The sequence below is a fragment of the Chiloscyllium plagiosum genome, unplaced genomic scaffold (genome assembly GCF_037043375.1).
Source record: "Chiloscyllium plagiosum isolate Xiang-an unplaced genomic scaffold, Cpla_swu_hap1 HiC_scaffold_35, whole genome shotgun sequence".
Taxonomy (NCBI): Eukaryota; Metazoa; Chordata; class Chondrichthyes; order Orectolobiformes; family Hemiscylliidae; genus Chiloscyllium; species Chiloscyllium plagiosum.
The window spans coordinates 58,624,085-58,905,631 of NW_028270173.1; the positions used below are offsets into that span (position 1 = coordinate 58,624,085).

The following is a 281,547-nucleotide window of genomic DNA, read 5'->3' on the forward strand; positions in this document are numbered from 1 at the left end:
CACACAGAACATTCTTAAGCAGGCAGCCCCAGACCATAACTTTGCAATTTGTTTCGGTCAGTGTACAGTGAAAATTACCCAGGCAAGATAGCTGGGTTGACTACTAGATTTTAAAAAAAGACAAAAATTTATTCACAAAATTACACAATGAAACACAAAGAACAGAATAAAGAGCCTCTACAGAACTCAACCTATCCAACTATACTGATTTATGCTGTTCCAAGTATACACAACAATCCCAATAAGCAAACTCCCTTTAAAAACCAGTATAAATGGAACACATGCGTACAGGTTGAAGTTAAAAGGCAGAAAATAGAAAGAATTTCCACACTGTTCCTTGTTGAACTTCCCAGTTCAAGACTGAATTGAAACTGCTCAACCCAGCTAAAGAGCTGACCACTCTCTTTTCATTATACAGGTCACTTCTAAAACATGACCACTTTGGCCTGAAGTCTCATCTGTTTACATATAAGCCAAAGGCCTCTCAAAATCCTTTTCATCTCTGTACCAAACCAGATTGATCACAGCCCAGTCTGGTTTATTGCCCCTATGAAAAAAATCAAGGACAGAGTCTCCTTGAGCTAAAGAACAGCTCTTAGAAAAAAAGGGACTAGCTTTGTGACAACTGTTAGAACTGTATCTAAACAATAGAACTTTGCTGAGTGAGTGAAAGCAGAATGGTCCACTAGCAGTACTGATTGATCCATTCCAGCTGACAGCAGAGACTTTACCACCATCAAGTCAGGAACCAGACACAAAGACAGCACTGACACCCAAAGTTCAAACTAGCTATCACTTCAAATCAAATTAAACTTTCAGGCTGCCAATTCACAGGAAACTCAATCTAATATAACAGAAGCATCATAAGTTATTGTCAGTCATGGGAGAGCTAGATTTTCATTGGCATGTCAGTGAGGAAGTTTGAAAGCCAAAAAAGGATCAATTCCATTTTTCACTTGTTTTTCATGGCATACTGGGGACTCAAGGGTTAAACATTCGACTGCTAAAAGGACTCTCTGCAGTATGAATTGCATACCTGTCCGGATTTCGAAGCTCCTTGGATGCTGCCTGAACTGCTGTGCTCTTCCAGCACCACTCATCCAGAATCTGGTTTCCAGCATCTGAGTCATTGTTTTTACCTCTTACAGAATGAGACAGGACATCTCAGCAGGGGGGAGCTGGCTGACTCTCAGAGAACTGATTTCTCTAGAGCCATACATGTGGATCCCACTTGCAGCCTCAGACGCACACAAATGGCAGTCGGCAGGGAATAACTTGACCTTATTCAGGGACTGATATCAACCTAATTACAACCAATCGCATAGACCTCCCTCCCTTGTCGTTCTCAACAACACCATCGACTACACCATTTGTTTCAGGCAGGAAGGGAAACCCTCTAAAGGTACTTATATGGGGACGAGTAAGTGCTGTTTTGCTATCCCCTGGGTTGAACCTATTCACAATTTAACAGAAAATGGCTACTTTGTATTTGATGGTCTGCTGTCCCAAACAGAGTATCAGACTGCCTCTGGAATAACCCTGCTCCCAGGTTGTGGGAGGCACAGTTTCCACCTTAACAGCTTTCAGTGGCACATATTTTACTTGCAGGTTGAAAGCCTACCCCCGGCTTCCCTCCGATCCATACATGTGGATTCCACTTGCAGCCTCAGACAAAGGTATTTGCCCTCCCTGGACAAGACTGATGACCTTGGCCATAACCCTATTAACTGCCTCCTGCTCCCACTATCATGCTTCCCCTTCCTATTAACATAGGTATGTGAATCCCACACTGAGAACAATCAAAGTCCTTCTGTTTAAATCTCTTCCCATCAACACATGATTATGAAGAATACGATAACCAGTCCCTGTAATCCATCCACTAGTTATCACAGGACACCGACAATCACCAGGGCTTGTAAAATTACAATTGCCCATCTTAAACAATGTAACGACAATCAACCATGTGACTTATGGACTTTTTGCATTATTCCTATAAAAAGTACTGCCTTTGTGTGTAGAGCAGAGATTCGTGGAGAAGGGTCACCACAAGTAGACGCACGATTACTTTTGGGGACATTGAGAAGGTCTCACCGGTTGTCCGATAATCAAACATCTACTGTTGTACTGAAACTTGTGTCGTCTGAATTTGTGGAACAAAATAAACATCAACTTCAGGAGGGTGATAGGAAAGGAATTGGGGACGTAGCCGGGGTCAGATGAGTAGTTGGATTTAGACCTTGTCCTAAATTGATAATATTTCAGGCAGGTACATGTGAACTATGCGAGATCTCCGAACCTGACTCACAACCAGAGACATTCACAGAGAATCCTGGGAAGCAACATCAGATGTTGAAACTTCCCAGACAATTTCTGTGAATTCTATACATTAGCACTTCCATGGGTTCCAAAACACATCCCTCATGATTCCAGTCTCTGTGGGTGTGAAGACCAGAAGATTTGACCCAATATGTCATAAAAGAGATTTGTCCCTGATGTCCTGGGTCCCACAAACAATGTCATAAAATCAGATTACGTGCTCATTATCACATTGCTTTTTTTTAGGAACTTGCTGTTGATGTGAAGATCCAGTTTGTAATTCATACATTTTAGAATGTAACTTTCAACTTTCTGGGATTAAATTTTTAACTGTATAAATAGGAACTTTGTGAATGTGAAGATCTGGACCCCCGGAAGTGGGGGGGGGGGCAGTATATGTGTGTGTGTGTGTGTGTGTGGGGCGGGGGGGGGGGGGTCTCTCTGTCCTGTGATCGGTCAATAAGCACTCATAATCAGTCTGGTTCTTTAAGACTTCATTCTTTATTTCTTTATACGGCCAGGCACAGATCGTCCAGAAACACGGACGTTGAGCACTTCTGTACTCCTCGGAGGAGCAGCACACATGGCTTAAAACAAAGTCAGTTTTATACTTTCCTTAAAGCAGGGTACAGGCCATGATCGCAACGCACATTTAAACAATTACCAATCAGGACATGATATTATTTTTATTGACTTTTTTATTGACATTTTTATTGACAATTACTTGATCCAATGATATTACTTGGGAACCAACTTTATGTTCCAATACTTAGGGCACTTTTATCTCACGAACCGAGCCACTACACCTGCACCCAAAGGCCAGCCAAGACAGCTAGTACCTTCTTATCTTGTCGAGTTACATCTATACTCTAAAGGGTGCATTGCCTGCTAATCTCCTTTGACACAGATTTATGCAACTCTAGCAGAATTAGCAGTTAGTAACTTAAAAGCCATTTATGCAGTTTTAGTAGAATTGTCAGTTAGCAGCCTAGAAGCTGTATTGAGAAGCCATCTTTAGATTAGATAGATTAGATTACTTACAGTGTGGTAACAGGCCCTTCAGCCCAACAAGTCCACACCGACCCGCCGAAGCACAACCCACCCAGACCCATTCCCCTACATTTACTCCTTCACCTAACACCACGGGCAATTTAGCATGGCCAATTCACCTAACCCGCACATCTTTGTGACGGTGGGAGGAAACTGGAGCACCCAAAGGAAACCCACGCAGACACGGGGAGAATGTGCAAACTCCACACAGAATTGAACCCAGGTCTCTGGCGCTGTGAGGCAGCAGTGCTAACCATATGAAATGTACAGCATGGAAACAGACCCTTCGGTCCAACCTGTCCATGCCAACCAGATATCCCAACCCAATCTAGTCCCACCTGCCAGCATCTGGCCCATATCCCTCCAAATCCTTCCTATTCATATACCCATCCAAATGCCTCTTAAATGTTGCAATTGTACCAGCCTCCACCACATCCTCTGGCAGCTCATTCCATACACGTACCACCCTCTGCATGAAAAAGTTGCCCCTTAGGTCTCTTTTATATCTTTCCCCTCTCACCCTAAACCTATGCCCTCTAGTTCTGGACTCCCCGACCCCAGGAAAAGACTTTGCCTATTTATCCTATCCATGCCCCTCATAATTTTGTAAACCTCTATAAGGTCACCCCTCAGCCACCGACGCTCCAGGGAAAACAGCCCCAGCCTGTTCAGCCTCTCCCTCTAGCTCAGATCCTCCAACCCTGGCAACATCCTTGTAAATCTTTTCTGAACCCTTTCAAGCTTCACAACATCTTTCCGATAGGAAGGAGACCAGAATTGCACGCAATATTCCAACAGTGGCCTAACCAATGTCCTGTACAGCTGCAACATGACCTCCCAACTCCTGTACTCAATATTCTGACCAATAAAGGAAAGCATACCAAAAGCCTTCTTCACTATCCTATCTACCTGCGACTCCACTTTCAAGGAGCTATGAACCTGCACTCCAAGGTCTCTTTGTTCAGCAACACTCCCCTAGGACCTTACCATTAAGTGTATAAGTCCTGCTAAGATTTGCTTTCCCAAAATGCAGCACCTCGCATTTACCTGAATTAAACTCCATCTGCCATTTCTCAGCCCATTGGCCCATCTGGTCCAGATGCCGTTGTAAATCTGAGATAACCCTCTTCGCTGTCCACTACACCTCCAATTTTGGTGTCATCTGCAAACTTACTAACTGTACCTCTTATGCTCACATCCAAATCATTTATGTAAATGACAAAAAGTAGAGGGCCCAACCACTTGTTGCCACCTAAGTTATTAAGAGCATCCGTTAGGCGATTGCCTCTGACTACAGTTAGTCACCTCAGCCTGTATTCAGGTTTCAGATTCTCAAATAAAATTCAAACAAGCTTGGAGGTTCTGACAGCAAAAAGCGAACCAACATTTATCTTACAAGCTATGGGGAGAGGCGTGAATAAAATAAACCACAGGGAGATCATCTTTCAGTGTGCAACAGAGCCAAACATTTGAATTATGAAAACCAGGTGAAAAGCAGCTGGAAGCATCTTTATGAGCATGATGGTTTCTTCATGAACCCAGTAAGTCTGGGGAGAGGGAAATTACGTCCATTAGTAATATTCATATGGGCAAGAGAATCAAAGAGCTGAGTAGAACTTCTTCTGTTTACTTTTGCTGGGTGTTTGTTGACAGGAGACAGTTGCAGTTTTGCTTTCTTGTAATCTGCAACCCACTGGATTAGGAGAGCCAAAAGGAGATGGTTGTTTGAGAGCCTGCATCTAAGCAGAAAAAATATTAAGTTTATTGTTCACCGTGTGGAAAGCTGTTGACCTGAATTTGTAGTATATGTGATTATAAAGTATAGCATTTAGCAGTGCTTTTGCTCTTTATTTTTTCGTGTGCAATAATGTTCTGGTTTAAAAATGTAAAACATTACGGCATAATTCTGTCGATTAATCATTTGAATGTTAAGATTTCTGTTACATGTTAACAGTCTCTAATAAGATGTTAATACCACAAATTAACCACCATGATTCTTACATTACCAATAGTATCCACGCATTAAAAAGTATAACATAGGATGTAAGTTGCTTTCGGGTTCTCTCTGTTTTTGAAAGTTGACATAAAAATCAAAAATCTAAAGGGAAATATACAGTTTCCTGTAAGCTGGAAATTATAAACCTATTGTTAGAGAAAGTATCTCAGCACACACTGACATTCATATTGGGATCAGCATTCTTACAAAAGGCATAAAAAGCAGTACACCATACTGACAAATCAATCTGGTTGGATTAAACAAAAATCATATTCATTGTAAGTTATATTTTGTTACAGAATATTAATAAAACAGCAGACAAACAACAACATTCAACTTACTTTGAAATGCCCAAAACAACAGAGTTTGGAAATTAACAAATTCTTTCCCATAACTTGAAATGAATCTTGGAAGAATATAAGGTGAATGTATCACACCGTTATTACAGGTGTGTAATGAGGTATAATGGACTGAGGGAACTCAGGTCTGTAGAGACTCAGCCCCACTCCTTCCCTATACTCAGGGATGGTCTATGACTACCTCCCAGACTGTACTACCTCCCAGACAGGACAGTACAAACATGGGTATCAGTCAAACACCCATCATCTGAAGAAGACCTGTCTATAATCCACATAACCAACTAAAGCAGGGTATGATTCTACCCCATACCCGCTTCTGAAAACTGGCTGATTTTACTGACACACACACACAGTCTAAGAATCCTACAGACAGAAGTTTATTTAAAATCCCTATGCTTCAGTCTGGCTCCAATTTTAATGGTCAGAAATGACACTGAATTTTAGTGACATAGGATGGAGCTCTTTTCCAGAGATCCAGTGAGCACATGGGTCCATTGACCAATTAATTTTCACTTCTGAAAGACTCTCTTCCTCCAGGTGAATTTGACAAAGTTTCTAATTCCCAATCCTCTGCCCTTTGGCCCTCCATTCACCACAAAGTTTCCGTACGCATCAGTCTGGTTTGGTCACTCCCTCATTTGTACTTTCTACACCCTTTTCCTGAAATTCCTTTTGTTCCCTTCCTGCTTAACTTTTCTGCTTCTCAAGTTCAAGGGATGAAGATTTGAGTGCATCCAGTTAACAACTGGTTTATCCATACTGGGCCTTATTGCTTCTGTCAAAATTGCTCATTATTGTGGGACGACCCTGAAAAAGAAAAAAAAATCCACAACTTCTCCTCCAAAACCAACTGTGTCCTTATGGAAGTTGTATTCCTGTTATAGACAGTTCTGTTTAGAACCTATCTGGTGAACTGTGTTCAATTCTGCGTACCGTACCTCAGGACAGATATATTGGCCTTGGAGGTAGTGCAGTGTAGATTCACCAGAATGTTTCTGGGGCTAAAAGGGTTAAATCACTAGGACAGGTTGCACAAACCGAGCTTGTATTTCCTTGAAAATTACGGATAGTCTGATTGAAGAGTTAAAGGTAATTAGTCAAATTGATAGAGTAGTTGGAGAGAAACAATTCCTCTGGTGGGAAAGTCCAGTACAAGAGGCAGAGCCTTAAAATTTGAGTAAACAGCTGGGGATCGCTCCTGCCAACATCTTTGTAAATCTTTTCTGAACCCTTCTAGTTTAACAATATCTTTCCCATAACAAGGAGACCAGAACTGAACGATGTATTCTAAAGTTGCCTAACCAATTTCCTTTACAGCCACGACATGACATCCAAGTTCCTGTGCTCAATGCACTGACCAGTAAGGACAAGTGTACCAAGATACCCTGTTTACCTATGACTTCACCTTCAAGGAACTATGAACCTACACTCCAAGTTCTCTTTGTTTGGTGATTTTCCCCAGGACCCTACCATTGAGTAATGTAAGTCCTGTAGTACCAAAATGCCTCACATTTAGCTAAATTAAACTCTATCTGCCACTCCTCAACCCATCTGATTGAGATCCCATTGTACTCTGAGGTAACCTTATTCATTCCTGAAGAAGAGCTTATGCCCGAAACGTCGATTCTCCTGTTCCTTGGATGCTGCCTGACCTGCTGCGCTTTTCCAGCAACACATTTTCAGCTCTGATCTCCAGCATCTGCAGTCCTCACTTTCTCCTCGAAGACTTTAGCCTTATTCATTGTCCACTATACCACTAATTTTGGTGTCATCTGCAAACTTACTAACCTTTCCTCCTATATCCACATCAAAATCATTTATATGACTAACAAAAAAAAATCAGTGGACCGATCTTTGCAGCACACCTCTGGTCACAGGCCTCCAGTCCAGAAAACAGCCGTCCACAACCACCCTCGTTCTCCTACTTTCAAGCCAATTTTGTATTCAAATGACCAGCTTGCCCTGGATTCCATGTAATCTAACCTTGTTGTGAACAATACTCCTCAGCTTGAAGGCCTCAGGAATACCATTGAGCCTGCAGGCTTTGTTGTTTCTCATCTGTTGGTTTGTTGCAGCTCTCCCCTTGATGGATTCTTACACAAGGGATCAGTGGAAGTGAATGGGATCTTATGTAAAATGAAATGGACTCAAAATGAGTGTTTGGGTTTATTGGGATCAGTGAAAGTGAATAGAGGTTATGTGAAATGAACATTGCATTAGTGAGAGTGAACGGGATGTTGTATAAAATGAACATTGGATAGTGGGACTGAATGGGATGTTTTGTAAAATGAACTTGAGATCATTGAAAATGAATGTGGTTTTGTATAAAATGAGTGTGATATCAGTGAGAGTGAATGTGGTTTTATGTAAAATGAATATAACATCAGTGGCAGTCAATGATGTGTTATGTTAAATAAACAAGGGATTAGGTGGAGTGAATGGGATGTTGTGTAAAATGAATGTGGGATTATTGGGAATATTTGGGATTTTATGAAAATGATATCAGTGGGACTGAATGGGGTTTTGTATAAAATGAACGTGGGATTAGTGGAATGATTGGGGTGTTGTGTAAAATGCATAGTGGAATCAGTGAGAGTGAATCATTTTTGTTTGCAGTGTTAATGGGACTTAATTAATTGCCTTAAGTTGTCTTATTGATCGTGACTACAAAAATAAAATCAAATTAAGCCGGTAATGTTCAGAACCAGTGATCAGGCCAGGTTGGTGCTGTCTGCAAAGTGATGTGAAGGTCAGAAACAGATTATAAACAGACCTTGATAAAGCCTCTTTATTCTGAAGCAGTAGATGATTCTGGAGGTTAAACCCTGCAATGAAGAGTAAAAAGGGCTTCTGTACTTTCCAATGCTTCCACATCCTTCCTATAATACAGCAACCAGAACTGTACACAATACTCCAAGTACAGCCACACCAAAGACTCGCCAGCATTAAGGGCATTTAAATGGTCATTGGATAAACATATGAATGATAATGGAATAGTGTCGGTTAGATGGGCTTCATATTGGTTTCACAGGTCGGTGCAACATTGAGGGCCGAAGGGCCTGTACTGCGCTGTAACGTTCTATGTTCTACATCACATGAAAATTATACATCAGGGTGAGAGAAAGAGAGACCACATCGACTGAAACCAAATCATTACTGGAAAGAGCATCAAAAGAGCTGGTAAGTCTTTCCATGAATTTTAAGGATACATTTACATTTTAATAAACTTTCTGGAATTTCTATCCAACTACTCTGTTGCTTTAAAATTGTTTTAATCTTTGATTAGATTCCCTACAGTATGGAGACAGACTCTTCGGCCCAACAAGTCCACACCGACCCTCCGAAGAGTAATCTACCCAGACCCATTCCTCTAACCCCAACTAAGCACCTAACACTATGTGCAATTAAGCATGGCCAATTTACCTAACCTGCAATCTGTGGACTGTGGGAAGAAACCAGAGCACCCAGAGGAAACCCACGCAGACACGGGGAGAATGTGCAAACTCCACACAGATAGTCGCTCGAGGCAGGAATCGAACTTGGGTCCCTGGTGCTGTGAGGCAGCAGTGCTAACCACTGAGCTGCCTTAATGGTGTCGTCAATGCCATCTTGTAAAGTTAAGAATAAAATCATATTCACAATCTTGCAATTCCTTTATAATAATAATTATAAATGTCTTCATTGAGAGATCGAAACCAGAAAGCCTCAAAATCCAGACACCTGTTAAGCAAGTAGTCTGTTTTAAGGAATGTAGGAACTGGAGTAATCCCTTGAGCCTGTTACATTATTCATTTAGATCATGGCTGATCCGCATCTTAATTCGATCTACCTATCTTGTCTGTAACCCTTATTTCCCTGGCCTAACGATAAACCTATCAAATCTGAGTTTTGGCGTCTTCCAAGAATGGAAACTGATTGGTCCATGGATCCATGTGTTCACTGGACTTCTGGAACCATTGGTGGATTTGTATAACGGAAACAAGCTCTATCCTGTGTCACTAAAGTTGTGACATTTCTGACCATGAAAATTGGGAGCCAGACTAAAGCATAGGGATTTTAAAGAAACTTCTGTCAGTAGTATTCTGAGTGAGTTTCCCCTGATATGTGTATGTCAGTGAAGTGAGCCAGCTCTCAGGAGTGGGTATGGGGTAGAATCAGACTCTGCTTTACTTGAGGGTGTGAATTATAGACAGATCCTCTTCAGATGATCGCTGTTTGACTAATACCATGAAGAATGTTTGTACTGTCCGGTCTGGGAGGATGACTATCCCTGAGTATGGGGAGGAAGTGGGGGTGAGTCTCTACAGACCTGAGTTCCCTATAATCCACCATACCTTGATGTATTCAGGGTGTAATATGTTCACCCTACACTCGAAGCATTTTCTTGAAAAGAATTTGAGTAATTTTCAAATGCTTTGTTTTATTAGTCATTTCAGAACTTTGATGTAAACTGATTAACGTGCTATTTGTTATCTGCTGTTTAATCAATCTTCCATATTGATTTATAGCCCGCAATAAATTTTAAATTAACTGAAACACGCTGATTTGTCAGCCTGCTGTGTTCTTACTCACTGAAACGCTCAGGATCCTGCAATAAGAGTGCTATACACAATATATTAGTCAATGACGGTGTGAGCTGGAGTACTTTCTCCACCAAAGATTTATTATTTCCTGTCCACAGGAAGCAGAACATTTCCAAAGAAAAGATTGTTTGAATTTATACTTTTCTGAATCCAGAAAGCCTGCGAGTTTGATATGATTTAAAGTGATAACTAATTTGAGCTGCAGGTGTCAGTGTTGTCTTTGTGTCCAGGTTCCTGAAGCTGTGAAAGATGGTGTCGTCCTTGGTGTAAGCTAAATCGACACCTTAAGGAATTGTCTTCAATCAGTGCTGCTGATGGACCATTCTGCTTTCAGTCACTCAGGGAAGTTCATTGTTTAGGTTTTTTCCAAACTTCATCACTGGGCTGTCTGTGATGTCATGACTCATGCACAACTCTTGATCTTGTTTAGTTTGATGTTCATTACAAGCTCTGCACTGGCTGATGTGGTCCTTCATCTCATTGCTCATGTTTGGCCAGTACAGCACTTCTCAGACTAGATAAGAAGGTGGCACAGTGGTAAGCACTGCTGCCTTGTTTCCTCCCACAGACCAAAGATGTGCAGGTTAGAAGGATTGGCTATGCTAAATTCCCTTGCAACATTCAGGGATGTATAAACAATGTGAGTTGGCCATGGGAATTGCGGGGTTACAGGGTGATGGTGTGGGTTGGGATGGGATTGTCTGGGTGGGATGCAATGGGCCAAATGACTGCTGTCTGTGTTGTAGAGAATTACCAGGAGATTTGGAGAGTTCTTCAAGAAGATGATCTTTTATTTGCAAACAAAAGCCGTGACAACCAGGAAGCAAATTCTTGACTGCCCCTGAACCTCGGGGTCCATTACTTTTTATACCTTTTAGTTATCATGTTTTCTGCGAGTTTGTCAGCATGTACAATTGTGTTAGTCCGGGCTATCTTATGCAACAAACCATTTGGATGGTATATGAATAGGAAGGGTTTGGAGGGATATGGGCTGGCTGCTGGCAGGTGGGACTAGATTGGGTTGGGATATCTGGTCGGCATGGACAGGTTGGACCGAAGGGTCTGTTTTCATGCTGTACATCTCTATGACTATAGTTCATGTCATCTACTTCTTCCACTATGGTTTTTCCTACTTCAAACTTAATTCATAACAGTGATTATTTATTATTACATCAGCCATAATGGTTTCCACTCCTCCAAGCTTAATCTTACTCTATTATATTACGATTAGATATTTACTATTACATCTGCCACAATGGTCTTTAGTCATAGGTTGACCCTATTACATCAGGCTAACATTTACTTACATGTCACATGCTTTGATTAATCTGATTATGCTGCCGTTGGTACCTAATCTAATTATACTACCTAACTAACACAGTTATATCATCATTGTTCTATACCTGATTGATGTAGCATTCCACAGATCCTTGTAACATTCCATCAGTCCTCATGTTTAACCCTTCACATGCCCTTATGCTCTTTATTTTCCATATCTGCACTGCAGGGATTCTATGATTCTGAACTTGATTCCTTGACGGTTTGTGTAGTATGTGTTTTGGCATCTCTTATCTCTTTCGGGAAAATGTTCCTCTCCATTTGTAGAAGATGCCATCTTGGGCAATCAGTTCATCTCTGTTTGTCCAATACTCTCTTACAGTAATATTTCCTCACAATTTCCGATGATTTGCGCCTCTTGGTGAAATTTGTTTCACCTGAGCGAGATACCTGTCTGTCAGAGTCAAACCTCTGCCAGGTTGATGATTTCCAGAGCATGTTGTGCTGTCACTTCTGGTTGAATCTGGAATATTTCACACTCTGTCCCAGCATCAATTTCCTTCAGAGTGCAGTTCTAGTCCCCATGTCAATGATATCCATCTGCTTCCCTTGCTTGTACATCACTGCCAAATGATATCTCTGCAAATGAAATCACATCCTTTACAAATACTTTGGAGCATCTAGAAGTGGTTTGAAAAAAGCTTTGAAATGGCTTGTGAACAGAAACCACCACCACTTTCTCTCCCAAACAGGTGCTACTTGAAAATCTCACAATCAAAGAGATTATCTGGACTGTTTCTCAGTCTGTGTACAGCATTGTTCAGTTTGTGTTAACGCTCTGGATACAAACACAATGGGTTGCCCTTACTGCATGGGGGTTACTCCAAGTCCTGTTTCACTGACATCACACTGTAGCAGACAATGGACAGAGTGGGCTCTCTGATCGATGTCTCTCACAGTCAATCCAAATACTTCTGGAGCAACCTGAGTTTCCTGAAACTTGGGAAACTGACCGGGGAAATGGAGGTGACTTTGAGCAGCAGATCAGGTGGGGATTTAAACTTGTCATTGTCCCGTCTGAATAAAACCTCACTTATTGCAGCTACTGTCACAGTTCCCCTGGTAAATGTTTGACAGAGATTTCTAGTGTGGGAATAGCACTCTTCATCCTCAGAAACGTTCAAACTGACAACAGGAGGCATATTTTTAAGGTGAGAGGAGAAAGATTTAAAAAAGACAACATGGGGCAACTTATTTTTTACAGTGTTTCACGTGTGGAATGAACTTCCAGAGGAAGTGGTGAATGCGAGTATAGTTACAACACTTAAAAGACATTTGGATAAGTACAAGAATAATAAATGTTTGAGAGATATAGACCAAGCACAGGCAGGTGGAACTACTTTAGTTTGGGATAATGGTTGACATGGACAGGTTGGACCGATAGGTCTGTTTCTATGACCCTAACTCTGTGACCCCAGGATGAGGCACCTTCTACTACCATTCTTCACCATGACAATAATGCCATAAAAGGATTGTAGAAGAAAATTGCTTCATTGGAACAATCATTCAGATGAAACATTTTCATTAAATAACAATATCAAATCTTGCTTTATAACTTTACACCTGGTTTAAATTGGTATAAATGGCAAAATTCGTAGTGGTCTTCAGATTATGAAACTATAAAAATATTTACATTCCTGTATGGAATAAGTATCTGAAGAGAATTCCTAGTCTTTAAAAAAATGTAAATTGTGGTTAAGACATCTGAGTCATTATATTAAATATAAAAGTTGGCAACTTATAATATTGTATAAAACTTTTTTTAGGCCACATTTGGAATATTACATGCAGTTCTGGTCACCATAGTGCCAAAAGAACATTTGCTGTGAAGAGGTTGTTGCCTGGCCTGAAGGGTTTTAGTTATGAGGAGAGGTTGGACAAACTCGGATTGTTTTCACTGGACAGTTGGAGGTTGAGGGGTGACCTGATTGAGGGCGTGGATTGTGAGAGGTTTTTCCCTAGTGTGGAAAGGTTAACTAAAGGGGGGATAGGTTCAAGGTGAGAGAGGGAAAGTTTAGGACAGAAGTGTGGAGAAAACTTTTCACACAAAGGGTGGTGGATGCCTGGAATGTAGTGCCAGTCGAGGCGATGGAATCTGGCATATTAGCAACGTTTAAGGTGTATCTTGATAGACACATGAACAGGAAATGAAGAGAGGCATAGAATTTGCATCTGGGCAATAAGCTGCTGGTCTAAATAAGGATTAAGAATCTTTACAGGCTTGGTGAGCCAAAGGGGGCGGTTCCTGTGCTGTATTGTATTATATTATAATATGTATCAGTGTGGCATATGTATCTTGGGATGTGTTTGACAGTAGATCAGAAGAGGAACACCCACAGCATCCAATGCAGTGATGACCTATTGTACAGTACTGAGATCAGTACATTTACAAGAGAGAGGGACACAGAATAGAGGACTGGAGGGACAAAGAGGGTGGGAAAGATTGACTCTAATTCAGGGATTGACTCTTGAGGGTGTTAACCTTCCTGAAGAAGGGCTTATGCCCGAAACGTCGATTCTCCTGTTCCTTGAATGCTGCCTGACCTGCTGCGCTTTTCCAGCAACACATTTTCAGCTTTGATCTCCAGCATCTGCAGTCCTCACTTTCTCCTCTTGAGGGTGTTAACCCCTCATTTGCTCTTGGTGCACAATGGGGATCACCAGGAATGTGGAAACAGTGAATGTAGAGGTTATACTGATGGTGGTAATTGACTTTCTGTTAAGTCACGTTGTGTAGCTCAGGAGCTCCACTCTGTCATTACAGGCTCCGCCACACTTGCTGCAGAGGAAGCCCACAGGATCAGAATGTTCAGCATTTGCTGACCTGTTTTCTTTGGGCCATCTACATGACTAGCTGAGCTTTCTATTTCTGCTCACCTTTGTAATATCTCTGCAAATACGGAGACATCCAATGCAAAGGTCGGAGCGAATAGAAGTTGTTTCAGAAATGTTCTTTGAATTGCTTTGTTGGCAGACTCTACCATTCCTTTCCCTCTCCCAAAAAGATGCAAGTTGAACTGCTCACAAGCAAAGACAATTTGCAAACTCTCTTTCTCAAGCTGTGAACCATTTTATTCAGTTCAGCTCTGGCTACCTATAATTGGTTGTATTGACTGTATGGGGTTTCTGCAACCAGGATTCTAGCAGAAAAGCTAAATAGAGTGGTCACAAGAGAGGTTATTAAAGTTTCCAGGACTGCGAAGAAGGTTACCTCACAGCACAACAGGATCTTGATTAGACGGGCCAAGGAGTGGTAGATGGTGTTTAGATAAATGTGAGGTGCTGCATTTTGTAAAGGCAAATCAGGACAGGACCTATACACTTAATAGTAAGGTCCTGGGGAATGTTGCTGAACAAAAAGATCTTTGAGTGCAGGTTCATAATTGGGAGTTGCTGATAGATAGGATAGTGAAGAAAGTGTTTCGTGAGCTTTCCTTTATTGGTCAGAACATTGAGTACAGAATTTGGGAGGTCATGTTGTGGCTGTACAGGACATTAGTTAGGCCACTTTTGGAAGATTGCTTGCAATTCTAGTTTCCCTCCTGTAGGAAGGATGTTGTGAAACCTGAAAGGGTTCAGAAAAGATTTACTAGGATGTTGCCAGGGTTGGAGGATTTGAGCTACAGGGAGAGGCTGAACAGGCTGGGGCTGTTTTCCCTGGAGGCTGAAGGGTGACCTTATAGAGGTTTACAAAATCATGAGGGGCATGGATAGAGTAAATAGACAAGGTCTGTACCCTGGGGTGGGGGGTCTAGAACTAGAGGGCAATGGTTTAGGGTGAGAGGGGAAAGAGTTAAAGGGACCTAAGGAGCAGCGTTTTCACACAAAGGGTGGTGTGTGTATGGAATGAGCTGCCAGAGGAAGTGGGGGAGGCTGGTACAATTGCAGCATTTAAAAGGCATCTGGATGGGTATATGTCTAGGAAGCGTTTGGAGAAGTATGGGCCAAGTGCTGGCAAATTAACTTGGGATATCTGGTCAGCATGGACAAGTTGGATCGAAGGGTCTGATTCTAAGTAATAGGACAGAGAGTGTGGAAAGGGTCAGGAATCTAACTTCAGGCACAGCAGAAAAGGGGACAGCTGTGAGAGGTAGTTTGGTTTGCAGGATTGAAGGTGTTATATGTCTAAATGCATGCAGAATATGAAACAAGGTAAACAAACTTGTAGTGCAGATTAGAAATTGTGTATATGCATGTTGTGGGCATGACAGAGGAATGGCTGCAAGGGGATCAGGTCAGGAATCAAAAATCCAAGGATACACGTCCTGATAAAAGGAAAGATAGATGCACAGAGTCAGCGAGCAAAGGCGAGTGTAGTGGCTGTCATGAAGGAGAAGGTGCTGAGGAAGTTGAAAGGTCTGAAAATGGATACATCACCCGGACCAGATGAACTGCACTCCAAGTTCTGAAGAAAATAGCCAAGGAGATTTTACAGAATCAAAAAAACTGCAGATGCTGGAATCCAAAGTAGGCAAGCAAAAGGCTGGAAGAACACAACAAGCCAGGTAGCATCAGGTGGAGAAGTAAATGTTTTGGGTATAATCCTTCTTCAAGAATGGGAGGGGGAGCTGCAGATAAATAGGGGTTGGGATTGAATGGTGAGGTGGTGATAGGTGAACACAAGTGGATTTTACAGGCATTGATGATGGTCTTTCAGGAATTATGAGTCAAGGAAGGTCTCAAAAAAGAGACCGCTACTTATTCCTAAAGGACTGGAAAACGGCTAATGTGACATCCCTTTTTAAAAAGGGAGTGAAGCAGAAGACAGGAAATTTCACACCAATTAGCCTGATCTCAGTCATTGGTAAAATTTTGGAGTCCATTGTTAAGGATAAGATTGTGGAGCACTTGCAAGTTCATAGCAAAATAGGAGTGAGACAGCATGACTTCATCTAGGGAATTCCATGCCTGACAAATCTGTTACAATTTTCTGAGAAGGAAATAAGCAAATTAGACAAAGGAGAGCCTGTGGATGAGATCTATCTAGATTTCCAGAAGGCCTTTGACAAGTTGCTGCACAGGAGCCCTTGGTATTTGGGTCAATACTGGCATTGACAGAGGATTGACTGACTGGCAGAAGGCAAGGCGTGTATATAAAAGGGTCTTTTTCAGAATGAGAATCGACGTTTCGGGCATAAGCCCTTCTTCATTCCTGAAGAAGGGCTTATGCCCGAAACGTCGATTCTCCTGTTCCCTGGATGCTGCCTGACCTGCTGCGCTTTTCCAGCAACACATTTTCAACTCTGATCTCCAGCATCTGCAGACCTCACTTTCTCCTCTTTTTCAGAATGGGCAACTAGTGGACCTCTGCAGGTGTCAGTATTGGGACAACAACTCTTCACCATATAAATTAACGATCTGGACAAAGGGATAGAGACATTGTTGCTAAGTTTGCAGATGACACAAAGATAGACCAAGGGACAGGAAGTGGGTAAGTTGTAGAAGTACTTGGAGAGTGGACAAGGAAGTGGCAGGTGACGCTGGTAGGAAGAATCGAGGCATGGACAAAAATCACAGATTCATAGAATCCCTACAATGTGGAAAAAGGCCCTTCCGCCCAACAAATCCAGACCGACCCTCCAATGAATATCCCACCCAGACCCATTTCCCTATCCTATTACTCTACATTTCCCCTGACTAATGCACCTAATGTACACATCCCTGAACACTATGGGCAATTCAGCTTGACCAATTCACCTGACTCACTTTCCCCTGCCACCGCAGGAACTGTTAAACCTGCGCCCACACCTCCTCCCTCACCTCTATCCAAGGCCCTAAAGGAGCCTTCCACATCCATCAAAGTTTTACTTGCACATCCACTAATATCATTTATTGTATCCGTTGCTCCTGATGCGGTCTCCTCTACATTGGGGAGACTGGGCGCCTCCTAGCAGAGCGCTTTAGGGAACATCTCCGAGACACCCGCACCAATCAACCACACCGCCCTGTGGCCCAACATTTCAACTCCCCCTCCCACTCTGCCGAGGACATGGAGGTCTTGGGCCTCCTTCACCGCCGCTCCCTCACCACCAGACACCTGGAGGCTGAATGCCTCATCTTCCGCCTCGGAACACTTCAACCCCAGGGCATCAATGTGGACTTCAACAGTTTCCTCATTTCCCCTTCCCCCACCTCACGCTAGTTCCAAACTTCCAGCTCAACACTGTCCCCATGACTTGTCCGGACTTGTCCAACCTGCCTATCTCCTTTTCCACCTATCCACTCCACCCTCTCCTCCCTGACCTATCACCTTCATCCCCTCCCCCACTCACCCATTGTACTCTATGCTACTTTCTCCCCACCCCCACCCTCCTCTAGCTTATCTCTCCATGCTCCAGGCTCACTGCCTTTATTCCTGATGAAGGGCTTTTGCCTGAAACGTCGATTTCAAAGCTCCTTGGATGCTGCCTGAACTGCTGTGCTCTTCCATTAATCCAGAATCCATTTATTGGTCAAACTCATTCATGCCAACCAGATATCCTAAATTAATTTGCCAGCACTTGGCCCATCCCTCTCTAAACCCTTCCTATTCATCTTTGGGTTGTGGGGGGAAACCGGGGCACCCAGAAGAAACCCTCGCAGATACGGGGAGAATGTGCAAATTGCACAAAGACAGTCACCCCAGGCTGGAATTGAACTTGAGTCCCTGGCGCTGTGAGGCACTAACCACTGAGCCATCATTTTCTAAATGGGGAACTACTTCAGAAATCTGAAGCATAAAAGGACTTGGGAGTTCAGGATTCTCTTAAGGTTAACATACAGGTTCAGTTGGCAGTTTGGAAGGCAATACAATGCTGGCATTCATTTCAAGATACCCAGAATACAAGAGCTGTTGAGCCTGCATTGTATCTAAAGGAGGATGTGTTGGTGCTGGAGAGGGTCCAGAGGAGGTTTACAAGAATGATCCCTGGAATGAAGGGTGTGTCATGTGAGTAGTAGTTCGTGACTCTGAACATGTACTCTTTGGAGTTTAAATGTCATTGAAACTTCAAGAATACTGAGAGGTCTGGATAGAGTGGACTTGGAAATGATGTTTCTACTTGTAAGAGAGACTCGGACCCGAGGGCAAAACCTCAGAGTGAAGGGATGACCATTTAGAACTGAGATGAGGAGGAATTTCTTCAATCAGAAGGTGGGCGAATCTGTGGAATTCATTATTGCAGAAAACTGTGGAGGCCAAGTCATCAAGTGTTTTAAAGACAGAAATTATTAAGGGGATCAAAGATTAGTAGGGAGAAGACAGAAGAATGAATTTCAGAAACATACCAACCATGATTGAATGGCAGAGCAGAATCGATGGGCTTAATGACCTAATTCTGCTTCTATATCGTATGGTTCCTCCAAGTCCTGTTTCACTGACATCACACTCAGCGTGACCCCATTGCTGACATCATAATCCCTCAGCACTGGTGATGTCATCATTAAGCTCCCCTGACCTGACCGATTTCCAGATGATGGTTTCACTGCCCAATCTTCTCTGTGTTGAGTAGTGCTGTAAAGGGACTGGATGTGTGTCCACAATTGTGCACTCATTCCTTGGGGAATGATGTTTTTTATTCTTGTTCAAACATGTCAGTCTCTCACTGAAACATAAACATGCCAAGGTGCAGATTTAGTTTTAACAATAAAACAGAAATGTATTACATGAAAGAAAGAAAAACAAAAGTAAAACAAATCAAGCTACCTACAGTTTAAAAGATTTCAATCACTTGGCAAAACAAAATCCCATCTATTCCCCAACACAGTTTACCGTTAATCCAGAGAATGTTTCTTACCTGCTTCTTTGCTTTTGCTCTATAACTTCAGCCCTGTGAGGCTTTTTACCTTGACCACTCACACAATTGGGAACTTCAACTTTCTCAGTGTTTTTAATAATCTGCAGAGTTCTAAACAAACACTTATAATTTTGCAGATTCACAAACTATGCATTTACATAGAGGTAACTTATTTCTTTCACAGTTCTGATCAATCAACTTTTTCGAGGAGAGAATATTGAATGGCCAAAGGTTTTTGAACTAAACACTTTAAAAAACAACTTGCTCCTCTTAGCTTCTGCTAAAATAAAAGCTAAATGTTTTCTCTCTCTGGTTATACAGTCCCACAAGATAAATAAACTTCCATTAATACTCTAAAGGCACTGTGAAAAACAGAGCTCACAATATAATAAATTTCAGTCCGAATCAAATTCTGAAGCAGCGAATTTTATTGAAACGTTCTTGCAAGAAGAGGTGACCCCGATTCAGAAATTACTCCACAATTTATACAGTTTAATTCTCCGTATTTCCCCATTTACCTCATTGGCCTTCAAACCTATCAATATTCCTTATTGTGTTCTGCCCCTGCCCAGCTCCACCCCGCCCTTGTTTACTTCTCCCCCTACTCCAAGCCGGACGACCCTCCCCTCTATAAGTGACTTAGCTCACTTCAGTGCTGACATGAGGGAAATTTGCTGAGCTTGGAATATCTTGATGTTCTTTTTCAACTTATCTATTTATCTGTAACATCTTCCATTGTTTGCAGGCACGTTCCATTCTTGTATGAACATTTTAGCTAACTCAGAAGAAACTATATATCCCTTTGCATAGTCTTCATTCTTGTATGCACATTTTAGCTAACTCAGCTCTTTGCTGAAACAATTATACACTGGTGTAGGTTAGTTCATTCACCTTGTATAAACAATTATGATTGCAGAAGTCACACTGCTTTACCTATATCCCACAATTTCCCCCTTTTTCTTTAATTGTCATTTGTTATCTTCTGCATTTTGTTTTATATGTTGCTTCCAAATTGACCAGCATCTTTTCCGAAATTTCATTTATTTTGGGAATCCCCCTGAGGTCACTTATTCCTTTGTTGTTTAACAGGTAGAGCCCTTCCCCCCGATTGTTCATTAGAGGCATTTGTGTGGCCAAAGTATTTCAATCAATCTTTGGATTAACCCACTGTGCGCAAGGTATGATAGAGCATCCTACTGCGATTAGTACTCCCACCACGACCTTCAAGGAGGTAAGGTCTGAAACCATCACACCCTTCCATTTTCCAAACCACAATTCTAGCCAATGATGTGCTGACTCCTGAATTTTCAGCTAGTTCTTCGGCTAGTGTTGTTAGACCTTGCAGGGCTTGAGTAATAGACCCATGTGGGGCTGTGTTATTTGGAATAAAGGTACAACAGCTCCCTCCTAACATTACACACACTCCCTCTTTTTCTGCCAGGATCATATCTAGGGCCATTCTATTCTCCCATGCCATTCAGCTGGTTGCATCAAGTTGTTCGGCTATACCTTTAATTGCATCTCTAGTGTGATTGATAAACCTTTGCTGATTATAGAAAATATAATTTATCCAATCCACATTTTTGTTAACTGTTACCCACCAAAAGAGAGTTGATTCAAAGCCTGCCGTGATCTGGTTACCAGCCTTGAACTCATCATGTACCCCTCTTGGGACTCCTATAGAGTCTAGATATACCTGATCATCAAACGAAGTACCCAATAGTGATCTCTTACTTTGTCCCCTTCCTTTACTATCTCTTTCTTTTCAAATGCCAGGGTGAACGGAATTGCCAGTTGTACAATTACACACACGCCCCTCCAATCTAGAGGTAGGGTGGGTCTCTATATTTTCCCTCCGCAGTACCACCACAGATCCGCTTGGGGAATCCTTAATGCTGAGTAGTTCCCTCCCTTTTCCGTCACGTACTCAGTTTCGGTACATGATTTCAGCTCCCCCAAATATCTGGACCGATCCTCACCTGGTTACACACAATGTGTGCTGGAAATGTGTTGCTGGAAAAGCGCAGCAGGTCAGGCAGCATCCAGGGAACAGGAGAATCGACGTTTCGGGCATAAGCCCTTCTTCAGGAATGAGGCAATGTGTGATTGCCAACCACAGCAGAAAACATGGGGGGGGGGTGTCTTTAAGCCTTCCTTCTTTAGAGGAGGGAACTTTAATAGAAGGGCATACAATCTTTATTACTCCATGCAGTCTCATCCTGATACAGGGCTATCATGCATGTCATGCTCCTCCTGTTTCGCTTCCCCCTGAGCGGAAAGGGGACTACTTGGGCCATTGGTCTCCCAGAGGCACATGCATAACAATTGCTTTTATTCAAACTTTTCACAGTGTACTTTACCCATTCAACCCAGGCATTTGTACCCCCATATCCCGTTTCTACTTCAGTGGTCTGCTTTAAGTCCTTTACCTCTACTATCTTTATCACCTTAGGGTTAGAGTAAGGGATTTTACTATTCCTTTCTCCTACTCGGGTTCTGCCTTTCACCTGTATTTTAAAACAACATCCCAGGAAATTCTTCCCATCTGCTTTCATCTCTATCCCAAGGATTTGGTTTAATTGGACCTGATAGGTTTCTCCCCCTAAAACTGCTTCATACCATGAAGTTTTCTTTATTATTAAATATATTGGGTTACACTTTTTATCGGGACAGTCAAGAGCTGACCGGAAGGGGTCTCGGTGTACTGTAACGAGTGGATTAATCAAGAGGTCACCCCTGAGGCCTTCCTGCCTCTGCCATTCTTTACATTCTTTATTCCGAAGATATCTCTTACACTTTTCTCTCTGGGACATTTTCTTCCCGCTAGTCTTATCCCATGCACCCCCTTTCGGGACCTTTTTCATGGAACCTAAGATGTATCTCTGAGTTACTGTACTGCCTTTGATTTATTACATCTCCACAATCCACCAGGCTGCAGGCATCTGTTTCTATGACTTGTGGATTTGTACTTTCAGGAACCGTTATCACTGAGTAAGATGACATCACCGTAATCTGACAGAGTCCTAAGACTAGAAAAGCTAATATAATGTACCTAAACATTTTTCCCATTCTACAGTGTAATTGAAGCACCGAGAGATTTAGCATACAATACTGTAGAAACTATCCCGTGCTCGCGCCGCTACTGTATAATTAGTTATTTAAAGTCTTTTCAACTTAAGTTTAAATCAGTTATTTAAAGTCTTTTCACCTTAAGTTTAAGTGACTCTTTTGTCGATTCAGTTGTCCAGATTTCTGTCTCAACTGGAGATTCCACTGGCCCTTTGATCCGAGGGTAGTGAGTCCAGCCTTTCTCTGCCGTTCTTATCGCTGTTTCAGTTGTTAGGAGTGCTTGGTCCAGCCCCTCCCAGTCTGGTTGCAATTTGGTCTCAATCCATGATTTGACTAGGACCCAACCCCCCCCCCCCCCCGGTTGGATTGGATGGATGGTGAATTCAAGGGGTGGAGTCTGTGCCAATAAACTCTGTTTCCTGAGGAAAGACAAAGAGGAGGACAAGCCCAGTATATACTTCTTTTAGAACAGATCTTTAGTCTCCAGGGTTGGCAGTTCCCCTTTCATTCCCAGATAGGGCAGGCCAAACAATATCTCATAAGGGGACAGCCCCATATCTTTCCTTGGGGCCGCCCGCACTCGCAAGAGGGCTACAGGTAAACACTTAGTCTAAGGGAGTCTAATTTGTATTACTAATTTAGATAACTGCTTCTTGAGTGTCTGGTTCATTCTCTCAACCTTTCCTGATGAGGGTGGGTGCCAAGGAGTGTGGAACTCCCAGGAGCTTCCTAACCCCTTCATCACTCCCTGGAGTACCCTGGAAGTAAAATGAGTTCCCTGATCTGAATCAGTGTATTTCACTGTCCCATATCTGGGGATTATGTGTTCGAGTATTATCATGGACACCCCACTTGCAGTGGCAGTGGCTAAAGGGTATGCTTCCACCCATCCAGTTAGGTGATCAACCATTACTAGCATATACCCCAGTCTTCCCACTCGGGGTAATTCGGTATAATCTACCTGAATGCTCTGAAATGGTCTTAGCCCAGGTTCTCTCCCTCCTGGTACTTGTTTCCTTAACACCTTCTTGTTTATTTTTTGACATGTTATGCATCCCTCACATATCTGTTTGGCTATCGTATATATCCTGAGTCTAGATTAGAGTGGTGCTGGAAAAGCACAGCAGTTCAGGCAGCATCTGAGGAGCAGTAAAATCAATGTTTCGGGCAAAAGCAGTTCATCAGAAATACAGGCACAGAGCCTGAAGGGTGGAGCGATAAATGAGAGGAAGGTGGGGGTGGGGAGAAAGTAGCATAGAGTACAAGAGGTGAGTGGGGGAGATATATATCCCTTTGCATCCATATTTCCTTAAGACTAAATCACACATTGCTTGCACTCCCCAGTGACTCCCCTGATGTAAGACAGCCATAATCTCTCGCATCATAATTTTATTCAACATTTCCCTCCCATCGGGTAACATCCAGCACCCATCCGCTGTCTTTGCAGCTCCTAAGTCTTTTAGTTCCTTTTCCTCATTTGTAGTAAACAACGGGGTACCCTGAAGATCTGGAATTGCAGATATTAGGGAGTGTATCACTGCTCCTTGTGGATTTAGGGCCGCTTCTTTAGCGACCTCATCGGCCAGTCTATTTCCCCTTGTTTCCGGTTCATTCCCCTTCTGATGTCAGTTTATATGAACTATCGATATTTCTCTCGGGAGTAACAGGGATTCCAGCACTCGTTTTATCGATTCCTCATGTGCTAGTTCATTTCCTCTGCTATTTATCAGTCCTCTTTCTTGCCAAATTTTTCTGAAGGTATGTACCACTCCAAACGCATATTTGGAGTCTGTATATACCGTTCCTTCTTTGCTTTCTAAGGTTCTGAGAGCTCTTTCTAAGGCATAGAGTTCACAAGCCCGGGGCCGACCAGCCGTTAGGCAGTCTTTCAGCCTCGATAACGCTTTCCTCTATCCTGTCTACTACAGCATATCCATTGTGCCTTTTACCCTCAATCACCCGGGAGGACCCATCGATAAACATGCAATGGTACGTCTCTTCAGTCCAGCCGCACTTTAGTCTGATATTCAATAATATCAAGGCTGTCGTGTTCTGGATTACCAAGGGCCACCCCCCTCTCCCCGCCACAGAAATGCAGCTGGATTCAAGCAACTGTCTGTGACTAACACAAGGTTATCCTGCTCTATTAAGATTGTCTCATATTTCAAGATCCTAGAGTCTGTGAGACATCGTCCTACTTTCTGATTTAATATGGCCCGTACCTGATGTGGGGTGCTGACTATTAAGGCTCCCCCAAAAGTAAGTTTCTGACTCTCCTCTACCAATAAGGCTGTTGCTGTCACTGCCTGCACACACTCTGGCCAGTAATGTAGCTTTCCATTCTTTAATTAACAATGAATTAATGCAGTCATGTTTTAAATTAACCGTGAATCAATATGACAGGTCACTGAGAATGTGTGAAGGAATCCTGCCAATTAATATTGATTCAGGCTAGCACAATCGATTAATTATATATATTATATAATTCAGGGTGGAAATGCAACAAGTGACTAAAACATTTTAAAAACTGTAATTGCGCAGTTCTGTTTGTTTACCAGTCACTTGTGACTTCTCATTCTGTTTCTGGAATTGTTTTGCTCGAGCACATTAATTTTTAAGAACCTCAAAAGATTCCATTGCACCATTTGCAGTTAATTAAATCCCCAATTTGGTGGCAGTATTTTGTCATGAGCACAAAACTGATTCTTCGTGCCTCTCATCACAAAACTGTCGCCATATTAACTTTTTCGTTCCCGCTGCCTTGGGCTTAAAATTTAAGGATGACCTTGCTGCCCCCGTATCGACTTGGAAAACTACGTCCTCTTTGTAAGGTCCCACCTTTAAATTTATCAAGGGTTCCTGGTGGGTCCCCAGGGGCAGGATCCCCTGACACCCCTAGTCACTAACTGCATACATTCATGTAGAACTCTGAGCTCAAAAACTGCATGAATTTATGTAAAATTCTGTTATCTCACTTTGTAGATTAGAATCAATCTAAGCATCAGGTCATAGACAGAGAACACAGGGGGCTAACACCTTCAACATATTGTCTAGCTATCATCATTGTTAACAGCTAACCCGAGAATGCAACTTTAAAAAAAAGGGTTTTGATTTACACATGAAAGAAGTGAAACTATCACTGTATTCTAACAGATGAAAGGCTCAACAGACAATCAATTTTTCAATGTATAATTTCAGTTACATCACACTGCAAATTTTTGCTATAAATTCTGTGTTACAATCGAGCCCTCCACTATCACCTGATGAAGGAGCGTCGCTCCGAAAGCTAGTGCTTCCAAATAAACCTGTTGGGCTATAACCTGGTGTTGTGTGATTTTTAACTTTGTACACCCCAGTCCAACACCGGCAATCTCAATTACAATGTTATAGATTGTGAAATAATCGGAGCTGCCTTAAAAGGATTTGTCTATTCAAGTTAAAAAAAAACTTCTAATGCATGAATAATGGCCAAATCAAAGGTCACCGATATTAACCATAGGATTGTTTTTTGGGATTTATTACAATCTAATGTTGACCTGAAACTTCAACTGTCCTCCATAAATCGCTTTTATCTAAGGATAAAAGAGATTAGTTAGAAACTGATAGTAAGGCGGTCATGACCTGTAAAAAGAACAGGAGTTAAATTTTATTTCATAATCACTGTAAAATCCTTAACCTTAAAAGAAATCGTGTTAAATTTCCATAATAGAAATCAGATTCAAAACAGTCCTGGATCTCAACCTCCAGGGAACAAAGCACAAACATTCAATCACCAACAAACAAATGTGCATTCAAACCGAATCACAAAGGGCTAAACTTTCGACCAGCTGTACAGCTCTTTTTTCTCTCTCTCTCTCTCACACACACCGTATCTCACAGACACTTTCTGAGCTTCCCGCAACAACGTCTCTAGAGGCTTCTCGCTCCACCTCTATGTCTTTTGAATCTTTTTCTGGATATCTGGCCATGATTTAGTTACAAAGTGTACCCTCAATAGCCCTTCAGCTACCAGCCCTTCCAACACGAAGCATAATCTGATTCCTCCTGACTATAAGGCTGTTTTCCGTTGATATATAAATTCAAATATTTACAAACACAGTCTTCATCCAACCCGTACTTTGGCCAGAAGACAGCAGGACAAAGAATGGATTCCTCAGTCCATACAAAGCAACAATATTTAATCATCTTTTTCATATCTTTTCACCTTGTAATCATCTTTTTCCTATCTTTTCCCCTCTATCTTTTTCCTACAACATCCTGCCCAACGGACTTTCTGGAGGTATGTTGTCAAGGATCCCGCCTCCATTTCCATTTTCTTTTTCCCCGGAGGCTTTTTCCTTATCCTCGGCACAGCCCATATTGAGTTCCTTCGTTAGACTCTTATTAACTACTAGAACTCAATCCCAGCCACCAAGGCAGTACTTAAAAGTTAATTTTCCTACCTTGGTCCATGCATGGAGTTGCCTGGCTCCCTGTGCCTACTTACAATCTTTCACCTGGTTTAGATAGACTCTCATCGGATCTAAATCAGTCAACCAGAAGGGGGAACCCACCGCTGAGGAACATGGGACCATTCTAAAAGGAACGGGACGCAAGTTCCCAGCCGTCAATGGTGCCTACCCTGCTGGTGATGATGGACACCCCGGATGAGCACCCAAATTGTGAAACAAAATTCACATATTAATAAATTTCAGTCCAAGTCAAATTCTGAAGCAGTGAATTTTATTGAAACGTTCTTGCAAGAAGGGATGACTAGCAAGTAGCCACCCCAATCCAGAAATTACTCTACAATTTATACAGTTTAATTCTCCGTACTTCCCAGTTTACCTCATTGGCCTTCAAACTTATCAATATTCCTTATCGTGTTCTGCCCCTACCCAGCTGCGCTCCGCCCTTGTTTACTTCTCCCCCTACTCCAAGCCGGATGACCCTCCCGTCTATAAGTGACTTGGCTCGCTTCAGTGCTGGCATGAGGGAAATTTGCTGAGCTTGGAATATCTTGATGTTCTTTTTCAACTTATCTATTTGTCTGTAACATCTTCCATTGTTTGCAGGCACGTTCCATTTTTGTATGAACATTTTAGCTAACTCAGCTGTTTGCTAAAATAATTATACACTGGTGTAGGTTAGTTCATTCACCTTGCATAAGCAATTATGATTGCAGAAATAACACTGCTTTACCTATATCCCACAGGCACATACTAGTTTAAAATCATGGTAAACTAACACCCTGTATCGCACTGAAGTGGCTGAGCAAACAATGAGAAACAGCTCATTCCTCTATTGTCATGTTCATGCTCAACATGTTCCCGATTCTGATGACCCCAGCAGTCCATTCCCTGTCTCTCCTGCTAACCACCCTCAGTTCATATGGATGAAAGTGTAATTTCCAAGGCTGCGGTGCCACTGCTGACAGGAGAGAGCTCAGATATGAGGTAGCCATGATCCAGGCAACAATCAGTTTCTGGGAAAAGACTGACAACTCCTGCAAACTGTTGCAAAGATGATTGAGACTTCGAAACAGGAGCTATGTGTTATAACTGAGGCTATGCAGCTGGTGCGAAATACATCAGGGCACAGTATTGAGGGGAGTGCTCAATGGAAAGGCGTATGGCAAGATTTGGAGATAGAACATTGCCACTTAGGGGCCAAAAGGCACAGCAAGTCGTGAGCACCCTCCCTAAGAGGGAGAGTTAGAAACTCAGCAATGATCCAGGACAGCCTCATGTTCCACAAGAAGTGAACAACCTTCCTCTGGATCACTGTCACAAACTTTGGGGGAGGGATCAGAGTGACCAATCAGGATTGCACCTTGATGCCAATGCCTTGATGGCCTCACTCGCAACAGGGGCAGCACTCGGAGTGGGGGAGGAGATGCAGCATTTGGAGTGGGGAAGGGGGGCAGAACTCGGAGTGGGGAAGGGGGGCAGAACTCGGAGTGGGGAAGGGGGGCAGAACTCGGAGTGGGGGAGGAGATGCAGCACTCGGAGTGGGGGAGGGGGCGCAGCACTCGGAGTGGGGGAGGGGGGCAGAACTCGGAGTGGGGGAGGAGATGCAGCACTCGGAGTGGGGGAGGAGATGCAGCACTCGGAGTGGGGGAGGGGGCGCAGCACTCGGAGTGGGGGAGGGGGGCAGAACTCGGAGTGGGGAAGGGGGGCAGAACTCGGAGTGGGGGAGGGGGGCAGCACTCGGAGTGGGGGAGGGGGTGCAGCACTCGGAGTGGGGAAGGGGGGCAGAACTCGGAGTGGGGAAGGGGGGCAGAACTCGGAGTGGGGAAGGGGGGCAGAACTCGGAATGAGGGAGGGGAGTAGCACTCGGAGTGGGGGAGGGGGCGCAGCACTCGGAGTGGGGGAGGGGGGCAGAACTCGGAGTGGGGAAGGGGGGCAGAACTCGGAGTGGGGAAGGGGGGCAGAACTCGGAATGAGGGAGGGGAGTAGCACTCGGAGTGGGGGAGGGGGCGCAGCACTCGGAGTGGGGGAGGGGGCGCGGTACTCGGAGTGGGGGAGGGGGTGCAGCACTCGGAGTGGGGGAGGGGGTGCAGTACTCGGAGTGGGGGAGGGGGTGCGGCACTCGGAGTGGGGGAGGAGATGCAGCACTCGGAGTGGGGGAGGGGGTGCAGCACTCGGAGTGGGGGAGGGGGTGCGGCACTCGGAGTGGGGGAGGAGATGCAGCACTCGGAGTGGGGGAGGGGGTGCAGCACTCGGAGTGGGGGAGGGGGTGCAGCACTCGGAGTGGGGGAGGGGGTGCAGCACTCGGAGTGGGGGAGGGGGTGCAGCACTCGGAGTGGGGGAGGGGGTGCAGCACTCGGAGTGGGGGAAGGGGGGCAGAACTCGGAGTGGGGGAGGGGGTGCAGCACTCAGAGTGGGGGAGGGGGTGCAGCACTCGGAGTGGGGGAGGGGGTGCAGCACTCGGAGTGGGGGAGGGGGTGCAGCACTCGGAGTGGGGAAGGGGGGCAGAACTCGGAGTGGGGAAGGGGGTGCAGCACTCGGAGTGGGGGAAGGGGGGCAGAACTCGGAGTGGGGAAGGGGGGCAGAACTCGGAATGAGGGAGGGGAGTAGCACTCGGAGTGGGGGAGGGGGCGCAGCACTCGGAGTGGGGGAGGGGGCGCAGCACTCGGAGTGGGGGAGGGGGTGCGGTACTCGGAGTGGGGGAGGGGGTGCAGCACTCGGAGTGGGGGAGGGGGTGCAGTACTCGGAGTGGGGGAGGGGGTGCAGCACTCGGAGTGGGGGAGGGGGCGCAGCACTCGGAGTGGGGAAGGGGGGCAGCACTCGGAGTGGGGGAGGGGGAGTAGCACTCGGAGTGGGGGAGGGGGCGCAGCACTCGGAGTGGGGAAGGGGGGCAGCACTCGGAGTGGGGAAGGGGGGCAGAACTCGGAGTGGGGGAGGGGGGCAGAACTCGGAGTGGGGAAGGGGGCGCAGCACTCGGAGTGGGGAAGGGGGGCAGCACTCGGAGTGGGGGAGGGGGTGCAGCACTCGGAGTGGGGGAGGGGGGGCAGAACTCGGAGTGGGGAAGGGGGGCAGAACTCGGAATGAGGGAGGGGAGTAGCACTCGGAGTGGGGGAGGGGGCGCAGCACTCGGAGTGGGGGAGGGGGCGCAGCACTCGGAGTGGGGGAGGGGGTGCGGTACTCGGAGTGGGGGAGGGGGTGCAGCACTCGGAGTGGGGGAGGGGGTGCAGTACTCGGAGTGGGGGAGGGGGTGCAGCACTCGGAGTGGGGGAGGGGGCGCAGCACTCGGAGTGGGGAAGGGGGGCAGCACTCGGAGTGGGGGAGGGGGAGTAGCACTCGGAGTGGGGAAGGGGGGCAGCACTCGGAGTGGGGAAGGGGGGCAGAACTCGGAGTGGGGGAGGGGGCGCAGCACTCGGAGTGGGGAAGGGGGGCAGCACTCGGAGTGGGGAAGGGGGGCAGAACTCGGAGTGGGGGAGGGGGGCAGAACTCGGAGTGGGGAAGGGGGCGCAGCACTCGGAGTGGGGAAGGGGGGCAGCACTCGGAGTGGGGGAGGGGGGCAGAACTCGGAGTGGGGAAGGGGGCGCAGCACTCGGAGTGGGGAAGGGGGGCAGCACTCGGAGTGGGGGAGGGGGTGCAGCACTCGGAGTGGGGGAGGGGGTGCAGCACTCGGAGTGGGGGAGGGGGTGCAGCACTCGGAGTGGGGGAGGGGGTGCAGCATTCGGAGTGGGGGAGGGGGTGCAGCACTCGGAGTGGGGAAGGGGGGCAGAACTTGGAGTGGGGAAGGGGGGCAGAACTCGGAGTGGGGAAGGGGGGCAGTACTCGGAGTGGGGGAGGGGGTGCAGCACTCGGAGTGGGGAAGGGGGGCAGAACTTGGAGTGGGGAAGGGGGGCAGAACTCGGAGTGGGGAAGGGGGGCAGTACTCGGAGTGGGGGAGGGGGTGCAGCACTCGGAGTGGGGGAGGGGGTGCAGCACTCGGAGTGGGGGAGGGGGTGCAGCACTCGGAGTGGGGGAGGGGGTGCAGCACTCGGAGTGGGGGAGGGGGTGCAGCACTCGGAGTGGGGGAGGGGTGCAGCACTCGGAGTCGGGGAGGGGGTGCGGTACTCGGAGTGGGGGAGGGGGTGCAGCACTCGGAGTGGGGAAGGGGGTGCAGCACTCGGAGTGGGGGAGGGGGTGCAGCACTCGGAGTCGGGGAGGGGTGCAGCACTCGGAGTGGGGGAGGGGGTGCGGTACTCGGAGTGGGGAAGGGGGGCAGAACTCGGAATGAGGGAGGGGAGTAGCACTCGGAGTGGGGGAGGGGGTGCAGCATTCGGAGTGGGGGAGGGGGTGCAGCATTCGGAGTGGGGGAGGGGGTGCGGTACTCGGAGTGGGGGAGGGGGTGCGGCACTCGGAGTGGGGGAGGGGGTGCGGCACTCGGAGTGGGGGAGGGGGTGCAACATTCGGAGTGGGGGAGGGGGTGCAGTACTCTGAGTGGGGGAGGGGGTGCGGCACTCGGAGTGGGGGAGGGGGTGCAGCACACGGAGTGGGGGAGGGGGAGCAGCACTCGGAGTGGGGGAGTGGATGCAGCACTTGGAGTGGGAGAGAGGAGACCACTCGGAGTTGGGGAGGGGGGCAGCTCTCAGAGTGGGGGAGGGGGTGCAGCACATGGAGTGGGGGAGGGGGTGCAGCACTCGGAGTGGGGGAGGGGGGCAGCACTCGGAGTTGGGGAGGGTGGCAGCTCTCAGAGTGGGGGAGGGAGTGCAGCACTCGGAGTGGGGGAGGGGAGCAACACTCGGAGTGGGGGAGGGGGGCAGCACTCGGAGTTGGGGAGGGTGGCAGCTCTCAGAGTGGGGGAGGGAGTGCAGCACTCGGAGTGGGGGAGGGGGTGCAGCACTCGGAGTGGGGGAGGGGGGCAGCACTCGGAGTTGGGGAGGGTGGCAGCTCTCAGAGTGGGGGAGGGAGTGCAGCACTCGGAGTGGGGGAGGGGAGCAACACTCGGAGTGGGGGAGGGGGGCAGCACTCGGAGTTGGGGAGGGTGGCAGCTCTCAGAGTGGGGGAGGGAGTGCAGCACTCGGAGTGGGGGAGGGGGGCAGCACTCGGAGTTGGGGAGGGTGGCAGCTCTCAGAGTGGGGAAGGGAGTGCAGCACTCGGAGTGGGGGAGGGGGTGCAGCACTCGGAGTGGGGGAGGGGAGCAACACTCGGAGTGGGGAAGGGGAGACCACTCGGAGTGGGGGAGGGGAGACCACTCGGAATGGGGGAGGGGGGCAGCACTCGGAGCCGCAAGATCTAGACAGTACCAAGGTTTGGCCTCACAAGTGGCAAGTAACATTCGTGCCTCACAAATACCATCCAAGGACTATCACAAAATATAGACAACCACTGCCCCTTGACATTCAATGGTGCTACCATCACTGAATGCCCCATGATCAAGATCCTGGGAGTTACCATTGACCAGAAACTCAACTGGACTCATCACATAAACACAGCGGCTACAAGAGCAGGTCAGGGGCTGAGAAAACTGCAGCGTGTCACTAACCTCCTGACTGCTCAAAGCCTGTCCATCATTTACAATGCACAAGTCAGGAGTGTGATGGAATACTCCCCACTTGCTTGGATGAATGCACTCCAACAATACTCAAAAAGCGTGACACCAGCCAGGACAAAGTGGCTCACATGACAGGCACCATAACCACAAACATCCACTCCTTCCACCACTGACACTCAGTGGCAGCAGTATGTACTAGTGATTTTAGAGAAGGTTTGTCTACTGTCTACACGATGCACTGCAAAAAAGTCACAAAAACTCCTTAGACAGCATTTTTCAAACCCATGACCATTTCCATCTAAAGGGACCCAGGCAGCAGATACCTGCGAAAGCTATCATTTGCAAGTTCCCCTCCAACCCACTCACTAGCCTGACTTGTAAATATATCCCTGTTCCTTCAGTGTTGCTGGTGAAAATCCTCCATAAGAGCATTGTGGTCAATCTACAGCACATGGACTGCAGTGGTTCAAGAAGGCAGCTCACCACCACCTTCTCAAGGCCAACCAGGGACAGGCAATAAATGCCAGCCCAACTAGCAATGCCCACAGCCTGTGGATGAATAAAAGAATATTCAAAATCCGATGCTCTCTTGAACGCCTCAATTGAAGCTGCCTCCAGCTCATTTTCAGGCAGAGCATTCCATTCCCTAACTACTTGTTGAGTGAAAAGGCGTTTGCTTGCGTTACATTTGCCTCTTTTGCAAATTACTTTAAATGCATGCCTTCTATTTTTGATTCTTTTCTGAGTGGGAACAGACTTTCCCTACCTACTCAGTCCATGAAGAACAGGACTGCAGGCTGGGCCACATTAATTGCCGACAAAAAGGCATCACATCTGGCAATGATTACATAGAGGTGAAGGGTTAAGTTACAACCACCAAGCCCCCATTTTGTAGAGTCCAGTGACCTAATGGATTAGGCACTGGCCTCTTTTCTTTTCAAATATAACCCGAATGAATCAATTCCAGCAATTGCAAGAATGAGCTGATAGGATTGGGATATGCTTTGTGTCAGTAATTAATACTTCAAAGTATCAATTGTATGTCTTTCCAGAAGTTTCCTTGTTTGTTCTGACTCTCACTTTCAGTGATTCCCCTGACCCAGATTCCTGGCTACTTCCTTAATCTTGCCATATCACCCGGCCTCACTCTCATCGTATCAATCACAGAGAATGCTCTTACCTTAAACCTCTGCCTTCATGTAATCACTGCCAGATTTGATGCTTTTTTGTGGGCAATTAATCACTTTCATGGATTACTTAGTACCCACATTCCCCTTTAGCATTCCAGTTCTACCTCCTCCTGTACTTTTCCTTGGAAAAATATATTCCTCAATTCACTGATAACTGCACTTTCAAAAGTCTAACTGTCCAGACCTTTACCATTCTATTCACCACAACATTTCTGCAGTGACTGATTTATTCAACCCCACCCTCACCTCCATGTGACCCCCGAGACCCCAATAAATTATTCCCTCGCTTACCTTGGCTGTTGCCCCAGATACAACCTTCATATCAACTCCCTTAACACCAAGAGAGACAGAAAGGTTACAGTGAAAATGGTTTCAGATGTAGGGAGTGCGTGTGAAACAATGCATTGTAATTCCTACAAGGAAACTACGATATAGTTCCACATTGACTTTATATCATTGATAACAAAACCAAATGATGCAGAATGACTTGCTACATTTTGTACACTTGTAGAAAAAGCATTCTGTCTTTGACTAGCAACAATATCAGATAACAATGTCAAAATCAGTTCACATATTTGATTAAAGTTCAGTGTTAGTTTGTTTAGATGTTCACAACATAAGAGATTTGGAATTTCCCAGAACACTGCAAGATCCATAAACCATCAGAAAGGTAATATCTGAATTACCTTCGTTATGATTACGATGCGAACAGTGCACTGTTGCTCTTGTCCTTCTCCTCCAGAGTCACAATTTGATAAAAAGATTCTCAATACAGAAATATCCTAAGCTTTCTTGATGCTAAGCACTGAATGTGAAGACCCATCATCCAAGTTTTATGAATAATCATAGCATCGTTCATTCATTGTAAAATTAAACCCATTCAATGGGGATAGAGAATGGGTTAAACACCCACAGTTTTTAATGTGAATATACAAAATGTTATCGCTCTAACCAACACAAAGTACGTACACACACACACACACACACTCGCTCGCTCTCTCTCACACACACACTCATTTTTCAAGCAAAGGGAAGAAACTGCAGACATTCACTTTAATGAAAGACATTTTCTGTCCAAGGATGGCAATTCATTCAGATAAAACAGAATAACATGTAGACTGTTCTGATGCCTGTCAATCTGGCAGACACAACTTGCTGAGGAAATCAAATATCTCAATGTTGTTTCTGTCACTCTGCCAGAAGAAGAATCAGCTTTCACCCCTGAGCTCACAAAGGTACTTCAGAAACAGGAAACACAAGTTGGACTGTTTCTTCTGCAGCAGACTTTTTCCAAATAAAATTCCAAGCATAAAGTCTGCAAACGCTACTTAAACAGAACAATCATAAAATCAAGACCTGAAGGAGTTTTCCCGAAAATGAGTTCAGGCAACCAAGTGCAGTTCTAGATCAATGTGGTTTCTAAGAAATATCTTGCTTGAAGACAAAGTTCTAACATCAATTTTCTTTGGTTTTGTTTTGAAAGGTTAATATAGGTGTCTCCACAATCTTTCAACTCAAGTTCACAAAAACAATTAAATGATGCACTTTCATAACATGTTGCATTGAGACGAAATTCAATAGTATGAAATATTATTGAAGGTACACGGCCAAATTAAATTTGTTCTCTTTTCTTAAGCTGCAAGGTAGCAGACTCTCAGAATGGAGCAATATAACATATCTTCTCGGGGTAGGTTGTGACAACTTCTACAACGTCCACAGCATGGATAATTCAGACACACATTCTCTTGAATCACCACTTTCTGTACCTGGGGAAACCCTCTCAGACTCACAGTGATATCTGTGCACAAGCAGGAGTTTCTACATATATATTTTGATGCCTTCATTTAGTGAGGTTTGGTGATCCTTAAAACAACTGGACTGATGGTGGGAGAGGTTTGAGATAGACACTGCTGAGACAGACAGTGCCTTGGAATGACAGCTCTCAGGGCAACAGAAGCAGGTGACCTGGCACCAAGTCTGTGTGGAGATGCTGATGTCTGATAAGGGAGTAGGTGAAACAATCCTGGCACATGTCACACTGGAAGAGTTTGTCTCCTATGTGGATACATTGATGTTCCAGAAGGTCCAATAACTGAGTAACAGCTTCAACACAGAGCTTGCACTGATAGGGCTTCTCTTGTATCATGGCCACAACGTGTACAAGATTTCTCACACACCTCACACCTGAATGGTTTTCACTGGTACAGATCCTCTACTACATCAGGAGATTTAAAGCCTTATCAGAAACACTGCATGTGAACAGTTTATATGTGTGTGTGCGTGTGTGTGAAAGAGGAGCAGATTTATTTAGTATTTGAAGACTCAATTGTACATGTCGACTTTATGGGTTACTCTCCTGTGTGGATCCTCTGGTGAGTCAGCAGCCTTGTGGATGTCACAAAAGCTTTATCACAAACAAAACATTTGAAGGGTTTGTCTGGTGTATGGATCTTTTGATGGACCAAGAGGCTTGATAAGCGTGTGAAGGCTTTGTCACACATCTCACACTTAAATGGTTTTTCTCCTGTGTGAATGCGTTCATGTATGAGGAAGTTCGATAGCTGCGAGAATGGCTTGCCACACACCCCGCACGTGAATGGTTTCTCTCCTGTGTGAATGCGTTGATGTTCCCGAAGGTTTGATAATGTTGAGAATGTCTTGTCACATACCTTGCATGTGAATGGCTTCTTGCCTGTGTGAGTGTGTTGGTGTGTGTGCAGATTTGATGACTGAGAAAATGATTTGTTGCACACCTCACATGTGAATGCTTTATCCCCTGTGTGAATGCGTTGGTGTACACGGAGTGTTGATAGATACGAAAATGATTTGTGGCACACACCGCATGTGAATGGTTTCTCCCCTGTGTGGATACGTTGGTGTCTGCGGAACGTCGATGAATCTGAGAATGATTTGTTACACACCTGACATGTGAATGGTTTCTCCCCTGTATGGATACGTCGGTGAACACGGAGGTGTGATGACTCAGAGAAGGATTTATCACACACCTCGCAGGTGAATGGCTTCTCCCCAGTGTGAATGCGTCGGTGATTATGGAGATTTGATGATTGCGTAAATGATTTTTTGCACACCTCACACGTGAAAGGTTTCTCCCCAGTGTGCACACGGCGATGTTTCACGAGCGTCGATGACCTTGTGAAGTCTTGGCTACAAACCTCACATTTAAATGGTTTCTTTTCCATCTGTCTGTTCAACAGATGCACCTTGCATCAGGGGCCGGATGAGCCTGAAGAGCCCTCTTCCTACTTGAACAGCCTCTCCCCCATAAGAATGAGTCAGTGGTTCATGAGGCTTGGTGAATGATTGAAGCTCTCACCACACTTGGAGCCCACTCACACTTCTTCGCAGCCTCACCCTGATCAAGCTGAACCATTGGAAAGGTTGGTTCTAATGAAAGAGGAGAAAGCGAGGGCTGAAGATGCTGGAGATCAGAGCTGAAAATGTGTTGCTGGAAAAGCGCAGCAGGTCAGGCAGTATCCAAGGAGCAGGAGAATCGACGTTTCGGGCATAAGCCCTTCTTCAGGTTCTAATGAAAGACTCCACACCACTGGCTAGTTTCAGATCTGATCCTGACCCGACCTATTTCCAGATGATGGTTTCACTGCCCAACTTTCTCCGTGTTGACAATGCTGTGAAGGGACTGGATGCATTTCCACAGTTGTGCAGTTATTCCTTGGGTAAAGGTCAGGATCACTCTGCAGTGTGTATTCTCTCTGTATTCTCTGGTGTAGTACAGTGCAATCCTTCTGTAAAACAAGAAAAGGAACGATGATTTACTCCAACCTCCTCTCCTCCTTTGCCAAAGGGGCTGACTCCTCAGTTAGAGGCAGTTCCACACTAAGTGCCAATCTGGTGTGTGTGTGTGTGTGTGTGTGTGTGTGTGTGTGTGTGTGTGTGTGTGTGTGTGTGTGTGGGGGGGGGGGGGGTGGGGTGGGGGGGAGGGTATCAGACACAAGTCCTTTCTTTTTCCTCATTTGACTGTCACTTGTCCTCATCATCATGAGGGAAATAGACTAAGGACAGATTCCTAGGCTGGTGTCCATGGGGTGCAATGAACCATCAGCAGCAGCAGGATTGTATTCCACCACAATCCGACAGTCCAGATTCCATGGTTACTGTGAAATTATGATGTCACCCAAGGAGGGAGCTTTCCCTCAGTATTGCCCCTCCAAGGAGTCTGATGGACCTCTGTATGAAAATTCTCATCCTTGTTTTAAATCCCTTCATTGTGACACTCATAGAATCTCAGAATCCCTACAGGGTGGAAACAGACCATTTGGCCCTACAAGTCCACACTGATCCATTCCCTTACCCTATTACTCTACATTTCCTATGACTAAAGCACCGAACCTACACATCCCTGAACACTATGGGCAATTTAGCAAGGCCAATTGACTGACGTGCACATCTGTGGACTATGGGAGAAAACTGGAGCACCTGGAGAAAACCCATGCAGACGCGGGAAGAATGTGTAAATGTCACACAGTCGCCCGAGATTGGAATTGAACCCGGGTCTCTGGCCTTGTGAGGCAGCAGTGCTAACCACTGAACCGCTTTGCCGTCTATCTCCGTAATTTCCTCCAACCTGCTGAGATCTCTGTATTTCTCCAATTCTAGCCTCATAAGCTTCTCTCATTTTGATCGCTCCACGACATAAATGCACCTTTTTCAGTCATACAGCCTTTCAGTCCAAATTGACTGTGACGACCTGACACCCCAATCTGACCTACTCCCATTTGCCACAATTGGCACAAATCCCTCTGAACCATTCCTATTCACGTACCCAATCAGATGCTTTTTAGATGTTGTAATTATACCAGCCTCCATCACTTCCTTGGGTAGTTCATTCCATAGTGGCACCATTCTCTGCATGAAAAAGCTACCCCTCAGATCCTTATTAAATCTTTCCCCTTTCACCTTAAACCTATGTCCTCTAGTTTCGGACTCCCCCATCCTTGGAAAAATGATCTTGGCTATTTACCTTATCCATGCCCCTCCTTGATTTTATAAAACTTTTAAAAGTCACCCTTCAGTCTCTAACACTCCAGGAAAAAAGATGTCCCTGCCTATTAGCCTCTCCCTATAGCTCAACTTTGCAATCCCGGCTCCCTCCTTATTCTGCACCCCAATAAGTTTAACATCTTTCCACAGCAGGGAGACTAAAATTGAACACATTATCCCAGAAGTGGCCTCATCAATGTCCTGTATAGCCGCAACATTTCCTTTTTGATCATTTAGGAGGTCATAGGGACAGGGTTGGAGGAAGGTCTTGGAGGAATTGAAAATTCAAATCCCAACACACAGATAGGACTGACCATTCACTGTCCACAGCATAACAACCAGCTCCCAATACAAATTCAGAACTCCTCAGTAGAAAATCAGTAAAAATCCTCAGACTCTCTGCATCTCCCAGATAATGACACCTCGCCTTCTCATATTCAGGAATGAGCCATCAACAAAACACAGCCTGGAAATCAGAGGGAAATGCTTCCAATAAACACACTCAATATCCAACACACAGCTCCAGTCACACAGTTCAGCACAAAGCACCGAGTAAACAGCTCTCTCAGCTGGATCTTCTCACACAGCATAAGGGACATTTCCACCCCTGACTGCCCACAGGATAGTCAGACTGCCTGAAGATTGGTGTGGATATTATGGGATACAATTTGTATAAAAGCTGCTCCTTCACTCACCATCTCCTCACTTGGTTTTCAGTCCCTATAGGAAGTGAACCAGCTCTGGAAGAGGAAGAGGAGACAATGGGCAGAGTGGGTGGGCTCTCTGATTGACGTCTCTCACAGTCAATCCAAATATTTCTGGAGCAACATGAGTTTCCTGAAACTTGGAAACTGACCGGGAAACATACAAACATTTGAAATTGCTGAAGAATTATGCCATTCGGCCCCTCAAACCGATAAAATCATGTCTACTCTGTTTGTGTTTTGAATTTCACATCTTCCCCCTGATGAAGTTGATTTCCCTGCCCATCACGAATCTATCCATTTCAATGTTAAAGAAAAGTAATGACCCTGCCTCTAACCCTTCTGATGCAGCACATTTCATAGTTGCTTGGCCAAAATGAGAAAAAAACTCTCTGCATGTAGTCTGACATCCTGAGGATCAGCCAACCCTTTTATGTCACAAATCCCACAGCTCATAAGGCCTCCCAGTTATTCCTGTCCTCTATCACAAAGATCTGATTCGACAGCATGAGGGAGAGGTGCAACAGCCATTATCCCCAAAGGAACTGACTAAGACCCTCAAGATCTTTTGTGAGAGGCGCTAGCAAATGTTGTTGTTTCTGCAAAAATCACAAGTCTGAATCATGGGGGTGGGGGTGTATGTTAAGCTAGATATGCTGTTGTGGTTCTGTTCGCCAAGCTAAGAATTTGTGTTGCAGACGTTTCGTCCCCTGTCTAGGTGATATCCTCAGTGCTTGGGAGCCTCCTGTGAAGCGTTTCAGTGATGTTTCCTCCAGCATTTATAGTGGTTTGTCTCTGCCGCTTCCGGTTGTCAGCTCCAGCTGTCCGCTGCAGTGGCCAGTATATTGGGTCCAGGTCGATGTGCTTATTGATTGAATCTGTGGATGAGTGCCATGCCTCTAGGAATTCCCTGGCTGTTTTCTGTTTGGCTTGTCCTATAATAGTAGTGTTGTCCCAGTCAAACTCATGTTGCTTGTCATCTGCATGTGTGGCTATTAAGCTGGTCGTGTCGCTTCGTGGCTAGTTGGTGTTCATGGATACGGATACGGATCGTTAGCTGTCTTCTGTTTGTCCCATGTAGTGTTTTGTTCAGTCCTTGCATGGAGTCCAACAACGAGCACCCGAGCTACAAATTTTCTCACAAACTAGATATGCTTGCACAAACAGCTACAAGTACCTGCACGTTGCTTCTGCAGAAATCATAAGGCGGAATCAAGAGGGTGCACACCAAGAAATAACTAACCGAAAAGGGAGGTGGTCGACTGGTAGAAACAGTTGTATTGACATGACAGTTGCAATTGTCACGCACATAGGCAGTTAGTATGAACAAGATAACCAAATAAGACCCAGTGTTGCATCAGCAAAAGAAATAAAACCCAGCTATCCGGGGGGGGGGGGGGGGTTGCACGCTAACAACAGGCCACAGACAGATGTGGTAAGCCGATTAGTTTAGCAGATACACAGAGCAATACAACTGTCACATATGAGGTAAAAGGGGAGGTACAGGGAGGCTCATATAAAACTGTGTAAATGTGCAATAATATTATTCAGAAGTGTGCCTAATCTGTGGTCACCCAGGCTTGCAAGAACATGTGAATAAGACTGCTTCAGAATTTGACTCGGACTGAAATTATTGAACAGTGAGCTTCGTTTCTCACAACTGGGGGCTCGTGTCCGGAATCCTGTCATCACCGGTGGAGTAGACACCGTTGACGGCTGGGAAGACGCATCCCATTCCCTTTTAGAACGGTCCTGTGTTTCTCAACAGTGGGTGCCCCTCCCGGTAGACTGACCAGAATCCTCATGGAGTCACTCTGAACCAGGAAAGAGTTAAGTGATAATACTTGAACGGTAGGCACAGGGAGACGTCAAGTCAGGCAACTCCGTGCACAGACCAAGGTAAGAAAATTGACTTTTAAGTACTGCCTTGGTGGCTGGAATTGAGTTCTAATAGTTAATAAGGGACTAACAAAGGAACTCAATATGGGCTGTGCCGATGGTAAAGAAAAAGCCTCTGGGGAGAAAGGAAATGGAAATGGAGACGGGGTCTCTGAAAGTCTGTTGGTGAGGATGTTGTGGAATTGGAAAAAAAATAATACTTGTACAAGGGAAAAAGATAAGATAAAGATGATTAAATATTGTTGCTTTGTATGGACTAAGGAATCCATTCTTCATCCTGCCGTCTTCTGGCCAAAGTATGGGCCGGACGAAGACTGGGTTTGTCAATATTTGAGCTTATATGTCAACAGCAAACAGCCTTTCAGTCAGGAGGAATCAGATTATGCGTCATGTTGGAAGAGGGGTTCAGGAACAAATATTCATTTAGTTAAAACAGAGAAGAAAGACTCTCCCATGGCGCCGCCTCCGTGGGAAGTATTAGATGATCTGCCACCCCCATATAATGAACCTGCAAATTGGGCAAAGGGGACTCAGGAGGAGCAGGGACAGGGGAATCAGCTGCAGGGACAGGGCCAGAGCCAGAGTCAGAGTCAGGACCAGGGCTGGGGCCGGGGGAAACTAGAATGACAGGGATGATTACCCGCAAACAAAAGGAAAGGCAGAAGGAAAAGTTGGACAAAGACCCACAAGGAAGTTCCATTATGTATCCCCTCCATGAAGCCCCAATAGGGGATAAGGAAATCGGGTTTGTAAGTGCACCCCTAACGAGCGGGGAGGTACGGGCCTTTAAGAAGGAAATGAAGGTCCTCATAGAAGACCTGGTGGGATTGTCTGAACAAATCAACCAATTTCTGGGTCCCAATTTATACACTTGGGTGGAACTAATGTCTGTATTAAACATTTTATTTACTGGAGAGGTTAAGAGGGCTCATTAGAGGAGCCGTGATTAAGGTCTGGGACAGGGAGCATCCAGTCCGGGACGGGCAGGCTGGAGAGGGTGAAGCAAAGTTTCCCCTCAGGGACCCCGGGTGGGATAATCAAAATGAAGATAATAGAAAGGAAATGAAAGAGCTCAAAGACTTAATATTAAAGGGAATCAGAGAAGAGGCGCCGAAGTCACAAAATTTTTCAAAGGCGTTTGAAGTGTGCCAGGGAAGGGATGAGACCCCCTCAGCCTTTCTCCAAAGATTAAGAGATTCTATGAGAAAGTATTCTGGAATAGAGCCGGAAGGGTCAGTAGCAGAAGGGCTACTGAGGGTACATTTTGTAACAAAATCATGGCCAGGCATCCAGAAAAAGACTCAAAAGATAGAGGGGTGGAGCGAAAAGCCCCTAGATGAGTTGTTGCGGGAAGCTCAGAAAGTGTTTGTGAGAAGAGAGGATGAGAAGCAAAAACAGAAGGCAAAAATGATGGTAGCCACGGTTGATGAGGTAGTTAAGGAAAGAGTGGAACCGACAATAAGCAACCGGAGTGGTGGCTGGCAGTAGGTTAAAAATAGAGGTAGGGGAAGAGAATGAGGAGGACCCGTAAGGGGGTCAAGTCGACAGGGATTAAGGTGGAAATTCCCACAGGCGGGATGTTACTACTGTGGAAAGACAGGTCACTTTAAGCGGGAGTGTCTGGATCTGAAAAGGGAAGAGAGGGCGATACCGTTTATGAACCTTGATGAAGTAGAGGGGTGTCAGGGGATCCTGTCCCCAGGGACCCACCAGGAACCCTTGATAAACCTGAAGGTGGGACCTTACAAAGAGGATGTAGTTTTCTCAGTTGATACGGGGGCAGTGAGGTCATCTCTAAATTTCAAGCTCAGGGGAGTGGGAATTTCGAAGCGAATATTAACTGTCTCTGGGGTAAAAAGGGAGGGATTTACAGTCCCAGTTTTTGAACCTGTGATGATTGAAAGTGGAGAAGAGATAGTCGAAGGCGAACTGTTGTATATCCCTGATATTGGAAGTAATTTTTTGGGGAGAGATTTAATCATACTCTTGGGACTGGAAATTGGAGTAAGGGACCAGAGATTAGTGATACAAATGGCCATCCTGACCGAGGAAGAGGAGAGACAAATAGAACCCACGGTATGGGCTCGGGAAGGGAATCGCGGAGGATTACAAAAACCTCCTTTGGAAATCAGTTTAAAGAGAGGGGGAGGCCCCTGGTAATTCAGAAGACGATTGCCTCGATATTATTGAATATCAGACGAAAGTGCGGATGGACTGAAGGGACATCCCGCTCTATGCGGGAGCTCGGTTGTTTATCGACGGGTCCTCCCGGATGATTGAGGGCAAGAGACATAATGGAGATGTTGAATAAAATGATGATGCGAGAGATTATGACTGTCCTACGTCAGGGAAGTCATTGGGGAGTACAAGCAATGTGTAATTTAGTCTTAAGGAAATATGGATGCAAAGGGATATATACAATAGCCAAACAGATGTGTGAGGGATGTATAACATGCAGAAAGGTAAACAAGAAGGTGCTAAGGAAACAAGTCCCAGGAGGGAGTGACAATATTTCTGTTGAATAAAGGGAACTATGGAGCTATGAGGGAGGAGCTGGCCAAAGTTCAATGGTGCAATACCTTAGCAGGGATGACAGTGGAGGAACAATGGCGGATATTTCTGTGTATAATGCAGAAGATGCAGGATCAGTTCATTCCAAAAAGGAAGAAAGATCCTAGGAGGAGGCATGGGTGGCCGTGGCTGACGAGGGAACTTAAGAAAAATATAAAGTTAAAAGAGAAAAAGTCTAACATAGCAAAGATAAGTGGGAAAACGGAGGACTGGGAAGCTTTTAAAGAACAACAGAGGATTACTAAGAAGGTAATAGACAGAGAAAAAATGAAGTACGAAGGTAAACATGCCAAAAATATAAAGGAGGATAGTAAAAGCTTTTTTAGGCATGTAAAAGGCAAAAAAATGTTTAAGACAAAATTGGGCCCTTGAAGACAAAAACAGGGGAATATATTACGGGGAACAAAGAAATGGCAGAAGAATTGAATTGTTATTTCAGATCTGTGCTCACTGGGGAAGACACAAGCAATCTCCCTGAGGTAACAGTGGCTGAAGGACCTGCACTGAAGGGAATTCATATTTGCCAGGAATTGGTGTTGGAGAGACTGTTAGGTCTGAAGGTTGATAAATCCCCGGGGCCTGATGGTCTACATCCCAGGGTACTGAAGGAGGTGGCTCGAGAAATCGTGGATGCGTTGGTGATTATTTCCCAGAGTTCGATAGACTCGGGATCAGTTCCTGCAGATTGGAGGGTGACTAATGTTGTACCACTTTTTAAGAAAGGTGGGAGAGAGAAAGCAGGAAATTATAGACCAGTTAGTCTGACCTCAGTGGTGGGAAAGATGCTGGAGTGTATTATAAAGGATGAAATTACAACACATCTGGATAATAGTAAAAGGATAGGTCAGAATCAGCATGGATTTATGAAGGGGAAATCATGCTTGACTAATCTTCTGGAATCTTTTGAGGATGTAACTCTGAAGATGGATGAGGGAGATCCAGTAGATGTAGTGTACCTGGACTTTCAGAAAGCTTTTGATAAAGTCCCACATAGGAGGTTAGTGAGCAAAATTAGGGCACATGGTATTGGGGGCAAAGTACTAACTTGGATTGAAAGTTGGTTGGCTGATAGGAAACAGAGTAGTGATAAACGGCTCCATTTCGGAATGGCAGGCAGTGACCAGTGGGGTACCGCAGGGATCAGTGCTGGGACCGCAGCTTTTTACAATATATGTTAATGATATAGAAGATGGTATTAGTAATAACATTAGCAAATTTGCTGATGATACTAAGCTGGGTGGCAGGGTGAAATGTGAGGAGGATGTTAGGAGATTACAGGGTGACCTGGACAGGTTAGGTGAGTGGTCAGATACATGGCAGATGCAGTTTAATGTGGATAAATGTATGGTTATCCACTTTGGTGGCAAGAGCAGGAAGGCAGATTACTACCTCAATGGAATCAATTTAGGTAAAGGGGCAGTACAAAGAGATCTGGGTGTTCTTGTACACCAGTCAATGAAGGTAAGCATGCAGGTACAGCAGGTAGTGAAGAAGGCTAATAGTATGCTGGCCTTCATAACAAGAGGGATTGAGTACAGAAGCAAAGAGGTTCTTCTGCAGCTGTACAGGGCCCTGGTGAGACCACATCTTGAGTACTGTGTGCAGTTCTGGTCTCCAAATTTGAGGAAAGACATTCTGGCTATTGAGGGAGTGCAGCATAGCTTCACGAGGTCAATTCCTGGAATGGCAGGACTACCTTACACTGAAAGACTGGAGCGACTAGGCTTGTATGCCCTTGAGTTTAGAATACTAAGAGGGGATCTGATTGAGACATATAAGATTATTAAAGGATTGGACACTCTGGAGGCAGGAAATATGTTTCCGCTGATGGGTGAGTGCCGAACCAGAGGACACAGCTTAAAAATACGGGGTAGACCATTTAGGACAGAGATGCGGAGAAACGTCTTCACCCAGAGAGTGGTAGCTGTGTGGAATGCTCTGCCCTAGAGGGTAGTGGAGGCCCAGTCTCTGGATTCATTTAAGAAAGAGTTGGATAGAGCTCTCAAGGATAGTGGAATCAAGGGTTATGGAGATAAGGCAGGAACAGGATAGATTAAGGATGATCAGCCATGATCATATTGAATGGTGGTGCAGGCTCGAAGGGCAGAATGGCCTACTCCTGCACCTATTGTCTATTGTCTAACCTGGGCTAAGACCATTCCAGAGCATCCAGGTAGATTATACCGAATTACCCCAAATGGGAAGACTGAGATATATGTTGGTAATAGTTGATCATTTATCTGGATGGGTGGAGGCGTATCCTCTGGCCACTGCCACCACAAGTGGGATGTCCAAGATAATACTTGAACACATTGTTCCCAGATACGGGATAGTGGAGTGTATAGATTCGGATCAGGGAACTCACTTTACTTCCAAGGTACTCCAAGGAACGATAAAGGGGTTAGGAATCTCTTGGTACCCACCTTCATCAGGAAAGGTTGAGAGAATGAACCAGACACTCAAGAAGCAGTTATCTAAATTAATAATAGAAACCAGACTCCCTTGGACTAAGTGTTTATCTATAGCCCTCTTGCGAGTGCGGACGGCCCCAAGGAAAGATTTGGGGCTGTCCTCTTATGAGATATTTTTTGGCCTGCCCTACTTGGGAACAAAAGGGGAACTGCCAATCCCAGAAACTAGAGATTTGTTCTTAAAGAAGTATATGAGGAGAAAGTGAGGTCTGCAGATGCTGGAGATCAGAGATGGAAATGTGTTGCTGGAAAAGCGCAGCAGGTCAGGCAGCATCTAGGGAACAGGAGAATCGACGTTTTGGGCATTAGCCCTTCTTCAGCCCCTCATTCCTGAAGAAGGGCTAATGCTTGAAACGTCGATTCTCCTGTTCCCTAGATGCTGCCTGACCTGCTGCGCTTTTCCAGCAACACATTTCCATCTCTTAAAGAAGTATATACTGGGCTTGTCCTCCTCTTTGTCTTTCCTCAGGAAACAGGGTTTATTGGCACAGACTCCGCCCCTTGAATTCACCATTCATCCGATTTGACCGGGAGATTGGGTCCTAATTAAGTCATGGACAGAAAGTAAATTGCAACCGGATTGGGAGGGACCGTACCAGGCTCTTTTGACTACCGAAACGGTGATACGCGGCAGAGAAAGGCTGGACTCACTACACCAGGCTTAAGGGACCGGTGGAATCTCCAGTTGAGGAAGAAGTCTGGACGGCCGAATCACTGAAACTCAGGCTAAAAAGACTTTAAGTGACTGATTATACCGTGGCAACGCGAGCGTTGGATGGTTTTTTTATACATTGCATGTAAAGTCTCTCGGTGCTTCAATACTATTGTAGAATGCTGGGGATGCTTAGAGTTATGATATTAGGTCTCTTAGTATTGGGATTTTGTCAAACATTGTCTTCATATTTGTTATTAACGGTCACTGAGTCTGATAATCCGCAAGTAATAATTGCCGATGCAATCAGCTTAGTAAATTGTGGGGATGTAGATAATCAGAGACAGTACCACAGCTCAGAGATACATCTTAAGTCCTACGGGGATGGCCTCGGGGATGGTACTTGGTATAATGGTCTTGTCACAGTACACCGGGCCCCCTTCCGACCAGCTCGCAATTGTTCCGATAAAAAGTGTAACCCAATATACCTAATGATAAAGAAAACCACATGGCACGAAGCGATTCTGGGGGGAGGGGGCACCTGTCAGATACAATTAAATGAAACATTTGGGATAGAAATGAAAACAAATGGGAAGGATTTCTCGGGCTGTTGTTTCCGAATTAGCGTAGGACAGGGAAAACGGGTAGAACTACTGGATAATAAGGTATAACCTTTCACCCTTCCCAATGATCCTAAAGTAGTACAAATTATAGAGGTAAAGGACTTGATACAGACCATCGAAATAGAAACTGGATTTGGGGATGCAAATGCCTGGGTTGAATGGGTAAAGTATACTGTAAAAAGTCTGAACAAGAGCAATTGCTATGCATTTGGCCCAGGTGGTTCCCTTTCCGCTCGGGTGGAAGCGAGACAGGAAAGGCATGAAATGTATGATAGCCCTGTATCAGGATAAGACTGCATGGAATGATAGGAACTGTACCTCCATATCTCTAATGTTCCCTCTCCTGGAGAAGAAATCCTTAAAAGCCCCCCTTGCTACGTTTTCAGCCGCAGTCGGAAATCACACGTCGTGTGTGCTTAGAAGAGGTGCAAATCGGTCCAGAGACTTGGGGGAGCTGAAATTATGTGTAGAAATTGAGAATGTCATCGAAACGGACAAGGGAGGGAACTACTCAGCACTAAAGATTCCCCAAGTGGATCTGTGGTGGTACCGTGGAGGCAAAATATTGAGACCCACCTACCTCTGGATTGGAGAGGGATATGTGCAATTGTACAATTGGCAATTCCATTCACCTTGGCATTTGAGAAAGAAAAGATAGCAACAAAAAGGGGGAGGAGTAAAAGATCATTATTAGACACCTCTTTTGATGATAGGAATTATCTCGACTCTATAGGAGTTCCTAGAGGGGTAACAGATGAGTACAAAGCTCATAACCAAATTGCAGCAGGTTTTGGATTGGCTGTATTCCGGTGGGTAACGGTCAACAAGAATGTGGACTGGATAAACTATATTTTCTATAATCAGCAAAGATTCATTAATTACACTCGGGATGCAGTCAAAGGCATTGCAGAACAGCTTGATGCACCCAGCAGAATGACCTGGGAAAACAGAATGGCCTTAGATATGATCTTAGCTGAAAAACGGGGTGTATGCATGATATTAGGAGGGAGCTGTTGTACTTTTATTCCAAATAATACAGCACCTGATGGGTCAATCACTCGTGCCTTGCGAGGATTGACCAACTTGGCAGAAGAACTGGCCGAGAATTCAGGAGTAGACACATCACTCACGGGATGGCTGGAATCATGGTTTGGGAAATGAAAGGGAGTGGCTGTCTCAGTCCTCACCTCCCTGATAGTGGTAGCAGGGGTACTGGTAGCAATTGGCCGTTGTATCATACTTTGTGTACGGGGACGAACCCAACAGCTGATTGAGACAGCCTTGGCAAAACAGATGCCCCTAAAAGGTAATCAGGCAGAGGAACTCTACCTCTTGAACAATGAGGGGGATAAGTGACCTTGAGGCCAAGATGGATGAAGTCTCAGGGATGATGCTTGCAAATTTGGGGGCGACATAGGAGAGAAATACAGAAAACAACAAGTATTTTTAAAAAGGGGGATTGTGAGAGGCGCTTGTAAATGTTGTTGTTTCTGCAAAAATCACAAGGCTGAATCATGGGGGGAGGGTGGTGTATGTTAAGCTAGATATGCTTGCACAAACAGCTACAAGTAGCTGCATCTTGCATCTGCAGAAATCGCAAGGCAGAATCATGAGGGTGTATACCAAGAAATAACTAACCGAAAAGGGAGGTGGTCGACTGGTAGAAACAGTTGTATTGACATGACAGTTGCAATTGTCACGCACATAGGCAGTTAGTATGAACAAGATAACCAAATAAGACCCAGTGTTGCATTATCAAAAGTAATAAGACCCAGCTATCAAGGGCAGGGGGTGGGTGGGGGTGGGGGGGGTTGCACGCTAACAACAGGCTACAGACAGATGTGGTAAGCCAATTAGATTAGCAGATGCACAGAGCAATACAACTGTCACATATGAGGTAAAAGGGGAGGTACAGGGAGGCTCATAGAAAACTGTATAAATGTGCAATAATATTATTCAGAAGTGTGCCTACTTTGTGGTCACCCGGGCTTGCAAGAACGTATGAATAAGGACTGCTTCAGAATTTGACTCGGATTGAAATTATTGAACAGTGTGCATCGTTTCTCACACTTTGAAAAGAATAAAACTCCCAAAAGCGACAGCTTACTGGCTGAGTTCTATTCAGGTCTTCGGGACTTAATTAGTCAGGATCTGCTGGAAAGGTATGGCAGTATGCTTCTGGCAGGTAGCATGTGCAAATCCCTGGTATTAGAGGCAGAAAGATCCTTGAGAGCCTTGCGTTCCTTAGGTATAATATTAACTCTGTGTAGGACATGGGGTGGATGTCTGCCTCATCAGCCTGAACTGGGAAAGGTCTTTGACAGGATACTACATGCCTACATGTGGGACGTGCTTCCAAAATGAACTTTGGGGAGGGAATCTGCAATTGGATCTGACTGCTCTATATCAACATTAGAAGTGCAGTCTCAATCAATGTGTGGACATCAGCAAGTTTCTTGATCAGATTTGGAGTCAGGCAGGGCTCTTCTGCTGTGTTTGTGTGTTGTTTAGAGCCTTTTACCAAGTCCTTCAGGAAGGATGTGAGCCAGAGAAGATGACTATTCCAAGCAGCAGAAGCCTGCAGGTCAATGCCTCCCTGCACATGGGCAAAGTTGCCATTTTCTACTCAGATCTGCTGTCAGTGCACAGACTCATGAACAGCTGCAACCCAGCTGAACTGGCCTCAAGAGCCAAGAGTCAAAAAATGTGGTGCTGGAAAAGTACAGCCAGTCAGGCAACATCTGAGGAGCAGAAGGGTTAACGTTTCAAGCATAAGCCCTTCATCAGGATTGAGGAGGTGCCCAAGGGGGCTGAGAGATAAATGGGAAGGGGAAGGTAGCTGGGAATACAATAGGTAGATGAATGTGAGGGGTGGTGGTGATCGGTCAGAGTGGAAGGTGGAGCGGGTAGGTGGGAAGGAAGACGGGCAGGTAGGACAATTCAAGAGGGCGGTATCAAGTTGGAAGGTTGGATTTGGGATAAGATGGGGGGAGGGGAGATGAGTAAACTGGTGAAATTGACATTGATCCAAGAGGTTGGAGGGTCTCAAGGCCGAAGATGAGGCAATCTTCCTAAAGTCATTAGGTGGCTAGAATTTGGTAGTGGAGGAGGCCCAGGACTTGCATGTCTTTGGTGGATTAGGACGGGGAGTTGCAATGTTCGGCCACAGAGCAGTGGGGTTGTTTACTGCGTGTGTCCCAGAGATTTCTGAAATGTTCTGCTGGTTGGTGTCCTGTCTGATATTAAATGGCTAGGGGTTGTCTTGTGAGCATTGCGATGTGTGATTTAAAGATCTTGTATAAAGGAAGGACTGTTACCTTTGTTCAGAAAGAGCTTTCCTGGACATACCTCACAAGCATGGTGAGGAGTGTTCAGGGTTTCTCCAAAGCTTGTTCTGCTCTGTGCTTAATCAATTTTGCTTGTTCAGAGAAGTTGGCGTTTGCAGTTGCATCAAGTGTGTAAGGATCTCAGGAGAAAAGGAACATAACATTTGGTGGCAGCAGTGGGATTCCAACATACACGGAGCTTCCAGGTGGACTGAATAAGTGATCATCTGAGTGGTGGTTGCGCGAGACGGTTGGGCCCACAAGGTAAGATTTACCTTTATTTCTCTCCTAAACCTACCACTCTGTCGCCCTCTCGTTCCCCCCGGTCTCTGTGGTGATGAAATCTCTGAGGTAACTTACGCACTTGCACACCAATGAGTTCGCTTTCAGACTCATAAGTTACTGTGTTTAATTGAGGTTTGAGTCCCTGGACATATAGAGTAAGAAAAGCGGTTTGAGTCCCCGTGAGAAGTAAAGTGAGAAAGGAATTTGGGTCCCCTAGATAAAAGGGGGTTAAAGTCCCTTAGAAAAAGGAGATTAGAGTCCTCTTGTGGTGAGGTTTGAGGCTCAAGAGCATAGTATAAAAATAACTGCTGTGTCTGTATCTGCCTTAGACCGGTTGTTAGGAGGAAAGATTCCCCACGCAAAGATCAGGAACCCGAAGTGGGTGTGGAGATTACAGGCACGAGGTTTGAGGCTTTGGATCACATAAAGTTAGAAATCAGAAACTTCAAAGAAAAATCATCGAAACAAAATTTGGTACTTATTTAAAGTTATCGCCTGATCGTCCACACCTCCCCTTAGCAGTACTTTTCGGCCAACATGGCATCACCGGGAAAGGGGAAGAAAGTGGAGCTGATCCACTTGGATCCCAACACTGAAGTACATTGACTGCTGGAGAAGCTTTGTTTGGGTTTTTGTTGTGGGAGTCTCAGATTCTGGACTGTGGACTCAACTCTGCGAGTCCTTCTTCTGGGGGAGGAGGTGGCCTGGACTGCGGCACCATGTGGTCCGCTGCGAAGGTTTAATCTTTTCATAAGTGTAAGTTCATTGAGAGGTTGCAAAAAAATGAGAAATACTGAAATTAAGGTTGTAGTGATACTTGGGTCGAAAAGGAAGTTTCAGTGTAAATTATGCCATACTGCACGTGTTTGATATTTAAATATTGTGGATATTTAAATATTGTGGTTTGTTAAAATACTGGTCAGAAAATATCAAAGTAACTGTTTTGCCTTATTTGAAGTAGGATCTCAATTCAATGTCTTTTGTGGGCTATATACTTGCACAGATTTTGTTTTTACATTAAAATTATATATTATGTCCTTTCTAAAATTATCAAACTTGTAACCTTAAAACAAATTGATTGAGGACCTTGAGCCCCTGATTTATTTGAAATTCTACAGTGTCTGTTTTAAAAAAAAACAATTGTGTCAGTGGTCATGCCTTAGCTAGATGAGAATATTGTATTAAAATACCTTTGCTGTTATTTTAATGCAGAATGTTCACAAAAAGACGAGTGCAATTTAATTTTGATGTTTTGTTAAGATTTTAGAGAATATTAGAACTTGAGGCTGAGCTGTGTCAGTTCTGTCCATTATTGTTAAGACTTCATTGCCCCCCTTCATATTGCAAATTCAAACAATGTTGATCTCTACCAAAGTCACACAGTTCCTGGTCTGTAACCTCTGTAATTCTGACTGTCTTATTTGGGAAGTTTCATTTGGAGAACATATTTTAATATATTCTGCATTTGTTTCCCACAAATATTTGAGATTTAAATCTGAACTGAAACTGCCTCTTCAATGGTTAAAACACAGGAAACATTTTGTTGTTCTCTTGCTGCTCTGGATTTTTGTAATACTTTTCCTGACAGCTTGCACATTAGCCAAGTATTCATTTGTTAAAGGAAAATCATTTTTGAATAACCTGAATGAGGTCCCCCGAGGGTTTGTTTCTAGGACCATTGATTGTTGTTTATAAATGACTGAATTGTTTAGGCAGTACAATTTAGAAGTTTATGGATTGTATAAAACTTGATAATGTCATAAACAGCGAACAGAGTAACAGACTTCAAGACAACTGAGAATGTTGAAATATGCAGACACAATTTAGTGTGGTTAAATGTGTGACTGTCTCCATACTGATACCCATCTTGGCAAAGAAGGAATGAAAGAGGAAATGCAAAGATACTTTCAGGAGCTATCATCGTCTCTAGAGTTTCTCCATTCACAGGTAAAGCACACCTTCGGACCACCGCCCACCCCTCCACAATCTGATCCAACGGATTCAATCAGCTCCCCAGTCATGAGCACGGAAAGTGAAGAAGCTAACAATGGTGAGGAGGAGGTCCATATGCTTTTTGTCAGTGGCTTTCCTACAGACATTAAACCACGTGAACTTTACCTTCTCTTTCGATCATTTAAGGGATATGAAGGTTCACTGATCAAGCTAACATCAAAACAGCCAGATGATTTTGTTACATTTGACAGCAGAGCGAGAGCTGAAGCAGCAAAGAATGCTGCATTCGCCTACCCTTCTGCTGCAGCTGCTCCACTTCATGCTCAGATGCGCTGGTATCCTCCATCTGAAGCATCTCCGCAAGGATGGAAGTCTCATCAGCTTTGTTAAGTATTTAACTGCCCTTATCCAAGAATTCAGATTTCTCCAAGGAGTGATGTGCAAGGACAGACTGGATTTTGTTTTCAGGTTAGAGTTTACCGAGGGAGATTTTGGATAACTGGCTCATTTACATTCAAATTGGAAAGGGCGGAGTGGTCATTAAGTACTGTGGATTTAAGAACTTTACTAGTGAACTTTTTCAATGTGGGAGGATCCTGCAGATCCTATCTACTGCATGGACATATAATTTTTGTTGTTATAATCATTGCATGTTGTGCGTCAATAATTTACTTAAATACTGGCAGTAAGATTCGTATGAAGAAGATAGTAGTGCCATCTAGGGGGTTATCATGGAATGGTAAAAGGAGGGAATGTAATATTTAAGAGTTAGTTTGCTTTGCTGACCTGCAGAAATTGAATGCCCCAGAGGGAGGGTGGATGTCTCTGTTCTATAGATAGAATGTAAGTGAATTCACATTGTCATTCCTTACCAGAGCCATTTGCATCATCATTACCTGATTAGATTAGATTAGATTCCCTACAGTATGGAAACACGCCCTTCAGCCCAACCAGTCCACAGCGACCATCCGAAGAGTAACCCACACAGACCCACTTCCCTCTAACTAATGCACTGAACACTATGGGCAATTTAGCAATGCTGATTCACCTGGCCTGCACATCTTTGAACCGTGGGAGGAAACCGGAGCACCTGCAGGAAACCCATGCTGACATGGGGAGAATGTGCAAACTCCACCTAGACAGCCACCAGAGGCTGGAATCGAACCTGGGACCCTGGTGCTGTGAGGCAGCAGTGCAAACCACTGAGCCACCTATTCAGAAATCAGTTGGAATATTGCAATTGAAATTCTGACAAAAAAAACAATTCACACAGGATCTGTCCATTAATGGATGATTTGCATTACCTTGTTTCTGGAGGTGAGGTGGCCACTGGATTGTATCTTGAGTGGCATGTGACTGTGAGGAAGCGGCTAGGGGTTGTCTTGTGGGCATTACTGACTGTGATGTAAAGATTTTGCAGAAAGGAAGGACCGTTTCCTTTGTTCAGAGAGAGCATTCCTGGACATGCCTCGTGGGAAAGGAAAGAACTGAACACCTGTTGTCCCAATTAGAGGAGACCAAATCAAGAGCAATGGACACGAAAAATGACGTGTGTGGAGGTGCAGAAAAATCTGTCAAATAGAGTCATAGAGATGTACAGCACGGAAGCAGATCCTTAGGTTCAACTTGTCCATGCCGACCAGATATCCCAACCCAATCTCGTCCCACCTGCCAACACTCGGCTCATATTCCTCCAAATCCTTCCAATTCATATACCCATCCAAATGCCTCTTAGATGTTGCAATTGTACCAGCCTCCATCACTTCCTCTGGCAGCTCATTCCATACACGTACCACCCTCTGTGTGAAAAGGTTGTCCCTTATGTCTCTTTTATATCTTTCCCCTCTCACCCTAAACCTATGCCCTCTAGTTCTGGACTCGCCCACTCCAGGGAAAAGACTTTGTCTATTTATCCTATCCATGCCCCCTCATGATTTTGTAAACCTCTATAAGGTCACCCCTCAGTCTCCGATGCTCCAGGGAAAACAGTCCCAGCCCTCTTCAGCCTCTCCCCATAGCTCAAATCTTCCAATGCTGGCAACATCCTTGTAAATCTTTTCTGAACCCTTTCAAGTTTCAAGTTTCCGATAGGAACAAGACCACAATTGCACGCAATATTCTGACAGTGGCCTAACCAATGTCCTGTACAGCTGCAACATGACCTCCCAACTCCTGTACTCAATACTCTGACCAATAAAGGAAAGCATACCAAACGCCTTCTTCACTATCCTATCTACCTGCGACTCCACGTTCAAGGAGCTGTGAACTTGCACTCCAAGGTCTCTTTGTTCAGCAATACTCCCTAGGACCTTACCATTAAGTGTATAAGTCCTGCTAAGATTTGCTTTCCCAAAATACAACACCTCGCATTTACCTGAATTAAACTCCATCTGCCACTTCTCAGCCCATTGGCCCATCTGATCAAGATCCTGTTGTAATTCGAGGGAACCCTCTTCGCTGTCCACTACACCTCCAATTTTAGTGTCATCTGCAAACTTACTAACTGTACCTCTTATGCTCGCATCCAAATCATTTATATAAATGACAAAAGGTAGAGGACCCAGCACCAATCCTTGTGGCACTCCACTGGTCACTGGTCTCCAGTCTGAAAAACAATCCTCCACCACCACCCTCTGTCTTCTACCTTTGAGCCAGTTCTGTATCCAAATGGCTAGTTTTCCCTGTATTCTGTGAGATCTAACCATGCTAATCAGTCTCCCATGGGGAACCTTGTCGAATGCCTTACTGAAATCCATATAGATCACATCTACTGCTCTGCCTTCATCAATCCTCTTTGTTACTTCTTCAAAAAACTCAATCAAGTTTGTGAGACATGATTTCCCATGCACAAAGTCATGTTGACTATCCCTAATCAGTCCTTGGCTTTCCAAATACATGTACATCCTGTCCCTCAGGATTCCCTCCAACAACTTGTCCACCACGGTCAGGCTCACCGGTCTATAGTTCTCTGGCTTGTCCTTACCGCCCTTCTTAAACCGTGGCACCACGTTTGCCAACCTCCAGTCTTCCGGCACTTCACCTGTGACTATTGATGATACAAATATCTCAGTATGAGGCCCAGCAATCACTTCCCTATCTTCCCACAGAGTTCTAGGGTACACCTGATCAGGTCCTGTGGATTTATCGACCTTTATGCATTTCAAGGCCAGGACTTCCTCCTCTGTAATATGGACATTTTGCAAGGTATCACCATCTGTTTCCCTACTTTCTATATCTTCCAAATCCTTTTCCACATTAAATACTGATGCAAAATACTCATTTAGTATCCCCCCTATTTTCTGCGGCTCCACACAAAGGCTGACTTGCTGATCTTTGAGGGGCTATATTCTCTCCCTTTCTGGAAGGATCCTTTGGGGCCTTGAATAGAGGTGAGAGGGGTGGTGTTGGTGTAGGTTTTGCACTTCTAGTAGTGGCAGGGGTAGTTCCGGGAGTGGAGGGTGGGTTGATGGAGCTAACAAGGGAGTCACAGGGGGAATGGTCTCTATGGATTGAAGATCATGGTGGGGAGAGAAATATGTCTCTGGTGGTGGGGTGGCAGAAATGGCAGAGGATGTTTTGTTGTATCTGGAGGTTGCTGGGTGGAATGTAAGAACCAGGAGGGTTCTGTCCTTGTTGGAGGGGTGGGGTTCAAGGGTGGAGGTGCAGGTAGTACAGGAAATGCACTGGAAGGCATTGTTAACCACGTGCGAGGGAAGCCGAGGCAAAAGTGAGGCCATATTCTTTGGGAATTGGACCAATTGATCCTTTAAGCCTCAATGTCAGGACAGATGATGTGAAGGTGCTGGAAATATAGTTCAGAGGGGCTGAGGCATTTGCAAAAGCTTGAGAGGAGTGATTCATTAAGCTGAGGCAGAAACTGGGCAGATGGTAATAGTGCTTCCTCTCCACAGCAGGTATAAATATGGGCATCAGGTGTGAGGAACTCTCAGTGTTGTCACATGTGGCCCAGGTCTGGCCCATTCCCCGAAGCTGTGCCTTTGCAGTCACTCAAACCATATTCCACTTCATTTAGAAGTCAATGATGGACCATATCCACAGGGACACTGTGTACAAAACTCTGGATGGTGGGGGGAGTGGCTGCACCAAGCTGTGCATGGATCTTTGACACACAAACACCAAGTATCACCGCGTACTGAGATTCTACCTGTTCCCCAGTGTTGCAAAGGATGTGCCTGGCCTCAACACTGTGGAATGCTCCAACTAGTTGAACTATTCAGTATTAACTGAAACTTGTGGAAAAATTTGCAAAACACATTTGACCACAAGTTCATCAAGATATTGCTTTGCTGGTTGTGAGAAGGGCACTACCCATCAGATTCTTCATGCTGCCTTCAAAGCAGCTGCGCTGGTGAACAGACTGTCACTCATTTCCTGCTGGAATGTGCCTTTGCAAAGACGGTCTGGAGAGAAATGCAGTAGTTTTTGTCGAGGTTCATCCCAAGCAGCTCCATGACATGGGACTCTGTGCTCTACTGTCTATTCCCCAGGATGCACACGGAGACAAACATCGGCTGCACCGGAGGACCATCAACTCGGTGAAAGACATTTGAAATTTGTTTAACTTCCAGTGTGAGGAGTTGACTGGCACAATCCAAGGTCCAGGACCAAGTGCTGAGGTACGCATCAAGGTTTGGGGTAGCTGTCACCAAGGCACAGTGGGAAAAGACCTAATGTCTTTCTGCCAAAGCGTAATGGGGATCCATTCACTTACCAGACCTCCCAGCCATTGCCTCAAAATGTAAATAATTTCTTCCAGCATGAGTTAAACATGTCCTTGTTATTTGCAATTGCACAGTAGCTCCATGGGATGTAAAATTCCAATGCATCATTTGTATTCCTTTTTTTCCTTGCTGGAAACATTGTACTGAACAATAATTTTTTTTAAATGAATCAAGTATATTCTTGCCATTAAAAAAAAACAATCTGTCCTGAAATGGTGACTCCTCATTTTAAAACAGTGCCCCCTAGTTCTGGACTGACCCACAAGAGGAAACATCCTTTCCAGGTGCTGGTCAAGACCATTCAGGATCTGAGACACTTCAATTACGACACCCTCGATTATCTAAACTCCAGTGGAAACAAGCCCAGCCTGAAAACCTGTCATCATAGGACAATTCACCCACTCCAGGTATCAATCTAGTAGACCTCCTCTGGACTGCTCTCTAATTTACATCCTTACATTAAGAAATCAAAACTGCACATAGTATTTGAGATTAGGTGTCCCCAATGTCCTATATAACTGACACAGAACATCCTTACTTTTATGTTCAATCCCTCTCATAATAAAGGATAGAATTCCATTCACCCTCTAGGTTACATTCTGTCCCTGCTTACCAGTGTTTTGTGACTAATGCAGTAGATCAAAAGTAAATACCTCTGCCCTTTGAAATTCCACAGTTATTCTCCATTTAAGCAATACTCTGCTTTATTTTATTTTTCTGTTCATTTTCCCACATTATATTCCATCAGTCTGATTTTTGCCCACTCACTCCACCTATCTGTAGCTGTCTGCAATCTTGTTATTTATTCTTCGTAACATACTTTTCTATTTACTGTGTGTCATGTGTGAATTTAGCTCCCATGCCCTTGCTCCCCTCATCTAACTCATTGATATAAATTGTAACATGTTGACGCCATGGCACATGCCTAATGGGACTCCCCTTATCACATCCTGCCAATCAGATAAAGGCCCTTTTTAGCAAACTCTCTGTTCTCTACCAGCCAGCCAATCTTCTATCCACACTAGTATGTTAATCCCTACACCATGAACACCAGCTTTGTGCAGTAATCTGTTCTGATATACCTTATACACCTTATCAAATACCTCTGGAAATCCAAAATCTGTACATCTAAAAGTACCCTTTTACTACAGAATTTTTTATACTTTATTAGAATTCCAATAAATTGGTTAAACATGATTTCTCTTTCACAAAATCAAGTGCTGCCCGTAGCCTCCTTCATGACAGCTGCCCGTAGCCTCCTTTTAACAGCTTCCCCACGTCAGAATTCAAACCAACTGGCCCATTATTGTTCCTGCTTTCTGTTTCCCTCCTGACTTAAATAGTGGGTTATATTTGGTACTTTCCTATCTGATGGCATCTTACTTAATCAAAACTAATAGCAAGACATTCACTGCTTCATCAACCACCTTTTTTTCACAATTTCTTTCTTCGAGCTTTTTGACAGTGATATGTAATGGGGGGGGGGGGGCTTTCTGAGTGGGATATATAAAACCTTGGATGTGTTTCACGTGGAACGAAGTGAACACTGTTATGTGTTTCCCATTGTTGGAGTGCAATGACTAAATGACATGACACGATATCCATGTCACTTGATATCCAGGTCCCACTTCAAGTATCAAAAAGGTTATCGTTTTACATCGGTGAGGAGACAGTCCCTGGACAGTCAAACAAAAACATAAACTTTTAATACATTTGCTTTTCGCCCACTCTGACTGTGACAAACCAATTGAATTATTAATTGATTACTTACCCATCTAATCAGGTTAATTATGTGGCAACATGATCAGAGTGGTGCTGGAAAAGCACAGTAGGTCAGGCAGCATCCGAGGAGCAGGAAAATTGACGTTTTAGGCAAAAGCCCTTCATCACAAATTTTGCCCAAAACATCGTTTTTCCTGCTCCGTAGATGCTGCCTGACCTGCTGTGCTTTTCCAGCACCACTCTAATCTTGACTTTAATCTCCAGCATCTGCAGTACCCACTTCTGCCTGGCAACATGATCAGTCCACAGACAGCTTTAGGTTATCCATGATCATAGGATGTTTACCAGACCCCTTTCAAATCAATTATCCTTGAGCCTTCACAATACATCTTGTCCAGCCATACTCCAGACTTTGCTCTTTCCCCAGTTATACAGCATACCCCTGCCTATAGAAAGGGACCTCTCCTATCCACTTCAGCTTAAGTATCCACAAAAATGCAGTTAATTCCCATCATGGCCATCTACTTAAAACTGCTTTTTGATATATGGCACGTGGCTACAATTACCTGGGATCTTCGCATCATGTGTGTTAGACATTTCTCTTCTATTCCATAATGAACATTAGACCTTTGAGCAGCCGGGAACGGAATCCTTGATCAGCATTTCTATTTTTTAAAATATATTTATTAGCAATTTTTTTTAACTTTACAAACATATAAAATTATTGAAAAATACAATCTATAACAAATATCAATATAATAAAAAGAAAACAAACACAAAATCAATACAACTACTGTCTCCTAACTACTAACCTACCCTCTGATACAAACAAACCCTAACACTGCGCAAAGCAACACCAAAACAAAAGAAAAGCAAAACCAACACAGAATACAGAACAGCTATGCTCGGCACAAAGCTCCCAAACAGAGGAATGGGAGCATTGTACGTATACCCATATTAACTCAGGAGACCCACTCCAGGGCCTAGGCCTTGACAAATCTAACCATCTTGGTTAAACAAATGCCCTAGTTAAGACAACTGTGAAATCTGTTTCCAAATAACTCAAGTAGGGCTGCCATGTCTGATAAAAATTGTCTGTTGTGTGGTGCACCATGTTTCTAAAAAAGTCCAAGGGAATGTGCTCCATAATTAATTTCTGCCATCCCAGCAAGCCTGGCAGGTTCTCAGACACCCAATTCATCAGAATATTCTTCCGTGCACAGTGTGCAAGAATATTAAATAGTTTCTTCCCAAGCCTGTCTAAAGATGGTAAATTCGGTAGACCTAAGAGGAGAGATATCAGGTCTACTTGGACTTCAGTCCTCAATACCCTCCCTATCTCTCCCACCACAGCGCTCCAATAAACACGAAACCTGTGGCATGTCCATAAGCAATGGGTAAGAGTACCTACACTTATTTTACATTTGGGGCACACTGAAGATGCCCCTTTATTAAACTTTGCCAGATGGTCTGGTGCCAGATGAACCCTGTGCAAAACTTTTAACTGCGTAGCGCGTGTCCTATTACAGATTGAGATCTTTCGAGTATTCTCCCATACGTTCTCCCATGTTTCAGAAGAGATCTCCACTCTCAGCTCTTGCTCCCAGACCTCACATAACCGGTTAATATCCTGCCAGGCCCTGCCACCCAGCAGGCAATAGAGGGCACTAACCGAAAGGGTGCTTGTGGAACGTAGCAACAACCTCTCTGTATCAGGCTTGTAGGGCTTAGCGAGAAGTGTAGTCTTCTTCTGGATGAAATCCCTAACCTGCAAAAAATGGAAAAGGTCTCTGCTGGGCAACCCGTGTTTGCGGCTCAGTTGCTCAAAAGACATCTTAACCTCCCCATCAAACAAGTCTCCCAAATTAGAAACTCCTCTCGCTGCCCATAGTTTGAACCCTGAGTCCATCATCCCTGGTCGGAACCCTGACATGCCAACTATAGGTGTAAGTGGTGAAGTCTTGGATAAACAACCCTCACTCTGACGCATCGCCCTCCATGCCTTGACTGAACTATGACAATGGGGTTCGGGCAATGGTCCATAACTGTCCTCATCTTATCCATGAACTACAGGTTAATAAGAGGACACTTTGCCTGGGAGGCCTCGATATCCAGCCATATTGAGTTTGGATCGTCAGCTACCCAATCACAGACAAAGGACAGCAGGGAACTCAACTGATACCTTCTGATGTCTGGGAAATCAACTCATCCCCCTCCATGAGGCAACTGCAATTTAGTAAGTTTGATGAGGGGCCACCCACAATGTCAGACAAAGGAATCAAACCACCCCATAAGCTTCCGTTAACCTGAGAAACATTATAGGGAGCATACGCATGGGATAAAGCAAACGAGGAAGAACATTCATCTTAGTGAGAGATATTCGGCCCAGCCATGAAATTGGAAGAGCCTCCCATCTCTGGAGATCTCGCCTAATATTGTCGAGCAAGTGAGCAAAGGAAGTCCGAAATAACAGATCAAACCTGGGGGTAATAAAAATGCCTAGGTATTGGAACCCTGCCTGTGACCACTTAAAAGGGAACTTAGGGCCACCTTCAACTTCTGGTACATCCTTAAGGTTCCCCAAAGGCATAGCCTCCGATTTTGCAAAGTTAATCTTATATCCTGAAATAGCCCCAAACGAATTGATACATTGTATCAAATGGGTACGGAGGTCATCGGGTTTGATAAAAACAGAAGGACATCACCCGCGTACGGTGTAATCTTGTGTGCCCTTGATCCCACTTCCGGAGCGGTTATGTGGACGTTCTGACGAATAGCCTCTGCAGCGGTTTATCACCAACATAAACAACAACGGTGAGAGGAGGCAGCCTTGCCGACTACCCCTACCAATCATAAAATTCCCAGACTTCACCCTGTTGGTGATGACCGCAGCCAGAGAGTAGCGATATAAAACCTCCACTCACCTAGCAAAGACTCCGCCCAACCCAAACTGTTCTAAGACATAAAAAAGACACGGCCATTCCACCCTGTCAAATGCTTTCTCTGCATCTAAGGAAATCACCAACTCCTGAATCGATCGTTGCTGACAAACTTGGGCCACATTCAGCAACCTTCTAATATTATTAGAGGACCTACGGCCCCTTATAAAGCCTGTCTGGTCCTCTTTAATAATATGGGGCAACACCCTTTCCAATCTCAGTGCCAGGATCTTGGGACAGAATCTTGAAATCTGAATTTAATAGAGAGATGGGCCTGTATGAGACATAATCCTCAGGAACCTTCCCCTTCTTAAGAATTAGGTAAATATTAGCCTCTCTCAAAGATGGTGGTAGGCGTTCATGCATAAAGGAGTGATTGTACATCTCCAACATCGGCCCTGACAGAATCCCTATAAACTCCTTATAAAACTCACCCGGAAGACCATCAGGGCCAGGCGCATTCCCACTCTGAAGTTGCCTAGCTGCCTCCTGTATTTCCTGAAATGTCAAGGGGGCATTAAGGAGAGAGGCCTGTTCCAAGGTTACCCCTGGGAGGTCCAGTTTCTTAAAAAAGGTCTCCATTTTAGCCCTCCTGTCCCCACAACCTTCAGACCGATACAATTCAGAGTAAAAGCTCTGAAAAGCCTCATTAATCTTTTTAGCATTGTATGTAAGGACCCCGGTGCTGCCTCTGATTGCAGTAATGCATTGGGGAGCACGCTTTTTCCTGGTCAGGTACGCGAAATACTTCCCTGGTCAGGTACGCGAAATACTTCCCTGGCCTATCCCCATATTCGAACAGCCTCTGTCTAGCAAAAGCAAGTTCTTTCTTTGCGTCTTGTGTCAGTATTGAATTCAATGCAGCCCGAAGGGCCGTGATCCACTGTAGATTAGTCACCGAAGGCCGCACAAAATGTGCTGCCTCCACGGCTTTCAACCGCATCTCAAGTAGACGCTGCTGTTCCTCCTTCTGTCGTTTCCGGCTAGCAAATAGGAAATAGCTAAACCCCTAGCAAAGGCCTTAGCAGTCTCCCATAGCATGGACGGACTACTAACTGTGCCTGAGTTGATAGTCAAGAAACTCCTTCAAAAAGTATTCCACAAAATTGACTCGGCTGAGAATACAATAGGTAGATGAAGGTGAGGGAGAAGGTGATAGGTCAGAGAGGAGGATGGAGCAGATATATGGGAAAAGTGATGGACAGATCAGGAGGGCAGTGCCGAGTTGGAGGCTTGGGACTGGGATAATGTGGGGAGAGAGGAAATGAGGAAACTGGGGAATCCACATCGATCCCATGTGGTTGCAGGGTCCCAAGGTGGAATATAAGGCATTCCTCCTCCAGGCGTCAGGTGGTAAGGGTTTGGAGATAGAGGAGGCCCAGGACCTGCATGTCCTTGGTGGAGTGGGAGGGAGAGTTGAAGTGTTACAGTTATACCTGTTCCATTGTGTATATTTCACAAGATCCTTCATGTGTTACCTTAATCTAGTTACTTGGATATACTTCTCCTATGAAGGCAGCTAAATTACTGTAGTTTACAGTTTAAATTCAATGAGATTATGGAAGCTGCTGTTTCAGCTAAAAATCTTCCCCAGTTTATGTTAAATGAGAACCACTTTCAGCCACGGGCAGCCCTAACACCCAGACCCTCATTCTCTTTCTTCCTGAGTGACCATTGTCGCTCAACACTTCCCTCACTTTCTTCTTTCTCTCCTCTTCTTCTCCCACACATACTCATTCTCCCTCCATCTCACAACCCCTCCTCCTCTCCCTCTCTTTTTCTCTCACTGCCCAGCCCCACATTTCCTCTTGCTCCCCATGCCCCCTATTTAGGTCTGAAAGTTGGATCAGTACACTCAGCTAGTTGTCACTAAACCTCCGGATATCTGACTTAATGTGAACCGAATTCTTTTCAGTACATGGTACATGTTACATGAGTTAACATATACAAAACCAGAAAGCACATCAGTTCTAACTGGGATGGGAAGGGGACTATTTAGTTATAAATAATTAAACAAGACCTAACTCAGCATAGCAACCAGAATCAGCTGCCAGCATATTCAATAAAAAGAGGGTTTTCAAAATTAAATAGTTACAAACCAAGAAAAAAAAATGTATCTTTAACTTCAAGGTGCTTAAGCTCTGTGCAAAAGAGAACTGTTTCCACCACTCTCTCTCTTTGCAACTCATAGAAAAGTTTAGCTTGGGTTTAATTTTCCTCCAATCACAGACTCTGTCACACCAGCCCTTGCTGCTCCTCCAATCACAGACTCTGTCACTCCAGCCCTTGCTGCTCCTCCAATCACAGACTCTGTCACTCCAGCCCTTGCTGCTCCTCCAATCACAGATGTTGTTTTTAACCAATGTCGATATTATGGATACCTTGTTGATGCTTCAAAAGTGAGTTTCCTGCCACAACACTGTATTTTGAATCCTGAACTGATCCAACTTTCAGACCTAAATAGGGGGCATGGGGAGCAAGAGGAAATGTGGGGCTGGGCAGTGAGAGAAAAAGAGAGGGAGAGGAGGAGGGGTTGTGAGATGGAGGGAGAATGAGTATCAAGCTTAAAAAAAACCCAAATCCCACCGGTTCCAGTTCTGTCACACTCCACGGCAACTGTTGACCATCTGAAAATACTTGATATTCTAAATATATGCCTTAGTATGAAGCATTTAAATGATATATTTGTTTCAGTTACTTATAATACAATGCTCTGCTTAACCATTAACTAACACAGTGGGTTGTGTAACCCTTGTGGGGACGAACAGACAGTGGAAAAGTACTGAGTACATCTGACTTGTAAAGATATGCTGATGTAACCACACAATAGGAATGACTTTTAACAAAGAGCAGTGTGTCCTGGCGGCCATGGTGGCGGTTGGGAGAGTGAGGCAGACAGCGGGGGTGTTGCAGCCCTGTGAGTGCAGATGCAGGACATGTTGTAATCTGTGGTTTTAAAAAAACAAGAACTATTTCGCACCACCACCTGCACAAGGAGGTCACATGGGGTCAGATATCCGGGAACGCGAGAAGGTGGAGAATGGAGTCAGGTCAACGGCCAGTCAGAAGACAACTACACCTCAATGCTTGCACAATGTTCTGTGATTACATGATGTTTTGTACTGTATAAAAGACTGGGTCAGGGGCAGGATAGGGGTCAGACTTCGTGAACTGACACACTTTGCTGTTTGTCAGGGACGGGAAGATCTAGACCCAGAGCTCTGTATACTTTATCCACTTACTGCTAAAATAAAGTAAGAGTTTGAGACCGAATACCTTCTCCTATTGCTTCAGTGAAAGAACACGCAGGACTCGGCTCACACATAGAGGAAAGTAAGCTGGTAGATTGAGCCAAAGTCCAACAATTTGGTGACCCCGACGTGATGAAGACGGAGAAGTGATGGAAAAGAGAGAAAAATAGAAACAACGGACAACTGACGTCTGATGACAACAACAAGCGGCGCCGCATTAAAAAGGTGAGCAGACACCTGTTTATATCGAAGTTCTGCAATTGGAGATACCAAATTGATTGTTGTCATGATACTGCAAGTGTCCTAGTAATTGTAAGTGGATAAAGTATTAATATAATCTCGCGCGGGGTTAGAGTCCCCATAAAAGCAACAAAGTTTAATATGTACACGTTTAAAGTCCCATGGGGTTAGAGTCCCCATAAAAGCAACAAAGTTTAATATGTACGGGATTAAAGTCCCATGGGGTTAGAGTCCCCATAAAAGCAACAAAGTTTAATATGTACAGGTTTAAAGTCCCATGGGGTTAGAGTCCCCATAAAAGCAACAAAGTTTAATACGTACGGGATTAAAGTCCTGTGGGGTTAGAGTCCCCATAAAAGCAACAAGGTTTAATATGTACAGGTTTAAAGTCCCATGGGGTTAGAGTCCCCATAAAAGCAACAAGGTACGTAAGAAGAGCCGTGGCCGAGTGTGAGGAGGTTTTAAGTCCATTAAGCAGGATCTCATAAAAGCAATACTCACAGCTTTCTCCAAACAGGTTCGAGCGGCAAAGGGGGACCGACAGAGCCAGGCATCACCTACCACAGACTGGGTCCTGCTGAAGGTGATCAAACGGAAGTGGTCGGAGCCAAGATGGACAGGACCTTACAAGGTGGTGGAGAGGACATCCCATGCAGTCAGACTGCAGGGGAAAGGAGAAAGCTGGTACCATTGGAGCCAGTGTGGAGCCACGGAACCGCCAACAAGAACTCGAGAACAAATATGAACAGAAAAAGAGTAGAAGGGTTTTTAAACTTTTAATTGCGTAAAGGCCATAATGTTCATCTCTGCAGGGGACCCACATCACCCTAGGTGGTTGTGGTTAGGAGTTCTTGCTATTATTTCATGTATAATTGTTATGCCGCTGTTAATATGGGAGCCAACCGCAAGGGACAGACACACAGGCGAGGGAGAAGGGCCCAGGAACGAAAGATCAACAGGACAAGAGGTGGACAAATGTATAAGGGTAGTGGGGAGCCGGGTACACATCAGACATAACCCAAAGCATGATAAAACATACCAGTTTGACTTATGCAAAGCAATAAACTGTGGCCACAATCCAGGGAGCTGGAGAGGGTATGATGTATACCTTTGCGTGCATACCAATTACTATAGATGGTGCCCGACGTGGAATCATGTACTAACATGGACTGGGGTAAGATGGACACCCAAGAAGTCACCATCCTCAGATAATAGATGGAAGGCTCGAGACCATGTGAGCCTGACTAGGGGGCAACTCGATCATTCCTCAGAGATAAAAAATCCACTCTTGTTAACCCTGACAGGATTCAACATCAACCCTGGTCCCGAAGAAGTACGGAATCAGTGCGAAATCGATGATAAAAGCTTTTACTTTGTAATAGGTGTAGATCAATCAGGAAAGGATACCATGGGACTAGTGAAGGTAACCTTGGTGGATCCTCCTATACACCAGCCAAAAACCGAAAACACAACAAGCATGGAGTTAGAACAAAGTTCAGGAGTTGTGGTGATAGCTTGCAACAACGTTACGAGAGATGACATTATTTGACTAGCCACCGGATACGGGATAGGAACATGTGGCTGGACTGGATGACAGCTACCGCAACCTCAATGAATATGAGAAATTGCGTCGCATGTTCCTCGGCTAGGCCAACTCTATTTACTACCCCAGCCCCAATGTTCCCTAGTACAGACCCAGCAGGATTTTACTGCATGATGGCACTCACCATGCAGGCAGACCCTCCTAATTGTACCACCCTAAATGCTATTTTTCCACCTGTAAAGAATTCCACGTTGTCCCCAGTGTTTATCCCTAAGGCCGACAATTACACTTGTTTCACTCGAAGTTCTCACATAATCTTGGGAGACAAGCCTGTTGAATGGTGTAAGGACACGATTAATGTAAACGGCTGGCAGAATGCTAGTACAATGATTTGGGGTAGAGCTGATCTGTTCTGGTACTGTGGTGATAGAACGCTGCACGTTAGTCTACCTCCAGATTGGTCTGGAACCTGTGCAATGGTCAGGCTAGGGTTACCCTTATTCCTATTAGGAGAACGACAACAGGGAATAAATCCACATGTACGAAAACGCAGGGATTTGTTTGCTATCACTTCCAGCTCAACCACTTACATAGATGCAATAGGTGTCCCCCGAGGTGTACCTGATGAATATAAATTAGTAGACCAGGGAGCAGCAGGATTTGAGAATCTCCCAATTATCGGTGCTCTATTCCCAATCACGCAGAATAAAAACATCGACCGAATCAATTATATACATTACAATGTACTCAGGCTAGCCAACAAAACCAGAGACGCGGTGGCAGGACTCTCTGAACAATTAGCAGCGACCTCATTAATGACAGTACAAAATAGAATGGCCTTGGATATGTTGTTAGCAGAAAAGAGGGGAGTGTGCTTTATGTTCGGAGATCAATGTTGTATGTTCATCCCCAATAATACAGCACCTGATGGCTCGGTAACTAGAGCCCTGGAAGGATTAAAAACCTTGTCTGAAGAAATGCATGAACATTCAGGTATTGACAACTCTCTGGGGGGCATTTTCAACTCATGGTTTGGGAAATGGAAAGGATTGGTTGTGTCTGTATTTCTGTTCCTCGCTGGTATGATGACTGCGTTAGTGTGGTGTGGATGTTGTTGAATCCCCTGTATTAGATCTCTGTATAACAGGGTAATCATCACAGCAATTGAAGGGAAGGCTCCCCCGCCCTACCAGATGGCACAGATGGAAACGGAAACAATGGCTCTGGCGGGAAGGGAAGACTACGCGTCGGAGAGCGAATGTGATGGATAAACCTGTTTGGTTGGTCTCATTTTCATGAGACCAAAAGGGGGACTTGTAAATATATGCCTTAGTACGAAGAACTCAGAAGCATTTAAATGATATATTTGTTTCAGTTACTTATAATATAATGCTCTGCTTAACCATTAACTAACACAGTGGGTTGTGTAACCCTTGTGGGGACGAACAGACAGTGGAAAAGTACTGAGTACATCTGACTTGTAAAGATATGCTGATGTAACCACACAATAGGAATGACTTTTAACAAAGAGCAGTGTGTCCTGGCGGCCATGGCGGCGGTTGGGAGAGCGAGGCAGACAGCGGGGGTGTTGCAGCCCTGTGAGTGCAGATGCAGGACATGTTGTAATCTGTGGTTTTAAAAAAACAAGAACTATTTCGCACCACCACCTGCACAAGGAGGTCACATGGGGTCAGATATCCAGGAACGCGAGAAGGCGGAGAATGGAGTCAGGTCAACAGCCAATCAGAAGACAACCACACCTCAATGCGTACACAATGTTCTGTGATTACATGACGTTTTGTACTGTATAAAAGACTGGGTCAGGGGCAGGATAGGGGTCGGACTTCGTGAACTGACACACTTTGCTGTTTGTCAGGGACGGGAAGGTCAAGACCCAGAGCTCTGTATACTTTATCCACTCACTGCTAAAATAAAGTAAGAGTTTGAGACTGAATATCTTCTCCTATTGCTTCATTAAAAGAACACGCAGGACTCGGCTCACACATAAGGGAAAGTAAGCTGGTAGATTGAGCTCGAGTCCAACAATATTGATATCCCTCTCCCTCAAGCCATTGAGCTATAGTGCAAGCTCCTCTCACTGGATGAGCTGTGCCTGGAGAGCTCCCTGTAAATTCAGGTCCTGCTCCCAACACCCCACTCAATTACATTAAAGTCAGTGGTACATGAGAGTATGAGTGACTGCGGTAGAAGAGTCTTGATCCTGATCTGGGTGTGTGAATGACCTGAGTTAATACAAGTTAGCTGATCTATTCATGGTTTTCTTTCTTCAAATGTTCTCCTTCTTTCCTTTGAATCTGTTGTTATCATTCCTCCCTTCAAAATTGAAAATTTGGTGCTTTCTATCTTTGGGAACTAAGCTCTGATCACCACCAACCTTCCTGTGTTTCTCTCTAAAGTTCCAGAACTAGTTGTCATCTCCCAAACCCTGGTCAGGGACATAAGGTCAGTCAAACGGTGTTTCATTAGGTGAGGTGAGAGACCAACAGGGACATCTGTGGAGGAGTGAGGGATCAGTCACCCAAGTAACATAACCAATCTTCAAAGGACACTGTCCAAGCACAGGTACAAAGTAACACTCTTCTAGTGACCCTCTCTTCTGCACTTGCTGATCTCATCCCTGCCTTGGATGCTGTGGGTCTTCCTCTTCTGATCTGCTGTCAAACACATACAGGGTACACATCCCACACTGATGTCAGTTTAAAACCATCCAACGATGAAGAATGCTATCCCCACATGAGAAAGCTCTGTCAAACATTTACCAGGGCAACTAAGACAGCAGCTGCAACAGATTTGATTTGATTTATTGTTGTCACATGTTCTAAGATTTAGTGAAAGTTATTGTTTTGTGTGCTCTACAGGCAGATCTTACCGAAGAAAGTTCATCAGGAAGTAGAACAGAGTCCAAAATCCAGTGTTACAGCCGCAGAAAAGGTGCAAAAAGAGAGATCAACATTAACATTTGAGAGGTCTATTCAGAGTTCTGATTGCAAATACATTCGATTTTGTTGAAAAATCACACAATCTGCAGGCAGTCAATACAAGCATTCAATCCATGTAACATTTGGTAAATTCCTACTTTGGAAACAGAACTAGTCTGGCTCAAGATTGGGATACAGACAGACTCTAACCTCACACCTTTAATGCATTGTCTGAGCGAAGATGTCACCTTTTTTTATAAAACCTTAAGTTATCTTGAGAACGCGACTGGAAAGAAGTTCTTGGATTTGCATATTAATGAACCGAAACTTGCAACCCAGTCGAAACGATAAGAGACTTAACAGCAATCTCGGTTTGTTCAATATATTGTTTCAGTTGCAAGACACTGAGATCTTTTGCTATAAGTTCTGTGTCTTATGATCCTGTCCCACCAGTTACCTGATGAAGGAGCAGCACTCCGAAAGCAAGTATTTCCAAATAAACCTATAAGACTAAAACTTAGTGTTGTGTGATTTTTAACTTTGTCCACCCCAGTCCAACGCTGGCACCTCCACATCGAAACTTTGATAACAGTCAGGAATCTGTTTGTACTTGTATTCAAAGTTTTATATCTTCTACCCAATGGAAGAGTGTGGAGATGAGTACATGCAGGGGCCATTGATTATTTAGATTGCTTTCCAGAGACAGCAGGAAGTATAGATGAAGTCAATGGATGAGAAACTGGTTTGCATGTTTGACTGGGCTGTGTTCATGTGTTTCTGCGGTTTCTTGCAGTCTTGGGAAGTGCACTCACCACAGTATGACATGATGCATCTACAAAGAAAGGTAAGCATCTTTGTGGACGTATCGAATGTTCTTAGTCTTCTGAAGAAATTGTTGTGCTTCCTTGACTGTCGTGACAGATTGTTGGTGATCATCACTCCCAGGAACTTGACACTCTATGACCATTTCCACCTCCGCACCATTGATGTAGACAGGTCATGAATATACAGCATGGAAACAGACCCTTCGGTCCAACCCGTCCATGCTGACCAGGTATCCCAACCCAATCTAGTCCCACCTGCCAGCAGCCGGCCCATATCCCTCCAAACTCTTCCTATTCATGTACCCATCCAAATGCCTTTTAAATGTTGCAATTGTATCAGCCTCCACAACTTCCTCTGGCAGCTCATTCCATACACGTACCACCCTCTTTGTGAAAACGTTCTCCCTTAGGTCTCTTTTATATCTTTCTCCTCTCACCCTAAACCTATGCCCTCTAGTTCAGGACTCCCCGACCCCAGGGAAAAGACTTTGCCTATTTATCCTATCCATGCCCCTCATAATTTTGTAAACCTCTATAAGGTCACCCCTCAGCCTCCGACGCTCCAGGGAAAACAGCCCCAGCCTGTTCAGCCTCTCCCCATAGCTCAAAACCTCCAACCCTGGCAATATCCTTGTACATCTTTTCTGAACCCTATCAAGTTTCACATCTTTCCGATAGGAAGGCGACCAGAATTGCACGCAATATTCCAACAGTGGCCTATCAAAGTCCTGTACAGCCGCAACATGACCTCCCAACTCCTGTACTCAGAACTCTGACCAATAAAAGAAATCATACCAAACGCCTTCTTCACTATCCTATCTACCTGTGACTCCACTTTCAAGGAGCTATGAACCTGCACTCCAAGGTCTCTGTTCAGCAACACTCCCCAGGACCTTACCATAAAGTGTATAAGTCCTGCTAAGATTTGCTTTCCCAAAATTCAGCATTGCGCATTTATCTGAATTAAACTCCATCTGCCACTTCTCAGCCCATTGGCGCATCTGGTCAAGATCCTCTTGTATTCTGAGATAACCTTCTTCGCTGTCCACAACACCTCCAATTTTGGTGTCATCTGCAAACTTACTAACTGTACAGTTGTGCTCTCCAATCTGCTTCCAGAAGATAGAAGACGTTTTACTCAGATCGGACAGTGACAGGTTTAAATCCCCACCTGATCTGCTGCTCAAAGTCACCTCCATTTCCCCGGTCAGTTTCCCAAGTTTCGGGAAACTCATGTTGCTCCAGAAATATTTGGGGAGAAAGTGAGGTCTGCAGATGCTGGAGATCAAAGTTGAAACTTTATTGCTGGAACAGCACAGCAGGTCAGGCAGCATCCAGGGAACAGGAGATTCGACGTTTCGGGCACAGGCCCTTCTTCAGGAATGAGCAGAGAGTGTTCAGCAGGAGAAGATAAAAGGTAGGGAGGAGGGACTTGGAGGAGGGGCGTTGGAAATGTGATAGGTGGAAAGAGGTCAAGGTGAGGGTGATAGGTCGGAGTAGGATGGAGGCGGAGAGGTCAAGAAGAAGACTGCAGGTCAGGAAGGCGGTGCCAGGCTGGAGGGATTCGGCTGAGACAAGGTGGGGGGAGGGGGGATGAAGAAACTGGTGAAGTCCAAGTTCATCCCCTGTGGTTGGAGGGTTCCCAGTCGGAAGATAAGACGCTCCTCCTCCGACCGTCGCGTTGTTGTGGTTTGGCGGTGGATGAGTCCAATGACCTGCATATCCTCGGTGGAGTGGGAGGGGGAGTTGAAATGCTGTGCTACAGGGTGGTTGGGTTGGTTCGTCCGGGTGGCCCAGAGGTGCTCTCTGAATCGCTCCGCAAGTAGGCGGCCTGTCTCCCCAATATAGAGGAGGCCACACCGGCTGCAGCGGATGCAGTAGATGATGTGGGTGGAGGTGCAGGTGAATCTGTGGCGGATATGGAAGTTTCCTTTGGGGCCTTGGAGAGAAGTGAGGGGGGAGGTGTGGGCGCAAGTGTTGCACCTCCTGCGGTTGCAAGGGAAGGTGCCGGGAGTGGAGGTTGGGTCGGTGGGGGGTGTGGATCTGACAAGGGAGTCGCGGAGGGAGTGGTCTCTACGGAAAGCTGACAGGGGAGGGGAGGGAAATATATCCTTGGTGCTGGGGTCTGTTTGGAGGTGGCGGAAGTGACGGCGGATGATGCGCTGTACATGGAGGTTGGTGGGGTGGTAGGTGAGGACCAGTGGGGTTCTGTCCTGGTGGCGGTTGGAGGGGCGGGACTCAAGGGCAGAGGAGCGGGAAGTGGAGGAGATGCGGTGGAGGGCACCGTCGACCACGTCGGGGGGGAAATTGCGGTCCTTGAAGAAGGAGGCCATCTGTGTTGTACGTATTTTGAACTGGTCCTCCTGGGAGCAGATGCGGCGGAGACGAAGGAATTGGGAGAATGGGATGGCGTTTTTACAGGGGGCAGGATGGGAGGAGGTGTAGTCCAGGTAGCTGTGGGAGTCGGTTGGTTTGTAGTAGATGTCCGTGTTGATTCGGTCGCCTGAGATAGAAACAGAAAGGTCTAGGAAGGGGAGGGAGGAGTCCGAGACTGTCCAGGTGAATTTGAGGTCGGGTAGGAAGGTGTTAGTGTAGTGGATGAACTGTTCAACCTCCTCGTGGGAGCACGAGGTAGCGCCGATACAGTCATCAATGTAGCAAAGGAAAAGATGGGGGGTGGGGCCAGTGTAGTTGCGGAAGATGGATTGATCCACATACCCTACGAAGAGGCAGGCATAGCTGGGGCCCATGTGGGTGCCCATGGCTACTCCTTTTGTTTGGAGAAAGTGGGAGGATTGGAAAGAAAAGTTGTTCAGGGTGAGGACCATTTCGGTCAGTCGAAGGAGGGTGTCGGTGTAAGGGTACTGGGTGGTACGGCGGGAAAGGAAGAAGCGGAGTGCTTTGAGTCCTTTGTGATGGGGGATGGAGGTGTACAGGGACTGGATGTCCATGGTGAAAATAAGGCGTTGGGGACCGGGGAAGCGGAAATCCTGGAGGAGGTGGAGGGCGTGGGTGGTGTCACGAACGTAGGTGGGGAGTTCTTGGACTAATGGGGACAGGACGGTGTCGAGGTATGCGGAGATGAGTTCGGTTGGGCAGGAGCAGGCTGAGACGATGGGTCGTCCGGGGCAGTCAGGTTTGTGGATTTTGGGCAGGAGGCAGGTAGGAGGTCTTCTTCAACCAAGACTCCCGCCCACCCTCTGACGACCCCTTCTCCCACCTCCAACACACCCCGTCCACCTGGACACCCCGTGCTGGCCTCCTACCTGCCCTCGACCTCTTCATAGCAAACTGCTGCCGCGATATGAACCGCTACCTGAACTCCCCCACCCCTCCCACCCACTCCAACCTCTCACCCTCGGAACGCGCAGCCCTCCACTCCCTCCGTTCCAACCCCAACCTCACCATCAAACCAGCTGACAAGGGAGGCGCAGTAGTAGTTTGGCGCACCGACCTCTACACCGCTGAGGCCAAACGCCAGCTCGCAGATACCTCCTCCTACCGTCCCCTTGACCATGACCCCACCCCCCACCACCAAACCATCGTCTCCCAGACCATCCACAACCTCATCACCTCAGGGGACCTCCCATCCACCGCCTCCAACCTCATAGTCCCACAACCCCGCACCGCCCATTTCTACCTCCTGCCCAAAATCCACAAATCTGACTGCCCCGGACGACCCATCGTCTCAGCCTGCTCCTGCCCAACCGAACTCATCTCGGCATACCTCGACACGGTCCTGTCCCCATTAGTCCAAGAACTCCCCACCTACGTTCGTGACACCACCCACGCCCTCCACCTCCTCCAGGATTTCCGCTTCCCCGGTCCCCAACGCCTCATCTTCACCATGGACATCCAGTCCCTGTACACCTCCATCCCCCATCACGAAGGACTCAAAGCACTCCGCTTCTTCCTTTCCCGCCGTACCACCCAGTACCCTTCCACCGACACCCTCCTTCGACTGACCGAACTGGTCCTCACCCTGAACAACTTTTCTTTCCAATCCTCCCACTTTCTCCAAACAAAAGGAGTAGCCATGGGCACCCGCATGGGCCCCAGCTATGCCTGCCTCTTCGTAGGGTATGTGGAACAATCCATCTTCCGCAACTACACTGGCCTCACCCCCCATCTTTTCCTTTGCTACATTGATGACTGTATCGGCGCTACCTCGTGCTCCCACGAGGAGGTTGAACAGTTCATCCACTACACTAACACCTTCCTACCCGACCTCAAATTCACCTGGACAGTCTCGGACTCCTCCCTCCCCTTCCTAGACCTTTCTGTTTCTATCTCAGGCGACCGAATCAACACGGACATCTACTACAAACCAACCGACTCCCACAGCTACCTGGACTACACCTCCTCCCATCCTGCCCCCTGTAAAAACGCCATCCCATTCTCCCAATTTCTTCGTCTCCGCCGCATCTGCTCCCAGGAGGACCAGTTCAAAATACGTACAACACAGATGGCCTCCTTCTTCAAGGACCGCAATTTCCCCCCCGACGTGGTCGACGGTGCCCTCCACCGCATCTCCTCCACTTCCCGCTCCTCCGCCCTTGAGCCCCGCCCCTCCAACCGCCACCAGGACAGAACCCCACTGGTCCTCACCTACCACCCCACCAATCTCCATGTACAGCGCATCATCCGCCGTCACTTCCGCCACCTCCAAACAGACCCCAGCACCAAGGATATATTTCCCTCCCCTCCCCTATCAGCTTTCCGTAGAGACCACTCCCTCCGCGACTCCCTTGTCAGATCCACACCCCCCACCGACCCAACCTCCACTCCTGGCACCTTCCCTTGCAACCGCAGGAGGTGCAACACTTGCGCCCACACCTCCCCCCTCACTTCTCTCCAAGACCCCAAAGGAAACTTCCATATCCGCCACAGATTCACCTGCACCTCCACCCACATCATCTACTGCATCCGCTGCAGCCGGTGTGGCCTCCTTTATATTGGGGAGACAGGCCGCCTACTTGCGGAGCGATTCAGAGAGCACCTCTGGGCCACCCGGACGAACCAACCCAACCACCCTGTAGCACAGCATTTCAACTCCCCCTCCCACTCCACCGAGGATATGCAGGTCATTGGACTCATCCACCGCCAAACCACAACAACGCGACGGTCGGAGGAGGAGCGTCTTATCTTCCGACTGGGAACCCTCCAACCACAGGGGATGAACTTGGACTTCACCAGTTTCTTCATCCCCCCACCTTGTCTCAGCCGAATCCCTCCAGCCCGGCACCGCCTTCCTGACCTGCAGTCTTCTTCTTGACCTCTCCGCCTCCATCCTACTCCGACCTATCACCCTCACCTTGACCTCTTTCCACCTATCACATTTCCAACTCCCCTCCTCCAAGTCCCTCCTCCCTACCTTTTATCTTCTCCTGCTGAACACTCTCTGCTCATTCCTGAGGAAGGGCCTGTGCCCGAAACGTAGAATCTCCTGTTCCCTGGATGCTGCCTGACCTGCTGTGCTGTTCCAGCAATAAAGTTTCAACCAGAAATATTTGGATTGACTGTGAGAGACGTCAATCAGAGAGCCCACCCACTCTGCACATTGTCTCCTCTTCCTCTTCCAGAGCTGGTTCACTTCCTATAGGGACTGAAAACCAAGTGAGGAGATGGTGAGTGAAGGAGCAGCTTTTATACAAATTGTATCCCATAATATCCACACCAATCTTCAGGCAGTCTGACTATCCTGTGGGCAGTCAGGGGTGGAAATGTCCCTTATGCTGTGTGAGAAGATCCAGCTGAGAGAGCTGTTTACTCGGTGCTTTGTGCTGAACTGTGTGACTGGAGCTGTGTGTTGGATATTGAGTGTGTTTATTGGAAGCATTTCCCTCTGATTTCCAGACTGAGTTTTGTTGATGGCTCATTCCTGAATATGGGAAGGTGAGGTGTAATTATCTGGGAGGTGCAGAGTGTCTGAGGATTCTTACTGATTTCCTATTGTTGAATTCTGTATGTGTTGGGAGCTGGTTATTATCCTGTGAACTGGAATTAATTCAGTTCCTCTGAGGGAATGTTGCCCTGTCAGAGGGGAGCTACTGAGAGAATGTTGCCTCTTTGGCAGACTGTACACAAGAACAGGAATCAGCCATTTAATGTCTCAAGTGTGTCCTACATTCACTGGGATCACAGCGCATCTGTAAAAGAACCTTAGATACTTGCTGTTTCCCCAAATCCCCTCAAACCTTCAGTGAACAGAAATCTAAGATTTAATATTACCAATCAATTTAGTGTTTATTGTCAAATTGCCTGGTTCCAAGCTTCTCCCACTCTTTGTGTGCCAGTGTTTTCCAGGGTGGGGTTTTGCAGGTCCACCTGGAGGTATGAGAAGGCCGATTTCCAGTTTCCTGACACCAGGTTAAACATTTGCTGCTTTCTCATTAGGGTCAGATTTTGTAACTGCTATCTTGGGGACCAGTTTGACATTTATTAACATGTCATGAATACTCCTTAGTTCCCCAGGACAGTGGGATTTTTGGCTGATCTTTTCAGAAGCCTGGCGACACAAAGGAGGTACATATCCAGTGGCGGAGAATGCATCCTCCAGGCTCTGGTGGCTACACCTTCACATATGCGGTTCCTTCAGAAGCAAGCTGGATGTTAATGCGAAGTCTCGGTGTCACAGTTGAAGTATCTATGTGTTGGTCAGCCTTGTGACAATTCTGTCACTTATAGTCTGGCTTGTTGTTGTCAAACGGTATTTACTATAAAGACTGCCAGGGCCTTCCTGATGCCTTGGGGACAGGCAAGTGGGGCTGACCACAAACAGCCATCCTTTCCCCATGCAATAGTTTGTTCAGAAACTATCAGGGGTGTACGTTCTCCTATTTGTAATGAAAGGTCAGTGACCTCTTATGTTTTTAAGTGCGAACCTTCATGTTTGAAGTGTGAAAAGTGTTGAAGTGTGAAGTTTAAAGGTAGATTTGCGAGGGGCAGTACCATTGTGGTGCCAGAAGCGTTCCATTGCTAACTACACGGACAGCACACAAGGTATCTGATGGAGGTGCCAGACACAAACCTCCTGTGTCAGTTCTCTGCACTGACAATCTAACAAATGCTAACTCGCTTTTATAGGGCCATGAAGTATTGAGTAGGCAAGAGCATGTATCCTCGCGGAGTGTAGCAGTTGATTTGTCCTCGTGCGGCACTGGAGCTGCAGCCACCCATATCCAGACTCTGAATGGCCTCTCATTGCCATCCACAGTGAAAGGAACTCCTCGTCTCTTATGGACAGCCTTCAGGAAGACCACGTTTTTGCCCTCTCTCAGTTGCCTTCAGGGACTGTTAGGGCTGATGAGCAGAGAGACAGAGAGAGGTAGGAGCCATCAGTGTGTATTTTAAACAGGGCCCAGAAAGTCCTCATGAGGCAGACCTTCCTTAAGCCGACTGTTACAATTTAACATTTATCTGTTTCTGAACATTGGGCAAAGCAGATGTTAGATATGTGGGGTAACCAAGCCTAGCCCAATCAGAGGGCCCTTCCACTGTTCAGCCTGTTTCTCTACTTAATCACAGAATTGAAAATTCCCTTCCACATTTCATTCCTGATTGGTCTGTCTCTAAGTTTTAGACATTGTTCTTGTCCTAGACTTCTCAACCACTGAAAATAATTTCAGCACTGTCTTCATCACCCTCTCCCAGTGACCAGCGCTGTCTGCACCACCCTCTCCCAGTGACCAGCGCTGTCTGCACTGCCCTCTCCCAGTGACCAGCGCTGTCTGCACCGCCCTCTCCCAGTGACCAGCGCTGTCTGCACTGCCCTCTCTTAGTGACCAGCGCTGTCCGCACTGCCCTCTCTTAGTGACCAGCGCTGTCTGCACCGCCCTCTCCCAGTGACCAGCGCTGTCTGCACCGCCCTCTCCCAGTGACCAGCACTGTCTGCACCGCCCTCTCCCAGTGACCAGCACTGTCTGCACCGCCCTCTCCCAGTGACCAGTGCTGTCTGCACCACCCTCTCCCAGTGACCAGTGCTGTCTGCACCGCCCTCTCCCAGTGACCAGCACTGTCTGCACCGCCCTCTCCCAGTGACCAGCACTGTCTGCACCGCCCTCTCCCAGTGACCAGTGCTGTCTGCACCACCCTCTCCCAGTGACCAGTGCTGTCTGCACCACCCTCTCCCAGTGACCAGCACTGTCTGCACCGCCCTCTCCCAGTGACCAGCACTGTCTGCACCGCCCTCTCCCAGTGACCAGTGCTGTCTGCACCACCCTCTCCCAGTGACCAGTGCTGTCTGCACCACCCTCTCCCAGTGACCAGCACTGTCTGCACCGCCCTCTCCCAGTGACCAGCACTGTCTGCACCACCCTCTCCCAGTGACCAGTGCTGTCTGCACCACCCTCTCCCAGTGACCAGCGCTGTCTGCACTGCCCTCTCCCAGTGACCAGCGCTGTCTGCACCGCCCTCTCCCAGTGACCAGCGCTGTCTGCACTGCCCTCTCTTAGTGACCAGCGCTGTCTGCACTGCCCTCTCTTAGTGACCAGCGCTGTCTGCACCACCCTCTCCCAGTGACCAGCGCTGTCTGCACCACCCTCTCCAAGTGACCAGCGCTGTCTGCACTGCCCTCTCTTAGTGACCAGCGCTGTCTGCACTGCCCTCTCTTAGTGACCAGCGCTGTCTGCACCACCCTCTCCCAGTGACCAGTGCTGTCTGCACCGCCCTCTCCCAGTGACCAGTGCTGTCTGCACCGCCCTCTCCCAGTGACCAGCGCTGTCTGCACCACCCTCTCCAAGTGACCAGCGCTGTCTGCACCACCCTCTCCCAGTGACCAGCGCTGTCTGCACCACCCTCTCCCAGTGACCAGTGCTGTCTGCACCGCCCTCTCCAAGTGACCAGCGCTGTCTGCACCGCCCTCTCCCAGTGACCAGTGCTGTCTGCACCACCCTCTCCCAGTGACCAGCGCTGTCTGCACCACCCTCTCCCAGTGACCAGTGCTGTCTGCACCACCCTCTCCCAGTGACCAGTGCTGTCTGCACCACCCTCTCCCAGTGACCAGCGCTGTCTGCACCACCCTCTCCCAGTGACCAGCGCTGTCTGCACCACCCTCTCCCAGTGACCAGCGCTGTCTGCACCACCCTCTCCCAGTGACCAGTGCTGTCTGCACCGCCCTCTCCCAGTGACCAGCGCTGTCTGCACCACCCTCTCCCAGTGACCAGCGCTGTCTGCACCACCCTCTCCCAGTGACCAGCGCTGTCTGCACCACCCTCTCCCAGTGACCAGCGCTGTCTGCACCACCCTCTCCCAGTGACCAGTGCTGTCTGCACCGCCCTCTCCAAGTGACCAGCGCTGTCTGCACCACCCTCTCCCAGTGACCAGCGCTGTCTGCACCACCCTCTCCCAGTGACCAGCGCTGTCTGCACCGCCCTCTCCCAGTGACCAGCGCTGTCTGCACCGCCCTCTCCCAGTGACCAGTGCTGTCTGCACCACCCTCTCCAAGTGACCAGCGCTGTCTGCACCACCCTCTCCCAGTGACCAGTGCTGTCTGCACCGCCCTCTCCCAGTGACCAGCGCTGTCTGCACCACCCTCTCCCAGTGACCAGTGCTGTCTGCACCGCCCTCTCCCAGTGACCAGCACTGTCTGCACCGCCCTCTCCCAGTGACCAGTGCTGTCTGCACCACCCTCTCCCAGTGACCAGCGCTGTCTGCACCACCCTCTCCCAGTGACCAGTGCTGTCTGCACCACCCTCTCCCAGTGACCAGCGCTGTCTGCACCACCCTCTCCCAGTGACCAGCGCTGTCTGCACCACCCTCTCCCAGTGACCAGCGCTGTCTGCACCACCCTCTCCCAGTGACCAGCGCTGTCTGCACCACCCTCTCCCAGTGACCAGCGCTGTCTGCACCACCCTCTCCCAGTGACCAGTGCTGTCTGCACCGCCCTCTCCCAGTGACCAGTGCTGTCTGCACCGCCCTCTCCCAGTGACCAGTGCTGTCTGCACCGCCCTCTCCCAGTGACCAGCGCTGTCTGCACCGCCCTCTCCCAGTGACCAGCGCTGTCTGCACCACCCTCTCCCAGTGACCAGCGCTGTCTGCACTGCCCTCTCCAAGTGACCAGCGCTGTCTGCACCACCCTCTCCCAGTGACCAGCGCTGTCTGCACCACCCTCTCCCAGTGACCAGCGCTGTCTGCACTGCCCTCTCCTAGTGACCAGCGCTGTCTGCACCACCCTCTCCCAGTGACCAGCGCTGTCTGCACCACCCTCTCCCAGTGACCAGCGCTGTCTGCACCACCCTCTCCCAGTGACCAGCACTGTCTGCACCGCCCTCTCCCAGTGACCAGCGCTGTCTGCACCGCCCTCTCTTAGTGACCAGCGCTGTCTGCACTGCCCTCTCTTAGTGACCAGCGCTGTCTGCACCGCCCTCTCCCAGTGACCAGCGCTGTCTGCACCGCCCTCTCCCAGTGACCAGCGCTGTCTGCACCGCCCTCTCCCAGTGACCAGCGCTGTCTGCACCACCCTCTCCCAGTGACCAGCGCTGTCTGCACTGCCCTCTCCAAGTGACCAGCGCTGTCTGCACCACCCTCTCTTAGTGACCAGCGCTGTCTGCACCGCCCTCTCCCAGTGACCAGCGCTGTCTGCACCGCCCTCTCTTAGTGACCAGCGCTGTCTGCACTGCCCTCTCTTAGTGACCAGCGCTGTCTGCACCGCCCTCTCCCAGTGACCAGCGCTGTCTGCACCGCCCTCTCCCAGTGACCAGCGCTGTCTGCACCGCCCTCTCCCAGTGACCAGCGCTGTCTGCACCACCCTCTCCCAGTGACCAGCGCTGTCTGCACCACCCTCTCCCAGTGACCAGCGCTGTCTGCACCACCCTCTCCCAGTGATCAGCGCTGTCTGCACCACCCTCTCCCAGTGATCAGCGCTGTCTGCACCACCCTCTCCCAGTGACCAGCGCTGTCTGCACCACCCTCTCCCAGTGACCAGCGCTGTCTGCACCACCCTCTCCCAGTGACCAGCGCTGTCTGCACCGCCCACTCCCAGTGACCAGCGCTGTCTGCACTGCCCTCTCCCAGTGACCAGCGCTGTCTGCACCACCCTCTCCCAGTGACCAGCGCTGTCTGCACCACCCTCTCCCAGTGACCAGCGCTGTCTGCACCGCCCTCTCCCAGTGACCAGCGCTGTCTGCACCGCCCTCTCCCAGTGACCAGCGCTGTCTGCACCGCCCTCTCCCAGTGACCAGCGCTGTCTGCACCGCGCTCTCCCAGTGACCAGCGCTGTCTGCACTGCCCTCTCTTAGTGACCAGCGCTGTCTGCACCGCCCTCTCCCAGTGACCAGCGCTGTCTGCACTGCCCTCTCTTAGTGACCAGCGCTGTCTGCACCGCCCTCTCCCAGTGACCAGCGCTGTCTGCACCGCCCTCTCCCAGTGATCAGCGCTGTCTGCACCGCCCTCTCCCAGTGACCAGCGCTGTCTGCACCGCCCTCTCCCAGTGACCAGCGCTGTCTGCACCGCCCTCTCCCAGTGACCAGCGCTGTCTGCACCGCCCTCTCCCAGTGACCAGCGCTGTCTGCACCGCCCTCTCCCAGTGACCAGCGCTGTCTGCACCGCCCTCTCCCAGTGACCAGCGCTGTCTGCACCGCCCTCTCCCAGTGACCAGCGCTGTCTGCACCGCCCTCTCCCAGTGACTAGCGCTGTCTGCACCGCCCTCTCCCAGTGACCAGCGCTGTCTGCACCGCCCTCTCCCAGTGATCAGCGCTGTCTGCACCGCCCTCTCCCAGTGATCAGCGCTGTCTGCACCGCCCTCTCCCAGTGATCAGCGCTGTCTGCACCGCCCTCTCCCAGTGATCAGCGCTGTCTGCACCGCCCTCTCCCAGTGATCAGCGCTGTCTGCACCGCCCTCTCCCAGTGATCAGCGCTGTCTGCACCGCCCTCTCCCAGTGATCAGCGCTGTCTGCACCGCCCTCTCCCAGTGACCAGCGCTGTCTGCACCGCCCTCTCCCAGTGACCAGCGCTGTCTGCACCGCCCTCTCCCAGTGACCAGCGCTGTCTGCACCGCCCTCTCCCAGTGACCAGCGCTGTCTGCACCGCCCTCTCCCAGTGACCAGTGCTGTCTGCACCGCCCTCTCCCAGTGACCAGCGCTGTCTGCACCGCCCTCTCCTAGTGACCAGCGCTGTCTGCACCGCCCTCTCCCAGTGACCAGCGCTGTCTGCACCGCCCTCTCCCAGTGACCAGCGCTGTCTGCACCGCCCTCTCCCAGTGACCAGTGCTGTCTGCACCGCCCTCTCCTAGTGACCAGCGCTGTCTGCACCGCCCTCTCCCTGTGATCAGCGCTGTCTGCACCGCCCTCTCCTAGTGACCAGCGCTGTCTGCATTGCCCTCTCCTAGTGACCAGCGCTGTCTGCACTGCCCTCTCCCAGTGACCAGCGCTGTCTGCACTGCCCTCTCCCAGTGACCAGCGCTGTCTGCACTGCCCTCTCCCAGTGACCAGCGCTGTCTGCACTGCCCTCTCCCAGTGACCAGCGCTGTCTGCACTGCCCTCTCCCAGTGACCAGCGCTGTCTGCACTGCCCTCTCCCAGTGACCAGTGCTGTCTGCACCGCCCTCTCCTAGTGACCAGCGCTGTCTGCACCGCCCTCTCCCTGTGATCAGTGCTGTCTGCACCGCCCTCTCCTAGTGACCAGCGCTGTCTGCATTGCCCTCTCCTAGTGACCAGCGCTGTCTGCACTGCCCTCTCCCAGTGACCAGCGCTGTCTGCACTGCCCTCTCCCAGTGACCAGCGCTGTCTGCACCGCCCTCTCCCAGTGACCAGTGCTGTCTGCACCGCCCTCTCCTAGTGACCAGCGCTGTCTGCACCGCCCTCTCCCTGTGATCAGTGCTGTCTGCACCGCCCTCTCCCTGTGATCAGTGCTGTCTGCACCGCCCTCTCCTAGTGACCAGCGCTGTCTGCATTGCCCTCTCCTAGTGACCAGCGCTGTCTGCACTGCCCTCTCCCAGTGACCAGCGCTGTCTGCACTGCCCTCTCCCAGTGACCAGCGCTGTCTGCACTGCCCTCTCCCAGTGACCAGCGCTGTCTGCACTGCCCTCTCCCAGTGACCAGCGCTGTCTGCACTGCCCTCTCCCAGTGACCAGCGCTGTCTGCACTGCCCTCTCCCAGTGACCAGCGCTGTCTGCACTGCCCTCTCCCAGTGACCAGTGCTGTCTGCACCGCCCTCTCCCAGTGACCAGCAATTGTCTATACCTCTCTATCCCAGTGATCACTGTTGTCTACGCTACAATCTCCATTTCCTGGTGACCAGCACCTTCTGCACCTCTAGTCTTCCCCTCCATCCCTCACCTGGACTAGCCATACAAAAACAGTGGCTACAAGAGCAGGTCAGAGACATAGAACATAGAACATAGAAGAATACAGCGCAGTACAGCCCTTCGGCCCTCGATCCAAGCCCACCTAACCTACACTAGCCAACTATCCTCCATATGCCTATCCAATGCCCGCTTAAATGCCCATAAAGAGGGAGAGTCCACCACTGCTACTGGCAGGGCATTCCATGAACTCACGACTCGCTGAGTAAAGAACCTACCCCTAACATCTGTCCTATACCTACCCCCCCTTAATCCTTCCCCTAACATCTGTCCTATACCTACCCCCCTGGAATCCTTCAGCAAATAACTCACCTCCTGACTCCCCAAAGCCTGTCCACAAGGCATTAGTCAGGAGTGTGATGGAATACTCCCACTTGCCTGGATGAGTACAGCCCCACCAACACGCAAGAAGCTTGACAACATCCAAGACCAAGCATCTACTTGATTGGCACCACATGCACAAACATCCACTCTCTCCACCACCGACACTCAGTAATAGCAGTGTGTACTATCTACAAGATGCACTGCAGAAATTCATCAAACATTCTTAGATAGCACCTTTGAAAGCCACGACTACTTCCATCTAGAAGGACAAAGTCAATAGATATATGAGAACACCACCACCACCTGTAAGTTCCTCTCCAAGCCACTCACCATCCTGACTTGGAAATATATCTCCATTCCTTCACTGTCACTGTGACAAAATTCTGGAGTTCTCTCCCTCACTCCACAAATTGCACTGGCTTAAGAGGATAGTTCACCACCATCCCTCCAGGGTAATAAATGTTGGTTCAGCCAGTACTACCCATCACCTCCTGTTATAGTTTAAGGAAGTAAATACAGGGGTCCATCCTTTCAGCAAATTAGGAGAGAGAGTTGATGGAAATCATGTGTCCCTTTCCTATTTTACAGAAGGATTGTACCGTACTAGACCAGCGAAGGATAGACATCAAAGATGGAACCTGCCCATCCCCCAAGGAAATGTTGCAATCAGCCAGTCCCTTCACAGCATTGCTGAACACACAGAAGGTTGGGTGAAACCATCATTTGGAAATTGGTCGAGTCAGGGGAGCTTTGACACATCATCAAATCTGAAACTAGTCAGTGGTGTGGGCCTTCCATCAGAACCAATCTTTCTGAAGGTTCGGCTGTGGGTGATGGGTCAGGGTGAGTGGCTCCAAGTGTGGTGAGAGTTTCAATCATTCACCGAGGCTCGTGAACAATTGACTCATTCCTGCAGAGGAGAGGCTGCTTACAGTGCATCTGTTGTAGATCTGTTAACATAAGAGTAGCTTCATGGAAGAGAATCCCTTCAAGTGTGAAGTCTGCAACCGAACATTTGCACGGCCATCAACACTTGTGAATCACCGACGCATTCACACTGGGGAGAAGCCGTTTAAGTGTGAGCTGTGCAACCGAGCCTTTGCACAGTCATCAACACTTGTGAATCACCGACGTATTCACACTGGGGAGAAACCATTCAAATGTGAGGTGTGCAACCAAACATTTGCAAAGTCATCCACACTAGTGAATCACCGACGCATCCATACTGGTGAGAGGCCATTTTCATGTGATTTCTGTAACAAAACATTCTCGCAGCCATCAAACCTCCGTGTACACCAACACATTCATACAAAAGAGAAACTATTTACATGCGATGTATGTGATAAATCATTTTCAATGTTAGCGAATCTCCGTGTGCACCAACGCATTCACACCGGGGAGAAACCATTCACGTGTAAAATATGCATCAAATCATTTTTGAACTCAGTACATCTCCGCGTACACCAACGTACACACACAGGGGAGAAACCATTCACGTGCAAGGTATGTGAGAAATCATTCTCCCAGTCATCAAGCCTTTGTGTACATCAACGTATTCACACAGGAGAGAAACCATTTACATGTGAGGTGTGTGACAAATCATTCTCACAGTCGTCACACTTCCTCGTGCACCAACGCATTCACACAGGGGAGAAGCCATTCACATGTCAGATATGCAGCAAATCATTCTGTGACTCATCAAAACTCCTGCTCCATCAGAGGATTCACACAGGGGAGAAACCATTCACATGTGATGTATGCAACAAATCATTCTCAGATTCATCAACTCTCCGCAAACACCAACGCACTCACACAGGGGAGAAACCATTCAAATGCGAAGTTTGCAACAAATCATTCTCGAGGTCATCAAAGCTCCTGGTTCATCTGAGAATCCACACAGGGGAGAAACCCTTCACATGTGAGGTTTGTGAGAAATCTTTTTCAGAGTCATCAAAACTCCTGCTGCATCAGAGGATTCACACAGGGGAGAAACCATTCAGGTGTGAGGCTTGTGACAAATCGTTCTCCCAGTCATCGATCCTCCGTGTTCACCAACGTATCCACACAGGGGAGAGACCATTTACATGTGAGATATGTGACAAATCTTTCTCACAGTCCTCAACCCTGTACACACACCAGTGCATCCACACGGGGGAGAAACCATTCGCGTGTGAGGTGTGTGACAAATCATTCTCACGGTCATCGAACCTCCTGCTCCATCAGAGGATCCACACAGGGAAGTAACTCTTTAACTGTGAGGTTTGTGATGAACCTTTTGTCATGTCTTTGACTATCTGGGTCGCCACAGGATTCAGATACAGGAAGAACACTCTTCAGTTGCAACATTTCTGACAAGGTTTTCACACAGTCAGTGGATGTTGTAGCCAATCAATACACTCAAAGAGGGATGAAGCTCTATCCGTGTGAGTTCTGTATTACATACTTGACACAGTTGTTGGACCTCATAATACATCAGTGAACTCATATGAGGACTGCCTGACAAAGTTCTTCACTGTCTGTCCTCAGAGTGTTTACCTGTACACAGTCTCACTGTGCAGGGTGTTCAGTGGGACTGGGACACAGAACAAGAAGCAGCTTTCACTCCCATCAAACAACTAGTGATGACATCATCAGTGCTGAGGGATTATGATGTAACAATGGAGTGACCCTGCAGTGTGATGTCAGTGAAACAGGACTTGGAGTAACCCCCAGGCAGTGAGGACAACCCGTTGTGTTTGTATCCAGAGGGTTTACACAAACTGAACAACACTGTGCACAGATTGAGAAACAGAGACTGGATACTGTTTTTGCTTCTGAAGGAAGTTGACAATTGCTGAAAAAGAATACTTGTTTTAAAGCTACCCATCTTGAACCCATCACGATAATTTGCAAGATATTCAAAACAGAAAAAACATTTATACTGTATGATAAAAGAGTAGTGATTGGCAGAGAATTGTCATGAAGAATACACCGGCTAATGACTGACGGTTAATTGCAGAGCTTTTGTTAGAAACGAAAATCGCTTCTCAATAATCGCTCTAGACAAATTCAGGAAAACAAAGTTTTATTAACAAGTCAAGTCTGCAGAGTCGGGCACCCTTAAAGAAAAGGCGCGCTGAGGCTTACAAAGTCTCCCATTATATACAGCACAAGTCCCTCCTCTCCTTGGCTCCAACAAGCCATGAGGTTCACATTCTTAAAAACATCATTATTTTTATCACAAAGTCTGCAACAAAAGGCTCCAGAGTCTCCAAAGTTTGTTGTTTTTCTCACCCTGTAGTCTTATCAGTCAAAGGCTTTAATCTGAAACAGATGTCTCAAGTCGTTCCCCCATCCTGGAGTCTTATCAGTCAAGGACTCATCCTTCCCTCCTGTGTCAATGGTTTCATCAATCAAGGGCTTGTTTGTTTTACTCTGCTCACAAATTGTCAGCATTCTGCACAATTTAAACTAGCCTGCTTGTTTTTACTCTGCTCACAAATTGTCAGCATTCTGCACAATTTAAACTATTCTACTTTTGAGTATATAAAATGTTCTAGAAAAGAAACAAAAGTTTTGTCTTTTATTATAGACCAGTCCGTGGTCCAGGCACATCTTAAAGTTTAAACCGAAATTACCTCTCACAGCTTTGTTTATATTTTAAATCAGGCAGACTGATTCTGGTGGGTCAAGGCATTGTCCTGAGAAAATTAGGTGTGGCTAACAGCAGCTCTTTGATAATGTGCAGACACCAGATGAATAACCAACAACTTGCACATCTACCAGAAGAAGAGTTGAACACTTCAGAGATTAAATACGCAACGTGTGTGTGGGACAGAAACAATTGTAACAGACGAGAGAGAACAAGTAGTGTTTTTTGCAATATTTTGGCTTGCTATACTATTGTGACCTCTGATGTCATTAGATTTCAATACAGGTCTCAGGGCAGTAGACATTTTACACACCATATGGAAAGCTGTTTAAAATGACAAAGGCTCCAACTACTTCTGAAAAGCAGATCAAGGTTTAAACTTGGTTTTGTCTCATCTGAATAAAATCTCACTTATTGCAGCTGCTGTCTCAGTTTCCCTGGTAAATGTTTGACAGAGATTTCCAGTGTGGAAAAAGCATTCTTCATCTTTGGAGTGTTTCAAACTGACAGCATCAGTGTGGGATGTTGTATCCTTGGATGTGTTTGACAGAAGATCAGCAAAGGAAGACCCATAGCATCCAAGGCAGTGGATAGGATGGTTACAAGAACAGGAGGGAGGGGGGCATGAGCAATTATTTCTCCTCCTCCTCTTACACCTTCTTATCTATCCCTTTTCAAAACCCTTCCTTCTTTCTCTCTCTGATCTTTCCACCTGTTTCCTATGCTTACCTTTCAGTCCCTTCCTCCATCGCTCCTCTGATATTATAAAGGTGAGAGGGATAGACAGTATGTGTGGCATTTTAAACTCGTATCGTAAAGGGAAAAAATTAGGAACTCTCTGCAGCATTATTGAGGTAATAATATCGTTATGGCTATATTAAAGTATTTTAACTATTTCTCCTGTTTATGTAATATAACAGAAATAAACAGAACATCCAAAAACCAAATGTAATTTGAGGAGCCACCTCAAAACAGGGGCAGTCAACAGAAACTCACCACTCTCATTATTCCCATTCGGGCCTGTGGTCATTTCTGTGGTTCCTAGCTGATGTTTCATAAACGTGTTAAAGATTACAATAATGTAATTTACGTTTGTCAAAATGTACATCTGAAACTCCTGACATGATCAATTTCAGGCCATGTATTATGATAAAGCTAATAGAGGCTGTGTAAACTTTAACATGCAACTGATGTGCTTGTGGCTATTGCATATTTGCAAAAGAATTTTACAAACCAAGTGGTCAAAACAAAACTCTGTGAGACCAATGGCAGCAGTTTTATTTAAGGTTGGTACATTGTGATCTCAGACGCTTCATGTGTAGATTAGATTAGATTACTTTTTAGATTAGATTAGATTACTTACAGTGTGGAAACAGGCCCTTCGGCCCAACAAGTCCACACCGACCCGCCGAAGCGCAACCCACCCATACCCCTACATTTACCCCTTTAACCTAACACTACGGGCAATTTAGCATGGCCAATTCACCTGACCCGCACATTTTTTTCTTTGGATTGTGGGAGGAAACCGGAGCACCCAGAGGAAACCCACGCAGACACGGGGAGAATGTGCAAACTCCACACAGTCAGTCGCCTGAGTTGGGAATTGAACCCGGGTCTCTGGCGCGGTGAGGCAGCAGTGCTAACCACTGTGCCACCATGCCGCCCACAAGATATCTACAAGATAATGTTTTAAGACTTTAGATATATTTTAACCCCCTCTATAGTTTATAGTCTGTGTAATTCTTGGTCATTATAATTAGTGCGCTAATTTTTTTTTAGTGCTTTAATCTGGTTTTTGTATTTAGATATCAATGATTGACAGCTATCTAGAATCCCATGGGTGGGAAATGGACAAAAGGGTGGTTGAAGAGAGGAAGGCAGCAATGAAAAAAATCTACAATGGACATCCTTGTGATCTCCATTTAGTGGACAAGAGTCAAAAGGTGTGTTTTTCTTCTCCTAACAACTGCAAGAACTTATTATTTTCCAACTGAGCCTGACAAGCTGAGACCTGAGAGTATTTACTTTTAAGAAGGCCTTGGATAATAAATGCCCAAGTTGTTTGTTCCAACTAAAGATAAAACTCTGATGAATCTACACAAACTGGTTTAATATGGGAGAAAGCTACAAGCTAGGCAGGGGCAAAAGTGAACATATTTGCTTGACAACAACTGCAGATCAGAGGGGATTGGATAATTATTTGTACCAGTATTTCTGACATCCCAAAAGAAATATAAGCATCACAAGGGGAAGATATATTTTCTTGGAGAAACTACATTATATATCAGATTAAAAACATTGATACATGACACACTTGTTTTGCATTGTTGTGTAACCAGAGGAAGACCAGAGTCTAGAAGTGGACAGTCCAAGTAAAAGATGAGGTGTCTACAATTTCTTCAATTTTGTACAATGTGGCTGTGTTGAATAACTGGTGGTCAGGAGCAAGGACTGTTTGTACCAGTACCTCAGAGTGGCCTGCTATCAGCTTTAATCCATGTTTATAGAATAATCCAGATCGAGTTGGACTTGAACCCACAGCCTTATTCTGAGTCGGAGGGTTGTGGGTTCAAATCCGAATCCATAACTTGAGCACAAAAAGTCCCAAATGACACTCCAGTGCAAGACTGAGAGATAGAAAAGATTAGAGATAGGGAGGAGCAAGGCCAGGGAGGGATTTGAAAGGAAGTTCAAAGTCCTCACTAAAACTAACACTGCACTTTCCTGGGAAGAGTAGACTGTTCCTCAAATTTTATTCCTGTCACACTGATTGAATAGTGTCTAAACTATGGAATTTTCCTGTGTGAATGAAAGCAGAATGGTCCATCAGCAGCACTGATTAAAGAGAATCCCTTAATGTTATGAACCAGACCAAATTCCCTCAAAATATTAAGAAGATAGCTTAGACGCTAAGCAATTTTTTCTTAATCTAAAGACAAGCGCCAGGCGTTGCATTTTGGATGCAATTCAGGTGGTCAAACTATCAGTTTTGAAGCAAAATACACTCGCTAGTTAAAAGACAACAAAGGAAAGAAGAAATTGGAATACTTAAATCTATTGGAAAACCTAACAGAATAATAGATTATTGAACTCCTAAACAGTAACTGTTCGAATATAGTAACATCCTATAAACACACCCTTGCAGCAGGAAGAGAACCCCAGCTTTTAGCTGCCTGAGAGAGAGGGAAAACAGCATCCACATCCAGTTTCAAGACCCCACCAACCACTACTGAAGGTTAAAACTAAAACCTCCTGGTTCTGTGGGAGCTTGACCCCGCCCATTGTATTTCTATTGTTCCAACTTAAAAATAACCCAAGGCCTCACAAGCAGTTTACTTATGCGCTTTGGAGCAACCTCTCTTTAAAAAAAACTGGACAAGAAAAACTTTTTAAATCCATAGTATTGTCACAGTTAAGATATCCATTCCAGCTGACATTAGAGACTACACCTTTCACAGCTTCAGGAACCCAGACACAAAGGCAACGCTGACACCTGCAGCTCAAGTTAGTTGCTACTTTTAATCAAAATCAAACTTTTTGGCTGCGATTTTGCAGGGGGAAAAGCATTCTGTTTATAGACTGGGGACGAAAGCCCTGAGAAACTGAATCTAGACCCTGATATAGGAAAAATGTTGTTAAACTTGAAAGGAGTCAGAAATGATTTACAAGGAAGTTGCTGGAACTGGAGGGTTTGAGTTACAGGGAGAACCTGAATAGGCTGGGGCTTTTTTCCCTGGAGCGTTGGAGGGTGAGGGGTGACCAATTCGAGTGTTATAAAATCATGAGGGGCATGGATAAGATGAATAGCCAAGGTCTTTATCCAGGGTAGAGAAGTCCAATACTAGAGGATGTAGGTTTCAGGTGATAGGGGATAGATTTTAAAGGAAACTGAGGGGCAACATTTTCACGCAGAGTGTGGTGTGTGAATGGAATGAGCTGCTGGAGGAAGTGGTGGAGACTGGTAAAATTACAACATTTGAAAGGTATCTAGATGGGTACATAAATAGGAATGGTTTAGAAGGATATGGGCCAAATTCTGGCAAATGGGTCGAGATCACAATAGACTATCTGGTCAGTATGGGTGAGTTGGACTGAAGGGTCTATTTCTGTGCTGTATAACACTATGATTATGACTGTAAGAGAAATATAATCAATTGACATCCATGGTTTAGTCAGTACTCTCGTCTCTGAGTGAGATGATTGTGGATTCAAGCCTCACTCCAGAGTCTTGAGCATTGAGGCTGATATTCCAGTGTATGACAGAGAAACTTAAATTCAACTGAGGGGGCAGATGGAGCCTTGCATTAACTTCTCAAGAAGATGGTATCTCTGGCGGTTTCACTAAGACTGCGTTGTGGAAAAACAGGGGCGTTCTCCCTGATGTCCTGACAAATACCGACATCGCAATCAACTTCACCAACCATAGTTCCAATGATGGAGAGAGCATCCCAGCCCACACTGACATTGACTAATATATTGTGGACAGGACTCTTACTGTAGCATCCTGAGTGCTTCAGTGAATAGGTTTTCAGTAAATTGAACCAAATGAATTATGGGTTAGACATCTATGTAGATGAATGATGCAGCATTAGACAAACAAAAACACAATATTTAGCTGAAATTAGTCAACCAAATTAACAAAGCATTTGAAAATGACTCAAATTCTTTCCCAGAACGTGAAACAAATCTTGGAAGTGTTAGGTAAACATATCATTATTATTACATTGAGGTATGATGAGCTGAGGGAACTCAGGTCTGTAAAAGCTCACTCCCACTCCCTCACCATACTCAAGATAGTCATCCTCCCAGACAGGACAGTACAAACATTCTCCGTGGTATAAAACACCCATCACCTGAAGAGGATCTGCCTATAATTCACATTCCCAATTAAAGCAGAGTCTGATTCTGCCCTATACCCAGTCCTGAGAGTTGGCTCACTTTACTAACACACACACATACACACACATACATCAGGGGAAACTCTCTCAGAATACTACAGACAAAAATTTATTTAAAATCCCTGTGCTCTTGTCTTGTTCCCAATTTTGATGGTCAGAAATATAACCAAACTTTAGTGACACAGGATGTAGCTGATTTCCAACATTCAAACTCACCAAAGGTTATAGAGATCCAGCGATCACATTGGTCCATGGACCAATCAGTTTCCATTCCTGAAAGACCCTCTTTCCCCAAGGGAGTTGGAAAGTGCTATCTAATTCACAACCCTCTGCTCTTTGGTCTTACATTTAATGCAATGCTTCTGTGGCACAAATTGGTTTCATAACTCCCTCATATCTACCCTCTACACTCGTTTCCAAAATGCCCTTTACTCCCTTCCACATCAATATCCCTGCTTCTCAAGTTCAAGACATGAAAATCTGTTTAATCCATCCATGATCAGACCTGACTGGACCACACCAAGGACTAGTGGTCCCGCTTTCTTCTGTCAAAACTACTCGTTAGTCCAGGGCCCACATGAGGAGAAAAGATAACCCATAACTTCTCCTCCCCAAAACCAACTGTGTCCTTGTGGAAATTACGTTCCTGTTTTACAGAGCTCTATTTAGACCCTATCTGGAGAACTGTGTTCATTTTTGGGCACTGCTCCTCAGAAAGGTGACAATTGGCTTTGGAGGGAGTGCAGAGTAGATTCCCCAGAATGTTCCTGGGGATAAAAGTGTTAAATCATTCTGAGCCTGTATACACTTAAATGTAGAAAATTAAGTAATAATCTAATTGAAGTGTTTAAGATGATTAAACAAGTTAACCAAGCAGTTTCCTCTGAAAGGAAAGTCCAGAACAAGGGACAGAGCATTAAAATTAAGAGCGAGGCTGTTCAGAGTGATGTTGGCAAACAGTTTTTCACACAAAGGGGACTGGAAATCTGGAACTCTCCCCACAAAAATCTGTTGAAACTGGAGGTCATTTGAAAACTTCAAAACTAAGATTGATAGGTTTACTGTTATGAAAGGAGGTTAAGGGCTACAGAATCAAGGCAGTTAGATAGAGTTAAGATATAAGATCCAACTGAATGTTGCGATGGCTCAAGGGATTACTCCAATTGCTACACTCTCCCTTTCCCTGTTCACTCTCATCTCCAACAACAATTTAGTCAGTGTTGCTGGATTCAACCTTTGGCTGAGATTCCAACACCATACCCTCTCCATCACAAAGATCACCGACTTTCCCCTGTGTGAGTCCACTAATTGACCCAAAGAATCGCTGTCAATGTGAAATTGTTGTCATGCCTGAATTATTTGTTTACAAATATTTAACCTATTTTTCTAATCAACATGTTCAGAGCTGTTATAGCATGTCTCTGGAGCAGGTAGGACTTGAACCTGGGATTCCCAGTTCGGTGTCGGGATACTATCACTGTACCACAAGAGGGCCCCACTGAAATGTTTATTCTAACTGAACCTATTATTCTAATCCAACTTTTCATAGATGTTATTGCACACCTCAGGAGCAGGTATAACTTGAATGCAGGACTCCAGTGTTCGGTTGGGACGCTACACTTTGCCACAAGAGGTCTCCGTTGAATTACTTTTGGGTTAACCAGTTTTTCCATTCACCTGTTCAGAGATATTTGTACATACATCTGGAGCAGGTGGGATTTGAATTCAATGTTGTGATTGCAACAAGGTCAGCCAGTTGGACGTGCATTGGTGCAAATGGAGGTTCCCTGACTTCATGAAGCCTTTGTCATACACACTGCGTTTAAATAATTTCCCTTCAATTGTGGCTGCCCTTGTGCTATAACGGTGGTGCACCTTGGGTGTCAGGAGCACATATGTGGAAAAGGACTCACACACTCACAACTGCCAGGCAGCTGCAATAAGTGAGGTTTTATTCAGATGGGACAATGACAAGTTTAAATCCCCACCTGATCTGCTGCTCAAAGTCACCTCCATTTCCCCGGTCAGTTTCCCAGGTTTCAGGAAACTCATGTTGCTCCAGAAATATTTGGATTGACTGTGAGAGACGTCAATCAGAGAGCCCACCCACTCTGCCCATTGTCTCCTCTTCCTCTTCCAGAGCTGGTTCACTTCCTATAGGGACAGAAAACCAAGTGAGGAGATGGTGAGTGAAGGAGCAGCTTTTATACAAATTGTATCCCATAATATCCACACCAGTCTTCAGGCAGTCTGACTATCCTGTGGGCAGTCAGGGGTGGAAATGTCCCTTATGCTGTGTGAGAAGATCCAGCTGAGAGAGCTGTTTACTCGGTGCTTTGTGCTGAACTGTGTGACTGGAGCTGTGTGTTGGATATTGAGTGTGTTTATTGGAAGCATTTCCCTCTGATTTCCATCAGGCTGTTGATGGCTCATTCCTGAATATGGGAAGGTGGGATGTCATTACCTGTGAGGTGCAGAGTGTCTGAGGATTCTTACTGATTTCCTGCTATTGAGTTCTATGTGTGTTTTGAGAGCTAATTATTATCCTGTGGACTGGGAATGGTCAGTGCTCTGAGTGATGGGATCTGGATGCTGGATGTCTTTTCAATCTCTCCAGGTTTCCTAATGCCCTATCACTGTGGATCTCATCAGAAAACATAAGGAATAGATGGACATGTATTTATATAGAACCTTTGAGAAACACGAGATGTCCCAGCGTGCTTTACTTGTAGTGAAGTACATTTTAAGTGTGGTCACTGTTGGATATGGGTACCTAAATGTGTGCACAGCAAGTTCCCACATATTTTAAGGTGAGAGGAGCAAGATTTTAAAAAGAGATGGGGGCAATTTGTTTGCACAGGGAATGGTTTGTGTGTGAAATGAATGCTCTGAGGAAGTGGTGTTTGTAGGTGCAGTTTCAATGTTTAAAAGACATTTAGATAAGTGCATGAATCAGGAATGTTTGGAGGGAAATGGGCCAAGTGCGGGCATATGGATTATGTTTAGTTTGGGATTATGGTCCTCTTGGACTGAAAGGTCTGTTTCTATGATGTCTAACTCTATGACTTTAAGTGATCATGACCACAAAAGATGATGTGATGTGATGTGACGAGATCTCTCATTGAGCCGTTTGTGGTTTTCATACGATCCCCAAGGAGACTGATAACTTTTGAACGGGTTTTGAATTCCCAGTAACGAAATTGAAATTGCATTATAATTATGAAAGTTAAGATTTTTACTTTGGCAACAAAGAGCAACATAGATTAGATAATAATCAATAGGCAATTATTATATTAAAGGACAGCAAAAATATCTCCTGTTAATGTTTCACGTGAATATATGCTGAATGTCACAATTATATTTTACATTCAAAGTTTGTGAGAAGATTTGTAGCTCGGGTGCTCGGATGTCACCTAGACAGGGGACGAAACGTTTGCAACAAAAACTTCCAGCTCGGCGAACAGAGCCACAGTATATTTTACATTTCAGTCTCGGCATTATTAGAGGTTTTACAGATACCAGTCCACCCTGCCCCTCAGCTTCTGATAGGCTCACTCCTCCCTGCTTACTGAATTGTAACTTTGAGTCACTGTCAAAAGCTTTTTTCTGAGTTTCCAAAGATATCTGAACCCACTGCCAACAATGAGGCCTCCTCCAGTGACTCCTCCTCTGGCCTCACAAGGACAAATCTAGTGGAGTCTTTAGATTGTCACAGAATGTATCTGTTTAACTGGAGACTGTGTTCATTCTCATATTCTGTTAATACTTAGTCCACAGAAAGTACTCCCTCTCCTCTATACTGACTCTCTCTCTCTCTGTCTGCCTCTCTGTCTCTTTATCTCTCTCTCTCTCTCATAACTGCCCTTGTCTCTGTCAATAATCTCAGAGTTGGAAAATCTGTCTAGTCAGCCCCAGGTACTCTGGCCTTTGTTTTTGGTTGTGATAACTTTGCATCTTGCTCAGCAAGTTCAAAAGTATCACTATAGTAACAAATCCACCTGACTTTTCGCCTGGCATAATAATATAATGGTCGAAGAGTGTGGTGCTGGAAAAGCACAGCCGGCTAGGCAGCATCTAAGGAGCAGGAGAGTTCACGTTTCGAGCATAAGCCTTTTATCCTGATGAAGAGCTTATGCTTGGAATGTCGACTGTCCTGCTCCTCGGATGTTGCCTGACCAGCTGTGCTTTTCCAGCACCACACTCTTCAACTCTGATCTCCAACATCTGCAGTCCTCACTTCCTCCATAATAATATAATGTCCCAGCAACATCATTTCTGAGAAATTCCATTTTTTTAAAGTATAAAGATAGTTTAAAATATGATAATCTTCTGGATTTCACATTCATAACACACTTAGGCTTTCTCGATTGCGGGGAGGATTGGAGTAGCCTGGAGGGGAGTTCGAGGTAAAAACAATGACTGCAGATGCTGGAAACCAGATTCTGGATCAGTGGTGCTGGAAGAGCACAGCAATTCAGGCAGCATCCGAGGACAGGCAAAATCGACGTTTCGGGCAAAAGCCCTTCATCCTGCTTTATTCCTGATGAAGGGCTTTTGGAGGGGAGTTCCCCCAGCTCCTCAGCAAGAGGCTGGGTTTGATCATCCACTCAATATTTCTGCCTCAAGAACGTTAACATTGCGTCTTGTTCCCGTGTGCTGGGCTCTAGCATGGCTGTGAATGGTGGTGTCATGGAACTACCTTCTCCTGTTACTCAACTAGTTGTCCACAATTCTCAAGAAGGTGTGGTAGGACTACAGAGCTTTGTTCTAACCTGTTGGTTGTGGGGCTGTTTAGTTCTATTTATTTATTACTTGTTACTATTGGTGTCCAGGTTCCACTTCGTCTTCTGCAGTATGTTCACTGGGTTAGAAAGCAACCTGCAGAGTTTGTTCTGTGCTGTTCCAGTCATGCCTATCGACTGGTTTGATAATACAAACATGGAAAAACAAGAAAGATAGAAACAAGTAATAGGAGCAGACCATTTGGCCCATCAAGTCCAATCTGCTATTCAACATGATGCTGGCTGATCATCTGTCTCAATGCCGTACTCCCCGCCCCCCTCCTCCCCATACACTTCGACACATTTAATCTCTACAAATCCATCCATTTGTTTCTTAAATATATTCATTGTTAAGGCCTGCAAAGCATTTTGTGACAGAAAATTCCACAGGTTTGCCACCCTCTGAGTGAAGAATGTTTCATCATCTCAGTCTAAAATGGCCTACCCTACATTCTGAGACTGTGATCCTTTGTCGTGGAGTCTCCAACCATCATCCCGGCATTGAATATATCCAGCCCAGTCAGAGTTTTATATGTTTCAGTGAGGTCCTGTCTTCTAAACTCCAATGAATACAGGCCCAGCTGATCCAAACTTTCCGAATATGACAAACCTGCCTTTCTAGGAATCAGCCTGGTGAACCTTTGCTATATTCATTCGATGGCAAGTATATCTTTTCTGTTTCTCTTAGCAAAGTGGACAGCTTCACAGTTATCCACGTTACACTGCATCTGTCATATATTTTCCCATTCATTCAATGAGGTTAAATCACCCTGAATCCACTTTACATCTTCCTTACCACTGACAATCCCAATTAATTTCATGCCATCAACAAACTTGGAAATAGTACATCTAAATACCTCATCAAAATTATTAATATATATGGTCATTGTTGCAATGCATGCATTCACTCCTAAAATATTAACCATTGCCTATTCACTGTCATGAATTTTAATGGAATCATCCAGTCAATTGTAGACAACACACTTATATCATTGTAGTTTCTTTTGTTCAGATTTAGGAGCCTAGTTTTAGATTGGACTACTTCAGTTTCTATCCATATGAGAAATTCTGTCACTTTCTTTGAAGGGATCGCTCACAACAAGAAATTAACTCTTTCTCATTGCACAAAACTAGATCTAGGATTGTCTTTCCTGAGTTGGTTCCTCAAAGTACTTGTCTGAAAAAATTTTTGTACACACTCTCAGAATTTACTGAACACAGTATTGTTTATGAATGTGGTTTGCCTAGTCTATACACAGATTAAGGTCACCCATGAATATTGTAGCACCCTTACTGTGAGTGTCTCTAATTTTGTGTAGAAAGCCATCCTCTGCCTCATCACTACTGTTTGGAGGCCTGTGAGATTTGGGTGGAAAATAATCCTGATGCTGCTGATGGCTCACTGCGCCTCTAAGACACCCAGTTTTGGGACCTGTCCTGAGTCTACTTCTTTCGTGATGATGAACATGGTGAAGGACTCATTTATCATTTGGGAGGGGATTGGTAGTTTTCCTTGAATTTGTTTGACCTGAAGGCATTAGACCTTATGGAACCAATATTAAAGACCTTCCTGTCCTGCCAGTGGAATGGACAATCCCAGGGATGGAGACAAAGGAGTCTGGGATGTTTTCAGATTGATACGATTCAGTCATATTAGCTCACAGTGATTGAGAACCCATTTCAAACTCCACCCAGAAGGTGTTTATCTTTTTCAATGTCCTTGCAATGCCTGGGAAGATGGTCTGGGGAAGGAAAGAAAGCAGCCATATTGTCTGCTCCTAGGTGTGACAGTCAAGTGAGGAAAAAAAAATCAATTTGTATCTGATTTCCCCAAACAGGGGAATAGCAGACTGGCACTCACTGTGGAACAGTCTCTCACCGAGGAGTCAGTCTCTTTAGCAAAGGAGGAGAGGGATTTGGAGGAACTCATGATTTCTTTTCCTGTTTTACAGAAGGATTGCACTGTACTACACCAGAGAGGATAGACACTGCAGATAGATCCTGAACATCACCCAAGGAATGACTGCACAACCGTGGGAAGACATCCAGACCCTTCACAGCATTGCTCAACACAGAGAAGGTTGGGCAGTGAAACCATCATCTGGAAATTGGTTGGGACAGGGGAACTTTGACACATCATCAGATCTGAAACTGGTCAGTGGGGTGGAGCCTTCCATCAGAACCAACCTTTCTGAAGGTTCGGCTGTGGTGATCAGTCAGGGTGAGGCTGGGAAGAAGTGTGAGTGGCTTCAAGTGTGATGAGAGCTTCAATCGTTCATGAAGCCTCATGAACCACTGATTCATTCCTACAGGAGAGAGGCTGTTCAAGTAGGGAGAGGGCTCCACACAACATTTCCAAATACGAAAGGTGCATTTGATGTATTACTGTTAAAAAAAGGACAGGTTCATGGAAGAGAAACAATTCAAGTGTGAGGTCTGCAAACGAGCTTTTGCAAAGTCATCAACATTGGTGAATCATCGACGCATTCACACAGGAGAGAAGCCTTACAAATGTGAGGTTTGTGACAAGGCCTTTGCACAATTATCAGCCCTAGTGAATCACCGGCGCACTCACACAAGGGAGAAACCATTCACGTGTGAAGTGTGTAACAATTCATTCTCAGAATCATCGACTCTTCGCAAACACCAACGCGTTCACACAGGGGAGAGACCTTTCGTGTGTGAAGTGTGCGACAAATCATTCTCACAGTCATCGACCCTTCATAGGCACCAACGCATTCACACGGGGGAGAAACCATTCATATGTGAGGTGTGTGACAAATCATTCTCAAATTCATCACATCTCCGCCGACACCAACCCGTACACACAGGTGACAAGCCATTCACGTGCAATGTGTGTGACAAATCCTTCTCAGATTCATCAAGTGTCCTACTCCATCAGAGGATTCACACAGGGGAAAAACCATTTACATGTGATGTGTGTGACAAATCATTCTCAGTCGTATCTTCCCTTTGTAAGCACCAACGCATTCACACAGGAGAAAAGCCTTTCACATGTGAGGTATGTAACAGGTCATTCTCAGTGTTATCAAACTTCCGCAGACACCAACGCATTCACACAGGGGAGAAACCATTCACGTGTGAGGTTTGTGACAAATCCTTTTCAGTGTCGTGGAATCTCCTGCTCCATCAAAGGAATCACACAGGGGAGTAATCCTTCATATGTGAGATTGCGGAGAACTTTTCAGGGTCTTTTCGACCATTTGGAATGCACCAGGATTCACACAGGGGAGAAACTCTTCAGGTTGATGTTTGTGACAAGTCTTTCACAGTGTCAGTGAAGCTCCTGGTCCATCAATGTATTTACATTGGGAAGAATTCTATCAGTGGGAGTTCTGTCATAAAGCCATCATATAAATGTTGGACTTCCTGAATCATCAGCAAACCCACACAGGAACTACCCAACCATGCTCTTAGCTGGTTTTCACTCAGTTATATCACTGCAACAGACTTGGAGCAACCCCCATGCAGTGAGGCCAACCCATTGTGATTTGTGATATTACAGACTTCAGAACTTTAATAATTGTTTATGGATTGAGTGAATCAACAAAGATAAACAGTTACACACAGAAAGCAGCAGCAATAGCTGTCTGAAGTAAACTGTTAAGGGACAAAGACAAGCTGAGATTAAAGGCAATCAACAATGTCTGGGAAAATAAGGAGTCGAGATTACATAAACCAAACAGGTTGGATACCTGCTTGATAGCTGGATGCCTCACGCCACAAGGATGAATGACTGATCTGTTGAAGAATTTAAGGAGTAATTCCAAGACAGGATGTGTCTTTCAGCAAACAGTTAAGGCCAAATGTCACAAGGAACAAAGAAGTTACTTCTGGTAAGGAAGCAAGCTGCAGTCTCAGAGACTCTAAATGAGTAATCAATATTTTCAATAAAAGGATTCTAAAAAATCATCAATTATATTGCATCATGGAACTGAAAGACATAAAAAAGTTCTTTTAGAATCGAACACCAGAACTCTGGAGAACAACATTGCATAAGGATCAAACCAAGGACACACGCAGGGAAAGACACTGTATATGGAATCAAGGCCAGCATTAATTGGGTAATAGCCAAGTTGGGTTGTGAGGCTTAACTTGCTCATTCGAGGGGTCTTATTTTAGTTGCTAAATTCAATAAATTTTCAATCACTGTTTCAGTACTTGGTTGTATGTGAGATTTCTTAACAAGTAGCTGAACTAAAGTAGCTTGTGGTGATTTGTCCACAACAAATTAGCGTCCCTGGGTGGTCTTTGATAAGGAATTACTTTAAGTTGCTCCGAAGTTGAACCTACTAGCCTTTTATTCTCAGAAATCCTGCCTGAGCCTGATTTAAGAGGCAGCTGCCCATTGTATGGCCGGGACTCAAGTGGGTGGATAAGAATAGAGGCAAAAATTTTCAGATTTCATTTTGTATTTGGCATTGGAACTTAGCTTTGAAATCATGGCAGAGAATCGATCTGAATGGAGGGGCAGCCCAGTGGCTCAGTGGTTAGCACTGCTGCCTCACAGCACCAGGGATCTGGGTTCGATTCCAGCCTCAGATGACTGTCTGTGTGGAGTTTGCACATTCTCCCTGTATATGCATGGGGTTTCTTCTGGGTGCTCTGGTTTCCTCCCATAATCCAAAGGTGTGCTGTTAGGTGAATTGGTCATGCTAATTTGCCCATATGTGTATGTTAGGTGCATTAATAGGATAGTGCAGTGGAGGAGTGGGTCTGGGTGGGTTACTCTTGTTGGGCCGTAGGGCCTGTTTTCCACACTGTAGCGATTCTGTGATGACAGAGAGCTTGGTTAAGGCATATTTGAATAAGGAATTGCTGAAGTGGACAGAGTATTGGAAAGCTTATGATGCTATGAGTCCCAAGGCATTGGATCATTGACAGTCAGTTAGGAAGTCTGTGGGAAGGAATTTGTTGTTTATTCGCAGAAACTTGATACATGACACAGGTGTTAAAGTGGAGAAATGCTGAGATAAGTGAGTTAAAGTCAGAAAGTTGATGCCTTAGAGGCCGTCAGGCAGAAAAGGACTGTTTACCAGTTGGAAAACACAGTATTCAAGGGAAAGGTTAAATCCCTAGAGATTGCTAATCAAGTGAAGGTAATTTACCTCTCAACTTATCAATGTCAATGTAAGACAGCAAACAGAAATGCTGAGAAGGCACATAGGCAGGTACAGGAGTCAGAAATTAAGACTAAAGAACTGGAAAGTCATAATTTGGAGATGCCGGTGTTGGACTGGGGTGTACAAAGTTAAAGATCACACAACACCAGGTTATAGTCCAACAGGTTTAATTGGAAGCACTAGCTTTCGGAGCGACGCTCCTTCATCAGGTGATTGTGGAGGGCTCGATCGAGCGTGTGTTACGATCGAGCCCTCCACAATCACCTGATGAAGGAGCGTCGCTCCGAAAGCTAGTGTGCTTCCAATTAAACCTGTTGGACTATAACCTGGTGTTGTGTGATTTGGAACTGGAAAATAAATGTAAACATCTCCAGGCAACACTTACAAAGTACTGCATCAAGCACAACCTGAGCAACAAGTGCAGCGTGCTGATCATTCTAAATACCAACAAGCAATTCAAGTTTTCCAGTCAGAGAGGGTTTCACTGCACTTTAGGACCCAGACAAACATTAGGGAATGGAAAGAGTAATGGAAAGAGGATTGGTTGAGAGTGAAATTATATACTATTCAGAGTAGAGCAGGGAATACAATTATAATCCCGATCAGTGTGCCCCTCTGCCACCCTGGAATAAAGGTTCTCTTTATCTCCCTGTATCAGCTATATCATCCGAGTCACTGCCCCTGTCCACTGTGCCCTAAGGCATCTCAGCCTTTGGGGCAGGAAGTTAAGAAGGAGTCTGTCAATCCTTTCGAGATCAGAGAGTAAAGCGCAAAAGTAGCCTCCTCTGGTAAATCCAACAAATCCCATTTAAAAAGTCTGAATAGGATTTCAAGATGGGAATATTCAGTACAATACCTCTTATTCTGTCACACAATTACAAGATAATGCTTGGAGCATGCCCACTCTTTCACCAGGCAATGACCTGTTTAATGCCTCTCATGATCTGAGAAGGTTACACAACCTCGATAAAACAGAGGAGGTGAAACTTCCACTTGCCTGCTTAGTGATTCAATATGAGATGCACTTCCTGATCCACAAAGCATGGCAGGGGAGCGGGGGGAAAGGATCCCTGGCTGACACGGAGAAGACAATCTTGATACCAATAGATTATAGTGGAAGGGATAAAATAGAGAGGATGCTGTAGATGGACTGAAAAATGTAAACAAAGGAAAGAACATTCAATGGTGTTTGCCTCTCATCTCTGAAACTAGTTTATTACTGTATTTGGGACTCAGCAGGGAAATAATCTTGATGACAGACAGCGCAGCTTTTGATTGTGAACCTGAATAGAACATTCCACTGAGGCATCTGGGAAAGCTTGTAAAGCCTTTGACCACAAGGAGAAAACATACTCGGATGTGTGGGCGGTACAGTGGCTCAGTGGTTAGCACTGCTGCCTCAAAATGCCAGGCACTGGTTTCGATTCCACCCTCGGGCAACTGTCTGTGTGCAGTTTGCATGTTCTCCCCAGTTTCGTCCGGGTGCTCTGGTTTCCTCGCACAGTCCAAAGATGTGCAAGTTAGGTGGATTGGCCGTGCTAAATTGTCCATAATGTTCATGGATGTGCAGGTTAGATGAGTTAGCCATGGGAAATGCAGTGTTACATCAAACAGGAATACCTGGTCCTACTACATGAGCTTTTACCTCTGCTCACAGATGTGCGGTTGAAGGTTAACCCTAAGAAAGTGCAGATCTTGAAGCAGAAAGTCTCTTTTTTGGGTATGGTGATGGCACCTGATAAATTGGAAATAGATACGAAATGGATTGATGTGATCTGTAATCAGTCTTTACCTAAAAGTGTGGGTGTTTTGAGATCGTTCTTAGGGTGATTGGGGTGCCGTAGAAATCATATTGACGGCTTTGCTACTAAAGGAGCACCACTGGCAGATTTACTAAAGAAACACAGTCCTTAGCACTGCTGCCTCACAGCACAAGGGTCCCAGGTTCGATTCCAGCCTCGGGTGACTGTCTGTGTGGAGTTTGCACATTCTCCCCGTGTCTGTGTGGGTTTCCTCTGGGTGCTCCGGTTTCCTCCCACAGTCCAAGGATGTGCAGGTTAGGTGAATTGGCTATGCTAAATTGTCCATAGTGCTAGGTGCATTAGTCAGAGGGAAATGGGTCTGGGTGGGTCACTCTTCGGAGGGTCGATGTGGACTGGTTGGGCCGAAGGGACTGTTTCCATACTGTAGGGAATCTAATCTCTGTGGGAATGGACAGAATAACATACACAAACAATCAGTGAATTGAAACAAGTGTTTATTCAAGCCGCAGCACTCCGAGTTACCTTTTGGAGTTGAAGCAGCAGTCACCACACTAGTAGCTGTACTGTTAGAAAACAGACATTAGCATTTAGGTCCTGTCTCTGACACCTCCAGGCTATTACAATATGTAGAACCAGGTCTCATGTTCCATTAAAAAGCAATGGCTTGCTTTTAGGACAAATAGGACAGAGTGTATGGAAAGGGTTAGCCTCAAATTTCAAGTACACTGGACAAACAAATGACAATGAGAAGAGGGACAGTTAATACAGGACTGAATGCACACAGTATGGGAAATAAGGTAAATGAGCTTGTGGTACAGATCAAAATTGACAGGTACGATGTGGTGGGCATAACACAGACGTGGCTGCAAGGGGATCAGGACTGGGAGCTGAATATTCAAGAATATACATCCTATCAAAGTTAGGCAGATGGGCAGAGGGGGAGCAGTTGTCTTATTAGTAAGAAATGAAATTAAAATAATAGTAAGAAATTAAGTAGGGTCAGATGGTGTAGAATCTGTGTGGGTAGAATTGAGGAACCGCAATGTTAAAAAAAAACAAGTTGGAGTTCTGTACAGGCCTCCAAACAGTAGTCAGGATCTGGGGTGCAAGATACACCAGGAGGTAGAAAAGATGTGTAGGAAAGGCAAAGTTACAGTGATCATGGGGGCTTTCAATGTGCAGGTTTGTAGTGGATTGAAAGTAAAGGAATTTGTGGAATGTCTACAAGATGGCCTTTTGGAGCAGCTTGTAGTGATGTCTACTAGGGAACAGGCAATACTGGATTTAGTATTGTGCAATGAAGCAGACTTGATAATGGAGCTTAAGGTGAAGGAACCCTAAGGAGGCAGTGATCATAATATGATTGAATTTACTCTGCAATTTGAGAGGGAGAACATAGAATCAGAGGTAACAGTATTACCGCTAAATAAAGTCAACTACAGAGTCATGAGGGTGGAGCTGGTTAGAATTGACTGGGAGAGGAGCCTAGCCAGAAAGACAGTGGAACAGCAATGGCAGGAATTTCTGGACGTAATTCAGGAGACACAGCAGAGATTCATCCTGACGGAAAAGAAGCATGGTGAGAATGTGTATAAGGTATAAGCAGGTAGGGAAAGAGTTAAGTTCTGAGTTTTGTGAAACCAGAGGTTCAGCTGAGCATGAATCAGATCAGATAAGAACTTATAGTTAACAATGGGGTGCTGAAGGCAAGGGTAATGGGTTAACAAGGTGGAAAAGCACTCATTATGTAGAACCATTTAACAAGATGAGGTTGCATTCAGTATGTAACATCAGTTAACAAGGTGAAAACTATTCACAATGTGAAGCCAGTTAACAAGGTTAAGAACATTCATTGTTTAACAGCAGACGGCTTAATCTTTACTGTTGACACTCACTGATTGTAACGGTCACCCAATTAATTTGTCTCACCTAGGACATTGCTAGTGAGGGATTCAATAATGGCAACGCTATCAACTGTCATAGACAATAGACAATAGGTGCAGGAGTAGGCCATTCTGCCCTTCGAATGACGGCAAGTGATAGAGCTAAGCAATTCCACAATCAACGGATCAGATAAGCTATGCAGTCCTGTCATGGGGCGGTAGTTAAATTGTTTCTTATTAGTGAAGGTCATTGCCTGGCCTTTTTGTGGTGCAAATGCTACTGCCACTTTTCAGTCCAAGCCTGGATCTTGCTGCATTAGGACATGGACTGCTTCAGGTTCTGAAGAGTTATGAATGGTACTGAACATTGTGTAACTAGTGGCAAAGATCTCCACCTCTGACCTTGGGATGGAAGGAAGGTCATTGATGAAGCTGAGAATGGTTGAGTCTCAGACATTAACTTAAGGAACTCCTGCAGTCATGGACAAGTGGAGTGAAGGGTCTGTTTCTGTGCTGTACATCTCTATGACTCTAAGATAATTGATCTCCAACAACCACAACCATCTTCCTATGTGTCAAGTATGACTCTAACCAGTGGAGAGTTTGCCCCTGCTTTCCATTGACTCCAATTTTGCTGGGTGTCCTCAATGCCATAGTCAATAGAATATGGCCTTGATGTTAAGGGCTGTCACTCTCACCTCACCTCTTAAATTCAGCTTTTTTGTCAATGTTTAAAGCAAGGCTGTAATGAGGTCAGGAGCTGAGTGGCCCTGGCAGAACCCAAACTGGGCATCACTGAGCAGGTTATTGCTGAGTAGGTACTACTTGATAGCCCTTGAGGACGCCTTCCACCATTTTACTGATGATCAAGGGTAGACCAATGTAGCGGTAACCAGCCCAGTTGGATACATTCTGCTTTTTATGTATAGGACATAACTGGGCAAGTTTCCATGTTGCCAGGTAATACCAGTGTTATGAGCTGAAAATGTGTTGCTGGAAAAGCGCAGCAGGTCAGGCAGCATCCAGGGAATAGGAGAATCGACGTTTCGGGCATAAGCCCTTCTTCAGGAATGAGGCTTGCTGCATTAGGACATGGACTGCTTCAGGTTCTGAAGAGTTATAACTATACTGGAACAGCTTGGCTAGGTATGCAACTAGTTCTGCAGCACAAGTCTTTTGTACTATGGCTAGAATGTTATGTGGGCCCATAACCTTTGCTGTATCCAGTGCCTCTTACCACTTCTTGATATCACATAGAATGAATCAAACTAGCTGGAGGCTGGCATCTATGATGGTGGAGGCCACTGGAGGAGGCCGAGATGATTCATCGACTTGGCCTTTCTGCTGAAAATTGTTGTGAATGCTTGAGCTTTGTCTTTTGTACTGATGTTGAGCACTTCCATCAGTGTGGATGGGGATATTTGTGGAGATTTCTCCTCCAGTGAGTTATGTAATTCACTTTTGGACATGGCAGGACTACATAACTTATCTGATCTGTTGATTGTGGAATTGCTTAGCTCTATCACTTGCTGTTATGCAGTTTGCCACACATGTAGTCTGCCACAACACCTAATGGATGCCTGGTCTTGAATTGCTTGATCTCTTCAAAGTCTGTCATATTTAGCATCATGATAGTGCCACACAACATGACGGAGGATATTCTCAATGTGAAAATGGTATGCCTGTGAAGTACTTGTTGTCACCCTGAGTTTGTGGAAGTTTACAAGAGTCTTTATTTCTTTAGGAAACATACAGCTTCCTGTTGATGGAGAAATTGTCCCATTCCACAAAGACACTGACCAATATATTGTGTACAGGAGTCTTACTGTAGGATCCTAAGTATTTCAGTGAATAGAAACACTACACTGACAAATCAGGTTTTGCCAAAATATGATTTATTATGTGTTATAAATCTATGCAGAAGATTGAAAGGAGGAAAGGAAGGCAAAATTCAATTTACGCCAAAATAACAGTCTTTCAAAGTGACTTATGATCTATCCCAGAAAGTTGAAATGAATCTTGGAAGAGTGTAAGGTGAACATATCACACTTTTATTATACTATACTGAGGGAACTCACCCCACTCCCTCACTATACTCAGGATAGTAGTCCTCCCAGACAAAGATCAATCTGGAGAACTGTATTCAGTTCTGCGGGCCACTCCTCAGGAGAATATATTTTTCTTGGAGGGAGTCCAGCGTAGATTCACTGGAATGTTTCTGAGGTTAAATGATGAGAACAGGTTTCACAGACTGAGCTTGTATGTATTCTGTAGAGTACAGAAAAATTAAGGGATAATCCAATTGAGGTAACAGTGGCTGAAGGACCTGAACTTAAGGGAATTTATATTTGCCAGGATTTGGTGTTGGAGAGACTGTTAGGTCTGAAGGTTGATAAGTCTCCGGGGCCTGATGGTCTGCATCCCAGGGTACTGAAGGAGGTGGCTCGGGAAATCGTGGATGCATTGGTGATTATTTTCCAGAGTTCGATAGGTTCGGGGTCGGTTCCTGAGGATTGGAGGGCGGCTAATGTTATACCACTTTTTAAGAAAGGTGGGAGAGAGAAAGCAGGAAATTATAAACCAGTTAATCTGACCTCAGTGGTGGGAAAGATGCTGGAGTCTATTATAAAGGATGAAATTACGGCACATCTGGATAGTAGTAACAGGATAGGACAGAGTCAGCATGGATTTATGAAGGGAAATCATGCTTGACAAATCTCCTTGAATTTTTCGAGGATGTAACTCTGAAGATGGACAAGGGAGATCCAGTAGATGTAGTGTACCTGGACTTTCAGAAAGCTTTTGATAAAGTCCCACACAGGAGGTTAGTGAGTAAAATTAGGGCGCATTGGTATGGGGGGCAAAGTACTAGATTGGATTGAAAATTGGTTGGCTGATAGGAAACAAAGGGTAGTGATAAACGGCTCCATTTCAGAATGGCAGGCAGTGACCAGTAGGGTACCGCAGGGATCCTTGCTGGGACCGCAGCTTTTTACAATATATAATGATATAGAAGATGGTATCAGCAATAACATTAGCAAATTTGCTGATAATGCAAAGCTGGGTGGCAGGGTGAAATGTGATGAGGATGTTAGGAGATTACAGGGTGACCTGGACAAGTTAGGTGAGTGGGCAGATGCAGTTTAATGTGGATAAATGTATGGTTATCCACTTTGGTGGCAAGAACAGGAAGGCAGATTACTACCTCAATGGAATCAATTTAGGTAAAGGGGCAGTACAGAGAGATCTGGGTGTTCTTGTACACCAGTCAATGAAGGTAAGCATGCAGGTACAGCAGGTAGTGAAGAAGGCTAATAGCATGCTGGCCTTCATAACAAGAGGAATTGAGTATAGAAGCAAAGAGGTGCTTCTGCAGCTGTACAGGGCCCTGGTGAGACCACACCTGGAGTACTGTGTGCAGTTCTGGTCTCCAAATTTGAGGAAAGACATTCTGGCTATTGAGGGAGTGCAGCGTAGGTTCATGAGGTCAATTCCTGGAATGGCGGGATTACCTTACACTGAAAGACTGAAGCGACTGGGCTTGTATACCCTTGAGTTTAGAAGACTGAGAGGGGATCTGATTGAGACGTATAGGATTATGAAAGGATTGGACACTCTGGCAGCAGGAAACATGTTTCCGCTGATGGGTGAGTGCCGAACCAGAGGACACAGTTTAAAAATACAGGGTAGACCATTTAGGACAGAGATGAGGAGAAACTCCTTCACCCAGAGAGTGGTGGCTGTGTGGAATGCTCTGCCCCAGAGGGCAGTGGAGGCCCAGTCTCTGGATTCATTTAAGAAAGAGTTGGATAGAGCTCTCAAGGATAGTGGAATCACGGGTTATGGAGATAAGGCAGGAACAGGATACTGATTAAGGATGATCAGCCATGATTATATTGAATGGCGGTGCAGGCTCGAAGGGCAGAATGGCCTATTCCTGCACCTCTTGTCTATTGTTTTGAAGATGAGTAGACAAGCTGATCGAATAGTTTGAGAGAATAGTTCCTCGGAGAGTCTAGAACAAGGGACTGAGCATTAAAATTAAAGTGAGGCTGTTCAGGGTGATGTCAACAAACATTTCTTCACAAAAATGGGACTGGAAATCTCAAACTCTGTACCCACAAAAATCTGTTGAAGCTGGGGGTCAATTGAAAAATTCAAAACTGTGATTGATAGATTTTCTGTTAGGCAACAGGATTAAAGGTTAGAGAATCGAGACAGGTAAGAGCTAAGATACAGATCAGCCATGATGTACCAGGCTCAATGAATCAATGCATGCTAGAGGATCCAATTTAACTCTTGAGGTGTGACAACTGTGTCAGGGATTTCGAACAGATTCAAACCCATTCTGTTGGGGTTTCTCCCAGGGGTCTGTGTACCTGTGTTGATGGATCAAGAGCTACACTGGCCGTGTGAAAGACTTGTCACACATCTCATATCTGAAAGGTTTCTCACAATGTGGATTCGCTGGTGCTTCAGAAGTTTGGAGGAGTGGGTAAAAGCCTCGTCACAAACATTTCACCTGAAGGGTTCTCCCCAAGTGAGTCCTCAGATATTCGAGGAGGGTGAAGTTGTTATGAATGCTTTACCACCTATAAGACCATAAGGCACAGGAACAGAAGTTAGGCCATTCGGCCCTTCGAGTCCACTCTGCCATTCACTCATAGCTGATAGGTTTCTCAACCCCATTCTCCCGCTTTCTCCCTGTCACCCTCAATCCCCTTCACAATCAGAACTTTTCCACCTCTGTTTTAAATATACTCAATGACCTGGCCTCCACAGCCTTCTGTGGCAATGAATTCCATAGATTCACCATTCCCTGGCTGGAGAACTTTCTCCTTATCTCCGTTCTAAAAAGTCTTCCCTTTACTCTAAGGCTGTGCCCTCAGGTCCTAGTCTCTCCTACCAATGGAAACATCTTCCCAACATCCACTCTGTCCAGGCCATTCAGCATCCTGTAAGTTTCAATCAGATATCCCCTCATCCTTCTAAATTCCATCAACTTCTAAATTCCCAGAGTCCTCAAACGTTCCTTTCATTCCTGGGATCATTCTCGTGAACCTCCTTTGGACCTGCTCCAGGGCCAACACATCCTTCCTGAGGTATGGGGCCCAAAATCACTCCAAATGGGATCTCTACAGAGTCTACTACTGACTCAACTTGCAAGTTTATCTTAAGAGAAACCTGGACTAGGACTCCCAAGTCATTTTGCACGTTAGATTTCTGAATTTTCTCCCCATTCAGAAAAATATTGTATTTTATCTGCCACTCTTTTTACCTGTCCAAATCCTTCTGCAGCCTCCCTGCCTCCTCAGTACTATCTGCCCTTGAACTATATTTGTATCATCTGCAAACAAAGTTGTGGTCCCAACACCAACCCTTCTGGAACACCACTTGTCACTAGTTTCCATCCTGAGAAAGACCTTGTTATCCCCACACTCTGCTTTCTGCCAGACAGCCAAGCTTCTATCCATGTTGCCTCTAACACCATGGACCCTTATCTTACTCAGCAGCCTCCTGTGCAGCACCTTATCTAAGGCCTTCTGGAAGTCTAGATAGATAATATCCATTAGCTCTCCTTGGTCCAACCTGCTCATTACCTCCTCAAAAGAATTCCAACAGATCTGTCAGGCATGACCTCCCCTTGATGAAACCATGTTGACTTTGCCCTATTTTACTATGCACTTCCAAGTATTTACCCACCTAGCATGTTAATGATCACTGCCTTGTGTGAATGATCTGGTGTCATACCAGGCTCTATGATTGTTCAAAGTCCTTGTTACACACCTCACACTTGAATAAACTGTGCTCTTTGTGAAACCTTTGGTGCCTCAGGAGAGGACTGGTTGGAAGCCTCTTCAGTAAATTCATACCTGTAGGGTTTGTCCTGTGTGGACTCTCTGATGTCTCAGGAGGCTCGTAGACTGTGTGAAACGTTTATCACAAACCTCACATTTGAAGGGTTTCTCCCCTGTATGGACTGTTTGATGAACTAGGAGGCTTGATGAACACGCAAAGGCTTTGTTACACACTCCACACACGAATGGCTTCTCCCCTGTGTGAATGCGGTAATGTACACGGAGACTCACTGAATGCGAGAATGATTTGTCACACACCTCGCATGTAAACGGCTTCTCCCCTGTGTGAACAAGTTGGTGGGAACGAAGTTTTGAGGAGCGGGAGAATGATTTGTTACATACGTCACACGTGAAAGGTTTCTCTCCTGTGTGAATACGTTGATGTATGCGGAGTGTTGATGACTCTGAGAATGATTTGTCACACACATCACACATGAATGGTTTCTCTCCTGTGTGAATACGTTGATGTGCATGGAGATTGGATGACTTTGAGAAGGATTTATTGCACACCTCACATTGGAAGGGTTTCTCTCCTGTGTGAACACTCTGGTGCATCAGAAGCCTGGTAGATGTTGTGAAAGCTTTATCGCAAACCTCACATTTGAAGGGTTTTTCTCCTGTGTGGATTGACTGATGGACCAGGAGGTGTGATAACTGTGTGAAAGCTTTGTCACACACCTCACAGGTGAACGGTTTCTCTCCTGTGTGAATGCGATGGTGCACATGGAGGGTCACTAAAGATGAGAATGACTTGTTACATACCTCACATGTGAATGGTTTGTCCCCTGTGTGACTATGTTGGTGTATGTGAAGATTCGATAACTGTGAAAAGGATTTGTCACACACCTTGCACTTGAATGGTTTTTCCCCAGTGTGAATACGTTGATGTCTGCGGAGATTTGATAACTGTGAGAAGGATTTCTCACACACCTCACACTTGAAGGGTTTTTCCCCTGTATGAATGCGTTGATGTACGCGGAAATTCATTGAGTGTGAGAATGATTTGTTGCACACCTCGCATGTGAAGAGTTTCCCCCGTGTGTGAATAAATTGGTGTTTGTGAAGACTTGATGAGAATACAAATGATTGATTGCATTCCTTACGTGTGAATGGCTTCTCCACAGTGTGATTGCTCTGGTGCATGTGAAAATTTGAGGAATCTGGGAAATCCTGATCATACAGCCCAGACTTGACTGGATTCTCCTCCATGGGGAAGATCAATAGATGCACTTTACACGTCTTATGACATGATGGGCCCAACTCAAACTTGAACAGTCTCTCTTATGTAAGAATCAGTCAGTAGTTCATGAGGCTTGATGAATGATTGAAGCTCTCACCACACTTGGAGCCAATCATACTTCTTCCCAGCCGCACCTTGACCGATCACCCACAGCCGAACCTTCAGAAAGGTTGGTTCTGATGGAAGGCTCCACACCACTGACCAGTTTCAGATCTGATGACGAGTCGAAGCGCCCCCCGACCTGACCGATTTCCAGATGATGGTTTCACTGCCAAACCTTCTCTGTGTTGGGACTGGATGTCTTCGCACAGTTGTGCAGCTGGTCCTTGGGTGATGATCAGGATCTGTCTGCAGTGTCTATCCTCGCTGTATTCTCTGGTGTAGTTCATTGCAATCTTTCTGTAAAACACAAAAAGGAAAAATTATTTCCTTCAACGCCCTCTCTTCCTTTGCTGAAGAGGCTGAATGCTCAGTTTACAGACTGTTCCACAGTGAGTGCCAGTCTGCTATTCTCCTGTGTGGTGGAATTAGATACAAATTATTTATATTTCCTCACTTGACTGTCACATATCCTCTGTTTCTAGCAGGGACACTGGATAGTGACGAAGAGCAGACAATGTGGCTCCTTTCTTTCTTCCACCCAGATCTCCATCTTCCCAGATACCATTAAAGTAATGGAAAAGACAGTTGGGCTGAGTGTAAAATGGGTTATCGATTGACCTTGAATTTGTGTTGTGCTAGCGTGAACCAGTTTTACCCTTCAGGATTGTGTGTCATACAAAAACACTCAAGAAAAATATGTTAATTCAGTGGAGGTCTAAAAGGCTAGTTTTTGAAGAAAATTATTTGAAGAAAGCACACTGAGCAGGAAGTGCAAGAAGCTGAGGAAAACATTGTTTCAGTTAGCTGATGGAAGGGTTCTGGTTTATAGTGGGAAATTAGATATAAATGCATTGCATTCACTCAGACGGCACGTCCCAAGTTCAGTCATCAGCCACAGCACTGGGCCAAACGATCAAATCCAAACCCAGGCTTTTGGGAAAGATTTTCAGGAAAACTCTTTAAGGAAGATATTAGAAGATGTTGCAATCAGTGTGTCTCCAGGTATGGCAGTTGAAATGCTATGGTGCTGGATTAACAATCACAGAAAGTTACACACATATAATTATGGTGAGAAACAGGCCATTTGGCCCAATTCGATATGCTTCACATGAGCCTCCTCTCAATCTCTTCATCACACCCCATCAGCAGATCCTTCTGATCCTTTCTCTCTCATGTGCACCGGGGGTTCAATTCCCATCATCGGTATGAGGTTATCATGAAGGACTCTCCTTCTCAACCTCTTCCCTCACCCAAGTTCTGGTAGCCCTCAGGTTAAATCACCACCAATTGCTCCTCTCTAATAAGAGAGTAGCCCCTATGGTCTGGTAAGACTATGGTGACACAACAGCTTATCTAGTTTTTTTTTAGATTACCTACAGTGTGGAAACAGGCCCTTCAGCCCAACAAGTCCACATCAACCCTCCGAAGAGAAACCCACTCCCCTATATTTACCCTTGACTAATCCACCTAACATTACGGGCAATTTAGCACGGCCAATTCACCTGACCTGCACAGCTTTGGACTGTGGGAGGAAACCGGAGCACCCGGAGGAAACCCACGCAGACACAGGGAGAATATGCAATGTCCACACACAGATGCCTGAGGCGGGAATTGAACCCAGGTCCCTGGTGCTGTGAGGCAGCTGTGCTAACCACTGAGCCACCGTGCCTTAAAGGTATCTCTGCTCTTCAGATTGTGAAAGTGAACTTAATCAATATTAGAATTTGTGGAATAGAATCAAAACAAAAACACAAACACTTTCAGCTTATCCTAAATATCCAAATACTGATCTTCACAAAAGTGAACCTTCTACAACTGCATGGTCTGGTTTCATGTGACTCTAGTCCTGTGCAACGTAGTTACGTTTGAACTGACCTCTGAAGAGGTTAACCAAACACTGTAAATAATCACTACAAAGTCCAATAACAAGAGGAAAATCACTGAAGCTTGGACATTCCTGACATGTTGTAAGAATAAGATGAAGGTGATGTTTGCACAGTGAAATCACTTACCAAGAGCTGAGGACACGTGCCTAAGTGAGGAGGCCCCCAGACTGGTCAATGAGCAGTGACACTCGCTGAATCGTATCGATGTGGAAAAGTCCCAGACTCGTCCATCACCCTCAATGAGCAGAACACTGCAGATGCGGGTAATATGAAATAAAGATAGAAAATACTTTTAAATGTCAGCAGGTCAGGCTGGATCAATGGAGAAACGGACAAATGGATGTTACATTTCATGTCTATAACCTTTCATCAGTATTGTGAGAAGTTGGAAATGGAATAGGTTTTGAATGAGCTGTGGATGGGACAAGGAGAAAGACAGAAATCTGTTGCGAGAAAAGGCAGAGATATAGAATTACAAAAATGGAATGCTCCAAGGTCAAAGGCAATGGAGATTGGGCAAGAGATAAATAAATACACACTATTACAAACTACTTAAATACACACTATGAAGTGACCACTCACAGTGCACAGGATAACAAACAGCTTCCAATACACACACAGAACACAGGAAATTAGTAAGAATCTTCAGACACTCTGCACCTCCCACATATTGACACCTCACCTCCTCATATTCAGGAATAATCCATCAACAAATCTCAGCCTGGAAATCAGAGGGAAATGCTTCCAATAAACACACTCAATATCCAACACACAGCTCCAGTCACACAGTTCAGCACAAAGCACCGAGTAAACAGCTCTCTCAGCTGGATCTTCTCACACAGCATAAGGGACATTTCCACCCCTGACTGCCCACAGGATAGTCAGACTGCCTGAAGATTGGTGTGGATATTATGGGATACAATTTGTATAAAAGCTGCTCCTTCACTCACCATCTCCTCACTTGGTTTTCAGTCCCTATAGGAAGTGAACCAGCTCTGGAAGAGGAAGAGGAGACAATGGGCAGAGTGGGTGGGCTCTCTGATTGACGTCTCTCACAGTCAATCCAAATATTTCTGATTTATCATGGTATTCAATTAGATGAAAGACTTAACAGACAATCAATTCTTTAATGTATAATTTCAGTTACATCACATTAATTTTTGCTGTAAATTCTGTTAGGATCGAGCCCTCCACTATCACCTGATGAAGGAGCGACGCTCCGAAAGCTAGTGCTTCCAATTAAACCTGTTGGACTATAACCTGGTGTTGTGTGATTTTTAACCAAATATTTCTGGAGTAACATGAGTTTCCAGAAACTTGGGAAACTGACTGGGGAAATGGAGGTGACTTTGAGCAACAGATCAGGTGGGGATTTAAACTTGTCATTGTCCCATCTGAATAAAACCTCACTTATTGCAGCTGCTGTCTCAGTTCCTCTGGTAAATGTTTGACAGAGATTTCTAGTGTGAGAAGAGCATTCTTCACACTAAGAGGCTTTCAAACTGACAACATCAGTGTGGGATCAGTATCCTCAGTTGTGTTTGATAGAAAATCAACACAGGAAGACCCACAACCATTACAGCTGGTTTCACACAAAATAATCCAACATTTCAACACTTCCTCACAAAATGTTCCTGTAATTTGTGATAAAAATGTTTTATATTGAGACTGTAATATCTCTAATAGAAGAATAGATGTGAACATTTATCAGTTTTGTCCCAAAATCTTGTGAAACTCAACTTCTCCAGAAATACCTCGGTCATTGCAACAATAGCTCACATTTGGTGAGAAAATGTTGAAGAGATTTTCTCTGGAAGTGTCTACCTGTATTTGTTGGAGAGAGGGACAGGCCATCTCCTCAAACATGACTGAATTGCAGTCCCAAGCCCAGAAAGCTTCCCCTTCACTGAGATTCTTCCACAGGAACTCAGCTCAATTCGAACCGCTCACAATCCCGCTTCGAACTACATTACCCATGCTGCATGTGGGACCCCACGCCTGAGCAGTGAGAGGCGGCCGCATGAAATCTGGGGAGAGCCAGTCCGCGGTGCCTGACGGGGGTTGTAGTTCTGATCCACGCAACGGCGATGGGCGCCCAGCGATCGGGAATTTGAGGTCAACCCCTGTACATGGCTAAAAGTCACACAACACCAGGTTATACCAGGTGCCCACAACCACCTGATGAAGGAGCAGCGCTCCGAAAACTAGTGCTTCCAATTAAACCTGTTGGACTGTAACCTGGTGTTGTGTGATTTTTAACTTTGTACACCCCAGTCCAACACCGGCATCTCCAAATCCTGTAAATGGCGGCCTCTGGTGGTTGGAGTCGCGATCGCACCCTGTTCCCCTCCTCGGGAGTTCCCCATGTCCGTTCAGGCCCTCGTCCCTCCTTCAATGTAACCCCAATGCCTCCTCTTTCTCTTTCTTAAGCTAATTTCTAACGCTCTGAAGACCTGTGCAGTGGAACTATCTGTGCTCTTAGCCAAGCAGTTCTAGTTCAGCTGCAATATCTATGTGACAATGTGAAAAATTGCCAAGGTGTGTCTTCAAATTTGCATGACGTTGACTGTCCTCCACTCCTCCAGGTGGGAAATAGACTGATTAGTAAAGTTAGATCACATGGGAAAAATGGACAGCTTATCAATTGGATACAAAATTGGCTTGACTGGAGGAGACAGACTGTGGTCATGAAGGGTTGTTGTTCAGACTAGAGGCCTGTGACTGGTGGTGTTCCACAGGGATCAATGCTGGGTCCACTGTTTTTTTGTTATTTACATGAACAATTTAGATGAAAATATAGAAGGCATGATTATTAAATTTGTGGATGATATGAAAATTGGTGGCATCGTGGACAGTGAAGAAGGTTATCTAAGAGTACAATAGTACCTTGATTAGATAGACCAAGGGGGACTAGGAATGGCAAATGGAATTTAATTTGGATAAATGTGAGGTGTTGCATTTTGATAAGATAAACAAATGCAGAGTTTACACAGTTTAGGGTTGTCAGTGCAGGCATCACAGGTAGATAGGACAGTGAAGAAGAAGATGTTTGGTACACTTGGTCAGAACATTGTATGTTGCAGCTAAACAAGATGTTGGTGAGGCCATTTTTGGAGTACAGTGTGTAGTTCTGGTCACCCTGCTTTGAAAGGGGCAGCACAGTGGCTCAGTAGTTAGCACTGCTGCCTCACAACACCAGGGTCCCAGGTTTGATTCCAGCCTTGGGCGACTGTCTGTGTGGAGTTTGCACATTCTCCCCGTGTCTGTGTGGGTTTCCTCTGGGTACTCTGGTTCCCTCCCACAGTCCAAAGATGTGCAGGTTAGGTGAATTGGCCATGCTAAATTGCCCAAAGTGTTAGGTGCGTTAGTCAGAGGGAAATGGGACTGGGTGGGTTACTCTTCGGAGGGTTGGTGTGGACTTGTTGGGCCGAAGGGCCTGTTTCCACACCATCCCACTAAGTGTGGGATGAGGAGCCCTAGAAAAATTTGAATTAATGGGCTGGTTGGGCTCATATGTGGCACATAGAAAGATCGCTCTTTGTTGTAGGTCAGTCACCTCAACTCCAGGACATCTCTGCATGAATTTCTCAGGGTAGTGTCCTACACCAAATAATCTTCAGCTGCTTAATCAATGACCGTCCCTCTATCATAAGGTCAGAAGTGGGGATGAAGGAACGTATGTGCCACCCAAATACCAAGCAAAGATCAGCAAGAGAAACTCCAACCATGGTCTGTTGATACTCTTCATATCACTGAATTCCACCACCATCAACATCCCAGGGGTAATCATTGACCAGAAACTGAACTGGACTAGCCATGTAAATACAGTAGCAAGAAGAGCAAGTCAGAGGCCAGGAATCCTGCAGGGAATAACTCACCTCCTGACTCCCCAAAACCTGTTCAGCATCTGCAAGTATGATCGAATACTCCCCACTGGCCTAGAGAAGTGCAGCTCCAACAACACTCATGAACATTAACACCATCCAGGACTCAGCAACCCATTTCTTTGGAAATCCATACACCACCAACACTCAGCGTTTGCATCATGTACAAGAAGCACTGCAGAAATTCATCAAGGACCTTGACCAACTAGAAGGACAAAGCCAGCAGATACATACAAATTTCACCACTAAAAGTTGCCCCCAAAGGATCAATTCATTCATACTTGGCACTTCTCACTGCTTTTTAAACTGTCACTAGCTCAAAATCTGGGAACTCCCGAACAGGACTGCGGTTGCACCGGTATCATACAGACTCCAACAATTCAAGAAGTCAGGTCATCACCTCTTACTCCAGAGTAATTAGGAATACTCTATAAATGCTGACAGTCAGTGAAGCCCACTTCCAGTGAATGAAAGAAACCTCCCTCAATCTGGGTAAATGTCTGAGGTAAAATCACTTGCTGAATTACATTGTTATCGGGAGTTCTGAGCAAGGGTCACTGGACACGAAATGATGACTCTGATTTCTCTCCAAAGATGCTGCCAGACCTGATAAGCTTTTCCAGCAATTTCTGTTTTTGTTGCTCCAGAAATATTTGGATTGACTGTGAGAGACGTCAATCAGAGAGCCCACCCACTCTGCCCATTGTCTCCTCTTCCTCTTCCAGAGCTGGTTCACTTCCTATAGGGACTGAAAACCAAGTGAGGAGATGGTGAGTGAAGGAGCAGCTTTTATACAAATTGTATCCCATAATATCCACACCAATCTTCAGGCAGTCTGACTATCCTGTGGGCAGTCAGGGGTGCAAATGTCCCTTATGCTGTGTGAGAAGGTCCAGCTGAGAGAGCTGTTTACTCGGTGCTTTGTGCTGAACTGTTTGACTGGAGCTGTGTGTTGGATATTGAGTGTGTTTATTGGAAGCATTTCCCTCTGATTTCCAGACTGAGTTTGTGATGGCTCATTCCTGAATATAAGAAGGTGAGATGTCATTATCTGGTAATTGCAGAGAATCTGAAGATTCTTACTAATTTCCTGGTGTTGAGTTCTATGTGTGTTGGGAGCTGGGTATTTTCTGTCTTTTCAAATTTGTCCAAGACCTCCCACCATTCTCTTGCTATAAGAAATGAAAAGTTGTATTTATATCGAGGCTTTCACGACTACAAGAAATTTGAAAATGCTTTACCATTAATGAAATATTTTTGAAGGTGGTCACTGTTGTAATGTAGGAGATGTGACAGTTCATGTGCAAATAGCAAGATCCCAAATGTGTTAACACTCTCACAATTTACCATGGATCATTGAACTGTGTTTAAGGTCCTGTATAAATGCAAATTATTGTTTATTGTGTAAAATGTCAGATTGTGACCAGGCATTCAGTTATAGCAGCGTAATTTCCCTTATACTTCACCATCCAACTGAACCTTTGCTGTGAAGCAGTTTCCCAGACTCCCAGTAAAAGAAGATATAGTTATAACCTCAGATCTTCAGCACTGCAGGGTAGGAATGGATGAACACGGGTTCAAACTCGATGTGTTAAGGAGCATTGCAAGATGACCACTTGGGCTGTGGTTGCTCTCCCAGTGTGACTGGCAGGGATTTGGTTCCTGCTATTAATCTAGGTAGACAGAGAAAGAAATAGTTAGAGGGACAGCAGTAAAGGGAGAGCCATTACTCCTGTTGACATGTCTATTTACTCGTTTAATGATAATCATGAAATGAGGGCTGCGCTGGGCTGTGAGATTGTGGTGGAGTCCAATCCTGCTGCTGCTGATGGCTCACTGCACCTCAAGGACATCTAGTCTACATCCCTTTTAATGATGAACATGATGAAGGACTCATTTATCAGTTGGGCAGAGAGCAATAGATTTCCTTGAAATTTGCTCGACCTGAAGCTGTAGGTTGGATGCCTTGGGTTTGTGACAGGGGTCAGTCAGTCATGTCAGGTGAGGATAATGTTTGCGAGGTAACGAGGGCAGTTGGGTGGATTGGGATTTTGTGTGGGTTGGCAAAGGTCAGTGTAAGTGATTGCTGTGTTTGTTCTGGAATTGTCCAGATGTTGGACTAAGAAATTTTATTTCTACCTAAAATTTCTTGGTTAACTATTGGTTAAGTACTGTACCATATAAATGTCCAAAGTCTCTAACTCTGAATCAAAATCAAAGACATTTATGTTCAAGGGAGCAGGCAAATTGTCCATCTTCTGATGTATTCTGGGGTATTCCGGTCAATGAGTCAGGACTTCGACAGGGTCCTGAAGTACACATTAGGTCATCTATCTGGCCTCTGAACATCTCAACATTTGGTCCACTGGTTGAAAAGTCCATTTTTTTCCAGAACGCTTCATTATTTCCCAAACGCATGGGCTTGGATTTGATCATTTTTGCCCAGAGCTGTGGCTGAAAACTGAATTTGGGATGTGCAATCTGAGTGAGTGCAATTGATCTAAATTGGTAGATTAAACGGTACCCTTCAGTCAGCTACACTGAAACAGTATTTTCCTTAGCTTCTAGAACTTCCTCCTCAGTGTGTTTTCCTCAAATAAGTTTGGAAAACAAAGGGAGAACTTTCAAAATCTTTATTGAATTAATATTTCTCCAGAATGTTTTTACATTAAGCAAAGACTCTAAGGTCTTCATCAGGAAGAGTCAAGCTCACAGTGGACTGACAGCCAGTGTTACATTCTACCCAACTGTTTTTTCCATTGTCCTCACAATGCCTGGAAAGATGAGGTTCTTGGAGGTGGGAACAATGTGGCCATGTTGTCTGCTCCTGGCCACTATGCAGTGTTCCTGCTGGAAACAGGGATACATAGCAGTCAAGTGAGGGAAACGAAAATACTTTATCTGACACCTCCCCCCCCCCCCCTCCGTGCCCACCACCACCACCAAAGAAAAGCCCCCCACATAGGGAATAGCAAACTCACTGTGGAGTCAGCCCCTTCAGTAAAAGAGAGGAAGTTGGAGGAAATCATACTTCCTTTTCCTGTTTTACAGAAGGATTGCCCCGTACTACAGCAGAGAATGCAGGGAGGACAGACACTGCAGAGAGATCCTGACCATCACTGAAGGAACAACTTCACAACTGTGGGAAGACATCCAGTCCCTTTGCAGGATTGCTCAACACAGAGAAGGTTGAGCAGTCTAGCCATCATCTAGGAATCAGTCAAGTCAGGGGAACTTTGACACATCATCAGATCTGAAACTGGTCAGTGGTGTGGAGCCTTCCATCAGAACCAGCCTTTCTGAAGGTTCGGCTGTGGGTGATCGATCAGGGTGAGGCTGGGAAGAAGTGTGAGTGGCTCCAAGTGTGGCGAGAGCTTCAATCATTCATTGAGCCGCATTAACCAGTGACTAATTCCTTACAGGGGAGAGGCTGTTTGAGTGTGAGGTGTGAGAGGAGGGCTTTACAGCCTCATAAGATCCTTCAACACACAAGGTGCATCGGTTTTATAACTGTTAACACATCAACATGGAGGAGAAGCTGTTCAGGTGTGAGGTTTGTGAGGTGCGTTTTACTCGATCCTCTGATCTCCTGAGGCACCAGAGGATCCACACAGGGGAGAAACCCTTCCAGTGTGAGGTGTGTGACCGAGCCTTCGCACATTCATCAACACTAATGAATCACCGGCTCATCCATACTGGGGAGAAACCATTCAAGTGTGAGGTTTGTGATCAGGCCTTCACACGGTTATCGACTCTCATGAATCACCGATTCACCCACACAGGGGAGAAGCCGTTCAAGTGTGAGGTGTGTGAGCAAGCCTTTACTTGGCCAACCACTCTCATGAAACACCGACGTGTTCACACTGGGGAGAAACCATTCAAGTGCGAGGTGTGTGACAAGAACTTTGCGCAGTCATCAGCCTTGGTGGATCACCGACACATTCACACAGGGGAGAGGCCTTTCATGTGCGAGGTTTGCACCAAATCATTCTCGCAGTTATCATCCCTCCGCGTACACCAGCGCATTCACACAAGGCAGAAGCTGTTCAAGTGCGAGGTATGTGACAAATCCTTCTTGCACTCATCTCATTTTCGTGTACACCAGCGCATTCATGCAGGGGAGAAGCCATTCAGTTGCGAGGTATGTGACAAATCGTTCTCACATTCATCGACCCTCCGTGCACATCAACGTATTCACACAGGAGAGAAGCCATTCAGGTGCGAGGTTTGTATGAAGGCTTTCAGCTACTCCTCAAATCTGCTGAGGCATCAGAGGATTCACACAGGGGAGAAACGCTTTAAGTGTGAGATGTGTGACCGAGCATTCACACATGCAGCAACTCTCGTAAATCATCGACGTGTGCACACCGGGGAGAAGCCATTCACGTGTGAGGTATGTAACGAGGGCTTTGCAGGATCGTCAGGCCTGGTGAATCACCAGCGCATTCACACAGGGGAGAAACCGTTCACTTGTGAGGTGTGTGGCAAATCATTCTCACGGACTTCGACTCTTCGTGAACACCAACGCATTCATACAGGGGAGAAGCCATTCGCGTGCGAGGTATGTGAGAAAACTTTCTCAAATTCGTCCCACTTTCGCGTGCATCAACGTATTCACACGGGAGAGAAACCCTTCACCTGTGAGGTGTGTGACAAAGCTTACAGAACCTCCTCGAATCTCCTAATTCATCAGAGAATCCACACTGGGGGAGAAACCCTTCAAGTGAGAAATTTATGATAAAACTCTGAATATTTCAAACCTCCTGAGATCCCAGGGGCTGCATTCTGGTCAGAAATTATTCAGATGTGAGTTGTGTGACAAGGTTCTCACGTTCTTCTGGTTTCATCCGGTCCATCAATGCACTCATACCAGAAGAAACCCTATCAGTGTGGGTTCTGTGATAAAGTCTTCACAGCGTTGTTTCACCTCCTGGAACATCAGTGAACCTACCTGAGAGACAGACTCTTCCAGTATGACATGTGCCAGGATTGATGCCTGTCACTGTACACTGACATCTGTCTACGTTGTTTACCATCCAATGCTCACACAGGGGGAGCTGACATTCTAAGGGACTGTCTGTCTCAGCTGGGTCTAACTCAAACCACTCCCACCATCAGGTCAATCATTTCAACAAGGTCAATTTCACATTTGTCTAGATCTGCAAACTTCACCAAAAGAGGACATCAATATGAATAGAAGCTCCTGGATAAATTCATCATCCTTTCAGTAGAGGGTCAGGTACAAATCACTCACTGACTCTCACCATGACCAAGAAGACAATCAGATACTCACTGGTTAGAAATGCTTCAAGTTCTCATCATCCAGCACAAGCATCCGGGGAGGGGCCATCCTTGGGTAATAATGGAGGTACCTCAATTACCCTCAGTCTCTCTGGTCTATGGAGGAGGAGAAGAATCAGCCAGGAATCAGCTGGGAAGGCAGAGGGAAGGGCAGGATGTGCCTCGGCTGTGACAGTCTCCATTGTCTCATAACATTCACTGTCTGGCTCTCCACATGCTGAATGGCCACACAAATAGAGCACCAGAGGCCAATCAATGCCCACAGTTTGTAGAGTACAGTCTTCTTCCTCTTGGACTTCAGGTCTTGTGATGTCATTGTGCTGCATGAATGTTCATCACTGATCGAACAATTTGATGATCTGTCTGTCAGAACCAGTTCCCACATGGAGCGAGTGGTATAGTCATTACTTCAAATTTTGACTTGGGTTTAGATTTTCCAGAGGAACCTCTGACATGTTATTTATTACCAGAAAAATGCAAGCAAAATGTCAATGACTACATCAGGAATCCATCAATGCATTCATTGATCTGACCAAATATTTGACTCAGTCAGTCATGGGGCTCTGTGAATTGTGCTCCAATTGTTAGTAGAATTGGGTGTTAAGACTTAATTTCATTGATTAACCAATCTGGTAATAGTGGTAGTCAGTTTTATTTCAAGTGCCTGTATAAATAGAAATCAGTTACAATTAATTCAAAATCTTCATTGAGATCTGCATATATTAATTGAGTTACAGTATTGATTTGTCAGGTTTTGATAAGGTGGAGGTTTGAACACTCAATTTTGGACAATCTTAGACCTCGAACTCCCAGTTACTTGCGATTTTAATTCTCCATCTTGGTCCCATTCTGACCTCTGTCTGCAGTGGTATTCCAGTGAAACTCATCATATTGTACCTTAGCAGCCACTTCTCTCAAAAGTCTGCCATTTGTTTGGAGATCCACCATCTTCTGGAGGGCTCGCTCTGAAAAGAGTACAGAGTTTTAAAAAAAAGAAAGACTTGTGAAGATGTAACACATACGGAAGATGGAATATTGGCTGCAGTTCCTTTACAAGCCAACACAAGTCCTAGTGTACAGAATAGTTGCTGTCACCTTCCTTCTGAAGCCCAGACTGTGTAACAGTATTGCATAACAACACTAGAGAAAATTAATTAGCAAAGCAGTAGCATTCCATTAGCATTCAGAGGACCATTGAACACTCACTGTTGTCCTTCCTGAAGCCAGGTCCACAAGCATTCAAACAAACTATGAGCAAAATCAACTTGGAAATCTGTCCACGTGGCTGAAAATCAAGCCCTGCCCAGATGCCACTCTCTTATATTCCAGATGAGGACAGAAGGCACTGTGAGGCTTTCCCTGAGGAACAGCAGCATTGATCTTAATGACTGGGAGGAGCTTACTACCAATCGCTCAGAGTGGTGACAACTCGTCTATCAAACTGCGTCACACCTTCATGATGAGGCAGAGCCACAGGAGAGAAGGAAAGAAAAGGAAGACAATCCTAGTCTCCAGATCTCACTTCCCATGGGATGGCCCAGCCACATGAAGACCCCATATTGGAAGAAACTCAATGACCCTATAGAGACATCATCCTTCAACTGACAGTCAGCTGATGAGGAGGAGGAGGGGATGATTGAAAGTTTAGTCAAAGAGATGAGATTTGAGAAAGGTTTGAAATGAGAGGAGAGAGAGAAAGATGCAGAGCGATTTAAGGTGGAAATTGAGCAGCACGGATATCTGGATGGCTGAAGAAACAGCCATTAATGGGCAACTGAAGGAAATGGGACAGAATTGGAGGAGCAGTGATCTTGGAGGGAGATGGGGTGGAGGTGACAGAGAGGGAGAGTGTGAGATCCTGGAGAAATTTGTACTGGGGCCAGAGATTTTTAAATTGGAGGTATTGGGGACTGCAAGGTGTAGGTCAGTGAGCACAGGAGTGCTAGCTGTGAAAGTTAGGATAGAGAGCGCTGAGTTTTAGCTGAGATGAAATTTATAGAGGGTGGAAGATGAGGTGGGTGCTGGGCCGGAGAACATTGGAATGGTGTAGTCTAGCCTGGAAACAGCAACAGCATAGATGAGGATTTCAACAGCAGATGGACTAATGTGGTGTTGGAAATGGGTAGTATTACAGAGGGGTAAGCAGGTGATCTGTGTGATGGAATAGTTCATTTTGACTTGATTGGCTTGATTAATCATCTTCAACACCTCAATTAGATTACCCCATCATTTTCTACATTCAAGGGAATACAAGCTCAGTCTGTACAACTTGTTCTCATAATTTAATCCTTTAAACCCTTGGAATATTCTGTGAATATATACTGCACTCCCTCCAAGGCCAGTATATCCTCCCTGAGGTATGGTGCCCAGAACTGGATAGAGTAGCTGGAACATGACTTCCACATTGACACAGGGTCCTGCAGTAATAAGCAATTTTAACAGAGTGAAGCAGGACCTTGGTGCTTGATGTGGCCCAGATTGGGTGATGGACGAATAAACCAGTTGTGCTCTAATCTTCATGTCTTGAACTTGAGAAACAGTGAGATTGACCAGGATAGGATTAAAGGAAAGTTTGGGAACAAGGGTGTAGCAGGTGGATCTGATTGCATGATTAACCAGATTGTTTCTGTAGCTGTCAATGTAGTTAATGGAGGGCCAAGGGGCAGGGAGTTGGGAATTAGATAGCACCATCCAACTCACCTGGGGTAGAGGGTCTTCCAGTGTTGTCCTGTTTCCACCATCTATAGAAGCAAAATGCTCAGCGATACAGTATAGTTTTACCTCCTTCATCTTTATTCCGGGCCCTGGAGGGAGAGAGAATGATCGCTCATGTGCATAGAGACATGAGTTCACGGTCTTTTGTGGAAGAGCAGTTTCTCAATAAACTATATAGTCATTTTACAGGGAGGAGCATCCAGATAAGGCAATGGACATATTAATTGGGTGACCATTACAATCAGCGAGTATCAACAATAAAGATTAAGCCAACTGCTGTTACACAATGAATGTTCTTAACCTTGTTAACTGACATTACATACCGAACACTACCTCATCTTGTTAAATGGTTCTACATAATGACTGCTTTTCCACCTTGTTAACCCATTACCCTTGCCTCCAGCACCCCATTGTTAACTCTTAAGTTCTCATCTGATCTGATTCATGCTTAGCTGAACCTCTTGTTTCACAAAACTCAGAATTTAACTCTTTCTCTGCCTGCTTATACTGTATACACATTCTCATTCCCTCCTTTTATCATTTCGTACCAACCAATGGCATTGCCAGCTTTCATAAGAATCTAATAGCCTGTATTTAGCAAGTTATTAATACACACCATGCAGTGATTATAATAACAAAAATTACTAGTCTATTCCTCTCATGTGAAAAAAAAACACCAGTAAAGTTCTTAAATCCACAGTCCTTAATGACCACTCCATCCCCTCCAAGTCGAGTGGAAATAAGCCAATTCTCCAAAATCTCCTTTAGTAAAGTCCAACCTGAAAACAAAATTCAGTCTGTCCTTGCATCACTCCTTGGAGAAATCTGAATTCTTGGATAAGAGCAATTAAATACTTAACAAAACTGATGAGACTGCTATCCTTGCAGAGATGCTTCAGATGGAGGATACCAGCGCATCTGAGTGTGCAGTGCAGCAGCTGCAGCACCAGGCTAGGTGAATGCAGCATTCTTTGCTGCTTCTGCTCCCACTCTGCTATTAAATGTAACAAAACCAAATGGCTGTTGTGATGTTAGCTTGATCAGTGAACTTCATATCCTTTAAATGATCGAAAGACAAGGTAAAGCTCATGTGGTTTAATGTCCATAGGAAGGCCACTGACAAAAAATGTACCGAACCCCTCTTCACTGTTGTTAGCTTCTTCACTTTCCGTGCTCAAGACTGATGAGCTGCTGTTACGCAATGAATGTTCTTAACCTTTTAAACTGGCTTCACATAATGAATACTTTTCACCTTGTTAACTGATGTTACATACTGAACGCTATCCCATCTTGTTAAATGGTTCTACATAATGACTGCTTTTCCACCTTGTTAACCCATTAACCTTGCCTCCAGCACCCCATTGTTAACTATAAGTTCTTATCTGATCTGATTCATGCTCAGCTGAACATCTTGTTTCATAACACCCTATTTTATCTGAGTCATGTTCAGCTGAAACTCTTTTTCACAAAGCTCAGAACTTAACTCTTTCCCTACCTGCTTATACCCTATACACATTCTCACTAGAAATAGAAACTGATTGGTCCAAGGTCACTGGATCTCTGTAACCATTGGTGGGATCCTCTTCCGATGATGAGTGTTTGACTAATACCATGGGTAATGTTGTACTCTCCTTTCTGGGTGGACTGCTATCCTGAGTATGGGGAGGGAGTAGGGTTGAGTCTCTACAGATCTGAGTTCCCTCAGTCCATTATACTTCAATGTAATAATGGTGTGATATGTTCACCTTACACTCTTCCAAGATTCATTTCATGACCTGGGAAGGATCTTGAATAATTTTGAAATGCTTTGTTATTTTGGTTGATTTAAAATTTGATGCACACTGAATATTCCATTGATTCATGTTATTTAGGACGGTTTTACCAATTTCTGTACAGGTTTATAATTTGATAAATTAATTTATCAGCTGACACAAAGCTCTCTGATCTGTCAGCCTGGTGTGTTCCTATTCAAAATGCTGAATATCCTACAGTAAGAGTTTTGTATGCAATATATTGCTCAATTTCCCTGTGGGATGAGATCCTTTCTCTATCAATAGGTTTATAATTTCTAGTTCCCAGGAAGCAGATCATTTCCAGATGAAAGAAAGATTTGTTTTTATATATCAATTTTCACAACCTTGATCTGTCTGAAAGCACCTCCCTTTTAATAAAGTGCTTTTGAAGAGTAGTTAGTTATGATGAAAGAAACATTGGCAACCATTTTTTGCAAATTGGGTGGCTACAAAATGTGATGCTAACCAGATGATATATTTTTGTGAGAGTGTATTGATATCTACATTGATCAGGGCATGAAGGATAACTCCAGTCTTCCACAGTTATAGCAGGTGGCTTGGAATTTTAATCACTTCAAGTTTATCAATGTATTAAAATAAATAGAAAAGTATCTCTCCTTTGGAAATGGGTTGGACTGAAGAGGTAAAGCACTAGTTTTCTTAGGTTTGCAATGTGTTTATTCAGACCCCCAGCTGTTGTTTCAGTTCAATCTATAAGTAGTTTGTGGATTATGTCTAAAGATCCTCAAATCTATGGTATAAAAGAATAAGAGTATTTATTACTTATTTATCATAATTTCTATTGTTAATAAGCCTATGCTTTGTTTTATTATTAAAATAAAGACTGCAACATTCCGTGCTTATATTTTAGTAGAGGTCCCTTTGGTAATTTTTAAGATGATGACCTATTTGGATTGGTTCATGTTGGAATCTGACTAGTTGGGTGCTAACATCACATGGCATTCCCCAGGACAGTTCAGTGTCAGTATCACACATTTCAATAAAACTCCAATGGGTACAGGCCCAACTTTTCATCCGATGAAATCCATTGTGGGAATTAGTTGAATGAATCTTCTCTGATTTACTTTTAGAATTAGAATTCCTACAGTGTGGAAACAGGCACTTCAGCCCAACAAGTCCACACCGACCCTGCAAAGAGTACCCACCCAGACCCATTCCCCTCCCCTATATTTACCCCTGACTAATGCACCCAACCTACACATCCCTGAACAGTGTGGACAATTTAGCATGGCCAATTCACCTAACATGCACATCTTTGGATTGTGGGAGGAAATCAGACCACCCGGAGGAAACCCATGCAGACATGGGAAGAATGTGCAAACTCCACACAGACAGTCACCCAAGGCTGGAATTGAACCCAGGTCCCTGGTGCTGTGAGGCAGCAGTGCTAACCACTGAGCCACTGTGCCACCCTACTTCTAATGTAGTTTTGAGTTTTCTTTAATTAAGGAGACCAAAACTCTGGCCAGTACTCGAGATGGGGTCACATTTTTGTCACTGGTTTTAGGGCTGGGACTAACTGATGATAACCTAGACAATTCACTGGGGGAAACACACAGCAGTTATTGGAGCAATATAAAGGAGTGAAAACAGCTCTTTGCCAAGTTGTCAAATGCACAAACTCATAAACAGAGGTGCCAGACCAGGCGCAGAGACTGACAAATGTTACCTTTAATGTGTTTTTGCAAGAAACCTTGTCGGACCTTATTAACAACATTCATCATTTGAGATATTCCAAATGTGACAATGTTACTAGCTTATGAGAAAATGACCTGAAAACAAAGGACAAAAATAATTCTCCGGACTGAAAATAACAGAATCTGAATAATACACAACAATAATTCTTCCAGACCTATGTAAGAATGTGTGTACCTTCCACAAGTCCAAGATGTAAAATCCAGGATTGTGGTGCACTTCTTCCTGCCATACTTCATGTCGTACCTGGAGATCTTTTAACCTGGTCGGTTGTATTTCTGATGCATACATTTCAAATTTGTGTGTGTGCAGGAGGGATTATCATTGTTAGCAGTTTGGAACAGGAACACCTGTAAGTCCCAGGAATGTGTGAACCTCCTTCCTGTTCCCGTCTTTCTCCCCTTTCCTGTGCATGTGCCGATCTCATCATTACACAACATCAGTGTTGCTGTGGGTCTACCTCTTCTGAGGAGAAAGTGAGGTCTGCAGATGCTGGAGATCAGAGCTGAAAATGTGTTGCTGGAAAAGCGCAGCAGGTCAGGCAGCATCCAGGGAACAGGAGCTCATTCCTGAAGAAGGGCTTATGCCCGAAACGTCGATTCTCCTGTTCCTTGGATGCTGCCTGACCTGCTGCGCTTTTCCAGCAACACATTTTCAGCTCTACCTCTTCTGACCTGCTTACGAACACACATCCACTGACACTGTTAGTTTGAAACTCTCCGAGGATGAAGGATGCTATTCCCACACTAGAAATCTCTGTCAATCATTTACCAGGGGAACTGAGACAGCAGCTGCAATAAGTGAGGTTTTATTCAGATGGGACAATGACAAGTTTAAATCCCCACCTGATCTGCTGCTCAAAGTCACCTCCATTTTCCCGGTCAGTTTCCCAAGTTTCGGGAAACTCATGTTGCTCCAGAAATATTTGGATTGACTGCGAGAGACGTCAATCAGAGAGCCCACCCACTCTGCACATTGTCTCCTCTTCCTCTTCCAGAGCTGGTTCACTTCCTATAGGGACTGAAAACCAAGTGAGGAGATGGTGAGTGAAGGAGCAGCTTTTATACAAATTGTATCCCATAATATCCACACCAATCTTCAGGCAGTCTGACTATCCTGTGGGCAGTCAGGGGTGGAAATGTCCCTTATGCTGTGTGAGAAGATCCAGCTGAGAGAGCAGTTTACTCGGTGCTTTGTGCTGAACTGTGTGACTGGAGCTGTGTGTTGGATATTGAGTGTGTTTATTGGAAGCATTTCCCTCTGATTTCCAGGCTTGAGTTTTGTTGATGGCTCATTCCTGAAAAAAAGAAGATGAGGTGTCATTATCTGGGAGGTGCAGAGTGTCTGAGGATTCTTACTTATTTCCTGCTGTTGAGTTCTGTGTGCGTTGGGTGTTGGTTATTATCATGAGGTTTGTAATTTGTACAGTTCCTAGGAGAATGTTGCCTCATTGCATGGAATAGGAGTTGGTTGAAGCTCTTATGGTGCAGTGGTTGTGACCATACCTCTGAGTCTGGAGGCCCAAGTACAAGGCCCACATGATCTAGCGGTGTATAATAACATATCTGAAAAGGTTGATTTTAAAAAATGGAGTCAGCCACGTCGTGTCTCGAGTATGCCCCACCATTTACCAAGATCATAGTGTTTCTGTAACCTCCATATTTCTGCTCTTTCCCTAATTCCCTTCAAAACTTTGGTGAAAAAAAAATCCATCTCAGATTTGATAGAAGTTGCAGATTTAGCATTAATTGTCAATTATGGCAATGAGTTCCAATCTTCTCCCACTCTTTGTGTGTCACAGTAGTTCCTTATTTCACTCCAAAAAGATCTGACTGTGTTCTTTGGATAATACCCTGGATCTAGACTCCCCATCCGATAAAAATAAGTTATTTCCATTGGCGTGAATTCTTCACTTTAATATTTCAAAAACGTTCATCAGATCATCTTTTAACCTTCTAAGCACTGAGGAATATAACCCTATTTGTTTAAGCTCTCCTCATTATGTAACCCTTGCAGCTCAGGGATCATTCCAGTACTGTAAATCTGTACTGCATTCCCCCCAAGGCCAATACCTTATGTGTGGTGAGTTATCTAGAATTGTTCTCAGTAGTCTAGTGATAATCAAACCAGGGCTTTGTGTCACTGAAATATGTTGTTTCTGTGTCGCCATAGTCTTATCAGAACGTAGGGACTGCTTTCATATTAGAGAGAGACAGAAGTGACTGTGGTCATTTAACCTGAGGGCCACCAGATCTCAAGCAAGGGAAGAGATTGAGAAGGAGAGTCCTTCATGGTAGCCTCAAACCAGTGATGGGAACTGAACCCACACTGTTGGCATCACACTGCTCTGTAAACCAATGATGCAACCAACTGAGCTAAGCATTCTCACTGAAATATGACTTCTACCCCATAATATTCCTTTTCTCAAGCCATTTCCATTATCCTATACTTTATGTATCTCTTCATGACATTTTAATGATGTCAATACCTTGGTCCCCAGGTCTCTTATTACCTTTTTCAGTATTCTGTTCATTACTATTTATGAAATAACAACCCCTCTACCCTGTTCCACTCCCAATGCCACTGACTCACCACTTCTATCCCACATTTACAGCTGATCGGATCAACAAAGAACTTGAGAAGGCAAATTTGCTGGAGAGATACCGTGTGAGTGGAGTAGCAACTCCTCACACCTTCTATCCATTCTGTTTCTGGGGCCAGCCGTCCTCTGATTGGTCACCCTATTGTTGCATTTCCCTGAGCATCTTGCAGGTTTTTTTGCCATATATGTACCCGTTATCTGCATGTATTTAAGTGCAGATTGTGGGGTTAATATTGACCAGAAGTTGAGCTGGATCAGCCATGTAAACACAGTGGCTGCAAGGGGCTAGGAATCCTGAGTGAGTAACTCACTTCCTGACTCCATAGATCCTGTCCACCATCTATAAGACACAGATCAGGAGTATGATGAAATATTCTCCTCTTGCCTGGAAGTGTACAGCACCAGCAATACTCAGAAAGCTCAACAGCACCACCAGGACAACAAAGCCCACTTGACTGCCACTCCATCCATCACTTGCATTGTTCATTCCCTCCAAACTGTCAGACAGTGGTAGCACTCCTGAAGATGCACTGCAGCAACTCATTAAGATTCCATCCACATCACCATCCATACCCATGATCCCCACCACTTGGAAGGTTAGGACAAAAGGTGTCTTAACAGTAAAACCTGTAAGATCCACCACTGCCACTGCCATTCCCCCCACCCACCCACCGCCAAACTTCACGCCACCATGGCTTGGAACTCTACTTTGATTCCTTCACTGTCACTATTCAAACTCCTGGAACTCGCTTCCAGACAGTACTATGTGTGTCCTGACATCCCAATGGCTACAATGGTTCAAGAAGGCAGCTCATCACTGTTCAAAGGCTGTTAAGAAAGGGTAGTAAATTCTGGCTTAACCTGTCATGCAGTCTTCCTATGAAGGTTTAGGTAAAGAAAACTGTTCACCGAGGGTGGAAAGGGTGATGGAGGAAGTCACGATTCCTCTTCCTGTTTTACACAAGGATTGCACCGTATTGTATCACAGAGGATGGAGGATTTTGCAGATACAAAAAGGATTGATACGATAGATAGATCCTGACAACCCAAGGAATAACCTAAATCAGACAGTACAGAGAAGGTTGGGCAGTGAAACCATTGTCTGGAAATAGATTAGGTCAGGAGAATTTTGACACATCATCAGATTTGAAACTGGTGAGTGGTGTGGAGCCTTCCATCAGAACCAACCTTTCTTTAGTTTGGCTGTGGGTGATCAGTCAAGGTGAGGTTGGGAAGAAGTGTGAGTGGAGTCCAATGTGGTGAGAGCTTCAGTCATTCACCGAGGGTCATGAACCACTGACTCATTCCTACAGTGGAGGAGCCAGTGTTGGACTGGGATGGACAAAGTTCAAAATCACTCTGCAGAAACTTGATGTCTGTGTCACTTCCAAATAAACCTGTTGGACTATAACCTGGTGTTGTGTGTTTTTTAACTCATTACTACAGGTGAGAGGTGTGTGAGGTGACTGATACAGGCTCCCAGGATCTAATATCATTCAGGATGCTTCTGTTACACAACTATTGACTTAAAGACAGCAACATGGAAGAAAAGCCCTTCAAGAGTGAGATATGTGACCGAGCCTTCATGCAGACATCAGCACTCGGGGAACACCAATGGATTCACACTGGGAAGGAGCCGTTCGAATGTGAGGTGTGTAAGCAGAACTTTACAAAGTTATCAGGCCTGGTGAATCATCGCCGTGTTCACACTGAGGAAAAACCATTCACGTGCGAGACTTGTGACAAATCGTTCTCACAGTCATCAAAGCTCCTAATGCATCAACATATTCACACAGGGGAGAAACCCTTCACATGTGAGGTGTGTACCAAATCATTCTCTGATTCTTCGACCCTCTGCAAACACCAACGCATTCACACACAGGAAAAACCATTCACATGTGACACATGTGACAAATCGTTCTCACACTCAGAAAACCTCCGTAGACACCAACGCATTCACACAGGAGAGAAACCATACAATTGTGAGGTTTGTAACAAATCATTCTCACAATCAGTGAACCTCCGTGCACACCAACGTATTCACACGCGGGAAAAACCATTCAAATGCGAGATGTGTGACAAATCATTTTCATCGTCATCGAACCTCCGCACGCACCGACGCATTCACACGCGGGAGAAACCATTTACTTGTAAAGTGTGTGACAAGTCATTCTCGGATTCATCCGCCCTTCGTAGACACCAACATCTTCACACAGGAGAGAAACCATTTGTGTGTGAGGTCTGTGACAAATCGTTTGCAGACTCATCAAGACTTCTGCTCCATCAGAGGATTCACACAGGGGAGAAACCATTCACATGTGAGGTGTGTAACAAAGCATTTTCAGTGTCATCGGCCCTCCACAAGCACCAGGGCATTCATGCAGATGTGAAGCCATTCACATGTGAGGTGTGTGACAAATCATTCTCACAGTCAGAGAACCTCCGCACGCACCAACGTATTCACACAGGGGAGAAACTGTTCATGTGTGAGGTGTGCAACAAATCATTCTCACGGTCGTATAACCTTCGCAGACACCAATATGTTCACACGGGAGAGAAACCATTCACATGCAATGTGTGCAACAAATCATTCTCAAGGTCTTGGGACTTCCTCGTCCATCAGAGGATCCACACAAGGAAATAATTGTTAAAGTCTGAGATTTGTGATGAGCCACCCAGGACACCACAGGATTTAAGAGGGAGAAAGTCTTCAGGTACAATATTTGTGACAAGTCTTTTGAACAGTCAGCATATCTCCTGATCCATTAACATACTCACAAGAAAGAAATTGTACCAAGATGAGTTTTGTAATAAAGCCTTCACACAGTCTCGGACCTCCTGGAACATTAATGATCCCATACAGGCCCACTTGTACCAATCTGCCCTCAGACTGTGAACCTGTACACAATCACACTGTGCAGGATGTTCAGTGGGACTGGGACGCAGAACAAGAAGCAACTAGTGATGACATCACCAGTGCTGAGGGATTATGATGTAACAATGGAGTGACCCTGCAGTGTGATGTCAGTGAAACAGGACTTGGAGTAACCCCCAGGCAGTGAGGACAACCCGCTGTGTTTGTATCCAGAGGATTTACACAAACTGAACAACTCTGTGCACAGATAGAGTGTAAGTGTAAGATTATTGTGCTCTGGTTATTGTGTCCTGTAAAGAATATAACTTCATGTACAGAGATATCACTGGGAAGTGAAGTACAAGCTAGGGAAGTAGGTGTACATCACTGACATGCTGTCAAGCACTGCACTCTCTCTGAAGGAAGTTGATGCTGGTACGCAGTGTGAAATATTCCAGATTCAACAAGAAGCAACAGCATGACATGTCATACTCTGGTACTCATCAAACCAACAGAGACATTAATTCTGACAGATAGGTGTCTTGTTCAGATCAACCAAATTTCACTGAGATGCACTTCTTCAGGTGTTATAGTAAGTTGTGTTGAAAGGATGGTCTGAAACCATCAAGAACGCATGTTGTTGTAAGAGAAGTATTGGACAAGCAGAGGTGAGATCATGATCCAAGGTGACATCTTGTAAAAAAGGAGCAAGATCATTAACCTAAATAGAAGAGTAAAGAGATGCTGAACCATCCTACACAACCCATCAAGGAATTGAATCTAGTCTGAGGTAAGAGTGGTGGTCTACTGGCCAAACGTGAGAAATAAGATGAAGGACACATCAGCCAGTGCAGTGCTTGTAATAAACATCCAAGTAAATAAGATAAAGAGCTGCTCATGACTTGTGACTTACCAGACAGTCCGTAGATGAAACTCCCACTGGAACTGATTCTCTCGTCACAGTTGACTACTGTTTGTCAGCGGGGAGTTCGAGTAGAGATGTCACTGACTGTCAGTGAGATTATAGAATGTCTGAAAGCACACTTCAATCATCATGACATCCCTGACATTGTGTTCAGGGAGAATGACCTTGATTCATGAGTGAAGAATTCAAACACTTTCTGAATGTTTGAGAAATTCAGCATCACACGTCATCTCCATACAACCCAGTCAAATGGAAAGACTGAGGCAAAAGTGAAAATTATCAAAGGGATTGTGAATAAATCAGTTATATCCAACAGAAGCCTGTACAAGGCAATCTTAGAGTAGAGAGACACACTCACTGAAGAAATGGCAAGTTGTCCAGTCCAGCAACTCATGTCACACCCCATCCAAACTATTTTTCCAATAATTGAAAAGCTATTTAGGCTAGAAATAGTGATGTGAGTGCTGGCAGCCAAGTAAAACAACAGATAGATAAATTTCATTTTGATAAAGGTGCCACAAGCATGCAATGCACTCAATAAAAGTTAGTCCACTTGGCAAACTGTTAAATGTGTACTGTATTTGAAACTGAATGACCAGATTTAGTGAAAGCACAGACATGTCTGTGCACATGGAGAAGATGCTCCATCATAGCAGAAGAGGTAGCTCTGACTGTACCGGCAGATCAAGAAAATTAATAACCATCAGTTCTGGAAGTCAGCCATTTCCGAACAAGTGCAATGGTTTGGCACCAGCAATCACACAACAATATCCTTAGAGAGACAAAGTCACCTCCAGAACCAGCAAACATCAGATGAATAACCAACAGAAATTCCTATGCATACCTTAAGGAGACCTGCACTCTTTAAAGATTATATGTGCAATACTTTGTAGAACCAGAGAAAATGTGAACAGTCCAGAAAAATATAACTTTTTACTTATGTGATAACTGTGTTTCTGAAATATGTGTACAGAATAACTTACAAATGATTCTGCATGCAATTTATTTTTCTTGTAAAATGGATGGTTTCTTTTGAAAACTCAATTGTCATCTTGATCTGACTTCTTGTCATCTTAGGGAAATAAAGATTTTGAGCAAAACCATTTTTCACGCAATTATAGTTGACTGTTGTCCAGTGTGAACTAGCTGATTCTGTGCTCGCTATCCAGTTCAGAACGAGCGAGCCCTGTCCTCTGTGTCCAGTTCAGATCGGGAGATTCCTGTGCTCCCTGTCCAGTTCAGACCAGGAGATTCCTGTGCTCCCCGTCCAGTTCAGACTAGGAGATTCCTGTGTTCCCTGTCCAGTTCAGAGCGGGAGATTCCTGTGCTCTCTGTCCAGTTCAGACTGGGAGATTCCTGTGCTCCCCGTCCAGTCCAGACTGGGAAATTCCTGTGTTCCCTGTCCAGTTCAGACCGGCTGATTCCTGTGCCTTTGGAATAGTGTCAAATCTTGACCAAGTCTTTCCATGCCTTAGGACTTTAGAGTTGTGAGTAAGTGCAAGTGAAAGGATTTTTAAAAAGTACTGCAGCTGCATTTTTATTCACTCATAGGAAGTGGGTTGTCCTGCATTTATTACCTGTCTCTAGTTGCCCTTTTGAAGGTAGTGGTGAGGTACATTCTTGAACCTCCACAGTCCACATGCTATGGGTTGGTCCACGATGTGATTTGGGAGTTAATTCCAAGAATTTGACCCAGTAACACTGAAGGAATGGCAATATATTGAGTCAGGATGCTGAGTAGCATGTAAGGGGACTTGCAGTCAATGGTGTTCCCATGTATCTGCTGTCCTTGTCATTCAAGGTGGAAGTGTTACGTGTTTGGAAGGTGCTGATTGAGGATTATTGGTGAATTTCTGCAGTGCATCTTGAAGATAGTACCCACTGCTGCGACTGAGCATTGGTGGTGGAGGAAGTGGATGCTTGTGTGTTTAGTCCCAATCAAGTAGGTTACTCTGTCCTGGATGGTGTCAAGCATCTTAAGTGTTGTTGGAGCTGCACTCATCCAGGCAAGTGTGGAGTATTTCATCACACTCCTGACTTGTGCCTTATAGATGGTGGACCGGTTTTGAGGAGTCATAAGATGAGTTATTCACCACTGCATTCCTCACCTCCAACCTGCTCTTGTAGATATTGTGGCTATGTGGTGAGTCCAGTTGAGTTTCTAGTTAATGGTAACCTCAAGGATGCTGATAGTCAGTGGGGAGGTTGGGGGGGTGAAGCTGGGGAGGGTGGGGGTTGTTCAGTGACAGTAACACCATTGAATGTTAAGGTCTGTTGGTTAGATTGTCTCTTATTGAAGATGTTCATTGTCTGGCCTTTGTGTGGTGCAAATGTTACTTGCCACTTATCAGCACAAGCCTGGATAATGTCCAGATCTTGTTGCATTTGAACATGCTTCAGCGTCTGAGGAGTCATGAATGGGGCAGAACATTAAGCAATCATCAGAGAAGATTCCCACTTCTGACTTTATGAGAGAGGGAAAGTCATTAATTAAGCAGCTGAAGATGGTTGGGCCTGAGGAACTCCTGCAGAGATGTTCTGGAGCTAAGATGACAACTACAACCATCTTCCTCTGTGCCAGATATAACTCCAAACAGCAGAGAGTTTGTCCCTGCTTCCCACTGATTCCAGTTTTGTTCGGGCTCCTTGGAGCCACAATCAGTCAAAAGCAGCCTTGATATCAAGGACTGTCACTCTCACCTCACCTCTGGAATTCAGCTCTTTTGTCCATGGCTGTAATGAGTTCAGAAGCTGAGCAGCCCTGGTGGTACCCAAACTGGGTGTCACAGAGCAGGTTATTGTTGAGCAAGTGCTGCTTGATAGCAGGGTTGATGACACCTTCCATCATTTTACTGATGATCGAGAGTAGACAGATAGGGCAGTAATTGCCTGGGTTGGATTTGTCTTACTTTTTTGTAAATTTCACGTACCTGGGAAATTGTTCATATTGGGGAGTAGATACCAGTGTTGTAACTATAAAGAAATAGTTTGGTTCTATGTGCAGCAAGTCTTCAGTACTATTGCTGGAATGATGCTGGGATTCATAGCCTTTGCAGTACCCAGTATCTCCAACCGTTTCTTGATATCATGTGGAGTGAATTGAATTAGCTGAAGACTGGTATCTGTAATGCTGGGGACCACTAGAGGAAGCTGAGATGGATCATCCACTTGGTACTTCTGGCTGAAGATTGATGCAATTGTTTCATTCTTGTCTTTTGCACTAATGTGCTGGGCTCTTCTATCGTTGAAGTTGGAGATATAAATAGATTCCCTACAGTGTGTCAACAGACCATTTGGGCCAACAGGTCCACACCGATCCTCCAAAGAGCATCCCACCCAGACCCATCCCCCTGTAAACCTGCAATTCCAAAGGCTAATGAATCTACCATTCCTCAATATTATGGAAAATGTAGCACCTAACTTACACATCTTTGGACTGTGGGAGGAAACCGGAGCACCCGGAGGAAACCCATGTAGACACGGGAAGAACGTGCAAACTCCACACAGACAGTTGCCCAAGGCTGGAATTGAACCTAGGTCCCTGGTGCTTTGAAGCAGCAGTGCTAACCACTGAGCCACCATGCTGCCCACATCTGTGAAGCATTTACCTCCCAGTGGGTTGTTTGATTGTCCACCTCCATTCATGACTGGATGTGGCAGGACTGCAGAGCTTAGATCTGCTCTGTTGATTGTTGGGTCGCTTAGCTCTGTCTGTCACAGATGACATTTGGCATGCAAATTGTCCTGCTTTGTAGCTTTATCAGGTTGACACATCATTTTTAGGTATGCCCTGGTGCTGTCCCCGGTACTAGGAGAGTTCCTATTGGAAAGACATTGTGAAACTTGAAAGGGTTCAGAAAAGATTTACAGGGATGTTGATAGGGTTGGAGGATTTGAGCTACAGGGAGAGATTGAATAGGCTAGGGCTGTTTTCCCTGGAGTGTCGGAGGCTGAGAGGTGACCTTACAGCAGTTTATAAAATCATGAGGGGCATGGATAGGATAAATAGACAAAATCTTTTCCCTGGGGTGGGCGAGTCCAGGACTAGAGGGCATAGGTTTAGGGTGAGAGGGGAAAGATATAAAAGAGACCGAAGGGGCAACTTTTTCACGCAGAGGGTGGTACTATAGAATGAGCTGCCAGAGGAAGTGGTGGAGGCTAGTACAATTGCGACATTTAAAAGGCACCTAGATGTGTATATGAATAGGAAGGTTTGGAGGGATATGGGACAGGTGCTGGCAGGTGGGACTAGATTGGGTTGGGATATCTGGTCGGTATCGACGAGTTGGACCGAAGGGTCTGTTTCCATGCTGTACACCTCTATGACTCTGTGACTCTTAAGTGAGGACTGAAGGTGCTGGAGAGTCAGAGTCGAAAAGGGTGGCACTGGAAAAACACAGCAGGTCAGGCAGCATCCGAGGAGCAGGAGATTTGATGTTTTTGGCATAAGCCCCCATTCCTGGTGAAAGACGTATACCCAAAACGTTGACTCTCCTGCTTCTTGGATGCTGTTAACCTGCTGTACTTTCCAGCACCACCCTTTTCGATGCTGCTCCTGGCACACCCCATTGAATTTCTATCGAATGATCCCCTGGTTTGATGATAACAGTTGAGTAGGGGAGATGCCAGGCCGTGAGGTTGCAGTTTGTATTGGAGTTAATTCTGTTGCTGTTGATGGCCCACAGTACCTCATGCATGCTCAGTTTTGAGTTGCTAGATCTTTTCAATGTCTGTCCTGTTTAGCATGATGATATCAATGTGAAGATGGGGCTTTATCTCCATAAAGACTGTGCAGTGGTCATTCTTACTGCTACTGTCACAGACAGATGCATGTGCAGCCAGAAGATTGGTAAGGATCAGGTCAAGTATGATTTTCCCCCTGTTGGTTCCCTCAGTCGATGCTGTGAACCAGTCTAGCAGCTATGTCTTTTAGGACCTGACCAGTTGGATCAGTAGTACTGCTGCCAGACCATTCTTGATGGTAGACATTGAAATCTCCAATGTGGAGTACCTTTTGCACCCTTGCCACTGAGGGAGGACAGTACCTCATAATCAGCAGGAAGTTTCCTTGTGCATGTTTAGTATGAAACCATGAGACTTCATGAGGTCTGGAGTCATGTTGAGGACTCCCAGGGAAATCCTGACTGTATGTCACTGTGTCATCATCTCTGCTGGGTCTGTCCCGCCAGTGGGACAGGAGATGGTGGTGGTGATGGTGGGAGGTGTAGGATATTGTCTGTTGGGTATGATTCCATGAGTGTGGTTGTCGCTTGACCAGTCTGGTGGCTCTTGCCTCCAAATGTTGGCGATGTGAATTTTGTAGGGTAGACAGGGCTATTTCTGCCATTAACTTTTCCTGTGCCTAGGTTGATGCTGGATGGTCTGTCCAGTTTCATTTCTTTTCAGAGGCTTTGTAGCGATTGATACAATTGAGTGGCTTGCAATTGAGAACCAACCACATTGCTGTGGGTCTGGAGTCACATATAAGCCAGACTTGGTGAGGATGGTCATTATGAAGGCTATTAGTGAGCCAGATGAGTTATTCCTGGCAATTAGCCATTGGATTCTTAAATGGATTTATTTTAATTCAATTCAAATTCCACTGTCTGCTGTTTTGGGATTTGAACCTGAACCCCCAGAAAATTACCTGTGTTTCTAGATTAATACTCTGGCGATAACACCGCGAGGCCATTGCCTCCCATTTGAGAAGCTGGATATCTGAAATGGATACATTTCATGGGGGTGAGATGTTCTTTGGAGAGTTGGGGTAGACTCGATGGGTCAGATGGCCTCTCCTACACTGTCGGGATTCTCTGAAGTTAAAAATCACAGTACCAGGTTATAGTCCAACAGGTTTATTTGGAAGCACTGGCTTCCGGAGCACGCTCATTCGTCAGGTAGCTGGTGGGGCAGGATCATAGGATACAAAATTTATAGTAAAAGATTGAAGTGTTATACAACTGATGCGATGTATTGAACACACTCAGAATGGGGATGTAAATGTAAATTTAATGATTGAGAGGCTGAGATCCCTGGTCCCGCCACCAGGGGCCGCCATTTCCAGGTGCGCGCCTGCAGTTCCAGCACTGTCCACGTGACAGTCGCGCTCTCTCAGGTTCGAATTCCCGAGCGCCGGTTGCCAACTGTCAGTTGTGCGGTTAACAACTACAACTACCGCCAGGCACTGCGGGCTGTGGCTCCCCTAATTCCATACCTTCACCCCTCACTACGCAGGCGTAATGCCCACATGCAGTATGGGTAATGTAGTTCGGAGCGGGATTGTGAGCGGTTTGGATGAATTGAGCTGAGTCCCTGTGGAGATTTTAAATAACCTCAGTGAAGGGGGAGCTTTCTGGGCTTGGGGCTGTAATTCAGTCATGTTTGAGGAGATGGTCTGTCCCTCCCTCCGTCAAACACAGGAAGGCAGTTCCAGAGAAAATCTCTCCAACTTTTTCTCACCAAATGTGAGTTTTTATTGATATGTGTGAGATATTTCTGGAGATGTTGGGTTTTCACAAGATTTTGGGACAGATCTTATAACTGTTGATATCTGATTTTCTAATAGAGACATTACTGTCTCAATATAAAACATTTTAACACTAATTACAGGAACATTTTGTGAGGAAGGAATTGAAATGTTGGATTATTTTGTGTGAAACACGCTGTAATGGTCACTGTGATGCGGAAGTTGTGGACACAGCTCTTATAGAGACATAGTGTCTGTTAGAAACGAAAATCGCTTCTCAATAATCGCTCTAGACAAATTCAGGAAAACAAAGTTTTATTAACAAGTCTGCAGAGTTGGGCACCCTTGAAAAAAAAAGGCGCGCCAGGCTAACAATGTTTCTGATTAAATACAGTACAAGTCCCTCCCCTCTATAGCTCTAAAGAGTCACGAGGTTCACATTCTCACAAAGTCTGCAACAGTTTCCCGAGTTGTTTTTCTACCCTGTAGTCTTATCAGTCAAGGACTTATTCTTCTCTGTCAGAGTTAGTGGTCTTATCAATCAAGGACTTGTTTTTCTACTCTGTAGCAGCAGATGTCTCGTCCTTTATTATAGAGAAGCATGTTTTACCCTACCCCCACGGCTCTATTCCCCTTAGACTCTGAGGTCATGCACATCTTAACTATTTGTACCGAAATCGTCTCTCACAATTCCACTCTTTCTGTTTTTAAGATGTGCATGACAAAGATAAGCGTCCTCCCATCAGGGGCCCGGGAAATCCTTGGTCTTTCGCAGCAACAGCACCTTAAGTTCCTGCGTTCCATGTTGGGGTACCGCCACTGCCTGGAGTTGGGAAATATTTTTCTGGATTAAAGATTGAACACAGGGGATCAGGCAGGGTAAGATGAGTAGAAGCATTACGCCCCCCCCAGCCACCAGTAACGCCGTGCGCCACCAACTACCACCTAGGAGACCATCCCACCATCCGATGCCACCAAGAGGGCGCCAGGATTGAACCGGCACATGGGCAGTTTCCGAATTTCATCGGAAATCTTCAAAACCGCTTTACCATTATCGTCAATTTTCAGACAGCAGTTAGTCAGGTTAAACTTCCGGCACACTCCCCCTTCCGAGGCCAATAGATAATCCAAGGCAAGCCGGTTTTGGTATATAGCAGCCCTCATCTGATCCTGCTGCTTAGCCAGCAACTCCAGGGCCAGGGCGGTCTGATTAGTAATGACCTCTACGACTGCTTGGAGCCTGATAATTCGGTTTAACATATAGATAGGAGTACGGTATCCCCATGATCCATCCTGTGCCCACGTAGCCGGCCCGTAGTATTCAATAATACGGGCCGGTGGCCACTCATCCCCCCAATCACCGACTTGGATATCCCTTGGCGACCTACGCAGGGAGTCAAAGAGTTTAACTCCCAAATCATCGGCTTCCTCCCAGGAAGCATACTCCAGCCCATCCCATGGGCAGTTTGGAATATGCCTGATTACCGCAAATCCAAAATAGGCCATCTGGAGCAGGCCCTCCCTGCCTCACAACGTCATCCCACAACTCCTTTACCCCAGGGACGCCCTCATAAGGACCAGGACCACTGCAATTCCAGTATTCGGATTGTTGGCCCCGTGGCAGAGTCTGGACAGGATTATCCCAGCATTGATTCCCCTGACAACCACCGCTCCACACACTCTTTTCATGCCATCGGAAGGGTCAGCACTTAGCTCGTAAGAGGAGGAATCAGAACGTAACCGAATGCAATTTTGATGATCTCGGTTTGCAATGTACCAAGCAATATTCTCAGGCCACCATACTTGTGTGGTGGCATTCAATACACTCTGACAGGGACTAGTTCCTACCTCCACGGTCCCCTTGCCTTCAACACATAACTGGCCCTCAGGGCTATTTGTCAGTCTCCACCCCTGGCTTTTCCTTTCGTTGACATGTGTCCAATTGTATTGAAGCAATTCCCATATGTCTAAGCTTTGCCCAGTCCACGGCCATTGTTCTGACATATGTGGCCCCCCACAAACCCAGCAATTGCTAACATTTAAAACAGTGGCAATCCTAGAGGTGAGATCAATAAACAGGTTTTGTGTTACATCAGGGAGCTCAATCTGCTCTTCTACCTCTTTGTATATAGATGGCACTTTAGAGACAACGAACGTTCTCTGACGGTCGTTCTCTTTCTCTAACTCCTGTTCAGTGTTCTGAACTCTGGTCTCCTTGACTCTGTCAACCTGCTCTCTGAGCAACACGGAGGGTAGGCCCCACTGCCCATCTTTGTTAACACACACCCAGCGGTCATTTTTAGGGCACCCACGGACTTTGCCACCGTACCCTTTATTATACACTTGATAATAGGGTTTTCCATCCTCCCAACATTCTTGCCGTGCATTCACATCGTAACACTGATCGTTCACATGGGAGTGAGACACAAATGATCCCGAGTAGATCTGACTCCCAAGTCTCACCGTAGTCCGACATTTGTCACATCTCCCCTCGCCCTCCCCCACATACAGGAGTAAACCGATCAATATCCCCATCAATACAGTCCAGGTAGAGTTCATTGTCGCTGTCTTTTCAGCTTTACCACCAATGGCTTGTCCCCTGGCCCGCATGTCCAAGTGCTCTCTCCTTCTGGCGGAACAGGCCCCTTTATCCTCGATGCGTGGGCCCACCCTTTTTCTTTCGTCCGAACAGCGGCTTCAGTTGTTAACAGGACCAGGAACGGTCCTTCCCACTGCGGCTGGAGCTTTTCGGCCCTCCAGGTCTTTACAAGTACCCAATCTCCGGGCTCCACCTTATGTAAGAGGAAGTCGAGCGGCGGAGTTTGAGCCAGGAGACCCTTCCTCCGGAGTTCTGCAAAAGAACGGGATAAGGCCAGTAAATAGTCTCTGACAAATACATCTCCCCCTTGTAGAGTGGGACACCCATCAACCTTACTCCAATATGGTAATCCGAACAGCATCTCATAGGGGGAGACCCCGATATCCCGGCGAGGTGCTGTACGTATTCTCAATAGGGCAATGGGAAGGCACTTTGGCCATGGCAACTTAGTTTCTAACATCAGCTTAGTCAATTGGGTCTTGAGTGTGCCATTCATTCTCTCCACTCGACCCGAGCTCTGGGGATGCCGGGGTGCATGGAATTTCCATTGGATACCCAGGGCAGTACAGATCAAATGGTGTAGCCTAGAAACAAAATGTGTCCCGCAGTCTGAGTCTATAGATTCCATCATGCCATATCTCGGGATTATGTTATCTAACAATAGACGGGCCACGGTTGGTGCATCGGCTTTGGCGGTTGGGAAAGCCTCTACCCAGTGAGTGAAATGGTCTACTATTACTAGCAGATACTTCCATCTCTGTACTGGGGGTAATTCTGTAAAGTCGACTTGGATCCTCTGAAATGGCCTAATCGCTAGGGGCTGACCACCGGGTGGCATAGAACGCATGGCCTTCTGATTAATACGCCGGCAAGTGGGGCATCCAACTACCTCTTGTTGGGCTAATGTGTATATCCCCCTGCATACATAGTCTCTCAGGATCGTGTCACACATGGCTTGCACCCCCCAGTGGGTCTGATGGTGTAATCGGTGCAGAATACTCTGGGTGATCTGTTTGTTTAGTACTTGTCTCCCATCAGGAACCGTCCACTTCCCGTTAGTTTCTAGCCGGGCACCCAATTGATCCATTTTATCAATCTCCCCCTGGGTGAAGACGGGTTGTTTAGCGAGCCCTTCCCTCAACGGTATTAATGTTAATAATTGGACGGATTTTTCAACCGCTGCCCGCTTGGCTTCCTCATCTGCCAGCCGGTTTCCCACCGCTTCCGGTGTCGACCCCTTCTGGTGACCGGGTACATGGACTACTGCAAGTTCCGTAGGTAACGCCAGGGCTTCCAATGTTAGGCTGATCATTTGTTCGTGAGCTAATTCTTTTCCCCGGGAAGTTATCAATCCTCGCTCTTTCCAGATTTTCCCGAAAGTATGAACGATTCCGTATACATACTTTGAGTCAGTATATATGGTCCCCACTTTCTCCTCCAACAACTTCAGGGCCCTCTGGAGGGCGTACAACTCACAGGATTGGGCTGACCACTTCCCGGGCAGTCGTCCGGACTCGATCGTCCGTTTCGTTGCGCCATCTACGACCGCATAGCCACTGTACCGGATTCCATTTATGCTCCGAGAGGGCCCGTCGATGTACAGTTCCTGTCCTTCACCCAGCGGAGCCTCTTGCAGATCCTCTCGGCTTTTGGTCTGTAAGTCTACAAATTCCACACAATCATGCTCCTGTTCCCCATCTGCAGGACGTCCGTACAGAAACTGGGCAGGGTTGCAACTGAGATCTTTTGCAAAATTGAGATCGTCTCCGGTCATCAAAATCGTCTCATACTTCAGGATGCGAGAATCTGTTAACCAGCGGTGAGCCTTTTGAGCCAGTATGGTACTAACCGAATGTGGGGAGTATACTGTGATTCTTCCTCCAAAGGTAAGTTTCCGGGCCTCTTCTACTAACATTGCCGTAGCTGCCACTGCCTGGATACAGGTCGGCCATCCACGTGACACAGGGTCTAACATTTTTGACAAAAATGCAACCGGCTGACGTTTCCCTGCCCGCAGCTGGGTAAGCACACCCTGGGCAATTCCGCCGGCGCTATTAACATATAACTGGAACGGTTCCTTCAGGGTGGGTAAAGCCAATACCGGAGCTCGGATCAGTTTACTTTTAATAATATTAAATTGCTGCTCCTCCTCATCTGACCAGTCCAGTTTTTGTTCTTCTTGTCCCAGTTTGTCGTACAAAAACTTTACTAGAGTGGTGTAACTTTCAATCCATATCCGGCAATACCCTACTAGCCCCAGGAACTGTCTGATTTCCTTCTTCGTCCTGGGTATTGGCATACCCGTAATCCCCGATATTCGTTCTGGCGTGATACGGCGATGCCCCTTACTAACCTGATGGCCCAGATATCTTACTTCTTGCTCCACAAACTGGAGTTTTGTCCTGGAGACGCGTAGGCCCTGTTTCCCCAGGAAGTTCAGCAGGGCAACGGTGTCTGCTCGTACCTCCTCTTCTCTCGGTCCTGAGAGTAAGAGATCATCGACATATTGGAGCAATTGATTCTCCGCGTTACACCGAAATCCTCCTAAGATCTGCTCTAGTATTTGTCCAAACAAGTTGGGTGACTCCGTGAATCCCTGCGGCAAGACTGTCCATCTTAACTGTCGCTTTCGTCCTGAGAAGGGATTCTCCCATTCAAATGCAAAAAGGTTCCGACTTTCTTCGTCAAGGGGGCAACTCCAGAAGGCATCCTTCAGATCTATTACGCTGAACCATTCATGTTCGGGGGGAATTTTACTCATTAACGTGTAGGGATTGGGTACCACCAGGTATCTAGCCTGGACTACTTCATTCAACCCCCGCAAGTCTTGCACCAGCCTATACGTCCCATCCGGCTTCCTCACAGGGAGTATTGGAGTATTGAAAGGGGACATACATTCCTCCAGTAGTCCATCTGTGATTAATCTTTCTATCACAGGTTGTAACCCTTCCCGTCCTTCCATAGCAATCGGATACTGTTTCCTTCTTACCGGGCCTTTTCCTGGTAACATGGTGATTTGGAGAGGTTTGATGTTTAGACCCCCTCTGTTCCCCTCCCGGTACCAAACTCCCGGGTCTATTTGTTGATCATCTTCTTCGGTGAGGGCGAACAACCGTACCACCATTTCCCCGTTACTTGGTACCGTTCTGATCCCTAGTTTGACCTGCAAGTCTCTTCCTAACAAATTAAACCCCGCCGATGGCAGTAGAAGGAGGTCTCGTTTAGTAGTTCTGTTTTCATACCCAATTTCCACGTCCTCCACTACTGGGACTTGCAATGTCTTTCCTCCAATACCAGATACTTCCTCCACCCTTCCTTTGTTCCGGCCCCGGTCCTCTTTTCCTCTGCTCTTGCCACGACTCTCCCCTTTCCGGTTCCTGCCACGGCTCTCCCTTTTCCCTTCTTCCAGCTGTCACTTGTTGCACCGTCTGCATCATTATCTTTGTCGCCTTCTTTTGCATCTCATCGTCCCTTCTCACAAACACCTTTTGCGCCTCCCGTAGTAGTTCACTCAGAGGTTTACTATCCCAATCATCCATTTTCTCTAACTTCTTTCGTATGTCCGGCCAGGCTTTTGACACAAACTCTACCCGTATGAGTTGCTGTCCCACTTCCGTCTCAGGGTCCACCCCAGCGAACTGCTGCAAGTTCTTCCTAATCCTGTCTAGGAAGTCTGTAGGGGTTTCTTCCGGGTTTTGATGATTCCCAAAGGCCTTGGTAAAATTGTGCCCCTTCGGGGCTGCCTGCCTTATTCCTTTTATCCAATATTCCCGCATATCCCTCATGTTGCGTCTTCCTTCTTCCATTTGCTTATCCCACTCGGGGTCGGTGAGGGGAAATTTCTGCTCCCCTCCTGCTCCTCCCTCTCTCTCCCAGAGCAACAGCGCAGCTTGACGTATCATCTGTCGCTCCTGGCTAGAGAACAATGTTCCCATGATGGAATACATCTCATCCCACGTATAAGTATTTGGCCCCAGGAACTGATCTAATTGTTCAGCCAGGCCCATGGGGTCCTCCAGTAGGCCCTTCATCTCCCTCTTGTAATTCCGTACTTCAGTACTCGTTAAGGGGACGTTCACATATCCCGTCCCTCCTTCCGCGCCTCCCATGGGCACTTCCCGGAGAGGATTCATTCTTGCAATCGGGACAGAGTTCCGTCTGTGACTCTTTTCAGCTTGAGATCTAGTCTGTACTCCTGAGGCACCTGGTGGTTCCTCCCCGCTTTCTTCCCCTTCCCCTGAATCGTCGCCACCCGAAGGACCATTTTGCGGGGCCGACGGGGTCACGTAGGGCGGCGGTAAGTGATCTAAAGGTTCCCATTCTTTCTGCCCTTTCGAGTCTTCATTGGTTACCTTCATTTTGCAAGATAGTGTGACTGGCAGCCAACAAAGGGCGTAATCACTTTCCCCCCGAGTAACATTAGGTTTCGAATTGACATATAAAATTAGAGCTTGCCGGACCCAGTCTTCATCAGTGCCGAATTTAGGCCACCACACTGAGTCTCCCTGAATAGGTGTTTGGGACCACGTTTGACAGTATCTCACCATCTTCTTTCTAGATTTTCCTTTTCTCCTCCTCTGATCCCAATTATTTAACATTATTCCTAACGGACTATCGTCAGGTACCCCGGGGTATTTTTCATTGTCTACGCTCAAGCCTACCTTTCCCTTATTCGCCTTGGATCCCTTATTTCCCATTGCCGAGGACTTTGTAAAATCGGAGATTCCTGTATTATCCCGTGATAATCTATCACTATTTAGCCAATTCCCGGACCTTCAGTCCCGTGGTCGCCCAGGTCCCTTTGCAGGCACTCCCGGTCTTTGGATTCCTGTGTCCTACGTCTCTGTGAAACAGATCACAGGCACCCCGTAGGTCCACGTTCCTCCGCAAACACGGTCTCTGCAAAATCCCGCACAGACGAGCCCCGGTCTCTAGATTCCTGAGTCCCACGTCTCTGTAGAAAAATCTGCAGGCACTCCGCAGGTCCCCAGTCCTCCGGAAAGACGGTTCCCGCAAGTCTGTTCTTACCTGGGTTCGGTGCACTGAAATTACTCGATCGTTAACCGTCCCCACTGCCTCGGCCACACCCCTCCTTTGTTCTCCTGAGCCTTCCGGATATCACTCGCTCAAGCCGCGCGGGGCAACAAGCAAGGAATCAGGGACTGCCGAACTCGGCAGGGTGCACCTTCTCTGATGTCCTTCCTCAGCCCCCCCTCGCGGCCGGAGTGTTGATCGGACGAGCCCCCAAGTTTGTTAGAAACGAAAATCGCTTCTCAATAATCGCTCTAGACAAATTCAGGAAACAAAGTTTTATTAACAAGTCTGCAGAGTTGGGCACCCTTGAAAAAAAAAGGCGCGCCAGGCTAACAATGTTTCTGATTAAATACAGTACAAGTCCCTCCACTCTATAGCTTTAAAGAGTCAGGAGGTTCACATTCTCACAAAGTCTGCAACAGTTTCCCGAGTTGTTTTTCTACCCTGTAGTCTTATCAGTCAAGGACTTATTCTTCTCTGTCAGAGTTAGTGGTCTTATCAATCAAGGACTTGTTTTTCTACTCTGTAGCAGCAGATGTCTCATCCTTTATTATAGAGAAGCATGTTTTACCCTACCCCCACGGCTCTATTCCCCTTAGACTCTGAGGTCATGCACATCTTAACTATTTGTACCGAAATCGTCTCTCACAGTGTCCAATGTCTATTGTTGTCCCACCAGATAAATTACATCCCTATGCTAGTGGCTCAATAAAAACCAACAACTTGTTGATGAGGTTTTATGCTCAATGTGTCTTTTTAACTTTCTTGTGGAGGGTTTGCACACAGATCACAGAGAACTATTGTTATGTATTATTCAGAGTTTGCTAAGTTCAGTCAGGGTGATTTTTTTTGGTTCTGATGTTTTTAGGTTGATTTCTCAGAATCCAGAAACGTTTTTACATTTGGAGTATCAGAAATGGTGAGTCTGTTGTTAATCGATTCTGAAGGTTTATTCACAATGTCATTCAGAGGGTAAGGTTTGCCAGTCTCTGCTTCTGAAATGTTTATGGGATTGTGTATTGAGAACTTGATGGAAGTCTGTTTTCATTCCTATAGATAACCCTCAGTGTCTCATAGATTAACTCTAGTGGTTCCTATCAATTACAATTAATGTTTCCAACAGACTATCATCAGTGGCTCCTATAGATTCTCACTCTGAGTTCCCATACCGATTATACCCAGTAGTTTCTATAGATTTATCTCCGTGTCTCATGCAGATTTCCACAAATGGGCCCTAGATTACCCACAGCGGTTTCTATTGACTGAAGTTGTGGGCACAGCTTTTATCGAGACATGGTCAATGTCTAATATCTGTTGTTGCCCCACCAGATAAATTTTGACCTTTGGTGTTGATGACACCTTCTATCACTTTGCTGATGATCAAGAGTAGAGTGTTGGGGTGATAATTGGCCATTTTGGATAGATCCTGCTTTTTTCATGTGGACATTCTGGGCAATTTTCTACATTGTCAGATAGATGCCAGTGCTGTACTGTGCTTGGTATGAGCTTTGGAGCATAAAAGTCTTCAGTACTATTTCCAGCATGTTGTCAGGGCCCATAGCCTTTGCAGTATCCAGTCCCTCCAACCGTTTCCAATTGTAGGCATGCCTGGTGCTGCACTCCTCATTCAACCATGTCTGATCTCCTGGGCTTCCTGATAATAGTACAATTGGAGACATATAGAGACAGAAGGTTATAGGTTGTAATTGGATGTAATTTTGCTGCTGCTGATGGTCCACAATCTTGAGCTGCTAGAACTGTCTGAAATCTGTCCAGTTAAGCATGGTGTTGGTCAATGAGTGTCCTTTTAGTGAGTGCAGACATTGACGAAATTCAGCATTGCCACAGTCTGTTAGCACAGTCTTTGGCCATTTGAGGAACAGGATATTTGATGATAAAGATAACTGGTCTAACACCATGTTCACAGTTTGCAGGGCAGCTTTCCCTTGGTAAATACCCCCAGTGATGCCTTCACAACAGTGTCAATCTACTGGTAAGAAAGGTGCTCTAATGTCAGTGTCCCCTCAGGGTTCCTAGCATCAACATACTGGTTGCAGTCAATCAGTGTCATTAGGTGGGCCACATCATCTGTTTGCCAGACACAAGGCTCCCAAAACAGGCTTTCTACTCTAAGCTTTGTCACCTCAAGCAGTTACCAGAGTCATAGAGTCGTACAGCACGCAGCTAGGCTCTTTGGCACAAATTGGTCCATGCCGACCAAAATGTCCATCCATGCTAACCCCAGTTCCCTGCACTTGGCCCATATCCTTCTAAGGAGAAAGTGAGGACTACAGATGCTGGAGATCAGAGTCGAAGAATGTGGAAAAGCACAGCAGGTCAGGCAGCATCCAAGGAGCAGGAGAATCAATGTTTTGGGCATAAGCCCTTCATTCTTGTTGAAGGGCTTAGTCCTGAAACGTCCATTCTCCTGCTGCTCAGATGCTACCTGACCTGTTGTGCTTTTTCAGTGCCGCACTTTTCGACCCCCATAACCTCTAATCCTTTCCTATCCATGTATTTGTCCAAATACCTTTTAAATGTTATTAATGTACCCACCTCAACCACTTCCACTGGCAGCTCATTCCACATGCATACCACTCTGTGTAAAAAAAGTTGCTCGTCAGGTTCCCTTTTTTGTCCCTTCTAACCTTAATTCCTTGTCCTTGATTCCTCAACCCTGGGAAAAAGACTCAGTGCATTCACCCTATCCATGCCTCTCATGCTCTTATACACCCATGTAAGTATCCCCATCAATCTCCTACACTGTAAAGTAAAAAGAGCTAGCTTGTCCAACCTTTGCCTATAACTCAGACCATTGAGTCCAGGCAACATATTTGTAAATTTCTTCTGCACTCTTTGCAGTTTAATAAAATCCTTCCTATAACAAGGTGACCAAAAATGAATACTATACTCCAAGTGCAGCCTCACCAACGTCCTGTATAACTGTAATGTAACTTCCCAACTTCTGTACTCAGTGCCCTGACTGATGAAGGCCAGTGTGCCAAAAGCCTTCTTTATTGACCTGTCTACCTGTGACTCCACTTTCAGGAGGGCAGATGAAACACTTCAAGGACATTCAGATAGCCCATCTAAAAAAAACCCAACATCTCCACCAAGTTCTTGGAACCTCTAAAATTGCTCAAACTGAAAAAGAAGCATCTGTAAAGGTGCAAACCTTTTTGAGCTTCTCCAACAGGCCCAGAGGCCAAGTGTGAACATTAGAAGAAAAAGGTGAAAATCCAATCATCCACCCACCTTTAGCAAATGCCTTCAGTAGTATCTGTAGAAAGAAATCATCCTCAATCCGGAAATGCCGAAGAAGAATGATCTTAGAAAGAGACACTTCACAGATGTTGCTGGCTGAATTCACCTTCATGTCATCCTGATCAATGCCAGCATTTTTTAGTATTTGCTCTGGGACATGGGCCAGAACTTGTTGTTAATTTCCAATTGCCCTGGATGGTGGTGAGCTGCCTCCTTGAACTGCTGCAGTCCTTGGAATGTAGGACCCCCCACAATGCTGTTAGGGAAAGGCTTCCAGGATATTAACTCAGCAACACTGAAGGAAAAGCAATATATTGCCAAGTCAAGATGATGAATGAATTGGAGGTGAACTTTCAGGTAGTGGTATGTCTGCTGCCCTTGTCCTTCTAGATGATAGAGGTCACAGATTTAGAAGATTATGCTGAAGGAGCCTTGCTGCAGTGCACCTGTAGATGATGCACACTGCGGTTACTATGTGTTGGTGGTGAAAGGAGTGAATATTGAAGGTGATGGATGAAGTGCCAAAGAAGCAGGCTGTTTTATCCTGATTGTGTCAAGCATCTTGAGTCCTGTTGGAACAGCACTTGTCCAGGAAAGTGGAAGGTATTCCATTACACTCTGGCTTGTGTCTTATAATTGGGAAGTTAGTTGCTCACTGCAGAATTCTTAGTTTCTGATTTGTGCCGTAGCACTCAATTTTAGCTCAGTTCTACTTCTGAACAATGGTAACCCATAGGATATAGAAAATGGGGGAATTCAGCAATGGTAATACCATTGAATTTCAGAGATGATGGTTAGATTCTCTCTTGCTGGTGATGGCCATTTCCTTGCACTTGTGTGGCACAGATGTCACTTGCCACTTGTCAGTGCAAACCTGGATATTGTCTTGGTCTTGCTGCATATGGACACTGACTGCTTCAGTACCTGATTCTCTAGACCTGCATCATATTCCTGTTTTTAATTGGCTTTATAGCAACTGTTGATAAATGTTTGGTTGAGGGTAGTTGAGAGTCAACTATGTTCTGCATTAGACTCGAGTTGCATGTGGACCAGGTTCCCTTCACTGAAGTGGAACTTACATGTTTTGAAGATAATCTAAAAGTCTTCATAGAGCCATAGAGTCATACAGCTTGGAAACAGACCCTTCAGTCCAGCTAGTCCATGCTTTTATTTGAACCTATTCCATTGATTCCAAATGTGTTGAGTTTATTGTCACAGCATGGAGCAGTTGAGGTGAAGTGCTGAGATGCCTTTAAAGGAAAACTAGATAACCTCATCAAGTAGAAAGGATCAGAAGGATCTACTGTTAGGTTGAAATGAAGAGGGGTGGGAGAAAACTCCTGTGAAGCATAAACACCAGTATACACCATTTGGATCGAATGGTCTGTTTCTTTCTGAGATTCTGTATACCTGTATATAATTTTCAATGTTTGGGTTTGAACTCTCAATCTCTGGATTGTTGACCCAGCAAATCAGCTGCTGTCACACGAGACACATTTATTGAAATGTCTTTAAATGCCTTCTTTAAAGGCTTTGGCCTTTCCCAAAAGTCTGGGTTTAGATTTCATAGTACAGGCATTGCTGTGCATGTTAGCTGAATTCGAAATATGTAGTTTGAATGTATCAAAATTCCCAGGATAAACCAGAACCCTTCAATCAGCTACATTAAGCAATGTTTTCCTTAGCTTCTAGCATTTACTGCCCAATGTGTTTTCTAAAAATAAGTTTGAAAAAGAAGGGAAGAAATTTCACAACCTCCAATGAATTAATTAGCAATTTTTCTGTCTGATATTTTTATATAAAATATGTATCCTGAGGGTAAAAATTGCTGTATTTAAACACGATTCAAGTTCATTGTGAATTGAGAGCCTGTTTTACTCTTCTCCTGACTTTCCTCCTCCTCCTCCTCCTTTCACCACACACCAACAACACCAAATGGACTTGGAGCCAGGTCACCTATTTTCATTGCACTGAGAGTTGTTTGTGTTGTTTCCCCTCCAGTGCTCACAAATGAGGGAGCTGTCAATCCAAAGCACTCTCTGTCTCAACAGTATCGGTCTCAAATTCCTCCCACCACCAGACTAATGATTTCAAAAAAGTCACTTTAACCTTTGTCATTCTGTATGGTCCCTTAAATGTTGTGGGCACTTATGGGCACTAGAGGTTGTGGTGAATTCCTTTGGTTTGTTGCAACATCTGATCGCTGAAGAAACCAACAATCTGGGTACTGTGTAGACGGTTTTGAGAGATTTGATGGTTGACTTGCAAAGTTCCATTCTTTTGCGAGGTTTTCAGGAGATGTGTCAGCATAGTTCAAGATTGGTGAACAGTGGACTTTAGGCATATGGACAGAAGCAGAAAAAGAAGAAGGTTAATACCTTCAAGATGCCCAATAGCCAGATACTTAGGAGCATAGAAAAGAAGCTACATACTGAAAAGGTCCTACTTCTGACTGTTCAGAGGAGCCATGAGATGCAGCTAAATGTTGGGGTTAGGGGTCAGGAAAAGCTCTGGGAGATGGGGCACTCAGAACACACAGTGTTCTATTCAAAGCACAGTACAGCTGAGAGCAAGGATGAAGGAAGCATGAGCTTCTTTGTGCAGAAAGAAATGTGAGAGCTTGGAGAAAAGCAGTTTGATGAAGTTAGTTGTCTGCAAGAAGATTGGAGTTGTGCCCATGAGTAAATTCTGGAGTACAATTTCAAGAAGCTTCATAAGTGTAGCCCGAGGAGGGGAGGGTAAAACACCAGAACATGAGCAGTCACTGGCACAGTCTGTGGTGGAGTTCCAAAGTTAGGTCTTTGTGAAAGGAGAGATTGGAATCCCTTGTAGATTTTGAGGGAGAGTAGCTAAGAAATCTGTGGGATATGTCTTGACTTCATTTGCTGTTTGGTATGCTTTTTATCTGTTACCCTGTATTTACTTCGTGCTAATTTTGGATATTGGAATATAATTTGTGAAGATAGTTTAGATTGTTTCACTTTTCTAATTTTGGACAGTAACGTTTATTGCTGAAGAATTTATGAAGAAGGATCACTTGACCTGAAAGGTTAATTCTGCTTGATCTCCACAGATACTGTCAGATCTGCTGAGTTTTCCCAGCAATTTCAATTTTTTGTTTCTTATTGCCAGCAGTTCTTTTTTTAAAATTTAAAATGCTGTTCATCCATAACCATGGAATCTTGTGGCTTTATTATTTTAGTAAATATCTTGGGTTTCACACTTTGTAAACTTGAAATAAAATTAGTTTAAAGTTAGATTGGAGGGAATGTGAGAGGACAACAACTTGCACTCATACCGTGCTTTAATGTAGTAACACATCTCAGTGTTTCACAGAGACATAAGATAAAATGAACACCGAGACAAAGAAGGAGATATTGGGAGGCTATGGCTGTGACCAGAAATAGGTCAAAGAGTTGAGACTTAAGAATGATATGATAGGAAGGAAGAGAAATAAAAAATAGTGTAGTTTAAGGGGAAAATTGTAAAGTATGGAGCCTAGATGACTGTCAATAATCAGGTGAAGAAATGGGGCTAGAAGGTATGCACTAATGGCCAGAATTGGAGGAATGCAGAGAACTCGGGTGGAGATGGACTTTATCAGGACACATCTTATATTTTCCTTTTATTTTGGACTATTGACCAAAATGGGAAAAGGACTTCACTAACACACAATCAGAGCAGTGCGTAGCACCTACATGATGCTTTGCAGTACCTTACCAATGCTCCTTTGACAGTACCTTACAAATTAGAGAGCTCTAACACCCAGAGAACAGGGCAGCAGCTATATGGAAGATCATCACCTGAAAGTTCCCCTCCAGGATACTCATCATCCTGACTTAGAAATGTGTCGACATTCCTTCACTATCATTGGGACAAAATCCTGGAATTCCCTACCTAAGGGCATTGTGGGTCTACCTATAGTACATGAACTGCAGCGGTTCAAGAAGACAGCTCCCACTAACTCCTTAAGAGCAACTAGGGATGGAGCAATAACAACTGTGCCAGCCAGCGGTGTCCATGCCCCATGATTTTTTTTTAAAAATCCCTTAATCTCCTTGCCTAATAATAAACCTATCAATATCAGTTTTGAAATTTTCAACTGATTCCTAGATTTTTGTGGGGAGATGGTTACAGATTTCCAGTCCTCTCTTTGGGAAGAAACATTTGCTGACATCATCCTGAACAGGCTCACTCTAGTTTTAATGCTCTGCCCTTTGACTGGACTCTCCGAGCAGAGGAATAATTTGCAAATTAATGCTTCTCAAACCTTTTTACTCTGCAATCCTATTTTGAGGTGTGAAAATTGTCATGACCCTCTGAGTTAGACCTGTGAGTGTAGGGAGAGGTGGTGGGCCTGTGAAAAGTGGGAGGTCAGCTGTTATAGCTCAATGAGAGCTTTACAGAGCAATTGCCATCTTGGAGCTTGTGACTCCACATTTTCAACTTGTGATACATAGGGTTCCAACCACGACTTTAGGAAGTCTTGCTGTATCAAGTCAATTGATAATATTCAACATCTCAACTAAATTATCCTTTAATTTCCTACATTCAAGGGAATGCAAGCTCAGTCTATGCAACTTGCACTCATTGTTTAACCCTTTTATTCCCAGGAACGTTCTGGTGAATTCACACTACACTCCCTCCAAGACCAATATATCCCTCCTGAGATGCTGTGCCCAGAACTTAACACAGTTCTCCAGATAGAGTCTAAATAGAACTCTGTACAGCTGGAACATAACTTCCACAAGGACACAGTTGATTGTGGGGAGAAGTTGTGTTTTTTCTTTTCAGGATGGTATTCTTTCTTCATCAATGTGTTTGAAATATCCAGATCTCACAAAGAATAAAATTTTCCTTTGAAAGTCAGAGAAAATTACATTAATATATTAACTTGGACAATGTTTTGAAAATCATTGTACTTTTTCATGTATAGTCACTGTTGTAATTTTGGAAATATGGTAACTAACTTATGCACACCAGACCCTGACAAACAGCAAGTCATGATGATCAGATGATCTGATTTTTTTTATTGGCTTCATACTGACAAGAGCATCAGGCATAATCCCCTTACTCTTCTACATTGTAATGTCATGGGATCTTTTACATTCACCTGAGAGGAAAATAGGCTTTGGTTTAATGAATCAAAATATTGGTATCTCTGACAGTGTAGTAATTTCCCAGTGCTACACTGGACTGTCAGCCTAAACGCTCAAGCGTTTGGAGTGAGACTTGAACTAAAAATCTTCTGTCTCAGCGACATGGATGCTAACTAAACCATGGCTGACAATAGTTTCCATAAATAAAAACAAAAAACGGACCCGAAACGTGTGCTTGATTTCTCTTCATAGATGCTGCCAGACCTGCTGAGCTTTTCCAGCAACTTCTGTTTTTGTTTCTGATTTACAGCATTAGCAGTTCTTTCGGTTTTTCATAGTTTCCATATATTGGTTCTACAGGCAGTCCCCGGATTACAAACGGTTCTTAAATTGAGTTATACGCGAGGTAACACAATGCAAGACAATTTGAAATAGTCTTTCATTAATTCAGTGTTAGTGTTGGACCTATAAAATTACACCCCGTATGGGATTGCAGCCGTAAGTAGGATCGTTTACAAGTCGGACATTGGTAAATTGGGAATCCCCGTGTCAGTTTTCAAGCAGAATTTTAAATATAATTTAAGACAAGTGTATTTTTAACTTTTGTGATCTTTAACAGTTGTTTATTCAACATCAGCCAGGAAGCTGGTATCAATCACAGAAACGAGCACGACTCCAGAGTGGTGTAATGAGTGGTGAGTTTCTGCTGATTGCGCCTGTTTGAGGCGGCTCCGTCAAATTACATTCAGGGGGTTTTGAGGATTCGGGCACCAACTGTCGGTCGTTTTCATGACATAAGTATTGCAGTCGTCAATTATTTCAGCAGACTACAGAGAAGAGTTTATTTCTGTTGTCTCACATAGATCGGAGAAATAGTTACAATTAACATCATAGAATTCCTGCAGTGCAGAAGGAGACCATTCGGCCCATTGAGTCCGTACCGACTCTTCGAAAAAGCAGCCCACGCAGACTCAAGCCCAACCCAAGACCGTATCCCACAACCCCACATTTACCACGACCCATATAGCAAGCTTCCATATGCCTCGATACAACAGAAATTTTCCGCATGGCCAATCCAGCTACCTTGCACGCCTTTGGACTGTGGGGAGAAAGTGGAGCACCCGGAGGAAGTCCGCACAGATACGGAGGACGTGCAGATCTCTCAGACATCTCTCAGGGAATCGAACCCGTGCCTGACGCTGTGAGGCAGCAGTGTTAACCACGGAACCACTATGCAATCCCAAAAACGTATTTATTAGAATTATAATTTTCCGTTTCTTTTACTCGTCTATCTGCCTCTGCTTTATCATCCTGGAGAAGGAGAGACAGAGGGGAATAGTGAGAGAATCAGAAAGAGCAGTTCAAGAGGAGCACAAACAAATTTGGAAAGAGGAAAGTAAAAGGGAAGAGAGGGGAAGGGAGTGAAATAACCAAATATAGAGGAGGAAGGGGAAGTAGAAAGGACAACAATGAGGATACAGATGGTGAAAGGGCAAGTCGAAAATGTAAAAGGTAGACATGTAGAACAAGTAATTCCCTGTCACCAGTGCTATCATCCCCTGTTCCCCCGACCCTGTGCCAATTTCCCCTGAGCACCTGCTTCCCGTGCCCCGCCATCCTGTTAATGTGCTGATACGACTACAGCACATCATTGGATGCTGTGGGTGTTCTTCTTCTCATCAGCTATTAAATACATCTGAGGATTCACAAGCCCACACTGCTGTTGTAAGTTTGAAAGTCTCCGAAGATGAAGAATGCTATTCCCACACGAGAAATCTCTGTCAAACATTTACCAGGGGAACTGAGACAGCAGCTGCAATAAGTGATGTTTTATTCAGATGGGACAGTGACCAGTTTAAATCCTCACCTGATCTGCTGCTCAAAGTCACCTCCGTTTCCCCGGTCAATTTCCCAAGTTTCAGGAAACTCATGTTGCTCCAGAAATATTTGGATTGACTGTGAGAGACGTCAGTTGAAACTTTATTGCTGGAACAGCACAGCAGGTCAGGCAGCATCCAGGGAACAGGAGATTCGACGTTTCGGGCACAGGCTCTCCTGTGAGAGACGTCAATCAGAGAGCCCACCCACTCTGCACATTGTCTCCTCTTCCTCTTCCAGAGCTGGTTCACTTCCTATAGGGACTGAAAACCAAGTGAGGAGATGGTGAGTGAAGGAGCAGCTTTTATACAAATTGTATCCCATAATATCCACACCAATCTTCAGGCAGTCTGACTATCCTGTGGGCAATCAGGGGTGGAAATGTCCCTTATGCTGTGTGAGAAGATCCAGCTGAGAGAGCTGTTTACTCGGTGCTTTGTGCTGAACTGTGTGACTGGAGCTGTGTGTTTTATTGGAAGCATTTCCCTCTGATTTCCAGGCTGAGTTTTGTTAATGGTTCATTCCTGAATATGAGAAAATGAGGTATAATTATCTGGGAGGCGCAGAGTGTCTGAGGATTCTTACTGATTTCCAGTTGCTGCGTTCTGTGTGTGCGCTGGAAGCTTGCCCTTGTCCTGTGGACTGAATGGTCAGTGTGTTGAGATCAGGACTTTGCTTGTCTTTTCAAATCCATCCAAGGTGTATCTGTGACCCTATATTTGTAACTACCTCACCGGATATTCCGGAATACTTTACTTCCAGTTTAGTACTTTTGAAGAATGGTCATCTTTGTTATGGTCAGTGTTGTAATGCAGCATGTACACAGCAAATTCCCACAAACAGCTACTTCAGAGAGAGCAGAAGGGACATTTTTTCAGATCTTCTTTCAAGCTTGGGATCTCTTGAGAGTACAACACTCACTGTTTCATTCTGTCATCCTGTTTCCGTATCAGTCTAAGCAAATGCTCAGAGACACAGTATGGGTCTACCTTCTTCATCTATGTTCCAAGCCCTGGAGAAAGAGTGATCACCGACGTACACAAAGACATGAGTTCTCGGTCTTCTGTTGAACAGCAGATTCTGAAGGAATTATATAGTCACTTACAGGGAGCAGCATCCAAATAAGAAAACATCTATGTTGATTGGGTGACTGTTACAATCAGCAAGCATCAACAGTAAAGATTAAACCATCTGGCATTACACAGTAGATGTTCTTCACCTCATTAAACCATCACCTATGCCTCCAGCACCTCATTGTTTACTGTAAGTTCTCATCTGGTCAAAGTCCTGCTAGTCGAGCCTTTGTCATGGAACCCTAAACTTAACTCCTTCTGTACCTGCTCATGCCTTATAGACTTTCTCATTCCCTCCTTTTACCATTCCATGATAACCCCTAGATGGCACTACTATCTTCTTCATATGAATCTTACTGCCAGTATTTAAGTAAATTATTGACGCACAACATGCAATGATTATAACAACAAAAATTATATGTCCATGCAGTAGATAGGATCTGCAGGATCCTCCCACATTGAAAAAGTTCACTATTAAAGTTCTTAAATCCACAGTACTTAATGACCACTCCGCCCTTTCCAATTTGAATGTAAATGAGCCAGTTATCCAAAATCTCTCTCGGTAAACTCCAACCTGAAAACAAAATCCAGTCTGTCCTTGCACATCACTCCTTGGAGAAATCTGAATTCTTGGATAAGGGCAGTTAAATACTTAACAAAGTTGATGAGACTTCCATCCTTGCGGAGATGCTTCAGATGGAGGATACCAGCGCATCTGAGCATGAAGTGGAGCAGCTGCAGCAGAAGGGTAGGCGAATGCAGCATTCTTTGCTGCTTCAGCTCTCGCTCTGCTGTCAAATGTAACAAAAACATCTGGCTGTTTTGATGTTAGCTTGATCAGTGAACCTTCATATCCCTTAAATGATCGAAAGAGAAGGTAAAGTTCACGTGTTTAATGTCTGTAGGAAAGCCACTGACAAAAAGCATATGGACCTCCTCTTCACCATTGTTAGCTTCTTCACTTTCCGTGCTCATGACTGGGGAGCTGATTGAATCCATTGGATCAGGTTGTGGAGGGGTGGGCGGTGGTCCGAAGGTGTGCTTTACCTGTGAATGGAGAAACTCTAGAGATGATGATAGCTCCTGAAAGTATCTTTGCATTTCCTCTTTCATTCCTTCCTTGCCGAGGTGGGTATCAGTATGGAGACAGTCACACATTTAACCACACTAAATTGTGTCTGCCTATTTCAACATTCTCAGTTGTCTTGAAGTCTCTTACTCGTTCGCTGTTTATGACATTATCAAGTTTTATACAATCCATAAACTTCTAAATTGTACTGCCTAAACAATTCAGTCATTTATAAACAACAATCAATGGTCCTAGAAACAAACCCTCGGGGGACCTCATTCAGGTTATTCAAAAATTATTTTCCTTTAAAAAATGAATACTTGGCTAATGTGCAAGCTGTCAGGAAAATTATTACAAAAATCCAGAGCAGCAAGAGAACAACAAAATGTTTCCTGTGTTTTAACCATTGAAGAGGCAGTTTCAGTTCAGATTTAAATCTTAAATATCTCAAATCAAATTTCAAACAAATGCAGAGTATATTTTAATATGTTCTCCAAATGAAACTTCCCAAATAAGACAGTCAGAATTACAGAGGTTACAGACCAGGAACTGTGTGACTTTGGTAGAGATCAACATTGTTTGAATTTACAATATGAAGGGGGGCAATGAAGTCTTAACAATAATGGACAGAACTGACACAGCTCAGCCTCAAGTTCTAATATTCTCTAAAATCTGAACAAAACATCAAAATTAAAATGGACTCTACTTTTTGTGAACACTCTGCATTAAAAAGAGACAAAGATATTTTAGTACTGGCTAAAGCATGACCACTGACACAATTGTTTTTTTTAAACAGGCATTGTAGAATATCAAACAAATCAGGGGTTCAAAGTCCCCAATCAATTTGTTTTAAGGTTACATGTTTGATAATTTTAAAAGGGCCCTAATGTTGTCTAATATTAATGGAAAAACAAAATCTGCTCTATTACATAGCCCACAAAATACAAATCTCTCGACATCTCAATTCAATGTATCATCGATAGTCACAGGTGAGGTGCTGGAAGACTGGAGATTGGCTAACGTGGTGCCACTATTTAAGAATGTTGGTAAGGACAAGCCAGGGAACTATAGACCAGTGAGCCTGATGTTGTTGGTGGGTAAGTTGTTAGAGGGAATCCTGAGGAACAGAATGTACATGTAGTTGGAAAGGCAAGGACTGATTAGGGATAGTCAACATGGCTTTGTACTTGGGAAATCATGTCTCATAAACTTGATTGAGTTTTAAAAAAAATAACAGAGGATTGATGAGGGCAGAGCGGTAGATGTGATCTATATGGACTTCAGTGAGGCATTTGACAAGGGAGACTGGTTAGCAAGGTTAGATCTCATGGAATACAGGGAGAACTAGCCATTTGGATATAGAACTGGCTCAAAGGTAGAAGACAGAGGGTGTTGTGGAAGGTTGTTCTTCAGACTGGATGCCTGTGACCAGTGGAGTGCCACAAGGATCGGTGCTGAGTCCACTACTTGGATGTGAACATAGGAGGTATAGTTAGTAAGTTTGCAGATGACCCCAAAATTGGAGGTGTAGTGGACAGCAAAGGAGGTTACCTCAGATTACAATGGGATCTTGATTAGATGGGCCAATGGGCTGAGGAATGGCAGATGGAGTTTAATTTAGATAAATGCGAGGTGCTGCATTTTGGGAAAGCAAATCTTAGCAGGTCTTATACACTTAATGGTAAGGTCCTGAGGAGTGTTGCTGAACACTCTGTTGCACCTTGGAGTGCAGGTTCATAGCTCCTTGAAAGTGGAGTTGCAGGTAGATAGGATAGTGAAGAAGGCGTTTGGTATGCTTTCCTTTATTGGTCAGAGTATTGAGTACAGGAGTTGGGAGGTCATGTTGCGGCTGTATAGGACATTGGTTAGGCCACTGTTGGAATATTGCGTGCAATTCTGGTCTCCTTCCTATCGGAAAAATGTTGTGAAACTTGAAAGGGTTCAAAGAAGATTTGCAAGGATGTTGCCAAATTTGGAAGATTTGAGCTATAGGGAGACGTTAAATAGGCTGGGGCTATTTTCCCTGGAGTGTTGGCAACTGAGGGGTGACCTTATAGAGGTTTATAAGATCATGAAGGGCATGGATAGGATAAATAGACAAAATCTTTTCCCTGGGATGGGGAAGTCTAGAACTAGAGGGTATAGGTTTAGGATGAGAGGGGAAAGATATAAAAGAGACCAAAGGGGCAACTTTTTCCACACAGAGGGTGGTACTTGTGTGGAATGAGCTGCCAGAGGAAGTGGTGGAGGCTGGTACAAATGCAACATTTCAAAGGCATCTTATGGGGATATGAATAGGAAGGGTTTGGAGGGATATGGGCAGGGTGCTGGCAGGTGGGTCTAGGTTGAATTGGGATATCTGGTTGGCATGGACGGGTTGGACCGAAGGGTCCGTTTCCCTGCTGTACATCTCTATCACCCTGTGACTCTAAATAAGGCAAAACAGTTACTTAAAAGGATTTTCTGAACCAGTATTTTAACAAACCAAAATATTTAAATAGCAAATGCTTTCAGTAAGGCATAATTTGTATTGAAACTTCCTTTCTCGACCCAAGTTTTAGTGCAACCTTAATTTCAGTGTTTCTAATTTTTTTTCTCACATCCTCTTAATGAAATTACATTTACACCACACGGCGCCGCAGTCCATGCCACTTCCATCCCCCAGAAGAAAGACTCACCGAGTCGAGTCCACAGCCCAGAAACTGACATTCCCACAACAAAAACCTGAACCAAGCTTCCCCAGCAGTTAATGCACTTCACTGTCGGGATTCGAGCGGACCAGCTCCATTTGCTGCCCCTTTTCCTGGTGACACCATGTTGTTCTCAAAGTCCTTCTGCGGAGAGGTGTGTGGGGAATAAAGGTGATAACTTTAAGAAGTACCAAATTTTGTTTAGGTGTTTTTCTTTGAAGTTCCTGATTTCTAACTTTCTTTTTTGCTCCGGAGCATCAAACCTCACTACTAGAGGACTTTAACTCAATTTTACTGAGGGGACTTAAAACCCCTTCTCACTTTACTTCACATGGGGACTCTAACCCCTTTTCTTACTGTGTATGCCTGGGGACCCACACCCCAATAAAAACCTGGGGGCTTGAACCCCAATTAAGTTCAGGGGACTCGAACCCCTGTTTGTCAGCGCATTTACGAAACTGTCTCTCTTGACTGACTGTTTACCGTTCGAGGAGTCCGTAGAATAGAAAGCGATTGAACGAGGAGACCGTTTCCGACACACAGGAATATCTAGACGGACCGAGTTTTAAAATCTTACCTTGTGGGCCTGTCTGTCTCAAGATACTGGTCTTCCGGGTGATCGCTGACACCGTCCGATCATAACTATAACTTATAGCGGCACGGTGGCTCAGTGGTTAGCATTCCTGCCTCACAGCGCCAGAGACCCGGGTTTAATTCCCGCCTCAGGCGACTGTCTATGTGGAGTTTGCACATTCTCCCCTTGTCTGCGTGGGTTTCCTCCGTGTGCTCCGGGTTCCTCCCACAGTCCAAAGATGTGCAGGTTATGTGAATTGGCCATGCTAAATTGCCCGTAGTGTTAGGTGCATTAGTCAGGGGTGAATGTAAGGGAATGGGTCTGGGTGGGCTGCTCTTCAGAGGGTCAGAGGGACTTATTGGGCTGAAGAGGGCGGCACGGTGGCACAATGGTTAGCACTGCTGCCTCACAGCACCAGAGACCCGGGTTCAATTCCCGCCTCAGGCGACTGTGTGGAGTTTGCACGTTCTCCCCGTGTCTGCGTGGGTTTCCTCCGGGTGCTCCGGTTTCCTCCCACAGTCCAAAGATGTGCAGGGTCAGGTGAATTGGCCATACTAAATTGCCCATAGTGTTAGGTAAGGGGTAAATGTAGGGGTATTGGTGGGTTTCGCTTCGGCGGGTCGGTGTGGACTTGTTGGGCCGAAGGGCCTGTTTCCACACTGTAATCTAATCTAATCTAATCTAATCTAATCTAATCTAATCTAATCAAAGAGCGAGGCTTGCTGGCCCTTCACCTCCTTGAGGTCCTCCGTGACATCCACCCCCAACGTCTGCAGCAGGAGCAGGTTCTGCATACTTTCCTGGAGCTGGGACAGTTTTCCCCACCTCTCTCTCGCCTCCTGAACACCTTTGAGGATGAAGAACCTCTTGATGTTCCCTTTTACTGTTTCCCACCAGTCCGCTGGGGACTCAAAGAGGGGCTTCACGGTTCTCCAACCTGCATAGTCCCTCATGAGCTCCTCAATGTATCCCGGGGTCAACAGCTTTGTGTTCAGCTTCCACGTTCCCTTACCAGCCCGCTGCTCGTCCTGTAGGTGACAGTCGGCCAGCAGGAGGCAGTGGTCAGAGAAGAACACCGGCTTGACATCGGTGGATCTGACCGAGAGCGTTCGGGACACAAACAGGTAATCTATCCTTGAGCGGATAGACCCGTCTGCCCGTGACCAGGTGTATCTACGCTGCGCTCCGTCTGCAGGGGTGCTGAAGACATCGTGCAGCTTGGCATCTTTGACCGTGTCCATCAGGGCTCTGGACGTGGCGTCCAGTTTACTGGCCCCCCCGCCGGATCGTCCATCTGCATCAATGATACAGTTGAAGTCGCCGGCCAGAATGACCGGCCTGGACGTATCCAGCAACAGTGGAAGCTGCTGCAGGACGGCCAACCGTTCACTCTTACCCACTGGGGCGTACACATTAATCAGTCTCAGGGGAGCATTCCTGTACATGACATCGGTGACGAGGAGACGCCCGCCCACCACCTCCTTAACCTCGGAGATGGTGAAGTTGCCTCCTCGCAACAGGATACCCAGGCCGGAGGCGCAGCTATCGTTGCCCCCCGACCAAACTGACAGCCCATGGTCCCACAAGCTCGACCATCTCCTGTAGCTGCTGAGGTGCGGTATCCCACACTCCTGCAGGAACAGGACGTCGGCTTTAACGTTGGCCAGGAAGGCCATTGTAGAAACACATCGTGTAGCCGATTTGATGCTGTGCACATTGATGCTGGCAATTCTTATCCTCATTTTTAACAGTTTACGAGGTTACCAGTGTCCATTTGCTGCTGGTCTTGCCTCTCTAGGGTAGCTGTGTGCATCCCCGTGGTGATGGCAAACTGCTGGACCCTCCCAGGGCTGAGGTAGCTGTCCAGCTCCACACTGGAGCCATTTCCCCGCTCTGGTGTCTTTGGGTCGGGCCCAGGGTCCACACCGTCCAGTTCTCCATCTGACAGCGGGGCTGTCACAGGACCGCTGCTCCCAGTTACCTGGAGCTGTGGGCCGGTGGGTACCTCTTGGTTCTCACCGGGTCGGGGGAGGCCTTTACCCGTCCCCTCAGAGGGATCGTCTTTTCCTGCTTGGGCGGTGCTGCCCTCCTTTTTCCCCACGGCACTCTGTCTCTTCCTCTGGTGATGACCCTCCTTGCCCCCATCCTCACCGTCGGAAGGGCTGCCTGTATCCTCGTCGTGTAGGTGTCGCTTCCCTCTTTGCTGGGTGGATTTGGGGGCCTGATGAGGTTTCCTCTTCCTGCTTTTGACAGTAATCTAATCCTCTGCCTCCTTTGTTCCCTCCTCTTCCATTTCCTCTGTCTATCTTGAAGGAGCTTGGATCGGCTGCTGCACCTCCCCGCTGTTTGCTGTCTGCTCCGCTACAGCCTGCCCTTCCTTCTGGGTGCCTCCAGACACCGTTCCCGAGTTGTTTTGTGGTACTTTGCTGGTCTTAGGCAGTCCACGGCTTGTGTTGCCACCTCCGGCCATCTGTGCATAGGTGGCGGCCCCTCGTCTTGGGCAGGCCTTACATACACAATAGATGTTCTTCACCTTGTTAACTGGCATTACACAATGGGCATTCTTCACCACGTTAAACCCTTGCCTCCAGCACCTCATTGTTTACTATACGTTCTCACCTGGTCAAAGTCATGCTAGCTGAGCCTTTGTCATGCAACCCTAAACTAACCCTTTCCCTATCTGCTCATAACTCATACACTTTCTCAAGTGGATTTGAGCTCATATCCTTCCGTTCTTTAAAAAAATTATTCATGGGATGTAGATGTCACTGACCAGGCCAGTATTTGTTGTCTGTTCCTAATTGCCCAGATGACAGTTAACCATAGTGCTGTGGTTTTGGTGTCACATGTCAGTCAGCCACATAAAGACAGTGTTTCCTTCCCTAAAAGGCTTTACTGAACCAGAAATATTTTATGACAATTGATGGTCATCACTGAATTCCAGAATTTTTATTGAATTCAAATCCACCGTCTGCCATGGTGGGATTCAAAGCCAGTTCCTCAGAACATTACCTGGATCTCTGGATTAATAGTTGAGAGTGTGTTGCTGGAAAAACACAGCAGGTCAGGCGTCACCCGAGGAGCAGGAAAATCGACGTTTCGGGCTGGAGCCCTTCATCAGGCACTCAGTCTTCTGTGCTTTTTCAGTGCCACACTCTCAACTCTGATCTCCAGCATCTGCCGACCTCACTGTCTCCTCTACTGATGTTATTACTGGATCGGCTCCCCTAGAAGTGGGTCTTGAACCTACAACCTTTTAACTCAATGGTGAGATTCATACCTCCTGAACTGGGGTTGTAAGTCAATGCAGTCCTTCAACCCCCTAAGATATTTCCACCCGTTCAGTTATAGTTTCTTGAGCATCTGTGATTTTGATTGTTGGCCGTGCCTACAGCTGCCAGAGTCCTTAGCTCTGAATTTTCTTACTGATCATCTTTGTCTCCACATTTCTTTATCCTTCTGCAAGGGTGCTAAATAAATGCACAATGTTCTATATATATTAGAGACAAAAAAAACTGTAGATGTTGGAATCCAAAATCAACAGTCAGAATGCAGCAGAGTCAGGCAGCATCCGAGGAGCAGGAAAATCGACGTTTCGGGTAGGAGCCTTTCCTGTTGAAGCCCTTCATCAGAAATCAGAGGCGAGTCATAATCTCGACTCTGATTTCCAGCATCTGCAGTCCTCATTTTTGCCTCAATTCCCTTTAATCCTAGAGGACTCATGTTTCTGTTAGTCCATCTCTCCCTGTCATTCCCCTGTCACAGATCTTCCTTTGTCGTTGTCCCACTCAGTCCTCACTCAAAATTTAGTCCATCTCCCATTTTTCCCAGTTGTGCTGGAAAGTCACCGACCTGAAATGTTATCTCTCTGTTTTTCTCTCCAGACAGATATTGGCTGACCATCTGAGTTTTAAAAGCATTTTCTATTTATATTTCATATTTCCAGTACATGTAGAATTCTGCTTGTTGATGATGATGATGGAGGAGTCTGGGATGTTTCAGATTGATACGATTCAGTGAGTATCACTGCCACTTGACCAGTCTGTGGGGCAGCTCTCCTCACTTGGGAAGTTCTCCTCAGACCTTGGTAAGAGAGACGTTAATGTTAATGGAAATGTTAATGTTTTGTTTTGAATCTGTTTCCAAAATGTCTCAACCGTCAATAGATGCGAAGCTGGAGAAGCACAGTAGGTCAGACAGCATCCAAGGAGCAGGAAAGTCCTTGGGGAGGCAGGGGGACCCCAGAAGTATGTAGAAGGAATGGGGTGGGGCTGGAGGAAGGATAGGTGGGATAGTGACAGGTGGATGCCTGAAGGGGGTTATTGTGATTGGCCAGTGGGGAGGGTGGAGCAGGTAGGTGAGTAGGAAGATGGACAGGTGAAGTCAGGTCAGGGAGGTGAGGAGGAGGAGTGGGACTGGACGTGGGATAAGGCTGGGGATGGAGGGAGTTTGAAGCTGGTGAAATCAATATGTGGGCTCCCTACCTCTCCTCAGTCCTGACAAAGGGTTTCGGCCTGAAATGTTGGCTTTCCTGTTCCTCGGATGCTGACCTGCTGTGTTTTTCCAACTTCGCATCTATTGACTCTGACTTCCAGCATCTGCAGTCCTTACTGTCTCCAAATTTTATTAAGTTGTGTTTCACAACATGCAATGGTTGAGCTGAGAGCAATGGCGTGTTTCAAAGGAAATTAGATAAACGAGATGAAGTAAAAAGGAACTGAAGGATCTCTCGATAGAATAAGTGAAGAGGATGAGAGGAGGGTCATGTGAAGTCTAAATACCAGCATGGACGAATTGGACCAAATGGCCTGTTTCTGTCTGTAATTCTATCTCTGTAACTTTTTGGGGTTGGATTTGAGTTCTCAGTCTCTGTATTGTAATCTAGCACCATTATAATTCAGCTGCCATAGCCGGAGATGCATTTATTGAAATGTCTTTTTAAAGGTTTTACCTGAAGATCTCAATCTTTCCCAAAAGCCTGGGCTTGGATTTGATCCTTTCTTCCAGTGCTGTGGCCGATAGCTGAATTTGGGGTGTGGAGTCTAATTGAGTGCAGTGTATCTAATATCCCAGAACAAAACAGAATCTTCAATCGGCTACACTGAACTAATATTTTCCTCAGCTTCTAACACTTCCTGCTCAGTGTGTTTTCTTCAAATAAGCTTGGAAAACAAGTGGAAAAATTTCTAAGTCGCTACGGAATTAGCATTTCTTTTTAGTGCTTTGTTATATTAAAGAGATATACACTCAGGGTAAAACAGATCGTCTCCAGTTTAACGCAATCTCAAAATGATTTGATAACCAGTGATGTCCGTGTCCTGTGAATGTATTAACATAAAAATTGTGGAGTAAGCCCTAACAAAGGAGGAGAGGCAGCCTGAGGAAATCATATTTCCTTTTCCTGTTTTACAGAAGGATTGCATCATAAAACACCACAGGATACAGAGAGGATAGACACAACAGAAAGATCTTGACCATCACCCAAGTTACAATGGCCAAACTGTAGGAAGACGCCCAGTCCCTTTCCGGCATTGATTTCACAGTCCAACCTGTGTTCTGCAGTCAGATCAGGGGGGCTTGGACATATCTTCAGATCTAAAATTGGTCAATGGCGTGGAGCTGTCCATCAGAATCAGGTTCAGCTGTGAGCGATTGGTCAGGATGCAGCTGGATAGAAGTGTGAGTTCATCGAGTCTCATGGACCACTAACCCACTCTGAGGTGGGAGGCTGTTCATATGTGAGGAAGGCTCCACCAGGTCATTAAATCTCCCTATAGATAAGGAACATCTTTTGAACAACCAGATGGAAGAAAAACAATTCAAATGTGATGTGTGTGACCAAGACTTCACACGCCTATCGTCGCTTGTGAAACACCAACGCATTCACACAGGGGAAAAGCCATTCATGTGTGAAGTGTGCCACAAAGCATTCTCTGATTCATCAAATCTTCGTGTCCATCTGCGCATTCACACAGGGGACAAACCTTTCAGATGTGAGCTTTGTGACAAAGCCTTCATACAGTTATCGAGCCTGCTGGTCCATCAGACAATCCACACAGGGGAAAAACCCTTCAAATGTGAGCTTTGTGGTAAGGTTTTCTCAACATCTACCAGGCTTTTGATGCACCAAAGAGTTCACACAGGAGAGAAACCCTTCAGATGTGAGGTTTGTGAGATGGCTTTCACCCGATCCTCTGAACTTCTGATACACCAGAGGATTCATACAGGAGAGAAACCCTACAAGTGTGAGTTTTGTGACAAATCTTTCTCACAGTCTTTGAATCTTCGCAGACACCAGCGCACTCACACACAAGACAAGCCATTCAAGTGTGAGTGGTGTGACAAATCATTCTTTGAGTCCTCAAACCTCTGTAGACACCAACGCCATCATACAGGGGAGAAGCCATTCAAATGCGAGGTGTGTGACAAATCATTCTCAGAGTCCTCAAACCTCCGCAGACACTTGCGCCTTCACACGGGAGAGAAACCATTCAGATGTGAGGTGTGTGACAAATCATTCTTTCAATCATCATATCTCCACACACACCAACGCATTCACACAGGGGAAAAGCCATTCACATGTGAGGTGTGCAAGAAATCATTCTCATACTCCTCGATACTCCGTGAACACCTACGCATTCATACAGGAAAGAAACCATTCACATGTGAGCTTTGTGACAGATCTTTTTCACGGTCATCGAATCTCCGCAGACATCAGTATATTCACACAGGTGGGAAACTATTCACGTGTGGTTTGTAACAAATCATTCTTGCAATTATCGCATTTCCCTGTACACCAACCCATTCACATCGAAGAGTACCGTTTTCGTTCAAAGTGTGTGACAAATAAATCTCTCACATAACTAAACTCTTGGATGCACTAATGCATTCATACAGGGTAGAAGTTGTGCCAAGTTTGTGGCAAATTCTTCACACAGTTACTGAATTCCCTGGGACATCAGACGATCCACACACGGGAGAAAACCTTCAAGTGTGTGACTTATATTAGAACTTTCCTGACATCTAGGAGGCTCTTGATGCAGAAGAGAATTCACCTGGGAGAGAGATACTTCTAATGTGAGGTGTGTGATCAGGGCTTTGCATGATCATTGAAACTGGTGAGAAGACAATGCATTTGTACACAGGAGATCCTGTTCATCTGCAAGGCTTGCTACAAAGCTTTCCACACAGTTATCAATGCTCCTGGTCCAAAAGAGAAGCTGGCTGGGAGTGACCTTTAAAATATGTGGCTTGCAATATTGGAGCAATATTGGTTTAGTTCTGCTGCCTCACGGCGCCAGGAATCTGGGTTTGATTCCACCTTTGGACAACTGTCTGGGTGGAGTTTGGACACTCTCCCCATCTCTATGTAGGTTTCCTCCATGTGATCTGGTTTCCTCCCACAATCCAAAGATGTACAGGTTAGGTGGATTGGTCATGCTAAATTTCCCCATAGTGTCCAGGGATGTGCAGACTGGGTGGATTAGCCATTGGGAATGCAGAGTTACAGGAAGAGGGTGGGTCAGGGTGGGATGCTCTTCGGAGGATTGGTGTGGACTTGATTGGCCGAATGGCCTGCTTTTCACTGTTGGGAATCTTCTTCAATGATTGATCTTCTTAGGATATCAGTGAATGCAAATTGGTGAGAAACCATTTTGAATCAGCTTAATGACAAAGTTTTTTCACACATTCAGCTTAACCATGATCCATCCATGCACTTCGAAATGGAAGAAATCCTCCCAATGTGAGTTCTGTAATAAAGTCTTCAACATGTGTTAGAACTCCTGGAACATTGCTGAACCCACATGGGAGGCATGTGCCACGATTATTTCTTGTACTCTCTGTCTCTCACCACACACCAATACCAACATTGAACCAGGTCACTTGCTTTCATTGCACTGAGAGATGTCTGTTGTTTATTGTCCAGTGCTCAAATAGGGGAGCTGTCATTCCAAAGCACTGTCTATCTCAGTAGTGTCTGTCACAAACCTCTTCTACAATCAGTCCAGTTGTTTCAACAAAGTCAATTTAACCTTTAACCCGATCACTAAATACCTCCAAAAGAAGATATCAGTGCATATCAACACTCCTGTATAAACTCAGTATCCTTTCAGTTCATGTATAAATCACTCACTGACTTTACTCTGACTAAGAGGACAAGCAGATACTCAGTGTTTGGAAAGGCTTCAGCTTCTGATTGACCAGCACAAGGACCTGGGTGTAGCCATTCCTGGGGTAGTATTGGGGTAGTTCAGTTAGCCTCCATGTCTCTGGTTTGTACAAGTGGAGCATCAGCCAGGAACGTAGTTCCTTATCAGTGAGCCCAGCTGGGAAGTCAGGGGGAGGGCAGGATATATCTTGGCTGTGACAGTCTCCACTGTCTCACAACATTCACTGTTTGGCTTTCCACATGCTGAACAGCCACTTAAACAGAGCACCAGAGGCCGCTCAATGTCTACAGACTGTCCCCCAGGTCAGTGCCTTGAGAATTGGAGGGAATGTGAGAGGACAGCAGCTCCTATTTCTAGAGCACTTTGAATTTGTAAAACATCCCAAAATCATTCAAGGACATGTCATCAGAAGAAAAGTGATATAGAAACAAAAAAAGAGATTTTAGGTGGGGATGACAAAAACTATGGTCAAAGGAGTGTGATATACAGAGGGCAGAGAGATAAAGATTAAAAAAAAGTTTAATGAGGGAATTATAAAGTCAAGAGACTGATGTGGTTGCCAATGATTAGTAAATGAACACACTGTAGGGGGAGTGTACTAAAAACTAGAATTCAAGGAGTACTGAGATCACAGAGGCTTAAGTTGCCAGAGATAAGGAGTGGGTGAGGCCACTTGAGCATGAGTATTTTAAATTGAAGAGACTGGGAAGCAGTGTAGGTCAGTGAGTACAGGGATGGTAGACATGAGAGTTAGAATTGAGAATGCAGATTTTCTTTTAGCTCTACTTTCTGCCAATCTTTGAACCCATGTCCTCATGTTCTGAATTACTAGTTCAATGAAACAACTATTACATCAACACCTTGCGAAGGATATAATCTAATCAGTCAGTTCAGAGATTTAGCAGAACTGAAGTTTATGGAGGGTGGAAGATGAGAAGCTGAACAGGAGAATAATGGAATGGTCTAGTCTAGAAGCAGCAACAGCATGGATGAGGATTTCAACAGCAGATGGACTAATACAGGAATGGGCGTGTATGGAACAAGTGGGCGGCACGGTGGCACAGTGGTTAGCACTGCTGCCTCACAGCGCCTGAGACCCGGGTTCAATTCCCGCCTCAGGCGACTGACTGTGTGGAGTTTGCACGTTCTCCCCGTGTCTGCGTGGGTTTCCTCCGGGTGCTCCGGTTTCCTCCCACAGTCCAAAAAGATGTGCTGGCTCAGGTGAATTGGTCATGCTAAAATTGCCCGTAGTGTTAGGTAAGGGGTAAATGTAGGGGTATGGGTGGGTTTCGCTTTGGCGGGTCGGTGTGGACTTGTTGGGCCGAAGGGCCTGTTTCCACACTGTAATGTAATCTAATCTATAAAGTTGATGTAATCAAGGGGAATATTGACAATCTTTGTGATAAAGAAGGTATGGTACAGAAGCTTGGCTGGAGGTTAGAGAAAATGGCATTGATTTTGGGTTGACAGTGGAGAGGGCAGTGGAAGAATTGGGGTAATTTCTTGAACCTGTTACACCATTCAGTTAGATCGTTGCTGATTCTATCTACCTGCCTTAATCCCCTTTCCTAATAATAAACCTATCAGTTTCCCGTTGAAATTTTCAGTTGACTCTGAACTCTTCAACAGGTTTTCGGGGGACAGTTCCAGGTTAACAGTCCTCTTTTTGTAAAGAAGTGTTTACTGATATCACCCTGAACAGCCTTGCTCTAAGTTTAATGCTTTGCCCCTTGTTCTGGATTCTCCCACCAGAGGAATCATTTTTCTCTACTCTGTCAACTTGTTTATTAATCTTAAACATTTTAATTAGATTACCCCTTTATTTTTGATATGCAAGGGAATACAAGCTCAGTCTGCACAACGTGTCCTCATAATTTAACCTTTAAACCCCAGGAACATTCTGGTAAATCTACACTGCACTTCCTCCAAGGCCAATATATCCTTCTTGTGGTGTGGTGCCCACAACTGAACATATTCCTCCAGATAGGGTTTAAATAGAGCTTTGTACAGCTGGAACATAACTTCCACAAGGACACAGTTGGTTTTAGGGAGGAGAAGGTGTGGGTTATCTTCTCTCTTTATGATGATCCTGGATGAATTAGCAGTTTTGGCAGAGGAAAGCAGGACCACTAATGATTGATGTGATCCAGTCAAATCTGGTGATGGATGGCTAAACTTGTTGTGTCAGAGTTCTGTTCAAACCCTGATCTATTTGACCTGAGAATTTGGAGATTGACTCGGAAGGAGGTTTATTTTGCAAACGGGTGGAGAATATGGATATGAGGGAGTGGTTAAGTCATATTGACAGTTACAGTTACACTGTGAAGACTAGAGGGCCAAAGGACAGAGAGTTGAGAATTAGGTTTATGTTTGTGTGTCTTTAGATTGCATATAGGGTAGTATTGGACACTGCTTTAGGTAATGTGAATTATAGGTATTTGACTAATACCATCGGGAATGTTTGTATTCTTCTGCCTGGGAGGACTACTATCCTCAGTATGGTGAGGGAGTCGGGAGGTGAGTCTCTACAGACCTTCATTCTTTCATCCAATCATATTTGATGTAATAACAGTGCTCACCTTACTGTCCTCCAGAATTCATTTAATGATCTGGGAATGATCTTGGGTCAATTTCAAATATTTTGTTGTTTTTGGATTATTCAAAGCTCAATATTGTGTTGTTGATCTGTTGTGTGAATCTTTATAGATTTATGTCAATAAATTAATTTTTTTTAACCCTCTGATTTGTCAGCATGGTGTGCTCCTATTCACTGAAATACTCAGGGTCCTACAGTAAGTGTCCTGTGGATAGTATATTGAGCAATGTCACTGTAGGTTGAATTGCTTTCTTTTTCAACAAGTTCATAATTTCTAGTTTACAGGAAGCAAGATGTTTCCCAAGAAATATAAAATCATGCGTTTATCAAAATTTTTAAAAATTGAGTTCGTGAAGCCCATCCCTGGCTGCTGTTTGTAAAACAGTCCAGTCAACGAGTTTTGAGAAGATTTGTAGCTCAGGTTGAGGTTTTGGATATGGGTTTGCTCGCTGAGCTGGAGGGTTCATTTTCAGACATTTTGTCACCATACTAGGTAACATCTTCAGTGAGCCTCTGAATGAAGCACTGGTGGTGTAGCCCGCTTTCTGTTTGTATGTTTGCGTTTCCTTGGGTTGGTGATATCATTTCCTGTGGTGACATCATTTCCTATAGTGATGGCATTTCCGGTTCTTTTTCTCAGGGGGTGGTAAATGGGATCCAAGTCAATATGTTTGTTGATAGAGTTCCGGTTGGAATCCTTTCTACTATGAATTCTTATGTGTGCCTCTGTTTGGCTTGTCCTAAGATGGATGTCCCAGTCGAAGTGGTGTCCTTCCTCATCCATACGTAAGGATACTAGTAAGAGAGGGTCATGTCACCGATTTCTCAGCAACAAACCCAAACAAGCAGACAAAACACCCAGAAACCCTACCCACTCTCCCCTGCATCAAAGACATCTCGGAAATGACTGCCAGACTACTCAGACCCCTTGGCATCATGATAGCCCACAAACCGACCAACACACCAAAACAGCAGCTAATGAACTTGAAAGACCCTATACAGTCAGCAAGCAAATTCCCCTGCTCTATCGCTTTTGCTCTGGAAGTTCCTTCAAGTCCCCATCAAATTTTATTTTAAAACCAGTCATTGCCTCCACTTCCTTGTAGGCTACAAGTACCAGGTTATTACCAATCACACAACACCAGGTTATAGTCCAACAAGTTTAATTGGAAGCACACTAGCTTTCGGAGCGCTGCTCCATCAGGTGGTTGTGGAGTGCACAATTGTAAGACACAGAATTTACAGCAAAAGTTTACAGTGTGATGTAACTGAAATTATGCATTGAAATATACCTTGATTGTTTGTTTGTTAAATCTCTCATCTGTTAGAATGACCATGATAGTTTCACTTCTTTCATATTTAAATCACAAATTTTTTTTTAAAATTTACATTCTTAGGTTAACTGTAACAATTGGTGTCAGCACAGATAAGATTTTGAGGTGTTGACGGTTTTGGCCCCCTGTGTTCCCTGTCTGTGCCATAATGTTTAGATTGATTCTAATCTAAAATGAGTGTCTGTGAGAGAGAGTGTATATGTGTGTGTGAGTATAAAGCGTCTAAGTCTGTGAGAGGGTGCATGCGTGAGTGTCTGTGTGCATGTCTGTGTATAGGAGTGTGTGTGTAGTGCAATGGCGGTCACCTGTAGTGTTACATGAACCCAAGGTCCCGGTTGAGGCCCTCCCTATGGGTACTGAACTTAGCAATCAGTCTCTGCTCGGCCACTTTTCGCTTCTGCCTGTCATGAAGTCCGCCTTGGAGGATGGTCACCCGAAGATCCGAGGTCGAATGTCCTGGACTGCTGAAGTGTTCACTAACTGGGAGGGAACCCTCCTTTCTGTTGATTGTTGTGCGGTGCCCATTCATCCGTTGTTGTAGCCTTTGCTCGGTTTCACTAATGTACCATGTCTCCGGGCATCCTTGCCTGCAGTGTATGAGATAGACAACGTTGGCTGAGTCACATGGTTACCTGCCATGTACAAGGTGGGAGGTGTCCCCATGCGTAATGGTGGTATCTATGTCCACACTCTGACATGTCTTGCAGTGCCTACCGTGACAGGGTTGTATGGAGTTGTCCTGAAATCTAGGCAGTTTGCTATGAACAATGATCTGTTTGAGGTTTGGCAGTTGTTTAAAAGCGAGCAGTGGAGGTGTGGGGAAGGTCTTGACGAGGTGCTTACCCTCATTGATAATGTGTCGCAGGTCGCAAAGAACATGGCGTAGTTTTTCGGCTCCTGGGAAGTACTGGACAATGAAGGTACCTTGTCGGTTGCAGCTCATGTCTGTCTCCTGAGGAGGTCATTATGGTTCCTTGCTGTGGCACATTGGAACTGGCGGTCGATGAGTTGAGCATTGTACCTTATGAGGGCATCCTGAGTATTTTCAGGTGCCCGTCACATTCCTCCTCATCTGAACAGATCCAGTGTATATGCGTAGGGTTTGTCCATAGGGGATGGCTATTTTAATATGTTTTGGGTGGAAGCTGGAAAAGTGTAGCATTGTGAGGTTGTCTGTGGGTTTGCGGTAGAGTGTGGTCCTGAGGTCTCCATCCTTGCTGGAGATGCATGTGTCCAAGAACGAGACAGATAGTAGAGAATAGTCCATGGTGAGTTTGATGGTGGGATGAAACTTGTTGATGTCGCTGTGTAGTTTTATCAGTGACTCCTCGCCATGGGTCCAGAGGAAGAAAATGTCGTCAATGTATCTGGTGTGTAATGTTGGTTGGAGGTCCTGTGTGGAGAAGAAGTCTTGTTCGAGCCTGTGCATGAAGATGTTTTGGGGTGCAAGTTTAGTCCCCATGGCTGTTCTATGTGTCTGGATGAAGAACTGCTTGTCAAAGGTGAAGACGTTGTGATCGAGGATAAAGTGGATGAGTTGTAGAACGGTGTTCGGAGATTGGCAGTTGTTGGTGTTGAGTACTGAGGCTGTTAATACCAGCCCAGTTGGGGAACACTTCAGCGGTCCAGGACATTCGACCTCGGACCTTCGGGTGACCATCCTCCAAGGCGGACTTCGTGACAGGCAGCAGTGAAAAGTGGCCAAGCAGAGGCTGATAGCTAAGTTCGAATAGGGAGGGCCTCAACTGGGACCTTGGGTTCATGTCACACTACAGGTGACCACCATTGCATTATACACACACACACTCCTATTCACAAACACACACACACACTCCCACACTCACACATGCACCCTCTCACAGACTTAGACACTACACTCACACACACATATACACTTTCTCTCACTCTCAAATCCCCACCCCAAACACATACACACGCACAGACACAAACACACATACATAAAAACCCACATGGACACATACACATATACGTTTGTGGGCTGTATTTGTACTTGCAGAGTTACATTGTACTTTGCTCAAAAACTGCATCCATGTAAGACTCTGTTAACTCATTTTTTAGATTAGAATCAGTCTAAACATTATGGCACAGACAGGGAACACAGGGGGCTAACACCTTTAATATCTCAAAATCTTATCTGCGCTGACATCAATTGTTACAGTTAACCTGAGAATGTAACTTTTAAAAAAAGGTTTTGTGATTTACATATGAAAGAAGTGAAACTATTATGGTCATTCTAACAGGTGACAGATTTAACAAACAATCAAGGTATTTTTCAATGTATAATTTCAGTTACATCACACTGTAAACATTTGCTATAAATTTGTGTTACAATTGTGTCCTCCACAACCACCTGATGAAGGGGTGGCGCTCCGAAAGCTAGTGCTTCCAATTAAACCTGTTGGACCATAACCTGGTGTTGGGTGATTTGTAACTTTGTCCACCCCAGTCCAACACCTGCATTTCCAAATCAGGTTATTACCTTTCACTTTAAAAAACCATCAAATATGGTTTGTAAAACAGCAGCCTGGAAGCTGGTACCAACCACAGAAATGACCACGGCTCTGGGTGAGAGTGGTGAGTTTCTACCAATTGTGCTTGTTTGAGATGATTTCAAATTACAGCCAGGGATTTTGAGCGTTCAGGCACAGCCTACAAGCTAATAGTTTAGTTCAGTTGTGTCATGTCAAGTGAAGAAACACTAAAAATTATTAAATGTAGGCTTCATATTATTAGCTCAAAAATATGGTGTGGAGCTTCTGCTTTAATTCTCTTTCCATTTACGGCAGAATTTAAATTCTGCGGATAGATCTAAATGTAATGGAACACTCGGAGTAGAGGTCACGAGTTTTATGGAATCGCTGCATCCTTAAAATGCTGAGAGTAATTGGTCACATTGTTCCCTCTGAACAGCATCAGCGCACAGCCGCTCCAATGTCCTGCACATGGCGATCGGCCTTGTTTTCCAATTTCGGAACTCGCTGCCAAGCACGGACCTCAAAGACATGTGCAGGCGGTAAGACAATGAGAGGGAACATTCCTCACATGGTATTGAAGGTCGCCTGAGGAGACTGACAAGAGCTGTACTTCCTCTCCTTCGTGGTGTGTGTATTGGCCGTATGAATATACTCCATGTGAACCTACTCACTGGATTATCCCACAACGCTTTCATTGACAGACATCACATGCATATCTGGGGAAGGTGATGGAGCTAATGGTTAGCTTGGTTACGGACAAGGTCCATCCCTTCCTTCCCTGGCTGATGTCTCCATTTCAGGCAGCACACACTGAGGGGGGGTTGTTTATTCAGACCGTGTGTCTCTGAGGCAGCTCACCAAGAGAAACGAATGGGATGCTGAGGAATTGTTTCAGTTCCGAGTTACACCTTGGAATGGATCACAGTGTTCCCCAGAGAAGGGGAATGGCAAGAATCATCTTAGTGTTACGCTGACAAATATCGCTCTGTTTAGACAGAGGAGCCCAAGAAAGGTGAATGGGCTGGGTCATCTTAGGACGAGTGAACATCCTAGTGAATGTTGAGCTTCAGAAACTTCGAGCTGAAAGAAGTGATCCTCTAGAGAAGTTAACCCTTGCAGTTGTTATGGCTATCAGACATCAATTCATGAAGCACCTCCATTTCCTCGGTCAGTTTCCCAAGTTTCAGGAAACTCACGTTGCTCCAAAAATATTTGGATTGACTGTGAGAGACGTCAATCAGAGAGTCCACCCACTCTGCCCATTGTCTCCTCTTCCTCTTCCAGAGCTGGTTCACTTCCTATAGGGACTGAAAACCAAGTGAGGAGATGGTGAGTGAAGGAGCAGCTTTTATACAAATTGTATCCCATAATACCAAGCTTCAGGCAGACTGACTATCCTGTGGGCAGTCAGGGGTGGAAATGTCCTTTATACTGTGTGAGAAGATCCAGCTGAGAGAGCTGTTTACTCGGTGCTTTGTGCTGAACTGTGTGACTGGAGCTGTGTATTGGATATTGAGTGTATTTATTGGGAGCATTTCCCTCTGATTTCCAGGCTACGTTTTGTTGCTGGCTCATTCCTGAATATGAGAGGGTGAGGAGGAGATCGGGTTTAATCATCCGCTTGATATTTTTGAATATTGAAAACACTTCTGTCTGCGTTGAACTCCAACATGGTTAAGAATGAAATAAAACAGAAAATTCTGGAAAAGCTGAGCAGGTCAAGCAGCACCTGCAAGGAGAGAGAAATAGGTTTAAAGTTTTCACCATGACTGGGATAAGTTAAAGTTAAATGAAGTGTGGGTGGGACAGGTGAAAGACAGGAGACATTGAATAACAGACATTATTGGTTCAAAGGCAAATGGGGCAAAAAAGAAACAAAAGATGGACCAAGAGCAGGTGCTGTGGACTGAAAGAACAAATAATGTAACAAGCAAAGAAAAGGAACAAAAGGGGACAGAGTTTACGGTCTGAAATTGTTGAATTGAATATCAAGAGTGTAACTGGCTGATCAGATGTATTTAACTGCAACAATGCAGTTCCTGTTTCCAACACATCTGTTCTAATGATTCAACCCTCCACAACATAATTTTCCTCAATTGAAGACTCTGCCCCACTCCCAACATTAGGATGATAGAACTCAATAGTGAGTTCCATAATTTCCGGCTGTGAACTGTGTTTCCCAGTTTGTTTCATTTTCTTTGCTTGTTTGTGTTTGTTCTTTCAGTCAGCAGCATCTGCTCTCAGCAATCTTTTGTTTTTTTTCTTGCCACATGTCCATTTCTTTTGACTCTGGAGGATTCACTTTCATGTAATTCAATCTTGGATGTCTTACCCCCACCTCTATCACAATCCTTCTTTCTATCCCACTCACCTCTCATTTAAAACCTATTTCATCTTCAACTTTCCCCATGATAAAAGGTCGCAGACCTGAAATGTTAACTCTGTTTCTCTCTCTTCATAGATCCTTTGAGTTTTAAATGCATTTTCTGTTTTTATTTCATATTTCTAGCATCCACAGCATCCTGCTTATCAGTGGTAACAGTGGAGTCTGGGATGTTTCCAGATTGATGCAATTCAGTGAGTATCACTGCTACTTCACCAGTCTATGGGGCAGCTCTTCTCACTTGGAGACTTGTCGTTAGACCTTGGTAAGAGAGATTTTACAGATTTCTCTGGGCTGAAATCACCTTCAGCTTATTTTTACATAATGTCAGGCTTGTCCAGATCAATCTGATTTTCATCTTATTGTTGGACTTTGTGGTAATTTCATCATTGTTTGGTCAGCTACTTCAAAGGGCAGTTTAGGTCAACCATGTTGTGTGGGACTGGCGTCACATGTAGACTAGGCAAACCAATGGTAGTTGTGTCACTTCAATTTTGAATCATGTCGACAAATTGCAAGATTTATTAAATTGCATTTCACAACATGGAGTGGCTGCGTGTTACAAAATGGCGGTGAACCCTTCTGTTAATTAAACCAAACGCTTAGAAAAGCTCACCTCGCCTTGTAATCTGTTAAAATATGAGCAACAGAAACTCCTAAATTCCACTATTTAAAGAAAATAATATCAATTTATTCTTTAACTCTCAAAGTGAACATTAACCAACAACTATTCACAACTCTAAGCCTCCCACTTTCTCTTAACTGCTTATTATCTGCCTCCAACTCTATAACAATATACTGTTCCAATAAAATACTTATTTAAATTACATCAACTCAATTTCAAAACCACACAGTGGCTATCGTCTTCTTCCGGCTGAAGATCTCCCTGGGTCATCATCTTTCTTTTACTGCGAATATATTTCGTATGAAAAGGTACCTTTGATAGAGAGTGCTTCAATGGCAGTTGCTCTGTCAGACTTTCAAAATGCCTGCCTCAACGTCAGATTGTTTCATTGGTTCGATGCTGGCAAAAAAAACACTAAGTTCAAACTTGATTGGGTTTTAGTATTTTGGGCATAATTTAAACTGATTAGTTAAATTCAAATTGTTGTCAAAACAGCAACCAACTCAGCTATCTATTTCACAGCTAAATGTTACATTTTTTTCAATTTTCTAGTGCAGTCTGAGACTGCTCTTGTAAGCTCTTAGTGCAGAACAGCATTCACTCTCTCTTAAAGGTATAGTTCATGCCTTCAACTTCATAACATGAAATAAAGAGCAGAGATTAGAATAGATTAGATTCCCTACAATGTGGAAACAGGCCCTTTGGCCCAACAAGTCCACACCGACCCTCCGAAGATCAACCCACCCTGACCCATTTCCCTCTGACTAATGCGCCTCACACTATGGACAATTTAGCAAGGCAAATCCACCTGACCTGCACATCTTCTGGATAGTAGGGGAAAACTGGAGGAAACCCACGCAGACACTGGGAGAATGTGCAAACTCCACACAGACAGTCACCCAAGGAATCGAAACAGGGTCCCTGCTGCTGTGAGGCTACAGTGTTAACCACTGAGCCACTGTGCTACCTATTTTTCTACTTATCTTTAAGGAAAACCAGATAGGCAGATGAAGTAAAAAGGAACAGAAGGATCTGCTGATAGGGTGAGAGGAGATTCACGTGAAATATGAACACTTGTATGGACAAATTGGATCAAACTGCCTGTTTCTCTCTATAATTCTGTTTGTAACTTTCCATAGTTGGATTTTAAGTCTCAATCACTGGATTAGTAATCCAACACCATAGCACTCAGTTGCCACTCCTGAAGACACACTTATTGAAAATATCTGTTGAAAAGTCTTTAATGCCTCTTTTAAAGGTTTTACCTGAAGGCCTCAGCCCTTCCCAAATGCCTGGGCTTGGATTTGATTGTTTTGACCAGTGTGGTGGCTGACAGCTAAATTTGAGATGTGCAGTCTGAGCGAGTGCAGTGTATCTAATTTCCTAGGGTAAATCAAAACCTTTCAATCAGCTACACTAACCAATACTTTCCTCAGCTTCTCCCACTTCTTGCTCAGTGTGTTTTTTTTTGGCAAAATAAATGAGAGAAGTTTCTAAATCTCCATTGAATTAATGTTTATCTTAAGTGTTTTTTAATATTAAGGACATATTCTAAGGGTTAAACTGGTCTTCACCGTCACAACATGCAGTCATTGCAATTTGGAGCATGTTTTACACTCCGCTTTTCGGTCTTTCCCTTATGGTGCCTAGGAAGATGGGGTTATGGGTGGAGAAAAGAAAGTAGCCACATTGTTTGCTCCTGATCATTATCTAGTCTCCTTGCCAGAAACAAAGGATGTGTGACAGTCAAGTGAAGAAAAAGAGGGGGCTTGCATCTGATTCTGCCACATAGGGCAATAGCAGACTGGGACTCATTGTGGAGTCAGCCCTTTCAACAAAGCAAAGCATAGGAGCTGGAGGAAATCATGTTTCCTTTTTCTGTTTTACAGAAGGATTGCACCGTACTACACTAGAGAATACAGAGATGACAGACTTTGCTGATAAATCCTGACCATCACCCAAGGAATAACTGCACAATTGTGGGAAGATATTCAGTCCCTTTGAAACATTGATGAATAACTAGAAGATTGGAACAGTAAATCTGTCAGGTCAGGGGAAATTTCATTATATCATCAGATCTGAAACTATCAGTGGTGTGGAGCCTTCCATCAAAGCGAACCATTCTGAAAATGTAACTATGGGCAGTCGATCAAGGAGAGGCTGGGAAAGGTGTGAGCATCTCTAAGTGTGGAGAGCGTTTGAATCATTCATTGAGCCTCATGAACCCCTGACTCATTCCTGCAGTGAGAGCGTGTTTATGTAAGAGGCTTGTGAGGAGGGTCCCATGATGTCTCAATATTGTCCAACACCTAAAGTGCATCTTTTGAACTGAGCCATGGAAGAGAATCTATTTGAATGTAAGATATATGACCAAGATTTTGGACAAGCCTCGAATCTCCACACAGATGAAAGCATTTATAGTGGGGAGAAGGCGTTCTCATGTGAGGTCTGCAATAGGTCCTTCTCGCAGTCATCAAACCTCCGTGTACACCAACGCATTCACACAGGGGAGAAACCATTCACGTGCAGGATTTGCAGTAAATCGTTTGGATATTCATCAACACTCCGTGAACACCAACGTATTCATACCGGCGAGAAACCATTCAGATGTGAAGTTTGTGACAAATCTTTCTCCCGATTATCGAACCTCCGACAACACGAGCGTATTCACACTGGGGACAAACCATTTACGTGTGAGATTTGTGACAAATCATTTTCATGGTTGTCGAACCTTCATGAACACCGACGCATTCACACAGGGGAGAAACCATTTACATGCCAAGTCTGCAACAAATCATTCCCATACTTAATGAACCTCCGGGTTCACCAACGCATTCACACAGGAGAGAAACCATTCACCTGTGAGGTGTGTGACAAAGCTTTCACACAGTTATCACACCTGCTGGTCCATCAGACAATCCACACAGGAGAAAAACCCTTCAAATGTGAGGTTTGTGATAAATCTTTCACAACATCGACCAGGCTTCTGATGCACCACAGCATTCACACAGGAGAGAAACCCTTCAAGTGTGAATTCTGTGAGATGTCTTTCACACAATGTACTGAACTTCTGACACACCAAAGGATTCATACAGGGGAGAAACCCTTCAAATGTGAGATGTGTAGCAAATCCTTCTCACAGTCATCGAATCTCCATGCACACCAACGTATTCATACAGGGGAAAAACCATTCACATGTAAGGTGTGCAACAAATCCTTTTCCCGATCCTCGAACCTTCGCGCCCACCAACATATTCACACGGGAGAGAAACCATTCACATGCAAGGTGTGTGACAAATCATTCTCCCACTCAATGAACCTCCGTGTACATCAACGTATTCACACAGGGGAGAAGCCATTCACATGCAAAGTGTGTGACAAAGCATTCACCCAATTATCAAATATTCTGAGACATCAAGCAGTTCACACAGGGGACAAACCCTTCAAATGTAAGGTTTGTGATAAAGCTTTTACAACATCGACCAGGCTTCTGATGCACCACAGCATTCACACAGGAGAGAAACCGTACAGATGTGAGAGTTGTGAGAAGGCTTTCACCCAATCTTCTGACCTCCTGAGGCACCAAAGGATTCACAAGGAGCACAGTCGATTTAAGTGTGAGGTGTGTAACAAGGGCTTTGAACAATCATCAAGCCTGGTGTGTCACCAGATCATTCACACAAGGTAGTACCTATTAACGTGCAAGTGGGTAGTAAAGCTTCCACAACATCTTTACGCTCCTAGGCTATCAGGAGATTTACATGGGGAGAATCAATCAGGTAAAATGTTGTGATGAGTACTCAGTCCTCTGATCTCCTGAAGCACCAGAAAATCCACATTGTGAGGAACCTTTCAGGTATGAGATGTGTGACAAATCTTCCACACATCCACCAAAACATACACACACGCGTACATTTCCCCTGACATGAATGTGTGTTCAAGAAGTGAGCCAGCTGTCTGGAGTGGATATGGGTTAGAACTGAACCCAGCTTTAGTTGGGAATGTGAATTACAGAAGATCCCCTTCAAGTGATGGGTGTTTGACTAATACCACGGGGAAAATTTGTACTCTCCTGTCTGGGGGGACTACTATCCTGAGTATGGGGAGGGAGTGGGGATGAGCCTCAACAGACCTGAGTTCCCTCAGCCCATCATATGTCGATGTAATCACAGTGTTCACCTTTTAACCAGGCCCTATACTCTTCCAAGATTCATTTCATATTCTGGGAAATATCTTAAGTCATTTTTAGTGCATTTAGTTTGGTTAAATATTGTTCAATATTGCTGTTCCTTAATCTTCTGTATAGATTTTTAACTCTCAATAAATGACATTTAACATTAGCCAAACTACCTGATGTGTCAGTATGGTGTGTTCCTATACACTGAAAAACTCAGGAGCTGACATAAGAGTCATGTACACTCAGTGCGTGTGGACTGGGATATATTCTATGTCAGTGGGTTTATAATTTCTTATTCATAGGATGCATAATCTTTGTCTAAGAAAGAAAGAGTGGCATTAATAAACTTTCACAATCTTGGTACTAAAAAGTACTTTGCAGCCAATTAAGTACTTTTTGAAGTGTGTTCACTGTTGTAATGTAGGAAGCGCAGCAGCCAATGTGTGCACAACAAGCTCCCACAAACTGCAAGGTGATAATGATCTGTTCATTACTGCTGCTGATTGAGGGATTCTTCCAAATAATGCCAATCACCTCGTCTGAAAGATGGCTTCTCTGATAGTGTGGCTCTGACCAACTCCTGTGTCAATCTATCCTGTGGCTTTGTATGATTCTATGAAAGTTTCTCCAATACCATCCATGGCTCAATATTATTTCTCAATGTTGGTCAGGAACAGGACAACGTGCACAGGAAAGGGACAAGATTCACCCACAGGAGAGACCAGTGACACACTGCCTCAACTCATCTGCTGCTAAGAATCTCATCCATCTTTTATAGGCTCTAGATTGAGTATTCCAGTGATTCCCTGGTTGCTCTCACATCTTGCTCTGTAAACCGGAGCTCCTCCAAAATACTGCAGTCCAGGTTCTAATTGACACCAAGATCCATTCACTAATCAGTAGGCTGCCAATCAAGCAACATCTCCATTAAATCTTGTTAACAAATTATTTCATGGTCATCATCTTCCCTCTCTGAAATGTCCTCCAGCCTAACAAGCCTCCAAAACACCTGCATTTTGCTAATTCCAAACATGACATCCTTGATTTTATTCTGTTGGTGTAAGCTGTTGAATACCCTCTCTAAACCATTCCATCTTTACATGTGCCTTTCCTCCTGAAGATACCACTTAAATCTACCTTTTTAAATTTTTAGACACCTGCACAAATATTAACTGATGTGCCTCACTGTAAAATATTATTAATATTCTTGCAAAACATCTTGGGATACTGAACTATGTTAACAGTCCCATATCAATGGAAGTTGTTGTAAATTACTATTGTGTAAAAAGTCAGGCATTCATTTGGAACACTGTGATTCCTTTCATGGTTCAATATTCAACTGTCCCTCACTGTGAAGCAGTCTCCCAGTACAGGTACAGACTCATAAAGTGAAACAGTGTTTATAACCTCGACCTGGCACCACAGCAGAGTAGAATGGCTATATCTGGCCTTGAACTGTGCATCAAGGAGGATGCTCCTTCAGCCTGCATTTCCCCTCCCTGTGGGAGACTGGCGAAACAGCTTGTAATGTTGGGACTGAGAAATGAACAAGACTTGGTGTCAGTTTAGATACTGTATGGCAGCAGGTTTTGGGGAACTTTTTGATGGTGTCAGATTCTGTGAAAGTTGAGGCTATTGTTTCTCCACATGCAGCGGTCTTCCTGGTGAAAGGCAGATTTTCCAATTGTAGACTGCTGCAGTGAAACCCATCCAGTGCGGGTCCCACACTGACTGACAATGCTATTCTCCGAGAATTTTAAAGGTAGAATGGGATAATTTGCATTAAAGCTCAACTTGCAGATACCTTTCATTTTCCCTGTAATTCTCTTGCCCTTCTAGATGGATGTGGTCATGGATTTGAAAGGTGCTGTCTAAGGAAACCTGGTGAATTTCTGCAGTGCATCTTGTAGGTGGTATACAATACACATTGCTGCTACTAAGCATTAGCGGTGGAGAGAGTAAACATTCATGGATGTGGTACCAATAAAGTGGACTGCTTCATCCTGGATGGTGCCAAACTTCTTGAGTGTTACTGGAACATCACTTATCCAGGCAAGTGTGGAGTATTCCATCATACCTCTGACTTGTACTGTGTCGATGGTCAACAGGGTCTGGGGAATCAAGAGATGAATTACTCACTGCAGGATTCCTAGTTTCTGACCTTCTCTTGTAGACATGGTATTTAAATGGATAATTCTGTTCAATTTTCTGGTTGATGGTAGCTCCCAGGACGTTGATAGTGCAGGTTTCAGTGATAGTAATGCCATTAAATTCCAAGTGGGAGTGGTTAGATTCTGCCTTGTTGGAGATGGTCATTGCCTGGCATTTATGTACCAAGTTTGTCTCCAATCAGCAGAAAGTTTACTCCCTGATTCCCACTGACTGTTGTTTTGCTCAGGCTCCTTCATGTCACACACTGTCAAATGCAGCCTTGATGTTGAGGGCTGTCACTGTCACCTCACATCTGCAATTCAGTTATTTTGACCATGTTTGAACCAAGGCTGTAATGAGGTCAGGAGCTGAGTGGCCCTGGCAGAACCTAAACTGAGCAGGCTATTGCTGAGCAGGTGCTGCTTGATAGCACTGTTGGTGCCACCTTCAATTACTTTCGTGATGATCGAGAGGAGACTGTTGCGGTGGTAATTGGCCAGATTGAATTTGTCCTGCTTTTTTGTGTACAGAACATACCTGGGCATTTTCCCACATTGTTGGATGTATGCCAGTGTTCTAACTTGGCAAGGGGTGCGGCAAGTATTGCTGGAATGTTGTCAGGGTCTGTATATCTTTTGCAGTATCCAGTGGTTCAGCTGTTTCTTGATATGAATTGAATTGGCTGAAGACCAGCATTTATGATACTGTGGAATTCTGGAGGATTCACGGCTGAGTTCTGAAAATGATCCCTCCAGTGTTAATGGATAGCATAGTCATTAGATTAGATTACTTACAGTGTGGAAACAGGCCCTTCGGCCCAACAAGTCCACACCGACCTTCCGAAGAACAACCCACCAAGCCCCATTCCCCTACATTAATCCCTTCACCTAACAGTGCGGGCACTCTAGCATGGCCAATTCACCTAACCTGCACATTTTTTGGACTGTGGGAGGAAACCGGAGCACCCAGAGGAAATCCACACAGACACTGGGAGAATGTGCATACTCCACCCAGACAGTTGCCTGAGGTGGGAATTGAACCCGGGTCTCTGGCACTGTGAGGCAACAGTGCTAACCACTGTGCCACCGTGCCGCCCACAATGAATGGCTGGCACCAAGTCAAACTGGTGTCTCACAGTTAGCATGTCAGTATATTAGATTAGACTAGATTCCCTAGAATGTGGAAACAGGCCCTTCAGCCCAACAAGTCCACACCGAGCCTCCAAAGAGTAACCCACCCCCCTCTGAGTAATGCACCTAACACTATGGACAATTTAGCATGGCCAATTCACCTGGCCTGCACATCTTTGGAATGTGGAAGGAATCTTTAAGAAGAGAAACAGCATCCTAGAAATGAAGGGAATTTTGTTTATTTGCCCTTGGTTTTGATATGACCCTGGTGACTTGAACACTTTTCAATGTCACGATCAGCATGTTGTTGAATTTGTCAGATTTTCTGTTCCCATGTCATTTATCTTGTGGATTTGTCTTTGGGTGTCAACCTCGTGCTGTTGAAATGCTGAGTTGTTCCTTGGGTCATTCTGCCTGGCAATGAAGGGTGATCAATTCATTCCAGGAGATCACATTTGAGCATCAGGTTCTCTGAGTCAGTCCTGGTGATGATGCTCAAACCCAGTGGTTTGGACACAGGAGTTCAGTCCAGCTGATTTTATATTGATTCCACTGTTTGGGAAATGAGTCTGAGCGTATGAAGATTGTTCTGATTGGGTTGTGAGCTGCACGTAGAATTCCTGTCTTCAGTCAGGCTGTTTTTGGGCTAAGACATTTGGTCGTTTTCCTCTTGGACTTTCTCTTGGTTCTTGTGATGTTTTAGTGCTGGGTGGATGTTCATCAATGATCAAACTGCTCGATGATCTGTCCAGCAGCATCAGTCCCCTACGTGGATCAAGTGATATAGACATCATTTAGAACTTTGACCTGGGTTTAGATCTTCCAGAGGAACCTCCAACGTTGTCTTTGTTGCCAGACAAATCCAAGAAAGATATTGGGAACACCAGGAAGTCTTCATTACATTCATCAATGCAACCATAGTATTTGGCTCAGTAAGTCATAAGGCTTTGTGGATTGTGCTCCAGTGATTCGGATGTCCCAGAAATATCATTGCAATTATAGGAAATTTGGTGGTGAAACTTAGCTTAAATATCTGATACTAACTGATTGTTTGATCAATAATTTTTATTCTATATAACTGATCAGTTACAGTTAACCTTAATCCTTTGGTTTGAGTTCTTCATGTGTTGACTGAGTTACAGTATTGATCAGCTTTCAGGCCTGGAGGTTAATACAGTTGATTCTTGATCAAAGAACTCAATAGACACTTGAACTTCAGGCAAAGGAGCATGGTTAACCAAATAGCACATGTTTGACCATTAACAAGGTCAGTATCTGGGTAGTGGTGCCAGCAGGTCAGGAAAAGAACGTAATAGTCAAACAGAGGGAGGAGCCAAAGGTTTGGGACTATTTTGAACTTGTGTTCAGAATAGGTTCAGAACTGACAGAAGAGGTTTAGCTGTTGGTGCCACCATGTGCCTAACCTCCCATTATCAGTTACTGGAAGTTCAAAGAATAGAAACTAAGTATTACTCAAACTTCCTCAAAGTGAATTGAAAAGCTGGTTCAGAAATGTTCAGAAATTGACCAAGAAACAACCATATATGCATTTTGAAAATTTCTTAAGTAGTCTGGCCCATTTTAGAGTCATAGCCTCATACAGGACAGAAACAGACCCTTCGGTCCAACTTGTCCATGCCAACAAAGTTTCCCAAACTAAACTAATCCCACTTGCCTGTGCTTGGCTGTATCCCTCTAGGCCTTTCCTATTCATGTACCTATCAAAATGTCTTTTAACTTCCTCTGGCAATTCATTTCACACATGAACCACTCTGTTTGAAAAAGTTGCTTCTCAGGTTCTTTTCAAAATTTTCTGCTCTCACTTTAAAAATATGCTCTCTAGTTTTGAACTCAACTACCCTTGGGAAAGACCTTTGCAATTCACCTTATCTTTGCCCCTCATGATTTTAGAAATCTCTATAAGGTCATCCGTCAACATCCTATGTTCCAGTGAAAATGTCCTAGCCTATCCATGCTATCCTTACAAATCAAACCCTGCAATCCTGGCAACACCGTGGTAAATCGTATCCACAGAATCCCTGCAGTGTGGAAACAGGCCATTTGCTGAACCCTCTCCAACTTAATAATATCCTTCCAATGGCAGGGCAATCAAACTGTACACAGTACTCCAAAGGTGGCCACACCAATGTTCTGTACAACCTCAATATGACTTCCCAACTCCTATACTCAATGGTCTGAGCAACGAAGGTAAGAGTGCTAAATGCCTTCTTAACCACCCTGTCTGCCTGTGATGCAACTTTCTAAGAATGATGTACCTGAATCTCTTGGTCTCTCTGTTCAACAATGCTATCCAGGGCCCTACCATTACCTGCTCTTGTATGTTTTACCAAAATACAATACCTCGCATTTATCCAAATTAAACTCTACATGCCCAATTGATCACTTTATAATCTTTGAAAATCTTAGAACTCTACCACCAATTTAAGTGTCATTGACAAACTTACTAACCATGCCTCTTAAAGTCTCATCTAAAAAGTTTATATAAATTACAGATGAAAGTCGACCCAGTACTGATATCTGCTGGGGTGTTCGCCTCTTTCTTGCTTCCAAGCTCTTGTATTAGTTTAAAAGACCCTTTAAAATTAGAATTGTAAAAGGTCTTGGTTTTTGAAAGACCAAGTCTAGGAGGGGCCCTCTCCTTAGACTGTATCAATTCTTTGACTGGATTCTCAACCTCATTTAAATTGAGTTCCCCGTGCCTACTCCAAGGAACTCATATTGGGAGAATATCTGAGGTCTCTTCCGTCTGGGTGTAGACGGACGACTGAGTCACATTATGGTCACAGGCCTTCAGTCCGGGAGATGGATCCAAATACACCTCCTGCAGACATAGTCTCCAGGGAAAATAAACTGTTCCCGAGACTCCCACATCCAACTGGGGGAGCATACCACTGCATTATCTGCCATAATTGTCCTTAAAATTCGCTCACTTAAATTTTCCCCAAAAGACCCATACTTTTTTCAAATCCAGTGTTTATAGACTGATTATTGCTTTTGTTTCATTATGTTCTTTTTTTAATTCATCACTTAACTGTTTGTTTATCTGTCTACCTTTTACATGAATGGGGCTGAAAACAAAAGTTTAAGTCACAGGCTAAATGTTTTAAGCTATAACCCTAGTGTTTGGAATCGATTACTTATAAATTTATTCAAGAGAGTTTGGTTAGGATCCACTTAGTCAATTTTGAGGATTGTTGAAAGTTTTAATTTTGCTGTTTTGTGAACAGAGGGGTAAGTTTGATTTAGTTGTCTGTCTAAGTCGTAATACAGCCATCACTAATCAGCTTCACTTATCATATGTCGAAGAGTGTGGTGCTGGAAAAGCACAGCCAATCAGGCAGCATCCAAGGAACAGGAGAGTCGGTGTTTCAAGCATAAGTTCTTCATCAGGAATTCTTTCATTAATCATATAAAATGATATGATTTTAGAATTGTATGAAATGAAATGGGATCAATGAGAATGAATAAGGTTTTATGTAAAAAAGACATCATGTCAGGGTAAGAGAATGGGGCTTTTGCACAAAATGAACATGAAATTAGTGGAATTGAATGGTGTTTTTTTAAAAAACAAACATGGGATTAGTGGGAGTCAATGAGTTTTGTGTAAATGAACATGGGATCACATGAGTGTAAATATGGTTTCGTGTAAAAAGAATATTATGTCAGTGGAACAGAATGAGTTTTTAAATAAAATGAACATGGTTTCAGTGAAAGTGAATGGTTTTGAATAAAATGAACATGGGATTAATGGGAATGAATGAGATTTTGTGTAAAATGAATATCATATCATTGGGAGTGAATGGGAGTTTTAAGTAAAATGAACATGGGATCAGTGTACATAAATAGGGTTAAACTTGATGTTGAAGCACAAACTTGAAGAGCAGCATCTCATTTTCCACTTGGTGATGCTGTAGCCTCTGGAACTCAATGTTGAGTTCAATAACTTCAGAGCCTAATTCATCCTTCCATGTTTTTTTTACCCAGCCCCACACCCAGTCATGTTATAACTTGGATTGCTTTGAGCACGGCCAATCCATTTTCACCTATGTTCAGGCCTATTATCATATTACATTGTTTGCTTACAGTACAAACTATCCTTAGCTCTCATTATTACTTATTTTGCTTCTCTTTTGTCCTGCCATCTATAATCCGCTCATTTACTGACCCCTTTCATATTTCTCTATCCATTTCTATCTATCTGTTCACCTCACTTTCCCACCATCATCAAACCTCTCCTTCAGCATAACTAGCTGCTATCAGTTCTGATGAACAGCGTCTGAACTTGCAATCTTAACTCTGCTTTCTTCCCACAGAGGTGGCCAGACCTGCTGAATTTTGTCAGCAATTTTTGTTTCTCTTTCAGATTTCCAGCATTCCCAGTTCTTTATTTTATATAACGTCTGAAAATACCTGGTTTTCCTCAAATAAACTGAGCTGCAGTGCCCCTCCCATCACTAAATGCACTGTGACTAGAGTGCTTCCAGCTTGACTGGGTCCTGCTGTCAAATGCACCATTCAATGACAGTAAGGTGATACAGGACAGTCCGAGTGACTGAGGTGAGAGAATCTTGATCCTGATCCGGATATGAGTGATCCAGGTTAATCCAACACTCCGGGCAAAGTTTAGATGGAGCTTGACTTTTTATCTAACCCATGCCAGAACTCCTTTGTGAGTATCTGATGGGACAGTGCAGATGTGGAGATTATAATGGAAATGTTCATATCTGAGTGTTTTTTAAAAGATGTTGAGGACTTCAGTAAGGCGTTCGACAAGGTTCCCCATGGGAGAGTGATTAGCAAGGTGAGATCTCATGGAATACAGGGAGAACTAGCCATTTGGATACAGAACTGGCTGAAAGGTAGAAGACAGAGGGTGGTGGTGGAGGGTTGTTTTTCAGACTGGAGGCCTGTGACCAGTGGAGTGCCACAAGGATCGGTGCTGGGTCTTCTATTTTTTGTCATTTATATAAATGATGTGGATGTGAACATAAGAGGTACAGTTAGTAAGTTTGCAGATGACACCAAAATTGGAGGTGTAGTGGACAGCAAAGAGGGTTACCTCAGATTACAACAGGACTTTTACCAGATGGGCTAATGGGCTGAGAAGTGGCAGATACGAGTTTAATTCAGATAAATGCGAGGTGCTGCATTTGGGGAGTGTTGCTGAACAAAGAGACCTTGCAGTGCAGGTTCATAGCTCCTTGAAAGTGGATTCGCAGGTAGATAGGATAGTGAAGAAGGCATTTGGTATGCTTTCCTTTATTGGGGTAAAAACAATGACTGCAGATGCTGGAAACCAGATTCTGGATCAGTGGTGCTGGAAGAGCACAGCAATTCAGGCAGCATCCGAGGACAGGCAAAATCGACGTTTCGGGCAAAAGCCCCTCATCTTTATTGGTCAGAGTATTGAGTACAGGAGTTGGGAGGTCATGTTGCGGCTGTACAGGACATTGGTTAGGCCACTGTTGGAACATTGCTTGCAATTCTGGTCTCCTTCCTATCGGAAAGACGTTGTGAAACTTGAAAGGGTTCAGAAAAGATTTACAAGGATGTTGCCAGGGTTGGAGGATTTGAGCTATAGGGAGAGGCTGAACAGGTTGGGGCTGTTTTCCCTGGAGCGTCGGAGGCGAAGGGCTGACCTTATAGAGGTTTATAAAATTATGAGGTGCATGGATAGGGTAAATAGGCAAAGTCTTTTCCCTGGGGTCGGGGAGTCCAGAACTAGAGGGCATAAATTTAGAGTGAGAGGGTCAAAGATATAAAAGAGACCTAAGGGGCAACGTTTTGACGCAGAGGATGGTACATGTATGGAATGTGCTGCCAGAGGATGTGGTGGAGGCTGGTACAATTGCAACATTTAAGAGGCATTTGGATGGGTATATGAATAGGAAGGATTTGGAGGGATATGGGCTGGGTGCTGGCAGGTGGGACTAGATTGGGTTGGGATATCTGGTCGGCATGGACAGGTTGGACCAAAGGGTCTGTTTCCATCTTGTACATCTCTATGACTCTATGATTTCTGCCTCTATCACCCTTTTAGACAGAGTTCCAGATCTTCACCACATGCTGGTGAAAAGAATTACTCTCAACTCCTCACTAATCCTTCCACCCATTACTTTAAATCTCTGCTCCATTTTCCATCTTTTAACTAATCCCCCGAGCAATCTTCCATTCATGCTCCTTCCCCCCAAGCCCTAAACTGTTTGTCTCATTTGTCTCCTATCTCCCTTTACTCTCTCTATGAACACATCGTGTCCATGTGAACCATCGCCTGTTCCAACAACTCTGCTAATCAACCAAATTTCAGTCGTGGTCCAATGTTTGCTGATATTATTCTCATGTTCGTCCTGATTAGATATTGTCCTGCTCTCCTTTCAGTCTGATGTGATCGTCCGCTCTTCAAAAGAACTATTCCATCCTTGCAATCGAATGATTGATAAATTAGCATTACCAGATATCGTGTTCTGCTTTAAATACTGCCATGAGATCTTTTACACTGAGCTTAGAGAGAGCAAGAGTAGGCATGGGGTATGGCATCAGCAGATGGACAACGGAGAGGTGTGGCAATGAATGAGAAATCACTCCCCAGGTCTCACCTGCAGCCATAGAGTCCATCTCTGAATCTCAGTATTTCTTCAAGCACAGGTACACTTAGGAACAGAATCACTACCGAGCCCTCAAAGTCACCTCCATTTTCCCGGTCAGTTTCCCAAGTTTCTGGAAACTCATGTTGCTCCAGAAATATTTGGATTGACTGTGAGAGACGTCAATCCGAGAGCCCACCCACTCTGCACATTGTCTCCTCTTCCTCTTCCAGAGCTGGTTCACTTCCTATAGGAACTGAAAACCAAGTGAGGAGATGGTGAGTGAAGGAGCAGCTTTTATACAAATTGTATCCTATAATATCCACACCAATCTTCAGGCAGTCTGACTATCCTGTGGGCAGTCACGGGTGGAAATGTCCCTTATGCTGTGTGAGAAGATCCAGCTGAGAGAGCTGTTTACTCGGTGCTTTGTGCTGAACTGTTTGACTGGAGCTGTGTGTTGGATATTGAGTGTGTTTATTGGAAGCATTTCCCTCTGATTTCCAGGCTGAGTTTTGTGGATATGAGTTTTCTCATATTTTCCTGAATATGAGAAGGTGAGGTGTAATTATCTGGGAGGTGCAGCATGTCTGAGGATTCTTACTGATTTCCTATTGTTAATTTCTGTGTGTGATACCAAAAAAATTGTCTTTGACAACCACATAATGTCCCAAAGCAATGTGAAGTCCTTTTGATGTGTGATCTCTGTGGTGACATGAAAATATGATTGTCAATGTGTGCAAAACAAGCTTCACAATCAGCAACATGAGAATGACCAGATAATTTGTCTTTTGGTGGTGTTGATTTGTTGAGGAGAAAGTGAGGTCTGCAGATGCTGAACTAACACTCGACACTTAGGGACCAGGGATAACTGTCCTGTTTTGCTTTAAAATAGTGCCATTTTTAAAATGGGGCCATTGGATCTTTTAGATTCAGGTGAGAGAGCGAGAGAGATAGAGAGCAGAAGGGGCCTCTGTTTAACATTCCCTCTGAAAGATGGCTTTCATTATTACACTGGAGTGTCACTGTGTCATGCTCAAATCCTGAAGTCTCCCATTGGGATAGTTTGGATGTTGAACTTTTTAAAGGTGTTATGTAAATGCAAGCTGCTTTCTGTTGTTCTGTAAGATGTTAGACAATGATTAGGCATTCAGTCAGAGCAGTGTGATTTCCCCCTCACCGTTTACCATCAAACTGTGAAGTAGTCTCTCAGGCAGGCTTACCCTCAAGAGAGAGCGGGTTATAACCTCAAAATGGTACCAGAGCAGAGTGGCTGCACAAGAGTTCATAGAGAGAAGCAAGTGGCATAGAGGGAGCAGGGATCTCTTCAAGGTGATGTTATTCTGACCAATCTGGTGTTGAGTCGTGCGAGCTCTATCCTGTCTGCTGTCCAGTCAGTTCTGCCATTACACAGTAATTCAGTTCTTGTGCAATCCTGTGTTATAAGAAAAATACGTAATAGTAGCACCATTTAAACTAATGGCGCTGGAATTGCATTATAAGCAATATAGAAACAGCGTCCCCAATTTGTCAAACGCTTGTTATAGCAGAATGACCTATATTTCAGTTCATGGGTATCTCACTAGACCAATATACTGTGGTGTTTGCATCATCTGCTCCTGCAAACATATTTTTGTCTGAAGTGAAGTTAAATACTCAACAACATCACTTCTGAGTGAACATGGAGGCTTGAAGAGACTGTTTGTTCTTCTATGTTGATACAATGGTCTGGGCTCCCATCAGCTCGATGTTATTTCACTGAAATCTGAAAGCATCTACTGATTCACATGTTGGTGGGGGGTCCATTCATCATCTACTTCAGACATTTCATGGTGGAGGGTGAAAAGTGGTAAGGACATCAGAATGATGGAAGAGTGAGCAGGTAATACATGGATCTGGGGGTTTAGCTTGAATAAAGAAACCATTAGTAACAGAAGGAGAATTAGGAGTGCATAGTATTTTTGGTCTTTCTTCATCTTTCCAGCTTGTCTTGTTAATTACTATAGCTCTTTCTTCTTCCTTCCCTGGTACTCAATAGGCTTCTTTGACCTGTTGATGATAAGATTGCATTGCTTTGGTTAGCTTAATCAGGTACCTGTGCATCTCTTCTGCCATGATATGCACATCAACAGGGTGTTTAGCAGTTAATGGTGCAGACCAGGGAGTCCTCAGGGGCTTTCTAGACATTAGTTCAGCCGCCGAGAATCCCGTCCTTTTCTGTGTCATGGTTGTAATATTAAAAAGGGCAATTGGGAGTACTTGCATCCAATTAAGGCCTGTTTCTTCTACCAACTTGCCTAGCTGACCTTTTAGGGTACTTATTGGCTCTTTCTACAATTCCTGCTGCTTGGGGATGATTGCACAGTGGAATTATTGATTCATATTCAAGCTCTTACATAGTTTCGTGTTTAGCTCCGCACAGGAGTGGGGGCGATTATCAGCAGAGACCCGTTACTGGTATTCCAGATCTGGGTATGATTTCCCTTGGTAGAATTTTACAGTAGTTATTGCTGTGCAGTCAGTACAGGATAAGCTTCAATCTATTTACTAAATATCACTAAGCAATACTTGTAACAATAGCATCTAGGTAACTCTATAAAATCTAACTGGATAGTATCAAAATGTGCACTTGGCAAGGAAGTTTCACCTGGTGGACACTTTACTCCTTTCCCGGGATAATGTTTTTGACAAATTAGGCAATTTGCAGCTGATTGTTTTGCTTTTTCTTGCAGGTGGGGATTCCACCAAGTTTGGTGATTTCTGTCCACCATTCCCTCCTTCTCGACATGCGTATGTGTGTGAACATAATCAACTAGGATAGGCAGAAGTGAGTCAGGCAGACATGTCTGGCGTAACCCCAAAGCTTATTGTAACTACTTTCATAACAACCATGGTTCATCCATCCTTGTTTTTCCTTATCAAAGGCATCCCCCTGATAGGTCTGTATTTGCTCTAGGTGAGGCATGGTCAGGTTGTCAGAACAGGAAATAGGAGAGTCTCCCTTTGGTTTCCCATTCGTCATTTGAGTAACCATGTCTTTTTGCTCAAAAGCTGCTTTCTTAGCAGTTGCCTTTAGTGACATCGGAAGCACCAGAGGAGTGAGCAGAACATTGGATAATTACCAATTGAGAGAAGTTGAATAGCACTGAGGAGATGAGCAACAAAGGTAACATTGAGGATAGGGTTCCTGATGAGGTAAGGAAACTGCACTGCTGCCAGAGTTGACCAAAATCATGGGCACATCCAAAGGTGTAGCGGGAATCAGTATCAATATTAGCTGACTTTCCTTCAGCAAGTATGCAGATACAGATGAGAGCAAGGAGCTCAGCTTGCTGGGCAGAACAGGGTGGGTCAACAGAATAAGCTTCTGTTGTAAGGAACAAAGTGACAATTGCATATCCTGATATGTGTTTGCCCTTTGGAGAGATAGAAGAAGAACCACTGACATAAAGTGTAAGGTCTGGGTTAACAAGAGCCAGATCCGTAAGATCAGGATGTGGTTTAGTAACAAGGTCATTTATGAGGACACAATCATGGGAGGATCAGGCAGTTCAAGCGGTTATTCCTGCAGGAATGTAGCGGGGTTAATGTTAGAGCAGTATTTAAAGGAGAGAAGCGGATACTGAGTGGAGTAAGTTTAGAAGTAAGCAAGGATACAGTAGCATGGGAGGTACAGACTTCTACATTTTGATGTAAAGTTATATTAGCGGCAGCCAATACCATAGAATGGATAGTTAGGAGAACCTGGGTGAAGTTTTAAAATAATCGTGTAGAAGCCATGTGTACTTTCATCCTGAATTAGATTAGATTCCCTACAGTGTGGAAACAGGCACTTTGGCCCAACCATTCCACACCGAGTAACCCACCCAGACCCATTTCCCTCTGACTAATGCACCTAACACTATGGGCAATTTAGCATGGCCAATTCACCTGACCTGCACATCTTTGGACAGTGGGAGGAAACCGGAACACCCGGAGGAAACCCACGCAGACACGGGGAGAATGTGCAAAACTCCACACAGACAGTCGCCTCAGGCTGGAGTTGAACTTGGGACCCTGGTGCTGTGAAGCAGCAGTGCTAACCACTGAGCCACTGTGCCGTCCCAAATTAATTAAATGTGGTACCAGTAGAATGCCACAGGCTGTCTGTAAATACTAACTAGGAGGCAGGGTTGTAACTGCCAACCTGTACAGTGGCCTCATCCTTCTAATCGGAATTTTGAATTGTACTAGTTTAAATTTAACTTTGCACCTCTGGTTGTTTTAAAGTCAAACCGAAATTTATTTTTGAAAAACTAGCATGATTTTGGTTCTTTCAGCAGTACATCATTTTCTTTCACCGTTTGGTTAAAGAGTACGCACTGGTTTTAAAAGCAGCAGTTAGATTGATCAAAATCAGTGGCCTTAACTTCACTCATCAGTGCAATTGTAACACTCCGAACACAGGGAAAAATGATTCGTTGGGGGAAGGGCATGGGCCTCAGCACATTTAGTCCTCAGAGTAGGGAGAGGGAGATTCAGGCGATGTTTTGTTTTATGAAGGGTGTTCTCTTTGGCCGTACTGTGGGAGAGTTTTGAGGAGTTCAGCTGACAGCAGGAGAGGCATAAGATATTTCCTTCTCCAAATCAGAATCCCATTCCTCATCCACAGATGGATCAGGATACTTTAGTAATAGGTCTTTGGGAGAAGGGAGGGTGGGGTATAAGGAACAGTCTCTGTCATTCGTCCGGTCCTGTGCAGCTGCAGCCTGTTCTTGTTCACCGGTTTTCCTTTTCATTGAGGCCCCTGATGTTTCAGCTGAGGCTGTGATTCTTTGCTTTCCTTTTTTTTTCTATTTTCTCCCTAGCCAATTTCAATTCTGCTTCTAAATCATGTGCTTCACATTTGTGTTTTAGTTCTGTCCAATCTAGTTCAGTTCCTTCCTCAGTTAATGGACTAGTTCCCCTTTTAATACAGTTTTGTCTCCATGATGATTGCATGGGTTTTTCCCACTTTTCCGAGCTACCTTTTCCATGCTGATAAGGCTTCTTTCTGCTTACTTCCCTTTCTTTTTTCCCCAAATCCCTTGTTCAATTTTAATGAGTAGCGTTAAATCATGTGTGCTTCCTAGAGGCCAATCCTTATTTTTGTTGAGTAGCTGCAGCTGATATTTTCCTTAATTATTTCTCATAATTAGGATACAGATTTATTATTTCTGTTACAGGCCATTTGTCTTTCATCTTATCTCGGGTAGTACCCTTATTTATCTTACCTACATTAAATCTTCACAAAACTACTGATCTATTAGGGCCTCTAACCCCACAAAGCAAAGCACAGGGGCACCAACCCCACAAAGCAAAGCACAGGGACACCAACCCCACAGAGCAAAGTACAGGGACACCAACCCCACAGAGCAAAGCACAGGGGCCTCTAACCCCACAGAGCAAAGCACAGGGGCCTCTAACCCCACAAAGCAAAGCACAGGGGCACCAACCCCACAGAGCAAAGCACAGGGGCCTCTAACCCCACAGAGCAAAGCATAGGCGACTCTAACCCCACAGAGCAAAGCACAGGGGCCTCTAACGCAACAGAGCAAAGCACAGGGGCCTCTAACCTCACAGAGCAAAGCACAGGGGCACCAACCCCACAGAGCAAAGCACAGGGGCCTCTAACCCCACAGAGCAAAGCACAGGGACACCAACCCCACAAAGCAAAGCACAGGGGCCTCTAACCCCACAGAGCAAAGCACAGGGGCCTCTAACGCCACAGAGCAAAGCACAGGGGCCTCTAACCCCACAGAGCGAAGCACAGGGGCACCAACCCCATAGAGCAAAGCACAGGGGCACCAACCCCACAGAGCAAAGCACAGGGGCCTCTAACCCCACAGAGCGAAGCACAGGGGCACCAACCCCATAGAGCAAAGCACAGGGACACCAACCCCACAGAGCAAAGCACAGGGGCACCAACCCCACAGAGCAAAGCACAGGGACACCAACCCCACAGAGCAAAGCACAGGGGCCTCTAACCCCACAAAGCAAAGCACAGGGGCCTCTAACCCCACAGAGCAAAGCACAGGGACACCAGCCCCACAAAGCAAAGCACAGGGGCACCAACCCCACAGAGCAAAGCACAGGGACACCAACCCCACAGAGCAAAGCACAGGGGCACCAACCCCACAAAGCAAAGTACAGGGACACCAACCCCACAAAGCAAAGCACAGGGGCCTCTAACCCCACAGAGCAAAGCACAGGGACACCAACCCCACAGAGCAAAGCACAGGGGCACCAACCCCACAAAGCAAAGTACAGGGACACCAACCCCACAAAGCAAAGCACAGGGGCCTCTAACCCCACAAAGCAAAGCACAGGGGCCTCTAACCCCACAAAGCAAAGCACAGGGACACTAACCCCACAAAGCAAAGCACAGGGGCACCAACCCCACAGAGCAAAGCACAGGGGCACCAACCCCACAGAGCAAAGCACAGGGGCCTCTAACCCCACGAAGCAAAGCACAGGGGCCTCTAACCCCACAGAGCGAAGCACAGGGGCACCAGCCCCACAAAGCAAAGCACAGGGGCACCAACCCCACAGAGCAAAGCACAGAGACCTCTAACCCCACAGAGCAAAGCACAGGGACCTCTAACCCCACAAAGCAAAGCACAGGGGCACCAACCCCATAGAGCAAAGCACAGAGGCCTCTCACCTCACGGAGCAAAACACAGGGGCCTCTAACCCCACAAAGCAAAGCACAGGGGCCTCTAACGCCACAGAGCAAAGCACAGGGGCCTCTAACGCCACAGAGCAAAGCACAGGGGCCTCTAACCCCACAAAGCAAAGCACAGGGGCACCAACCCCACAGAGCAAAGCACAGGGGCCTCTAACCTCACAGAGCAAAGCACAGGGGCCTCTAACCCCACAGAGCAAAGCACAGGGGCCTCTAACCCCACAGAGCAAAGCACAGGGGCCTCTAACGCCACAGAGCAAAGCACAGGGGCCTCTAACCCCACAAAGCAAAGCACAGGGGCACCAACCCCACAGAGCAAAGCACAGGGACACCAACCCCACAGAGCAAAGCACAGGGGCACCAACCCCACAGAGCAAAGCACAGGGACACCAACCCCACAGAGCAAAGCACAGGGGCCTCTAACCCCACAAAGCAAAGCACAGGGGCCTCTAACCCCACAGAGCAAAGCACAGGGACACCAGCCCCACAAAGCAAAGCACAGGGGCACCAACCCCACAGAGCAAAGCACAGGGACACCAACCCCACAGAGCAAAGCACAGGGGCACCAACCCCACAAAGCAAAGTACAGGGACACCAACCCCACAAAGCAAAGCACAGGGGCCTCTAACCCCACAGAGCAAAGCACAGGGACACCAACCCCACAGAGCAAAGCACAGGGGCACCAACCCCACAAAGCAAAGTACAGGGACACCAACCCCACAAAGCAAAGCACAGGGGCCTCTAACCCCACAAAGCAAAGCACAGGGGCCTCTAACCCCACAAAGCAAAGCACAGGGACACTAACCCCACAAAGCAAAGCACAGGGGCACCAACCCCACAGAGCAAAGCACAGGGGCACCAACCCCACAGAGCAAAGCACAGGGGCCTCTAACCCCACGAAGCAAAGCACAGGGGCCTCTAACCCCACAGAGCGAAGCACAGGGGCACCAGCCCCACAAAGCAAAGCACAGGGGCACCAACCCCACAGAGCAAAGCACAGAGACCTCTAACCCCACAGAGCAAAGCACAGGGACCTCTAACCCCACAAAGCAAAGCACAGGGGCACCAACCCCATAGAGCAAAGCACAGAGGCCTCTCACCTCACGGAGCAAAACACAGGGGCCTCTAACCCCACAAAGCAAAGCACAGGGGCCTCTAACGCCACAGAGCAAAGCACAGGGGCCTCTAACGCCACAGAGCAAAGCACAGGGGCCTCTAACCCCACAAAGCAAAGCACAGGGGCACCAACCCCACAGAGCAAAGCACAGGGGCCTCTAACCTCACAGAGCAAAGCACAGGGGCCTCTAACCCCACAGAGCAAAGCACAGGGGCCTCTAACCCCACAGAGCAAAGCACAGGGGCCTCTAACGCCACAGAGCAAAGCACAGGGGCCTCTAACCCCACAAAGCAAAGCACAGGGGCACCAACCCCACAGAGCAAAGCACAGGGGCCTCTAACCTCACAGAGCAAAGCACAGGGGCCTCTAACCCCACAGAGCAAAGCACAGGGGCCTCTAACCCCACAGAGCAAAGCACAGGGGCCTCTAACCCCACAGAGCAAAGCACAGGGGCCTCTAACCCCACAGAGCGAAGCACAGGGGCACCAAACCCACAAAGCAAAGCACAGAACACATACACAGAACACAAACATTCACTCACCAACAAATAAGTGTGTAAAGAAACTGAATCTCAAAGGGTTAAACTTTCTGCAAGCTCTCGAAAGTTAGCACATAGTCTCTGTCTCGCGCTCTCTCTCTCTCTAATGAACATTTTAGAAGATAACCCGACCATGAACAACAAGACTAATTATTTCTGCAAAACATTCTTGACATTTAGTACCTATTTAAGCGACCATTTAGGGTTCCGTCTGGATACTGTGCTAGTGTAATTGGGGAAGCCACACACACAGCAATACAGATCGAAAGCAATCAAGGTATAATCTTACCTTGTGGGCCCATTGGTCTCGGGTCTGACCCTTAGATGAAGCTCCTCTTTTCCAGTTTCACTCAAATGTAGCCCTTGTTGGAACCCTGCTCACAGCGCCAAATTGTTAAATCACAGATTTGAGACGGCCCAGGGAATCTCTTGTGGACTCAGACCTGTAAAGCCTCTCTCTAGGTTTGTCCTGGAGATTGTACACTTTGGAAGTCTGGAATAAAACCTCTTACAGACAGTTTAGTTTAATTTTAGTCATCCCCTTTATTTACTAATAACATCAATGCTCTGATGTACTGATACAGTGGCTTCCTTTATACAAAAGTTTACAAAAACATTGCATGTTCTTAATTACACAGATAACAGTGAAAGACAAAAATTTGTAAGGAAGAAAAGTTAATTGACAGATCTGTCTACGCTTGATTAATCACTCCTACAGGCCCTAAGCCTTTCATCAGGTGGAAAAAACATACCCAGCTGAGTTGGGCGCCTGCTAGTGAGATAAGTTCCTATCATAAAGAGGTACCAGTCTGAGCTAATTGGAGAATTCATAAGGTAACCTTGCACAGCTCACATGTCTGATACAATTATTTTACAAAATGGCTTCTTAGCAAGGAGGGCAAACTTTTGACCATAAAATGGCTTCCTGACACGTTGTGCCAGAATCTCTTCAATGTTAGGCCTGGAATAATTTCTAAGCTAGGAGCAGATTTCTGTTTTTAAGCACTGAATCATTCTGTACCTGAGGCTGAGATGTTATTGTAAGGTTGCATTTAAACTGATTCACTAGTCTTTGAATTAAACATGCTTTCTTTTCGGATTGTGATTCAAATTCAAATAAGACATAAGATCTGATTAATTAGAATTGGTAGTGGGGCAGTTTGTAAGGTCTGTAGAGTGGTCTGCAAGAACACACCATGACTTTGAACTGGTCCCCGCTGATCATAGTCACCCATTTGTTCCTGCCATTTAGTCACTTCCTCAGGTGATAAAATCATACAGCACAGTGCAAACAGATCTTGGGAGGGTGGCATTATACATTTGAACCATCCTTTGGACATAGTGGGCGAATTGGGCTGGTTTTTCCTTATGATCTGGAGCTTGGTTCATTATCATTTCTTGAGGCTTCCAAGGGACATAAACTCCAATTGTTGGATCCTTACTATCATCAGCGACTCTGGGATTTGGTAACTGTCACATTGGACACTGCAGTTTGGAGTCCACTAACCCAGGTACACTGATGGTATCTGTCTTCTGGGATTCATTTTTATCCATTCAGCCACACTGGATCTCTTGGGAGCCTGGTATGGTGGTGGGGGTAGTGCAGTAGTAGTAGATGGGTCTACAGGAAGTACTGGTAATCTAAGATAACATCCCCATTCCTCATCTCTATCAGTATCATCCCCCTCTTCAAATAGGGTCAGTATCCCAGAAAGAGGCTCGGGATCCCTGGTAGAACTTAGATTCTCTTGACAGAGCTGCTGCTTTAATCCTTCCTGTTTTTTCTATATCATCCTTGGTCTCTTGACTTTTTTTTTTTCTGTTCCCTTTTTTACCTTCTGTCTACCCACTTGCACTCAGCTTTTAATGTCTTCCAACTTTTGGGAGTTCTATCTGCTGTACATACCCCTAATCCCTCTATACTGACCAATAAAGTATCTTTCCATTTTCTATCAGCTTTATCCTTCCATTCCTTAATTAATGATGATTTTGAGGTGCCGGTGTTGGACTGGGGTGTACAAAGTTAAAAGTCACACAACACCAGGTTGTGGTCCAGCAGGTTTGGTTGGAAGCACACTGGCTTTCGGAGCGTCGCTCCTTCAGCAGGTGGTAGTTGAACCCGATGAGGGAGCGATGCTCCGGGGGCTAGTGCTTCCAATTGAACCTGTTGGACTGTGGCCTGGTGTTGTGTGATTTTTAACTTAATTAATGATATCCACTTTTTTCCACAATTTTTCTTCCAAACTAGATTTACCGCCAACTCATAAGAGGGCACATCCCAGATCCTGTCCAGGGGCCAAATTGTGTTCCCTAATCGTTTGTTAAGTGCAGCACTTCATTTCCATAAATTATTTTCCTGATCAGGTATTCTGTCTCATACTCTGAAGAAGAGTCCTTTTTCCAGCTACATCGAGGGATTGTCCAATTATACTACTTTGCTGTACTAGAAATAAATTTCAATATCGTAGAGGTAAGGAATTTACCGGGTCTGCCCTCCTCCTTCCATTATATCATAATTTCAACCAGCCATATTTAAAGGAGGCAGCTCTCTAAACCAAATCCGTCAGGTAGTGGCAATCATGTCCTTGAGCGTGGTCCCCCGTCCTGACTTTTTCTCTCAAGCACAGTACAGAATAGCCAATGTCACCCTACAGCAATCTAGACAATGTCTTTTTTTAAAAAAGTTTCTTATCTTATAATCCTGGTCCAGGTGGTTCGTTGGATCCCTTTAAGGTACCAGTCTCACTGGGCAAAGGGTAGATTATCTATCTGAACATAATAAGTGGTCTGAGGTAAAATACCTCTGGGCGCCCTAGCCCTCACATTATATTATACTTGATTCAAACTCTCGGTCACTTATTCAGCCCAGAGAAATGGTTCCTATGTTGGGTTCAGAGTCATGGCACCAAAATGTTGACTCACAAAGTTCCGGACCACACAAAAAAGTTTCATTAACCTCTTTATTTTAGCTTTGGTCCGGAGTGAACGTCAGAGGAACAGTCAAGCTCTCACTTGACGGACTCTCGTCAGACCTCTGTGTATGGCATAAAAGCAGTCCAGTTTATAACCCTGATATCTCTCAATCCATACTGTTCACATGAGTCATTAGCAGATAACCAATGTGATTAACGATGCTTCATTGTATAGAGGAGGCAGCCCAAGTCATGGGTGGAGAGTTGGTTAAGCAAGAACAGCTGCAAGCCTTCAGCTAGTCAGACATACATTGTTTCCAAATTTATAGTACATTGTTGTTTCAGGAAAACTTTTAACTATTGCTTGCCCCCAATCCTCTATCAGGTAGGTGCGGAGTATTCTATAAATAGTAGGCAATCAAGGGGACTTGGGGATCCATATATCATGAAATTGTCATAAGTAGGTACAGAAATCAATCAAGAAAGACAAATGAAATAGTGGCCTTTATATCAAAAAGAAAAGAATACAAGGAGATAGAATTATGTTACAGTGATACAAAGCTCTGGTTTGGCCACACCTGCAATGTTGAGAGCAGTCCTCAGCAACTCACCAGAGGAAGGAGATAGTGGCCTTGATGGGAATGCAGGGTAAATTTACTAGAAAGATCTGGATTGCAAGAATTAAATTATAAGGAGAGATTAAACAAAATAGGGTTATATACACAGATGTTTGTAAGCTGAGGGACAATCTGATGAATGTTTTTAAATTTACTGAACACAGGAACTGAGGCAGCAATTGCAATGACAAGTCTAAATCCCCACCTGATCTGCTGCTCAAAAGTCACCTCCATTTCCCTGGTCAGTTTCCCAAGTTTCAAGGAACTCATGTTGCTCCTGAATTATTTGGATTGACTGTGAGAGACCTGAATTAGAGAACCCACCACTCTATTGTCTCCTCTTCCTCTTCCAGAGCTGGTTCACTTCCAATAGGGACTGAAAACCAAGTGAGGAAATGGTGAGTGAAGGAGCAGCTTTTATACAAATTGTATCCCATAATATCCACACCAATCTTCAGGCAGTCTGACTATCCTATGGGCAATCAGAGGTGGAAATTTCCCTTATGGGCGGCACGGTGGCACAGTGGTTAGCACTGCTGCCTCACAGCGTCAGAGACCCGGGTTCAATTCCCGCCTCAGGTGACTGACTGTGTGGAGTTTGCACGTTCTCCCCGTGTCTGCGTGGGTTTCCTCCCACCATCCAAAGATGTGCTGGGTCAGGTGAATTGGCCATACTAAATTGCCTGTAGTGTTAGGTAAGGGGTAAATGTAGGGGTATGGGTGGGTTTCGCTTCGGCGGGTCGGTGTGGACTTGTTGGGCCGAAGGGCCTGTTTCCACACTGTAATCTAATCTAATCTAAATCTTAAACAGCAAGTAAATTAAAGCTTCATCAATATTACCTTTTACAGAGTTTGTATTTAATCACCGGCAATAGCTACTCAATATCATCATAAAGTCCCAAAATGCAATTAAATCCAATCCATAGCAGGTCAGCACTAAGAGTAAATTTTCTACTGGCTTCAGCAGACTCAGCACTAAAATGGTCTCTCTCTCTCTCTCTCTCTCTAGTGTCCTTTTGAACTCTCAAGTCAGCTTCTTGTAACAGCAAAGATGTTTTTCTCTCTGTGTCTGCCCCGCTTGCAAGGGGTAATAAGAATCCATTATAATTGACAGGATCTGACCATTAATTACATGGCTTTTGATAGTACCAAGTTTCATTGCAGGGTCAGAATAAAACACTGTCATTAATTTCACAAGGAAACGGCCATGTCCTGTTCACACAGATTCACCGATGTTAAGGCAAATGTTCTTAATTGCCTTACAGCATCCTATTATCACTTGGTGGGCACAGATGTCTCTATCTTCTGCATTCCTTGAGTTCCCCCCTTTTTATGAGCCTTCCTGCCTGTCTATTTTCTAATGCAGTAAATGTATTCTATAATTCAGCATTACATTTTAGCCTAAATGTTTAAAGACAAGTTTTAAGGCTATAGACTTTCTCAATTTCAGAGGTTAGTGGAATGATTTTGGTGGAATGATTTAAACGGGAGATGCTCAAGAGACCAGAATTTGGAGAAATGCTGAAATCTCAGAGAGCTGTAAGATTGGCAGAAATCATAGAGAAGTGGAGCTGTGAGGCTATGGAGGGACTTGAAAACAAGGATGAGAAATTTAAAAGTGTGATATTATCAGATGGAGAGCAATGAAAGGTCATTGGACACAAAGGGGAGTATTATGTTATGTACAAGACCAGACCCCCTCAAAATATTTCAAGAAAGTAGCCTGGACCCTAACTTTGCTCGTTGTTTTAAGCAGTAAAGTGGTATAAAGTTAAGAGTATGTGGATATTCCAGGAGTGATGCAGCTGGCCCAACCACTTGGTTTTAAACATAACAGAATTTATTTGCAAGATTACCAAATGAAACACAAACAAAAGAGAACAGAATATAGAATAACTTAACCTATCCGAAAACCCAACAAATTATCCCAATTTAATAATCTGTTCCAAATTCCTGCAACAATCCCCATAAACACCCCTTGACACAAAAGGTAAAATCAAACACTGAGAGTTGGCAGAGAGATCCAGCATGGAACGCCTTCTTCCATGTAGCTGTTTCTTTGACCAGCAATCTCAAAATGGACTAACTAGCTGCTATGAGCCTAAACAAACCAGACCAGAGAAAAGCTGAGCTGAGAGAACCGGCCACTCCCCCTTTCATCGTGCAAGTGTTTTTTTGAAAACTTAAAAGCCTTTTTCCTGAGGCAGTATCTGTTAGTTATAATCAAATTGGCTCTAAACCTAGACCTCTTGGAACCTGTGTCTTTATGACTGTTCTGAAAATAAAACTAAGGACAACATAAATTTGTTAAAGGAGCAGCATCATCACAAGTGAACAGGACATAGTGAAAGTCAGGATACAGGCAGCAGGTTTTGAACATGCAATTAATGAGGAAAAAGAAAGGAATTGCAACTGATGCAATCTAGTTCCCCACACTGAGGAATTGTTACACACTATGGATCCTTCTCTAAATGATGAGTCAGCCCCTTCGGCAAAGGAGAATAGACAGTTGGAGGAAATCATGTTCCCTTTTCTTGTTTTACAGAAGGATTGCACTGTACTACATCAGAGAATGCAGAGAGGATAGGCACCGCAGATAGATCCTGACCTTCATCCAAGGGATAATTGCACAACTGTGGGAGGACATCCAGTTCCTTCACAGCATTGCTCAACACAGAGAAGACTGAGCGGTTGAATCATCATTTGGAAATCGGTTGGATCAGGGGAACTTTGACATATCATCAGGTCTGAAACTGGTCAATTGTGTGGAGCCTTCCATCAGAACCAACCTTTCTGAAGGTTCGGCTGTGGGTGATCGGTCAGGGTGAGGCTCCGAATAAGTGTCAGTGGCTCCAAGTGTCGTGAGAACTTCAATTATTCATCAAGCCTCATGAACCATTGACTCATTCCTACAGGGGAGTGGCTGTTCAAGTTGACGTGTTAAAGGAAGACAACACAGGCTTCAAAAATCTCCCACATACAGTGAAACAACTGAATAATGGTTAAAATACGGGCAACTTCCTGGAAGTGAAACAGTTCAAGTGTGTGTTGTGCAAACGAATGTTTGCAAAGATATCGACACTTGTGAGTCATCAGCACATTCACACTGGGACGAAACCATTTGTATGTAAGGTGTGTAACAGGGGCTTCACACAGTTAGCAGGCGTGGTGAAACACCAGCACATTCACACTGGGGTGAAACCATTTACCTGCCCGGTATGTGACAAATCATTCTCAGAGTTATCACACCTCTGTGTTCACCAGCAGGTTCGCACAGGGGAGAAACCCTTTTCATGTGAGGTATGTGACAAATCATTCTCAGAGTCATGGATCCTCCGCAGGCATCAACGCATTCACACAGGGGAGAAACCCTTTGTTTGTGAGGTCTGTGACACATCATTCTCACAGACATCTACCCTCCGCATACACCAACGCATCCATACTGGGGAAAAGCCATTTACCTGTGAGGTGTGCAACAAATCGTTCTCCGATTTATCAACTCTCCGCAGACACCAACGCATTCATACAGGAGAGAAACCGTACAAATGTGAGGTGTGTGACAAGTCGTTCTCAGAGTCATCAACTTTGCGGGTACACCAGCGTATTCATACTGGGGAGAAGCCATTCACATGTGAGGTGTGTGAAAAATCATTCTCAAATTCATCACATCTCCGCAGACACCGACCTGTCCACACAGAGAAGAAACCATTCATGTGCGATGCATGTGACAAATCCTTCTCAGATTCATCAAGTCTCCTGCTCCACCAAAGGATTCACACAGGGGACAAACCATTCAAGTGTGATGTTTGTGACAAAGTGTTCGTAGAATCATCAACTCTCCGTGTACACCAACGCATTCACACAGGAGAAAAACCATTCACGTGTGAGATGTGTGACAAATCATTCTCAGAATCATCAACCCTTCGCAGACACAAACGCACTCACACAGAGGAGAAACCATTCATGTGTGAGGTGTGTGACAAATCATTCTCACAGACCTCAACTCTCCATGTACACAAACGCATTCACACAGGGGAGAAACCATTCATGTGTAAGGTGTGTGACAAATCATTCTCAGATTTATCGAGCTTCCACAGACACCAACTCATTCACACAGAGGTGAAGCCATTCACATGTGATGTGTGTGGCAAATCATTCTTGACTTCTTTGCACCTTCGTAGACACCAACCTGTCCATACTGGGGAGAAGCCATTCTCATGTGATATGTGTGGCAAATCATTCTCAGTTTCATCCAGACTCCTCCGACATCAGAGGATTCATACAGAGGAGAAACCATTCACATGTGAAGTATGTAACAAATCATTCTTGAACTCATTGCATCTCCTGTTCCATCAGAAGATTCATACGGGAAAATGTCCTTTCAGTTCTGAGATTGTGATGAACCTTCCCTGATGTATTTGAACATCTGGAATGCACCAGGATTCACACAGGGGAGAAACTCTTCAAGTGTGATTTTTGTGACAAGGCTTTCACAGTGTCAGTGAAGCTCCTGGTCCATCAATGTATTTACATTGGGAGGAATCCTATCAGTGGGAGTTCTGTTATAAAGCCATCATATAAAATGTTGGACCTCCTGTATCATCAGCAAACTCATCAAGGAACTACCCAACCAAGTTCTTGGCTAGTTTTCACTCAGTCATAGCACTGCAACAGACTTGAAGCATGCAGCAAGGACAACCAGTTGTGTTTATGTCCAGAGCATTAACACAAACTAAACAACATTGTACACAGAGACTGCAAAGGAAAGTCAGAATATTGTCTTTGAATCTGAAGCTTTCAACCAGTTCTTGACTGGGAGAGAGAAAGTGACGGCAGAGTTTGACCACAAGTTATTTCAAAACATCTTTCTCAAACTATTTCTAACTGCTCCAGACTTAGCACAGGATTTGATTTTGCTTTCATAGACATCTCTTGAAAGTGAAGTGCAAGCAAGGGAAGCAGATGAACATCAATGACCTGCTCTCAGGGGCTGCACTCTTTCTGATGTAAGTTGAAGCTGGTACACAGTGTGAAATCTTCCAGATACAACAAGAAGCAACGTCACAATATACTCTGGAAATCATCAACCCAACAGAGAAATTGAATCTGACAGACAGTCACCTTGCTTAATTCAAACAAATTTTGCTACGAGGTGCAACACCTCAAAAGACCAAAAGTAAGAACAGGAATGAGTGACAAAATCAAAGAGAAATGATAGGAAGCCATTATTTCACTTTGGTAATACTGTCAAATCATTGCCAGAGCTGATCCTGGGAAGGCAGTCAGAGTGCAAACATTCAACACACTTATCAGTAATCAGATCAGTTGGTAACATGGGAACTGTGTAGAGAATTTGCCAGTTTGATCATACACAAAGTGCCTTACAGGTCAATACTGCAATCAGAGAAGGTGCTGTTTCAGCAGACAGTTGATGAGGTAAATCTTATGTCAGTAACTAGCAATGTGCTGAATGCCATCATTTCCAAAGGTCATCCTTTCTGTGTGATTTAAACTTTTCATTGTCCCATCTGAATAAAACCTCTTGTTGCAGCTGCTGTCTTTGGTTTCCCTCGTCAACACTTGAGAGAAATTTCTAGTAATGGGAATAGCATTTTTCATCTTTAGAGGTTTTCAAATTGACAACATCAGTGTGGAATGTGTATCCTCTAATGTGTGTGACAGCATATGGGAAGAGGAAGACCCACAGCATCCAAGGCAGGGATGATATGTTGTAGTGGGATCAGCATATCCACAGGAGAAAGAAAGATGGGGAAATGGTTCTTCAGGACAATATGAGTTTGGTGAGTGAGGGCATGGGGGAGCTGGAGAGAAACTGGAGAAAGACTGAGTTCAGGGCTAGGCCAGGCATGTATTAATGGAGGTTTGTCCAAGGTGGGCTTAATGGAAGGAAAGAAAGTGCCATGCACACTAATGGGATTGTTTCAATCTTATTTACCTGAACAGGAAGGTTAATAGTCAGAGAGCAGAGATTTAAGACAATTGATGGAAGGATCAGTGGGGAGCTGAGTAATCTTTTTTCACCCAGAGGGCTGTGAGGGTCTGAACACCTTGACATTGCCCCACCAAATTCCCATAGAGAAGATACAGCAATGAATGGAAACCAGCTTCCTATGTTAGTGGACTGGTCATAAACCAGGATATGGAATTGTTACAATCTCTAAGATGACACAGATTTAGGTAGGGATTTGTCCAGGGTGTCATATTTTTGGTAGTTTTACAAAACGTGTGTTTAGCAGTAAGCGTGGTTGTAGCAGATGGTAGCAGTAGTAGAGAGCAGCAGCAGATAATAACAAAAGTAGACAGCGATGACAGCACTACACAGTATAGAGCTGCTCAGAAAATCAGTTTCATAAATGGATTGGATAAACTCAAACAGGACAATGAAGCTAAAGGAACAGCAGCAACATTTCAGAAGCAACAATTCAAGGGTTAATGGCGCGAGTGCAACTCAGATGTTCCGAATATTAGATTACTTACAGTGTGGAAACAGGCCCTTCGGCCCAACAAGTCCATACAAACCCAAAACCCACCCAGACCCATTCCCCTACACCTAACACTACGGGCAATTTAGAGTGGCCAAATCACCTAACCGGCACAGCTTTGGACTGTGGGAGGAAACCGGAGCACCTGGAGGAAACCCAGACAGACACAGGGAGAATGTGCAAACTCCACACAGTCAGTCACCTGAGGCAGGAATTGAACCCGGGTCTCTGACGCTGTGAGGCAGAAGTGCTGTGCCGCCCATGGACAGGGTTTGAGTTTGATAGTGATTTAACTCAGAAGGGGACTGATATTTCCAAGCTTATGAATGTTACAATAAACTATTAAAAAGAGGAGTTCTGAACATTGACACGTTTTTCGACCTAGACGGGTTCAGGGTGAACCCTGGAGATTGGAATATATGTGAGAAGTTTAGGTTCACCCACCTATAGCGTAGAATAACTTCTCTATGAAGACATTGTCTCATCAAACACTCACAGAGAAGGGACAGCACAGATTTGATACAGAGGCAAGCTCCATCTATACTGTTCCTGGAGTATTACTCACACCCAGATCAGGCTTAAGACTATCCAGCCTCACTCATTCAGATGCTCCTGTATCACTGACCTTAATCAAATTCGATGCTGTATTTCCTCTATACTGGGGAGATGAAATGCAGGCTGGATGAATATGTTTTTAAAAATTGTTCACTAGATGATATAGTCACTGGCTAGGCCAGCAGTTATTGATCAACCAAGAGGGCAGTCCTGAGTTAACCACGTTGCTGTGGGTCTGGAGTAGCATATAGTCCAGTGCTGGTAAGGATGGCAGTTTCTGAAAGGACATTCGTGAGCCAGGTGAAGTTCCTTTTTTGCTCTGACAATTGATAATGGTTTCATTGTCATCACTAGACCCTTAATTCTCGATTTTCACTGAATTCAAATTCCATCATCTGCCAATGGGAGGATCCTAACCCGTCCTCTGGATTAACAGTCCAACAATAATACCACTAAGCCATTGTCTCCCTGTTGCTTTGCAGAACACCTCTGCTCTGTCCGCTAAAATAATTCTGAGCTTCTAGTTGCCTACCACTTCAACAGGCCACTGTGTCCCCAAGACAATATTTCTGTCTCAGATTTACTCCAGTGAAGCTCAACTTAAGCTGGAAGATCAACATCACATCTTCGCTTGGGGACCGTACAGCCTTAAGGACTCAACATTGAGTTTAAAAGTTTTAGAGCATATATCCTTGACCCACCCTTACCTCCCAGGCTAAGTTTCTTTCAGCACAGCCAACACATTTTTACCCACTCATAGACCCCATTATCACTTATCCAGTCCTTGTTCATCCCTAATTTGCTATCAACAATTCTTGCCTGTGTTCTTTCTCTCTGGGCTCAGTTTCCATCCATCCATGCACTCCCTCCGTATACCCCCTTCCCATCACCATATCTCATGTCATCAGCAGGAATATGATCTTTTCTACTGTCAGTTCACAAGAAGGGTCACTGGACTCAAAACATTAACTATTTTCTTTCCACAAATGCTAGCAGGCCTGGTGAATCTCTCCAGCAAAATTTGTTTTTGATACAGTGGGGTAGTGCACTGCAGCTCCATTTCGTAGGAATACAAAGGATTTTCAGATAGAGTCGTAAAGTTGTAGAGATGTACAGCAAGGAAACAGACCCTTCGGTCCAACTCGTCCATGCCGACCAGATATCCCAACCCAATCTAGTCCCACCTGCCAGCACCTGGCCCATATCCCTCCAAACCCTTCCTATTCATATACCCATCCAGATACCTTTTAAAAGTTGCAATTGTAGCAGCCTCCACCACATCCTCTGGCAGCTCATTCCATATACGTACCACTCTCTGAGCGAAAAAGTTGCCTTTTAGGTGTCTTTTATATCTTTCCCCTCTCACCCTAAACCTATGCCCTCCAGTTCTGGACTCCCTCACCCCAGGGAAAAGACTTTGCCTATTTACCCTATCCATGCTCCTCATAAATTTGTAAACCTCTATAAGGTCACCCCTCAGCATCCGACGCTCCAGGGAAAACAGCCCCAGCCTGTTCAGCCTCTCCCTATAGCTCAAATCCTCCAACCCTGGCAACATCCTTGTAAATCTTTTCTGAACCCTTTCAAGTTTCACAACATCTTTCCGATAGGAGTAGATGGTCATTCTGGAGTGTGACTGTACTTATGCAAGTGAGATTAGGATGTTAGTTGATGTGGAGATCACCTATCAGTACCCAGTCTGTTAAAGGTTTCTGGCTCCTGGAGTCAACCCACTTTTCTCCATCAGTTTCACTTCTCCTGACACCTGGGACTTCAAAATTTTTAATGGCTTCAGGAACCCAGGCACAGATAACACTGACACTTGTAACGAGTGACCACTTTAAATCAAACTTTCAAACTGCCGATTTGCAGCGGGTAAGTATTCTAAACACAGCCTTGGCAGTAACCCTTAGATACTGAATCTAACAGAAATGTATAAGTTATTGTCAGCCATGGTCGGTTTCAAAGGCTGAACAGTTTGTACATTTAATGTCTCAGATGTATTTTCAGTGTCTCTTGAAGGGACAAAATCATCAACTCACAGCTCTAAGAGGCTTCTAATTCCAACAGTGTTCCTTCAATGTTGAGCCTATAGCGCCAGCACAAATTCGAACACGTTTCTCTGATTGACGGTAACTGTATATCCAAAGACCTTCTGTACAATGAACTAGCCACTAGGTCATGACTTCCTGGGCGCCCATATGTCTGCTACAGGGATACCTGTTGGTGAAATAAGGTCACAGACATTGACACTGACAATGCGTCAGGGAAGACTGTTGCTGACAGCCCTAACCTCTGCAGACTTACTGTTTGGAAGAAGCGAGCAGAAATTGAAAGCTTAGCCAGTCGTGTGGATGGCCCAAAAAAAAACAGGTCAGCGAATGCTGAACATTCTGATCCTACAGGCTCCCTCTGCAGCAAGTGTGGCGGAGCCTGTAATGACAAGAGTGGAGCTCCTGAGCTGCACAACGTGATGTTTAACAGAAAGTCAACTACCACCATCAGTATATTCTCCACATTCACTGTTTCCACACTCCATGTACCTGGTGATCCCCATTGTGCACCAAGAGCAAATGAGGGGTTAATACCGTCAAGAGTCAATCCCTGAATTAAAGTCAAGATTTCCCTCCAGTCCTGTATTCTGTGTCTCACCCTCTTGTGACACTTGCTCCGAATATATGTGCTCATCCCACTACTGCGCATCATCACTGCCTTGGATACTGTGGGTCTTCCTCTTCTGATCTGCTGCCAAACACATTCCGAGGATACACATCCCACTGATATTCATAGTTTGAAAGTCTCTGTCAAACATTTACCAGGGGAACTGAGACAGCAGCTGCAATAAGTGAGGTTTTATTCAGATGGGACAATGACAAGTTTAAATCCCCACCTGATCTGCTGCTCAAAGTCACCTCCATTTCCTCGGTCAGTTTCCCAAGTTTCAGGAAACTCATGTTGCTCCAGAAATATTTGGATTGACTGTGAGAGACGTCAATCAGAGAGCCCACCCACTCTGCCCATTGTCTCCTCTTCCTCTTCCAGAGCTGGTTCACTTCCTATAGGGACTGAAAACCAAATGAGGAGATGGTGAGTGAAGGAGCAGCTTTTATACAAATTGTATCCCATAATATCCACACCAATCTTCAGGCAGTCTGACTATCCTGTGGGTAATCAGGGGTGGAAATGTCCCTTATGCTGTGTGAGAAGACCCAGCTGAGAGAGCTGTTTACAGTGTGCTTTGTGCTGAACTGTTTGACTTTGTAGCATAGTAGACAGTGAAGAAGATTTTCTAAGATTACAAAGGGATCTTGATCAAATGGGTCATTGAGGTGACAGATAGCAAATGGAGCACAATCTGGATAAATGCGATGTACTGCATTTTGGTATAACAAACAAGGGTAGGGCTTATACAATTATTGGTAGGGCCTTAGGTAGCGTTGTAAAACAGAGGGACCTAGGGGTGCAGGTAGACAATTGTTTAAACTTTGTGACACATATAGACAGGATAGTTAAAAAGGTGTTTGGCAGTCCTTTGAGAGTAGGAGTTAGAATGTTATGTTGAGGACATTGCTGAGGCCTTTTCTGGAATACCATGTCCAGTTCTGGCCGCCCAGTTACAGGAAGGATATTATCAAGCTGGAGAGGGTTCAGAAGAGATTTACCAGGATGTTACCGGGTATGGAAGGTCTGAGTTATAGGCTGGGACATTTTTCAAAAAGTGTGGGACTGGAAATGCACAACCGGTCAGGCAGCATCTGAGGAGCGGAACAGTCGACGTTTTGAGCATAAGTTCTTCATCAGGAATGTGTCTTTTTGAGCATAAGCTTGAAATGTTCCACATTCCTGATGAAGAGCTTATGCTCGAAATGGCGACTGTCCTGCTCCTCAGATGCTGCCTGACTGGTTGTGCTGTTACAGCACCACACTTTTTGACTCTGATCTCCAGCATCTGCATTCCTCACTTTCTCCTAGTGGGACTTTTTTCACTGGAGTGTAGGAGGTTGAGAGGTGACCTAATAGGAATTTATAAAATAATGAGAGGTATAGATAGAGTTGATGGTAGTTGTCTTTTCCTCAGATGGGGAATTTCAAGACTGGGGGTATATTTTTAAGATGAAAGGAGATAGATTTAAATAAGACATAAGAGACAATGTTTTTACACAGAGAGGTTCGCATGTGGAATGAACTTCCTGAGCAAGTGGTGAATATGGGTACAGTTACAACACTTAAAAGACTTTTGGATGGTTACATGAACAGGAAAGGGCCAGGAACAGACAGGTGGGATTAGTTCAGTGTGGGACTATGTTCGACATGGACTGGTTGGACTGAAGGGTCTGTTTCCATGCTGTACGACGCTATGACTGTATGACTGGAGCTGTGTTGGATATTGATTGTGTTTATTGGAAGCATTTTCCTTCTAATTTCCAAGCTGAGTTTTGCTGATGGCTCATTCCTGAATATGAGAAGGTGAAGTATAATTATGTGGGAGGTACAGAGTGTCTGAGGATTCTTATTGATTTTCTGTTGTTGAATTGTGTGTTGGGTGTTGGTTATTATCCTGTGGACTGTGAATGGTCAGTTCTCTGTTGGGAATTGGATGTTGCCTGTTTTTTTAGAAACCTCCAAGACCTCCCTTCCCCCGTTTCTGTCACCACCTGAAAAAGGTTAAAATTCTCTAATTATTTTGAGACATAATGTCTCAAAAGAATTTACGTCCAGTAAAGTACTTTTTCATCTGGTCACTGTGGTAACACTCAAAATGTGATTGTCAATATGAACCTGCCACAAACAGCAAATAAGAATGACCAGGTAATCTGTTTTTTAATGGTGTTGACTGATGAATTAATATTGGGAGAAAGTGAGCACTGCAGATGCTGGAGATCAGAGTCAAAGAGTGTGCTGCTGGTAAAGCACAGCTGGGAAGGCAGCATCTGAGGAGCAGGCGAATTGATGTTTCGAGAATAAGCTGTTATCGGGAATGAGGGGCTGCCCCAAGGGGGCTGAACGATAAATGGGAGGGTAATGGTGCTGGGGGCAAGGTAGCAGACGGGGAGCAGAAGGGTTCCCTGTGTAACATCCCCTCTGAAATATGGAACCTCTGAAAGTGGCACACTCCCTCACTACTGCACTGTAGTGTCAGCCTCAGTGCTGAAATCCTTGAGTCTCCCCTTAGGACCTTTTGACCATTGAACTATGTTTAAAATGCTGTATAAATGCAAGCTATTGCCTATTGTTGTTGTGTAAAATGTCAGACAGGTTTTCAGTCAGAGCAGTGCGATTCCCCCTCATGATGTACCATCCAACTGACCCTCATTGTGAAGCAGTTTCCCAGTGAAGGGAGAGTGTAAAGGGAATTAAGGTTGTAACCTCGAAATTGCTGCATGTGAATTCACGAAGGCAATGGTCAGAGATGGGAGTGGCAGAAAGGGAACAGAGATGTGGAGCTGTTGATCATTCTGACTAATCTGGTCTAAGGGATATGAGCTCTATTTTGTTTGCTGTATTTCTGTTCATGGCTTTCTCAGTCCAGCAATACATGCTGGTGTTGAAATCGTCTGCTGCTTTCAATGATGTGAGGTTAACTACTTGGCACCATCAGTTCTAAGTGGACTTTGAGGGCAGCTGAAGGCACAGCCACAAATGTTAGAACAGTTACAATGGGAGCTGCTCAAGAATTTGAAGCAATGTGAAGGTTTCAGAGGGTTATAGGGCCGAAAGAGATTATGAAGTTGGGGAGAAGTGAGGCCAAGGAGGAATTTGAAAACAGGGATGAGGAATTTTAAAACTGAGATGTTTTCAGACTGTGGGCAAAGAAAAGCCAGGAAATGCAAAGGTGATGAATGAATGGGACACAATGGAAGTTAAGATACAGGCAACAAGTTTTGAATTCTCAATGCCTGGATTGTTAACCTTTTCTTGGAGACACAGTTTTCTTGAAATTGCATTTTCATGCCTTGTTTAAATTTTTTATCTGAAGTCCTCATCTTTTCTCAAAAGCCTGTGCGAGATTGATTTTTTTCCCCCCAATGCTGTGGTTGGTAGCTGAATTTAGGATGTGCACAGAAAGGGGGTGCAACGTACCTAATTTCCCAGGATAAACTAGGACCCTTCAAACAGCTACACCAAAGTACTATTTTTCCTTAGCTTGTAGCATTTTCTGTCCAGTTTGTTTTCCTCAAATATATTTCTAAAGGATATATTTGTGAGTGCGAATGGGATGGGTTTAAACTAAAATGGTATAGGGATAGGAATCTATACAAAGAGACAGTAGAGAGGTAAAAATGGATAAAAGCAAAAGACAGAACTGGAAATCAGAGAAGTGATGGGCAAAGAATTCAAGCTACAGTGCTAAATAATGTGAGGAAGATTAAAAGTATTGGGAAGGCCAAACCTAAGGTATTGCCTCTTAATGCTCAATGCATTCTCAATGAAGTGGATGAATTTGTCATGCAAATAGGTATAAATGGGTATGATATAGTTGGGATTACAGAGATGTGACCGTGGGATGACCAGGATGGGAATTAAATATCTGGGCATTCAGGTTTTAGGAAGGACAGACAAGAGCAAAAGGAGTGGGGCAACATTGCTGGATAGAGGGACCATGGATGCAATAGTGAGGAAAGATATTAGCTGTGGTGAAATGAACTTGTATGGAAACCATGGGCAGAAAACAACAGTGGGGATTGTACATAGACCCCTGAACTGTAGTGGTAATGTCAGGGAAGGAATTAAACATGAAATTGGAACCACAAACAACGAGGGTGTAGCTGTCATTATGGGTGAGTTTCATTTGCCTATAAATTGGACAAATCCAATCAGTAACAATGCTGTAGAAGTTGCATACTTGGAATATGTACAAGATGGTTTTCTGTATCAAAACATTCAAGACTGGATATTGTGAGATAAGAAAGGGATAATTGGCAGTCTAGCTGTGTGAGGCCCCTTGGGGAAGAGTGACTTTAGTATGATACAGTTCTTCATGAAGGTGGAAAGTGACATAGTTAATTCTGAGAGTAGAGCCCTAAATCTAAATAGAGGAAACTAGGATGACATAAGGCATGGGTTGACTATAATAAATTGGTGAGTGTTATTTAAGGAGATGACAAACGAGAGGCAGTGGCAAACATTTAAAGAGGAACTGCAATAATTGTTCATTCCTACCTGGCGCAAAATAGGAAAAATGGCCTGTCCATGGCTAGCAAAGGAAATTAGGGATGATATTAGATCGAAGGAAGGGGCATACAAAATGTCTAATAAAAGCAGTAGACCTGAGGATTGGGAGCAGTTTTGATTTCAGCAAAGGAAATCAAAAGGATTAATTCACAGAAAAACAAATATGAGAGTAAGCTTGCAGGGAAAGTATAGACTCATTTAAAAAGCTTCTGTAGGCATTTGACAAGAAAAAGAATAGTGAAAACAAATGTCAGTCCATACAATCAGAAACAAGGGACGTTATGATGTGGGACAAAGAGATGACAGACCAATATATATTTTGGTTCTATTCTCACAAAGGACACAAATAATATCCTAAAAATGTTGGTGAACACAGTTGTGTGAGAAAGAGGAACTGAAGGAAAGCAGTATTAGTATGGAAATGGTGTTGGGGAAATTGGGGAAATTAAAGGCCAACACGTCCCCAGGGCCCAACAATCTACATCATGGAGTGTTTAAGGAAGTGGTCTAGAAATGGATGCAATGGTTGCCATCTTTTGAGACTCTGGAACAGTTCCTATTCATTGGAGGGTAGTTAATCAAACCGTAAGGTTTAAAAAAAAAGTAGAGAGAAAACAGGGCATTATAGGGTCAGCCTGATATTGGTAATAGGGAAATGCTAGAGTCTATTATAAAGTAGCAGAAAATGGTGACAAAATTTGACAGATTCAATATGGTTGTGCAAAAGGGAAATCATGCTTGACAAATCTATTGGAATGTTTCAAGGATGTAACTGGTAAAGTTGAAATGGGGTTGCCAGTCGGTGTGGTTTACTTGGACTTGCAGAAGGGTCCCACACAACAGATTAGCATGTCAATATTAAGTGGCTGGTATTGGGGATAGTGTACTGACATGGATAGAGAACTGAGCAGACAGGAAACAAAGAGTAGGAACAAATTTTCTAAGTGGCACCCAGTGGCTAGTGAGGTACTATTGGGATTAGTGCTTGGACTTCACCTATTCATAATATGTATGAATGATTTATGAGAGGAGATGAAATGTTATATCTTCAAGTTTGCAGACAGCATAAAACTAGGTGGGAGGGTGGACTGCACGGAGGATGTAGAGATGTTTTAGTGTGATTTGGACAAGTTGATTGGGCAAATGCATAGCAGATGAAGTAAATTTTGGATAAAGGTGGTTTGTTATCAGAATGGCGATAGACTGGGAACAGGGGAAATGCAATGAAACCTGAATGTTCTTGTACACCAGTCACTGAAAGTGTAGGTTAGTGTAGGTTAGATGGGTTTCAGATTGGTTTCACAGGTCGGCACAACATAGAGGGCTGAAGGGCCTGTACTGCACTGTAATGTTCTATGTTCTAAATAAGCATGCAGTTGCAGCAGGTGGTGAAGAAGGCAAGTTGTGTGTTGACCTTCTTAGCAAGAGGATTTGAGTACAGGAGCAAGGATGTCATGCTGCAGTTGTATAAGAGTGAAGAGTGTGGTGCTGGGAAAGCAGAGCAGGCCAGGCAGCATCTGAGGAGCAGGAGAATCGACGTTTTGGGCATAAGCTCCTCGGATGCTCCTCGGATGCTGCCTGGCCTGCTCTGCTTTCCCAGCACTACATACTCGACTCTGATCTCTAGCATCTGCAGTCCTCATTTCTCCTTGCAGTTGTATAAGGTCTTGGTGATGCTACACCTAGAATATTGTGTGCAGTTTTGGTCTCCTTTTCTGAGAAAGGATGTTCTGGCTATGGAGAAATGCAACAAATGTTTACCACATTGATTTCTGAGATGGTGGGACTGATATATGAAGACAAACTAGATTGGTATGCTCACTGAAGTTTAGAAGAATGATAGAGGAATCTCATAGAAACCTATATTTAAAAGCAAAATAGAGAAAATCAGCAAGAATGTTTCAAATCATTATACGGTCCAGAATCAGGGGTCACAGTCTTAAGGATACCGGTGTAGCCCATTTAGGACTGAGATGAGGAGAAATTATCTTCATCCAGAGAGAGGTGAGTCTGTGGAATTCTCTGTCTTAGAAAGTAGTTGAGGCCAAAACATTAAATGTTTTCAAGAAGGAGTTAGATGTAGTTCTTGGGGCTATAGGGATCAAAGGGTATGGAGAGAAAGCAAGAAAAGGACACTGAGTCGGATGATCGGCCATAACCATATGAATGGCAGAACAGACTCAAAGGGTCAAATGGTCCACTCTGTACATATTTTCTCTATTTCTATCAGGACTCATTCTACTAAGATAATCACTAACACATTTACAGTTAACTTTGTCATTGCTGGTTGAATCGCAAGATCCAAATCTGGGATTTGAGGTCACTTGCTTTTTGACTCCCCCCTGAAAGGTGAACAGGACATCAGGCTGGGCTGACTGCTTATGCTTGGACACTGCATCTCTGACTCTAAGTTGCTAGCTGGAATGACACCAACACTTTACTGCAGGAAGGAAAATGATTGGACTCAGCTCCACAAGGAAGCTGTTCTTGAATTCTGAGAAGTTATGCCTCAAGTTAACTGATTTTTTTAAAGCTCTGGACCTACCAATACCTGCAGTTCATCACCTATCTCCTCTACTGGGTGGCACAGTGGTTAGCACTGCTGCCTCACAGCGCCAGAGACCCGGGTTCAATTCCCGCCTCAGGCGACTGACTGTGTGGAGTTTGCACATTCTCCCCGTGTCTGCGTGGGTTTCCTCCGGGTGCTCCGGTTTCCTCCCACAGTCCAAAGATGTGCAGGTTAGGTGAATTGGCCATGCTAAATTGCCCGTAGTGTTAGGTAAGGGGTAAATGTAGGGGTAGAGGTATGGGTGGGTTGCGCTTCGGCGGGTCGGTGTGGACTTGTTGGGCCGAAGGGCCTGTTTCCACACTGTAACGTAATCTAATCTACTGTCCTATCTTTAGTTACGTAATTTCCCCTCCTCCCATTTTAAATGATTTGTCATGAAACCCTATTTCTAATTTCATGTTGAAGCTTTTTGCTTTGGATTCACTTCAAATATTTGGAATCTGAAAACTAAGTATTTGGGAAATCCCTTCTCTCTACCCCAGCAAGGGACCAGAAGAAATTGGGAAAGGAGTTAACTCCCTGTTTCAGAATTAAGAGAGAATGCAATCTTAATTTAAGTTCACCCTAATTTTTCCTTTTACTTTGAGAAAGCTATCTGAGATATAAGGGGGAGGCAATGACCTAGTGGTAGTATTGCTGGACTATTAATGCAGAAACCCAGCTCATGTTCTAGGGAATGGGTTCAAATCCTGCCAGGCAGACGGTAGAATTTGAATTCAATAAAGAATCTGGAATTAAGGGTCGATTGTTGGAAAAAAACCCATCAGGTTCACTAATGTCCTTTAGGGAAGGATTTCTGTCATCCTTACCTGGTCTGGACTACATGTGACTCCAGACACATAGTGACATGGTTGACTCTTAACTGCCCTCTGGGCACTTAGGGATGGATAAGATATGCCAGCCGAGGCAGAGATGCCTGCATCCTGAGTGAATAAAAATAAATTTCAAATCTCCATTGTATTTAACACTTTGCTTGATTTTTTTCGTAAACAAATAGTTTAAGTGCAACACTAGCTACATTTCTTGAACACATAGTGAATTGATGACCCATTTTATACTGCACCTGACTGTCTTTCTCATGGCTGTCATGGGGTCTGGGAAGATGAAGGTTTGGGCAGAGGAAAGAAAGTAAACACATTATCTACTCCTGGTCACTATCCAGTGTACCTGCTGGAAACAGAGGGTGTGTGACATTCAAGTGAGGAAAAAGAAAGGACTTGTATCTTATCCCCTACCACACAGGGAATAGCAGACTGATATTCACTGTGGAACAATCTCTAACTGAGGAGTCAGTCCCTTCAGCAAATAAAGAGATGGAATTGGAGGAAATCAAGTGTTCTTTTCCTGTTTTACAGAAAGATTGCACCGGACACCAGAGAATACAGAGAGGATAGGTACTGCAGACAGTTCCTGACCATTACCCAGTGGAACAGCTGCACAACTGTGGGAAGCCATCAGTCCCTTCACAACATTGCTCAAAACAGAGAAGCTTTGGAAATTGATCGGGTTAGGGGAGCTCTGACCTATCATCAGATCAGTGGTGTGGAGCCTTCCATCAGAACCAACTTTTCTGAAGGTTCGGTTGTGGGCGATCGGTCAGGGTGAGGCTGGGAAGAAGTGTGAGTGGCTCCAAGTGTGGCGAGAGCTTCAATCATTCATCGAGCTTCATGAACCACTGACTCATCCCTACACATGAGAGGTGAGGGCTCCACAGGCACAGAAAATCCATACACAATAAAACAGTTGTCCAACTGTTAAAGTAAGAGCAGCTTCATGGAAATGAAACAATTCAAGTGTGAGGTCTGCGAACGAGGTTTTGCAAAGTCATCAACACTGGTGAGTCACCGACGTATTCACACTGGGGAGAAACCATTCGTATGTGAGGTGTGTAACAGGAGCTTTACACAACTGTCAAGCCTGGTGAAACACTGGCTTATTCACACTGGGGAGAAGCCATTTACCTGCAAGGTGTGTGATAAATCATTCTCAGAGTCATCATCCCTCCGGGTTCACCAGCGTATTCACACCGGGGAGAAACCCTTCACGTGCGAGGTGTGTGACAAATCATTTTCAGAGTCATCAACTCTTCGCAGACACGAACGCATTCACACAGGGGAGAAACCCTTCACATGTGAGGTGTGTGACAAATCATTCTCGCAGACATCAACTCTGCGTGTGCATCAACGCATTCACACGGGGGAGAAACCATTCACTTGTGAAGTATGTGACAAGTCATTCTCCGACTTATCAACCCTGCGCAGACACCAACGCATTCATACAGGGGAGAAACCATTCAAATGTGAGGTGTGTGATAAATCATTCTCAAATTCTTCACACCTCCGCAGACACCAACCCATTCACACCGGGGTAAAACCATTCACATGTGTGGTGTGTGACAAGTCATTCTCTGATTCATCAAGTCTCCTGCTCCATCAGAGAGTCCACACAGGGGAGAAACCTTTCAAGTGTGAGGTGTGTGATAAATCATTCTCAGAGGCATCGACCCTCCATGTACACCAACGCACCCACACAGGAGAGAAACCTTTTGTGTGCGAGGTATGTGATAAATCATTCTCAGAGACATCAACTCTTCGCAGACACGAACGTATTCACACGGGAGAGAAACCTTTTGTGTGCGAGGTGTGTGACAAGTCATTCTCGCAGACCTCGACTCTCCGCGTGCACCAACGGATTCACACAGGGGAAAAGCCATTCACTTGTGAAGTATGTGACAAATCATTCTCCGACTTGTCAACTCTTCGCAGACACCAACTCATTCACACAGGAATGAAACCATTCACATGTGATGTGTGTGACAAATCATTCTTGACTTCTTCGCACCTTCGCAGACACCAACCTGTCCACACTGGTGAGAAACCATTCTTATGTGTGGTGTGTGACAAATCATTCTCAGTTTCATCGAGTCTCCTGCACCATCAGAGAGTACACACGGGGGAGAAACCTTTCACATGTGAGGTGTGCAAAAAATCATTCTCAGAATCATTGACCCTTCGCAGACATCAGCGCATTCACACTGGGGAGAAACCATTCAGGTGTGAGGTCTGCAACAAATCATTCTCACGGTCATCAACTCTTCGTGTACATCAACGAATCCACACAGGAGAAAAGCCGTTCACGTGTGAGGTGTGTGACAAGTCTTTCTCAGATTTATCGAGCTTCTGCGTACACCAACGAATTCACACTGGGGAGAAACCATTTACGTGTGAAGTATGTGACAAATCATTCTCAAGATCATCACACCTCCGCAAACACCAACGCATTCACACAAGGGAAAATTCTTTCACGTGCAACGTGTGTGGTAAATCATTCTCAGATTCATCAAGTCTTCTGCTCCATCAGAAGATTCATACAGGAGAGTATCCTTTCAGTTCTGAGATTGTGATGAACCTTCCCTGATGTGTTTGAACATTTGGAATGCACCAGGATTCACACAGGGGAGAAACGCTTTCAGTGTGCTGTTTGTGACAAGGCTTCCACAGAGTCAGTAAAGTTCCTGGTCCATCATTGTGTTTACATTGGGAAGAACCTAAATAGCTACCTGATAAATAAAAGCAAAACACTGTGAATGTTGGAGATCTGAAATGAAAATGGAAAATGCTGGAGATATACAAGAGAACTTGCAGCATCTGTGGAGAACAAAACAGAGTTAACAGATTGACTTAATGTTTCACGAGTAAAGTTATCATAGAATCCCTACAGTGTGGAAATAGGCCCTTCGACCCGACAAGTCTGCACTGACTCTCCGAAGAGTATCCCACCCAAACCCATTCCTTTACCCTATTACTCTACATTTAATCTTGACTAATGCACCTAACCTACACATGCCTGAACACTATGGGCAATTTCACAAGGCCAATTCATCTAACTTGCCCATCTTTGGATTGTGGGAGGAAACCACAGCCCCCAGAGGAATCCCACGCAGATACTGGGAGAATGTGCAAACTCCGCACAGACAGTTGCCTGAGGCTGGAATTGAACCCGGGTCCCTGGCACTGTGAGGCAGCAGTGCTAATCATTGAGCCACTGTTCCACCCAAAGTAGAGTTATATTGGACTCAAACGTTAACTCTGTTTCTCTCTCCACAGATGTTCCCAGAACTGCTGTTTCCAGCACTCACTGTTTTTATTTTAATTACCCAGCAAATGCCAGATAGGAAAAGAAGCTTGTCTACCTTTTAGGTAAACAAAGATTTGATAACCCACACAACTCCCACCACCAGTCATGCTGGCCTGACCACGCTCCCTTCAGCCCCGAAGAGAACTGATGACCCCCCACCCTGATGATCTCCAAACTGACCTGACTAATTCCCACAGACCAACTACCCCAGACGTGACTTGATTAGCTCCCACCACCCATCTATCTCTGTGTGGATTCCTGCGCTGATTCACTTCACTGCTCCCTGGCCTGTGTACCAAAAGACCAGGGTCATTATCACGAATGAGATGAGAAAAAAAGATGCTGAAGCGTGTCCCACACAAACCATCAAGGAATCGGGTCTAGTCTGAGGAAGGTAAGAGAAGTGTCTTACTGGCCAAACATGAGTAATGAGATGAAGGACCACATCAGCCTTGCAGTACTTGTACTGAACATTTCTAAATAAGATATAGAGCTACTCATGACTCGTGACATCCTATCCAGCCCATGGATGAAGCTTGGAGTAAACTGTTCACTTTCACTGGACCTGATTATCTCATCGCAGTCAATTACTATTCAGATGACGGGAGCTAACGATTCCCAGTGAGGTGTAGAATCTCTTAAGGTGCACTTCTGTTGTCTAGATATTCCTGACATTGTGATCGGTGACAAGGACCTCAATTCACAAGAGAGGGATACAGACACTTCGTGAATTATTTGGAAAATTCAACACCATACATCATCTGCACACTATCTCCAGTCAAATGGAAAGGGTGAGATATTGATGAGAGTTATTAAAGTATTCAGAAATTCAATAAGATTCACTGGACTTGTGTATGGAAGTTATTACTTCGATCACATATAATGAAAGTGAACCCCAGACATCCACATGCAATTAGAGAAGTTGCTCCTTCATAAGTCAATGAGGATGATTTCATCAGTTTAGAACTGGATAACCATCAGCCCCAGAGATCAACCATTCTCCAACCAATGCCACAGATCAGCAAGAACGATCAGCATAGCAACAACATTTGCCATGGCAAGGAGCCCCAGACAAACAACAGATCCTAGATTAGCAGCCCATAACAATTCACACCTATACCAAAAGACGACCTAAAACCCGAAAGATCATGTGCAAGTGTGTGGGGGACAGAGAAAATTGGAACAGATTAGAGACAGGAAAATGCTTTTTTTTGTTGATGTGTGAAGAATTTCTATTTGGACCAGCATATGTAATAACTTTCAAATAATAGTACATACAGTATTGTTTCTAATCTAATGAAAGGTGAATGTTTAGATAAAATATTCATGGCTTGCTATGTTAATGTCATCTCTGTTGTCAACAAATTTAATTGAATATTTGAGGGCTACAACCATTTTCACACACCACATGAAACATTCTTTAAAATTCAGATACTTTAAATATTCATATGGAACATTATTTCTTAAGGATTAGGAAACTGACTGGTGAGGTGCAGATCAGGTGGGAATTTAAACTTGTCATTGCCCCATCTGAATAAAATCGCACTGATTGCAGCTGCTGTCTCAGTTCCCCTGATAAATGTTTGACAGAGATATCGAAGGTGAGAATAACATTCTTCATCCTGAGTGGCTTTCAAACTGACATCAATGTGGGATGTATATCCCCGAATGTGTTTGAGAGCAGATCAGAAGGGGAAGACCCACAGCGTCGAACACAGGGATGACATGCAGTGGTGGGATCAGCACGAGAGTGGGAGTCAGGAGAGTGATTTGGAGATGAGAGGAATGTGAGTAATTCACTCTCTCCTGTTTTTCTTCACCTCCTGTCTCTCCTACCTACACTCCACCTTGCCCTATTGCCTTCTTGTCCTTCCTCCTCAGTTCTATCCTCTCTTGCCTTTCTCTCTAATCTGTATTCCTCCTGTGTTACAAAGGTGAGAGGGAAGAGAGAGAGAATGCACCAATTTAAGCAATAGTAAATCAAAATTAGTACAAAATGTGTACTGTTCGCAAGGTGACAATGTAATTGTGACAATATTAAATTATTTTTATCTGGGACACAACTGAAATAAACTATAATCTAGTTTTCCGGAATAATTGCTGGCCACAGCACGTAGACTGAGGTTATGAATATGACTGACTGTTGGTGCCTAAACACTGAAAATCCCTGAGACATTTTGAAGAGTTGCCTCAAACAGGCACAATCAGTAGCAACTCACCAATCTCATTACTCCTATCTGGCGGATGTCGTCATTTCTGCGGCTGATGTTTAATAAACCAATGTCAAAGATCACGAAAGGTCCATTTACATTCATCTGACATTTACATTTCCAGTTATGGTCAATTTCAGCACGATTATGATGATAAAACAAACACAAACGAAGCTAAACGCTTGGCCAGTACCTGTACACTAGTGCTTGTTTTACAAAAGCAAACCTTTCAAAATATTCTGTGTGACCAAGTATGAAGGTTTCACGATCAATGCAGTGTGTAAAACAGCTCTTGGATAATTTTATAAGAATTAAGATATATGTTAAGTTCCCTTTTCTTCGTATGTTTGTCCAAGTAGTTCTTAGTCTGAGTAATTTGTGTATAATTGCTTTATTAATTTTGTCGTGGATTTTGTACATACATAACTCAATTGTAAATGGCTATTGACAGTCCTGTGTGTGAGGGATAGACATAATGCCGGTTGAAGGGAGGAAGGCACCAATAACTGTAGAAGTCATGACTTTGAGATTACTATTCAGTGGACAAGGCTCAAAACAGCTTTAAACAGCTGCAAGAACTTGTTAATTTCCTATTGGGCCTGACAAGGTGAGAACTGAGACTATTTACCTTTAGGAAGGCCTTTGATAATAAATGCTGAAGTCGATTTTTTCTAACCAAAGGTCTAAATCTGATGAACCTGTAAAACCTGGTTTAATGTGGGAGAAATGAAAAGCTGGACAGGGGCAAAAGTGAACACAACAGCTTGGGAGCAACCACAGATGAGAGGGCATCAGATTAAACTATGTGCCATTATTGTGACATCCTGAAAGGGGTGTGAACATTGGTCTGAGTGACACATCTCACACCTTAAACATGAGGAGCTTGAAGGGGTCAGTGCGATTGTCGGGGAAGGTGGTCTGGTCAACCTCTGAGGTGGTAAAAATGTCTGATTCAGCAGTTTGGCCACCTGAGGACAAACCCTGATCACACAGGAAAGCCAAATGCCAGTTTTGTGGGTTTACTTGTAGCAGCTCCATATACACATATATATGTGTGCATATATACTCAATAAAGAAACTTGACACCTCAGACTTATTCTGCACCATTGTGTTTCCAAAGAAAGACGAGGTGAAGTCGTCATTAAATACCCTCTTGAATGCCTTAGTTGAACCTGCCTGTGACAAAGATGGAGAACTCAATATTCAAGGGTATTTGATGTTCCAGAAAAATAGGTGGAAAGGAGGTGGGGCAGCTTTGTTAATAAAGGATGAGTGAGAGGTGATCTGACTGAAACATACAAGATTCTGAGAAGCTTGAGAGGATGAATGTTGAGAAGATGTTTCCACCAGTAGGGAAATATCAAACTAGTGATGTAACTACAGAACTTAAAAATGAGATGTGAAGTGATTTCTTTGCTCAAGCTACAGTGAATGTCGAGAATTCTCTGTGGAAGTAAAGAGGAGATAGGTAGATTTTCAAAATATCAGGAGTGCTTAGGATGCCTGAGTTTCAACTGCTAAAGCAAATCATCTCTTAACTCAAGGAAGGCATTTGAACAATAGGGCGACAAAGAAAGCATTTCAAAGACTCTCTAAAGGCATCTTCAAGAAATGCGACATAGTGTGGGATACCCTCATTCAGAAGAAACTGATTTGGAGTAAGAGAGACACTTCTTTGAGAAAATCCCTCAGCAAGAGGGAAGATGACAAAGGAACCAGGGAAATGAATGCCAGTGAACTTGAGGCCAAGGACCAATTCCACATCCTGGAAACATCTGCCAAATATGGAAATGCAGCTCTAGGATTGGGCTCCTCATCACGCAAGGATTCGACACTACTAGGTAGTGCATTCCAGACTCTAAACTATTCACTATGTGATAATGTTTTTTCTTCTCCTGAAAATTACCTGAAATCACAGAATCATAGGATCCCTACAATGTGGAAGCGGGCCATTCGGCCCGTGGAGTCCACACCGACCCTCCAAACAGCATCGCATCCAGACCCACCCCTATGCCTGTAACCCTGAATTCCCCATGGCTAACTCACATAGCCTGCACACGATCGGCAATTTAGCATGACCACTCCACCCAACTTGTACTTCTTTGGACTGTGGGAGGAAACCGGAGCACCCGGCGGAAACCCACGCAAACATGGGGAGAAAGTACAAACTCCACACAGTCACCCCAAGGCTGGAATTGGAACTGAGCTATGAGACAGCAGTGCTAACTACTGAGCCACTGTGCCGCCCATCTCAAGTTCTCTATTCTTTCCCCGCAGGCAACACTTTTTCCCTGTCAACTTATGATATTGAAACTTCTACCAACATTCCTATTAGCTTTCTCTTCTTCAAGGAAGATAGCTCCAACTTCTTTGGTCTGTCCTCACAATGAAGTTTCTCATGCCCGGAACCATTCTTGTAAATTGCATTTAATTTTATAACATGACTGGGTTTCTGTGGTCAGGGGTGAAGGGAGTGATTGTGCAGGGAGCCCACAGCCTGAACGATTCTTCATCAGAACGTGACAACAATTTGGAACAATCCATCTGGAGTTGGAGCTCAACCTACAACCTTAGAACATAGAACAATACAGCACAGAACAGGCCCTTCGGCCCACGATGTTGTGCCGTACATTTGTCCTAGCTTAAGCACCCATCCATGTACCTATCCAATTGCCACTTAAAGTTCACCAATGATTCTGACTCTGCCACTCCCACAGGCAGGGCAATCCATGCCCCCACTACTCTCTGGGTAAAGAACCTACCCCTGACATCTCCCCTATACCTTCCACCCTTCACCTTAAATTTATGTCCCCTTGTAACACTCTGTTGTACCCGGGGGAAAAGTTTCTGATTGTCTACTCTATCTATTCCCCTGATCATCTTATACACCTCTATCAAGTCACCCCTCATCCTTCTCCGTTCCAATGAGAAAAGGCCTAGCACGCTCAATCTATCCTCGTACGACCTATTCTCCATTCCAGGCAACATCCTGGTAAATCTTCTCTGCACCCTCTCCAAAGCTTCCACATCTTTCCTAAAGTGAGGCGACCAGAACTGCACACAGTACTCCAAATGTGGCCTAACCAAAGTCCTCTACAACTGTAACATCACTTCACGACTCTTGAATTCCATCCCTCTGCTAATGGACGCTAATACACCATAGGCTTTCTTACAAGCTCTGTCCACCTGAGTGGCAACTTTCAAAGATCTATGAACATAGACCCCAAGATCCCTCTTCTCCTTCACCTTACTAAGAACCCTACCGTTAACCCTGTATTCCGCATTCTTATTTGTCCTTCCAAAATGGACAACCTCACACTTGGCAGGGTTGAACTCCATCTGCCACTCCTCAGCCCAGCTCTGCATCATATCTAAGTCCCTTTGCAGCCGACAACAGCCCTCCTCACTATCCACAACTCCACCTATCTTCGTATCATCTGCAAATTTACTGACTCACCCTTCGACTCCCTCTTCCAAGTCATTAATAAAAATTACAAACAGCAGAGAACCCAGAACTGATCCCTGCGGAACCTCCACTTGTAACTGGGCTCCAGGCTGAATATTTACCATCTACCACCACTCTCTGACTTCGACCGGTTAGCCAGTTTTCCATCCAACTGGCCAAATTTACCTCTATCCCATGCCTCCTCCCTTTCCGCATAAGCCTACCATGGGGAACCTTATCAAATGCCTTACTAAAATCCATGTATACTACATCCACTGCTCTACCCTCATCCACATGCTTGGTCACCTCCTCAAAGAATTCAATAAGACTTGTAAGGCAAGACCTACCCTTCACAAATCCGTGTTGGCTGTCCCTAATCAAGCAGTGTCTTTCCAGATACTCATAAATCCTATCCCTCAGTACCCTTTCCGTTACATTGCCTACCACCGAAGTAAGACTAACTGGCCTGTAATTCCCGGGGTTATCCCTATTCCCTTTTTTGAACAGGGGCACAACATTCGCCACTCTCCAGTCCCCTGGTACCACCCCTGTTGACAGTGAAGATGAAAAGATCATTGCCAACGGCTCTGCAATTTCCTCTCTTGTTTCCCACATAATCCTAGGATATATCCCATCAGGCCCGGGGGACTTGTCTATCCTCAAGTTATCCAACACATCTTCCTTCCTAACAAGTATCTCCTCTAGCTTACCAGTCCGTTTCATACTCTCCTCTTCAACAATACGGTCCCTCTCGTTTGTAAATACTGAAGAAAAGTACTCATTCAAGACTTCACTTATCTCTTCCGACTCAATACACAGTCTCCCACTACTGTCCTTGATCGGACCTACCCTCGTTCTCGTCATTCTCATGTTTCTCACATACGCATAAAATGCCTTGGGGCTATCCTGTATCCCTCCACTGCTCTGTCTGAACCTTGTTTCCTCAACCTTATGTAAGCCTCCTTCTTCCTCTTTACAAGACATTCAACCTCCCTCGTCAACCAAGGTTCCCTCACACGACCATCTCTTTCCTGCCTGACAGGTACATACATATCAAGGACACGTTGTATCTGGTCCTTGAAAAAGTTCCACATTTCCACGACATCCTTCCCTGACAGCCTATGCTCCCAACCTATGCTCCTCAGATCCTGTCTTACAGCATCGTATTTACCCTTCCCCCAATTGTAAAACCTACCCTGTTGCACGCACCTATCTCTCTCCATAACCAAGGTGAAAGTCACAGAATTGTGGTCACCATCACCAAAATGTTCACCCACTAACAAGCCCATCACTTGTCCCGGTTCGTTATCAAGTACCAAATCCAATATGGCCTCCCCTCTGGTCGGGCAATCTACATACTGAGTTAGAAAAGCTTCCTGTACACACTGCACAAACACTGCCCCATCCAATCTACTTGATCTAAAGAGCTTCCAGTCAATGTTTGGGAAGTTGAAATTACCCATGACTACTACCCTGTGGCTTCTGCACCTTTCCAAAATCTGTTTCCCAATCTGTTTCTCCACATCTCTGCTGCTATTGGGGGGCCTATAGTAAACACCCAACAAGGTGACTGCACCTTTCCTATTTCTGACTTCAGCCCATACTACCTCCAAAGGCAGATCCCCCTCGAACTGCCTTTCTGCAGCCGTTATACCATTTCCAATTAGCAACGTCACCCCCCCCCCCCTCCTTTTTTACCACCCTCCATAATCTTACTGAAACATCTGTAACCAGGAACCTCCAACAACCATTCCTGTCCCTCTTCTATCCACGTTTCCGTGATGACCACAACATCGTAGTCCCAGGTACCGATCCACGCCTTAAGTTCACCCACCTTATTTCTGATACTCCTTGCATTGAAGTATACACACTTGAGCCCATCTCTGTGTCCGCAAGTACTCCCTGTCAGTGCTACCTTCTCCACAGCCTCCCTACATTCTTGGACATCCTGACATACAGCTAGCCTACTTGCTGGACTACAAGTCCGGATCCCATCCCCCTGCCAAATTAACCTTGTTCTCTGAGACAGAAGATTGTGTCCTTCTCCAAGACTTTAGCACAAACAATCCTGACTGACATTCCAGTGCAGTACTGAGGGGTGGAAGAGATTCCAATGATGGGGAGAGGCGAGAACATGGAGAGATTTGAAATCAAATTTAAAAATCTCATTAAAACTAACACTGAGCTTTTCTGGGAAGAGAGGGTTACTCATCAATTTTATTCCTAACACAGAACTGTGTCTAACAATAGATATCACTGCTTGAGTGAATGAAAGCAGAATGGTCCATCAGCATAGAGTAATACAGCATGGAAACAAACTTGTCCATGCCAACAGGTTTCCTAAATTGAACTAGACTTGTTTGCCTGGGTTTGGTATATATCCCTCTAAACCTTTCCTATTCATGTACCTGTCCAAATGTCTTTAAAATGTTGTAATTGCCCTTACCTCTATCACTTTCTTTGGCATTTCACTCCATTCACGCATCACCCTCTGTGTGGAAAAAGTTGTCCCTCAGATCCCTTTTAAATCTTTCTCCTCTCAACTTAAACCTACGCCCTCCAGGTTTGGACTGCCCTACTCTGGGAAAAAAAGATCTTGGCTATTTATCTTATCCATGCCACAGTACTGGTTGAAGACAATCCGTTAAGGTGTCCATTCCAACTAATACAAGGGACGTTATCACCTTTCACAGCTTCAGGAACCCAGATTCAAAGACAACGCTGATATTTGCAGCTCTAACTAAATACCAGTTTAAATCACACTTTCATGGCTCACTGGGGTAGTGTGCTAGAAATTGAGCCTTCCTATTCCCAGAGTTATCACAAAAGTAATGGATTTCATAACTTTCAGATCCAGGTTGATAGAAAACACAAATCAGGTTTCAGTGCAGAACACGAAATATGACTTATTTCAACTAATTAGCTTCTACCTGCAGGCATAACAGTTATAAACTGTTAGCATATAACAACTCACTAAAACTTTAAAAACCCCTCAAAAACTCTTCCTTACATATGAACAAGCTTTAATACATTGTGGACAAAGAGGAGAAACTGGAAAGACAGTTCAGTCGTCTTTGTTCCCAGGTGCTATTGTTGAGGTGACCTTTATGACTGTTCAGATGGTCAGTCCATTTCTTCAGTTGTCTTCCACTTGCAAGAGACAGAAAGTGGCCAGTTCTTAAGACAAACTCTTGAGTTATCAGTTTAAAGGGACAGCTTATAACAATTGTTGCAGGAAAGACAAACTTGTTTTCTTCACGTTTACTGTGAGTTTGACTCCACAGAACTAAGAGACTACTCCTGAGCTGGGGAAGGACTGGTTACTTTTCTGCCTCTCTGCAACTTGTATCCAGCTCCAAGCTATTCATTGGCTGAGAACCAATCACACCGTTGTTGGCAAGCAAAAAAAAAGGTCTCTGTCAGTGATAACTGGTTACTAATTCCTAGATAAGTCAACTTCTTTACACCAGCATCTGTACAAACCCTTGGCTCAAACTTCATTGTTCAATGTTTACAATGTATGGCATGCTGCAGCCACATTTTCAGACAGTGGTTTTAAAACAGTTCATCCTCATTTCAAACTGTTGTTTAATGCATGGCATGCTGTAGCCACAGTTTCAGGCACTGGTTTTGAAACAGCTGATCCTCATTTCAAACTACCATTTGTTCACAAAAATGACATGGGTTCTTAAAAAATTAAGTATTCAGGGTGCCAGTTTACAACAGGAAAACATTCTGGTCATGGGCTTCAGATTAACCCCTTTAAATTGAATGTAGCAAATGCACAGTTTATAGTGAGCCACGAATGAGTTAGCATGATTGTATCTGAGTCAGAATATTGTAAGTTCAGAAATGGGGTCGTTTATTGGTGATTCAATACCATTCACAACTCCTCAGATACTAAAGCTAGAGCAGCTCAGGAGGATTTAAACGTGTAAGGTGGGGGTGACCCAGGGAAATAGTGAAGAAAGAGATTAATCTGAGACTGGTACAGTTGGGAAAAGGAGTAAGTCAAACAGGGCAGGCAGGATCAAAGCAGAGAACAAGGTATGACTGATAAACTGCATTTATTTCAATGCAAGAGGCACAATAGGGAAGGCAGATGAACTCAGGGCATGGTTAGGAACATGGGACTTGGATATCATAGCAGTTACAGAAATGTGGCTCAGGGACTGGCAGCTGAATGATCCAGGATCTGAATGTTCCAGGATACAAATGCTACAGGAAAGATAGAAAGGGAGACAAGAGAGGAGGGGGAGTGGCGTTTTTGGTAAGGGTAGGCATTATTGCATACTTAGGATATTCCCGGAAATACACCCAGGGAAGTTATTTGGATGGCACTGAGAACTAAGAAAGGAATGATCACCTTATTAGGATTGTATTACAGACCCCCTAACAGTCAGCGGGAAATTGAGAAACAAATATGTAAGGAGATTTCAGTTATCTGTAAGAATAATAAGGTGGTTATGGTAGGGGATTTTTAACTTTCCAAACATAGACTGGGACTACTATAGTGTTAAGGGTTTAGATGGAGAGGAATTTGTTAAGTGTGTACAAGAAAATTTTCTGATTCAGTATGTGATGTACCCACTGGAGAAGGTGCAAACTTTAACTAACTCTTGGGAAATAAGGCTGGACAGGTGACTGAGGTGTTAGTGGGAGAGCACTTTGGGCGCCAGCGAATATAATTCAATTAGTTTTAAAATAGTAATGGAAAAGGATAGACTGGATCTAAAAGTTGAAGTTCTAAATTGGAGGAAGGCTAATTTTGATGGTATTAAGCAAGAACTTTCAAAAGCTGATGGGGGCAAATATTCTCAGGTAAAGGGGCAGCTGAAAAATGGGAAGCCACCAAAAGTGAGATAATGAGAGCCCAGAGAAAGTATATTCCTGTTAGGGTGCAAGACAAGGCTAATCAGTGTGGGGAATGCTGGATGACAAGAGAAATTGAGGTTTTGGTTAAGAAAAAGAAGGAAGTATATGTCAGGTAGAGACAGCAGAGATTGAATGAATCCTTAGAAGAGTATAAAGGCAGTAGGAGTACACTTAACAGGGAAATCAGGAGGGGAAAAGGGAACATAATATAGCTTTAGCAAATATGGTTAAGGAGAATTCAAAGGAAGTTTAGAAATACGTTAAGGAAAAATGGGTAACTAGGGATCGAATAGGGTCCCTCAAAGATCAGCAAGGCAGCCTATGTGTGGAGCTGGAGGAGATGGGGCAGATACTAAACAAGTATTTTGTATCAGTGTTTACTATGGAGAAGAACATGGAAGATATAGAATGTGGGGAAATAGATGGTGACATATCACAGAAGAGGAGGTACTGGATGTCTTGCAATGCATAAAAGTAGATAAATCCCCAGGACCTGATCAGGTGTACCCTAGAACTCTGTGGAAAGCTTGGTAAGTGATTGCTGGGCCCCATGCTGAGATATTTATCTCATTGATGTCACAGGTGAGGTGCCAGAAGACTGGAGGTTGACTAACGTGGTGCCAATATTTAAGAAAGGTGGTAAGGACAAACCAGGGAACTATAGACCAGTGAGCCTGACATCGGTGGTGGGCACGTTGTTAGATGGAATCCTGAGGGATGGGATTTACATGTATTTGGAAAGGAAATGACTGGTTAAGGATGGTCAACATAGCTTTGTGTGTGGGAAATCATGTCCCACAAACTTGATTGAGTTTTTTAAAGAAATAACAAAGAGGATTGATGAGGGCAGAGTGGTGGACATGATCTATATGGACTTCAGTAAGGCATTTGACAAGGTTCCCCATGGGAGACTGGTCAGCAAGGTTAGATCTCATGAAATACCAGGGAGAACTAGCTCCAAGGCAGAAGACAGCGGGTAATAGTAGAGGATTACTTGTAAGACTGGAGGTTTGTGCTCAGTGGTGTGCCACAAGGATCAGTGCTGTGTCGACTGCTTTTTATCATTTATATAAATGATTTGGATGTGAACATAGGAGACATAGTTAGTAAGTTTGCAGATGACACCAAAATTGGAGGCATCATGGACAGCGAAGAGGGTTACCCCAGAGTACAATGGGATCTTGACCAGATGGACCAATGGGCTGAGGTGTGGCAGATGGAGTTTAATTCAGATAAATGCAAGGTGCTGCATTTTGGAAAACAAATCAGAGCAGGACTTAATCATTTAATGGTAAGGTTCTTTAATGGGAGTGTTGCTGAACTAAGGGACCTTGGAGTGCAGGTTCATAGCTCCTTAAAAGTGGAGTCACAGGTCGATAGGATAGTGAAGAAGGCATTTGGTATGCTTTCCTTTATTGATCAGAGCATTGAATATAGGAGTTGGGAGGTCATGTTGCGGCTGTACAGGACTTAGATCACTTTTAGAATATTGCATGAAATTCTGGTTTCCTTCCTATTGGAAGGATGTTGTGAAACTTGAAAGAGTTCAGAAAAGATTTACAAGGATGTTGCCAGGGTTGGAGGATTTGAGCTGTAGGGAGAGGCTCAATAGGCTGGAGCTGGTTCCCTGGAGCATCGGTGGGTGAGGGGTGACCTTATAGACATTTACAAAATCATGAAGGGAATGGATAGGATAAATAGACAAAGTCTTTTCCCTGGGTTGGGGGAGTCCAGAAACTAGAGGGCATAAGTTTAGGGTGAGAGGGGTAAAATTTAAAAGGGACTGAAGAGGCAACTTGTTCACACAGAGGGTGGTGTGTTTGTGTATGGAATGAGCTGCTGGAGGAAATGATGGAGGCTGATACAATTACAGCATATCTCTCAAACCATTTTGATCCCCTCTATAGTGTTTTCAGAGTATGTTACTTCATGTACAAAAATATCACTGGGAAGTGAAGTACAATCAAGGGAAGCAGGTGTACATCAATGCTATGGAGAGCTGCACACTCTGTGAAAGAGGTTGATGCAAGTACAGAGTGTGAAATCTTCCAGATTCATGGAGACAGAACAGCACAACATGTTCTGCAAGTCATCTAACCAGCAGAGACATTGGGCCAAATTTTCTAGTCTCTGGATCATTGGACACTAGAAGAACAGCCTGAGGTACATGACTGGTCTTGCAAGAGCTAACCCACTGAATGTGTGGGCATTACCCAGAACTTTGGGCAGGCACTTCCTCAGCACTCTCTGAAAACATCTCTGACTCGCTTGATGAGACCTTAGTTCTGATGTAGTTACTTGAATAGTAACCCAGGAAATATATATATAAATATATATCTGCAGTAAAATTACTGTGAAGGATGGAGATCTGAAATAAAAATAGAAAGTGCTGGAGAAACAGCAGAACTGGCAGCATCTGTGGAGAACAAAACAAAGTTAACAAGTGGATGCGAGCATAAGAGATACAGTTAATAAGTTTGCAGATGACACCAAAATTGGAGGTGTAGTGGACAGCGAAGAGGATGACCTCAGATTACAACAGGATCTTGACCAAATGGGCCAATGGGCTGAGAAGTGGCAGATGGAGTTTAATTCAGATAAATGCAAGGTGCTGTATTTTGGGAAAGCAAATCTTAGTAGGACTTATACACTTAATGGTAAGGTCCTAGGGAGTGTTGCTGAACAAAGAGACCTTGGAGTGCAGGTTCATAGCTCCTTGAAAGTGGAGTCGCAGGTAGATAGGATAGTGAAGAAGGCGTTTGGTATGCTTTCCTTTATTGGTCAGAGTATTGAGTACAGGAGTTGGGAGGTCATGTTGCGGCTGTACAGGACATTGGTTAGGCCACTGTTAGCATATTCTGTGCAATTCTGGTCTTCCTATCGGAAAGATGTTGTGAAACTTGAAAGGGTTCAGAAAAGATTTACAAGGATGTTGCCAGGGTTGGAGGATTTGAGCTATAGGGAGAGGCTGAACAGGCTGGGGCTGTTTTCCCTGGAGGAGGCTGAGGGGTGACCTTATAGAGGTTTACAAAATTATGAGGGGCATGGATAGGATAAATAGACAATGTTTTTTCCCTGGGGTTGGGGAGTCCAGAACTAGAGGACATAGGTTTAGGGTGAGAGGGGAAAGATATAAAAGAGACCTAAGGGGCAACTTTTTCACACAGAGGGTGGTACATGTATGGAATGAGCTGCCAGAGGATGTGGTGGAGGCTGGTACAATTGCAGTATTTAAGAGGCATTTGGATGGGTATATGAATAGGAAGGGTTTGGTGGGATATGGGCTGGATGCTGGCAGGTGGGACTAGATTGGGTTGGGATATCTGGTCGGCATGGACAGGTTGGACCAAAGGGTCTGTTTCCATGCTGTACATCTCTATGACTTTATGACTCGATGACTTAATAATTCAGATGTGGAGGAGCCGGTGTTGGACTGGGGTGGAAAAAGTTAACAACCACACAACATCAGGTTATAGTCCAACAGGTTTATTTGGAGGTACAAGCTTTCGGAGCGTTGCTCCTTCATCAGATAGCTGTGGAGCAGGATCATAGGACACAGAATTTATAGCAAAAGATCATAGTGTCATACAACTGATGCGATATATTGAATTTTCATTTGCAGAATTGTTTTGTAGATACATTCGATTTTGTTCAACAAGCACACAGCCTGTAGGCAATCAATCCATGTGACCTTTTATAAATTCGTCCTTTGGAAACAGTCTGACTCAAGATTGGAATATATACAGACTCTAAGCTCACACCTTTAATGCATTTTCTGAGCTGAGATGTCACCTTAAGTTATCTTGGGAGTGTGACTTGAAAGAAGTTCTCGGATTTACATATTAATTAATCTAAACCTGCAACCCATTCTAAAAGATGAAAGACTTAACAGCAATCTAGGTTAGTTCAATATATCGCATCAGTTCTAAGACACTTTGATCTTTTGCTATAAAATCTGTGTCCTGTTTCAAAAGTGAGGTTGATAGTTCTATTGTTAAGCAAGGGAATTCAGGGTTAGAGAGTAAAGGCAAGTAGATAAGAGTTAAAATACAGATAGGCCATGATCTAATGAATGGTGTAACTGGCTCAAGGGATTACTCCAGTTCCTACATTCCTTAAATTCCTCTTGATTGCCCTCTCCCCTCTCATCCAACAAAACATTGGTCCATGTCATCCTTTTCAACTTCCAGGTATGGTCCCATTCCCACAACCTCTCCATCACAAAGATCACCTACTTCCTCCTCGAACATCCCCCATGTTCAAAAGCTCCCCCCCCCCCCCCCCCCCACCATGCCACACTAGTCCATCTTTATGTTGGAATCCTCATCCCGACTGTTGTTGTTTCTATTTAGCTTGTCCATTCCAATACTCTGCTGTCCAACTTTGCATCTTCCACCCTCCACAAACTTCATCTCTGCCAAAACTCTGCCTTCTCTGAACTAACCCCCATACCTATCAGCCCTGGGTTCACTGACCTACACTGGTTCCCAGTCCCCCAGTGCCTCCAATTTAAAATTCTCATGCTCCAGTAAAATTCACACCATGGTCTCACTTCCTTCCTATCTCTGTCACCTCCAGCCTCATTCTTACTTCTAGATTTCTACGTCTATCCAGTTCAACTCTGATCACTGACACCCAAATCACAGTGCCACAGACCAGAGACACTGAGGGTTATTGAAGTACCATTACTACCCCAGGAATGGCTCCTCCCCCAGGTCCTTGTGCTGGGCGATCAGTAGCTGGAGCCTTTCTAACCACTGAGTATTTGATTATCTTCTTGGTCAAAGTGAGAGTCAGTAAGCGTCTTCTGCCTGATCCTGCACTGAAAGGATGCTGCATTTCTACAGGAGCTTCTGTACACATTGATATCTTCATTTAGTGATGGTTGGTGATCAGGTCAAAGGTTAAATTTACCTTCTTGAAATCATTGGCCAGGTGGATGGGAGAGATTAGAGACAGACACTGCTGAGACAGACAGTGCTTTGGAACAACAGCTCACACAGACAGTGGTCAGTGTGACAAAAGCAGGTGACCTGGCCCAGTTATGCAGTTTTTAAAAAATTTATTCACAGGATGAGGGCATCGCTGGCCAAGCCAGCATTTATTGCCCATCCGTAATTGTCCAGAGGGCAGTTAAGAGTCAACCACATGGATCTGGTGTCACATGTACACTAGAAAAGGTGAGGATGGCGATTTCATTTCCTGAAGAACATTAGTGAACCAGATAGCTTTTTCTGACAATGAAATTCACGGTCATCATTAGACTCCTATTTTCAGATATTTATTGAATTCAAATTCCACCATCTGCTGGGGTCTCTGGATTAACAGTCCAGCAATAACACCACTAGGCCAGTGACTCCCCTGGATTGTTTCTGAGGTGATGGTTAGGATATACCTGTGCTATGTCTATCTTCTCAATCACAACATGGCTACTTTATCTTCTCTGCCCAGCACCCACAACTTCCCAGTCACCATGAGCACAATGGAAAATACAGTGGAATGGACAATAAAATCAGTTATCAAGTAACTGTGAACACAAGTTGTGCTGGCAAAGACCAGTTTTACCCTTGGAGCACGTTTTAATATTAATTAATGTTAATTTAATGAAATGCAATGGAAGCAAGTGACCCAACTCAAAGTTCATGTGGAGTTGACAGTGTCTGGTGTGAGAGGAGGAGGAGGTGGAACAATGCTGGCTATAGGTGAAGGGTCTGTCTCTTGTGTTGGTTCATTGATGTTTCAGGAGGTGCAACAACTGTGTGAAGATATTTACAGAACTCTCACTTACAGAGTTCCTCACCTGTGTGAATATATTGGCGATGTAGGCGATATGCTGGCAATGTGAAACCCTTTTCAGACACCTCATATTTTTTCTCACCAATGTGAATACCCTGGTGCTTCAGGAGATCAGGGGAGTGGGTGAAAGCCTTGTAAGAAATATTGCACCTGAAGAACTTCTCCTTGCATGCATTGACTCCTGTCCCAGGATGATGGAAGACATTATTGAAATCTTTATCATAAGCTTCCCACCTAAAGGATTACTTCCCATGTGGTTGCTCTGTTTGTCCAGGCACTGTGATGACTTTATCCAAATTTGATTGCCATCCCTTAATTAATGGATTTCCCATTTGTGCAAATGTTTTAGGGTAAATGGTGGAGTGATGACCATAAGAATGATTTGTTGCAAACTATATATGTGAATGCACCAATGATTCACCATGTGGCGATCATGCAAAGGCCTCATTAACTACCTTACAGACAGGGCTTCTTCCCAGTATTTCACAAGGGTCAGTGAACATATTAAAAATCAGATGCACACATCATGTGAAGTGTTTCTCTCTGATTGAATCCTTTGAGGGATTGAGTGGGACTAGATTGGGTTGGGATATCTTGTCGACATGGATGAGTTGGACTGAAGGGTCTGTTTCCGTGCTGTACATCTCTGTGGCTCTATGAAAGGGATGGTAACCCCAAGAAGGACCTGCCCCACAACATGCAGTGTGAACACATTCTCATTTGTGTGAACCTAGTGACAGCCACAGAGAACCATCACTTTGAGAATGATTTGTCACAAAGCTCACACATGAATGGATTTTTTCCCCCAACATTTGAATGGTTTCTCCCCAGTGACACTCTGCTGGTGTCTAAGGAGGGCTGTAGATTTTATTTAAGCTTTATTACAAACCACACACTTGAAGGGTTCCTCTCCTGTGTAAATGTCGGATGTCTGGAGAGGTCTAAGGAATGGGTGAAAGCTTTCTCACAAATGTCACACTTAGTTGATTTCTTCCCTTTATGAATTGTCTGGTGACTTCTCACATTTGTGCAGTTGTTCCTTGGGTGATGGTTAGGATATATCTACGCTAAATCTATCCTCTCAATCAATGTGGCCACTTTCTCTTCTCTGCCCAGCACCCCCATCTTCCCAGTCACTGTGAGGACAAAGAAAAATACAATGGAATGGAGAATAAAAACAATTAAAAGTTCAGTATGAACACAAACACCAGTTTTACTCTTAAGAGAAATGTTTATTCAAGGAAATGCAATGGAAGAGGTGACCCAAATCCAAGTCCATGGGGAAATGTTGTAAGATGAGAGAGGATGAAGAAGTCAAACAATCCTGACACACTCAGACTGGAAGAAACCATGTGAGTTTACCAATTTTCCACAAGGTCCAAAATTGTGTGTAGGCTACATTACAGAACTCACACTAATAGGTCTTCTCCCCTGTGTGAGTGTGCTGATGGACCAAGAGGCATGCTGACTATGTGAAAGCCTTGTCACACATCTTGTGCTTGAAGGCTTTCTCACCTGGTGATTCGGGAGACAGGAGTGGGTGAAATCTTTATCACAAACCAAATGATCAAAGGATTTACTCCCCAGTGTGAATTCTGTGATGAAGCCGGAAGTTCAATGACTGTGAGAATGATTTGTCACAGTTACCACACTTTTTCCTCGTGTGTACATCGGTGTTTCACAAGTATTGATATCTGGGTGAAGGTTTGGTTGCATTCCTCACATCTGTATGGTTTCTCCCCCGTGTAAATCCTCTGGTGTCTCAGGAGGGTAGTGGACATCACAAAAGCTTTATTACAAAACTCACACGCGAATGGTTTCTCCCCTTTGTGCATACATTGGTGTGATAGCTGTGAGAAAGATTTGTTGCACACATCACACGTGAAGGGCTTCTCTCCTGTGTGAATACATTGATGTACACAGAGTTTGATGAGTCCAAGAATGATTTGTCACACACCTCACATGTGAAAGGTTTCTCTCCTGTGTGAATGCGTTGGTGTGCACGGAGATTGCATTACTTACAGTGTGGAAACAGGCCCTTCGGCCCAACAAGTCCACACCGACCTGCCAAAGCGCAACCCACCCAGACCCATTCACCTCTTCACCTAACACTACAGACAATTTAGCATGGCAAAATTCACCTGACCGGCACATTTTTGGACTGTGGGAGGAAACCGGAGCACCCAGAGGAAACCCACGCAGACACGGGGAGAATGTGCAAACTCCACATAGTCAGTCGCCTGAGGCAGAAATTGAACCCAGGTCTCTGGCGCTGTGAGGCAGCAGTGCTAACCACTGTGTCACCGTGACGACTCTGAGAATGAATTGTTGTACACCTTGCAATTAAGTGGTTTTTCCACTGTATGAGTGTGCCGATGAAATGTCAGGCCTGAGGATTGTGCAAAGCGCTTATTTGAATGGCTTCTCTCCCGTGTGGGTGCGTCGGTGATTCACAAGTCACAATCACCTGATGAAGGAGCAGCGCTCCGAAAGCTAGTGCTTCCAATTAAACCTGTTGAACTATAACCTGGTGTTGCGTGATTTTTAACTTCAGAAAGGTTGGTTCTGATGTAAGACTCCACACACTGACCAGTTTCAGATCTGATGATATGTCAAAGCTCCTCTGACCTGACTATTTTCCAAATGATGGTTTTAATGCCCAACCTTCTCTGTGTTGAGCAATGCTGTGAAAGGACTGGATGTCTTCCCACAGTTGTGCAGTTGTTCCTTGGATGATGGTCAGGATCTATCTGCGGTTTCTATCCTCTCTGTATTCTCTGGTGTAGTATGGTGCAATTTTTTGTAAAATAGGAAAAGGAAACATGATTTCCTACAACACCCTCTCCTCCTTTGCTGAAGGGGCTCACTCCTCAGCTAGGGACTGTTCCACAAAAAGCACCAGTCTTCTATTCCCCTATGTGGGGGGATTAAATACAAGTAATTTCAAGTGCACTTCACTGTCACACTCTCTCAGCAGAGACACTGGATAGTGACCAGGAGCAGATAATGTGGCTACTTTCTTTTCTCCATCTAGACCCCCATCTTACCAGATACCATGAAGGCAATGGAAAAGACAGTCGGGCAGACTGTAAAATAGGCTGTTGATTGATCTTGTGTCATATGGGTGAAGACCAGTGAGTGTGTATTTAAAATAAAAGGATAAATATTAAATTCAGTGGAAATTTTGAAATGTCTCCTCTGGTTTTCCAAAATTATCGGAAGAAAATAAACTTGGCAAGATGTGCTTGAATCTGAGGAAAATATTGCTTCAATGTAACTGATTGAAAAGTTCTAGTTTAACTTGGGAAATGCGATATACTGCTTTCAATCAAACTGCACATCCCATGCTACAACTATCTGGTCTGGTCTCCATTTGACTCTGAACTCTCTCCGAACTGCCTGATTAAACAATGATAAACAATGCCCAGTACATCTGATTATAAGAGGAGGATCAGAGAGATCTTGACATTGTGTCAGAATAGGATGAAGGTGATCGCAGCCCTGAGAAATCTGTAAAGTCTCTCTTGCCAAGGGCTGAGGAAAAATTTAGGCAACTATGTGGGAACTTTTTCATCTGCTCATGTCAGACACCTCATTCTGAGACTCAGTCAGAAGATCTGCACCAATATTAAGGATTCCCTCACCTTCGGGATGATGATGAAGGAGTCTGGGATGTTCTCAGATTGATACAATTCAGTGAGTATCACTGCTATTTGACCAGTCCATGGGGCAGCTCAACTTTACTTAGGGACTTGTCCTTAGGAATTCCAACTTCCCTTGAGGTCTCCAGGTTTACCAGTCTGGGCAGTAGTCCATCACAGTGCAAAGGATTTGAAGCCAAGCAATCATGATATTTGAGCAATTGGGAATCTCCCTCAGGGCTTCATACAGCTACTAAATGGCCATGCAGCTGAAGGAAATCAGCAACCAATGATGGAACAATATAGAGAGGTTTCAGAGGAGAGCTGCATCCCTTGGATCATCACTTTTGGTACAAAGGTTACACTGTGCCCTCTGAGATGGAGGTTGTGGGTACAAGTTTCACCCAAGACTTGTTCACTGAGGCTGATGTGAAGGATGCTGCATTGTCATTGGAGTCATGTTTCAGGCCACAGAATCACAAGATTGTTTTAGCACAGAAGGAGGCCATTTGGCCCATCATCTCTGCATCAGTTCTTCAAACAAGCATCATTACTTGTACCAATCCCTGCACACCATTTATATCCAAATAATGATTCAATTCCCTCTTGAATGCCTTAATTGAACCTGCTCCATCACATTTCCAGAGAGTCCATTCCATTCTCTAACAACACCCCTGCTTCTTTTGCACAATACGTTTTAAGTCCATACCCTCTTGTTCTTGTTCCTCTTACAAGCAGGAGCAGCTATTCCCTATCCACTCTAACTAGCCCATTCACAATTTTGACAACCTTTGTCAAATTTGCTCTCAGCCTTCTACTCTCCAGACAGAAATATCCCAACTTCTTCAATTTATCCTCTTGACTGAAGTGTCTCATTCCTGGTACCATTCTTGTAAATCACTTCGGCACTCTCTCCAAAGCATTCACATCTTTCCTATAATGATGAGTCCACATTTGCATATACTATTCCAATTGATATCTAACATAAGCCTTATACAAGTTCAACATCACCTCCCTGCTCTTGTAATCTGTGCCCGTATTAATAATGTTGAGGAGAATGTACTTTTTTCTCTCCACTTGTCCAGCCACCTTCAATGATCCATGCACAAATACACCCAGATCCCTGTGCTCCTGCACCCACTTTCGAATTGACCCCCTATTTTATATTGTCTTTTAGCCAAAGTGAGTTCACACTCCCTGCATTGTACTTCATCTGCAGCTTTTAGACCCACTGCACCAACTTGTCAGTGTCCTTTAGAGTTTCTCACTGGCCTTCTCCTAGGTTACAATTCTTCTCAGTTTAATGTCATCTGCAAACTTGGAAATCACCACCTGAACACCAAGATCCAGATCATCGATATACACCAGGAAAAGCAAGGGTTCCAAAACCGACCCCTGGGGAACTCCATTAGAAACCTTTCTCCAGCTTGAAAGATAGCCATTGATGATTACTTTCTATTTACTATCATTCAATTGTGTATCCACAGTGCCATTGCCCATTTTATATGATGATCTATATCATTCCTCACCCGTCTATTGTGTATCACTATCTCAAATGCCTTCTGGAAATCCATGTACATCATGTCAACAGTGTTACCCTCATTGAACTTTCTGTGACCTTTTCAAAAGACTCCAGCAAGTTAGCTAAACCCAATATTCCCTTTAGATATTCACGCTGTCTCTTCTGAACCAATCCATCTTTTTTCATGTGACAAGTGATTCTATTCTGAATAATTATTTCTGTAAGTTTCCCTATCATAGTTTAACTAATTGGTCTGTAATTGTTGGGATTATCCCTGCCAACTTTCTTGAACAAGACCACAATGCATGCAATTCTCCAGTCTTCTGCCACTTCCCCTGAGTTCAGGGGAGATTGAAATAGTGTGGCTGTACTTGTGTTAGTGGGTTTAGGATTTTTATATTTTTGTAGTTCCTTGCCTGTTGTGTCAAGACCATGTGTTTTTATTTTTCTGTATTTTTGAATGTGGACTGAACTTAAAAGAAAACCTTTTAACAGCTTTAGAGCGTTGAAGGAGAAACAAAAAGAGCTGGAGAAACTCGACAAAGAATCAGCATTTCAAGTCCAATATGACTTTGTGGAACTATTTATATTTAAGGATTGTTGAAGGGTTGCTGCACTTTTAAAAACAAGTTACCTGATGATAAGTGCTATTTGCACAACTGTTGACTCAAACAGTGGGGAAAGCCAGGTTGCACACGAGCTAGAGCTGCGGTGTTGTGTATGAATGGAGATTTGCTGCCAGATAGCTTGAGAAAGGAGATGTTTCTGTTCTGCATTAAAGAAAAACACCTCAAGCCTGAAGATACTCAGTTTATTTCCCTTCAGTTGCTGTAAACTTGTAACTAGTAGATCAGAGACTTTTATAATTGGGAACCATTCACTCAGTGCTTCCTGTAAATAATAGAAGTACCTGGAGAAGAAAGATCAAACACAATTATTCTGATCAGATAAAGGATCTTCTCATAATCAATGAACTACCGTCCCAGTCTTTGCCTCCACCCACAATACCCATTTTTTTTTGTGCGTGTATGTATCTATGTCTGTTTAGATCGCAGGAGAAAGTGAGGACTGCAGATGCTGGAGACCAGAGTTGAAAAGTGTGGTGCTGGAAAAACACAGCAGGCCAGGCAGCATCCGAGGAGCAGGAGAATTGACGTTTTGGGCATAAGCCCTTGTTCAGGAATGAGGCTAGTGTGCCAAGTGGGCTGAGATAAAAGGTAGGGTGGAGGGAATTTGGGGGAGAAGCGCAGGGAATACGATAGGTGGAAGGAGGTGAGGGTGAGGGTGATAAGCCGGAGAGGGGGTGGGGGCGGAGAGGTTGGGAAGAAGATTGCAGGTCAAGAAGGCGGTGCTGAAGCCGGGGGTTGGGACTGAGATAAGGTGGGGGGAGGGGAAATGAGGAAGCTGGAGAAATCTACATTCATCCCATGTGGTTGGAGGGTTCCTAGGCAGAAGAGCTTTTCCTCCAGGCGTCATGTGGCCAGGGTCTGGCGATGGAGGAGACTAAGGACCTGCATGTCCTTGGCGGAGTGGGAGGGGGAGTTAAAGTGTTCAGCCACGGGGTGGTTGAGTTGGTTGGTACGGGTGTCCCAGAGGTGTTGAAACGTTCCGCAAGTACGTGACCTGTCTCCCCAATGTAGAGGAGACCACATCGGGTGCAGCGGATACAGTGAATGATGTGTGTGGAGGTGCAGGTGAATTTGCGACGGATATGGAAGGATCCATTGGGGCCTTGGAGGGAGGTGAGGGGGCAAGTTTTGCACTTCTTGCGGTTGCAGTGGAAGGTGCCGGGAGTGGAGTTGGGTTGGTGGGGGTTGTGGACCTGACGAGGGAGTCGTGAAGGGAGTGGTCTCTCCGGAACGCTGATAGGGGTGGGGAGGGAAATATATCCCTGGTGGTGGGGTCTATGTGGAGGTGGTGGAAATGACGGAGGATGATACGATATATCTGGAGGTTGGTGGGGTGTAAGGTGAGGACCAGTGGGGTTCTGTCCTGGTGGTGATTGGAGGGGCGGGGCTCAAGGGCGGAGGAGCGGGAAGTGGAGAAGATGCGGTGGAGAGCATTGTCGGAGGGGAAATTGCGGTCTTTGAACAAAGAAAGAGACCATTTGGGTTGTTCGGTAGTGGTAGTACCGAACAACCCAAATGGCCTCCTTCTTCAAAGACCACAATTTCCCCCCCGACGTGGTCGACGGTGCTCTCCACCGCATCTCCTCCACTTCCCGCACCTCCGCCCTTGAACCCCGCCCCTCCAATCGCCACCAGGACAGAACCCCACTGGTCCGCACCTTCCACCTCACCAACCTCCAGATACATCATATCATCCTCCGTCATGTCCGCCACCTCCAAACAGACCCCACCACCAGGGATATATTTCCCTCCCCACCCCCTTCAACGTTCCGGAGAGACCACTCCCTCCACGATTCCCTCGTCAGGTCCACACCCCCCACCAACCCAACCTCCACTCCGGGCACCTTCCACTGTAACCGCAAGAAGTGCCAAACGTGCGCCCTCACCTCCCTCCAAGGCCCCAATGGATCCTTCCATATCCGTCGCAAATTCACCTGCACCTCCACACACATCATTCACTGTATCCGCTGCACCTGATGTGGTCTCCTCTACATTGGGGAGACAGGTCGCGTACTTGCGGAATGTTTCAGGGAACACCTCTGGGACACCCGTACCAACCAACCCAATCGCCCCGTGGCTGAACACTTTAACTCCCCCTCCCACTCCGCCAAGGACATGCAGGTCCTTGGCCTCCTCCATCGCCAGACCCTGGCCACACGATGCCTGGAGGAAGAGCGCCTCATCTTCTGCCTATGAACCCTCCAACCACATGGGATGAATGTAGATTTCTCCAGCTTCCTCATTTCCCCTCCCCCCACCTTATCTCAGTCCCAACCCCCGGCTTCAGCACCGCCCTCTTGACCTGCAATCTTCTTCCCGACCTCTCCGCCCCCACCCCCTCTCCGGCTTATCACCCTCACCCTCACCTCCTTTCACCTATCGTATTCCCAGCACCCCTCCCCCAAATTCCCTCCCCCCAATCTTTTATCTCAGCCCACTTGGCACACCAGCCTCATTCCTGAAGAAGGGCTTATGCCCGAAACATCGATTCTCCTGCTCCTCGGATGCTGCCTGGCCTGCTGTGTTTTTCCAGCACCACACTTTTCAACTCTGTTTAGATTGCAGTTTTATAACCGGGTAGAAGTTATATGTCAGCAGTTCACTGTTGTTTACATGTAATTAGAATTCTATTTATTTATAACAAATAATAATTCTTGTTCAATATTATCTTGGTCCGTGCTTTCTGTCAGCTTCAGTCTAAAAGATAGGTAAATTGTAGAATTCTGCATACTTTTAAAAATCTTTAACTTTTGTGATGACTCCAGGAATAGCAGATTTTGATTTCCAGCACTCTGCCCCGAGCTGTAACAGTCGGTTGTCCCTCACTCCTGGAGTCTACCCACCTTTCTCCGTCAGTTTCATTTCTCCTGACACCAGGGACTTTACCACCTTTCACACCTTCAGGAACCCAGACTCAAAGGCAATGCTGACAACTGCAGCTCTAACTAGTTACCACTTTAAATCAAATCAAACTTTCAGGCTGTCTGTTTACAAAGGAAAAAACATGCTATTCACCCTTTTGACTTAACTACTTAGAAAGTGAATCTAGCATGACAGAAATATAACACTTTCTTCTTAGCCCTGGAAGACACTCCAATCTAGCAGGTTATGGATTCAAAGCTAACTCCAGAGGAATGAGCACTGAGGCTGCCAGTCCAGTGCAGTACTGAGGGAATACTATCTTTCCGATCAGCTGATCCAAGGTTTCATCTGCTCTATCAGATGAATGTAAAATATTCTGTGACACACATCGTAGGACAGCAGGAGGACCAATCCCTGATGCCCTCACCAAAATGAATCCTGATGACAATGGAAAATGATTTGGTAATTACCATATTTCTGTTTGAGAGAGCTTGTGCTGCATAAACAGGCAGTCAAACCTCCCTCATTACAATAATAATTACATCTTAAGGAGTATTTAACTGACTAAAACACTTCTGAATATCCCAGTTTCATGAAAATCTTTCCTGGGATAATACACTGCATCCTTGAAACTGGACATTCTGGTGGAGAAAGTATCTCAGCCCACAATGATATTGACCAATATATTGTGTACAGCACTCTTACTGTAGGATCCTGAGTGTTTCAATGAATGGTAACACACCGTGATGATATTTCAGATAGTTCGGGTGAAGACACAAACGTATTACTCTGAGCAATAAATCTATATAGAAGTTTGATCAAACAACAGACAAACAACAACCCAACACTCTTGGAAGAGTGTAAGGTGACCATTTCACTCTGATATTACATTATGGTATAATGGACTGAAGGAACTCAGGTCTTCTGAGATTCATCCTCACCATACTCAGGACAGACATCCTCCCAGACAGGATAGTATAAATATTTCCCCATGCTATTAGTCATCACCTGAAGAGGATCTGTCTATAATTCACATCACCAAATAAAGCAGGGTCTGATTTTACCCCATACCCACTCCTGAATGCTGGCTCACTTCACTAACACAATCACACTCACATCAGCAGAAACTCTCTCAGAATACAACAGACAGAAGCTTCTTTAAATTCCCTGTGCTTTAGTCTGGTTCCCAATTCCAATGGTCAGAAATGACACGACTTTAGTGACACAGGATGGAACAAATCCACCGATGGTTACAAAGATCAGTAATCACATTGGGCCCATGGACCACATTCCATTCCAGGAAGACCCACTTCCCCACGTGAATTGGACAGTGCTTTCCAATTCCCAACTCTCTGCTCTTTGGCCCTTTATTCACCACAATGCTTCTGTAGGAGTCAATGTTGTTTAACCACTCACTCAGATCTACCTTCTATGTTCCAAATGACCTTTACTCTTTTCCTTCCTGGTCATTCGCTCTGTTCCTCGAGACTAAGAAGAGAGATTTCAGTGCATCTGATGCACAATTGGTTTATACATCAGTCATCACATCTGACTGATCCACACCAAGAACCAGTGATCCTCTATCAAAACTGCTCATTACTTCTGAAGGGAAAACATAATCCACAATCTCTCCTCCCAAAAATCAACTGTGTCCTTGTGAAAGTAATATTTTAGCTGTACACAACTCTGTTTAGACCCTAAATGGAAAACTGTATTCAGTTCTGGGCACTACACATCAGGAAGGATATATTGGCCTTGGAGGGAGTGCAGCGTAGATTCACCAGATTGTTCCAGGGCAAAAAGGGTTAAATCATGAGAACAGGTTTCATAGACTGAGCTTTAATTCCCTTAAATGCAGAAAATTAAAGGTAATCTAATTGAATTGTTTAACAAGTTGATCAAGTAGTTGGAGAGAAATGATTCCTGTCATCGGAGAGTCCAAAACAAGGGGCAGAGCATTAAAATTAGAGCAAGGCTGTACAGGATGATGTCAGCAAACACTTCTTCACAAAAAGGATTCTGGAAATCTTGAACTCTCCCCACAAAAATCTGTTGAAGTTGAAGGTTAGTTAAAGACTTCAAATCTGAGATTGATAAATTTATTGTTAGGAAAGGGGATTAAGGGTTACAGAGACAAAGCAAGTGGACAGAGTGAAGATAATGCATCAGCCATGATCTAACTGAATGGTGTAAAGGGCTCAACAGGTGGACTTTAGTTTCTAGATTCCATAATTTCCTCCCGTTTGCTGTCTCCCCTCTCATCTCCACCTACAACTGGTCAATGTCATCCTCTTTAATCTATAGCTGAGTTCCTGACCCCATACCTCTGCATCACAAAGATCACCCACTTTCCCCTTAGGAATGTCCCTCATTTCCAACACTCCCCACCCACATTAGTCTTCAACCTCCTAAACCTCAGCTCAGCGAAACTCTGCACTCTCTATCCTAACTCCCACACCTATTACCCTTGTACTCAATGCCCTGCACAGGCTCCCAGTCCTTCCACTTTAAAATTCTCATTCTCCAAAATGAATTGTTTCTGTCACATGTAACTCCATCTCCCACCAAGATTTCTGTACGCCTCCTTTGCTGATGGATTTTCACTGTGCTCTTATGTGTCACTGACACACAGTCCCAATCTCACTGCTGTGCTGGAGCACGGTGGCAGCAGTTTGTTGGCATTTTGTTTACTTGCAGAGGTTTTTTTAAAAAAGTTTTTTCGAAGGACGTGAGCATTGACGACAAGGCAATATTTTCTGCTTCTCCCTATTTGTTCCGTGAAGATGGTGGTGAGTCCTTTAATTGATCTTCTGCAGTCAAACCTTTGATGTTGTTGTTTGTAGGAGGCTGAACTAAGATAGCTGATGGGTGCTAGATTTCTCTGTCAGTGAGAGAGGTGTTTGCTGAGGTCCGAGAAGCATTTAACAGATTCCAGAGTCCTTCAAAACAGATGGGAAATGAAATATTTGATCGACCAGATGTGGGCTGACACAAGTTTTGTTTTGGCAACATTCCAGGACAGGCTAAGTTTCTATTATGAAGAGTCAAAGAGACTGAGAATAGATTAAAAATCTTTTGCAGAGTGAACAACTCTATTCCCTTTCAGCTGCTCCATCTCTGACATCCTGCGCATGACAATCAACATCAACAATGCCAATCGCTACACTAACTTCTGCTGCACATGGACCTCAGAAACTAGCACAGCCAATATGAAAATTAGAGGGAATGCTGATGGACAGTCACACTGTGGTGATCTGTAAACTGGATATCATGTGAATCTATGATGGTCAGCTTAGTTTTGGCATGAAGGGGACTGAGGTAAATAAGTTTTCCATCGAGACAGTGTATAACACTGACACCAGAAGGCAACTGATCTTTGAATATTTACTGTCAGGCAGATTGTGAATAGAATGGGGCATGATCACACAACCTTGCTTGACATCAGTCTGGAATTTGAAGAGTTCTGTTTCAGATCTCCCATTCACGACAGTTACAGTCATATCGCCACGAAGCAATTGCAGAGTTGGGATGAATTTTCTTGGACATCTAAATCAAGGGCTACTCCCCAGGATCCTTGTGCTGGTCAATCAGAAGCTGAAGCCTTTCAAACTACTGAGTATCTGATTGTCCTCTTGGTCAGAGTGTGAGTCCATGACAGACTTGTACCTGATCCAGCACTGAAAGGATGCAGAGTTTATACAGAAGCTTCTATAATTGACCTTCTTGAAACAATGGGAATGATGGTGGGAGAGGTTTGAGACAGACCCTGCTGAGACAGACAGTGCTTTGGATCAACAGGTCCCCCTGTGCAAGCTGTGGAGGGTAAACAATACAGACAGCTCTAAGCGCAACAGAAGCAGGTAACCTGGCTCCAGGTCAATTTAATGATGTTGGTGCCTGGTGAGTGAGGAGGAGGAGGTGAAACAATCCTGACACATGTCACACTGAAAGATCTGTCTCCCATGTGAGTTCATTGATGTTTCAGGAGGTCCTCCAGCTATGGTATTATCCCAGGACTCTCCCCTACGGAGTTCCTCACCCATGTGAATACATTGATGATGTAGGAGATATACAGACTGTGCAAAAACCATGTCACACATTGGACATCTGAATGGTTTTGTTTACTGCATATCTAGAACAAAACACAAAATGCTGGAGAAACTCAGCAAGTCTGGCAGCATCTGTGGAGACAGAAACAGATTGGAATCGGGTGACTCTTCTTCAGAAGTGCTGGTGCTTCAAGAAAAGATTGGGTGAAAGTTTTGTTTCACTTCTGATTGCATCCACTGATGTTTAGCAGGAGTCAAAATCTTCAGGAGATATCTGTTGTAGACAGTGAACTATACAGGTTACTCTCCTGCATGAATCCTCAGATGGACCAGAAGGCTCGATGAGTTTGTGAAGGCTCTGTTGCACACCTCACATTTGAAATCCTTTTCCCCGGTGTGAATGCGTTGGTGTACACGAAAGTGTGATGAGCGCGAGAATGATTTGTCACACACTTTGCACGTGAACGGTTTTTCCCCTGTGTGAGTGCGTTGGTGTGCACGGAGGGATGATGACTGTGAGAATGATTTGTCACACACCTCACACATGAATGGTTTTTCACCAGTATGAATACGTTGATGCACACGGAGGTTCTGTAATAGCGAGAATGACTTGTAGCACACTGCACACGTAAACGGTTTCTCCCCACTGTGAATGCGTCGATGATTCACCAAACGCCAGAACTGTGCAAAACCCTGGTCACACACCTCACACATGAAAGGTTTCTCCCCAGTGTGAATGCGTTGGTGTACACGAAGGTTTGATGATTGTGAGAATGATTTATTACACACCTCACACGTGAATGGTTTCTCACCCGTATGAACACGTTGGTGTTCCACAAGCATTGTCGACCGTGTAAAGGCTCGGTCACACAACTCGCACTTGAAAGGTTTCTCTCCGGTGTGAATCCTCTTGTGTATCAGGAGATCGGAGGACTGGGTGAAACCCATCTCACAAACCTCACACCTGAAGGGTTTCTCCCCTGTGTGAAACCTCTGGTGCGTCAGGAGGCTTGAAGATGTCACAAAAGCTTTATCACAAACTTCACATTTGAAGGGTTTCTCCCCGGTGTGAACTGTCTGATGGACCAACAGGCCCGATAACTGTGTAAAGGTTTTGTCACAAATCTCACACTTCACTGGTTTCTCCCCTGTATGAATGCGCTGGTGCACTCGGAGTGATGAAAATAGAGTAAAAGACTTGTCACACACCTTGCACGCAAATGGTTTTTCTCCAGTGTAAATGCGTTGGTGTATGCGAAGGTTTGATAACTGTCTGAAGGATTTGCCACAGACATCACAAGTGAATGGTTTCTCCCCAGTGTGAATGCGCCGGTGATTCACTAAGCTTGCTAATCGTGCAAGGCCCTTGTTGCACACTTCACATGTGAATGATTTCACTTCCATGTAACTGGTCTTGCATGAACACATGAACTTTGATAAGCTATGGAGACCCCTCACACTTGAACAGTCTCTCCCCTGTAGGAGTGGTTCATGAGACTAAGTGAATGATTGAAGCTCTCACCACACTTGGAGCCACTCACACTTCTTCCCAGCCTCACCCTGACCGATCACCCACAGCCGAACCTTCAGAAAGGTTGGTTCTGATGGAAGGCTCCACACCACTGACCAGTTTCAGATCTGATGATGTCAAAGCTTCTCTGACTCAACTGATTCCCAGATGATGGTTTCACTGCCCAACCTTCTCTATATTGAGCAATGCTGCAGAAGGACTGGATGTCTTCCCACAATTGTGCAATGGTCCTTGGGTGCTGGTCAGGATCTGTCTGCAATGTCTATCCTCTCTGTGTTCTCTGGTGTAGTACAGTGCAATCCTTCTGTAAAACAGGAAAAGGAAACATGATTTTCTCCAACTCTCTCTCCTCCTTTGATGAAGGAGCTGATTCCTCAGTTAGAGACTGTTCTACAGTGAGTGCTAGTCTGCTATTCCCCTGTGTAGGAAGATCAAATACAAGTAATTTCTTTTTCCTCACTTGACTGTACACACCCTCTATTTCCAGCAGGGACACTAGATAGTGACCAGAAGCAGATAATGTGAGTAATTTCTTTCCATCTTCCCAGGCACCACAAGGGCACTGGAAAAGACACTCGGGTAAAGAGTAAAGTGAGATATCAGTTCACTATGAGCTTGTATTGTGCAGTTGCAGACCAGATTTCATGTTAGAGTATATGTTAATGAAAAAAACACTCAGATGAAATGTTAATTCAATACAGATTTTGAAATTTTGCCCCATATTTTCCCATATTATTTTAAGAAACCGCACCGGTCAAGAACTGCTAGAACTAGGACTATAGAGAGAGAAAATCATGATCGCTGGTATTTCTGGACTCCTTATCTCCACATTCCCACCAGCCCACGAACCACACCACCCTTCCCATCTGTCCATACTTTCTGATTCCTAGAATTGGGAACCATAGTCACAGTGGGGTCAAACTTATTTTTTTAACAAATATTGGAAAACATCTCTGCTTTTGCACTCTGCATATATGTCCTTACACAAAAGCAGGTGTGTGTGTGTGTGTTAAAATATGAATGTATTTGGGTCAGTCTCAGTCCTAGGGCTGTTTCTCACTCAGACACTCTTCTTCTCATACACACTCACATTTGCACATGAGTCAGGATCCCTCTTTAAAAGGACTAAATTGAGGTGAGGAAGGAAAGAACCTGGGTCCGAGATACCATAAAATGAGATGAGGAGGAGAAGTCAGGAAACCTAGGGCCTTGTAGAGTTAATCTAAACAGAGCTTTTACCAGTAGCCTCTAGCCAGGTGCAGGAACAAAGAAACACGTGTTGACCTTTCACGCTTTTCAGAGTGTCCTGACATTCAAGGAGACCCTGGCTGATCCTAGCTCCATACACCTGCCATTGGCCCGTATCCTTTAATTTTTGTTAAGCAAAAGTATTATGTATCTCAGATTTGAAATTAACAACTGATCCTGCAACCACTGCCATTTGTGGAAGAGAATTACAAACATCCATGACCCTTTGTGTGCAGAAGTGCTTCAAAGCATCCCTCCCGAAAGACTATGCTCATGGACCAAGCCCCTACAATCCCTAACCTGTGGAAATAATTGATCTTTATCTATCCTGTGTTTTCTTATTAACACCTTGAAGGCTTCAATCAGACACACCCCTCCCCATGGAGAAAGTGAGGACTGTAGATGCTGGAGAGTCAGAGTCAAAAAGTGTGCCGCTGGAAATGCACAGCTGATCAGGCAGCATCCAAGGAGCAGGAGAATCGACGCTTTGGACATAAGCCTTCTCCACATACATTCGGGGCACCACCCGCACCTTCCACCTCCTCCATGATTTTCATTTTCCTGGCCCCCAATGCCTCATCTTCACCATGGACATCCAGTCACTATACACCTCCATCCGCCATGAGGAAGGCCTCCAGGCCCTCCGTTTTTCCCTCTCCCAGTGACCTAACCAGTACCCTTACACCGATACACTCATTCGATTGGCGGAACTAGTCTTCACCCTTAACAACTTTTCCTTTGAATCCTCTCACTTCCTTCAGACCAAAGAGGTAGCCATGGGTACCCGCATCGGCCCCAGTTATGCCTGCCCCTTCGTCAGATACGTGGAACAGTGCATCTTCCACAGTTACACCAGCACCATTCCCCTCATTTTCCTCCACTACACTAATGACTGTATCAGTGCTACCTCATGCTCCCAGGAAATGGTTGAACAGTTCATCAACTTCAGGAACACCTTCCACCCTGACTTCAAGTTCACCTGGACCATCTCGAACACCACCTTCCCTTTCCTGGACCTCTCCATCTCCACCTCCGGTGACTGACTCACCAAGGACATCTACTTCAAACCCACCGACTCCCACAGCTACCTCGACAATACCTCCTCCCATTCGCCCCCCCCCGACCCTCATAAAAACGCTATCCCTTACTCCCAATTTCTTCACCTCCGCCGTTTCTGCTCCCAGGAGGACCAATTCCACTCCAGGACATCCAAGATGGCCTCCTATTTCAAGGATCGCAATTTTCCCTCCCATGTGGTCAACAATGCCCTCCAGCACATCTCCTCCACTTCCTGCACTTCTGACCTTCAACCCCACACCTTCAACCTCACCCCTCCAACTGCAACATTCCACACCACTAATCTTCAGATACAACGCATTATCCTACGCCATTTCCACCCCTACAAACAGATCCCACCACCACAGACACATTTTCCTCCCCACGGCTATCAGCATTCTGCAGCGATGACTCCCTCGTTAGGTCCACAGCCCCTACCAACCATCCTCCACTACCAACACCTTCCCTTGCTGCTGCAAGAAGTGTAAAACCTGCACCAATACCTCTTCCCATTCCTCTGTCCAAGACCCCAAAGGATCCTTTCACACCTGGCAGAGATTTTTCTGCAAAATCCAAACATCTCTTCTACTGCGTCCATTACTGTTGATGTGGTCTCCTCTAAACTGGGGAAACAGGACGCCAACTCACGGAACGTTTCAGGGAACATCTCTGGGACACATGCAGTAAACAACCCCACCTGTGACCTGTGGCCAACCATTTCAACTCCCCCTCCTATTATGCGAAGGACATGCAAGTCCTCCTCTGCCTCCTCCACGGCCAAATCCTCGCCACCTGATGCCTTTAGGAAGAACACCTTGGGACCCTCCAACCACATGGCATCAATGTCGATTTCACCAGTTTCGTCATCTCCCCTCCCCCCCACCACATCCCAGATCCAGCCCTCCAACTTGGCACCGCCCTCTTGAACTGTCCTAACTGTCCATCTTCCTTCCCACCTTTCCACTCCACTCTCCCCTCCGACCTATCACCATCACCTCCAACCTCCATCTACCTATCACCTTCCCAGCTACCTTTCCACCCCCCCAAGTCCTATGTTCACCCTCCTATTTATCTCTCTGCCCCGTTCCCCACCTCCCCCAACATTCCTGATGAAGGGCTTATACCCAAAATGTTGATTTGCTGTGCTTTTCCAGCACCACACGTTTTGACATCCCTCCCATAACCATCTAAATCTCAGAGAAACAGGCCTAATTGCAATAATCTCTCATAACTCTCATATCATTCTTGTAAAACAATATTGTACTCCCCCTCAGGCCAACACAATCTTCCGAAGGTGTGGTGTCCATATCTGCTCACAGTACTGGAGGTATGATGAAGAGTTCAGAAATGAGGAGACCAGACACAAACAGGTTCTTCCATGAGGTCAGCAAGAAGGAAGGATCTGAGGAATTTGGTCTAATTCCATTGTGCAATGGGTGATGTTCAAAACAAGAGCAACCACTGGATGGGCTGTGTGTCAATCATTATTATCGTTGTGTTAGATTGGCTGTTTGGGACAAAGACCATGCAGATCGACAAATCTATCGAACAATTAGGAAGGGTCTTAGTGAGGCCCAATCCACCTTCTCCTGGGCCCTGGTTCAAAACCAATGGCTCTTGTTTCAGGCTAGCTGATTGAAGGATTCTGATTATCCTGGAAATTAGATACGCTGTAGTCACTTAGGCTGCACATCCCAAATTCAGCTATCAGCATCAAAACTGGATAAAACTATTAAATCCAAGCCTAATTTTGGGAAAGGCTGACACACTCATTTAAAATCTTGAAAAGAACATCTAAAAAGATATTTCAAATATGGCAGCAGAATTGCTTTAATGATTACAGAGATAGTGGATGCAAGGCCATGAGGGAATTTGAAAACAAGGAAAAGAATTTTAAAACTGAGGTGTTGCTTGGCCTGGAGCCAATGTAGAGCAAAGAGCACGGGTGATTGATTAATGGGTCTTAGGACCTGGACAGTAGTGTTTTAGATAAGCTCAGGTTAAAATAGCAAGACGTGAGAGCAACCAGGAGAACATTGGAATAATTCAGTCTAAAGCCTACCCAGATATGGATGAGGGTTTCAGCAGCAGATGAGCTGAAGCAGGGTAGCACTGTTCCCTCTTGTGAGTGAAACTTGCACCTCCTCATATATGTGGTGTCCCAGTACCTGATCAACATCGGGAAGTGATAATGAGAGCTAGGGATGGTAATCAAGACCCTTCATAGAATCAGACACCATCAAAGAATATTCCGGAGTAAGGCAGAGCCACAATGTTAGAGGAACCATCTTTCAGAGTAAATCACAAACATGGCCCCTTCTGCTGTCTCTGAGTTGGAGGTAAAAGATCCCATGCCACTATTTTGGAAAACAGGGGAGTTATCCCTGATGTCTTGAACAACTGCGATCCCTCAAACAATACCATTGACAAACACATTGTCTGGTCATTCACATTGCTGTTTGTAGGAGATTGCTGTGCACACACTGGCTGCCAAATTTCCTACATTACAACAGTGATCTCACTTTCGAAGGACTTCATTGGCTGTAAGGTGCTTTGGGACATCTGGCGATTGCAAAAGCACACATATATACATGTAACTAACATAGAAGCTGGGAGCAGGGGTAGGCCATTCAGCTCTTACAGCCTGCTCCACCATTCAATAGCCATATCTCAGATCCATATTTGCACTTTTTCCCACAGTTTTTAATGCTTTTCATGCCTAAAAAAAATCAATCTCATTACTGAATGTACTCAGTGACTCAGACTCCACAGCCTTCTGTGGGAGACAATTCCACACGTTCACAACCCTTTAGGTGAAGAAATATTTCCTTATTTCAGTCCAAAGTGGTCCACACTTTATCCAAAGACTGTGTCCCCTGGTTCTGGACTTCCCAACAAGGGAAATCATCCTCCCTGCATCTCATCTGTCCATCACAGTTAGAATTTTATATCTTTCAATCAGACCCCCTCATCCTTCTAAACTCTGGTGAATACTGGCTCAGTTAAACCAATCTCTCTCATTCGACAGTCCTGCCAACCACAGTATCAGGCTAGTTAACCTCCACTGCGCTTTCTCTGTTCTCCCTATCTTTTTTAGATAGGGAGAACAAAACTACACAATACTCCAAGTGTGGTCTCACCAAGGCACTGTGTAATTGAGTTACACATCCCTTCTGATTAACTCAAATCCTCTGTCTGTTTCACTGACTGGTGTGCAAGGACACCCAGCTCACTTTGTACATCCACATTTCCTAGACATTTTTAAATTTGTTTTCTTCAGTAGGTTACAGAAATAGCGTAGGGGAAAGACCTTGGAGGCATTGAAAAGACATGCATATTCCTGATCCCAACACAGAGAGAAATGACCATTCACACTCCAATAGAGAATAACCAACACCCAACACACGCACTTCAACAATCGGAAATCAATAAGAATCCTCAGACATGCTGCATCTCCCGGATAATGACACTTAACCTTCTCACGTTAAGGAATGAGCCAGTAACAAAACGCAGCCTGGAAATCTGGTGGAAATGCTTCCAATAAACACACTCAATATCCAACACACAGCTCCAGTCACACAGTTCAGCACAAAGCAGCTCTCTCAGCTGGATCTTCTCACACAGCATAAGGGACATTTCCACCCCTGACTGCCCACAGGATAGTCAGTTTGCCTGAAGATTGGTGTGGATATTATGGGATACAATTTGTATAAAAGCTGCTCCTTCACTCACCATCTCCTCACTTGGTTTTCAGTCCCTATAGGAAGTGAACCAGCTCTGGAAGAGGAAGAGGAGACAATGTGCAGAGTGGGTGGGCTCTCTGATTGACGTCTCTCACAGTCAATCCAAATATTTCTGGAGCAACATGAGTTTCCAGAAACTTGGGAAACTGACCCGGGAAATGGAGGTGACTTTGAGCAGCAGATCAGGTGGGGATTTAAACTTGTCACTGTCCCATCTGAATAAAACCTCACTTATTGCAGCTGCTGTCACAGTTCCCGTTGTCTAGTCTCTTCATCTTTGGAGGATTTCAAACTGACAATATCAGTGTGGGATGTGTATCCTCGAATGTGTTTGACAGCGGATCAGAAGAGGAAGACACACAGCATTCGAGGCAGTGATGATGTGCAGTGATGGGATCAGCACATGTAAAGGAGGGAGGGACACAAGATATTGGAAAGAAATCAAGAGAGCAGTTTGAGTCAATGTTTGAAGTCTGACTCTTGGATACGTAAAATGACCCTGTTTGACGACGGATTGCCTGTATCTTGAGGCAGTGACTCAGGGAGTACACCTTGGGCTTTGGGAGTGATTCTGTGACTTGGAGGTGTACTTAGTGCTTGGGGAATAATGGCGTCTCAGAGATCGACTCCAGGGTGACCATCTGCGAGGACACAAAATAAGGATTACTTTAATCATGGAACCTGAGTAGTGGGTGTTGTGTAAGGCAGTCATGGTGTGAATTGATTGCGCAGATATGGTCTAGAGTGCATGCGTGGTGTGCTGGTGAGAGCACTTGCTGGTGTGAGCAGGAATTGTTTTCTAACAAAATGAAGAAATGCTCAGATGCAATCTAGTTTCTGATGAAGGGTCATGTTGAGCTGAATTTTTAACTCTGTTTCTTTCCACCGATTCACCCAAACTGCTGAGCATTTCCAGCACTTTAATTTTCATTCTACCTTTTAAAGCACAGAAATAGATCCAACTGCTTTCTCATGGTACTTCTGCTCCACATGGGCTTTTTCCCTCTCTATATTCTGTCACCCCTCAGTAGATCTTTCTATTCCTTTCACCGTCATGGACTTAACCAGCTTCCTGTCAAATGCATCCAAACTATTTCATCAACGATTCCTTGTGAAAGCAAGTTCAACATTCTGTATGGACCAGGCTTGAGCCCCCAAAACATTTTTAAGCAGGTAGCCCAGACTGTAACTTTGCTATTTGTTTTAAGTAAATGGATATTCCTAGAGTGAATTAGCTGATCTGACTGCAAAGTTTTAAACAAACAGAATTTATTTACAAAGTTACAAAGAACAGAAGATAGAATACTAACTTATCCTATTCAACAATCCTCTAGCTTATCTCTCCACACTTCAGGCTCTCTGCCTTTATTCCTGATGAAGGGCTTTTGCCCGAAACGGCGATTTTACTGATCCTCGGATGCTGCCTGAACTGCTGTGCTCTTCCAGCACCACTAATCCAGAATCTGGTTTCCAGCATCTGCAGTCATTGTTTTTACCTATTCAACAACCCAACAGACTATCCCGACTTAATGATGCTGTTCCAAAAATACTTGCAACCGTCCCAATAAATACACCCTTTAGCACAAGGAGTAAAAATGAGATCAACCAGGGCTTACAGGCTTGAAGTTATAGAGGGAGAGTACCCAGCTGGACTTGCCCCAACAGCCTTTCTTCACACACACTGCTGCTGAACTGAAGCAAAAACTCTAACCTAAACGAAGGCGAGCTACACAGCTAGCTAGCTGCTACCATTTGATTATAGTTTTTTAAAGACATGACAGCCTTAGGCCGGAGGCTAAACAAAAAGGGCCCTAATAAACCTTTCAAACCCAGCCGAGTTGGATCCTGGCCAATTAGCCCCTCTCTGGAAATAAACTCAAGGACATAATAACCTTGTAAAAAGACCAACATTGTGACAATTCTCATTATTCTATTGGTGGAGAAGTTTCTCCTGAATTCCTCATGAGATTTATCATTGACTATCTTACACTGATTAGTTTTGGACTAATTGCTTGGTAGTGCAGAAGATGACAGTAGCACAATGGCCCAGTGGTTCGGAATGCTGCATCACAGCACCAGGGACTCAGGTTCGATTCCACCCTCAGATGACTGGATGTTGTGGAGTATGCACATTCTCTCCGTGTCTTCGTGGGTTTCCACCAGGTGCTCTGGTTTGCTCCCACAGTCCAAAGATGTGCAGGTTAGGCAGATTGGTAATGCTACATTGCCCATAGAGTTCAGGGATGTGTCGACTAGCTGGGTTAGCCATGAGAAATATAGAGGGCTGGGTCTGGGTGGGATGCTGTTCAGTGTGGACCCATTGGACCAAGTAGCCTGTAGGGATTCTATGATTCCATTCTATGATAAATATTGTTAAAAGGAGACACGAAGCCTAAGCTTTTCATCTTGTTGCACCAGGACAAGGATATAATAATCAAAGCTAGAAAATGAACAGTATTTGAAACAGCATGAGAGTAGAGTTCTAATTCATTGGTGTGGAGATGCAGCAAGAACTGTGAATTTTGGTTCTCGGATTAGGCAGGTAGGTTCTGATCAGTCATGCTATGAGAGTGCAACAGAGATTGGTATTCTCAATGACTCAATTGTTTACTCAATATCATACTTTCTGTACCCCTCCCTCTGAAATATGTACAGATCCCTTCGCTGCACATCATCACTGTCTTATATGCTGTGTGTCTTCCTCTTCTAACCTGCTGACAAACACATCTGAGGATGCACATCCCACACTGCTGTTGTCGGATTGAAAATTTTCCAAGCTGCTATTCCCACACTAGAAATGTCTATCAAACATTTACCAGGGAAACTGAGACAGCAGCTGCAATAAGTGAGGTTTTATTCAGATGGGACAGTGAGAAGTTTAAATCCCCACCTGATCTGCTGCTCAAAGTCACCTCCATTTCCCCGGTCAGTTTCCCAAGTTTCAGGAAACTCATGTTGCTCCAGAAATATTTGGATTGACTGTGAGAGATGTCAATCAGAGAGCCCACCCACTCTGCCCATTGTTTCCTCTTCCTCTTCCAGAGCTGGTTCACTTCCTATAGGGACTGAAAACCAAATGAGGAGATGGTAAGTGAAGGAGCAGCTTTTATACAAATTGTTTCCCATAATATCCACACCAATCTTCAGGCAGTCTGACTATCCTGTGGGCAGTCAGGGGTGGAAATGTCCCTTATGCTGTGTGAGAGGATCCAGCTGAGAGAGCTGTTTACTCGGTGCTTTGTGCTGAACTGTGTGACTGGAGCTGTGTGTTGGATATTGAGTGTGTTTATTGGAAGCATTTCCCTCTGATTTCCAGGCTGAGTTTTGTTGATGGCTCATTTCTTAATATAAGAAGGTAAGGTGTCATTATCTGGGAGGTGCAGAGGGTCTGAGGATTCTTACTGATTTCCTGTTGTGTGTGTTGGAGCTGGTTATTATCCTGTGGATTGTCAGGTCTTTCTGTATTGGGCTTTGGATGTTGCCTTTCTTTACAATCCCTCCAAGATCCCTCCCACTACACTTCTCCATAATCTAACACAAAAGAGTAGATCAAGCCTGGTTCAATTATGACTGCAGGGGGGCATTGCATGCTGAACAACATAAGCAGCAATTGACAGACAAAACCAAGTGACCCCACATCCAATGGACTAGATCTAAGCTATGCAATCCTGTCACATTTATTGTGAATGGTAGTCATGGAGATGTACAGCATGGAAACAGAACCTTCAGTCCAACTCATCCATGCCAACCACATATCCTAAATTAATCAAGTCCCATTTGCCAGCAATTGGCCCATATCCCACTAACCCAATCTATTTATATACCCATCCAGATGCCTTTTAAATGTTGTAATTGTATCAGCCTCGGAGAAAGTGAGGGCTGCAGATGCTGGAGATCAGAGCTGAAAATGTGTTGCTGGAAAAGTGCAGCAGGTCAGGCAACATCCAAGGAGCGGGAGAATCAACGTTTCGGGCATGAGCCCTTCTTCAGGAATGAGGAGAGTGTGCCAAGCAGGCTAAGATAAAAGGTAGGGAGGAGGGACTTGGGGGAGGGGCGTTGGAAATGCGAGAGGTGGAAGGAGGTTAAGGTGAGGGTGATAGGCCAGAGTGGGGGTGGGGGCGGAGAGGTGAGGAAGAAGATTGCAGGTTAGGAAGGTGGTGCTGAGTTCGAGGGTTGGGACTGGGACAAGGTGGGGGGAGGGGAAATGAGGAAACTGGAGAAATCTAAGTTCATCCCTTGTGGTCAGAGGGTTCCTAGGCGGAAGATGAGGCGCTCTTCCTCCAGCCATCATGTTGCTATGGTCTGGTGATGGTGGAGTCCAAGGACCTGCATGTCCTTGGTGGAGTGGGAGGGGGAGTTGAAGTGTTGAGCCACGGGGTGGTTGGGCTGGTTGGTCCGGGTGTCCCAGAGGTGTTCTCTGAAACGTTCCGCAAGTAGGCGGCCTGTCTCCCCAATATCAGCCTCCACCGCTTCCTCTGGCAGTTTGTTCCACAAACGCACCACCCTCTGCATGAAAAAGTCCCTTTTAAATCTTTCCCCTCTCACTTTAACCCTGTGCCCTCTAGTTTAGGACTCCCCTACCTGGGGGAAAGACCTTGAGTATTCATCCTATCCATGCCCCTCATGATTTTATAAACCTCTATCAGGTCACCTCTCAGCCTTCGACGCTCCAGGGAAAACAGCCCCGGCCTATTTAGCCTCTCCCTGTACCTCACATCCTCCAACTCTGACAACGTCCTTATAAATCTGGACAAGCAAACAATTCACCGAATGAGGAAGTGTCACAAATATCTCCATCCTCAATGATGGGTGAACTAAGCAGATCAGTGCAAAAGCTAAGGCTAAAGCATTTGCAAAAATCTTCAGCCAGAAATGCTGAGTGGATGATCCATCTCAGTCTCCCCATAAAGTCTCTAGCATCACAGATTTCAGTCTTCAGCCAACATCAATACATTCCATGTGATATCAAGAAACAGCTAGAAGATTACACCAGTCTAGCAATAGTCCTGAAGACTTCTGCTTCAGAACTTGCTGCACCTCTGACCAAGCTAATGTAGCACAGCTATAACACTGGCATTTTCTCGGTGATGTGGAAAATTGCCCAGGTATATCTTATTCAGAAAATGTAGGACATATCCAACCGAGTCAATTACTGGCCTCTTTCGTCTACTCTCAATCATCAATGAAGTGACAGAATGTTCATCAATAGTAATCCAACACCACTGCAAATAAGCTGCCGTAGCTGGTGACACATTTATTGAAATGTCTTTTAATCTCTTTTCAGGTAAAAGTCTTTTCAGGTGAAGATTTTACCTGAAGGCCTCAGCATTTCTCAAAAGCCTAAGCTTGATTTTGTGCAGTGCTGTGGCTAATAACAGTATTTATGATATGCATTCTGAGTGAGTGCAGTGTATCTAACATCACAGGAAAAACCAGAACCCTCAAGTCAGCTACACTCAGCAACATTTTCTTCAACTTCAAGCAATTCCTACACAGTTTGTTTGTATTAAATAATGTTGAAAAATAAGGGGAGTAATTTCAGAATCTCCAATAAATTAATATCTCTCCTGAGTGTTTTATTTTTGAATAAATTCATTTTCTAAACTAAAACTGGTTTTCTCCAATACTACATTAAGTTATAGTGAATTGATATCCCATTTTACACCCCACCCCACTGTCTTTTCTATGGTGATAGGGGCTGGGCAAAGAAAAGAAAGCAGTCATGATTTCTGCTTCTGGTCAGTATTCAGGGTGCCCGCTGTAAACATAGGGTGAGGAAAAAGAAAGAACTGTATCTAATTCCCCCACACAGGGGAATAACAGACTGGCACTCACTGTAGAACAGTCTCTCACTGAGGAGTGAGCCCCTTCAGCAAAGGAGGAGAGGAAGTTGGAGGAAATCATGTTTCCTTTTCCTGTTTTACAGAACGATTACAGCGTACCACACCAGAGAATACAGAGAGGATAGACATTGCTAATAGATGCTGACCATCACCCAAGGAACAACTGCACAACTGTGGGAAGACATCCAGTCCCTTCGTAGCATTGTTCAACACAGAGAAGGTTGGACAGTGAAACCATCGCCTGGAAATCAGTCAGGTCAGGGGAGCTCTGACATATCATCAGATCTGAAACTGGTCAGTGACGTGGAGCCTTCCATCAGAACTAACCTATCTGAAGGTTCGGCTGTGGGTGATCGGTCAGGGTGAGGCTGAGAAGAAGTGTGAGTGGCTCCAAGTGTGGTGAGAGCTTCAGTCATTCAATGTGTCTCATGAACCACTGACTCATTCTGACAGGGAAGAGGCTGTTCAAGTGTGAGATATGTGAGGACAGCTCATTAGGCTGATACACAGCTTTCCTCTGATGTACAAACGATTGACAGAAGAACAGCGGCATGGAAGAGAAACTATTCCAGTGTGGGTTATGTGACCAAACATTCACACAGTTCACGACTCTTGTGCAACACCGAGGCATTCACACTGAGGAGAAACCTTTCAAGTGTGAGGTTTGCCACAAAGCATTCTCGTGTTCATCTCACTTTCGCATACACCAGCGTATTCATACGGGGGAGAAGCCATTTGTTTGCAAGGTTTGTGAGAAATCATTCTCACAGTCATCGCACCTCCATGCACACCAGCGCATTCACACAGGGGAGAAACCATTTATATGTGAGGTGTGTGACAAATCATTCTCACATTTAACAAACCTCCGCGCACATAAGCGCATTCACACCAGGGAGAATCTGTTTAGGTGTGAGGTTTGTGACAAATCCTTCACTCAGCTATCAAACCTCCTGGTCCATCAGACCATCCACACAGGGGAGAAACACTTCAAGTGTGAAGTTTGTGGGAAAGCTTTCGCAACTTCGACAAAGCTCCTGAGACACCAGAGCATTCACACAGGAGAGAGACCTTTCCGCTGTGATGTTTGTGAGATGGCTTTCACCCAATCTTCTGATCTGCTGACGCACCAAAGAGTTCACACTGGGGAGAGACCTTTCAAGTGTGAGGTGTGTAACAAATCGTTCACACAGTCATCGACACTTGTGCAACACCGACGTACTCACACAGGGGAGAAGCCTTTCAAGTGTGAGAAATGTGACAAATCATTCTCACGCTCATCTCACTTGCGTGTACATCAACGCATTCACACAGGGGAGAAACCATTCACATGCGAAATGTGTAACAAATCATTCTCAAGGTCCTCCACTCTCCATGAGCACCAACGCCTTCACACAGGGGAGAAACCATTTATGTGCCAGGTTTGTGATAAGGGCTTTGCACAGTTATCAGGCTTGTTAAATCACCGACACATTCACGCAGTGGACAGGCCGTTTACGCATGAGCTGTGTGACCGCGCCTTCACACAGTCATCAACGTTAATGACACAGTGATACTTCCACACTGGGGAAAAGCCTTTCACATGTGAGATGTGTGACAGAGTTTGGTATCCTTCCTGATACACCAGGCAATTCACATAGAGAAGTTTTGTTCAAGTGTAGGATGTGGAACTTTCCCTCTTACTGTCAGTGACATTTGTGAAACACTGTCATAGAGTGGAGGATATGTTTAACAATGAGGCTTGTAATGAGTGTTTTGCACAAGTTTCAGGCTTGTACTAACAAACCATTTATACAAGGGGGAAACTACTCAAATATATGATCTGTGACAAAGAATTTCCAACCTCATCAAATGTTCCTGTCCATCAAAGGATTCACACACCATGACACTACAAAATTCTCTAGAAAACTTCTAACTTCCAGAGGCACCATGGAACTCAATGGAACAAGGAGGTTTTTAGGAAATCGAACATTCAACAGTTTTGTGAAAGGGAAATCATGTTTAACAATTTTTCTGGAGTTCTTCGAGGTAAAACAAGTAAAGTTGATAAAGGGGAACTGGTGGATATCTGAAGGAATTCAATAAGGTGCCACATAAAAGGTTTACAATGTTAAAAAAAATCACACAACACCAGCTTATAGTCCAACAGGTTTATTTAGAAGCACTAGCTTTCGGAGCACTACTTCTTCATCAGATGATTGCCTGATGAAAGAGCAGCGCTCTGAAAGCTAGTACTTCCAAATAAAACTATTGGACTATAAGCTGGTGTTGTGAGATTTTTAACTTTGTACACCTTAGCCCAACACCGGTGTGTCCAAATCATAACATAAAAGGTTACTGCACAAGATTGGGAGTAATGTATCAACATGGATTGAGGATTGGTTAACACACAAAAGATTGAGAGTTGCTATTTATGGGACTTTTTCAGGTTGGAAAGACAACTAGTGGAGTGCTACAAGGATCACTCAGAGCTTCAATTATTTAGTACCTATAAGACACGAGCAGAAGTCGGCCATTTGGCCCATCAAATCCATCCTGCCATTCACTAATATCATGACTGACTGATAATTGTCAACTCCACTTTCCTGCCTTTTGCCCATAACCCTTGATTCCCTTTCTGATTAAAAAATCCACCTGTCTCAGCATTAAATATATTTAACAGGCCTACTTAATAAGGCTCTGCTGGAAAGAATTTCACTGATTCACCACCCTTTGGGAGAAAAACAACCTCATCTCTGTCTTAAGTGGCTGATCCCTCATCTGAGATTATGCCTGCTGGTCCAAGATTGACCCATGAGGGGAAACATCCTCTGTCTCTAACCTGAAAAGCTCCCTAATAGTCTGTTATGCTTCATAAGGTCTCATTCCACTCTTCGAAACTGCAAAGAGTACAGGCCCAATTTACTCAACCTGTCCTTATAGATAATCCAAGATGGAGGGCGGGAAACAACTGTGGTTGTAAGAGCTGCACCTCTTTTGCGGTATTTTAGGTGTTGGAGGTGATTACCTCGAATTCCAGGAGCAGCAATTACTGTTTAATATGCCGTTGCATTGTTTTGGAACTTTAAGGAAGAAAGATCAATACAATAGCACTTTTAAAAGGTGGAAGAGAGACAAAGGCAGCGACCACATGGTCAGAGAAAGGAACCTGTACTGCTGTCTGACACAGCAGTGAATCTGCACAGTTACTGCCTTTGCTGTTTGCGTTCAAATATCTCTGGACATTGGAGTGCGTCTAGGAAAAATTAACAAACAGCGAAAATCACAGCTGACCTTGCACACACCTGTGTGGGAAGAACTCACAGGATCAGATAAGTGCAAAGTTTTTGAGTGTAACCTTGCTGTAAATCTACAATAGTGAGTAGAGTGGGTTCTTTGTTGATAAGATCTGTCTCTTGATTAAATTTTAAAAATATAAACCATAAGTACTGTTAGCCTGGAGCAGTGTTTTTTTTTAGAACAATAAGACAGTGCTATTCTCTGGGTCTGTAGATTGTCAGGGAGCAAAGATTGCCCTTAGTAGAGTGATGTGCTCTTACTGACAGATGTGGGTGTTTAGGAAGAGTTTCCATGTTACTGATGATTATGTCTGCAGTAAGTGTGTTTAATTGTGAATCCTACCAGATCGCATGGATCGGTTGGAGTGGCAGAGGCAATGAGGAATTTACAGGAGCTAGGTGATGGATGGCAGTTGTAGGAAGGGAGAAAAAGCTGCACACAGTCAGGTAGATGGGTTACCTCCAAGAAAGATAGGAGAGGTGGGCAGGCAGTACAGGAGGCTCCTGCAGCTATCCCCATTTCAAACTAGTATGCTTTTTTGGAAAATGTAGGGGGTGATGGACTCATAGAACATAGAAGAATACAGCGCAGTACAGGCCCTTCGGCCCTCGATGTTGCGCCGATCCAAGCCCACCTAACCTACACTAGCCCACTATCATCCATATGCCTATCCAATGCCCGCTTAAATGCCCATAATGAGGGAGAGTCCACCACTGCTACTGGCAGGGAATTCCATGAACTCACGACTCGCTGAGTAAAGAACCTACCCCTAACATCTGTCCTATACCTACCCCCCCCCCCTTAATTTAAAGCTATGCCCCCTTGTAATAGCTGACTCCATATGTGGAAAAAGATTCTCACTGTCGACCCTATCTAAACCCCTAATCATCTTGTACACCTCTATCAAGTCACCCCTAAACCTTCTTTTCTCCAATGAAAACAACCTCAAGTGCCTCAGCCTTTCCTCATACGATCTTTCTACCATACCAGGCAACATCCTGGTAAACCTCCTCTGCACCCGTTCCAGTGCCTCCACATCCTATAGTATGGCGACCAAAAGGGCAAGGTAGCACAAAGAGACAAGTTTCTGGTATTGAGACTGGCTCTAATGTATGAGGGGTATGTCAGGTTCCAAGCAATCGATTGTGTTAGGGGACTCCTTAGTCAGAGGCACAGACAGACATTTCTGTGGCTGGCAGCAAATGTCAGAATGGTGTGTTTTCTCCCTGGTGCCAGGATCAAGGATGTCTCAGAGAAGGTGCAGAATGTTCTCAAAGGAGAGAGGGACCAGCAGGAAGTCATTGTACACATTGGAATTAACGACATAGGAAGGGAAAAGGATGAGATTCTGAAGGGAGAATATAGAAAGTTAGGCAGGAATTTAAAATGGAGGTCCTTGACAGTAGTAATATCTGGATTACTCCTGGAGATACGGGCTAGTGAGGGTATGAATAGGAGGATAGAGCAGATGAATGCATGGCTGAGGAGCTGGTGCAGGCGAGAAGTGTTTACATTTTTGGATCATTGGAATCTCCTCTGGGGTCAAGTTGACCTGTACAAGAAGGATGGATTTCACCTGAATTGGAAGGGGACTAACATAATGGCAGGGAGATTTGCTAGAGCTGCTCATAGGATTTAAACAAGTAAGGTGGGGGGTGCAATGAAATAGTGAGGAAAGAGATCAGTCTGAGACTGGTACACTTGGGAACAGGAACGAGTCAAACAGTCAGGGCAGGCAGTAGCAAAGCAGAGAACAAGAAAGGACTGATAAACTGCATTTATTTCAATGCAAGAGGCCTAATAGGGAAGGCAAATGAACTCAGGGCATGGTTAGGAACATGGGACTGGGAGATCATAGCAATTTCAGAGATGTGGCTGAGGGATGGACAGGACTGGCAGCTAAATGTTCCAGGATACAAATGCTACAGGAAGGATAGTAAGAGAGGAGAGGGTGAGGCATTTTTGATAAGGAATAGCATTACAGCTGTGCCCATGGAGGATATGCCTGGGAATACATCCAGGGAAGTTATTTGGGTGGAACTGAGAAATAAGAAAGGGATGGTCACCTTATTGGGATTGTATTATAGATCCCCTAATAGTCAGAGGGAAATTGAAAAACAAATTTGTAAGGAGATCTCAGTTATCTATAAGAATAATAAGGAGGTTATGGTTGGGGATTTTAACTTTCCAAACACAGAGTGGGACTGCCATAGTGTTAAGGGTTTAGATGGAGAGGAATTTGTTAATTGTGCACAAGAAAATTTTCTGATTCAGTATGTGTATGTACCTAAGGTGCAAAACTTGACCTACTCTTGGGAAATAAGGCAGGGCAGCTGACTGAGGTGTCAGTGGGGGAACACTTTGGGGCCAGTGACCATAATTCTATTAGTTTTAAAATAATGATGGAAAAGGATAGACCAGATCCAAAAGTTGAAGTTCAAATTTGGAAAAAGCTGACTGGGGGCAGATGTTCACAGGTAAAGGTACGGCTGGAAAATGGGAAGCCTTCAGAAATGAGATCACGAGAGTGCAGACAGTATATTCCTGTCAGGGTGAAAGGGAAGGCGGGTAGGTATAGGGAATGCTGGATGACTAAAGAAATTAAGGGTTTGGTTAAGTAAAAGAAGGAAGCAAATGCAAGGTATGGACAGGATAGATCGAGTGAATCCCTAGAAAAGTGTAAAGGCAGTAGGAATATACTTAAGAGGGAAATCAGGAGGGCAAAAAGAGGACATGAGATAGCATTGGCAAATAGGGTTAAGGAGAATTCAAAAGGTTTTTTACAAATACCTTGAAGACAAAATGGTATTTAGGGAGCAAATAGGGCCCCTCAAAGATCAGCAAGGAAGCCTTTGTGTGGAGCCACAGGAGATGAGGGAGATACTAAACGAGTATTTTGCATCAGTGTTTACGATAGAAAAGGACATGGAAGATATAGAATGTACGGAAATAGATAGTGACATCTTGAAAAATGTCCGTATTACAGAGGAGGATGTCTTGAAACGGCTAAAGGTGGATAAATCCCCAGGACCTGATCAGGTGTACCCGAGAATTCTGTGGGAAGCTAGAGAAGTGATTGCTGGGCCTCATACTGAGATATTTGTATCATCAATAGTCACAGGTGAGGTGCCGGAGGACTGGAGGTTGGCAAACGTGGTGCCACGGTTTAAGAAGGGTGGTAAGGACAAGCCAGGGAACTATAGACCGGTGAGCCTGACCTCGGTGGTGGGCAAGTTGTTGGAGGGACTCCTGAGGGATAGGATGTACATGTATTTGGAAAGGAGGTGTATATCAGTATGCTTCGGGCAGGTACCATGAGTGAATCCATGAGGAAAGGCATCATCACCCTCATCTACAAGCGGAAGGGGGAGAGGGAGGAACTCAAAAATTGGAGACCAATCTCACTGTTGAATGCGGATTACAAAATTCTGTCAAAGGTAATCGCCAACCGGGTCAGGTCTGCTCTAGGGTCGGTGATTCACCCTGACCAAACCTGTGCTGTGCCGGGCAGGAAGATCGCTGAGAGTCTCGCACTCCTCAGGGATACGATCGCCTACGTGCAGGACAGAGGGTTGGACACCTGCCTGATCAGCCTGGACCAGGAGAAAGCCTTTGACAGGATATCACACAGGTATATGAG

The 281,547-nt window shown here is 44.8% G+C and overlaps 10 protein-coding genes, 2 long non-coding RNA genes and 4 pseudogenes across 22 annotated transcripts; 11 read left to right on the forward strand and 5 right to left on the reverse strand.

Moving 5' to 3' along the window:
* Positions 1-34,072: 34,072 nt before the first annotated feature.
* LOC148140971 (uncharacterized) lies at positions 34,073-60,196 on the reverse strand. Of its 2 annotated transcripts, none has more exons than XM_087978772.1 (2): positions 60,176-60,196; positions 34,073-37,406 (listed from the first exon to the last, which is right to left on the reverse strand). In XM_087978772.1, the coding sequence occupies exon 2, from the start codon at positions 36,840-36,842 to the stop codon at positions 35,991-35,993; it is 852 nt and encodes a 283-aa protein (XP_087834898.1). In that variant the 5' UTR covers positions 36,843-37,406; positions 60,176-60,196; the 3' UTR covers positions 34,073-35,990. The 2 variants fall into 2 exon arrangements, with proteins under 2 accessions (XP_087834898.1, XP_087834899.1); XM_087978773.1 differs by lacking the exon at positions 60,176-60,196 and adding an exon at positions 39,357-39,377.
* LOC148140972 (uncharacterized) lies at positions 44,103-48,937 on the forward strand (annotated as a pseudogene).
* On the forward strand, positions 53,029-53,535 carry LOC148140973 (RNA-binding protein with multiple splicing 2 pseudogene; annotated as a pseudogene).
* Positions 60,197-64,928: 4,732 nt separating the features above from the next.
* On the forward strand, positions 64,929-71,054 carry LOC122541597 (syncytin-A-like). 6 transcript variants are annotated; one of them, XR_015752919.1, is made up of 3 exons: positions 65,695-66,024; positions 66,557-68,914; positions 70,462-71,054. XR_015752919.1 is itself a non-coding variant. In XM_043678457.2 (2 exons), exon 2 carries the CDS (start codon positions 67,615-67,617, stop codon positions 68,698-68,700), a length of 1,086 nt encoding a protein of 361 aa, XP_043534392.2. In that variant the 5' UTR covers positions 64,929-64,947; positions 66,557-67,614; the 3' UTR covers positions 68,701-69,536. The 6 variants fall into 6 exon arrangements, 5 of the variants coding, with proteins under 5 accessions (XP_043534392.2, XP_043534391.2, XP_043534390.2 ...); XM_043678457.2 differs by lacking the exons at positions 65,695-66,024; positions 70,462-71,054 and adding an exon at positions 64,929-64,947 and having other exon boundaries at positions 66,557-69,536; XM_043678456.2 differs by lacking the exon at positions 70,462-71,054 and having other exon boundaries at positions 66,543-69,536.
* A 7,436-nt stretch (positions 71,055-78,490) lies between these two features.
* Positions 78,491-102,459, forward strand: LOC122541645 (uncharacterized; annotated as a pseudogene). The gene is made up of 4 exons (XR_015752929.1): positions 78,491-78,672; positions 85,557-87,252; positions 94,482-94,520; positions 100,693-102,459. The product of XR_015752929.1 is annotated as an uncharacterized LOC122541645 (transcript).
* Positions 102,460-110,555: 8,096 nt separating this feature from the next.
* LOC122541646 (uncharacterized) lies at positions 110,556-117,140 on the reverse strand. The gene is made up of 3 exons (XM_087978740.1): positions 117,105-117,140; positions 116,281-116,405; positions 110,556-114,565 (listed from the first exon to the last, which is right to left on the reverse strand). The coding sequence occupies exon 3, from the start codon at positions 114,133-114,135 to the stop codon at positions 112,936-112,938; it is 1,200 nt and encodes a 399-aa protein (XP_087834866.1). The 5' UTR covers positions 114,136-114,565; positions 116,281-116,405; positions 117,105-117,140; the 3' UTR covers positions 110,556-112,935.
* A 3,711-nt stretch (positions 117,141-120,851) lies between these two features.
* Positions 120,852-130,710, forward strand: LOC122541197 (uncharacterized). The gene is made up of 2 exons (XM_087978738.1): positions 120,852-121,074; positions 123,090-130,710. Exon 2 carries the CDS (start codon positions 123,565-123,567, stop codon positions 124,774-124,776), a length of 1,212 nt encoding a protein of 403 aa, XP_087834864.1. The 5' UTR covers positions 120,852-121,074; positions 123,090-123,564; the 3' UTR covers positions 124,777-130,710.
* LOC148140974 (uncharacterized) lies at positions 126,170-132,831 on the reverse strand. The gene is made up of 3 exons (XR_015752934.1): positions 132,409-132,831; positions 128,040-128,143; positions 126,170-126,304 (listed from the first exon to the last, which is right to left on the reverse strand). It is a non-coding gene; the product is annotated as an uncharacterized LOC148140974 (long non-coding RNA).
* A 2,835-nt stretch (positions 132,832-135,666) lies between these two features.
* Positions 135,667-140,100, forward strand: LOC148140975 (uncharacterized). The gene has a single exon (XM_087978745.1). The coding sequence runs from the start codon at positions 135,706-135,708 to the stop codon at positions 136,807-136,809; it is 1,104 nt and encodes a 367-aa protein (XP_087834871.1). The 5' UTR covers positions 135,667-135,705; the 3' UTR covers positions 136,810-140,100.
* A 4,188-nt stretch (positions 140,101-144,288) lies between these two features.
* On the forward strand, positions 144,289-187,321 carry LOC122541593 (uncharacterized). Of its 2 annotated transcripts, none has more exons than XR_015752921.1 (5): positions 144,289-144,408; positions 171,637-171,777; positions 173,103-174,421; positions 184,796-184,934; positions 187,184-187,321. XR_015752921.1 is itself a non-coding variant. In XM_087978754.1 (5 exons), the coding sequence occupies exons 3-4, from the start codon at positions 173,494-173,496 to the stop codon at positions 184,852-184,854; spliced, it is 987 nt and encodes a 328-aa protein (XP_087834880.1). In that variant the 5' UTR covers positions 144,289-144,408; positions 171,637-171,777; positions 173,103-173,493; the 3' UTR covers positions 184,855-184,863; positions 187,184-187,320. The 2 variants fall into 2 exon arrangements, 1 of the variants encoding a protein (XP_087834880.1); XM_087978754.1 differs by having other exon boundaries at positions 184,796-184,863; positions 187,184-187,320.
* LOC148140976 (uncharacterized) lies at positions 183,632-208,209 on the reverse strand. 2 transcript variants are annotated; one of them, XR_015752938.1, is made up of 3 exons: positions 208,005-208,209; positions 185,607-185,693; positions 183,632-184,015 (listed from the first exon to the last, which is right to left on the reverse strand). It is a non-coding gene; the product is annotated as an uncharacterized LOC148140976 (long non-coding RNA). The 2 variants fall into 2 exon arrangements; XR_015752939.1 differs by lacking the exon at positions 208,005-208,209 and adding an exon at positions 199,370-199,550.
* Positions 187,625-189,643, forward strand: LOC148140977 (uncharacterized). The gene has a single exon (XM_087978733.1). It carries the CDS (start codon positions 187,630-187,632, stop codon positions 188,980-188,982), a length of 1,353 nt encoding a protein of 450 aa, XP_087834859.1. The 5' UTR covers positions 187,625-187,629; the 3' UTR covers positions 188,983-189,643.
* Positions 208,210-213,243: 5,034 nt separating the features above from the next.
* Positions 213,244-215,857, forward strand: LOC148140978 (uncharacterized; annotated as a pseudogene).
* A 6,719-nt stretch (positions 215,858-222,576) lies between these two features.
* LOC122541582 (uncharacterized) lies at positions 222,577-235,481 on the forward strand. The gene is made up of 2 exons (XM_087978723.1): positions 222,577-223,111; positions 229,400-235,481. Exon 2 carries the CDS (start codon positions 229,818-229,820, stop codon positions 231,459-231,461), a length of 1,644 nt encoding a protein of 547 aa, XP_087834849.1. The 5' UTR covers positions 222,577-223,111; positions 229,400-229,817; the 3' UTR covers positions 231,462-235,481.
* Positions 235,482-261,111: 25,630 nt separating this feature from the next.
* LOC122541607 (uncharacterized) lies at positions 261,112-268,944 on the reverse strand. Its single transcript, XM_043678477.2, has 2 exons — positions 268,778-268,944; positions 261,112-263,045 (listed from the first exon to the last, which is right to left on the reverse strand). Exon 2 carries the CDS (start codon positions 262,636-262,638, stop codon positions 261,511-261,513), a length of 1,128 nt encoding a protein of 375 aa, XP_043534412.2. The 5' UTR covers positions 262,639-263,045; positions 268,778-268,944; the 3' UTR covers positions 261,112-261,510.
* Positions 268,945-271,680: 2,736 nt separating this feature from the next.
* Positions 271,681-278,062, forward strand: LOC122541616 (uncharacterized). 2 transcript variants are annotated; one of them, XR_006309624.2, is made up of 3 exons: positions 271,681-271,875; positions 272,621-272,815; positions 274,073-274,359. XR_006309624.2 is itself a non-coding variant. In XM_087978753.1 (3 exons), exon 3 carries the CDS (start codon positions 275,183-275,185, stop codon positions 276,179-276,181), a length of 999 nt encoding a protein of 332 aa, XP_087834879.1. In that variant the 5' UTR covers positions 271,681-271,875; positions 272,621-272,815; positions 274,715-275,182; the 3' UTR covers positions 276,182-278,062. The 2 variants fall into 2 exon arrangements, 1 of the variants encoding a protein (XP_087834879.1); XM_087978753.1 differs by lacking the exon at positions 274,073-274,359 and adding an exon at positions 274,715-278,062.
* The last annotated feature ends 3,485 nt before the right edge of the window (positions 278,063-281,547 follow it).

Coding starts and splice junctions, on each gene's coding strand:
- LOC148140971 (XM_087978772.1), bottom strand. CDS start 36,842: ATGGAAAAGAAACCATTTAAATGTGAGGTTTGTAGCCAAGACTTCACA.
- LOC122541597 (XM_043678457.2), top strand. CDS start 67,615: ATGTGGCTGGACTGGATGACAGCTACCGCAACCTCAATGAATATGAGA.
- LOC122541646 (XM_087978740.1), bottom strand. CDS start 114,135: ATGGAGGAGAATCCAGTCAAGTCTGGGCTGTATGATCAGGATTTCCCA.
- LOC122541197 (XM_087978738.1), top strand. CDS start 123,565: ATGGAGGAGAAGCTGTTCAGGTGTGAGGTTTGTGAGGTGCGTTTTACT.
- LOC148140975 (XM_087978745.1), top strand. CDS start 135,706: ATGGAAGAAAAGCCCTTCAAGAGTGAGATATGTGACCGAGCCTTCATG.
- LOC122541593 (XM_087978754.1), top strand. CDS start 173,494: ATGGAAGAAAAACAATTCAAATGTGATGTGTGTGACCAAGACTTCACA. Junction 174,422..184,795: donor ACATCAGTATATTCACACAG/GTGGGAAACTAT, acceptor TCATATTTCTAG/CATCCACAGCATCCTGCTTA.
- LOC148140977 (XM_087978733.1), top strand. CDS start 187,630: ATGGAAGAGAATCTATTTGAATGTAAGATATATGACCAAGATTTTGGA.
- LOC122541582 (XM_087978723.1), top strand. CDS start 229,818: ATGGAAATGAAACAATTCAAGTGTGAGGTCTGCGAACGAGGTTTTGCA.
- LOC122541607 (XM_043678477.2), bottom strand. CDS start 262,638: ATGTGTTCATGCAAGACCAGTTACATGGAAGTGAAATCATTCACATGT.
- LOC122541616 (XM_087978753.1), top strand. CDS start 275,183: ATGGAAGAGAAACTATTCCAGTGTGGGTTATGTGACCAAACATTCACA.